This window comes from Delphinapterus leucas, chromosome 10 (assembly GCF_059928025.1).
Source record: "Delphinapterus leucas isolate spDelLeu-1000000601 "Yukka" chromosome 10, BTC_Dleu_Yukka2, whole genome shotgun sequence".
Classification (NCBI taxonomy): domain Eukaryota; kingdom Metazoa; phylum Chordata; class Mammalia; order Artiodactyla; family Monodontidae; genus Delphinapterus; species Delphinapterus leucas.
In genome coordinates, this window is record NC_143138.1 from 41211382 (window position 1) to 41497436 (window position 286055).

Below are 286055 nucleotides of genomic sequence, written 5' to 3' on the forward strand. Positions count from 1 at the left end.
CCTTCTGTAGAAAGATCTTTTCCAGCGTTTGTGCCATCAGGACAATATCATCAGTAGGCTACAGGAAACACAAAGAAAAAGTTCAAATGCCAGCAAAAGACAAGCAAAACCATTTTTCTCTGAGGAATTCCTAGCCCCAGGCATCACCACCACCCCCCTTACACAACTTCACCATCAAGTACTGAAAATCACCTGTATTGGGCCATTAAATTCCCTTTTCTCTTCCAACTCTGCCCCTCAAGATGCAACAAAGAAATAAAGTTCAGAAGAGAATGAGAGCTGATTAAAAAAAAAATAGTTCCTGCTCTACTCAGATCTCTGGAGATTTCTCTGAAAAACAGGGCCACTATCCACAAGAATAAAAAGTGTTCTATTTAAACATCTCTTAACTCTGGATCTCTGAAACCACATCACTGCTTTTAGTGGTACCTTTTGGAACTCAGACTTTCTAGGATCCTGACTATTGAGAACACCTACAGTAAAACACTTAAACCTTTCATTGATAAAGTAGTGATAAAAAATGCACTGTCTCTCCCCAACTACTAACAACACAAAAACACTCACCTTGTTGTAAATATAACAGTTGGTGAACATGGTATTAAAATCCTGCATACACTCTGAGGCAGCCCAGTAATAGTTGTTTTCAAGTCTCCTCTTAATAGTACCCATATCCATAGGCTGCTTTATAATTTTGTGATAATCCTAAAAAAAGAAATGGTAGGTCAGAGCTACAAAAAAATGAACGCCTGTTCTCCTAAGCAAACTACCGACCCCAACACACACGCACATACACACCCCCTACGCATCAAGAATACAAAGTCTCCTAAACTGCGGCCCCAGTTAAATCTACGGGATAGGAAAAAAATGGAACAGGATTCTTATCACCCATAGGGAGGCCCCTACTGCCTTTCTCTAACCACCCACCTCCCACCCACTCTGGAAAAGCTTCCCATCCTGTGACATTACCTCTGGGGCTGGCTATCCATGGGCTGCATGAGGGAGAGGAAGAAGCTAAGAATTTTGGCCACCGTGGTCCTCTCCCAACCTGGGGTGGGAATCTGTAAAATGGAGCCAGGGCACAAAAGTTAAGGAAGGACACATGGAGGGCACAATGAGAGATGGTAAGATAGCAAGCGGTTGGATCAAACACAAAGGACCAAGAATCCAGAAATCTGGTGGCTATCTGCCCTACAGGGTAGAAATGGGAACTCCTAGGGGCCGCAGCAGCTACACTAGACAGCCCACCTCCACGCACACACATTCTTGTTCATTTCCATACCTCCCCACTCCAATCTCTCTACTCACCGGCAGACCCAGTTTGACAGCATCCACAGGCTGCCGGAAGGGCCATGCAAACTGATGTTTCCACAGAGCCTTCATCACCACCTTGTGCAGGTATTGCAACTGGTTGGTAACCCGTCCTGGCTTTTTGGGATTGGACACCTCCGGGGGTGGTGGGTTGGCAGGAGTTAGTTGCAAAGCCGGCACTGAAGCCATTGTGGGGCTCTCGAATCCCTCATACAACAGGGAGGGCTTTCGAATCCTTTTCCCAGGCGCTGCTGCCTCTGGGCCCAGCCCCAGTAACCCTGCATTCCCCTCCCCAGGGAGCCTGTGAAGACAAGGAACAAAACCATACGTGATAATCTTGTGGAACTTGAGAGAGTACAATTTACACTAATTTACACTACGTACCCTCAATAAATCCAGGCTTGGAATCTAGTGAAAGGTGGTCAAGATTACGAAAATGAAACCAGTATCCAAACAATCCATGGAGCTTTTGTTCTTGTACTTCCTACCACCTCTTCTGTTCTTAGTCCTACATTCTGAATTCTCAAGTCTGATAGACTCTTTCATCTGTTTTTAAAATTTAAAGTGAAAAAGCCCAAGGTAATTTCTCACAGGGCACAGCCATATGAGAATCACAGCCTTATTGGGATGGGACTTAAGCAAAATGGGTGGAGCCGAGAAACTCAAGCCCCAAGCTTCCTCCTCACTAGGGACTTGGTGGTTGCCATGGTGGTTGAGCCTGAGAGAAGCAGGTGAAAAGGAAACAAAATAGAAAAATTTCATAAAATGCTAATTAAACAGACACTTAAGAATCCACCTGTGCAGAAAGAATCAGCATCCTCCACAAGCTCTGGATAGTTAACTCCAAACAGACCAGACATCTAACGGAAAACCCTATCAACTCAAAAAAAGAAAAAAATCAGACAAGGGAGCATTTGTCACACTTCACAGCCTGGAATACCCCAAGCTACCAGCCTCCAGAAATTATTCACAAATTCGTCTCCTCCCTCTGAAGAACTCAAAAAATAGAGCTGTCCGAACAGTCAAGGTCAGCAAGTTCCCTCAGAGAAGTGATACAGACCTCCCCTGCAACCCCTAACAAAAACTGTGATGCCGTTAACAGTTCCCACTGCAGCATCAACTCTGAAGATCAAACGCCAATAATGCACCAAGTTTACATTCTCTCTGGTGCTCCTCGAGACCAGGTGCTTCCCAAGGCCCAAGACTAAAGCCGTTATACCGAAATCTCATTGTTTACATCCGCAGAGCTGGACTAGAGGATCCTTAGCTCCACCCTCCTACCCTGAATGAAACTCCCAATTGTATCACAAAAACAAAAAAAAACACAGCAAAAAACCCCATCCTCTGCAACAAGACACACAACTCTCAACACAAAACCGCACCAGTCAACGAAAGACTAGCAGGAACTTAATGACCTACCCCAGACATTAGGAAAGAGTGATCCTTCTACCCTACTCAGGAAATCTCCGTTTCCAGTCCTCGAGCTCTATCACCATGGCAACCCTGTAAAGCACAAGATATGGCCACGAACCCACTCCCCCAAAAGGCCTGACAAACCGTCGCTAGACACCAAACCCACTACCCGCAGGACCTGCTCCCCAATCAGCGTCCTTCCCCATTACATTCTGCCGCCACCTCCCTCTGCCCGACTCGGGTAAGATCTAACCACAGAGAAAGAAACAACACATAAACTGACAACCTGTGCTCCCTCCATATTCAGGATCTGGGCCACTGCCTCAGTCCCAAACCGCCGCTCAACCCCCTGCGCGAGCCCGGCGAGCCAACAGTTGCGCCACGGAACAACAACGCGCCCCACTCGGTTCCGCACTCCCTCCGAACCCGACGCCCCACACCCGCGCGCTGCAACTCGCAAACGTCCCCTTCCCACACGCCGTTCGCGGGGACGTACTTGTTGTGGGGAGTCACGTTTTGCAGCATCTTGACCACGGGGAACCGGCGCTGCCCTCAGCCGCGGAAAGTCCGGGTGGCCTCGGTTCCCCTTACCTTCCAGTCCAGCATAACCCGGGAAGTGGTGGGGGGGGCGGGGGCCGCTGCCCTCGGCCCTCCAGGCAACAACCCCCCCCGCCGGGCTGGCACGAAAGCAGTCTCCTCTGCTGTTTCTCGGAGAACTCCCGGCAGCTTGGCGCGCTCCGCAGGAGGCGGACAGCGAGAAAATGGCGGCGGCCCCAGCTGAGGCGGGCGAGCGAAGGGGGGACGGACTCTTCAAACCCCAGGACAGTCCCCGATCCCAGACACCGTCGTCAATATTGCCCGCTGTTGGTCTGCAAGGATCCCCTCTTCCTGCCAGGACCGTCCGGCGCGGACGAGGTCCCGTTTCGATCTCGGATGGAGGCGGATGAACACGAAAAGTGGTTTAGGGAGCCGCCGCCTCCATCTTTGAAATCCTCTTGAGGGCGGAGTAGAGGGGGTGGACAGACTCCGAGGACTGGGCGGGGCTCGAAAAAGGGGAGCTTCGGGGGCTTCTATGGGGTCTGTACTGTCCGCCGGGACCGGTCATAGGCCGAGACGAAGGCCATTTCCAAGCGGATGGACGTGGATTGTAATGGCGGCCCCGGACGACTCGAAGGCTCTGTATAGGTAGGCAGAATCCTCCAGCTCGTTCTAGAGGCTGCTCCACTCCAGCGCGAAATGGCGCCGCCGAGCCCCGCGCCAGCCCTTTATATATAGGCAGGAGGGCGGAGCTTCGCCGCTCATGCGCGCCACCGCGCTCGCGACTTCCCCCACCCCCTCCGCGCGCGCGCGCTCGCTCACGCGCGTGAAGAAGCGCAGTCGAAGGGGGAGGAACCTCTCTCCGCGGGAGCGTTTTCTATTGGTCGGCGGGTGCGATGACGTCATAAGCCTCATTTCCAACGCGTTAGTCACCAGGCAGAAGAATGCCGCATAGACCCACAGGGAAGCGGCAACCCACCACATCTCCGAGCCAATTGGCTGCGCTGTGGTTCGGCAACTCCAGGGAAAGAGCGAGGTTGGCAGGGGTGCAGCACCCTCTCCCCGCCTCCCCTTCCAACAAAGTCTTCCCAGGCGTCCAAGCCCAGTGCGACTGGTGACTGCCAAGCTCGGGCAGGTCGTGCCGTTTGTAGCTCCTCCATTGGCCAGACTGGCAGGACTGGAGGCGGCCGCGTGGGCGTAGTCAGCCTGGGCCCGCCGGGGTGTGGCCACAGGACGCCCGCGGCTTGTTGTTCTCGGCCGTGAGCAGGCCGCCGCAGTGAAGAATCTGAAATGAGGAAGGAGACGCCATCTTAGAAGCCGCGGCCTGGCACTGGCAAACAGCTAAGGGCTCCCAAACGCAGCGAGGAAGGAACCGAACGTTCCCGTTCTCCGCAATCAAAAATACAGAATTGATAATTAAAATCCTCCCTTTCCTTCCCCAAGCCAAACAATCGAAAGACAAAGGCAAAACTCTCCCCAGAATCTACCATCTGTGAACTCTTAAAGGCTTTTCACCAACAAGGCAACCAAACAGAATACGTTCCAAACACTTGCACCCCAAGCACCTCTCCAATCCCTCCCACTCATACCTTCAGGTACCAATACAAATATCTGCCTGCTCGACAAAACCTCGGCAACCCTTAACTGGGAGCAAAATCTCCAAACGCACCCATATACCCTTTAAAATGAAACCCACCTCCTCCCCAAACTTCATTCCGGTGTCTGGCTCAGAGCGGAAAAAACAAGTCCCGCGAGGGGCGAATCAGGGTGAACGCCCTCCCCCTCCTGGCGAGCTCAGACCTTTCCCCACGCTCCCCGCCCTCCCCCCACCCCCAAGGCAGGCCCACACCCCCTAAGGGTCCTGGCGTCGCGGGGGCGGTAGGGCCCCCCCATCCCCCCCACCAGGGTTCGGAGTCCTCCCCACGGAGCGGCTGGTCCATCGGTCAGCGCCAGGGAGGAGGGCGAGCGGAGGAGGCGGCGGCTGCGGCTCAGACTAGCCCTCCCCCTCCTCTCCCCTCCCCCCTCCCCCCGGGCCGTCCGCCTCCGAGGAGGGGCAGGAGCCATTTTGGGAACTCAATTTCGCCCCCTTCCCCCAACCCACTCAACTTACATCTTTCCCACAATCTAGTACAGTAATCTGAATAGGGTTACAGACTAAGTGTGAATAGAGCCAAAGCACAAGGTCAAGATCTCTAAAGCCACCTCTGGGGCTCCCCCGCCCCCTTACCGGAGAGTGAAAGAATTTCCCCCACCTGGGCTTTAGTGGGGGGCCTTCCCCTCCTCCACGTCCCCTCTTCTGGCTACCAAGGAAGAAAACAGACTATGCATATCTGAATAAGGAAATTAATGTAAATTAAGGAATATAAGAGCCCCCTCCCCCCGCAAACCCAGGGCTTCGTGAGGGCCTAGGTCCTTGAACTCCAACTAGGTCACCCTCCCTCCGTAGCGGCCCTGGAACCCTAACCTCGCTTACTGTGTCTAAAATGGCCATCAATTCTCGACCACCCGAGTCCGGCAAACCCTGTGGAGGAGGGGTAGTGCGCACCGGGAAAGCAGTCTCTCTCCTCCCCCCCACCCACCTCCGATCAGACCTCGGCCCCAAAAGTACAAGCGGGCCCGCCCGGGTGGCTGCAGCAAAGAGAGCAATGACACAGCAACTTTGCAAAGGCCTTCTCCCCTCCCCCTAATGGCCCAACCTCCCCAATCTGCCTTTCTCCACCCGGGGCCTTGCAAGTCTGCACACAGGCCCATCAAGGGGCCGGCCAGGGAAGAAAATTTAGGAGGTCGAGAGTATACAGGGCCTTATTAGAAAGGAAAAGGGCAGCCAGACAGTACTCTGGCTTATTTCCCTGCATTCCGGAAAATCACTGCTCTCCGCTCCCTCCCAGTTCTCCCTTCCCCTACATGAGTCACAGGGGAGGCTACTGCTACTCAGTAATTTGGAAAAGTAACTCTTCCCTCCTTTCCGTTCCCTCCCCCGCAATACACAAGGAAAGAACTGTTCAGGAATGGGGGAGGGGATGAAGGAGGCAAAAGACGCCACCCAGGAGAAACCCGAAACCTTGGGAGCTGTGAAATCGTTCCAGGTCCTGAGACTCACTCTCTCCTGTCTCAGGCCACGATTTCCAACCCCTCCCAAGACGCCGGTTGGGCCGGTTTCTGCTCCCAAGAGGACCTCAAGCTTCCAGCCTGCAAGCCCTCCCCAGCCTGGGGTAGACACATGCTCAGCTAAGACCCCCGCCGCGGCAAAGAAGGTTTTGTTCGGAAGGCTCCGCAGGTCATGTCCACGTGAATGCACACAAATTCGATAAGCGACTCGAAGTGTAACCTCCACCGTGCCATGTGGCGACTGCCAGCTTCCTACCGCTGATACAAAGGAAGCACAGAAATGCTCCTTAGTCTCTGCGGAGAAAGGGAGTGGGCGCCTGGGAACAATCTCAGTTTACAACCCGGGTTGCCAACTCTCAGCATTCCCATCTACGAGTAAGAACTACAGTCACCACTCCCACTCCTCAGCCCACTAGGTCACCCCACCCTCCAAACGCCAAAAGGATCCCTTCTCACCTGGCTCCAAGCTCCTGTACCCCCAGGGGACGAATGGAATGGGGGGGGGAAAACCGCCCCCACGCCCCTTTGCCCTCCAATTGGTACTGAGACAGAGGTTGGCCATTCCCCTCCCCCACCCGAGGGGCCCTCTCCTGCTCGCCCCCCTACACACTCCCATTGGCTGTAAACTGTTTGAAGGACAAATCCTCCCACCCTCAGGATTCTTCTCTGCACCCCAAGAATCTCCCTCCCGGACTCCCCACCATTGGTTAGGCACTTAAATGACTGACAACGCCCCCGCCCGCCAAAGGCCCCGTCTCACCTGGATCCTGGAACCTTCCAGGGGGGCTCCAATATTCCCCTTGTCTTGGTGCGGGGGGAGGATGTAATCCGGGGTGTCACCCCCCCGGAAACTGAGGTTGCTTTGGGGGAGGGGGCGTAGCCCCCAGCCCCTCCCTTCCCGACTGAGCTGGGGGGTGGGGAGAGCATCGGGGCCGCGCGGCCACGTCAGCAACATCCAGATTGGCTGACCCGGGTCACGTGCCAGCCGCTCCCTCCCCCCGCCACGGGGGCGTTTTCCGTAGGTTCCTAGGGGTCGTTCAAGGGGCCAAGGGGGCCGCATGGCCCAGGCATTTCTCCACAGACCCAGAGCACTCTAATGCCGCTGCTTCTGCATATCCCCGGCTTCCCATCCTGCTATCGTCGACCCTATCCCCCCCACTCGCCTCTCCGTACGGGTTCAGCATGGCTGCAGCAGCCCGGGAACGTGCACAGCGCAGGCGCATGGGTGCGACCAGATTGGGGGAGGGGAAAGGAGAGCGGGAGGCCGTGGGGAGAGCAGTGCGCAGGCGTGAGGGCGGGTTCCGTAACTCCCGCGGCGGGACTCGGAGCGCGCGCAGTGGGTGGGGCGGAAGCGGGCGCGGCGCGCCTACCTCCCGCCTCAGCACGCCTTACCCCACTGCGGGCGGCCTCGCGGGGCAGCCGGGGGAGCCCTGCCTCGGTTCCTTTTCCGCAGGTGGAGGGTGCGGCTTGGGACGCCCGAGCCGGAGTGCAGTGGGAACGCGCGCCGCCGTGCTGTTGTCAGTGGAGGAGAATGGGGCCTGGACCTGGAGTTGTGAGGGTTTGCAGGGTGGGGTCTCTTCCCGGCTGTAGTGTGGTTCCACGACGGGAGTGTTGTCACCGCCCTCGTTGTGCTTGCGGCGGGGAGAGGAGGTGCGGGCGGTTGGTGTGGGCGTTTTGTACGGTCTCTTTGTCTTAGGCCGCGTTCTAACCTCTCATTTCCCCTGAGTCTACCTGGAGTTCCTTACTTTATTGAGACCTGCCGGAGCCTGGACTCCTTTGCCTGCTGCAAAACTTGCCGGCCTTTTGATCACTTTTACTTCTTTACTGGGCTCGTCTCGACCATTTAAGTCAAAACACTTAGGCTTTTTCTAAGGCTTTACCCTCTGCTCATGTTGAATAAAACCCATAAAAGTCTAATCTAGGGATGGTTGCCACCTAAAGGCGACCTTTTACTTGTTCATGGGCAGTAATCCCTCCCTTGACCCTCAGTGTGGTTCAAATATTCACTCTAGTTCATAACTCCCCCCCCGCACCCGCAGAACGGAACAGAAAGGCCAGCTTGCGCGCGAGTTCTTGGCTTTCCATCTCCCACCTATAAACTGGGCCGTGTCTGTGTTCCTTTACCACCATTGTACTCGAAGTTCTCTCTTCGGATTAAAGAAATGTATTTTCCTTTTGACCTGGTCAATCTTATCTGTTACTCTGAAGCTCTCCTCCATTTTCTACCAATTAGTATTTTTAATCCCTTAATACGGGTTTCCCAGCCTAAAAAGAAGATAAGAAAGACATCCTTATCAATATTGTATTCCCTTGTGGACTCGCTTATCTAACTCTCAGCTCCCCTGCAGTCAAGACCTGAAATTGTCATCTTAATTTTCCTCTTTCTGCCTCATTCCCCACTCTAGCTCATTTCTTCCACTACTGAAACTGTCCTGGCAAATGTCACCAGGAACCTCCTAATTGGCAAAGTCAGGAAGCAGTTTTCAGTTCTCACCTTATTTGACCTCTCTGAAGTATTTGACATTTGATCACGCTTCCTTCCTGAAATTCTCTACACCCTTGATTTCTGTGACTACTTCTCACTTGTTTCTTTTCCTGCCAGTCCAACTGTTCCTCTGGTCTCCTTTGTGGACTCTTCTTCGGCCCTGTTGATGTTTGCCAGGATTTTGCCTCAGTTTGCTTCTAGTTCTGTTCATCGTCTCTAAGTAATCTCAGTGGCTCAGAGCCTCTCAGATCTGTATTTTTAGTTCAGAGGACTCTGCTGAGCGAAACTCACTACTGAATTTTACCACTTGGATAATCCTCAGACACTTCAACATTTTCAAAATTGATACAATCTGTATGTACCCTAGACCTGCTGTGTCTGTATTATCCAGGTTGATGGCAGCTATTCAATCAAAAAGCCTGGAATCTGGGAGCCATTCTTGATTTCTTTTTCTCACAACATTATATCTCCTAGGCTTATCATTGTGCCTCTAATACAGCCATTGACTCACACTCTGTCCTAGTCCTATCACCTGAGCTGTATCAACAGCTTCCTAACTGATTTCCTTATTTCTAAAGCTGCACTGTTCACTATGGTAGCAACAAGTGGCTGTTTAAATTAACATTAAATACTGTTTTAAATTTAGTTCCTCAGATGCCCTAGCCTCATTTTAAGTTCTCATTAGCCATGTGTGGCTAGTGGCCATCATATTGGATAGCACAAATTATAGAACATTTCCATCATTGAAGAAAGTTCTCTCGAACAGTGCTGCTCTAGATTTTTCTCTCTGCCTCTGCCACAATACTGCCAGGAATGAGCTTTCCAAAATACAACTCTAGCCATATGCTACTGTTTAAGCCCCGTATTAATTTCTCATTGCCTGTGTGATAAAGTCCAAATTCCTGTGCTTGCCAGAGAGGTCTGCCCAGCTCTCCAGTGTCATGTCTAGCCACTTCCTCTTGGGCCCTGTATTCCAGCCGTATTGAACTGTTCCCCAGATACATCATGTTGTTTTACACCGTATTTTACACACACTGCTCTCACTACATGAAATACGCTTTTCTCCATCTAAGCCCAAATACCATCATCTGAAAAGCCTATCCTTGCCTTCCAAATTGAGTTGACTGCTCATCCCTTGGTGTCCCTTTCTCTTATGACTGCACCTTTCACAGTGAATGGCATATATGTGATGCCACATGTTTCTCTCCCTTACTAGACTTTGATCTTGAGAACAGGGCCATGTTGTTTTGTTTTGTTTTTATTTTAAATGCCCCCAGCTCCTGGCTCAGGACCTGGCCAATATGAGGTGCTCACAAAGTGAGCAAATGTTGAAGGAAGTTGATGTTTACATAAGTATGTGACTTAGGTAAGATTGTAATGTATGTGTTTGGAGCGGGGGCTCCATGCGTAGTATTGGGGAAATAATCATAGACAAAGTTATTGTTGTCAGATAAACATTTGAGACACTGGGATGGTGTGAGGAAAGACAGAACAGAGCAGGTCATTTTCACAGAGCACTGCAGTCCAATCTGGCCCGAGTAAAATATAAGCTACAAGAAGTAGAGCCGGAGGAGATTGGAAGTTACATTTATTTGAGGCAGTATGATGATTTCCGGTGCTGTTAAGTTTGGACCTAGTGGAGAGCCTCTGAAATTTTTTGAGCAATGGCTTGATTGGAATTATGTCATTAGATAGGAATCCTATCTTCATATCCCCAGTGGCTATCACTATACCTGTTAATAAACACCAAATAAAAATGCCACGTGTTGGAAGGAGGTGAGACTGGTGATAGCTAAAATTCATTGAGTTTTTGAAATGTCTCAGGCCCTGTTATAAATGCTTTACATGTAGGAACTCTTCTAATGTTTATAACCCTATAAAGTAGATACTATTGTTATCACTCCCATTTTTCAAATGAAGCGACTGAAGCAAGAGATATTAAATAATTTACTCACAGTTAAACGTGTTTAATAAGTGTACAGAGTTGGGATCTGAACCCAGGCAGTCTGTCTCTGGGTGCTATGTTATTCTGGTTGTTAGGCACAGCAGGTTTTTTTTTTTTTTTTTTTTTTAGGTACGCGGGCCTCTCACTGCTGTGGCCTCTCCCGTTGCGGAGCACAGGCTCCGGACGTGCAGGCTCAGCAGCCATGGCTCACGGGCCTAGCCGCTTTGCGGCATGTGGGATCTTCCCGGACCGGGGCACAAACCCGTGTCCCCTGCATCGGCAGGCGGACTCTCAACCGCTGCGCCACCAGGGAAGCCCCACAGCAGGTATTTTAAAATCAAAGATTGAAGTTCAAGGAAAAAAAAGATTAGTAGAGGTAGATTTGGAAGTCACCTTTGAGGTGTAGTTTGGATCAATCATGCAGGTAAGTAGGTGAGATTTATAAGTGAGGAAGTATGGAACAATTTAGTTGTGGGTTAAAGATCACGCTCTGGGTTGCATCCTCACACAGCAAGAATAGGAAGAGAAACCAGTGTAAGAGCATCAAACAAGGAAAAGCAGAACAACATAATATGAGGAAGCCAGAACAAGAGAGGGCTGCAGTGAGGATTTCATGTTTATTGAATGAATGACTAATCAGGAGTTTTTAAGCTTGTTTGTGCCATGCACTTATTTGGCAGTTTGGTGGAGCCTTTGGACCTTGTCTGACAATAACATTTGTAAATGTGTAAATAAAATACACAGTTATCAAAATATTAAAAGAAATGTATGATGATCTAGTAATAATGTGTTCCCTTATTAATAGAATACTAATACAATAAATAAAATGATTTATTGCAGGTCTAAACTCATAGTTGTAGAGGTATTTTGAGATGGCTATGATATGAAAATATTCACTGATGGTGATTTCTATTGATGACATTACAGGTACTGCTAGTACCACAAAGACTTGTTTTCTACATTCATAAAATTAAGTTTCAGTTAATTAGATGTTCTTAAAAATAAAGGTGACTCTTTTTGTTCCATCCAAGTTCATGGACCCCTGAATTTTATGGCATGTGGACTGCAGGTTAAGAAACCCTGTTCTTTTTTTTCTTTTTTTTTTGCCATGCCATGCGGTTTGCGGGTTCTTAGTTTCCTGTCCAGGGATTGAACCCGGGTCCCAGCAGTGAACGCGCGGAGCCCTAACCACTGGACTGCCAGGGAATTCCCAAAAACCCCTGTTCTGATTGAATGAAGAGACAAGATCCTGCAGAGGGTGTGAGAGAATGAAGAAAGGGGAAATCTCACTAGGTTGTTGGTGATCATTACTGATATTGGAGAGCAGTTTTGTAGTCTGGGGATAGAATTCAGAGTATGGGGAACCTGAAAAACCCAGGCCAAGTAATTCAGATTGAATCTCATAGAAAGGGGGCAGCTGTTTAAGTTTTGAGAGGGGAAGGAAGAGCTACCTTTATAAGAAGTTACTTGGCATCAGTGTGCACCATGGATTGGCTTTGGAGAAACTGGAGGTAGGTCAGGTAGGAATCACAGCACACATTCACCCATAGAATGAAAAGGAATAAAGTCATAGCATTAGAATTAATCACACTTAGAGGAGAATGCAAACCTCGCTGTGGACCACGAGGTCCCACGTGGTCTTGCTTCTTCCTGCCTCTGGCCTCATCTGCTGTCTGTGCTCTCTCATTCACTAATAATATGCCAGCCACACAGGTCTTCACCTCCCTGAAGGAGCCAGCTCCTTGCCTGCCTCAGGGCCTTCCTCTTCTTCCCCCTCTGCCTGGCTAACTCCTACTCACCCTTCAGATCCCATCTCAATATCATTAGGTTCCCCGTTTCACTTAGTGTCTCTTATGGATCTCAGTTCTTTTCCTTCACAGTACCTTTTACAATTTGGTTTTGTAGGATCGTGTGATTACTTGTTTAATGCCTCTGTTTTCATTACATTATAAGTTTGGTCATGTAGGTGTCTGGTGCCCAGCATACTATCAGGTACATAGAGGGTAATCAGTAAATATTTGCTAAATAAATAAATGAATGAACCTCGTTGAGCCACAGATTTCTTGTTTATATAATGGCAGTAATAAATTCCAGCCTTGTAGTGTCGTTGACAGGATTGCTGTATTCAAATAATACAGCTAAAAGGGAACAATGAATATGGATGTGAAGAGATCACTGAGCTGGGAATGAGGGTAAAGGTGGGAGCTGGATGGGCAGTCTTACTCTCTGAATTAGGCTGTGGCAGGGAGGAGGAAGAAAATGGGAAGATGAGTGGGGTGCACAGGGAAGGCAGTGGGAGTGAAGATGTATGTAGAGTGGCCCACAGACATGCCTGGTAAGATTTACTGTTGTTTTTTTTTTGGCTGTGTTGGGTCTTCGTTGCTGCGCGCAGGCTTTCTCTAGTTGCGGTGAGCGGGGGTTACTCTTTGTTGCGGTGCGCGGGCTTCTCATTGCGGTGGTTTCTCTTATTGCAGAGCACGGGCTCTGGGCCCATAGGCTTCAGTAGTTGTGGCACGAGGGTTCAGTAGTTGTGGCTTGTGGGCTCTAGAGCACAGGCTCAGTAGTTGTGGCACATGGGCTTAGTTGTTCTGTGGCAGGCATGTGGGATCTTCCTGGACCGGGGCCCAAACCCGTGTCCCCTGCTTTGGCAGGCAAATTCCTAACCACTGCACCACCAGGGAACCCCAGCTTTACTGTTGAAATATCCATGTTAGAAGGAGTGACCTGTCATTCATCTAATGCTTGAAGGCTCTTCTAGGCCCAGCTTCAACACCTTCAGTAACCAACAGCCCATTTATTCATCCAATGAGTAGTCACTTGCTGGTGGGCCTTCTTGGTAGATGCTGAAAATGGAAAAATACCAGGAAGAGATCCTTGAGACCTTGCAGTGGAAGTGAGGTGACTGAAGCAGACATAAACAGAAGAGCATAATACAATACAAATGATGGTAAGGACAGGCCGGTGCTGTGGAAGCATACTGAAGAAGTCACTCATCTCCACTCTGGGTTCCAAGGCTCCCTGAGGGAGGTGAGATTTCGTCTCAAATGATGTATAGAGAGAGGTTAAGTGGATCCAGATCATTAAGGATCATACCAAGGAAAGCAGATTGTAGAGAGCCATTGAAGGCTTTCTTGAAAAAGTATGATGTGATCAAATGTGCCTAATAAAAAGATCCTTGCGGCAGCACTGGAAAATAAGAATAAGATTGGAGAAAGAGCAGTTCTAAGAAAATTGCAGTGATCCAGGAAAAAGAAAAGCAAACCAATGAGGGCCTGAACTAGTGGGAATGGAGGACAGACTAAAGAGATATGGAAGAGGTAGAATTGATAGGACTTGGTGAACAGTTGCTTGAGAAGGTTTGAGGAAGATGAAGTTGTCAAGGTTGACTGCCGTATTTGTGACTCATCTGATTGGGTGGACGGTCAACTTACACACTGAGGTCTTGAATACGGGAGCTTAAACATGCTGGGAAGGGAAGGTGGTGAGTTTAGCTTTGTAAATTTTGAGATAGAGCTACATTCAGTGTAGTAATTCCTGAACTTAATTTGCCTAAAAATTCATTATTGAACATTCAACAGAGGTTTATGAGACATCATGTAAAATAGAAAACTCACTAAAGTTTTAAATATGAAGGCACAGTTTGAAAACCACAAGAGTGCTTTTCATTTAAAACTTACCCTTAGACATTTTTGAGATAGTAGGGGAAAAATGAACACAGATTGGGTTAAAGGAAGTTAAGCAATCATTTTTAATTTTGTTGCTTGTGGTGATAGGATGGTAGTTACATTAAGGAAAAAGTCATTATAGATACCTGTAGAAATGTTTCCTGGTGAAATATAATGATAGAATTTGTTTAGATACTCCAGAAAAAAAAAGTGTGTGGAACAGGAGAATAGATGAAACAAAAATGGAAGACTTTTAGAATGTTGAAAATTGTTGAAACTTAAACAAGAGTACATGGAGGCTTAATAGATTCTTTTGTGTATGTTTGAAATTTTCCATAGTAAAAAAAAAAAATTAAACTTAGTCATAGATCCAAAGGAAATCAGTTAGTGGAATACAAATATTATAATTATATAATTAATCAACACTGAGGTCATAAGTATATTTTGAATTTGTGGCAAGACTTGCGACAGACCAGAGGTCAAATAGATGACATATATCACTCGGGCAGTTAATTGGGAGATGCTTTCTGAGTGTTAATGCACAGACTTAACCTCACGTTTATGCCTCAGATGATCTAATACAGTTGTCTGGGTTGCCGTATGTTTAAGATAATTATACTGAGGTGGTTGGTTCGTGGTAATTCTCGCTTCTCTGGGAATAGCTCTAAGACACAGAGGTGATATTGTGCCTGGCCATCACTAATTGATCCCGAGGTCCACACCTGATATAAGCTGAGCCCGTCTGATTGTCCCTCTCAGCAACGTGAAATTTGAAAGATAGAGGCTAGAGGACTTTGAAGGTGCGGCATATTAATGGCAACTCAACCCTTGCTGCTAAGGACCCTGTGGCTCCTCTTCCTGAGCCTAGCTGATTCCACCCATCTTTTGATTTTCTGAGCTAGCTCTGTATCCGTCCAATAAATCGCCCCTTTAAAAGTTAAGTTAGCTTGAGTTGGTTTCTGTTGCTTACAACCAAAAATGACCTTATTAAATATAATAAATTATTACATAAAAATTAGTGTGTAAACATGTTTGGTGTTTTATTACATCTGTGTTGAAATAAATTTAAAAATGAAAAATTGCTACTATCGAATTTACATTTTAAACAATTTCTTGAGGGACCCTATTTTGTGGAGAGTACAGTTTGAGAACTGCTGTACAGCAGCATCCAAGTGGAGATACCTAAAGGCAGTTGGGTGTATGGATGGTGTGGAATCAGAGCCAGATCTGAGCTGAAGGGGGAAATTTGGAAAACGTCGGCAAATAGATGGTAATGGAAGACAAGTGGGAGTAGATGCCATTGAGAGCAGGGGTATAGTATAAGAAGAAAAGAGGATGAGGACAAAACTCCAGGGATACCAACACTTAAGGGGTAGCTGGAAAAAAGGAGTCCATGAAGGTGACAAGACACCAGAGAAATGGGAGGAAAAACTAGGAGAGAGTGCTGTCAGGGATGCCAAAAAAAAATAGACCGTTTTAGGAAGGAGGGCATGGCCAACAGTGTCAAATGTTGCCAAGACTGCAAAGAGTCCATTTGATTTAGCAACACAAAGATGTTGAACCACTTCATTGTTGAGTGTTAAGGATTAAATGGAAAGTATGAAAGTAGAGAGATGGTTGCCCATGGCTTTTTCAGGAAACTTGGCTCTGTCAATAGAAAGAAGATGGGGCAGGACTAGGAAGGGATGGAGAGCTGAGTGTTAGAAAGCTGTGACCTACTGGGTTTACAGGTGTGATGCCTTTATTTTCAGAGGCATTCATGTCTCATGACCAAAGACACTGAGTTACTGGCATGCAGAACTGGTGCTTTGCCCTTCTCTTGACCACAATTCCCACTTTCCCAAACTGATGAGAGACTGTTTTTGAGATATGTATTAATGGAGGTTGTTGCAGGGTCCTGACAGGAAGAGGATTACATAGAGGGAAGCGTAGTTATAAATGTTTGAACTGGTTCCCATTTGTTCTGGGAGAGAAAGGAGTTAACCACAACCTTGCCTTCATCTTGATGATGGGTAGTTATATTTCTCCGCATGCTGGACTTGTCTACACTGTACTCTCGGTGGAGAACGTGGACCCCCTTTGCCTCATTCCTTCCACCCAGGGTGGTTGCAGGGTCTGCTCTAACTGTTCCTAGCCCTCCCACCAGTCCTCTTCCTCCTGTGCCCCCTCCTCCCCCAGACACCCTTCCAAACAGTGTTGTATCTGGGACATGATACATTCATTAACCAATTGCCACCCCCAAAAATGAATGGGGCTCTTTGGAGGGTGCGTTTATTTTGGGTCCCCCATCCCATTTCTGACCACACATAGAACAACGTTCAGCAAACAGTGGTTTCTGAGCAAGAGTCAGCCCATATATTTTTATATGGCCCAAGAACTCGGAGGGTTTTTACATTTGTAAATGGTTGGAAAAAAAAAAAAGCAAAAGAATTCTATTTTGTGACTCATGAAAATTATAGGAACTTTAAGTTTCAGTGTTCCTTAGTAAAAAGGTTAAGAACAAAACTCCAAGGAACAAAGATTTGCTATCGGGTCTTTTACAGAAAATATTTGCTCACCACTGGTTTAGAACTCCAGGTGGCTGTGTGTCATCTATCTCCACCAGCTGGTGATGTCAATAGACCTCCTTTCTATCAATACTTTCCTAAGGGCTGAATCTTCCCCACCGCAGGAGCTACTGACGGATTAATCCACAAAGGATGAGACATTAGGAAAATGTTCTACTTTTTTTTTCTTGGAGTGTAACACAATGATTTCCAAGCCCAGCCTAACCCTGGCACTCTGCCCACCCCCACCACACATGCACACACTCACACACATGTATGTACCCTTTTCAGAATATGCAGGAGGTCATGGGGGTGTTTTTGTTTGGGGCTGTTATGGCTGCTGTTATTTGTTTCTCAAAAGGGAGTATGGATTTTGAAAGGACCATATTCACATAGATTGATTTCTAAGATTACTTAATTGCCACATTAGATCTTTCTCACTGCCTCTTCCCCCACCCCTTCTGTCTTTCTTTTTCTTCTCTATCAAACTTGCAGCATATACACTGACAGTTTCTTCCTCACCTCCCACTTACTTCTCAGCCCACCACAATCTGGAGTCCACTCCCACTCCAACGCTGAAACTGCTCTCAACACATTTGTCACCCATCTCATAATTACCAAATCTAAGGACACTTTCCCGTCCTCCCTTGACTTCTGAGTAGCATTTGATAATGCTGACCTTGCCCTTCTTCATGGAACACTTCTATTTCTCTACATCTGCTTCTTCTTTATTCTTCTCTTAGCTCTCTGGATGCTCCTAGTGCCACCAGATTCTTACAAATTAGTGTATTTCAGTGACCTGCTTATTATCTAGCATCAGTGCCAAGCCCAGCCTCCTATACTGTGTTCTGGACTGCTTGGCCATGTATTTTCCAGCCTTCCTGGACGGTTGGCTTCCTGTTAGATTCTCTCAGTAGGAGGTTTGGGTGGGAGATCAGATGGCAGGAGAAACCAAGAAGCTTCCTGCTTTAGTTTCTAAGAGAGTGGCAGCTCCTGGTACCAGCAGCAAGAATGGGTGATTCTGGACTCCAGCTTCCTGGGCAGAGGAAATACCTTCTCAGTGATCCAGCTTTGATGGAGATGGCGCCTTTTTGGTAGATCCAGAAGTGACTGTGATGGTGTCTCCTCCAGGACAACAGCAGGTGTAGACATGAATTCCAGCTCAGGGGCGAGAGCTGCTTCTGATTTCCAGGTTTTCCTCTGTCGTATTTGCACCTCCAGCCTCTCTCTTTTTCCCTCTTGCATGTCTTGCCTTTTTAAAAATACCTTTGTAACCAATCTCTATATTAAATCCCCTCAGTCTGAAATACCTAAAATGATCATACCTTCCTGACTGGATCCTGGATGATACTGAATAACTGGTATGAGTTTGGGGTTTGAACCCAATCTGACCTGTGTCCTTGTGTCACTTCCCCCTCCCTCTGCACAGTCTACGTGGGTGATCTTGTCCACTGCCTCTGCTTCAGCATTTGTGCAGATGACTCCCAAATTAAGGTTCTTCAGCCCACACCTGAGATCCATACCCATCTACTTCATGCCTCCTGGTTACCCTGGCACCTCAAATTCAACACAAAACTGAACTTAATTCTCTGCTTCTATGACTTTCTTTTCTATTTCAACTCAGTCCATCATTGATCAGCCACCTAGGCTGGAGACCTTGGTGTTACCTCTCCTTGACCCCTCCACATCTAATTATCAGCCAAGCGCTTTAGATTCAACTTCCTAATTACATCAATATTTGATTCCCTCCATCTCCTCTGTACAAGACTTAATTCAGGCTCTTACCATGTCTCGCCTAAAGTATTGCTATGCTGCTACCAGAGGGCAGTGTGTGTGTATGTGTGTGCAACCTTTAATTTTGTTGTCATATACATCACAAAGCCTATGTGTGGACTTTTGACCAGCAGTTTGGCCTCAGTTCTTTTCAAGCTCCAGACCATTATTGGAAGCATCAGAACGATTTTTCTAAAATGTTAAAAATGATTGTGTCACCCTTCGGTTTAAAGTCTCTATCATCTGTAAAATAAAAAACATCCTCCTTGGGACTTCCTTGGCGGTCCAGTGGTTAAGACTCTGCACTTTTACTGCAGGGGGCACGGGTTCCATCCCTGGTCAGGAAACTAAGATCTCGCATGCCGCCCGGCTTGGCAAAAAAACCCCCAAAAAACAAAAAACAAAAACATCCTCCTTGTGGCATAACAGAGCCTATGTGATCTGGCTCTTGCCTAAATTTCTAGCTCATCTTAAATCAGCTATACCCCAATCAAAATTTAAAAAATAAATAAAAAGTGAGTAATTCCTGAAAAAAAATTTTTTTTCTAGCTCATCTTGACACCCCACCCCCACCCCCTGCCCGTTACCAAACAGGGAAACATGAGCAGCCTCCAAACATTCATGCCCAACTATACAGAGGTCTCCAAAGAAAGGAGCTCTGAAGGCCTTTGGCCGTCACCCATTTGCCTACCCCTTGCCCTGGAAGGCTTTTCTCTTCTCTCCCATTCTGCTGGTCTGTTTTTTCTTCAAGACTCTTAGTAGCCTTCCTAATTACATCCCACCTATTTCTCCATCCTCATGAAATAAATACTTCCAAAACACACTTGGCATGGTCTTATTTGAGTATGTTACATTGTATGTAGTTATTTATTCAGTGACCACCCCCACTCCCTCCAACTTAGACTCTAAACTCTTTGAAAGCAGGAATATGCCTTATTCATCTTGGTATTTCTAGCCCTGGACCTAATGCTTGTTACATTTTCAGTCTATTTCTGCAGAAGGAAGAGAGCTAAAGCCTGAAGGAGAATAAATTTTGTGAGAAAGAGGAGGGGGCTTGGGAGGTAGAAGACAGGGTCTGAAGAGCCCTGGGGGGTTACCATGGGAAGATGAACTTACCCAGTTTATTATTCGGCCACAGGGCAGTGCTGCTCAGAAGAGTCCCTTGGTGGGGTTACAGGCTGAGGCTGACTGCCAGATACTAAAGAGGGATCCTCACCAGGAGGCAGACATTCCTCCACTGCCTCCCCAACCCATCTACAGCCTCTAGGCTGGCCTGGTAAAAGAGCCTAGTCCTAAGAAGGGTGCTCGCTCCTGGTCTCTCCCCAGCGACCGATGACGTCAAACCCTACACTTTCTGTGATTGGCTTAGCCAGAATGACAAGAGAAGTTATGGGAAGTGAGCTGGAGAAACATGATCTGGGAAGGAATCTGGGGACCTGGGTCAGCCGCCTGGTAGCTCCAAGCCCACTGGGAGGTGTGAAGATATGGATCATGAGCTGAGCCAGGGAGCTGCGCTGCTACGGCTGCTACCCCTTCTGTGGCTGCTGCCCCAGTCCTGGACTGCCCCTGAAGGTATGGCAGTACCTCCCGTTTACTTCCATCCTGACTGGGGTAGAACCTAGGGAGCCGGGGCATTTGAAAGCGGTGAAAGTGCTTTGTAAGTGGTGAAAGTATTATGAGAGAGTGGAAACGATAGCAGAATTGGGAAAGAGAGCTATACTATGGATGGATGGCAAACAATGCCAGAGGTGCTTTGTAGGTTTCATTGAAGACAGTCTCTTGAAGCAGAGATTATTATCTCCACTTTCCAGATGAAGGAAATGAGACTCAGAGTTTAAGTAACTTGTGGAAGTTCACCCCGTTGGAAAGTGGTAGAGCAGGGATTTGAGCAAAACAAATGTTATTTCCACTGTTCCTACTTGGGAGTCTACTCTGCACTCTGTCATCAGTTCACCTTATGATTCTTGAAAAGTCTCTTAACTTTATTGGTCCTTAGTTCCTTCTTTGAAAAGAATGGGGCAGAATGGAAGAAGAACCTGGAAGACCCCTCTTACTCTATCATTCTGGGTATTGGGTTTTGAGTCGAAGATTTCCTCCTGGCTGGGGAGATTCCTGCCAGGAGCTTCAAAGAATTAGAGATTATTTCCTGCAGCTATGGTGCCATTCCCCCAGTCCTGTCTTTGCAAGGTCTGCAGGGTTGAGGGAGGGGAAGTTATTTTCAGAGAGGCCTGGTGCCAACGAAGCGGCTGAAAAGAAGCCTGGAGAGTGGTTTTTCAGTCTGCCATGTGTGTCTGGGGATGGGATGGGATGGGATGGGGCAGTGCCATCTATGGCTTAGGGAGGCCACCGCCATTCCTTCACATATCCACGTGAAGACTGGGAGCCCATCCAGGCCCTTCACAAGTCAATAGGATGGCCTCCCGGGGATCAGGCAAAGGTGGAGACCTTTGGGAGGATGTAACCCTATGCCAGGATGCATGGTTTGGTGAGCAGAATGCAGGTTTGATTTTAGCTGCCACTTACCTCTTTGGCTTGGGTGCCTTTAGGCACAAAGATACAACCAACATTGTGATTCTGAATTACTTGTTACAACTTTAAACAGTTGGCCTTTTTATGGGCTGGGTAAGTTTGGCGAGATCCCGTAATTTCTTTTCTGCTCCCACTGGGAGGCAACCCACCTCTCCCCCCTCTACCTGAAGCAGGCCTTGCTGTTTTCTAAGCTAAAGAGGAGGTGGCTCCCACCTCCTTGGACACCACTCTGTCTCTTTTGCAGCTCCTACTCCAGGGTGGAAGGATGAGCTGCAAAACCACACGTTCCTGCACACAATGTACTGCCAGATCTGGAATCCCAACGTGGGGCTCTCCGAATCCTACAACGAGGACCAGCTTTTCTCCTTCGACTTTTCCCAGAATATCCGAGTGCCTCGCCTGCCTGAATTTGCTGACTGGGCTCACAAGTCTCGAGATACTTCCAACATTTTCTTTGACAAAGCATTCTGCCGGGCGATCGTCGAGGAAATTGGCCCAGAGCTTGAAGGGCAAATCCCAGTGTCTAGAGGTCAGGGGATATTTTTGGGGGGTGGGCTGCCCTCTTAACCTCATGATACACTGAATTACTCCCCTTCTCACCAGCTCCCCATCTCTCCTGCTTTCTGGTTCTCTCCTTGGATATTGATTTTTCTACCACTCATGATCTGTACTCTGTTTTTGTTTTGGGGCAGAAGAAAAGTCCCTGGGATGTAGTAGGCATTCAAAACTACGGAACTTAATGAATTCAACAGAGGCCAACAGACGCCTACTGAGTATTAGGGCTTGTGCTGCGATGCTCAGCAAGAGGGAGGGGAGAATAGAAGCATCTGGTGATGTGCCTACCTTTTATTTTATTTTATTATTTTTTTTCCAAAAAATTTGAGTTTGTTAGGAAATGCTGATGGATCATAGTAGATGAAAGCCCCAGCTGAGGTAGGGAAATGGTACTAAGTGCCTTGGTAAACTAGGCTTAACTACATAGGTTAATCAAGCTCTGTTAATGATTGTTTATTTTATTATCCTACCATATTTGTTTGAGCATCATCATGTGTTTTTTTATTGAAGTATAGTTGACACACCATTGCTGTGCCAGTCTCTGCAGCACAGCAAAGTGACCCAGCCGTACACATACATACGTTCCTTTATCCCAGGAAATTGGATGTAGTTCCCCGTGCCACGCAGCAGGACCTTATTGTCCATCCATTCTAAACGTAATAGTTTGCAATCATAATGTGTTTTTAATGTGCATTTGCCAAGATTTAAACTACAATACCATATCAAAACTGAGTTGACATTAATTGGATGATGAGGTAAATTAAAAAAAGTATGGATGTGATCAGGATATCTTTCAAATATATCCAAACATATAGATCCTCGAAACTACCCTTAAAATTCGTATTTTCAATTTTTTTTACTGTTTGGTTCTTTTTTTTTTTTTTGGTGGTGGTGGTGATCTTTATTTTCTTAAATTTAATTTTTATTTTATATTAGAATATAGTTGATTTACAATGTTGTGTTAGTTTCAGGGGCACAACAAAGTGATTCAGTTATACATATACATATGTCCATTCTTTCTGAGATTCTTCTCCCATATAGGGTATCACAGAGTATCAAGTAGGTGTCCCTGTGCTATACAGTAGGTCCCTGTTGATTATCGGTCTTATATATAGTAGTGTGTATCTGTTCATCCCAAAGTCCTAATTAAAATGTGCTGCATTTTAATGAGAAGACAGAGTGTGATCAGTTGCTGATGTGAGGTCCAGACAGGAAGTGCTGCAGGAAGTCAGGGTGGAGGGTCCAGAGTGGCCTGGCTCTGGTCCAGGTCTGGTTCTTGCCTAGACAAAGACCTCCCTCAGAGGCCTATCTCCCCCTCTCTCATGTCCCCTCCGTATGCCACATCCCCTCCACACACAGGGGTCCCATCTGAGTTAGTCGCTTCTTTCCCTCACCTCAGTACCCCCACAGGCCTCCCCATCGCTGAGGTGTTCACTCTGAAGCCCCTGGAGTTCGGCAAGCCCAACACGCTGGTCTGTTTCGTCAGCAACCTCTTCCCACCCACACTGACTGTGAACTGGCAGCATGATTCGGCCCCTGTGGAAGGAGCAAGGCCCACTTTTGTCTCAGCCGTCGATGGACTCACCTTCCAGGCCTTTTCTTACTTAAACTTCACACCAGCGCCCTCTGATCTTTTCTCCTGCATCGTGACTCATGAGATTGACAGCTACACAGCAATCGCCTTTTGGGGTGAGACACTTCTCCATGGAAGCCTAGCTCCTTTGGGGGGCAGAAGGGGGTAGACCCACAGGAGGACTTCTTTCTCCACTGGGCCCTTGTTTAGTCAGTTCTCACTCTGAACTGACCTCAGTCTTCCATGCCGCAGTTTCTCCCTTGCCATTCCAGACACCCGTGTCTTTCCCCTGGGGCTCCCCAACCAGGTCTCTGGGCTGACTGGCTCCCCTTTTGCTCTAGTGCCCCAGAATGTGCTGCCTTCCGATCTTCTGGAGAACGTGCTGTGCGGTGTAGCCTTTGGCCTGGGTGTGCTGGGCATCGTTGTTGGCTCAGTCCTCATCATCTACTTCCGAAAACCTTGCTCAGGTGGTATGTCAGGGCATCTGGAGAGGGCATATGTGGGTGTGCCGGGACCGACCTGTGGCCTGGGGAGCGCATACAGTGGTCCTCAGGCCCTTGGTGGGGAGGCCTGTGTTGGGCACCGTGGGACATCCTCCTGGTTGAGGTCCCAAATACACACACCCAGTTCTAGGTCATGAGAATGGCTTTGCGTGGGAGAGGAGTGATGTGGGGGGCTGGAGGAAGGGTGCTTGGAGATGATTTGGAGAGAAGGAGAGATCAACTTCTATAGGGTGTGTTGCAGGCCAGAAAGGGCCTTTGGGGACGATGAGGATCCCCCTGATGGCTTTCCTCCATCCTTCTCTCTCCTCAGACTGACTCTTCCTGACCAGAGTCTGAGGCCAACAGCTGCAGCCATCCAAGCAAGAGGTGTTCAAGTTTCTCACATCCTACCCAGGATCTCTCCTTCTCAGAGCAGGAGGCCCTGGGCCTTCCGCCGGTGTGTGTGTGTGTGTGTGTGTGTGTGGTGTGGTGTGTGTGTGTGTGTACAGGTTTCTCAGCTGGGGGCTCTGCTGTCCCTGGGCTTTTGCATCCGGGGGAACCCAGAGTGGCTTTCCTATCACGACCACATCACTACCATGTCAAAGCAATAAATCTCATTTCTTAATATCAGTGTGGCTTCTTTTTTCACTCATGATATTTATTTCTGGATATTTTAACTTGAGTAAGTTGTCATGTCAAATTCAACAAGCCTTAATCTGACACGTCTGCCCTCCTTAGGGAGAGAAATGGGAAAACCCCTAATTCCTCAGCTGATTCCCGTTCCCTGGTCTCAGTACAGCACGATGGCTTTTACTCCTATCAGTTTGTGCAAAATATGTGAGCAATGAAGGCAGAGCCACTTTCTGATAATCTGCTCACAGAATGGTGGAGGAAGCTGCTTGCAGGTTTTTTTGGATCTTTTTTGCAATTTACTGTTTGTGGAAATGTTTACGCCTAGTATAGGCTGCCTTGAGGAATACATAACTGCCTTCAACCTACATCATAGCTGAGAAAACAAGAGCTCATAATGGAAAAATAAGCCTTCAGATGCTATTCTAACTCAGTCATTCCGGTTTTGTGAAAAGAGTAAAATCCAAAGTTCTTGAAATGAAGCGTGAACAGCCTGGAAGGGCCCAGAATTCATGTGTCCTTTCAGACGATCTGTTCGTTGGCCTGAGTGGACCGTCCAAGGAGAACTGTGATGATGCTGTCTTGGGTGGATGGTGGGGGCAGGGGGCACATGTCTACTAGTGGTAATTTCCTTTGCATGTGCTTTGTTTCTTGCTTTTCTTGGTGTTTGGGAGTTGCTTTGGAGGAGGGGGTGGCATTAAGGTGAGGAGTGAAATTATTTTGGTATTGGTGCAAGAGTCTCTGTTCTTTGCATCGTATCAGAATCTAATCTAAGGGAAAATATCCACTTCTTCCCAGGAATTGGCATCTCCTCTGAACCATCTCATTTCTAAGAGCAGCATATGTACTGGCTAAGAGTGCAGAGTCCAGGGCTTCACTGGTGGCGCAGTGGTTGAGAATCCGCCTGCCAATGCAGGGGACACAGGTTCAATCCCTGGTCCGGGAAGATCCCGCATGCTGCGGAGCAACTAAGCCCTTGCACCACAATTACTGAGCCTGTGCTCTAGAGCCAGCGAGCCACAACTACTGAGTCAGTGAGCCACAACTACTGAGCCCACATGACACAACTACTGAAGTCCACATGCCTAGAGCCCGTGCTCTGCAACAAGAGAAGCCACAACAATGAGAAGCCCACTCACCGCAACGAAGACCCAATGCAGCCAAAAATAAATAAATAAAATAAATAAATTTATAGAAAAAAGAGTGTGGAGTCCAGAACCAAACCGCTGGGAATTCAATCGTGACTGTCAAATTTTAGCTGTGTGCCCTTGGGCGAGTTACTTAACCTTTCTGTGTCTTGGTACCATTTTCTGTAAAAGGATGATGATAACAATGGTGCCCACCTTAATAAGGTTGTTGTGAGGCTTAAATAAATTAACATCTTGTAGAATGCTTAGAACAGCATTTGGCATGTAGAAAACTTAGCAAGGATTTTCACTGGGGAATTTAGCAGCATCATTAACTTCTTTTCTGGAAACTACTTTGAATCTACCTTCAAGTATTGTATGTTCTCCCTTTGAGATGTTTTTCTTTTCTTTTCATTTTACCATTCTACATCTGTCCCATTGCTTTCTAGTTCTTCCTGATTTCTCTCTCTCCATTTTCCAACTTATCCAGAAACTTCCTGCCAGTCAAGCCTTAAGATTGCTTTAATTTATTTATTCGTTGCCCTGCACAGCTTGTGGGATCTTATTTCCCCAACAAGGGATTAAACCCAGGCATTCAGCAGTGAAAGCATGGAGTCCTAACCACTGGACCACCAGGGAAGTCTCAAAACTGCTTTTATTATGCTGTGTGACCTTAGACAAGTCACACCCCGTCTCTGGGCCTCAAACTCCTCATCTGTAAAATGATGGGCTTAGGTTAGATGCTCTCTATCAAGCATTCTATAATACTGTCACTTATAATACTCAACAAGCCTTCCAGACCCTCTCTCGTCTGGTGTCCCCCCTTTAATAAAAAAAAAATAGTGCCTCCTCTTCCATGAATCTGTTCCTAATACTCCAGCCCTGACTGACCTTGACTGAACTTGGAATTCCAAGACTTGGCACACTCAACCCAGACCTTGCTCTCAGCGCTATGCTGCCTTGGTTTATGTGTTAGTTATTTTTTTCATACAACTATTTTGTAATTTCAATGATTCAGGGATCATAAACAGTTTACACTCCCACCAACAGAGCAAGGTAGTTCTCACTTTCCTTTATTGTCACTAACACTTGAAATTATTTGACTTTCAAATGTTGGCGATACAGTGGGTGTCAAGTGGTCTCAAGTTGTTGTGTTTTCTTTAATTTAAAAAAAATTTTTAAATTTTAATTTTTTAAGCAGATATTAATTTTAAATTATTTATTTATGGCTGTGTTGGGTCTTCGTTTCTGTGTGAGGGCTTTCTCCAGTTGCGGCAAGCGGGGGCCACTCTTCATCGTGGTGCGCGGGCCTCTCACTATCGTGGCCTCTCTTGTTGCAAGCACAGGCTCCAGATGCTCAGGCTCAGTAGTTGTGGCTCACGGGCCCAGTTGCTCCGCAGCACGTGGGATCTTCCCAGACCAGGGCTCGAACCCGTGTCCCCTGCATCGGCAGGCAGATTCCCAGCCACTGTGCCACCAGGGAAGCCCCCAAATTTTTATTTTTTAACATCTTTATTGGAGTATAATTGCTTTACAATGGTGTGTTAGTTTCTGCTTTATAACAAAGTGAATCAGCTATACATATACATATATCCCCATATCTCCTTCCTCTTGTGTCTCCCTCCCACCCTCCTTATCCCACCCCTCTAGGTAGTCACAAAGCACGGAGCTGATCTCCCTGTGCTATGCAGCTGCTTCCCACTAGCTATCTATTTTACATTTGGTAGCATATATAAATCCATGCCACTCTCTCACTTCATCCCAGCTTACCCTTCCCCCTCCCCGTAGGGGCAGGACAGGAATAAAGATGCAGACGTTGAGAATGGACTTAACTTGCCTTTCTCTCCTCGCTAGTGAGGCTGGACATCGTCTTATAGGTTTATCTCTCTGTGAATTGCTGATTCATATCTTTTATCTATCTTAAATATGGCTTTTTCTTGTGAATGTACGGGGGTTTCTGAAATATTTTATATAGCAATCCTATGTCAGTATAAAAACTGCAAGTGCCTTCTTCCATTTTGCTGCTCAACAGTTAAATTTGTATACGGTTCTTTCCCCAAATAGAATGATTTCATTTTGACAGTCAAAACCCATATGGTTTGTGTTTTCATAACCTTAAGAAATCCTTTCGAACCCCAAGGCAGTAACGTTACAATTTTTGCTGGAACATAAAGTGATAAGGGGAGTCTCCATTTTCTCAATGAGAATATTTTAAAAGATTTTTGACCAAGTTCAAAATTTAAAGTTTTAGGTGTATAGAAGTTATAGGAAAACAGTCAAATGTTTGCTAACTGCCTTTATTTAGTTACTAACTCACAAATTTAAAATCACATATTTTATAACATAATATTTTAATGTAGGCATATTGCTGTTTCCACTTCTCGCATTTCATAAAACAATTTTTATTCTAATTCTCGTGTGTTTATTTGTGATTATGCTAATGGCTTCTAAATTCTTTGATTTATTTAAAAAATAAACCCATTAATTTAAACTAAAAAACCCACCAAGACCAGTTTGTTCATTTCTCCTACCTGCCCACCCCTCCCTGGCAGTCTCTGGCAACCACGAAACTGTTCTGTTCTCTGTTTCTATAAGCTTGGTTGTTTTTTCGTTTGCGTTTGCTTGTTTGTTTGTTTATAAATTTATTTATTTAATTTTGACTGCATTGGGTCTTCATTGCTGCACGTGGGCTTTCTCTAGTTGCGGCGAGTGGGGGCTACTCTTCGTTGAGGTGCGTGGGCTTCTCACAGTGGTGGCTTCTCTCGTTGTGGAGCACAGGCTCTAGGCGCGCGGGCTTCAGTAGTTGTGGCATACGGGCTCAGTAGTTGTGGCTCGCGGGCTCTAGAGCACAGGCTCAGTAGTTGTGGCGCACAGGCTTAGTTGCTCCGCGGCATGTGGGATCTTCCCGGACCAGGACTTAGACCAGTGTCCCCTGCGTTGGCAGGCGGATTCTTAACCACCGTGCCACCAGGGGAAGTCCCCGTTTGTTTGTTTGTTTTAGATTCCACATATAAGAGGGATTATACAGTATTTTTCTTTCTCTGACTTATTTCACTTCCCATAATGCCCTCGAGGTCCATCCATGTTTTTGCAAATGGCAAGATTTCATTCTTTTTTATGGCTGATAATATTCCATTGTATGTATACACCACAATTTCTTTATGCATTGATGGATAATTAGATTGTTTCCATATTTATAGAGATATTATTATACTATAGAAATATAGCAAATAATGCTTCAGTGAAAATGGGGTGCATGTATCTTTTTGAGTTAGTGTTTTTGTTTTCTTTGGATAAATACCCAGAAGTGGAATTGCTAGATCACATAATAGTTCTATTTTTAATTTTTTGAAGAACCTCCATACTGTTGGTGAATCCTTATGCAACGTTGTTAGGAATGTAAATTGGTGCAGCCACTGTGGAAAACGGTATGGAGGTTTCTCATGTATTTATTAACTGAAATCATTTTAGGATAATGTATCTTCTCCAAACAGCTTTGAGAGAGTGGCCATAACTTGGAAAGGAAAAATCTTAAGGGCTTATATAGAAGGTAATTCTCTCTTTTCTGATGAATAATTTTAGGTAAAAAACCTTTGCCTTATATCTGGCCATATATGATATTTCACTGTGCTTTCTTCTATTAGAGTTATTGTTCTCCTTTCACAGTTAGATCTTTATTGATCTGGAGTTTTTCCATATGGTATGAGTATGGTTACAACTTTCTTTTTCTCCAAACACTAAATTGATTTTAATGCCATGTATCAAATATTTGATCTATTCCCAGGAATTTTATGCCAAATTCCCCCATATTCATGGATTTGTCTCTGGATTATTCAGTTCAGTTGGCTTGTCAGTTCTTGTGTCCACTTAATCATGTTTAAATTATTAGGGATTTTTTTGTGTTTTAATATTTGGTAGGGCTCGTTTCCATTTCTTTGCCACCTCACCTCCCAGAAAACCACATTTTGCTCTTCTTTATCAAAATTGTCTAAGATTCTTATGGACTTTATTATCATGTACATTATAGAATCAGCTTGTCAAGTTCTCCCCAAATTCTGCTATGATGTTGGTTAGAGCTATGGGGGAAAACTGACTTCTTCATTATGTGAGGATGCCTCAGCCATGCATATGGTATGTCTCTTCACTTCTTAAGGTCTTCATTTATGCGCTTTGATATAAAGTTTCCTTTTTTTCCTAGAAAGTTTTTATACTTTTGTATGTTAATTTCTAAATATATTTGGTTTAAAATTCCTATTATAAATGGTTGGCCATTTTCAATTAGTTTCTAATTGATTATTAAGATATTATTATACTATAGAATTTAGAATCAAGTCATGGCGCTATTACTTAGTATCTGGGTAAAGCTGGGCAGTCACTAACCGCCCTCTGCCTCCATTCTCTCATAGTTAAAATGCGGAGGTAATAACATGATTCAAGAGTTATGGTGGCAAATCAGGTAAAATATCTGTTAGTAGTTCAAGTAATCTGGCTGCAGGATGGAAGGAGGTTGAACTAGTTACAGCAACTGTAGCTCAAAGGTCAGGGTCTAGAGCAGTGAATCCTAACAGAGAAGGAGAGCGAGGAGAGGAGAGGTGGGAGGTGGGTGGGCGTGAAGTTGGACAGACTGGGAAGTCATGTAATCCTGATAGAATGCAGAAGTGTGAAAAGACATTGAAGGAAGTCATGAATGTGGTCTCAGGCTCTTGGTTTTCAATTACAAGTGATGGACAAGTTGAACAAGTTTTGAGTTTATAAAATGCAGGCTTGAGTTAAAACCATCTGTCCAGGACTTCCCTGGTGGTGTAGTGGTTAAGAATCCGCCTGCCAACGCAGGGGACACGGGTTCGAGCCCTGGTCCGGGAAGATCCCACATGCCTCAGAGCAACTAAGCCTGTGCGCCACAGCTTCTGAGCCTGCACTCTAGAGCCCATGAGCCACAACTACTGAGCTCACGTGCTGCAACTACTGGAGCCCGTGTGCTGCAACTACTGAAGCCTGCGTGCCTAGAGCCCGTGCTCCACAAAAAGGAGAAGCCCCCGCAATAAGAAGCCCGCGCACCGCAACAAAGAGTAGGCCCCACTTGTCGCAACTAGAGAAAGCCCATGCGCAGCAATGAAGACCCAACGCAGACCCAACGCAGCCAAAAATAAATAAATTTATATATTTAAAAAACCACACTATCTGTCCAGAAGAGGAACCTGTGAACGTACAGGGAGGGATGTTAGGAAGGACCTAGAAGAGATTTTTTATTATGGCCATACTCTCGAAAAAGCATAAGGCCACATTTCTGACTTCTTTCAAGGTGCCAATGATGTCATTGCAGTTCGTTTTTGTTTTTGTCAGTCCAGGTAGCTGCTAGACCCCCAACAGCACCTTATAACATTGCCCAGCTTGTGTGGTTATATGCCAAGACCGGGATGCCAACTGCCTTCCTCTTCTCCGACACGAATCCAGCCCACTTCCAGGCCCCCGCAATGGAGAGGACTTCCTGTCCACCAAACACACACAATGTCTTCTCTTTTCTCTTTTAAGTCCACTGGCCTGATTGCTGACTTGCATTAACATAAACTCTTCTCTCTCTAGATGTTTCTTCTCACTCCCCAACCGAGCTGTAAGCGAATGACGTGGGAACGGAGCCCACATCTCTTAGCTCTTGGGAGTCCCTGTAATGCTTTGCAGGTAAACACCATGGTCAGTCCACTTCTGGCCTATGGTGGCCAGCTTAGCAGAAGAGGCAGCAGGCAAGGAGGGGATTCACTCTTTGGGCCCTTGTGTAGTGGCCATAAAAGAGGGACAGCATATGGGAAGCTGCCTGGGGTTCCCCAACTTCAGTCCTGGGTGTTACATAAATAGTTATCCAATCACCAACAATGCACAGGACAGTTGAAACATTCTTTGGGGTTGACTAGAGGTGGGGGACAGAGCTATGTCTGTAACAACAACAGCAACAAAAAAAGTAGGGTTAGGAGGAAGAGGGGAAGGAAGAAACCACTTCGCTGAGCACAGGTCTCTGGGTTTTTCTGTCCAGCTTGATTCTAAAAAGCACACTCAGTCTTCTCATTAGTAGAGAAGTGAAATCGTCTACATTTCCTGCAGCTGCCTATGGAAGGTTTCACATCTCCTTTGGCTGCCCAAGCAGAGCCAGACATGAGAGTGAGCTTGCCGAACCTCAGGGAGCTGGAGGAGGGCCACACAGGCCCTCCTGTGTGGAAAGCATTCCTGTGCCAGGCGGGCTTTGGGGACCTTGAAAAGGATCCCAAGACCTGGTTCCTGAGGTTAGGTTCACTGCCTACCTGGAGGGAGGAGGAGAGACGTAACGGGGGGAAGTGAGCGTGTGTGTAGGAGAATTCACAGTTTTGAGACTGTCGAAAGAAAAATTGGAAGAGACACAAGTTCTAAGAGCAGGAGGAACTCTGAGCATCGGAAAGATAAGACTCAGAAGGATTGGGGTGGCTTTTCCCTTTTTCCTTTTCTCAGCGGAGGCCTCCACAAGTTACCTTTACTTGGGTCATCTCAGTCCCAGGATGTAGTGAGTGTGTGGGCACACTCAAGTGTGTGTGTGTTTGTGTGTGTACCTCGAGACCTTGGGTGTGAATCTTTGGACCTGTTTTCCAAACTGTAAAATGAGGACCATTAACAGGTCTTTTTTTTTGCGGTACGCGGGCCTGTCACTGTTGGGACCTCTCCCGTTGCGGAGCACAGGCTCCGGACGCGCAGGCTCAGCGGCCATGGCTCACGGGCCTAGCCGCTCCACAGCATGTGGGACCCTCCCAGACCGGGGCACGAACCCGTGTCCCCTGCATCGGCAGGTGGACTCTCAACCACTGCGCCAGCAGGGAAGCCCAACAGGTCTTTTAAAATTAAATGAGATAGCATGTAAAGGATTGATTTAGCATAGTATCTGTCACAAAGTAGAAGCTTAACAAATTTTGCACTCCCCCTCCTCAATTTTCTGCCCATTCAACACCCTTAATGGTTCATTAGAGAAGTTCAAGTGTAGCAGTATAACCCAGGTGAGGCTGAGTGTATGGGTGGTGGTGGGGGGACGTGGGGAGAACTTCAGTGAAGCTCAACTAGTTACACAAAACAACTCTTTTGTTCCTGATATTCATGTATGTTTTCATCTTGGGGGTAATCTTCCCCCTCTTCCTTTTTTCTTCATAAATATCAGATTCTCTGGGGGTCAGGGACTTGGAAGGAGGACAGGTAAATGTGGTGTCAAGGGCTTCCCTCCTAATCCTCTTTTATTTAGCTCACTATCAAGTCAAATTCAAGAGCTTTCAGAAAGCAAGGTGAAACTTGCTTGGACTTCCCTGGTGGTGCAGCAGTTAAGACTCCATGCCCCCAGTGCAGGGGGCCCGGGTTCGATCCCTGCTCAGGGAAATAGATCCTGAATGCCGCAACTAAAAAGGTCCCGCATGTGGCAACGAAGATCCCATGTGCTGCAACTAAGACCTGGTGCAGCTAAAAAAATAAACAAATATTTTTAAAAAAGAAAGCAAGGTGAGGAGAGGCAGCCATGAAGCCTAGTGGGGAGCACAGAGAAACCAATTTAGGGTTTTACATTTGTAATGGGAAAATCTATCAATCGTATAGTTCACAATGAGAATGAATTGCTATTTAAAATTTGTCTTTTCCTGGAGAAGAAAAGTAGGGATGTTTTATCTCATTTTTCTAGTGGCTTCATAATGTGGGGACCTGCCCCAGGACAGATGGGACCTGTGGGGGAAACACATAGGGGAGTTTTGAGTTTGGGGGAGACAAGTGAGCTTTGGGCATTGGCCCATCACCAGCTAATTATCAAGGGGGTTAAGTGGTATTGCCCTGCGGTCTGCTCTGAGATGGTTCAGAGGGTAGGGGGTTCGGGTTTCTGGCTTAGGAAAGCAGAAAGGAGAAAATGAAGCTCATCTGGGCTAGGACAGATGAAGCAATGGAAGCCCAGGGAGGGATTTTTCAGGGCTGTGGCCCTGATCTCTTAGGAACTGCTTCTCTTCTGCAGTCTTGCTTTGAGGCCAGCTAACTGCACTCTCCCTACATCTCCTTCCTTAGCAGCCCTGCCTCTACCACATGCCCCAGAAGGGCCCCTTGTCCACCTGTTTCCTGGGTGACAGGACAGACCAAGGAATATGTAATCAAGGGATAAATTCCCAAGTAACTTCCCTTAAAGGAGAAAGAGAGGTTACCTATTCCCCAGTCTTTGAGGAGGACCTTGAGCGGAAACAGTTAAACCAGTGGGCAGTCCAGGCTGCATACATCTCGGGAATATTGGGTTTATTCTCTCCACTGAGCTAGGGAAATCCACCTACAGACTGTTCCTTAGGAGAGTTAAGAGACCAGTTGTTAAAAGCCCAGGGCAGGGTGAGATTTACCTAGTAACTGATGATGCTGAGCGGAGGCGCTCAGCGATTTGTCTCTACACTTGTCCCCGCCTACCTAGCCAATCTGACAGTTCTCAGTTTGGGACACTGAGTTAGATGATCAGGTAAGGAACAGGTATAGTATCTAGGGGCTTGGTAGCTCCAAATCGCTCATTTAGAGAGCATCGAGGGGGCTCCGGCAATAACCATATTCCCACTCAGTGTTTGGAGATCATCTACCCAGGCTGGGACTTCTCGGGCAGGCAAGGACCCAGGGCCCCTGGAAGAACTGGTCCAGGGGACAGGATTCCCCGTGTCTCCCCCGAGGAGAGCATGACTGCCCTCCTGCCGCTGCTGCTGGGCCTCAGCCTGGGCTGCACCGGAGCAGGTAAGGACCCTCCCTTCCTCTGCTCCCTTTGGGTAGGGTGTTCAGTTTTGTTATTGGATTCGGATACCCCAAACTAGTCTGTCTCCCTATTACATACTCCCATAGCACTTTGTACTGTACCTTTGTAGCAATTTTTTTAATTTTTTTTTTTATTGAAGTTTAGTTGATTTACAATGTTGTGTTAATTTCTGCTGTACAGCAAAGTGACTCAGTTATACACATGTATACGTTCTTTTTTAATATTCTTTTCCATTATGGTTTATCCCAGGCTATTGACTATAGTTCCCTGTGCTACACAGTAGGACCTTGTTGTTTTTCTGTGTAGCAATTTTAATGTAATTAAGCTGTATAATTATTCGTGTAATAGACATTTCCTGTTGGAAGGTAGGCAAAGACGGTATCTGCCCTGTTGAATGCTGCATCCCCAGCTCCTAGCATGGTGCCTAGCACACAGCGAGTGCTTCAGAAATACATGTGGCACGAATATTTAATAATGTGTCCAGCACAGAACAAGGCTGACTCTTTCCTTTGGCCCCTTTTCTCACTCGATCACTGGCCTTACTGAAGGTCTTATCCTGGGTAAATTGTTGTGTTTAAACATGCAAATAATTTTGGGCTACTTGTGTCCGCATGCTTAGTCTCACATAAAGAGGAAACGGGATCTAGAAACTTCTCTGCTAGGACCATCTATGCCCTTAATCGGGACTCTCAGAGACTCTGGTCCATGAGCTTGGTCAGCAGATGCTGCCTCAGTCAGGAAACCTGTGCCCCACTCACCAGGTGTAACTGAGGCTTGGGCTCCTGCAGAGGACTCTGACCTATCCCCCTTCTCTGGCTCCTGCAGGAGGCTTTGTGGCCCACGTGGAAAGCACCTGTCTGCTGGATGACAATGGGACTCCAAAAGGGTTCACATATTGTATCTCCTTCAACAAGGATTTGCTGACCTGCTGGGATCCCCTGCAGGCCATTATGGTCCCTTGTGAATTTGGGGTACTGAACAGCTTGGCCAAATACCTCTCAGATTACCTCAACCATAAGGAAAACCTGATCCAACGCTTATCCAACGGGCTGCAGGACTGTGCCACACACACCCAGCCCTTCTGGAGATCTCTGACCCACAGGACACGTAAGGCGAGAAGGGAGCAGAGGGATGGTTAGGAAGCACAGTTAGGAGAGGGGAGGCCAAGAAGGGTCCCTCACCGGCAAGGGGTTTGAGCTGTGGGCAGGAAAGAAGCAGAAAATCGGAGGACCTGGGATGTAAAAAGAGGGAGGGTTGACCCTTACGAGGACACAAGGTGGTTGACAGGGGTAGGGCAGGAATGAAAAAGGGGAGGTGATGTTTGAGCCAGTGAGGAGCTATCGTGGGGAGAGTAAGCTAGTTTTCCTTCAATTTAGAGCATCTCAGGAGGCAGATCCAAGTTCAACCAGGGGTTGAACTGTCAGAATTACCAGAATGGCTTTTCCCAAAATGCTCACGCCACTGTAGCCCAGGTTCTGGTGTCCCGGGTCTGAGACAGGCCCAGGCATGGGAATATTTGGAAAACCTCCCAGGGAATTCTGATGCAAACTCTCTCACCCTTAATCACTTGCATTGAGAATGACTTGAGATTTTTAAAAGAAAACTTGAAGTTCTCTATCGTACAGAGTACTGTGTCTTAAGATGTGATTTCTCAGAATCGCCTGGGGAAGGTGCTTGTTAAAAACACAAGCCCTTGAGAACCACTACAGATCTGTTGGATGAAAATATCCAGGGATGCAGGCTCGGGAATCTGCAACTTCACACAATATCTTGGATTTTTATTGAATATTTTGTTTGAAAAACACCCAAGCAAGCGGAAGGGTCACCTAGAAAAGTAAACTATTAAAAGATGGCAACATGAATGATCTCATGAATTAGATTCCCTCGTCCAAATTTAGGAGAGTTAGTCCTGAGTTAGTCTTGTTTCCTTAAACTATTCAAGGAAAAAAAAAAGGCTTTCTTTATCAAGTCAATGTGTTCAATGAGATTTGAGGACAAGGGTGTTTTCCTACTTTTGCAAACCCCCCACTATAACTCTGGATGACAATTCACTTATGCACTTGAACTTAATACAATGACTTCTGAAACAGCCTGCAGTTCAGCCCTGGCTTCTACTTATTGTAAACAAATATAATTTTGGAGGAAAAAGGAAGGAGCAGTGATGAAATGGGAGCCAAGAAAGAGTGAAGCAGGAGTACATTCTAACTCCTCATTTTCAAAGGGATATGTATGGGAATGAGGTGGGGGTTGGGAAGGTCGGTGGGCAAAATCCAGGAAGAATTCAAGTAGGAAAGAAACCAGGTTGGAGGAAAAGCCAGAATGTTGCCCTCCTTCGTGACTCTTTTTTCCTCCTCTGCAGGACCGCCATCTGTGCAAGTAGTTAAAACCACTCCTTTTAACACGAGGGAGACTGTGATGCTGGCCTGCTACGTGTGGGGCTTCTATCCAGCTGATGTGACCATCATGTGGAGGAAGAACGGGCAGCTGGTCCTCCCTCACGGCAGCGCCCATAAGACCGTCCAGCCCAACGGAGACTGGACATACCAGACCGTCTCCCATTTGGCCATAACCCCCTCTTTTGGGGACACCTACACCTGTGTGGTAGAGCACATTGGCACTCTTGAACCCATCTTTCAGGACTGGAGTAAGTGTGGAGCAGGTGGGAGGAATTAGCGTTAAAGCAGAGAGCTACTGTCATTCCCTAGCGGTCAAGTTAGGACTCCGCGCTTCCCCTGCGGGGGACACGGGTTCCATCCCTGGTTGGGAAACTGAGATCCTACATGCTGTGCAGCGTGGCCAAAAAAAAAAAAAAAAAAAAAGAGAGAGCTACTTCAGGTGAGTGGTTGTAAAAAGAACACCAATATTTTGGCAGAGGGAATGGGATGTAGAGAGGTCCTCCACGGTAGAGGGGAGAGAGGGAGATGCTCAGAAAGAGTGAGTCTGGAGGAACTTACGGAGGGTTCACGACCAGAGATGGGGCCAGGGGATACAGACACGGAAAGAGTTAGTTATTGTTGGACTCCCCTGGCGGTCCAGTGGTTAAGACTCCGAGCTTGCAGTGCAGGAGTCACGGGGTTCGATCCCTGGTCGGGGAAGATCCTGCATGCATGACAAGAGTTACTGTTGCTGTTGCTACGGTACTGTGGTTGGTGTTATGTGCTTGTCTGATGGTGGGAGGGGAGCCTGACTGTCCTGAAAAGAGGATGTCGATTTGGTAACCATATTTTCAGAAGCCCAAATTGTGATGCGATATTCTAGGATTCTCGGATTTCCGCTATTCTGTTATCAGGTCAGGAATGGGAGTTGGAGAAATAAAGAAGGTCACGGAAGAAAGGGGACTCTCTCGGTCTGGGGGCCGTACTGAATTGGGGCTGCTCTATCAGGGAGGAAGAAGCCAGGGCTGGCAGACACTTTGGTGTACACGCTTGGAGGCTACTGCATAAAGCCAGTCACCATTGTTTGAACCCCGGGATTGGAAGTAGTTAAAGGAAAGGAATCCGGGTGGGGGACAGGATTCAGAGTAGGGCCAGCTCCAGGAAGTGAGGGCTGTGGAGGGGGGTGGAGACAGGTTCTGGAAGGACCCAAATCTGGACGTGGGCAGGTAGGAGACACATAAGTACTTGGATAACTCATGGAATGAAACCTTGGGAAGTTAGGAAAGGCGGAAAGACAATTTCATAGGAAAATGCTCAGACAGAGTGGTCAAGGGAGCAAGTGTTGTCACCACAGGCAAATGGAGAGAGGGATGGGGAACGCTGTGTTCCTCAGCAAGGGTGCCGTTGGGGTGAAGGAAGAATACAGGATGCCTCGAGAGACCCCACCATGTTAGAGAGGATCTGGAAGCGGGGGTACTAACTCAGGGAGAGCGGCTCCCCAGGGAACCACAGGAGTAGAGACTCACAGGATGGGGGTTTTGAGGAAAGGCCACTTCCTTGGGCCTGGATTGGTGTGAGCTAGACCCTTGGGGTCCGGATACAGCACCTCTGAACCTGAGCTGGAGGTCGCAGTAAATGAAGTTGCTCTGGGAATGAGCAAGAGAAATTGGTTCTAGTAAGTTTCTACTTCCGCAGCTCCTGGGCTGTTGCCAGTGCAGACAGTGAAGGTTTTCGCGTGTGTTGTGGCTCTGGGCCTGGGCCTCGTCATCTTCTCTCTTGGTTTGATCAGCTGGCGGAGAGCTGCCTCCTCCGGTGAGTGACCCTCCTGAACTCTCAATCCCAACCTCTGCTCACTTTAAAAAATTTAAAAAAGAAAAATTTATTTGGCTTTGTTGGGTCTTAGTTCTGGCATGGGGGATCTTTAGTTGCAGCATGCGGACTCTTAGTCGCAGCATGCAGTCTCTAGTTCCCTGGCCAGGGATCGAACCCGGGCCCCCTGCATTGGGAGCACAGAGTCTTAACCACTGGACCACCAGGCAAGTCCCTCTGTTCACTTTCTCTTTGTGACTGGTTCTCCCATGGCTACCCCATTGGCTGTGAATAATACTAGAGACTTTTATCCGCCAAGACTGTCCTCCACTCAAATATTTTCTTCTCCTAGGCTACGTTTTCCTCCCAGGGTCCAATTATCCAGAAGGTAACGTGTCTGTTGGTCTGTCTGCCTGCTGGTCCTTTGGAGCGGGTGAAAGTTAGAGGGAGTCACCGTTGGGTTCAGCTAATGGTGCTATTTGGAGCGGGGGTGAGCTTCCACCAGGCTCGGGCTGACAATGTGATTGAAGCTGCCGTTGCTGGGATCAGGAACAGAAGCGGGGAGCACCTACCCCCTTCTCTTCTACCCAACGGAGTGTCTGAAGGTGGCTCCTTAGTGTTTGGTGATCTAGAATTTTCCATATCACTGTATTAAAGGCTCTGGCATGGATGGTTATAGGGACAAACAATGGGGTCAAGTTGGTTTGGAGCTTTATTACCTTGTTTTCATTTCTTCTGCAGGTCAGCACATTTCCTAGAGGCAGAATCCTACAAGTTCTTCTCCACGTGAGGAGATTCAAACTCTTAAGGATGCTCTTGTGCTCCTCCAGCCCGTCCAAGCTTCCACATTTTCTGGGATCCTATGGTTTCTCTATTTGAGTCTATGAATTTCCCAGTCCCTGCTATGGAAACCTTACAACTTGGGGAACTCATTCCTGGGAATATTCTGTAACCAAGGTGTTGTCCATAGGTAGAGCCCAAGGCTACGTATCTGGGCTGAATATAATCTGGGGAAAAACGTCAAAGGCCCTCTTGGGGGTCCCCTGTGCCACAGAGGCATGTGTCGCTGGTGATCGGCTCTGAGGAATAAACTCTGGTGGAAATACAGTTTTTTCCATGCTTTTTCTTGAGGCCCTGAGGGGGGACTATAGGCAGTTAGGGGCTGGGCTTGATTCACTCTCCTACTGCAGTCGAGGAGTCAGTGTTTCCTCCCATTTTCCCATCTAGACATGACAGAAATGGGGACAGTTTCCTGATGGATAATTCATAAGAAGGTAATAAACTGTGGGGGGATGGAGTCACAGAGTCAGGGATAGGAGGGGGTTAACAGTTTTCTGACCTCATAAGGGATCTTAATGAGGATTAAATGAGTTCATACTTGTAAACGGCTGCGAACATTACCTGGCACACAGCCAGCCCACACTCGTGACATATCAGTCACAACTTTCTGGGCCAGGTGCTCTACTAGGTGCTTTACATGCATTGTTTCATCTGATCCTCATCACAACTCTGACACAGACCCTCAGATAGTCAGTATTCAAGGGGCAGAGCTCAATTTCTGATCTGAGTTCTGGGCAGTTATTTCTTCCATAACCTACGTGGGAAAGGGACCGTAACTCGAGTGCTTATCACGACCTAGGCACTGGGCTAAGTGATTTATGTTGTATCTCATTCATTCTCCACAATCACCTGGTAAGGAAGGATGGTCTCCCTCTGAGTCACAGATGAAAGTGAGGTTCAGAGAGGGTAAATAACTTGTCCAAGGTTGAACAGCAAATTCTCTGTAGGATGTCTGTCTACCTGAGTTGGAAGTAACTAGGCTGCTGTATTCTGAGGAGCCTCATGCTGTCGAGCACACCACTCTTCTTAGCCCCCCTTACATTCCCTTCCACCCCAAACCCAAGGGGGATCCTCCGTTGGGGGCTGGATTTCACACAGCGGAAGAGAGGTGCTCTTCGTTCCCAGTAAAGGGCGACACCTGCTGGACACAGGTGGCATTGTCTTTGGAATGAGAGTTAGATACTAGACTAGGCAACCGAAAGGAACCAGAAATGCAAGTAAGTATTGGAGGAGTTTAGCCTAACAGAGAATTGTGGAGGGAGAACAAGGGGTTAGGGATGCATGTGTGTGGGTGTCTATGTAGGAACACATAAGAGCAGAATCTGATGAGCTGGGGGAAGGGGTCAGAAGACAGATGGTGTGTGGAATCTTCCTGCATTGTTGTCTCCACGGTTGTTTGTGTGGGTGGGTGGGAGGGTGGTCACGGGGGCTGGGACCCTTCCTCCTTGCACAGTTTCTGTGCTGATGGGGGCCTGGAGAAGTGTGGGGATAGCACTGTGCATACAGACTTGATAACCAAGCTGGTGCTCAGGTATAAAAAAGGAGCAAAATAATGCCATTTGCAGCAACATGGATGGACCTAGAGATGATCATACTAAGTGAAGGAAGTCAGGAAGAGAAAGACAAATACCATAAGATATAGCTTATATATGGAATCTAAAATATGACACAGGGACTTCCCTGGTAGTGCAGTGGTTAAGAATCCGCCTGCCAATGCAGGGGACACGGGTTCGAACCCTGGTCCGGGAAGATCCCACATGCCACGGGGCAACTAAGCTCGTGCGCCACAACTACTGAGCCTGCTCTCTAGAGCCCGCGTCCTGCAACTACTGAAGCCCGTGCGCCTAGAGCCCGTGCTCCGCAACAAGAGAAGCCACCGCAATGAGAAGCCTACGCACCACAATGAAGAGTAGCCCCCGCTCGTCGCAACTAGAGAAAGCCTGTGCACAGCAACGAAGACCCAATGCAGCCAAAAATAAATAAATAAAATTATTAAAAATAAAATAAAATATGACACAAATGAACTTATCTATGAAACAGAACCAGACCCATGGACACAGAGAACAGATTTGTGGTTGCCAAGGGGGAGGGATGGGCTGGGAGTTTCGGATTAGCAGATGCAAGCTATTATATATAGAATGGATAAACAATAAGGTCCTACTGTAGAGCACAGGGAACTCTATTCAGTATCCTGTGATAAACCATAATGGAAAATAATACGAAAAACAATGTGTATATATTTGTATAACTGAATCAGTTTGCTGTACAGCAGAAAGTTATACAACACTGTAAATCAACTATACTTCAATTAAAAAAAAAAACAACAAAGTAGGTGCTCAGGGTTTGTCCAATCAGTGAATTGATTTCCACCATATCCATAGTTTCCCCAGATGGATCCTTGTGATCAGGGCATCTCTTCTGGAAGGAGTTTCATGAAGAAGTCAATGGTAGGGGAAAATGCTCACGAGTTCAAAATAGCTATTCTCTGAGCTGGGCCATATAACGTAGGAAGCAGTGGAGTGCCATGCGCTGTGATCCGTATAGGTAAGCTCAGAAACTAATCTCTACAAATTTTATCAGTTTTATGTTTCATTGAAAAAAAGTTTTTATACAACATTTAATTAATTAGCTTGTATATCATGTAAATAATCTATCACCTCTACCCCACTACCTGCTTTCTTTAAGAACTTGCTGTTTGAAGTCTTGCCATATTGTTTCATTTTCATTTTTCCATTCGCTGTTCTTGTTTTTGTTTGTTTGACAAAGCTAATTCCTTCTGATATTCTAGTCTAGTCTGGGTGGGGCTTTGGGTCTTGTCTATGCCTGGCCATTTGTGAAGGAGACGCTGTACTTCCCAAGGCTCTGGGTGTGGTCTCAGCAGTGAAAATCAAAGCAGCAGGACGCCAGGGGAAGGAGGGAGAGAGTCAGCTAATTAGAGAGCTTCCAGTCCCTCTCTGGAGGCCCCGTGCAAAGTTTTCTCTGCCCTAATCGCGTAGGTGTTTGGTTTATAGGGAAGGCTGTCCCCTTCCAGATGGGGAGTGGGAAAAAAGTGTCACATAGATCTCCACAGGCGAGGGAGTGGTGCCTGGAAGGAAGGCAGAAGAGGGATAACGATGCGCCACCTCCTGACTGTTTGAGGAGAGTAAAGGTGTGTGCGCGTGCGCGTGCGTGAGAGACAGAGACAGAGAGAGAGAGGGAGAGAGTTGGGCTTCTGTGTTATATCTAATCAAAGTGGCACAACGACTGGTTCTCTCCCTTCAATGTCTTTTTTTCGTTTTTTTTTTGCGGTACGCGGGCCTCTCACTCTTGTGGCCTCTCACTCTTGTGGCCTCTCCCGTTGCGGAGCACAGGCTCCGGACGTGCAGGCTCAGTGGCCATGGCTCACTGGCCCAGCCGCTCCGCGGCATGTGGGATCCTCCCGGACCGGGGCACGAGCCCGTGTCCCCTGCATCGGCAGGCAGACTCTCAACCACTGCGCCACCAGGGAAGCCCTTCTCTTCAATCTCTTGTTTTAAAAACTGAACTTGAAGCTGGAATTGACTTAATATGTCATCTAGGCCAACTCTCCACCCGTAAAGGACACACGTTTGTGAGCATGAGGGCAGGCACTTCAACACTTGGGCCAGATACCAATACTTTAGCCAAATGTGTGGACCCCAAGTTTGAGGTTCTTCTTTGGACCATTGAAGACAATGGTAATAAAACCAAATGCACCCCACCAGAAACTAACACGACATTGTAAATCAAGTATACGCCAATAAAAATTTAAAATAAAATAAAATAAAAGGAAAAAAAAAAAGGAACACCAAGGATTTCCAGCAACCATTGGAAACTAGGAGAGAGGCATGAAGCAGATTCTCTTTTAGAGCCTCCAGAAGGAACCAATCCTCTCAACACCTTGATTTCAGACTTCTGGCCTCCTTAACTGTGAGAGAATACATTTCTGTTGTTCTATTTTATTTTTATTTATTTATTTTTAATTTTTGGCCATGCCACACAGCATGTGGCATCTTAGTTTCCCAATCAGGGATGGAACCTGTGCCCCTTGCAGTGGAAGCGAGGAGTCCTAACCACTGGACCGCCAGGGAATTCCCTCTGTTGTTTAAGAAAAAAAAACCCAAACATACTAAATGCATCCCGGGAGGGTGTCTCCTTGGTGTTTTCCTGAAGGAACGCGTGTTCCTGTGTTCCAGGTTCTTTCCTTCCTTACTCAGCACACATTCATGTGAAAGGAACAGACAGGGATTGGTATTTAACCTCACTGTTTATTTAGGGAAATTATTTTTAGATCATCTTCTCAAGTAATTCTGTTTCCAAAGTAAAACCGGGTGAATCAGATGACAGATGAGGGTGAAGTCAAACCCCACCCCCACCTTGGTCGTGGATGGAGTACCCGTCATTCCCAAGAGTCCTCAAACTGCCCTGGAGCAGGACCTGGGGGATTCCTCCTTGGTGCTTCCTGCCACCCCTTGGCCAGACCAGTCCGCAGGGACTGCAGAGAGTGGAAAGGCCCCAAACTCAAAGAGGCTGCTCCCAGACAGGGGCTCACTGGCTCTCCCAACACTGCCTCTCTTTTCCATTGCATATGGGGCTCCCATGAGCCCCCTGGTCAGACTGGACTGGGGTAGGGAATGAAGAAATAAGTGACTTTCATTGTATCAAGGCCTCAATGGAAAACGAATGGCACTTACACCAGGATAGTTCAAGGAGACTCTATTTACAAGGAAGTGGGTGGAGGACAGTACAGTGACCTGGAGCTAGCAGCAGCTGAGCTGTCACTACCCCCCGGGGACGGGAGGGGTTATCAGAACCCAGAGCAGGGCAAATCCTGTAGAGTCCCTGCCTTGCCAGTAGCAATGCCCTACCCTTCAGTCCAAGGGACACAGCCAGCCTAAGCTGACCTTGCAGGGAGGGAGCCAAGGGAATAAAAACCCTGACCTCACTCTCCTCTTCCCTCTGCTCTCTGGGCAAGGCTAAAAGCAAGAGGAAGCCAGGGAGCAGGGAGCCTGTGATGTCATATAGGTTAGCGCCCCGGGGCAGTGGAGAAGTGCAGAGAGTAGGGCCGAAAGGCAGAGGGAGGACAGTCAGCACATTTACCATATGAAGGAAAGAAGCCAAGGTTGGGGGGTGGGTTGGGGGGGAGAAAGATGCAAAACTTGGGGGTTTTTTTTGGCCTTGGACAAGACCTCAGTTGCAAGAGAAGACCAAGTTTGTACTTTCCTGCTGGGGGACCTGGGAGAACACTCTCCCTCTCCACCCCTCCCTGCCCCAAGTTTCTGTAACTCTTTCTGAATCTTTCTTTTTTTCCCCTACAAGGTTTACAGTAAGTTTATAGAGTTCTCAAAATGAAAGTCGAATTTTGATTGAGGTTATACTGAATATATAGAGCAACGTGGGGATAATTGATTTCTTTTTATGAGCAAGTCATCCCATGCAAAAGCAGAGGGTATGTCCTTATTTATTCAAATGACTTATTTGCTCTTCATTATGTCCCCACTCCCACCACACCGCGAAGCTTGCAGGATCTTAGTTCCCTGACCAGGCATTGAACCTGGGCCATGGCAGTGAAAGCCTGGATTACTAACCATTAGGCCACCAGGGAACTTATGCTTTTTAAAATTCACTTTTTCACAGTAATCTGGGTATGATCGGTTAACTCTTGGACGTTTTAGAGCTTTTGTTGCGATTGTGATTGGTATCTTACTGTAATTTTATTTTCAATTCAGTTATTTCTGGTACAGAGAAATGTAACCAATTTTTATATTGTGGTAAAAAACATTTAACATAAAATTGACCATTTTAACCATTTTTAAGTATACATTTTAGTGTTAAGCATGTTCACTTGTTGCATATTTGTTCAACAAATTGCTAAAATTTCTTCATCTTGCAAAACTGAAACTTTGTACATATTAAACAACAATTCCCCATGTCCCTCTCTCCCCAGCCCCTGGTAACCACTGTGCTTCTTTGTGTTTTACTGAATTTGACTGCTCTAGATACCTCATATAAGTATAATCATACAGTATTTGTGTTTTTGTGACTGGCTTATTTCACTTAGCATAAAGTTCTTAAAGTTCATCCATGTTGTCACATGATAGGATTTCCTTCCTTTTTGAAAGCTGAATAATTTCCCATTGTATGTGTATACAACATACTGTTTATCCTTTCATCCACTGATGGACATTTGTGTTGCTTCCACCTCTTGACTATTGTATAGTGCTGCTATGAACACGGGTGTGCAAATATCTGTTCAAGTCCCTGCTTTTTTTTGTGGTTCTTTTAATTGTAGCCATCCTAATGGTGATATTTCATTGTGGTTTTGATTTGCACTTCTCTGATGAGTAGTAAGGTTGAACATCTTTTTGCAGGCTTGTGGGCCATTTGTATTTCATCTTTAGAGACGTGTCTATTCAAGTCCTTTGCCCATTTTTCAATTGTTTTTTGTGTGGTTTTATTTGTTGTTGTTGAGTTGTAGTAATTTTAAAAATAGATTCTGGATATTGCTGAGGCCATGAATGGGGCTGAGCTCCATGAGTCTCGGCCTGGCCCTAACGTGGCTCTGGCTGCTCAGCTGAGCTCCTTTTATTTTCTGATACCTGGACATCCCTGCCCTGTTCGGCCCCACAGCTCCTAGCTAGTCAGTTTCTGTTCCTTGGTGGGACCTCTGACTGTTTGAATAAACCAGACACCCCACATGTGTCACATAAGTTAAAAAAAAAAAGATTCTGGATATTAACCCCTTATCAGATATATGATTTGCAAATATTACTTTAAAAAATATATGAATTCGAATTTTGTTAATTTTATTTATTTAAAAAATTTTTGGCCACACAACGTGGCATGTGGGATCCTAGTTCCCCAACCTGGGATCAAACCTACGTCCCCTGCATTTGAAGCATGGGGTCTTAACCACTGGACCACCAGGGAAGTCTTTGCCTATGTTACTTTCAACCTACCTGTATTGTTATACTGGCATACATCAGAGATATTGTGGGTTTGGTTCTAGACCACTGCAATAAAGTGAGTCCGTAAGTTTTTTGGTTCCCAGCGCATGTAAATTTATATTTATACAGTACTGTAGTCTATTAAGTGTGCAATAACATTATGTCTAACAGAACAATGTACATACCTTAGTTTAAAAATAATGCTGTTGGAAAAATGGTGCCGATAGACTTGCTCGATGCAAGGTTGCCACAAACCTGAATTAGTAAAAAAAATCTGCAAAGTGCAATAAATTGAAGTGCAATAAAACAAGGTATGACTGTATTTGAATTGAGTTTCTTGTAGTTAGCATATCTTTGGTTCACCTTTTAAAAATCAACTCTTCCAATCTCTTTTAATTGATGTATTTATACTATTTACATTTAATGTAATTATTGGTATGTGTAATTGTCTACTTGAGATGCCATAACAAAATACCATAGATTGGGTGGCTTAAACAACAGAAATTAATTTTCTCACAGTTCAGGAGGCTGGCAGTCTGAGATCAGGGTGCCAGCATGATTGGTTTCTGGTAAAAACTCTTTTCCTGGCTTGCAGATGTCTGCCTTCTGGTTGTATCTTCCCTTGCATGGGGCAGCCATTCCTCAGGTCTTGGCATCCTAGATGGTCTGCCTTCTTATCTCTACCTTTCAGAGACTTCTTATGTTTGTCTTATATATATAATGCCTGGGAGTTTTAGTTGTACTTAAAATTAAAAAAATAGTTTCCAGCAGTGATTTATTTCATCACATATATTTTCCCTCTTAATCTTCTAATATAGTGAATTATATTGAGAGATTTTTTGATGTGAAATGTCTTTGCATTCTTTGGATAAATCCTATTTGATCATCCTATAGTTATATATTAACAGTTGGTTTTATTTAGTTAATATTTTACTTAGGGTGTTATATTTACTTTTATAAAGTATGAACATAAAATTTGCTTTTCTTATATTTCCTTATTTATTTTTACAATAAAAATTCCTCTATACAATGAGCTGGGCAGATTTTGTTCTTCATTCTTTTTTTCTGGAACAACGTCCACATGTATATTTTCAAAGGCCAGTTTTTGTTTTCATTAGTGCTTTTATTGCTTTCAGCTCTCTATTTCATTGATCTCTATCCTTATCATTATCATTTCCTTCCGGTTTGTTCTGTTCATCTTTACTTAACTTTTGAGTTGAATGCTTAGCTCACATTTCATGGCTCACATTCACATCTTTTATTTATTTTTTTTAGTTTCCTGATAAGTATAGTTAAAGGTAAAAAATTTCCTGTAAGTTCTGCTTTAGTTATATCTAACACATTTTGACATGTACTGATTTAATTTCTATTCAGTTCAACTTATCCTTTATACTTCTATTTTAACTTGAATGTTATTTATGAAAAATGTAAGCTTTTTATTTTGAAATAATTTCAAACTTACAGAAAAGTTATAAGAATAGTATAAAGAATTCCTGTGTACACTTTGTCCAGATTCAACAGTTTTTAACATTTTTCCATATTTGCTTTCTTTTTCTCTATTTCTGCCCCTCTCTCTAATGTTTTTTCCTAATCATCTTAGAGTAAGTTGAAACACATATGCCCCTTTACTGCTAAATATTTCAGTGTATTTCCTAAGAGCAAGGATATTCTTTTATATAAACACAGGAGAATTATAATATTCACGAAATTTAACTTTGTTGTAATACTATTATTTAATCCACAGTACATATTCAAATTTCACTAATTTTCCCAATAAAGATTCTTGTAGTCTCCAATCCCCAACCTTCTGCCCTGCATTCTGGAATCATGCATTTCGGTAAGTTGTCTTATCTCCTTTTTTTAAAAAAATTATTTATTTATTTGGCCACACAGCTTGTGGAGACCTTAGTTCCCCAACCAGGGATTGAACCTATGTCCCCAGCAGTAAAAGCAGAGTCAGGGAATTCCCAAGTTGTCTTATATCTTTAGTCATTTTTAATCTGGAAGAGTTCTTCAGTTTCTTATTTGTTGGGGCCTGAATAACTTGATTGTTCTGCTATTCAAGACCTCTTTTTATTTTTCTCTCTTCCACATTTTGAGAGGGTTTTGTTCAAATCTCCAACTGTAATTTTTAAAAACACACAACTTCTTTTTTTTTTTTTTGGCCGTGAGCCTTGGCTTGCGGGATCTTAGTTCCCTGACCAGGGATTGAACCCGTGCCTCCAATGCAGTCTTAACCACTGGACAGCCAGGGAGGTACCCCGCAAAAAACACAACTTTTTTTTTTTTTGCGGTACGCGGGCCTCTCGCTGTTGTGGCCTCTCCCGTTGCGGAACACAGGCTCCGGACGCGCAGGCTCAGCGGCCATGGCTCACGGGCCCAGCCTCTCCGCGGCAATGTGAGATCCTCCTGGACCGGGGCACGAGCCCGTGTCCCCTGCATCGGCAGGCGGACTCTCAACCACTACGCCACCAGGGGACCCAAAAAACACAACTTCTAACTGTAGTTTTCTTTAGTTGTTGCTTTATAAGTTGTGAGGCTGAAGTTTCAATTTTATATGTATTTCTGATACTCATCTTCTTGCTCCATTGTTTCTTTTTTTAAAAATTAAATTATTATTTGGCTTCTTTGGGTCTTCGTTGCTGCTCGTGGGCTATCTCTAGTTGCGTAGAGCGGGGCTATTCTTCCTTGCGGTGTGCGGACTTCTCATTGCGGTGGCGTCTCTTGTTGCGGACCATGGGTTCTAGGCATGCGGGCTTCAGTAGTTGTGGCACATGGGCTCAGTAGTTGTGGCTTGCGTGCTCTAGAGCGCAGGCTCAGTAGTTGTGGCACACAGGCTTAGTTGCTCCATGGCATGTGGGATCTTCCCAGACTAGGGCTCGAACCCATGTCCCCTGCATTGGCAGGCAGATTCTTAAACACTGCGCCACCATGGAAGTCCCTCTACTGTTTCTTTTTAATATAAACACATTTTCTTTTGTCCTTTATGCCCTTTTATTAAAACTTAAATTCTATTTGTTGTGCATTGAGATTATTGCCCAATTTTCTTTTGGGTCATATTTGTCACCTGGTTAATCTTTTTCCTCCTTTTAATTTCAACCTTTATGTGTCTTCTTGCTTTAGGAGTATTTGTTGTGAATAACACATGGTTTGGTCTTTTTATTTCCTCCATTATGAGAGTCTCTGTCTTTTTGACTGGTGACTGTTGACATAGTAAGACTTATTTTGCAACTCATTTCACATTTTGTATTTCTGTACATAGTTTCTTCCCTTTTTCTGCCTTCCATTTGATAAACTGATTTTGTTTTCTGCTGGACTGAAAAATATACATACTGATTCTGTTCTTTGACGGTTGCCTTTAATTTAAGACCTACACTTACATTTACCTATCTTTATTATTTTCTTTTTTTATTCTTAAAATATTTATTACTATATTGGACATACTTCCTCAAAATTATTTTTGATCTTGAAAAATTTATCAAATGGAACATATATGCAAACAAATGTATACATATTTCTTGTTCCTTAACTTAAATGTATCCAGTGCTTTATTTCCTTTGGTTATCATTTTAGCAAAATGCATTCCAGGTCTGTTTGTTTGTAAGGTTTTCTTTTTCATATTATTTTCTTTTTTAACAATTTGAATTATATTTAGTCATTATGAAAATTAACTTCTTAATACAAAGGTAACTATTTTTAGCATATTGGAATTCTATTTATTTATTTTTATTTTTACCATCTTAACCATTTTAAAGTGTATAGTTCAGCAGTGTTAAGTTTCTTCACATTGTGGCGCAACCACAGTTTTCCTTAAATGGAACTTAATTTATTGTTGAATGTAGTGTTGCCGAAGCAACATCTTCATGTTTTTTCTACTTTATTGTTCTTTCTCCAGCATATGTATCAATTTGAAGGCACTGGGTTTTCAAATATCCCTCAACTTATAGACAATCGCTCTTCAACAAAACAGGTCATCACTAAGAAATCAGGTGTAGTTCTGCTGAATCCTATTCCTAAGGTAGGTGCATATATACACTTAAAATTTTTTTTTAAGTTAAAAAAATTTTTTTTATTGAAGTATAGTTGATTTACAATATTGTGTTAGTTTCAGGTATGCAGCATAGCAATTCAGTTTCATATATATATATAATCTATCTAGCTAGCTAGCTATATTCTTCTTCAGATTCTCTTCCCTTATAGGTTATTACAAAATATTGAGTATAGTTCCCTGTGCTATATAGTAGGTCTTGGCTGGTTATCTATTTTATATATAGTTGTGTGTATATGTTAATCCCAACCTCCTAATTAATCCCTCCTCCCACACCCCTTTCCCCTTTGGTAACCATAAATTTCCTTTCTATGTCTGTGAGTCTCTTTCTGCTTTGGAAATAAGTTCATTTGTATCTTTTTTTTTTTTAAGATTCCACATATAACTGATATCATGATATTTATCTTTCTCTATCGGCTTACTTTACTTAGTATGATAGTCTCTAGGTCATCCAAGTTGCTGCAAATGGCATTATTTCATTCTTTTTTTATGGCTGAGTAATATTCCATTGTGTGTTTGTGTGTGTGTAAAAAATATTCCATTGTGTGTGTATATAGATATATATAGATATGTATACATATCTCTATCTATTTATCTATCTATATCACATCTTCTTTATCCATTTACCTGTTGATGGACATTTAGGTTGCTTCCATGTCTTGGCTATTGTAAACAGTGCTGCAGTGAACATTGGGGTGCATGTATGATATTTTTTCGAATTAGAGTTTTCTCTGGATATATGCCCAGGAGTGGATTGCAGGATCATATGGTAACTGTACTTTTAGTTTTTTAAGGAACCTCCATACTGTTCTCTATAAAGGTTGTGTCAAATTACATTTCCACCAACAGTGTAGTAGGGTTTCCTTTTCTCTACACCCTCTTCAGCATTTTTTATTTGTAGACTTTTTGTTATGGCCATTCTGACCAGTGTGAGGCGATACCTCATTGTAGGTTTTTTTTTTTTTTTTTTTTTGGCAGCTCAACACGGCGTGTGGGATCTTAGTTCCCTGATCAGGGATCGAACCCGCGCCTCCTATAGTGGAAGCGTGGAGTCTTAACCACTGGACTGCAAGGGAAGTCCCACCTCGTTGTAGTTTTGATTTGCATTTCTCTAATAATTAGCGATGTTGAGCATTTTTTCATGTGCCTGTTGGCCATCTGTATGTCTTCTTTGGAGAAATGTCTATTTAGATCTCCTGCCCATTTTTTGATTGGGTTGTTTGTTTTTTTGATATTGAGCTGTATGAGCTATTTGTATATTTTGGAAATTAATCCCTTGTTGGTTGCATCATTTACAAATGGGAGAAAATATCTGCAAATGATGCAACCGACAAGGGATTAGTTTTCAAAATATACAAACAGTCATTGATTTCTTAAAAATGATTTGAAACAAGTAAGGCAAAATATTAAGATTTAATAAAGCTGGTGTTTGGGCAATGAATGTTCTTTAGTGTTTAAATATTTAACAATTAAAATAAAATAAAAGATCATAAAAAGATTGGCAAACTAATTGATTTTAAGAAATGCTAATCATAGGAACAAAATCAGTTGTTACTTGCTCAAAGAACCAGACATAATTAATAACACCTGATTCTGTTAGAACTAGACAGAATTAATTAAAACTTATTCTATTATCTGTATATGGATTATGAGAATAAGAAGTTTGATCAGAAGAGCGGTATTCTATAATTGGCAGCATGAGGGACCTGAGTACATTTTACATTGTTATAATTAGTATTAAACATTTCTAACACACAGAAAACACAAAGAATCATACTTACACACCTGACTTCAGTTCCACCTTTCTTTTCCCTCCTCAGACGTAATTATTAAAGTTAGTGCATATTATTCTTCATTATGTTTTGAGAATTGTCCTTGTGAGATATTGCAAAATATTTAAATCTGGTTAATAACACAACTGATGTTTTTCTGAGGGAATTCAAAGATACACTAATAATATTCATTGGACTGTCATAACTATTCACAAAACACCTTAAGTTTCTAAAGGCTAAGGATGCTTTCACATTCCACTTGGTAACAAGGGAGGAATCTATCTACAGCAGTATGAATGGACCTCAAGATGATCATACTAAGTGAAGTAAGTCTGACAGAGAAAGACATCTCTTATATGTGGAATCTAAAAAAAAAAAAATGATACAGGGACTTCCCTCGTGGTCCAGTGGGTAAGACTCTGAGCTCCCAGTGCTGGGGGCACGGGTTCAATCTCTGGTCGGGCAACTAAGATCCCGCATGCCACACAATGCAGCCAAAATATAAATAAAATATAAATTTAAAAAATGATACAAATGAACTTATTTGCAAAACAGAACTAGACTCACAGGTGTAGAAAACAAATTTATGGTTATCAAAGGGGAAAGTGGGGGGAGAGATAAACTGGGAATTTGGAATTAATGGATACATACTACACATACTACTATATATAAAATAAACAATAAAAACCTACTGTATAAAACAGGAAACGATATTCAATATCTCATAATAACCTATAATGGAAAAGAATATGAACAAGAATATATGTGTGTATGTGTGTGCGTGTGTGTAACTGAATCACTTTGCTCTACACCTGAAACATTGTAAATCAACAATATTTAATGAAAAAAAAATGCTTCAGGTTGAGTAACCTTGTGTTAAGGGTGACATGTGGCCTAAGAAACGAGGGAGTTTTGGTCTATGTTACAATATTCCAGATTAAGACAGTCCCTCAGTGGACAAGCTGGGACGCTGAAAAATTTTCATCTGATGACTTTGATGCTTCCTTTCTGATCATTATAAAGAATGAATAGCTCCTTAGCACTGGCAAGAAATACTGATGGTGGTGGTGATTTCATTCAAGTGACAAACTCATGCCAAGTTTCCAATCCTTATCTGTTTTAGGGTTAGAATATGTAATTAGTGAAAATCATGGAAAGAAATATTAACTTGCTACAAAGCACTCTGAGTACCAACAAAGACCCCCTCATGTCTCATCTGTACTTCACGTGCTTATTTTGCATGATTTCAAGGCAGTGAAGGCAAAAGTCTCAACATGTATTTCTGACAGATCAATATCACATTTTGGAGTAAAAGAAACACATATGAGGGGTACTATAATATATGTTTTCTTGAACTTATTCAGACTCGTAGGAGAAATGTTTTCATTAACTTTTACCAAATATTACTGGATTGTAGAAATACATTTTCTACTTGGGTTCTGGTCTATGATATACTGTTATTTCTCTACTCATTTATTTTTTATCATATACTGACTAGATTCAGATTAATCTGATAAAAAGATCTTGTGGATTCTGCTGTACATAATGCACATAGCAATCAGTGATAGAATTTCTGTAAATTTACACTTATTGATGATCTAATGCCTTCTCTTCATTTAGCTGTTGATTTCACTAAGTAGATTAAATGGTGTTCTTAAAAGCAGAAAGCCACTTATGAATAAATATAAAACGAAATGTTCCCAAATGCAACCTTGGATGCAATGTCTTAAACTTAAAAAAATTCAGGTTCATTTATTTTGGATTAATTTCTCCCTGTTGGATGTTGACACATTGTTTTTCATCTGTCAAATGTATAATTATAAAACTAATCATTTTTGACAATGAAGTGAAATGATATACACACATTAAAGTGTCCATCTCTTTGCCATACTTCTATTTTTTTTAAATTTATTTATTTTTTATTTTTGGCTGCATTGTGTCTTCGTTGCTGTGTGCGGGCTTTTCTCTCGTTTCGGTGAACGGGGACTACTCTTCGTTGCGGTGCGCAGGCTTCTCATTGCGGTGGCTTCTCTTTGTTGCGGAGCACGGGCTCTAGGCACATGGGCTCTAGGTGCACGGGCTTCAGTAGTTGTGGCACGCGGGCTTTAGAGCACAGGCTCAGTAGCAGTGGCGCACAGGCTTAGTTGCTCTGCGGCATGTGGGATCTTCCTGGACCAGGGATCGAACCCGTGTCCCCGGCATTGGCAGGCGGACGCTTAACCACTGCGCCACCAGGGAAGTCCCCCTTTGCCATACTTCTTAAACGCACTTCCAGATGACATTAAAAAAAATGGAAAAAAGGTCTTTATTCAGAACCTACTGAATTTTCATTTTCAATTCTGTGGGTCTGTCTGTTTCTTTCTATCCCCAATTTCATCTAATTTGAGTTTCACAAACAAGAAGCCTCTAAGTGAATGGTTAACATTATTAGTTATTTCATAAGAATTTGTAAAGCCTTTTTGGTATTGAGAAAGTGATAGAACCTAATGTATGTGTAAAAACAGTTTTGCAAATCAAGTAGTTTCTAATTCTTTGCTTCAACAAAACTGAAGAAAAACTCTACATTTGAGACTTCCCTGGTGGTGAGGGGTTAAGAATCCGCCTGCCAATGCAGGGTACACGGGTTCGAACCCAGGTTCGGGAAGATCCCACATGCCGCAGAGAAACTAAGCCAGTGCGCCACAACTACTGAGCCTGCATGCCACAACTACTGAAACCCACGCGCCTAGAGCCTGTGCTCCGCAACAAGAGAAGCCACCAAAATGAGAAGCCTGCGCTCCGCAACGAAGAGTAGTCCCCGCTCACGGCAACTAGAGAAAGCCTACGCGCAGCAAGGAAGACACAACGCAGCCAAAAATGAATATAAAATAAATTTAAAAAGAAAACCCAAAAACCTCTACATTTGAGTTGTGAGACTATTAAAATAATATTTAATAAGAGCTTACTGTGTGAGTTTTTGGCATATAACTAAGAGGAAATTTGTAAAATTTGGTGAAACTGCTACAAGAAAATTCTTTCCACGTCCATACTTTTTCTGTTCCCACACTTACATATGTGAACAAAATCCTTTAGTTATTTTACATTAAACTTTTTTTCTTTTTAAGAAATAGAAATCATACAGAACCTGACCTCACAATAAATAATTTTCATCAACATGAAATTGGGAAAATAAAGCTCCTATCCATCTCAGTAAGAGATGCATTTCAGTTAAATTTTACTTCAAAAAAATTTATAATTTCATATTTTATTTACCATAATCTGTATTATTTATATTGTTTTGATCATCTGTGTATCTTTAATAATTGTAATTATTTTAATCCACATGACTTTTTAAGCACTTAGAAGAGAAAATTAAATATTCATTTTTAGAACGTACTTTGCTGCAAAGAAACATAATAGCTGGATCAAGAAAAGATTTCCAAGAACAAAAATATATTACATTAGGATGCAACCAGGGTGGAGAATTCAAAAACAATTCCATAGGGGGCAGTAAAATGAAAATAGGAATTCAAAGGAAAAAGGAGCAAAGTAAAAATTCCAACTGTTAAGGAAGGGGTTGCTTGTGCCTTTTAAAAATTAATGATGGGTGTCAAACATTATGGTACTTGGATTCCACTGGACATGTGATAGAGTGATTAATAGTTTTATGTAAATGTGTTGATATATATATTGAAATTTCTATTCTTTGTAACTATTTGAATCCATGCTGAGAATTTCAGGTCAACTTCAGCCTGTGGGAAGAGGCATATGATGTTTCACAATTCTTTTAGGAGAGATGTGAAGAGAAGAGCACGAATTCTTCCCCCTTCCTTTGTTACCCTGATAGGAACACAGACATATTACTGGGGAAGAGAACCTAGGTGTCAGCAGACACAGGAAGGAGTGGACATTTTTTCAGTTCTATGCCAGGAAGTCCACTCAAACTGAGGCTGGAAACAATAAGACACACTAGCCTTGAAGCCCCTGGTATTCTGGAATCCCTTCCCACACCCCAAATGACAAACCCCCAAAACTTCCTTCCGCTGAGTAGACTATTCTGAAACTCTCAGTAACTCTTCCCCACAGCAAAGAACTAGTTTTTCCTTTCCCTTGTGATTTGAATCCCTCCCCCTTATTTACTAGGTGATGAGGATGCCGCCCTTTTTCATTCCCCATGAAGAGAAAATGACCGTGTGGGGTCAGGGTGAAAGTGGAGGTTGTGAAGTCCTAGAGCAGACCCATTAGTCTTATATTTGAAGCAGTATAAAAATGTAGATGCCAGATGCAAGGTAGCATCTGGAAACAATGGAGGGGAAGACACATATGTGCCAGGCATAGGACAATGGCTCTCCTAGAAGTCTGTCCTGAAGTAGTGGCTTTCCTCCAGTGGACCCTAGATCTGGGGACCATACCAAGGTGCTTTGATTCCAAATTTTCGTCTCACCTATGCTTGGGGTAGAAGTCCCCTTTGACTATTCAACACACCATTTGTAGCACCATTTACATACCCATACAGGCCACCTAGAGGTTTTTGGGTTCATTTTTTGTTTTTAATCAAGGCTGGGACCTGGTTTCCTCCCATGGAATCACTATTTTTTTTTTTTTTTTAATCACTATTGACAAGCTTGAGAAGAGAATTCTTGGAGTGGATATCCTGAAGATAAAAGAACCATTGCTCAGGTCCCTGGTACCCTTCAGTCACTCTCCAGGCTCCTGGCTTGGCTTCCCCAGCCTTTTTGAATAAGCAGGGGAGCTCTGAATGCAGACCAGCCAAGTGGAGCTCAGCCCGCAGAGACTGGCCATCCCTGGTGGAAGGCTGCCATTGGGCACTGGGACTCCTGGAAAACCTGTACTGCTGAGTTTGCAGTTCTCCATCTTGGCTGCTTCTCGGACTGACCACGAGGCTGAGTTTTCACCAGCCTCTTGCCTCCCCTCGTTTCCCACAAGCAGACAGGGGAACTCACTTGCACGTGCTGACCCCCTCTGCAGTGGCTACATGGCCACACCCTTCTACCAGGCTGAGACTCGCTTGCCTAAGGTCTGACTCCCTTCTATCCTCTACAGAACACTTGTGAGTCAACACCTCTGGCCCTAGCGTAAGAGTGGTCGGATACTGTGTAACTCAGCTACTTAAGAGTGGAAAACCAAAGTCAAGGTGAAGAGACCTGGTATCCTCACTCAAGTTTTTCATCTATATTATCCAACCTCCACTCTGATAACCAGAGCACCAAGGAAGAGTAGGTCAGCAATTATGTCCATGATGATTTTTTTTTAGGGTTACAGAAAAATGGAAGTTTATTCAACTTTTTCTTATTGGTAAATTTTTACTTCTTTAGTCCTTTTCTATTTCCATTGAAAGACCTATAAAAGGGAGAGCTCAGTAGTTCAGATTGAATATAGAATACATAAGGTATCTTACTTTTATAAGAAGGTTATCCATTTCTGGGATTCACCAAACTCTTGGCTTTTAGTTTACTTAAATTATGAAACCAAATTAAAACTGCTTTTTAGATATTGAAGAGTCCAGAAAAATCGTTTGCTTTCTACAACTAAAATTTTGATTTTATATTTATAATTTTATTTTTGTTTTAGACTTCCATGATTATACCATTCCAAATTGGAAAAAAAATACTTGTTAGTTAATATATTTACTTCCAGGACTCTGTATAGAATAAATATCTACTATACTATTTCTCTCATAGAGAAATAGAGAGATATTTCTGATCACTGATCATTGGTATTTCAGTTAGAAATATGATATTCAGAAGAAGTTCAACTTAGGATTTTTTTTCCTAATTTCTTTATTATTTTGAATTATGGAGCAACTGTGTCCATGATTATAAGGAGGTAGGGCGATGGCTTTTGAAAAGGGGAAAGGAGATGGCTTATGATTCTCTCTTGGCTGGAACCCTGGTCCTGCCTGCACCTTGGATGGCTCCTGATTGCCTTGGTCTGAGAAGAGATTCCCTTCCCCACACAACCCTCCATACCCCACTTCAGGCTGAGGGGTGCGGATGTGAAGCCCAGAGGTTGGTGTCTAAGAGAGAAGACGGCTGTTGCACAAACTAAGGCCACCTCAGGTTAAACGGAACGAGTTACACATCCAAACAAACGCGGTGAGAACCGAAGGGATAAACGTACTACCCGAAGTATTCTCCTGGGACCCTCCCCAAGGACCTGGATTGCTTTAATGATCCCGCCAGGACAGGAGGACTCAGCGTACTCCTCCCATAACTAAAGGGTCTAAAGGTCTGGGCAGACCTCGTCCCTCCCTCGTCAGGGACGAGGCCTATTCTCATTGCTCTCCCTCACCTCACCCCAGGGCTCCATGAAGAGAATGAGAGAGGAATCTAGGGGTCCGGATCCCTTCCTCACTACCCCAGCTGGATGGTACCTGGGGGACACAATCACGGTTCCAAATCTCACCCCACAACAGCGTCTCCTGCGAGTTCTTCAGGTATTTGCAAGCCACCAGATGCATGCCCTCTTCGTCCAGGCAGGCGCTTCGGGACTTTGCAAAATAGGCATCTATTTTGGGGGCTTTGAGCAGCAGCACCCGCTTCTGTCGAGTCTCCAAGCCCGGGTGCAGGCTTTTTTTTTTTTTTTTTGAACATCTTTACTGGAGTATAATTGCTTTACAATGGTGTGTTAGTTTCTGCTCTATAAGAAACAGAATCAGCTGTACGTATACATATATCCCCATATCCCCTCCCTCTTGCGTCTCCCTCCCACCCTCCCTATCCCACCCCTCCAGGTGGTCACAAAGCACCGAGTTGATCTCCCTGTGCTATGCGGCTGCTTCCCACTAGCTATCTATTTTACATTTGGTAGTGTATATATGTCCATGCCACTCTCTCACTTCGTCCCAGCTTACCCTTCCCCCTTCCCAGGTCCTCAAGTCCATTCTCTACGTCTGCGTCTTTATTCTTGTCCTGCCCCTAGGTTCATTAGAACCATTTAAAAAAATTTTTTTAGATTCCATATATGTGTTAGCATACGGTATTTGTTTTTCTCTGTCTGACTTATTCACTCTGTATGACAGACACTAGGTTCATCCACCTCACTACAAATAACTCAATTTCCTTTCTTTTTATGGCTGAGTAATATTCCATTGTATATATGTGCCACATCTTCTTGCAGGCTTTTAACGAGGGCTGCCAGAGGCGCGGAGAAGCGGGACTCTGCCGGTGCCCCGTTGCACCAGAAAGACTGTATCCCGGTATCCGTCTCCGCAAGAGCGCTAGGAGCGCTCAGGCCCCACCCACCTGTGGGCCGGAAGCTATGATTGGCTCTCTGGAACGCCAATCAGAGCTCGGCGCTCTGAGTGGGGTGGGGGGGGGAACGCAGCCCTGCCCTCCTGCTTGAACCGGGCCTGGGGGGCTGTCTGTGCTCTCCCGGAGGAGCCGTTTCCCTGGAGTCCCTTAGTGCGGCCCCGTGGTGACCTGAGATGTCCGGCCACACCTCAGTTCCCCACGCACCTGCTCACCCCTGCGGCAGGGCTCGTGAAAGGAGCAGGAGGGGGATTTCTAGTAGCGTTAGCGGGTTCCAGATGCCACTGCATGAAACAGCAACCTAGACCCTAAGTCCACTCCAGCTGACTTGGTAAATGTGAATCTTGACTAGCCCTGGAGTCTTCCCCATAGGCAGGTGGAAAAGAGGGACGTCAGCTGCCCCTGTACAGAAAAACTGAAAAGCTTGAAAAGCACGGAGCCCTCTCCCTGAATTGAACTCCTGGTGCCCTTGCTCCCAAAGTAACCAAGAGGCCCTCTCCCTCTGAGCCCTACCCCCACCACCCTTAGACTCAACCTTAAGGAAAGGAGCCCTCAGCCAGAGTGACCTTCCTTCAGGACATAGCAGGTTATGGAAAGGGGCTGTGCTCTTTCTTTCTGAAAATAGCTGCTGTCTGGGCTTCCACATGATGATCAGCTCATCATTTTTCAGTTACATCGAATCCTTCATTTTAATAATCACCTGCAGAAAACATTGAATTGATCATTGAATATCTTCGCACAAAAGCAGCTCAAACCCTAATTGCTACGTCAGTAAGTTGTACCAAACACTAAAAGAAACAGCAAGTCTGATCCTACAGAAGTTCTTACAGAATATAAAAAGAGGATATATCCCCTACTTATTTTAGGAGGCTTGTAATAACCTTTCTACTAAAAATTTGACAAAGACAGTACAAAAAAGGAAATTTATAAGTCAATCTCACTCATGGGTATAGATACAAAAACCCTAAACACACAGTTCACATGGACTTTCACACAGGTAGAATAAATCTCACACTCAAATAAAAGGAGAAATCATTAACTTCTTGGAAAAACTAGAGATTGTTCTACTGTACTTTCCTTCCAAGGAAAAGAAAGAAAAAAATACATCCATCTAGGAAGAGAAAAAAAATCACACAACTTTCCTATGTTTCCTTTAAAGAAATATTTTGGGGTGGGGGGTTGTGGATCTCTTACTGAGGAAAAGCAACCTATTGGAACCTCTGTGTTCTGCATCGTGTACTTAAACCCAGGCTGGGTTATTCTCAACTCTCTCTATGGAGACACTCTCCATCTCAGCCTCATTTCTCACAAAGAATCACTCACTTAGAATCAGATGAATTTTTAACACAACCAACTTAGAAAAATGAATGATAGAACATGTGCAGGAATTACAGCTGTTCTTCTACTCCAGTGGTTCTCAGAATGTGGTCTTTGGATCAGCAGCTTTTGGAATGTATTTAAAAGGTAAATTCTTAGGTCTGAACCCAAAACTTCTGAATCTGACACTCTGGATGCGGGAACCAGACATCTGCATTTTAACACGCCTTCCAGGGGATTCCGATGCACTCAAGTTTGGGAATGCCTGCTTGGATTCAACTGCTAGTACTCTCACAGATAAGAGTGCACCTGGACCCATACCAGTGACATCTGGCAAAAACCTTTAGACAAAAATCAACAGCAAAAGAAAATCCCATAATGTTCTTACTTTCTAATAGCTCTGGATTTTCAGTACAAATAATTCTTTAACAACAAAGTTTTGAGCTAGCTAGGGAAAAATCACAGAGGCAGACAGGCTCCTATTGAGGCCAAAATAGAGATTTGTCTTACTTGATATTTTTAGAACTAAAAACATTTTTTTTTAATTGTGGGCTTATTTTTAGGCTCAGCATGGAATCACCCTCCTTATGGTTCTACCCTCTGCTTGGTTCACTCACTGAACAGTCTTTCACTCTTTGTTTAATAAAAAGTCCAGTAGGGTCATTTATTCTGTGTGTGTGAGAAGAGGGAAATGCCAATGATGCTTTTTCTCATTTGACAGAAGAAATTCGCAAGTAATTTTAGCTTCCTGCAGATGGAGATGTTAACAATATTATCACTAGAGCTTACATTATCAAGAAAGATGAGTGGTCAGGATTACAGATGTTTTATAGGTTAAGGGGTATTTTATCCAGTCTTGTCCAAAGTCTTTGATGTATAGGGGTTTGACAACTTGTCTTTGTTAGATGTATCATTTACAAAGACAGCATTATGTTAAAAAAATGCATTCATCATTCTCCCCAGATTTGCGAGCAGAAAATAACATCTTTTCCTTATTACCTTACAGAGAATTTTGTCACCTGCGTCTTAAGGCTAAGAACTGAAATTCCATCTTTGGCATTGAGTTAAAAAGAGGTAGACCCTTCTAGAGAGTCAAATATTATACTGTGAAATGGAAAATGGCTTAGTGGGGTTACTTAGGCAGAGAATTTGGGACTTTTTAACAACAGCCAAAAGGAAAGAAAGAAAGAAAAAGAAAGGAAGGAAGGAGGAAAGAAAGAAAGAAAGAGAGAGAGAGAAAGAATGACAGGAAGGAAGAACATAGAAGCATAGGAAAGGAAAAAAACAAGCTTTCGTTATGTATAGGTGATATGATTGTCTACAGAAAAAATACCAAAAAAATCTGAGATATAAGAATTAATAATATTTTAGCAAGGTGGTTGGATAAATACACAAAATAATCAATTGCACTTTTCTATCAAAACAACAAAAAAAATGGGATATGTGATAAAATGGTCTCTTTTAATAGCAAACTTACAGTAATCAGAAATAAATTCTCAGAAAGAAAAGACAAGCAAATTGTCTCGTTTCAAAACACAAGAACAGGGCTTCCTTGGTGGCGCAGTGGTTGAGAGTCCGCCTGCCGATGCAGGAGACACGGGTTCGTGCCCCGGTCCGGGAAGATCCCACATGCCACGGAGCAGCTGGGCCCGTGAGCCAAGGCCGCTGAGCCTGCGCGTCCGGAGCCTGTGCTTCGCAACGGGAGAGGCCACAACAGTGAGAGGCCCATGTACTGCAAAAAAAAACAAACAAAAAAACCCCACAAGAACATAAGGTTTCTAATGTTATCGTTGAATTATTATCTTTAAGATGATTTAATACACAATTCATTGTTAATTTCCTTTTGCTGCCCAACATCTGCTAATTTCCTTTTTGTGCATTCATGTTTTGGTTGTTCATTTGCTAAGCAGGACTTAGAAGAAGGAAAGTGGCCAGATTCTCTGCCTCTTCTGAATGAGATTTTCACAGCGTTTTAAGTGAACAAATACTTATTGCGTGCACATTTAAAATATAAATGATCATGATTAAGAATGATATTTGATGACCTTTGTTCCCGTACAAACACGGACGCGTGTATGTGCTTTTCTTTTCCTTAAGTGAAATCTTTTCATAAGACTTTGAATCTGATTTAAGTAGCTCTGAATTTGAATGTGCTCTCAAATATTTACTAAACCATCATTATTAAGCATATACTTTGTGTGCAGTGTAATAAGTCTCTTGGAATGTAAATGTGAATAATATGTAATCCCTGCTCTTAAGGAAACGAAAGTCTAATAGAGGAGGCAAATATGTTGATAAGTGATTATAATAGACTCTAATGCTATACTGTTATACGGTAGTTATGTTATAATGACCCTGGGAGCCTCTTACAAGATTGACTGTAGCTTGGACAATCCTTCACCAAGAAAAAAAAAAAAGAAAAAACATGCAAGATTTAAATGGGGAAAACTAAAAACATTGAAAGGGAGTTCTCTGGCGGCCCAGTGCTTAAGAATCTGCCTGCCAACATGTATACAATGGAATATTACTCAGCCATAAGAAGAAACGAAATTGAGTTATTTGTAGTGAGGTGGATGGACCTAGAGTCTGTCATACAGAGTGAAATAAGTCAGAAAGACAAATAAATACCGTATGCTAACACATATATATGGAATCTAAAAAAAAAAAAGGTCTGAGGAGATATATCCAAAATATATAAAGAGCTGTTTATCAATTTTGTTTATCTTTTCAAAGAACCAGTTCTTAGTCTCATTAATCTTCTCTTTTTTTAAAGTCTCTATTTCATTTATTTCTGCTCTAATCTTTATCTCCTCTCCTCTACTAACTTTGGGTTTTATTTGTCCTTCTTTTTCTAATTCCTTTAGGTGTAAGAGTAGGTTGTTTATTTGAGATTTTTCTTGTTTCTTGGGGTTAGGCCTTTATCACTATGAACTTCCCCCTTAGGACTGCTTTTTCTGTGTCCCATAGATTTTGGACAGTTGTGTTTCTATTTTCACTTGTCTCAAGGTATTTTTTGACTTCCTTCTTGATTTCTTCATTGACCCATTGGTTGTTTAGTAGCGTGTAGTTTAATCTCCATGTGTTTGTGTTTTTTGCAGTTTTTTCCACAGTATTTTAAAATATTTATTTATTTGTTTATTATGGCTGTGACAGGTCTTAGTTGCGGCATGCAGGATCTTTGCTGCGGTGTGAGGTATCTTTAGTTGCAGCATGTATGTGGGATCTAGTTCCCTGACCAGGGATCGAACCTGGGCCCACTGCATTGGGAGCTCAGAGTCTTAGCCATGTACCACCAGGGAAGTTCCTGTAGTTGATTTCTAGTTTTATACTGTTGTCCCAAAAGATGCTTGATATGATTTCAACCATCTTAAATCCATTGAGACTTGTTTTGTGGCCTAATATGCCAGTCTGGAGAATTTTCCACGTGCAATTGAAAAGAATGTGTGTCCTGCTGATTTTGGATGGAATGGGCAAAGCAACTAGGCAGAGACATAAGGGTCAGTGATGCGATGAGTCAAGCATGTTGGAGATTAGGTAACGATGCATCCACAGCCCACTTGTGGATGTTCATCCTTCAGATACATATCCTCCTTTTTTTTTTTTTTTTGCGGTACGCGGGTCTGTCACTGTTGTGGCCTCTCCCATTGCAAAGCACAGGCTCCGGATGCGCAGGCTCAGCGGCCATGGCTCACGGGCCTAGCCGCTCTGCGGCATGTGGGATCTTCCCAGACCGGGGCACGAACCCGTGTCCCCAGCATCGGCAGGCGGGCTCTCAACCACTGGGCCACCAGGGATGCCCACATATCCTCCTTTTATCCAGGGAGACTTAAGGAGAGGAATGTGTACAGATCCAGCGTATATTTCTGCAATTTCACTTCAGCTAAGAAAAAAGAGTGTATATCTTGATTGTCAGTGTGTGTATCTCTTCTCAAGTTTCCATCATTCCTACCATAATGCTTCTCAAGTTTCCATCATTCCTACCATAATGCACCGCAATTGTTCACTTTCAGTAGGAGTACATCTCAGGCCCATTTTCAGAAAATCAGATTACAGGAGAACATAACCAGGAAAGCATTACTCAAAAGAGCAGATACCTATCATCTGGTGTTCATGGAGCAATTAAACCTCAGACTGATCTACTTAATAAATATTTGTAGCTGCAAATGGGCTACAGCCTTTGATTTTCGGCTTAATAAGTATTTCTTTTTGCCCTTCAGGTTCAGACTAATATTGATTGTAATTCTCTACTACCACCTAGTGGAAAATCCATCCATTTAAAAAAAAATGAAAAAAAGGTCCCATTTTTTATTTATTAAAATTCCACAGTAAATACCTGATCTTGTTATAAAATATCTTGTTATAAAATATCTTGTTATAAAAAGTTCCATTCATATAGAAGAGTGTAAAAAGGGTAAAAGGTCTCCTTTTATCACTCCCCTCTCTCCATTTCACTCTGCTTCCCAAAGGTAACTGTGCATTGTAGCCTGTATCCTGCTAGGACATTCCCTGTGCTTTTACATATTCAGGTATACAGCAGGAAAAATTCTAAGACATCAACTAAGGATTGTTTTGTCTTTCTACTATAGAGACAGATAAGGCATTTTACCCTTCATGCCTTGGGTGGCCACAGCAAGACAATGATGATCGAAAGGTTAAGCTCTTGAGCTTCAAATTTACCTTTGAAAACTATGGTAGAAGCAAGATGAATGAAAGGCCTAGATTAGTAAATATCTGGTCAATGCTTATGCCATAAGTGGTAGATTTGGGAAGGACTCCTGATGAAGTTAGGGCCAGTTTTCTTGCCTGGAGTTGATACAGAATCCAGGCTTTGCACCCTGTAATCCTTCTAAACTGTGTCACAGATGTTTTTGTTTTGCTTTAGTTTACATAATTTAAATTTAAAAAAACCTGATCTACTAAATTAGGAGGCAAAAAAGGAAACAGGATATTTGATTGTGCTATGCTTGACCTATGACCTATTTGGTTTTCTATTGCCAAACTCCACAACTGAAATTTCTGATCTCATTTTGTGGTTTTTAATAAACTTTTTGGAGGTGTAATTTACATAAAACCAATGGAAACATTTAAAGCAGGGTTCCCCAACCTCTGGGCCACGGACCTGTAGCGGTCCGTGGCCTATTAGGAACCGGGCCACACAGCAGGAGGTGAGTGGCAGGCAAGCGAGGCAAGCTTCATCTGTATTTACAGCTGCTCCCCATCACTCGAATTGCCACCTGAGCTCTGCCTCCTGTCAGATCAGCGGCAGCATTAGATTCTCATAGGAGCGTGAAACCTACTATGAACTGCGCATGCGAGGGATCGAGGTTGCGCGCTCCTTATGAGAATCTAATGCCTGATCATCTGAGGAGGAGCTGAGGTGGTGATGCTAGCGCTGGGGAGCGGCTGCAAATACAGACTATCATTAGCAGAGACCATAATAAATCAATTGCTTTCAGACTCATATCAAAACCCTACCAGTGAGTGGCAAGTGAAAAGAAGCTCAGGGCTCCCATTGATTCTGCATTACGGTGAGTTGTATAATTATTTCATTATACATTACAATGTAATAATAATAGAAATAAACTGTGCAATAAATGTAAGGCACTTGAATCATCCCAAAACCATCCCCCCCGCTCCCGTCTGTGGAAAAAATTGTCTTGCATGAACCTGGCACCTAGTGCCAAAAGGGTTGGGGACCGCTGATTTAAAGTATTCAGTTTGATGAGTTTTGACAAATGTATACACTGTGTAACCACCACCCCAATTGATACATAGAACATTTTTCGTGTCTCAAAAAGTTCCTTCTTGCCCTTTTGCAGTAACTCCCCACTCTAGACACCTACTAATTTGATTTCTATCACTTTAAATTGATTTGGGGGAAAAAAAAGAAAAGGATTTGTTCCCCATCCTCAGATTTTTTTTTTTTTTTTTTTCGTCACTGCCATGGGGCATGCAGGATCTTAGTTCCCTGACCAGGGATCAAACTCGTGCCCCCTGCAGTGGAAGCACAGAGTCTTAACCACTGGGCCATCAGGGAAGCCCCTCATTTTGCTGTCTTAATTTCTGGGAAGAAAACCTAAATGTAAACATATGTATTTAATCTAATTAAAACAGGACATGCTTTTATTCTGTAAACTATTAGCTCTTGTGGTCTTTAGACAACGCTGCAAATCATTGACTTAGTTACTCCACTTACTTTCTCAGTAAAAATTAAAAATTTCACCTCTGAAAAACTTCTAAGGTCAATAGTGGTTATTATGTTCAACTTCGTAGTCTCACCTAAATGATTTTATAAGTTTGGACTAATTTAAATTGAGTTAAGTAAGAAATGACTTTTGATTACCTGCAACATTCTTTAAAAAAATTTTTTTTTGTTTTAATTTATTTATTTACTTTTGGCTGCGTTGAGTCTTTGTTGCTGCACGCAGGCTTTCTCTAGTTGCAGTGAGCTCGGGCTCTAGAGCGCAGGCTCAGTAGTTGTGGAGCACGGGCTTAGTTGCTCCGCGGCATGTGGGATCTTCCTGGACCAGGGCTCAAACCGGTGTCCCCTGAATTGGCAGGCGGATTCTTAACCACTGAGCCACCAGGGAAGCCCCACCTACAACATTCTTAAAAGAAATAATAATTCATAGAAACAAAGAAAAAAATACTGAATCACCAAAAAATACTGAATCAGCTTTTATGTATATACTCTTGTCCATATTTACTTTTTGCAAAACTGAAATTAAGATGGTAAACTCAAGTCCATTGACAGATGAATGGATAAAGAAGATGTGGTGTATATATATATATATATATATATATTTACACAATGGAATATTACTCAGCCATAAAAAAGAATGAAATAATGCCATTTGCAGCAACATGGATGAACCTAGATATTATCATACTAAGTGAAGTAAGTCAGACAGAGAAAGACAAATATCATATGATATCACTTATATGTGGAATCTAAAAAAAATGATACAAATGAACTTATTTACAAAACAGACTCACAGATATAGAAAACAAACTTTTATGGTTACCAAAGGGGAAAGGTTGGGGGAAAGGATAAATTAGGAATTTGGGTGTAACATATACATACAGTACTATATTTAAAATGGATAACCAACAAGGACCTACTGTGTAGCACAAGGAACTATACTCAATATTTTGTAATAACCTATATGGGAAAAGAAGCTGGAAAGGAATATATATATATATTTACATATATATGTAAAACTGAATCACTTTGCTCTATACCTGAAACTAACACAACATTGTAAATCAACTATACTTCAATAAGAAAAGATGGTAAACTCAATGTGGTATACACATTAGTGTATTGTATTAATAAGATTAATTATATTTTAAAGCTGAAGTTGAAAGCTTTAAATAATATTGTCATCTAACTATACACATATTTGAAACACACACATAATGATGACTTAATAAGCAAAAAAAGAGAGGGGCTTCCCTGGTGGCGCAGTGGTTGAGAGTCCGCCTGCCGATGCAGGGGACGCGGGTTCGTGCCCCGGTCTGGGAAGATCCCACATGCTGCGGAGTGGCTGGGCCCGTGAGCCATGGCCGCTGAGCCTGCGCGTCCGGAGCCTGTGCTCCGTAGCGGGAGAGACCACAACACAGAGAGGCCCGCGCACCGCAAAAAAAAAAAGAGAGGACTTGTTCAAATTTGGTCTTGGAATATTCACTGTACTCTTTAAAAGAAATAGAAAAAGTTTTTATTTCCGTGAGTATAATCAGCTCGGCCATTTTCTCTCAGAACACTCTCACTCAGTATCCTGATAAATTTGAGTGCTTTTGCTGATATTTTCATGGCCTTAAATATCTTAAAAACAAATAACAAAAACCCTTTGAATCGTGAGAGACCTACAGGCTTCTATAATTATTATGTTACCTTCTTTATTTTAAAATGTTTTATTATCACTCTGGTTATTGGGATAGCAAAAACTTTAACAATTAACCACTCTTAGGTACCTGTCCACTTATATGAATTAAGTGACCAGTTTCCTCTGACAATTCTTTTTTGTTGTTGTTGCCTTCCTGAAGACTAAACTCTTAATTGAAAATATTAAAACTGTCAAGCTATCTTTTACTGTACTCTAAAAATACCCTTTTTCCCACTAGATAGCCACTACCCATTTGACCACTAGGTGGCCCCAAAGCCTTAATCTGTCACAATATGAAACGCAGGAGGCCAGAAGTTAATTAGGTGCATTTTGCATGCTTTATATACTTTAAATTAATTCTATACACTCAAAAGAGCTACCCTGTGTATCAACCCCACAATGCTGAAAAAGCTGACAAAACACAGGAGCTCAACCTTTCCTTTATTAATCTTGTCCAGGTAAAAATATTGCGAATGTGTGTCGTAATGACTGTAGATGTTTCAGGAAGGGTTAAAAGCATACTCTTGTTCGTATTCCAAGTCTGGATTGGTGATTTTAATACTTTTTTTTTTTTTGCTGTACGCGGGCCTCTCACTGTTGTGGCCTCTCCCGTTGCGGAGCACAGGCTCCGGACGCGCAGGCCCAGCGGCCATGGCTCACGGGCCCAGCAGCTCCGCGGCATGTGGGATCCTCGCGGACCGGGGCACGAACCCGTGTCCCCTGCATCGGCAGACGGACTCTCAACCACTGCGCCACCAGGGAAGCCCCAATACATTTACTTTAAAGAAGGTTTTGTTTCTGGGTTTAAAATACCCTTGTCAATCAGTAGGAATCCTAGTCTGCACTTTACAGGCTGCATTAGAAGAACACAGAAAGTTGCCAAAGCCCCTCACTGTCTAGAATGTGTACTTACCTTCAGAGTAATGACTCATAAGTCTTTGTGAAATTGTGAGATTTCTAGATTCTACTCCTCTATTCTGATATTGTTGGCTACTGTGATAAATTAAACTATGCCATCTGGCCAAACAGATGTTTTCTGTTTTTCTCTCAAACTTGAAGAAGCCCTCTGCTAGAAGCTATCACCAAAAATTGGGTCTTCTGAGAGAAACAACAGAAAAGGACAATCTCAGGGGCTCAGTGGGAATGATGACCAGGATTTCTTGATTCTTGCTATTGCAGAGAATAGAATTATGAGAACAAATTTACCAGTTTAAGCTGATATGGTCACCTATTGACACCTGTCAAACTGTATCAGGGGACTTAAAAATTGGAACTTACAGGACTATTTTAGTACAGAAGCAGAGAAGTCATTAACATAGTCTGCTAGCCCTAGATCAGTGGGACAGGAAATAAGACTGAATGAAACTGTTAACCAATATTTAATTATGGTGATTTATTTCAGAACATTGTTTTAAATGTTCTATTTTCTGATGAGCATGTAAGCAGACCATTTTATTTTCTTCTTATCTATCTGTAATCCTCAGGTTTAACCTATGCTTATGGAAAATAAAACCCAGTGTTCTTTGAATGATGTCTTGTTCCATTGGAACCACAGAATTCAGGAAAAAATATCCTATAGTAAATCTTAATATAGACTGCAAAGTATAACTACTCAGGAAAAATGAAAGATAATGATGACCCTATTCCTAATTGGAATTCTGACAAATGCTTTTACAATTTTCAAGCTTAGAAAAATCCCAGCTATCCTTTGTTAAAGGACAGTGAGTCAAATTTTGCTTTTTATAGCTACCATAGCTCTATAGACAATCAAATATTTTTGTAGACAGCATCACTGGTGGAATATATGATAATTCTATAGAAAATTTGGTATATAGTTCTTCTCTGCAAATAGTGTTCAAAGTGCTTTTGTGGGTTGCTTTATGTTTTTATGGCAATGTAGTGATATGCAGTGGTTCACATCTCCAAATTTGGAACGCTGAGCATGCCAGAAATGTCACATAAAAAGGAAAATCTCATTTCATTAATCTCATTAATTTCTCTAATAAGAGAAAGAACTGCAGTTTGTTTGTGGAAACAAGGCCTACAAAATCCTCTGAGCACACTGGTTCCTAGTTTATTGTCCCCACCCGACAGGTGGAAAAGGATGTTAATTTCTGATAAGCCAGAATCACTGATGAACTTTGAGCATCTCAGAGAAAATGGGATTTCATCCTCAGTGAAAGGCCCTACAAATGAAGCTCTGAGATGGTGAGTCGGGGAGGGTTCTTGGGATAAGTAAGCTCTTGCATGGCAATAAAATGATTTCTGGTTATCATAGGAGTAATTAAAACTATGACCTCATGGGCTAAAGCTTTCCAGAAAGATGTGAACTGTTAATATCATTAAGACCTTTGTTTTGTTAACTACATGACAAGGAAGTCTTCACACCTTAATCCTAAAACAGGCCAAATAAAAGGGCCTGTCAAATTAAGGATATTGAATTAGAATATTTCTGGAAAATCTTATTTGGTCAATTCATTACTTTAGGGGTAGGAATTGTGTAGGGCAAATGTTCCAAAATTTGGAATAAGGCAAAAATCTGCTTTCTTGATTAATATATGTGAACATTTTCTTATAATCCTGCCTGATTATAATCCTGTTTCAGGGATTGTAAATTGACTAAAAAGAACCCAGCTGGCCCTGTACTATGAGACGTTAATCTGTAGAAAGCTGATAAGGTGTGATGCCTTTGCTTTTTATCTGGTAAAGGAGATAACTCCAAGGTTATGATTTTATTGCTTTGTAGTACATTAACCATTTTGAATCTCTAACACAGTGATTTCCCCTGACTATGTGCAACTTTGTTTTGCAAATACTCTTTGAATCTAGTCTCTTGTATTCTTCCTGGTTCCCTCGTTAATGTTTGGTAACACTTTAAAAAATCTAACAAATACATTTCTCCAACATATGGTAGGCTCATCATAAACAGATAACCATCCCCCCGCCACCAAGCCAGAACAGGTCTCATAAACCACTTTACTGCTGCTTCCAGGTGCTGCTGCTTCCAGGTGTTGCTCTTTCATTAGGAATTAGACTTTATTGCAACCACCACTGTAGATACTTCGAAGCCGCTTTGGTGGCTTTTGGTAGCCTTTTTTTTTTTTTTACCACTGCTTCCCTCAAAGCCAGTTGCTTTTCCTGTCACCTTTGCCTCGAACTGAATGCAGGGTAGATGCCCATTTCCTCCTGTCACTCAGTTGTGAATTGAAGTCTGAGGTGCATGAATTTGATTTTTTTTAAAGGTGGGACTTAGGTCTTATATTGGTGCCCTGGCTTCCAAGAGGACTGGGAGAAGTGGGTTTTCTGAATTGTTCTATGGGGAGGCAGGACCCATAAAGTCGGGGAAATTTTTACAGTATTCTAAAGGTGTTCAAATCTGATGGGACAGGTAACCAATGTCCTTACATGAAATGTCAGGGATTGTATGGATTGGCTGCCGTGATAAGTGCTTTGGTTCACGGGCTACATCAGTGGTTCTTCAAGTTCAGTTAACCCCCAGAATAACAAGAAACCATAAAATGATTGTTTTTGTTTTCAGCCACAAAGTTTAAGGGCAGTTTGCTCCACAGCAGTAGATAACCGAAACCTATATTGTGTTTTTTTTTCTTTCTCTAATTTTATTGAAGTATAGCTGATTTGCAATGTTGTGTTAATTTCTGCTGTACAGCAAAGTGACTCAGTTATACACATATTTTTTTCATATTCTTTTCCATTATGGTTTATCTCAGGATATTGAATATAGTTCCCTGTGCTATACAGTAGGACCTGGTTGTTTCAAAACATATATTGTGTAGTTTTGTGTGCATCTGGCTTCTTTACTCAATATTATTTCTATGAGATTTATCCATCTTGTTGCATTATCAGTAGTTATTAATATGCATTGCTTATGCAGTATTCTATTGTATTAATAAGCTACATTTTATTTATCCATTTACTATTGAGGATCTATGTTGTTAAGCCATTTGAGAAAATTTGTGGATATATGACATTTTACCCTAAAATAGTTTGGAATGTGTATTTTAAGAATAAGGATGTTTCTCCTACAAAACCAGAATAACATCATCACCTCTAAGATACTTACCATGGATATAATATTATCAAATACACAGTCCGTATTTAAACTTCCCCTGTTGTCCCAATAATGCCCAATTGTAAATGGTTGCTAAAGCTGCTAAATTTTGGTGTCATTTGTTACACAGCAATAGGTAGCTAATGCAGTGAGTATGAGACAACAATAGAAAATTAATTTCCTTCCTTATTTCTTTAGGTTTGCTCAATTGTTCTTTTTCCAACATTTTAGGAGAATTTTTAAGTCATTTATTTTAAACTTTTTTTGTTCTAAGAAATGTATTTGAAGCTATAAAATTCTAAGTATTCCTTTGTGTCCCACAGAATCTGATAGGTAACGTTTTTACCACCTGGTTCTAAATGAGTAAATTTCTTTTATGAGTACCTTTTAAATCTGTTATTTATCAATATTTTTTAAATTTGAAAACCATCAGAATTTCAGGTATCCTTTTGTTATCAAGTTCTAATTTAATACAATATGGATGCTGAATGTAGTTTCAAAGATACTGATACTTTGGAATTTATTGGCGTTTTCTTTATGGCATGATGCATATTCTATTTCAGTTAATGTTCTATGTGATTTGAAAAACTATATATATATATCTATTATATATATATATTTTTTGTTGTTGTTTTTGGATGATTTGCTTTTTAAATGAATCTTTCAAATCTTGTACCTGATTTCATTTCCTTTTTTGCTTTCACTACCCTGTAGCTCAGAGCCAGTTGTTTTTCACCCATGGATAGCTGGCTGATCAACATGTGGCCTGTTAAACTGGATTTCTGGGGAAAAAACCAAAAAAGTTCTGATGCGTAGCATTGCTGGTTTCTGTAGTATAAATGCTTTCACCACAGTCAATGTCAAGCTACCAATGGTTAACAGTTACCTCTCAAAATTCCTGAATGTTTTACAATCTGCTCTTGTTAGGCTGTTCAAGACAGCTCCAGCACATCTCTTTTCTTTTCTTTTTCTTTTTTTTTTTTTGCGGTACACGGGCCTCTCGCTGTTGTGGCCTCTCTCGTTGCGGAGCACAGGCTCCGGACGCGCAGGCTCAGCGGTCATGGCTCACGGGCCCAGCCGCTCCGCAGCATGTGGGATCCTCCCGGACCGCGGCACGAACCCGCGTCCCCTGCATCGGCAGGCGGACTCTCAACCACTGCGCCACCAGGGAAGCCCTCACTTTTCTTTTTTAAAAGGAGATATTCATGTTGTATATTGTTTTTACCTCTTGGCTTCATTTATTTCTTAATTTTGTCTTTGCTCTAATTATTTTCTTCCTCTACTCCCCCTTCTCCCCCTTGCCCTCTTCCCCTGCCCCTCCCTCTTCTCCCCCTCCTTCTCCTCCTCCTTCTTTTAAAATTGTAAGCCATTATTTTTGAATGAGGGGCATAAGGATGCAATATTTTGGCCAATAAAGAAAAAGACCACCATCTAATTTTAAAAGGTTTACATCTTAATTCAGTCCTCAGAGTCTTTGCTGTTTTGTGCTGGTTGTGTCATATGTGCAGCTCAGGAGTAACCTGGCTGTCATGAGGATTCATACCTAGAATTAGGGAGCCCCGTCCCCAGCTCTCTCACCTGGGAGATTCCCCTACACTCTCCTGCCCACAGGGGCCTCTTTTCTCCAGCCAGAACGGCAGTGGAGATTCAGTTCAGAAGTGTAGCTCTGTAGCTGCTGCCTGACTTCAGGGCAGAGCCATGAGAGGAAAGAGAAAAAACATTGAACCCTCTTTTTCCCCCCAGAGCGTTGCCTCCCCAAGTTTTGACTCCGCAATTCCCCTGCTTTTGTTTATTTTCCAGAGTGGTTTAGTACTTGCTTTTGTCTACTCTCCAGAGTTCGAGGTGGGGAGTTGTGATCAGCAGGAGAGATAGGCTTTTAAACTATTATGTTAAATTGCAAAATAAGTTAAATCTCGTGGCTAGAAAGAACTCAAGGCTCTAGTAATTTAATTTTTTATTTTTCAGTTTCAACGGTTGATCTAATTTTTATTTGCAATGTACAATTTATTTACTTAACATCTTTATTGGAGTATAATTGCTTTACAATGTTGTATTAGTTTCTGCTGTATAAGAAAGTGAATCAGCTATATGCATAGATATATCCCTATATCCCCTCCGTCTTGAGTCTCCCTCCCACCCTCCCTATCTAGAGGGCTAGATGGTCACAAAGCACCGAGCTGAGGCTGCTTCCCACTAGCTATTTTACATTTGGTAGTGTGTATATGTCAATGCTACCCTCTTTGTCTCAGCTTACCCTTCCCCCTCCTCTAGGCTCTAGTAATTTTAGATTATTTTTCTCCAAACCAAATACACACTACCAAGGACACAGAAATGTCTTAGGGTACTTTGAATTTGTATGTTGAGCCTGAGATCCAGAAAGAAAAGCAGACAGAAGCTTCCTGGGTAGCCTACTAGGATTTCTGTTAAACACACCTCTTAACTGCTCACTTATGAGCAAAATGGCATTGAATGTCAAAACTATAAACCATCTTAGAAGTCACTCAACACCTTCATTTGACAGAAGAGAAAATGAGGGCTCAAAGAAGGGGAGTAATTTGTCCTCTCACTCAGAAAGTGCCTGGCAACGACAGGACCAGAACTCAGCCTGTTTCGTACAGTTACTCAAATATCTAGTGACGACTTCGAAAGTGTCAAATCATGGGCTGGGCTAATTACTGCAGATTTCAAGGAGGAGATGCTATATGAAGCTTGCGGGAATAGAAGGTTTCATGTTGTGGTAGAGGAAAGGCATATGGTAAACTAAATCCCACATCTCAGCTTTTGAACTTGCCATGGCTTACTCTTCCTAAGTTCCCATCTATCCGTACACAGAAGTAGTTGTCCTACCTACATAAGATTTTTTGGTTTGGGTTCTAAGAAATGAAGTTTATAAGCATGTAGCTAATGCTTGGTTCGATACATGTAGCTTTTTTGGTTCTTGTTATTATTCTTTGAAATTCACAAGTACCCCCCCACCAAATATTTAAGTACTTATCAGTTTTTCGTCTCTAACGTGAATGAATGCATTATGAAAGGAATTCTCTTCCATGTGAGTTTGCTGGTGCTCTTAGCTAATTCTCCTGTGTGTAGCTGTCTTAGCTACCTACGACCTGTCCTGTGTAGAGCTCTTCCTGGTTCTAGTATACACCCTGCCTCCCTGCCCACCTCTCTCTCCTGTGGGAAAGATGTTTTAGACCTGGGGACAAAAGAATAAAAAAGATATGCTAACATCTGGGTGGGAAGAAGCCCCCTTCCCAAGCTTCATCTCCCTGAGTGACCATGACCATACCAGCTTCCAGTCCCAGAAAGTTTATTGTAAAATAAAGAAGGGAAGTCTGAGAAAGATTCACTCGTCATAGAATTTCGGCAGCTCATTGCCCAAGATGACTCGATGGTCCACACCAGCGGCTGTGATCGTGACCAGGTAGATGACGCCCCCACTGGAACCATCCCGGTTCATGGCCAGAGCAATAGCTGCGGAGGGTTTCAAGTTGCAGAGAGGAAGAGAGAATGGCTTAGCTTCAAATATTGTTTCCCTTCCCTCCTGTCCATATGCCTATGACCACTTTCAGACTTCAGAACCCATCTCCTAGAGATGCATATTTAGTGATGGTCAACCAACTTTAAAAAAAAAAAAGTCTTCACATGATGTCCATGGTCTCAATACTCCCGCCATGATTGATTTCAAAGTATAAATAGATAAATAAGCAGCTCCCCAACCTTGAATATTTAACAGTCACCTCTCATGAGCGGGCCAAAGCTAGCTCACCGCTGGTTTCCGTGGTCACCCTGGATCTTAATTCGGTGTGCTCAAAACAATCCTGGTTTACGCCTTTTACCCTGAAAGCCCATCTAGTTTAGCCTTTGTCCTGCCGTCTCTCACTCTCAAAAGTGTCCCAGTTTGGACGTTTTCTGTTTGTTTTTTTTTTTTTTTTGGCCATGCTGCATGGCTTGCGGGATCTTAGTTCCCCCACCAGGGATCCAACCCGGGCCCCGAGAAGTGAAAGCGAGGAGTCCCAACAACTGGACCGCCAGGGAATTCCCATTGGACATTTAATTAAATGGTCACCCACGTATTCCTATTCCTCATACTCTACCTCCTTCCCACATTTAACAACACCTGCCCCAGGTACCCTTCCACTTGCTTAGTTACCATTCGTGGTGAAGCGCCTGCACTCCTCCGGGGACATGCCTGGTTTATACGCCGCGTCCACGTAACCGTAGATATAGGTGCTGCCAGAGCCACCGATGGCAAAGGGCTGTCGAATCAGCATCCCTCCCATGGTCCCATATACCTGGGGGAGGCACCCTCAGGTCAGACTCCAGAAGCCTCCCTCCTCTGCTCACCACTGAGACAAGCAGGTGGTGCCCACACTCTGTAGTGAAGCCCCAGCACCTCATGCCCTTCTCCTTTGAGACTATCCTACATTTTCGAGGCAGTGTCTTTGGAACTCTTAGTGAGAATGCCATATGACCTCCATCTCCCTCTCTGCGGGAGAGGGGAACCCCGAGGGAGGGAGGACATTGGGAGAGACTCACTTGGCCTCCTTCGCGTCGGTCCCAGCCTGCTACCATGAGATGTGCAGACAGGTCCTCCCGATACTTATAGGTGATATTCCTCACCACATTTGCAGCAGCCAGAACGAGTGGGAGTTCCTCCATTTCCATTCTAAAGGAAGGGTTAGGAATACGCAGCAATAATGATTTTCCTGAAGTTCCACCCTCCTGGACCATTACCATCATCGCTGCCGGGGGAACACCCGAAACCTATAGCTGCAAGGATTCAAACTCTAGCTCCCCTCCCACAAGTGCAGGGGACCAAGAGTCTCACATCACCCACTGGGAAGAAGGTTTCAATTGCTAATTGTTCTCCCTCCTTTACTCTGTCCCACCCCCAGCCCCCAATGACATAATTCTCCCGACTGCCAGAGCCCTGCCCATGTGGGTCAAAGCAGGTAAACTTTACTTCTGCCCTAATGACCTTGGTTTCCCCTACGGTCACCACCTAATATTATGGTGGCCCACGTCCTAATCTTCGTCCCCACTATTTATATTAGGGGAGTGATTTGCCGTTTTTGAACTACTTTCACTCTTATGTTTTGATTCTGGAAATAACCATCTGGTGAGGTAGGGTAGGTACTATTAGTTATCTCTACTCTACAGGTGCAGAAACCAGCTTCGAGAGATTCAAATGCCAGTTCAACACTAATGAAAGCCGGAGGCAAAGCAAGAATTTTTCATTTTCCACAGCACTGCTCCTGGAACAGGACTCTGTATAGGGGTTCACTGGTTGGGGGAACTCTAGGTGGTGTGGACTGGGGACCCCAGAACTTCATACCCATGGAGCTCCAGCTGGTAGGCAGCCATGTCCGCTATGGCCTGAGCATCAGCAGCTGAGCCAGAGAGAGCACAGTAGATGCGCTGGTGCAGGGGGGACAGCTTGTCAAACACTCGGTTCACCACCGCCTCTCTGTCAGGAAGGAGTCAAAAGTCATCAACGTTAGAGATGCCAACTTTTTACGAAATTTTATTGAAATATAGTTGATGTACAATGTCGTGTTAATTTCTGCTGTACAGCAAAGTGATTCAGTTATACATATACATATTCTTTTTCATTATGGTTTATTACAGGATATTGAATATGGTTCCCTGTGCTATACAGTAGGACCTTGTTGTTTATCCATCCTATATATACTAGTTTGCATCTGCTAACCCCAAACTCTCAATCCATCCCTTCCCCACCCCTCTCCCCCTTGGCAACCATAAGTCTGTTCTCTATGTCTGTGAGTCTGTTTGGTAGATATGTTCATTTGTGTCATACTTTAGATTCCACAGATAAGTGATATCTTTTGGTATTTATCTTTCTCTTTCTGACTATGCTTAATCTCTAGGTCCATCCACGTTGCTGCAAATGGCATTATTTCATTCTTTTTTATGGCTGAGTAACAGTCCATTATATATATACACCACATTTTCTTTTTTTAAAAATTTTTATTGGTGTATAGTTGATTTACAATGTTGTGTTAGTTTCAGGTGTACAGCAAAGTGAATCAGTTACATATATACATATATTCACTCTTTTTTTTTTTTTTTTTGTATAAAGACAACCCTCAGAATGGGAGAACATATTTGCAAACGAAGCAACTGACAAGGGATTAATCTCCAAAATATAACGGCTCATGCAGCTCAATATCAAAAAACCAAATAACCCAATCAAAAAATGGGCAGAAGATCTAAACAGACATTTCTCCAAATAAGACATACAGATGGCCAAAAAGCACATGAAAAGATGCTCAACATCACTAATTATTAGAGAAATGCAAATAAAAACTACAATGAGGTATCACCTCACACTGGTCAGAATGGCCATCAACAAAAAATCTACAAACAATAAATGCTGGAGAGGGTGTGGAGAAAAGGGAACCCTCTTACATTGTTGGTGGGAATCTAAATTGGTACAGCCACTATGGAGAACAGTATGTAGGTTCCTTAAAAAACTAAAGATAGAACTACCATATGACCCAGCAATCCCACTCCTGGGCATATACCTGGAGGAAAACATAATTCAAAAAGACAGATGCACCCCAATTTTCATGGTGTACCACGTCCTCCTTACCCGTTCCTCTGTCTATGGACATTTAGGTTGTTTCCATGTCTTGGCTATTGTAAATAGTGCTGCTATGAACATAGGGCTGCACGTATCTTTTCGAATTATAGTTTTGTCTGGATATATGCCCAGGAGTGGGATTGCAGGATCATATAGAGAGTTGCCAAAATTTCTGATGTTCATCTTTCGGTGTTTCTCAAATTTATTTCACAAGAGAATGGCTTCAGAGTACATGAAATTTAATGCTTGGATTAAAGCAGGAAGCAAAGAATTGTCTCAAACAAACGAAACACTGCAAGTAATGATCAAAATTAGATTTATTTTCAGGCTTAGATTTTTTTTTTTTTTTTTTTTTTTCGGTACGCGGGCCTCTCACTGCTGCGGTCTCTCCCGCTGCGGAGCAACAGGCTCCGGACGCGCAGGCTCAGCCGCCATGGCTCACGGGCCCAGCCGCTCCGCGGCACGTGGGATCCTCCTGGACTGGGGCACAAACCCGCGTCCCCTGCATCGGCAGGAACCACTGCGCCACCAGGGAAGCCCCTCAGGCTTAGATTTTTATAGTAAAACAAAAAATACTAAATTAAGCTAAGAATAATCTTCGCCTTATTAATTTTTCTTTGTTATTAACCATATTGAGGAAGTTATGTGTTCTATGGAACATAAAGTAAGTAATATTGATCTAATCCTGTATACTTATCTTGTATGTGAGGAAACTGGCCAGAAGGGAGAAAGACAAACTTAGTTCAACATGTGATGGATCAGAAACCAGAATATCTGCTTGGCAGGACCATCTTTTCTATCTCTAAACATAGATGGAAGGTGGGCCCCTGAAATCTCTATCTCCTAAACCCTTTTCAGACCCAATTCTGTGACTCCCTGGGACGGGCCACATTAGCATCCAGGCCCCAGATTCTTCTCCATGAATTCAGAGACCCAAATACCCACCCAATATCTTATCATAGTGGCCTTTCTGAAAGGTTCACTCAGTTTCTCCAATGCTTCAGTTTGCCAGTCTCTTTATGAATGGTTAAGAAAAATGTGCACTCGGGGCCATTAGCTTCCTTCCAAAAGAACACACCGGCACTGCTACTCACCCTGCAGACACCCGGGAATCAGATCCCACCACGACGCCCCCATCAAACTCTACCGCCATGATGGTTGTCTGCAGAGACACAGAGGATGGAACGTCAGAGCAGCAAGAGCCTTGATCCCTTCATGTTACAGATGAGGAAACATTCTCAGAATGGGGAGGCGACTGGCTCAAGGTTATACAGTAATTTAGGCCAGAGCTGACTCCCAGAATGGGATTTTTTTCTTCATCTTTCCATTTTCTCTCTTGTCTCTCCCAGCAGCAAGGGAATGTCAGAGCCTGGCAGTGGTATCACACAGAAAGAATGGCATCCCTAGAATCCCTCCACTGTAAAGAGAGAGAGGTGGGATGAGGCTCCTAGGGGCATAAGTGCTCCCTTTGAGTGAAGGGCTCAGGGCGGGCACTTCCAAGTCCCGGTGACGCAGTTCCACAGATGAATTACCTCCGCATGCGTTTGTTGTGTGTACAGATGTGCTACAGGCCTCCCCATGCAGCGAGTGACCGTGACCTTGGGAAACAAGCTCAAGCCCTTTTTTTGGGCCCACAATCATCCACCCCCCCCCCCCCCGCCTTAATCAGAAGTGAGCTCTTTCAGTTTACTGAACAACAGAAAACATCTCAGGGGTCAGTGGTTAGCATGGCCACGTGTCAAGGAAGGAGGAAAGCAGCAAGAAACACATGGGACAGTTTAAAATAGAGGTCTCATTTAAGGATTTCTTATCAAGAGGTAAACAGCCAGGGGGAAAGAGATCTGCACCAAAAGAGGATTTGATTAGGGAGTTTGAGGTGACTTTTTCAGGTCAAGAAAAGAAATTAAACAAAAGAATTAAGGAAGAGTGAAGGAGGATAAAGCTACATTTTAAAACTCCTGTTGAACTGGAAAAAGCCTTAAAGATCCTACAAATGAAGAAACTGAGTCATAGAGAACGCAAATGACTTGTCGAAGGTCACACAGGACTAAAACCCATGTCTAGCTCCCATGCTTTGTTTTAACTTCTACTTCTTATTTTTCACTGCTCATCTGGCAGTGAGGAGAGATTTTCTGATTTATAAATGGTTTTACGGCTATACTTCTCAATCAAAGGTCTGTGTGATGCGTCCCTTCTCAATCAGTGCCCATACTCCCCTCTCTCAAGTGCTGTCCTACTTAACCCAGGGCACCGTTTCCTTTTCTCTGTGCACCTTCTCCAACCCCCTCTCTTGATTTAACCAGCCGCTCTCTCCAGCCCAGAGTGAAAGCGAAAGCGCTTTAGGGCAGCTTCTCCTTAACGCTTCCAGCTCAGAGCCAAAGTACACCTTCTCTGCCTGCCTCCCGTGCCCAGTCCCTTCGCGGACCCCTAGACGACCCCTTCAGAATACTGACGCCCGTGTTCATTTCGGGATGTGAGCACTGGCTGCTACAAGCTATCTCCCTACTCTCGTTAGTCTCCAAATTCACTCTTTGGCGCTTCCAGGGTCCCCCTATCGCTCCACTTCCTCCACCCCTCCGCTAACCCTCAAGCCCAGACTCATTACCCCGGTGTGGACTTCTCTGGCCCGGGGTAAGTCTCCGGTGGGTGCTCCCGCTCGCAGCATCCCTGCGCCGCGCTCCTCGCCGCCTGGTGCACGGGTTTGCGACCTGGCACAGCGCGCCACTCGCTGCCTACAGCTCCGCCCCTTCTCCACGCCCGCCAGGGGGCGCCCGGGTCCATGCCGTGAGGCTTCGCATCCGGGCGCTAACTTGCGCGGGGCAGAACTGCCCGGAGACAGATGACGTAGGCACCCCACCCAGAGGCTGGAGTGAGAAAGTCGCGGCAAGTGGGTCCCGCAAGTGGAGGCGAGGACAGCAGGGTCGGGTGTTGGGAATGGAGAAGGTGGAGCACCAGGGCTGCTCCCCTAAATCTCGGATCTGATGTCGACGCCCTCCCCCCACATAGTCCGGGCGGGCCGCCTTCGGAGTGGGTGGGTCTGGGGAGCCGGAGACGCTTTCGTTTTCCCTTTACTGTAAACTGCTCACTTCAGGCCAGCGCCGGCGGGCTCGGCGGGTTCCCGGGACTTTCCGAAGCCCCGACCCGGCTCGCCCTGCTCCCTCCCCGGCGCGGTCCGGGGGCCCGCCCTGCTACGACTCCAACAGCGTCCAGAGACTCCGTCCTGGCGAGGACGGCGAGAGTCTCAGGACCTGGGCCGGCCTCGAACCGCGCGCGCCCATGGCCTGCTCGGAGTTCCCCGTTCCCTGCGGGTGTCTCCGCCTCTCCCGAGCCTCCCTCGCGTGCCTGGGGACAGCGCTGCTGCTCCTCGCCGACTGGATGCTGCTCCGGCTGGCGCTGCCTCGAATAGCCTCCCTGCTGGTACCCCCTGCGCTGCCGCTGCTCAGTGTCTGGGTGGCGGGCCTGAGCCGCTGGGCGGTACTGTGGCTGGGAGCCCGAGGCGTCCTCGGGGCAGCGCTGGGCTTCGGGAGAGAAAGCGCAGGAGTCCGGGGATGGCTGGCTGCTTTGGAGCCGCTGGCGGCGGCGCTGGGCTTGGCCCTGCCGGGACTTGCCTCGTTCCGAGAGCTGGGCTCGTGGGGAGCCCCCGGGGACGCTCACAGCACCCGGCCACTGCACTGGGGGAGTCGCCTGGACGCCTTTGCGCTCAGCTACACGGCGGCACTGCCCGCGGCCGCCCTGTGGCATAAGATCAGGAGCCTTTGGGTGCAAGGAGCTCACGGCGCTTCTGGAGTGGCGGTGAGCCGGCTTCTAGGCTTCCTGGGCCCAGAGATACAACGCCTGCGGCTCTTTCTGGCCCTGGTGGTACTCTCCTGTCTTGGTAAGGGGGATGCAGGGGTAGAGGGACGAGGCTAGAGGACTGGGAAGGAATCGAGAGTAATGGTCAGTGAGATAGATTGGTATGAGTTCTCAGAAATGTGGATGAGGGGAAGGGGACCCAGCTCAGGTCTTGAGAAGAGCCCCCACTCCCCACCCCAGTGGAGAGGGAAGAGCCCTGTACTGGGTAGGAGTCAGGAGTCCTGGACTCCAGGGCTGCCCCGGGCGTTGCTTCACTGGCCACCTTGGACAAGGCCTTTCCTCTGGGGCCGACCATCCTATGATCCCTAGCCTTCCTCATTCAACCTCTAAAGGTCTTGTGGGGCCACAGGGTTTTGAGTTCCCAGGTGGCCCATTTAGGTGTAGATTGTGTCTTTCTGCCACTGCCCTCCAGGATTATGGGCAAAGGTGAAAGGAGGGTGGGCCGGGGGTCGTCTGGTTAGAGCTGACCTGCTTAGACTTGATATTTCTCTCCCTCCCCAGGGGAGATGGCTGTTCCATTCTTCACGGGCCGTTTCACGGACTGGATTCTACAAGACAGGACAGACGGTGCCTTCGTGCGAAACATAACTCTCATGTCTGTCCTCACCATAGCCAGGTCTGGGGGCTGAAGTTGGAAGGCTGGGGTTGGGGGAACCCTGAAAAAGAGGGAGTTGAAAGTTGGGGCTACCGTCCAGAGTGCATTTCTGGTGGGCCCCCTGACCGTGCCTGGCCCTCCTTCTCTGTCTCCTTCTAGCGCAGTGCTGGAGTTCACGGCTGATGGAATCTACAACAGCACCATGGGCCGCGTGCACTGCCACCTGCAGGGAGAGGTGTTTCGGGCTGTCCTGTGCCAGGAAACAGAGTTTTTTCAAAAGAACCAAACAGGTTTCTCATGAAACTCTTTTCACTATCCATCCACTCACTGTTTATATCCCCATACATATTTTTACTTATAACCTTGATCCTCCTCTCACACGTAAACGTTGTCATGTCTTATTCTTGACGTACCTCAAGAGCAAAATACATATACTCCTTATCTGCAGAAAAACCTAGTGTTTCCATCCAAGATTTTCCCACAAATATATCCCTCTGTGTGTATTTAGATAGAAATGACAGGAATTTCAAACCTGGAAATTTTGAGATCACAGAGTCCAACCACCTCGTTTTACAGAGACGGGAACTGAGGCCCAGACCCTAAATGCCAACACTTGCATAGACACGTATGGATAGAGATGAACTTGGGAATAGAAGCCATCTCTTGATTCCCAGTCCAGGACTTGCTACAATTTCCTGGACTGCTTCCTAGCAGCACCTTCGTTTTTCTCCAGCTCTGTTATGTGATCAGTTTAAGTTTTTCCTGCCTATGTGCAGGGGATATACAAGTTCTTTAGAGAACAGAAATCTGTCAGAGAATTAGAAATTCACAAGGGCATCAATTTCTTTAGCGTTAAAAGGAAGGTCTTTGACCAGGCTTTTCCTCTGGAACCCATTCTCCTTGAGTTGAAATTCCAAGCCTCCCTAAACCACTGACCTTGTTTTCCAGACTTGCTTAGAACCCCTCCCCCTGGCACCCTGGCTCATTGCCAGTCCCTCCCATCACTCTGAGTTTCTCACTCACTCACTTTCTTCTCCTCAACCCTTGGCAGGTGCCGTCACATCTCGGGTCACAGAGGACACGTCCACCATGAGTGAGTCTCTGAGTTCGGAGCTGAGCCTCTTGCTGTGGTACCTCGGGCGTGGACTGTGTCTCTTGGGGCTCATGCTCTGGGGGTCCCCGTCCCTCACCATGGTCACCCTGCTCGCCCTGCCACTACTTTTCCTTCTGCCTGAGAAGCTGGGAAAATGGCACGAGGTATGTCCAGGGAGTTGCCTCAACCTATACTGACCCTCATCGCCCAGACTTGGTGAGCTCTCCTCACAGATTTCTTTCCTGGCACCTTCGCTGATTCTTCATCTTTTTGAAACTCCTTGTCCCTGTTCCTGGATTGCTCAGTGTCGATCTTCACCTTCTCTGTGTCTTCTAATGTCTGCCTACCATCTGTCTTTAAGCATATGATCACCGAGGTTGGGATTAACATATACACACTACTATATATAAGATAGATAAGTAACAAGGACCTACTGTATAGCACAAGGAACTCTACCTAATACTCTGTAATAGCATATATACGAAAGAACTCTGGAAGAGAATAGATACGTATGTATGTATAACTAAATCACTTCGCGGTATCCCTGAAACTAATATAATATTGTAAATCAACTGTACTCCAATATAAAATGAAAACTAAAAAAAGGAATATGATCACCAGTCTCAAGAATATGATCCTCTATGACCCTTCTGAGTCACTTTCCTCTTCTCTGTATCTCTTTAGTATCCGTGGGGGATATAGATGTGTCCCTTTCTCTTCTGTCCCTCTGCCCTTTCTCACCTTTAATCTACAATTGGATAACTCAGGTCCTAGCGTCCCTTATGGTTTGCCAACCACGTGTGACATCTCTTGTCCATGTCTCCACAGGTGCTGGCAGCACAGGTGCAGGAATCTCTGGCAAAATCCAGCCAGGTGGCCATTGAGGTGCTGTCAGCCATGCCTACAGTCCGGAGCTTTGCCAACGAAGAGGGTGAGGCCCAGAAGTTCAGGCAAAAGCTGCGTGAAATGAAGACACTCAACCAGAAGGAGGCCCTGGCCTATGCGATCAACCTCTGGATCACCCTTGTGAGCACCTGGGGATGAATGCCTATTCCCTGGTCCCCGAGATGCTTCAGTGCCATTCCCTGTCCCATGACCCTGCTCCACACTCTTCCTCCGCTGGGCAATGGTGGGTTCAGTGTCTGTATCCCAGCAACCAGAGGCTCCATGACCCCACTCAGTGTTCCTAACCCCCTCCCTCTTTTTAGGCATGCTAGATGGCTTCCTGCCCGTAGGGTGCACAAAATCTCCCCGACCCCCTTGGTAGGAAAGTGCCAAGTCTTCCAGTCCCAGGGCCTTCCTTTGCCTCATGGGGGGCGCTCAGGGAGCTATACATTCCTGCACCTGGGCCTGCTTCATGCCTGAACTATGCGGATGTACTCCTGAGAGCCATGGGAACAGCGGAAGCCAAGGATGCGGGGCATCTTGTGATATAATTGACAGAGAACTAGATCAGCGATCAGAAGTTCCTGCCTTGATGCTGCCATTTACTAGCTCTGGGACCACGGGCTAGTAACTTACTTTCTCTGAGACTTTTTTCTCATTTTAAAAAATGGGAGTAATATAACCTAGTTTATAGGGCTCTTGATATGAATATTAGATGACATTACATTCATAAAAGCCTTTTGTGAAGAGCAAGATGCTCCCCAAACAAGGCACTACTGGTGATGGTGATGGTGATAATTGACTTCTATCATGGGTAACTGAGTGAGACTCCATGGCATGCTATGTTTCATTCTTTAATATCTATTGAACCCCCCGAGTTACTTGGGGAAATGGGACACTAGCTCTCCTTACTGTTAATGATTCTGGTTCTTTGCACCAGAATTTTAGGTTTTCCTCCCACAGTCCCTTTTCTCTGTGGTCTCCACAGATCTCAGGATTGCTGCTGAAGGTGGGAATCCTGTATTTTGGTGGGCAGCTGGTGACAAGTGGGTCTGTAAGCAGTGGGGACCTGGTCACCTTTGTTCTTTACCAGAAGCAGTTCACCACAGCTGTTGAGGTGAGGTCCTTCCGTTCTCACTCCCCAGTGCTTTTCCTTCCCCTGTGCCGTCACCATCTGAATCACTTTCCTTCCCTCCTTTGCCCTTCTCACATCACATAACCCTGGTAACAGATTGGGTCCCTCCCATCCCCCACCTCACTATTCATACCTCCCCTCCAGGCACTGCTGTCCACCTATCCCAGGCTACAGAAGGCCGTGGGCTCTTCAGAGAAAATATCTGAATACCTGGACCAGATCCCTTGCTGCCCAGCCAGTGGTGTGTTCACTCCCTTAAAGTTGCAGGGCCTCGTCCAGTTCCAGGGTGTCTCCTTCGCCTACCCAAACCGTCTAGATGTCCCAGTGCTGCAGGTACAACCTACCAATCCCTGTATTCTCCCAACCTCACCCTCAACTCGACCACCTTAAATTTTCTCCCTGCCTTCAACCTGCTTAGCACCAGGTTTAGATAGAGCCTCCCTCACCCTTCAGAGGCAAAGAAAAGATCACGCGTTCCATAAAACTGCCCCCGAGCTCAAGGACCAGGCTGGATTTCCAAGAAGAATGGAAGAGGAGGCTCTCAGGGAGAAGGCTCTCCTATCCTAAGGCGTCATGGAAGCAAAAGCTGTGTCTCCAGTCTTCCTTTTTCTTTCCATCTGTGGTTTGGAATGTGATTGTTTTCTTTTTTCTCATGCTCTCTGAGATTGCGTGTGTGGCACAGTGGTCTTAGTGTTTGCCTTTGTCTTTGTTTCATCTTCCGTCTCTACGCCATGGGGAGGTGTCTGTGCATGTGGAAGGGGAGTAGTTGCTGTACTTCACCATTTTCCTCCTCTCTTCTCTGGGGGAAGACATTGACAAGACAACGTAACAAGACAATGACTGACACGTCTCAAGCTTAGGGGCCTCCGGCTGCCTCTTAGTGTGTGTGATTCTCTGGCTTCCAGGGGCTGACGTTCACCCTTCGTCCTGGTGAGGTGACGGCGCTGGTGGGGCCCAATGGGTCTGGGAAGAGCACAGTGGCTGCCCTGCTGCAGAATCTGTACCAGCCCACCGAGGGGCAGGTGCTCCTGGACGGGGAGCCCCTTTCCAAATATGAGCACTGCTACCTGCACAGACAGGTGAGCTAGAAGATGGCATGGGGGAGGGCAGGGAGCCTCAAGTCAGAAGAGCATTCTTACCGAGCACTCTGAACAGAGCATTAGGAGACCTTAGGTGGAGCTGAGCGCGTGGTCAGGAGAGGGGCTGTGTAATTTTGTGATATGCTTCCAGTAGAGATTCTCAGTCTTCAGTCTCTAGCGAACCACACCCCTGTGTTCCTTGTCCTATGACTCTGCATCGTATTTTGTCCCAGGTGGCTGCTGTGGGACAAGAGCCACAGCTATTTGGAAGAAGCTTTAAAGAAAATATTGCCTATGGCCTGGTCCAGAAGCCAACCATGGAGGATATCACAGCTGCTGCAGTGGAGTCCGGAGCCCACGGGTTCATCTCTGTACTCCCTCAAGGCTACGACACAGGTGCCGTCTCCACTCACATCACCACCCAGACATCTTTACCTTCCTTGTAACCCCAGTAGTCTTGCCTTGATTCCTTAGCTCCCCCCACCCCACTGACATCAATTTGAAGTTGTAAGATCTTGTTCCTATGGCTCTTTTATCCTCATGTCCTCAGAACTCCTTTACCTTCCCAGAACCTTCTCTATCGTGCTGCATCCATCAGTCCTTGGTGTGCGTGTACGTGTGTGTGTGCGTGCGTGTGCTTATTCAGCTCTCACCTTGGCCCTTGTCTCTGCAGAAGTAGGTGAGGCTGGGGGCCAGCTGTCAGGGGGTCAGCGACAGAGAGTGGCCTTGGCTCGAGCCTTGATCCGGAAACCGTGTGTACTCATCCTGGATGATGCTACCAGTGCCCTGGATGTAAACAGCCAGTCCTGTGTAAGAGAGCCATCTTCTTTCTTTTTTTTTTGCGGTACACGGGCCTCTCACTGCTGTGGCCTCTCCCGTTGCGGAGCACAGGCTCCGGACGCGCAGGCCCAGCGGCCATGGCTCACGGGCCCAGCCGCTCCGCAGCATGTGGGATCCTCCCAGACCGGGGCACAAACCCGTGTCCCCTGCATCGGCAGGCGGACTCTCAACCACTGCGCCACCAGGGAAGCCCGAGAGTCATCTTCTTAATGCCTATTTCCCATCCAGTCCTCCTTCCTTCACTCATCCTTTGTTATTATATTAATATCATAATTCTCCAAACTGGTCCTTGCAATTCTCAGTTCCCGTTAGCTTCTCCCCAAGATGCCTAAAACCAGTTAAAAGAGATGATCTATAGACCCTGAATCTGTGAAGCCAAACATAAGCAAAAGACCGCCCTCATAATGCTAATATGAATTGAACTTTTACTATGTGCTGGACGTGCTGGATGTCGTCTCTTGCTCGCTCATTCATCATGAATGCTTGTGAGCTGGGTGTTGTTACCCTCATCCAACAGATGATAAAACAGAGGCTAAGAGAGGTTGAATAACATGCTCACTGTCATTCAGCCATTGAATAGCAGAGCCTGGACCCCAATTCATGTCTGCCTGACTTGAATGCTCATGCTCTTTACTAGTAAGTTATATTTCCTTAAAAGAGAATTTAAAAATTAGAGAGGAGAGACTATTCAATACCTTTCACTCTTATGGGTTTCACCCTAGGGCTCTTTCTTTCATTACTTAAAAAACATTTTTTTTGTTGGAGTATAGGTGATTTACAATGTTGTATTTGTTTCACGTGTACAACAAAGTGATTCTTTTTTTTTTAGATTTTTTTTCCCATATAGACCATTACAGGGTACTGAGTAGAGTTCGCTGTGCTATATAGTAGGTTCTTATTAGTTATCTATTTTATATACAGTAGTGTGTGTATGTGAATCCCAATCTCCCAGTTTAGGCCTCTTTCTTTTATTCCACCGTTGCCACCTCATGTAAACAGCCCTTCACAAATCAAAGGTTTGATAGAGAAGCACCCAGAAGGAGAATCTTCAGTTTCCTTTGGGTTATTGGCAGAGGTGGCAATGATCCTGGCGAGGTCTGTCCCAGCTCTGGAAACACAGATGCCTCTCTGAGCTGGAAGTGGTCCCCTGGTCTGACAGAGTGTATGTTTTTTCTCAGGTGGAGCAGCTCCTGTATAAAAGCCCTGAGCGGTGCTCTCGGTCTGTGCTTCTCATCACCCAGCGCCTCAGCTTGGTGGAGCAGGCTCACCACATCCTCTTTCTGGAAGGGGGCACCATCGTTGAGGCGGGAACCCACCAGCAGCTCATGGCGAATAAGGGACGCTATTGCACCATGGTTCAGGCTCCTGGTGGGTCAGGTGCTCCAGAATGAAAGACTCCTCAGATCTGCACACTCCTTCCCCTTTCCTTTTTCCCTCCTCTCTATAGTGGAGAGTTTGAGAACAAAGGTCTTACCAGAGTTGCAGAGTGGGCAGCTGCTACCGGGAGGGGTGACATTCTAAAACGTAACCCCTGAGGTGATGCCTGAAATTTTGCCATGAGTGTTAGCTGCTCTCCAGGCTCCTCTTGGTTATACAGATTTCCTGGAAGAAAACAGGCTTCAGAACTCCTTAGTGTAACTGGGTTTGGAGCCAGGGTTGGTGTGGCTAGCATGAGAAATATTTAGAATACACAGAAATGGAAGGTCAGCTCCTTTTCAACCTGACCCGAGGCATATGCTGGCCCATAAATACCCTGTGGTTTCTTGATAGTTATAATAAAATTGGTGTCTTGTACTGTGGTTTCTCGTGTTTTCAGTGGACCAAATGGCCCACCGACCATTGCAGCGCCATTTTCAGGAGCTGGGTCCCTCCCTCCTTCAACATCCTCAGTGTTTCCCAGCCCTACGTGTGCCATCTTTTCCCTTAAGTTTTCTATTTCCTATGGTTGCCCCCTTCACTTCTCCATCCCCCTGTGCCCACCCCCAAGGATGAGCCAAACGGGGATACGGTGTCCTCCAGCAGGCACCAGCAGCTGCAGTGCCTCAGAGCCCGGAGATGGAGGATGGAGGATGAGCACGTCTAGAGGAAGTTCACCACCTCGTTCGCTTGCCCACCCCGGTCCGTTACAGCAGGGCTCGCCGGGTTCTGCAGTGGCACCTGCCCCGGTAACTCAGCGTAGTGGGCGGGGTGGTCTAGTAGATCTCTTCCATTCAGGGAGGGCCGTGGTCATGTGGCGTCAACAGTTGCCGGGCAGATTAGGCCAACTCAGGTTGCAAGGAGAGGCTGGTTTTAGAGACACTGAACACGACAGTGCTCAGTCAAGCAAGAATTACACAAGTAGGTGCGGTCAGAAAGGGCAGTTCTTGTGGGTGGCTACAGGTCAGGGAGACCGTTGAACTGGGAGAGGCCCTAGGAGGGACTAGGTGGAAGGATTCAGAGGCTGCACCCTCTCCTTGGTGCTCCCTTCCCCCAAACGCTGCAGGTGTATTCTATTGCCTGTCTCCCCAAGACCTGTCTGTCCTCAAGACTCAGTGCCCCCACGTACTCCTATCCCTCCCCTACTTTTATAAAGCGATGCTCCTAGGCACACCCCTCCCCCATTCCCGGTTTGAAACTGCTCCCAGGTTCTCACTGACTTCCAGATTTCTGGTTAAGGCTACGCTTTTGATGCTATGACCCCTGCCCACCCCATAACTGTCCCCGGAGGATGCCCCAGCCTGTCGGTGTCTCTTACAGTAACCTCATTGCCCAGGGAGCTTTCGAGCTGCTCGCTCTCTTTCTTCCTTTCTTCTGGCAGTCTATCACCCCCGTTTCCCTAATTTCCATGAAGGCGGATCAGAGAAGCCTGTCCCCAGCATAATACTCCTGGTCCCCATACGCCCACTGGACACTCCTCGAGAAGGGCAGGGGGATGTGGAAAAAATTCTGGTTCCCTCCCCTTAAGGCTTCGGGCTTTCGCTTTCACTTCCTCCTCCGAGAGCCGCCAGATCTCCGGGTGCTGGGCGGTCATGGCGCTGCTGGACGTGTGCGGAGCCCCGCGCGGGCAGCGGGAGGACTGGGCTTTCCCTCACGCGGGAAGCCGGCAGCGTTCGGACCCCGGTCACTACAGTTTCTCTCTGCGATCTCCGGAGCTCGCCCTCCCCCTGGGAATGCAGGTCAGGGCTGTAAGAAAATCCCGTGGGAGGCGGGCAGGAGGGAGCAGAGTAATGGAGGGTCTGCCTTGAGACTGTCCGGAGGCGGGGAAATGCGGAGGGGGCCATCCTTTAGTCTAGCAGAGCCACGTCCAGGGTCTAGGGCCGGAGCCAGGGAAGAGGCCACGTGGGACTTGGGGGCTGGCCGCCTGAGGGTTAGGAGGTGCAGATTAGGACAAAGAAGGAGAGGTGAGCGGGAAGGGGGCTCCCATCGGGAGACCAGAGAGCTTTCCTGCCCGTTCTCCATCACAAACAAATCACGAAGCTTTTCTCATGGGCCTATCCTATGATACAGGGGCTGTGTAGTGTCTTGCAAAACCTATGAACTTGAGCGTTTAGCCTGGGCTCAGCCACTCACAGTTCTGTGCCTTGGATCAAGTCCCTTAGTCTAGGTCTTGGGTCTCTCTTCTGTAAGATGGGGATAATATTCATAAAACGTTTTTCCTGAGGGTTAAATGACCTATGAATGGAAAACCATTACAGTCACCCTTAAAATGTTTAGTTATGGTAGCACTTTTTTTTTTTTTATGTATCAGAGATGTCAATTTATTGTAAAACACAATTAATACTTTCCAGAAACATGGTTTTATCATCAAGTAAGAGTCACAATCCCAGCTACGAATGAAGGCTTTATCAAATCATCTTTATTTTAGACTGAATTCAGAATACCTCTACCTGTGTACCACGTGTGTTCTTTTTCCAGTTTTCTAGGAAGTAAGGTACACAGAATTTGTGTTCAAAGTTGGGAGAGTCAGTTTAGCTTATAAACAGATGGACTAACCAAAAATCTATGCTAAATTTTCGCCGTTCATTCATTCATTCAACAGATATTTATTGAGCACTTACTATATGCCAAACTCCACTCCTTGTGCTAGGGATAGACACATGTTAAAACAAGACAGACAAGATCTCTGTTTACATTTTGCAAGGAAGCCAACAAAAAACAAATGAAAATAAGACAATTTCAGGAAATTAAAGTGTTTTAATGAAAACCTTTAAAAACAATGAGATAAAAAATCGGGGGAGGTATTTTGGGAGACACTCATAGACGGTCTCTCTAAAGGAGCAACAGAGTGGAAACCTTAATAAAGAGAAGAAACCATCCAGGCAAAGCTTCAAAGTATTGCAGGCCAACAGCAAAGACCCTGAGGCTAAAATGAGCTTGGCTCATCCTGAGATTTAACGTTTGTAGTTAATACAACTGATTGTATATTTTATTTTAATTGATTAATAGTTCAAATATATTAAAAATTAAACTTGAAACAAACTTGAATTATTTCCACTGAATGCTGCTGTCTTACAAGACACAGTCTGCCCTAAATAAATGCATCTATATCTCGGCTACACATTAACATCGATTATAGGGCAATTAAAAAAAATACCAGTGTCCAGGTCCCACCCAAGACCAACTGAATCAGAATCTCAGGATGTTTTAAAATTGCCAGATAATTCTAATACAAAATGAGAGTTGAAAGCCATTGTTCTAAGTTAATCTAGAGTAGCACTTAGTCTATTGTGCTGGCATATGGAAAAGGTTGGTGTCATGGCCTCTTCTTTCCCTTCTCCCAAACCATTTCCTTGTAGAGCTAGGTTATTAACTGTTTCATTTATTGGTGGTTGGAGAATTTCTGGGTATCTCCTTCCTCTAAATTCTTTTCCTGGAGTGTCCAGCTTCAGAAGTTTTCAGTGGCCCTTTCTCTGCCTTTTCTATCTCCTTAGCCCACTGAATTCTTCCGGTCCCTGGGTGGAAATGGAGAAAGGAACATTCAGATCGAGATGGCTCATGGCACGACCACGCTGGCCTTCAAGTTCCAGCATGGGCTGATTGTGGCTGTGGATTCTCGGGCCTCGGCCGGGAATTACATTGGTGAGTGTGTGTTCTCCAGCTGGCAGAATCTGGGGACCTGGGCCCTCCTCTCAGCAGGAGCCCAGCATCTACACCAAAGTGGGACCAGATATTGTTTTAGGACACACAGGGAGAGCTGTGGGGTCATTCCTCCTCTCCCCAAACTCCATCTTCTTCCAGGCACATTAACGGTGAACAAGGTGATTGAGATGAACCCTTACCTGCTTGGCACCATGTCTGGCTGTGCAGCTGACTGTCAGTACTGGGAGCGTCTGCTGGCGAAGGAGTGCAGGTAGGCCTAGCCCCTTACCTCCCTTCTAAGCCTGGATTCTTCATCTTCCAGATCACTGCTCCTAACTGCCCCCAGCATCTTAGTGCTAATGTCATATTTCACAAAACAGCCTTTTGGTGGTTAAAAACCTTCTCCCAAATCTCAGCCTGTGCTCCTGCCAAGAAGCCAGATCATTTGTCAATTATCAATATTTAGCACCAATAGCATCGACCCTGGTGGGATCCTATCATTTACTGGGATTTCTTTTTTAAAATTTATTTATTTATTTATTTTGGCTGCATTGGGTCTTCGTTGCAGTGCGTGGGCTTCTCTCATTGCGGTGGCTTCTCTGGTCGCAGAGCACGGGCTCTAGGTGAGCGGACTTCTGTAGTTGTGGCACGCAGGCTCAGTAGTTGTGGCTCACGGGCTCTAGAGCGCAGGCTCAGTAGTTGTGGCACACGGGCTTAGTTGCTCCGCTGCATGTGGGATCTTACTGGACCAGGGCTTGAACCTGTGTCCCCTGCATTGGCAGGCAGATTCTTAACCACTGCGCCACCAGGGAAGTCCCTACTGGGATTTCTTTATGTGTTTTTTTGTTTTCTTTTTTCCGGTACACGGGCCTCTCACTGTTGTGGCCTCTCCCGTTGCGGGGGTCCGGACGTGCAGGCTCAGCGGCCATGGCTCACGGGCCCAGCCGCCGCGGCATAAGGGATCTTCCCGGACCGGGGCACGAACCCGTGTCCCCTGCATCGGCAGGCAGACTCGCAACCACTGCGCCACCAGGGAAGCCCTCTTTATGTGGTTTTGACGGCTTCCCTGGTGGTCCAGTGGTTAAGACTCCGCCTTCCAATGCAGAGGGCTCAGGTTCCATCCCTGGTAGGGAACTATGCTTCACATGCCACATAGCCAAAAAATAAAGAAAAGTTAATTCTATATACATTCCAAATCTTTCCCCATCCTTAGATCCTACAAAACCACTCCTTTCAAATGCTTATCTCTTCAGTCATTTTCTGCCCATCAAGTGGGCTGCTAGGAGGGCTAGCCTTCTCCTGTCACCTCTAAGTCCTCTCCTGGAACCTTCCTGTTCTCACCCAGGCTGTACTATTTGCGGAATGGTGAGCGTATCTCTGTGTCTGCAGCCTCCAAACTGCTCTCCAACATGATGTGCCAGTACCGGGGCATGGGCCTCTCCATGGGCAGCATGATCTGTGGCTGGGACAAGAAAGTGAGTCCCCTCCCTTCTCCATATTCCCACATGTGGATGAGAGGTCAGTTGCCCCACCTTACACTCCCATTCCCTCCCCTACAGGATACGTGGCACAGAGAACACTCGGTTATAGAACTGTTACCCACTGGCAATTTCTGGGTCTGGATGTGGACCATTGTTTCATAAGCTTGTCCCTTTGGATCAAATAGCTGATTCCAAGTGTGTTTTTCCTCCCTTAAGTTCTATGATTGTTCCCACAGTGTTCTCCTAGTTCAGATGTTCCTGGGGTCAGCCTAAGTCTTTGGTCCACTTCTCATGGCTCACACTTGAATCTGGATGTTACCAACAACTTCCTTTCCACTTCCAACCTAGACCCTTCTTGCATCCTATAGGGGCCTGGACTCTACTACGTGGATGCAGTTGGGACTCGGCTCTCGGGAAATATGTTCTCCACCGGTAGTGGGTGCTCCCATGCCTATGGGGTCATGGATACTGGCTATAGACCTGACCTTAGCATTGAAGAGGCCTGTGACCTGGGCCGAAGGGCAATTGTTCATGCCACCCACCGAGACAGCTATTCTGGAGGCGTTGTCAATAGTAAGAGACCAATGCCCTCCTCCCCTGCCATGCCCCTGGGGAGTGAGGAAGAAGGAGGGGGGTTGAGATTGGGAGACATGGGGGAGGCTGAGTGGCAGGGAGCGGGTTTTCAGAGCCTGAAGGGGGCATTGCAATCCCCGTAATAAGGGCTTTGAGAGTGTGTGTTGCTGTTGTCGCCTTCAACATAACATCATTAGCAGGATCTTGCTGAAGGGAAGGTGACTCTGTTCTTTTTTTTTTTTTTTTTGTGGTACCTCACGGGCCCAGCCGCTCCGTGGCATGTGGGATCTTCCCAGACCGGGGCACGAACCCGTGTCCCCTGCATCGGCAGGTGGACTCTCAACCACTGCACCACCAGGGAAGCCCGACTCTGTTCTTTCTCCTTTGCCTGCAGTGTACCACGTGAAGGAGGACGGTTGGTTGAAAGTGGAAAGTACAGACGTCAGTGACCTGATGTACCAGTACCGTGAGGCCAGTCAGTAATGGTGGCAGTGGTGGACTTGGGGACCTGGGCCAGGTTACACCCCAGGAGAAAGGGGGGCCTGACCTGACCCAGAGATAGAGAACCAGGGGCCACTGGGAGGCAGCGTGTAGTTTATCCTTTTGTGTGTTCTCTGTCTCCATGAGTATCACCCCCAGCCCAACCTTCTGGGTGTCCCACCAAGCGCAATAAAGGAAAACGGTTATAAAAGCCTCTGTGTTGTGGCCTTGTGAGGGCTCTGGGCTGGGCTTGTTGGGAGGAGGGATCAGGAAATAAAGACAGACTTTTCCTGAGAAAAGAGACTCAAACCCCTACCTAAGAAATGGGGTCTCATCAAATATTTCTCTGGGCTTTCCTTCCACTTTCATCTCTCCAGGACCTCGGGAAGGTTCAACATTGTCTGTGGACACTTAGGTGCAATTTAATTCAGGTTAGGCACACAACCTGGAGGCTCCTGTGTAGTCAGTTGTTAATGGTTTGGGTATCTGGGTGTAGTGCGCTTAGAACAACTGTTTTTGACTTGGTAAAGTAGGATGAACAAGCTTCCTCCTCACATGTGTGCGGTAATTGTAAACACGGTCCCATTTATCTCAAATAACCCCGTGGAGAGATTGGATATTACATGGAAAGATGGACATTAGGGGTTCCATTTCATGATGGGTCACACTCCATTGCAAGATGACAAGACTGTGATTGAAGTGGAAGAGGAGATAAGGAGGACTCGCTGAAGTTGGAAATATGAGGAAAAGGTAACCCAGTTAGAAAGATGAGACAGAATGAGATTTTCTGAATCACGCTGGGATTTCAGGAAGGAGCAGGACACTGCCACCTCTCCAAGGAGAGTTCGTCAAAGGAAGAGCTTGTAAGTAGGAAGCAGTTGAACATGGAGCTTTTTCATTAGAGAGAGATCCTTAAAATCCCAGAATGGACGGGGTTGGAGAAGTTTTAGTAATCCTCTAACTTCAAATCTAAATTTGAAGTGACTCATGGAAGTCGTGCCAATAACATTTCAAAAGGGTGCATTGGAATCCACGTGGCCCTCCCTTGGGGGAATATGTTGAGTCTGGGAGGTGGTTTCAACCAGAAGAGTTATTTCTGGAATAAACCAATCTACCTGCCCCATAGATGGGCTCTGGGTCTGGCAGGACCTATAGAAACCTGACTAGTGCTAATCAGTGTTAAACTAAGAAACAAAGTCTACTTCCCTCATATGAGGAAGGTGGTTCCACCATGATCTGAAGCATAAATCTAGAGGCGTCTGAACACCTTCTCTGCTCAGGAGCTGTGTTGAGAAAGACAGAGAAGATGTGCAGTGGTGGGGGGCCTTCTCAGCTCAGAATCTGTAAGTGGAAACTCACTTAGGTCCTGGTGAGAGTAGCTGGGCCTTCTGTATAGAAGTCCTGTGTGTTTCTCGCTTGGACTCTGGCTCTGTTTCGTGTGTGTGTGTGTGTGTGTGTGTGTGTGTGTGTTTGTGTGTGTTTTGTTTGTTTGTTTGTTGTTGTTGTTTTAAACCCCAAGATCCTACATCTGGAACTTGGATTGGGAAAGAGGGCAGTTCTCAAAATAGGTTCAGAGCTGAGGTATGAAAATCCAGCGGTTCTCCAATTACAAAGCATCCCAATCCTCGAAACAGCTCTATTTTACTTAGTGGCAATTTAAAAAACTGCAGCCGTTTCCTATGACAGAGTAACTGTTGCTGAGGGTGGAGACTAACCGGGGCCTGGCACGTGGAGCAGGACTCAGGGGTCTGTTCCGCGGGCTGCAGGTGTCGCGCGCCGCCTGCTGGCCGCCGGGCCCAGCACCGGGCACCGGCTGCGGAAGCGAAAGCGAAAGCCGAGGGAGCCCGGCCGCTCTGGCTCGGGGATCCTCGCCCGCCGACAGAGGGGAAACGAAGCGGAGGCGGCGCGAGGGCACTTCAGAGCTCGGCCCCCGACACGTAAAGGAAAAAGACCTCCGAGCTGCAGCCCAGAAGTCCCCTCCGGTGAGTTGGTGCCCGTGGGAACCTGGAGCTCTAACTGGGACGCAGCCCACCCACCAGCCACTCCGCGTCCCAGGCTTCCCAGCCCTTCTGGACCCCGGGAGCAAGGGAGCGGGGCGGGACCGCCTGGCCCTTTGGAACTCGGCGGGGGCGGGGTGGGGGGAGGGGGTTACGGGTCTTTTTTTTAGAGGATGAGGCTGCAGGTGGTCAGGCTTCCCAGCTCCCTCTGTCAGGCTGAATGCCTGGGATCCTAGGAGGGAGATACTGATGAGGACCAAGCACTTTTCAGGCATCTTTCAGGGTAGCACTGGGTAAATAAAATGGGAAGCCCGTGGACGCGTTCGGCGGAGTGCGAGTGGGGAGGAGTGGGGACAAGGACTGGGACTCACCTCTGTCGTTTCTCACCTTCTAGCCCTAGATCTCGCCATGCGGCTCCCTGACCTGAGACCCTGGGCCTTCCTGCTGCTGGCCGACTGGGCGTTACTCTGGCTGCTGCAGGGGACCCTGGGGGCTCTGCTTCCCCGCGGGCTTCCAGGCCTGTGGCTAGAGGGCACCTTGCGACTGGGAGGGCTTTGGTGGCTTTTGAGGCTGGGAGGGCTGCTGAGGTTTGTGGGAGCACTGCTGCCCCCCCTCTGCCTGGTGACCCCTCTGTTTCTCTCCCTGAGGGCCCTGGTCCCGGGGACCTTGAGTGCTCCCCCAGCCAGGGCGGCTTCAGCCCCTTGGAGCTGGCTGCTGCTGGGTTACGGAGCGGCAGGGCTGAGCTGGGGCGTGTGGGCTGTGCTGAGCCCTCCAGGAGCCCGGGAGAGGGAGCAGGGCCAGGAGAACAACAGAGCCTTGATGTGGAGGTTGCTGAAGCTCTCAAGGCCAGACCTGCCTTTCCTGGGTGTGGCCGCCTTCTTCCTCGCTGTTGCCGTGTTGGGTGAGTCGGGAGAGGGCGCTGTGACTTGGAGGTGGGAAAAGGCCCTGGGCAGCAGCACATTCACTGTTGTCCTCACGCAGGTGAGACATTAATCGCTTACTATTCTGGTCTTGTGATTGACATCCTGGGAGGTGATTTTGATCCTGATGCCTTTGCCAGCGCCATCTTTTTCATGTGTCTCTTCTCTTTTGGGAGGTAGGTGATGGTGATTTGCTAGCCCCCAGTTTTTACAGGGGCCCTCACTTTCCTAACTGTTTTCAGACCCTCTTGTGCCCAAAGCACAAAATACTTAAACTAAAAAATCTGTATTTGTTCATTCACCATTCTGTGTCATGCATCCACTCATTTATTCCTCCGTTCACCACGTGGCTCCAACATCTTCAAAGTTTATATTACTTATTATAGTTACAGATAGGAGTGAATGTAGTACAAAAGGCGTTTATGTGTTGAATGGAATGTCTCTCAGTTACCGCTCAACATTTTTATCTCCATGAAGTTCCATTTCTCTTTTCTGTCTCCAACCTCCCACCCTGTGTTTGTTTCCACAGTTATCCAGTTGTCAGGGTGGGCATGTTTCTTCCTCCTGACTCTTCATCCTTAAGTCATCTTGTCTATCCTGGAAGATCTTACTCTGAGGCTTGTCACCTTTCTTTCCAGCATCTTTACTCTTTTCCACTTCATTTACTTTTCCTTCTGTTTTAAGACATAGCCAGGAGTCCGCTGTCTACAAACTAAGTAACTAATTAACTAACAGCTTGATAGGGCTGGGTCTAGGATGAGGTGAGTCAGGCATCTAGGCTGCAAAATTTAAGGAGGTGCTCATTCTCAGGGTCGTGTGAGTACCTCACTAGCCTTCCCCAAATACCAGCCGGCTGCTTGATCCTGCTCCTTTGATATGGTCATACTTCATTTAGAATCCCTCAAAAACCAGTTCTTCATTATTTCATACTTACTACTCTTTGCTGAAACTACTTAAAAGTGAACTTCTTAATGATCAAGCTGCTGCTTTAAAAAAAAAAAATCAGCCCTCAGTTCTCTATGTGTCTGTAGCATCTGGCATCAGAACAATCTCTCTTTTTTAAAAAAATTATTTACTTATGTATCTTATTTATTTGTCTGTGCTGGGTCTTAGTTGCGGCATATGGTCTCTCAGCTGCAGCATGCGGGATCTAGTTTCCTGACCAGGGATCGAACCTGGGCCCCCTGCATTGGGAGCTTGGAGTCTTAACCACTGGACTGCCAGGGAAGTCCCAGAACAATCTCTTATGATTGATCTTGTTCTTCAGGTAGCTTTTATGAACTCCCTTTCTACTTTCCAGTCCACTCTCCCTCTTCTGGAGAACCGTCCTCCTCTGGATCCTTAATTATGGACTTTTCTCAGGACTCAGTTCTTTGATCTTTAAGAACATTTTTCCTGTTGAGCTAATGCAGCTCACGTCTGCAGGACATTCCCACATCCACATTCCCACATCCAGCCCCAGTCTTGTAATCCAGAGGCCTCCTTGACGTTCCCATTGGATGACGCCCTGTCACCTCAGACTCCATGCACCCAGAACTCCAAGTGCATCCAACTCCCTCCTGGTCTCCTTGAAAATGCCTCCCTCTTCTTATTCCCATTCATGAAACCATCAGTATCCTCAGCTCCAAGCACCAGCATCGTCGCTGCCTTTCTCATGTTCTTGCATTTGCCACACTCAAAACGTGCTCCTATGGCTCCTTTCTCTCCGTTTTCACTGTGATCACCAAAGTCCAAACCCTCACCATTTGATGTCTGAGTATGCCAACAGCCCTCTCAACATGGTCATTAGATTTGTATTAGAAACCCATATTTCGTACAGTTCCTGCCTTTGCGCTTTTACAGTTTTCCTTTGAGTTTGACTGTAAAAATTCACTTGGTCTAAGAGGAATTTTCCAATCCCAAGGACAGTGGAGAGGGAGAACAGCAGGATCCCAGGGCTTTGGAGATGGGAGGGCATTGCTACAGTTCCCACAAGAAAGTATCAATATCTGGAAGTAGGAGGAAGGATGTTGGGGGTGGAGGAAGGAGACCAAGACCAAGGGGAAAGCTGGAGGGATGGCCCTGAGAGAGACCAGGTCAGAAGCAAGCCATAGGCTCTTTCCCTTCACAGCATCTTTCCATTTCTATTGTACTGTTCCCTCCTGTCTAGAACAGAATGAACTAGTGATGCTGATGAATCTGTCTGTGTTATGATGTGGTTCCCACAGCTGGCTCACTGTGTCCTCTTTTCTCTTCGTCTGTTGATTCCTGCCCCTTGTGTCTCCCTCGCTCTTATTTATTTCTCTTCTGCTCTCATGATATACTGCCCCCAACTTTGTATTTATTTTCTTTGCATGCTTTCTCCTCTGCTTCTCTCTCTCCCTCCGTCCTTCTCTGCATCTCTCCTCTTCATCCTCCGCCGTCCTCCTTCCCCGCAGTTCGCTGTCTGCAGGCTGCCGAGGAAGCATCTTCACCTTCATCATGTCCAGAATCAACCTGCGGGTCCGGGAGCTGCTTTTCTCCTCCCTCCTGTGCCAGGACCTTGCTTTCTTCCAGGAGACTAAGACAGGTAGGGCCTGGAGTCCAGGTCTGGGGTCCCCCAGGACTTCCTTTCCCCTCCACTGCCCTCCCCCTGCATCCCTGGTGCCAAGGCCTGGAGCTGTTTTTCTCTCTTTGGGGACCATGTAGAGAGGCAGTCTCCAGGGAGGGAGGGCTGTGTGAGATTGGGAGCTCGGGAGGGAGTTCCTGGGGGTTCTGCATTACAACACGTGGTTTCCTCACCTGCTTTGTCCTGCCCAGGGGAGCTGAATTCCCGGCTGAGCTCGGATACCAAACTGATGAGTAACTGGCTTCCTCTTAATGCCAACGTGCTGTCTCGAAGCCTGGTGAAAGTGCTGGGACTTTACAGCTTCATGCTCAACCTGTCACCTCGACTCACCCTCCTTTCTCTGCTTGAGGTGCCTCTAATGACAGCGGCTGAAAAGATGTACAGTGCTCGCCATCAGGTACGTGTGGATGCTAGGGAATCCCCAGCGAAGAAGAAAGTTCTCCTAGAGGCCTTCTCCAGGCCCTTAGAGGCTTCAGAAGGTCCATGACCCTCTGGGACTTTGTGTGTGTGTGTGTGACAGGGGGGGGGGTGGGAAGAGAGGTGGCGGGGAAGAGAGAGAGAGAGAGAGAGAGAGAGAGAGAGAGAGAGAGAGAGATTTTCAGGTTATTTTCCATTGTAGGTTATTAAAAGATGTTGAATGTAGTTCCCTGTGCTATACAGTAAATCCTTGTTGCTTATCTATTTTGTGTTAGTAGTTTGTATCTGTTCGTCTCAAACTCTTAATTTATCCACTCCCCCCTTCCCCCAATTTTGGTAACCATAAGTTTGTTTTCTACGTCTGTGAGTCTGTTTCTGTTTGTATGCAGATTCATTTGTATTATTTTTTTAGATTCCACATGTAAATGATATCATATAATATTTGTCTTTCTCTGTCTGACTTACTTCACTTAGCGTGAAGAGAGCGTTCCAAGGGCTGGAATGAGACGTGGGGGTCGGTTGTCTTCTGCCGAATCAGCCCCTCCTATCTCCTGCCCCACTTTTCCAGGCAGTCCTTCAGGAGATCCAGGATGCTGTGGCGAAAGCAGGACAGGTGGTACGTGAGGCAGTTGGAGGGCTGCAGACTGTGCGCAGTTTTGGGGCGGAGGAGCAAGAGGTCCGTCGCTATAAGGAGGCTCTTGACCGATGCCGGCAGCTGTGGTGGCGACGAGATCTGGGAATGGCCCTCTACTGCCTCTTAAGGAGGGTGAGGAGACTGAGTGGCTGGAGGAAGGGCCCAGGGAGGGGGCAGGGAAAGTGATGGTCCTCTTCCTACAGCTGGTCTGGGGGTCGCTCAGTGTCATAGGGGCAGGGAGGCCAAAGAATGGAAGATTCTCAGGCTCCCTTTCCTTCTCCCTCCAGATGCTGCACTTGGCAATGAAGGTTATATTGCTGAGATGTGGGCTGCAGCAGATCCTGGCTGGGGACCTCACCCGGGGTGGGCTGGTCTCCTTTCTGCTCTACCAGGAGGACGTGGGCTGCCACGTGCAAGTGAGTCAGGAGCTGTGCACGCTCTCTTTTCCCGCTTTGTCTTCTATTTGTTCCCCTTAAAAAAAAAAAACAAACTGAAATAACCCCAACTCATTGTGATGGAGAATTTCAAACATGGGCAATAAAAGAGAAAAAAGCTATAATATGAACCCCCATGTACCCAACATCTGTTTTTTTTTTAACTTTTTTTTTCTTTATTTTATTTAAAATTTTTGTTTTATATTGGGGTATAGTTGATTTACAGTGTTGTGTTAGTTTCAGGTGTACAGCAAAGTGAATCAGTTATACATATACATATATCCACTCTTTTTTAGATTCTTTTCCCATGTAGGTCTTTACAGAGTATTGAGTAGAGTTCCCTGTGCTACACAGTAGGTCCTTATTAGTTATCTATTTTATATATAGTAGCCTTCCTGTTTTGCAGACCCTGGTGTACATGTTTGGGGACATGCTGAGCAATGTGGGGGCTGCAGAGAAGGTGTTCTGCTACCTGGACCGAAAGCCAAATCTGCCTCCAACTGGGACACTGGCCCCGCCCACTCTGCAGGGCCTGATGGAATTCCAGAACGTCTCCTTTGTGTATCCCAATCGCCCTGACCAGCCTGTGCTCAAGGTGCCCAACGGAGACCCCAGGGAGGGAATCTGGGCCCTTCACGCCCTGAGTGATGAGAAGCTTATCCTTCTCTGATAGAAAGAAGAGGAGATGGAGGGCAAACAGGCAGTCCCCTAACTCTTGCCTGGCTTTTCTAGGGTCTGACATTCACCCTGCCTCCTGGGAAGATGACCGCACTGGTGGGGCCCAGTGGATCTGGAAAGAGCACAGTAGCTGCTCTGCTGCAGAATCTGTACCAGCCCACTGAGGGGCAGGTGCTGCTGGATGGGGAGCCCATCTCCCAGTATAAGCGCCGCTACCTACACCAACAGGTGGGTGGGGAGGAAGGAGAGGGATTGCAGATTGGATGGAGAATTATGTGCAGAGAGCAGGGGGTGGAGATGGGGGAAGAAACACAAGGGGTCCATTGTGAGGTAGGTAGGCGAGGAGGAAAGGAGGGTCCCTGCCATGGGGGTTTCCACATGGTCCTCTGCTCCTGTCGCCTCTGCCCAGGTGGTTTTGGCCGGGCAGGAGCCTGTGCTGTTCTCGGGTTCGGTGAGGGACAACATCACTTATGGGCTGAAGGGCTGCAGCGATGAGAAGGTGCTGGCTGCTGCACGGGCGGCCAGAGTGGAGGAGTTCATAAAGGAAATGAAGCACGGACTTGATACAGGTACCTTTTTTTTTTTTTTTTTAACATCTTTATTGGAGTATAATTGCTTTACAATGGTGTGTTGGTTTCTGCTTTATAACAAAGTGAATCAGCTATAAGTATACATATATCCCCATATCCCCTCCCTCTTGCGTCTCCCTCCCACCCTCCCTATCCCACCCCTCTACGTGGACACAAAGCACCGAGCTGATCTCCCTGTGCTATGCAGCTGCTTCCCACTAGCTATCTGTTTACATTTGGTAGTGTATATATGTCCATGCCACTCTCTCACTTTGTCCCAGTTTACCCTTACCCCTCCCCGTGTCCTCAAGTCCGTTCTCTACATCTGTGTCTTTATTCCTGTCCTGCCCCTAGGTTCTTCAGAACCTTTGTTTTAGATTCCATATATATGTGTTAGCATACGGTATTTGTTTTTCTCTTTCTGACTTACTTCACTCTGTATGACAGACTCTAGGTCCATCCACCTCACTACAAATAAATCAGTTTCATTTCTTTTTATGGCTGAGTGATATTCCATTGTATAGATGTGCCACACCATCTTTACCCATTCATCTGTCGAAGAACACTTAGGTTGCTTCCATGTCCTGGCTATTGTAAATAGAGCTGCAGTGAACATTGTGGTACATGACTGTTCTTGAATTATGGTTTTCTCAGTGTATATGCCCAGTAGTGGGATTGCTGGGTCATATGGTAGTTCTATTTTTAGTTTTTTAAGGAACCTGCATCCTGCTCTCCATAGTGGCTGTATCAATTTACATTCCCACCAACAGTGCAAGAGGGTTCCCTTTTCTCCACACCCTCTCCGGCATTTATTGTTTGTAGATTTTTTGATGATGGCCATTCTGACTGGTGTGAGGTGATACCTCATTGTAGTTTTGACTTGCATTTCTCTAATGATTAGTGATGTTGAGCATCCTTTCATGTGTTTGTTGGCAATCTGTATATCTTCAAAGAAATGTCTATTTAGGCCTTCTGCCCATTTTTGGATTGGGTTGTTTGTTTTTTTGATAATGAGCTGCCTGAGCTGCTTATAAATTTGGGAGATTAATCCTTTGTCATTTGCTTCATTTGCATATATTTTCTCCCATTCTGAGGGTTGTCTTTTGGTCTTGTTTATGGTTTCCTTTGGTGTGCAAAAGTTTTTAAGTTTCATTAGGTCCCATTTGTTTATTTTTGTTTTTATTTCCCTTTCTCTGGGAGGTGGGTCAAAAAGGATCTTGTTGTGATTTATGTCATAGAGTGTTCTGCCTATGTTTTCCTCTAAGAGTTTTATAGTGTCTGGCCTTACATTTAGGTCTTTAATCCATTTTGAGTTTATTTTTGTGTATGGTGTTAGGGAGTGTTCTAATTTCATTCTTTTACATGTAGCTGTCCAGTTTTCCCAGCACCACTTAGTGAAGAGGCTGTCTTTTCTCCATTGTATATTCTTGATTCCTTTATCAAAGTTAAGGTGACCATAGGTGCGTGGGTTTATCTCTGGGCTTTCTATCCTGTTCCACTGATCTATATTTCTGTTCTTGTGCCAGTACCGTACTGTCCTGATTACTGTAGCTTTGTAGTATAGTCTGAAGTCAAGGAGCCTGATTCCTTCAGCTCCGTTTTTCTTTCTCAAGATTGCTTTGACTATTCGGGGTCTTTTGTGTTTCCATACAAATTGTGCAATTTTTTTTTTTGTTCTGTGAAAAATGCCATTGGTAGTTTGATAGGGATTGCATTGAATCTGTAGATTGCTTTGGGTATATAGTCATTTTCACAATGTTGATTCTTCCAATCCAAGAACATGGTATATCTCTCCATCTGTCTTTATCATCTTTAATTTCTTTCGTCAGTGTCTTATAGTTTTCTGCATACAGGTCTTTTGTCTCTTTAGGTAGGTTTATTCCTAGGTATTTTATTCTTTTTGTTGCAATGGTAAATGGGAGTGTTTCCTTAATTTCTCTTTCAGATTTTTCATCATTAGTGTATAGGAGTGCAAGAGATTTCTGTGCATTAATTTTGTATCCAGCTACATTACCAGATTCATTGATTAGCTCTAGTAGTTTTCTGGTAGCATCATTAGGATTCTCTATGCATAGTATCATGTCATCTGCAAACAGTGACAGTTTTACTTCTTCTTTTCCGATTTATATTCCCTTTATTTCTTTTTCTTCTCTGATTGCTGTCACTAAAACTTCCAAAAGTATGTTGAATAATGGTGGTGAGAATGGGCAACCTTGTCTTGTTCCTGATCTTAGTGGAAATGGTTTCAGTTTTTCACCATTGAGAACGATGTTGGCTGTGGGTTTGTCATATATGGCCTTTATTATGTTGAGGTAAGTTCCCTCTATGCCTACTCTCTGGAGGGTTTTTATCATAAATGGGTGCTGAATTTTGTCGAAAGCTTTTTCTGCATCTATTGAGATGATCATATGCTTTTTCTCCTTCAATTTGTTAATATGGTGTATCACGTTGATTGATTTGTATATATTGAAGAATCCTTGCATTCCTGGAATAAACCCCACTTGATCATGGTGTATGATCCTTTTAATGTGCTGTTGGATTCTGTTTGCTAGTATTTTGTTGAGGATTTTTGCATCTATGTTTCATCAGTGATATTGGCCGGTAGTTTTCTTTCTTTTCTGTCATATCAACAAAGATGTGACATCTTTGGTTTTGGTATCAGGGTGATGGCCTCATAGAATGAGTTTGGGAGTGTTCCTCCCTCGGCTATATTTTGGAAGGGTTTGAGAAAGATAGGTGTTAGCTCTTCTCTAAATATTTGATAGAATTTGCCTGTGAAGCCCTCTGGACCTGGGCTTTTGTTTGTTGGAAGATTTTTAATCACAGTTTCAATTTCAGTGCTTGTGATTGGTCTGTTTATATTTTCTATTTCTTCCTGGTTCAGTCTTGGAAGGTTGTGCTTTTCTGAGAATTTGTCCATTTCTTCCAGTTTGTCCATTTTATTGGCATAAAGTTGCTTGTAGTAATCTCTCATGATCCTTTGTATTTCTGCAGTGTCAGTTGTTACTTCTCCTTTTCCATTTCTAATTCTATTGATATGCGTCCTCTTCCTTTTTTTCTTGATGATTCTTGCTGATGGTTTATCAATTTTGTTTATCTTCTCAAAGAACCAGCTTTTAGTTTTATTGATCTTTGCTATTGCTTTCTTCATTTCTTTTTCATTTATTTCTGATCTGAACTTTATGATTTCTTTCCTTCTGCTAACTTTGGGGTTTTTTGTTCTTCTTTCTCTAATTGCTTTAGGGATACAGGTACCTTCAGCCAAACCTACTCACCTCCCTCCCCAGCATCATGAGTTCTGTAGCTGCCTGTCCAGCTCAGGAGCCTTTGTTCCTGGAGAGCAGGGCAGGGTGATGATGCTCTATCTACACGGGCAGCCCTAGAGGTCCCTCCCTTACTCCGGGCCCTCATCCGCCTAATTGTTGGCTGTGGAAATACCAGCTGTGCTTGTGAGGAGGATGTTGTCGTGGTCACCTGTGTGTGAGGAGAGGGATTTCTCGATTTCCTCAGAGGTGGGGGAGAAAGGGAACCAGTTGGCTGTGGGACAGAAGCAGCGTCTGGCCATCGCCCGGGCCCTTGTGAGGGACCCCCGGGTCCTCATCCTGGATGAAGCCACCAGTGCCCTGGACGTGGAGTGTGAGCAGGCTGTGAGTACTGGGCTCGGAGGGGCAGGGGCGGTGGGACCTTTCTTAGGGCTGGGTTGGAATGGAGGCTATGTGGGGGTGGTGTGGGGACATCCCTGATGCCGCCATGTCTCCCGTCCCATCCTCCAGCTGCCACAGCCCCTCTGAGAGAGGAGGGCAGCGCAGACCTTTCCCTCCTGCTCTGTCTTATCTTCTCGTGTTTCATGCCTTCTCTACCCTAAGTCACTAGAGATGGTGCCCAGTGGGGCCGTGGAGTCCATCTCATTCTTATCTTTCTGAGGTGTTACGATCCTCCCCCTTCAGCTGCAGGACTGGAAAGCTCGCGGGGACCGAACGGTGCTGGTGATCGCCCACAGGCTGCACACGGTTCTGAGCGCCGACCAGATCCTGGTGCTGAGGCAGGGAGAGCTGCAGGAGCACGTGCAGCTCATGGAGGGGCAGGACCCCTACTGCTGCCTGGTGCAGCAGAACAGGAGGACTGAGACCCCAGAGATGCTGGAGCCTTCTCAGGGCCATCTCAGTGACCCAGAGTAGCTCCTGCTTTGGCTTTCCCTGGGGGTGTTCTCCTGGGTGGTTGTTTTTGGAGCTGGAGGCACGATGATGGAGATTTAGACCATGTGTACTTTTGTTGGGGCCATGGGAGGGCAGGGGGTTGCTTTCTGTATCCAGGGACCTTATTTCCTTGATGAACAGAGCTTTGCCTGGTGCTGAGTACTGTACTGTGGCATCATAAGTACATTTCAAAATATTTTCTCCTTATATAAACAGCACACATTCGTATAGGAAATGTAGACAATAGAGACAGGCAGGAAGGAGAAAAGTAAAACTACACACTGTTTCACATCCCAGAGATAATCACAGGGACTATTTTGCTGGCTGTCTTAGCCTTTGAATTGTTCTTTGAGTTACATATTAACCAGTATGACATAAATATTCATGAGTTTGCCTTTCTGTATCCTTCCCCATTCCCACCAGGACCTGATATTTTGTTGGGGAGCTAGGGTATGGTGGGACAGAGGACTGTTCCCTAATTAACAGTATGAATAAAATATTGATGAGTTACTGTGTACTGTGTACTGTGTACAGAGTAGGAACTATGCTAAGCCTTTTTCATGTATTATCATTTTTAATCCTTATCCTCAGCCCTTTGAGATTGTTAGTTATTATCCCCATTTTATGGATGAGAATACTGAGTCTCAAAGAGATTAAAGGACTTTCCCAAAGGTTGCACAGTGGTGGAATTGGACTTGGAATCCAGGCCTGACCCCAGAGTCCACGCTCTCAACTAATACATTATATTGCATCTTGTGTCATAATCTACTTTATAATCAGATCAAGTAAAGCTCTTTCACTTCTAGCTCCTAAAAGCTCTGAATCCCTTATCTTCTCTCTGATCTCGTTCTTGTAACTTTCATTCATTGTGTGAGATGATCTCATATTCAGAGAGGTTCCCCTAAGTTGGTGCACCTCTTCCAGCCATTGTTCACAAAGTCATTCTTCTTTCTAAAAGACGCATAAGACATGTCACTCCTGTAAAATCCTCCCTGTGTCTTCACCCCTTTTTCTGCTCACATCTTCCTCAGAGACAGTTTTTCTAGCCCGTTTGTCTCACCCTTTCTTGTTGGATTAAGTTCTATCCACAACAAACTTCCTGCCCTCCTGATGCCTTTGTGCCTCTGAATATGTTGTTTCCTGCCGTTCGGTGAATGATGCTCCTGGATTTGCCCCAATTCTTTAAGATTCAACTCAGGATTCAAGTCTCCCAAGAAGCCTTGCTTTATCTTCTCAGTCTGGAGAAAGTGCCCTGTCTACGTGCTCTTGTTGCTGTGCTGCTGGGGCTTACCTCTGTCACAGTCCCTATTAAACTCTCCACCGCCCACTGTAGACCTCTGTCTTTCCACGAGACCATGAGCCCTTGTGGGGGAGGCCGTCTATCTTATTAAGCTTTATATCTACTACCTGGCACAGGGCTCCATTCATAGTGGACAATAAATAAATGTTTGTTGGGTAAATGAATAAATCTCCTTCCTCTACTGTCTTCCATCTTAATCCTCCCTACACATACAAATCGTGGAAAGTCCAAAGCTGTGCATGTCACTGGTTATTGGAAGGGTCTCGAAGTGGACGGTTCCTATTCTAGGAAATTGAAACTTTCACTTTCCCAGAAATAGCAGGTACTTTCCCGGCTAGCAATGAACTCACCAGAAATTTTTGTTTTTGTTTTTGTTTTGTTTTTCTGCCTGGCAACTGTTGGGAGCAAGGTGAGGCCAGAGTAAGGAACTTCTTATGCAGATAAACCTTTGCTTCATCCTGCTGCTGTCCTACTGCTCCACACCTGTTTATCTCTCAAATTTCACCAAGGGTGAAATAAGCATTGGGAGAGAGAGAAGGCTGGCCTGATTCCTTCCCCTCCCCACCAAATGTCCTTCTTCTATTTATAAAGTAGGAATGATAATTTCTGTATCTCCTTACCTTATGGAAACTATAGTCCTCACAGAAGAAGATCTATTAATCTTTGATGTCCTCAGTACAAATTATACCCATTGACTCAAAATACTTTAAACTTGGAAGACATCTTAAAAATAGTATAGCTGTCAAATCTTACTTTACAGATAGGGAAAGTGGCCTGAAATCACACAGCTAATCAGTGACAGAGCTGGGAGGAAAACTCAGGCAGCCTGATGGGCAGTACGGGAAGATACAGCAGAACTTAGGATCATAAGCGGTCATGAAAACTTGTCATCTCAGGGAAACTTCCAGGTACGCCTTATTTCAGGGACACAGAACAATGTTCCCCGACAGAGTGTTCAACAAATCCTTACAAGTGTGGTCTGCCTGGTAACCACAGACATTAGTAATTCTGATTTGTCCAGAGTTCTTTTCATTTCCCCCTCCTACTACCCATCACCATTTGACTTCCGCCTGTTAATTTCCCCTTCTTCTTGTCACTTACCTTCAGTGCCTTTCCTGCTCAGCCATGTACTACTCTTTCCAAAGCGAGATATGAATGGAGAGGAGGAACCTTAGGAAACTCTCAGATTACTTTGGAGCCCCAAACAACCTCCCGCCCCGTCTGCTCTGCCCAGTGCGGGAATAACGTTGAACTTAAAGTACTTTACACCCCAGCCGAGTGGGGCAGCCACTTGTAGTCTGCACGGCAGTCGTGGTTCAGGAGAAGGAAGTGTGGAGTCAGAATTTGGGGGGGAAAGGACAAGGGAATAAGGAAAACAAAAATCTGTTTTGGGCGCTGAGTGAAAGGAGCATCCATTCACTTGGGTCCGATGCCACCTGCTGGCCCTAGGAAAGACTGAGTCTTTAACCTAGAGTTTCAAGGGCCTTTTATGAATTGTAATAATTCAGTATCAATGATAATCATTCACGGAGTGCCCTCTGTGTGCTTCTGCTGTGCTAAGTGCCTGCCATATACCGTCTTACTTTATCTTTAAGATAATCCCATGTGGCAGGTGTTACTATCCCAATTCTAAGAATGAGAGTGGAGATTTAGAAACATTTACTCACTTGCCTGGGACACAGAGCTAGGAAAAGGTGGACTTTGCTTAACTTTACAACAGAACTCCTCAAAAGTTTGCTATACTGCCTGTATCCACTTACCCTCTTACTATTCTCTTTTTTAAAGATACAATTCATGTGAATAAGCAGTACATTAATTAATGTGGTTTACAATTCAAAAAGCACAACATGGTCTACGGAGGAAAGCTTCACTCCCATCCTTCCCCACAGTTTGCCAGTACCCCTTGCTTTGGCGATCCATACTTCAAGCTTTATCCTTCCAGAGAAACAATGTACTGTATATTTAAGCATATATATGTATATATTCTCGCTCCCTATTATTACAAATAGCAGCCCTCTAAATTCCCAGTTCTGAAATTTACTTTTTTAAATAAATGTATTTATTTTATCTATTTTTGACTGCTTTGGGTCTTCGTTGCAGCATGCGGGCTTTCTCTAGTTGCAGCGAGCGGGGGCTACTCTTCGTTGCGGTGCGCGGGCTTCTCATTGCGGTAGCTTCTTTTGTTGCGGATCGTGGGCTCTAGGCACGCGGGCTTCAGTAGTTGTGGCATGTGGACTCAGTGGTTGTGGCACATGGGCTTAGTTGCTCCTTGGCATGTGGGATTTTCCCTGACCAGGGTTCGAACCCGTGTCTCCTGCATTGGCAGGTGGATTCTTAACCACTGCACCACCAGGGAAGTCCTGAAATTTACTTTTTAAACTTTAGAAATATATGGCTCTAATGTATGCTATTTTATGGAAGTACCATATTTCATTTAGCCTGTCTCCTTTTATTGATGAGTAGTTAGGCTATCAGAAGTCTTTTGCTATTATAAGCAATGTCTTGTATAGACATTGTTATACACATGTGCGAGAATAGGACTAGGATAAAATCCTAAAGAGGATGTTGCCAAGTCTAAATGTTTATGTATTATTAATATTGATAGATATTGGAAAATTACCGTCATGGAGATTGTATGAATGCAGAATTCCATCAGCAGTATATGAGTTTATCTCCTTCCCCACATTCTCATCAACACAGAGTGTTGTAAAATTTTTAGATTTTGTGACTCTTATAGATAAAAAGTGGCATCGTACTGAAGTCGTCATTTGGTTTATTTTTGTTACCACTTAAGGAAGAAGGATACTGAACCCAGAAAGAAAAATTGGGATGCAATAAGCAAAGATGAGTAAACACACACACGTACGTACACACCACCACAACCATCATTAACTGAAACCTGTCTAAAATATTGGTAAATCAGACTGAGGAATGAAAAATGACTATAACTACAAAAATCACTGGCAATAATGACAATTAAATTTAAGAACATGATGCAATAATCAGAAATAACATGAGAGTGAGGCAGATAAAGTAAAAGAATTCTAAAGTCTTGGTCGTATTTCGCACGAGGGCAGAGATATTGATTAACTTCGGATGTTGCTAAATTAGGCAGTCATGTTAAAAATGTAGGGGTAAATCTTAATTAATAAAAATTAAAACTCCTAAGCCAGTAGGGGGAAATTAGAGATTACTTAGAATATTTAATTAGTTTAATGTAAGTGATGAAAGGACAGACAATAAAGGAAGCAAAGAACATAGCACAATATGTGATAATAGAAACAAATCCAGACAGCTTCGTAGTCACAGAAATGTAAATAACTTAAATTTAGAGTTAAAAGAAAGAAGTTCTCAGATTGGATTAATACTATCACAAAATCTAGTTATAAGCCCTTCACGTGAGTCACAAAGAAAACTTAAATACTTGAAAAGGTTAAAATCAAAAGGTGTAATACGATGTGTAAAGCTAACACTAATAGAAGATAGTTCATGTACATTGACATCTAAAAATACGCATAATGGGATTTCCCTGGTGGTCCAGTGGGTAAGACTGTGCTCTCCCAGCGCAGGGGGCCCAGGTGTGATTCCTGGTCGGGGAACTAGATCCCGCATGCTTGTTGCAACTAAGAGTTTGCACACCACAACTAAGACCTGGCACAGCCAAAATAAATAAATAAGTAAATATTACAAAATAAATAAATTAAAATATGCATAATGATAGCAAGAAGTCACCAGGACATTATACTAAAACTGAATGAGTCTGCACCTAGTAATAAAGTCAGATATAGGTAAGAAAATATAGACCACAGGAATTCCCTGGTGGTCCAGTGGTTAGGACTCCCCGGTTTTCACTTCCGAGGGCTGGGGTTAAATCCCTGGTAGGGGAACTAAGATCCCACAAGCCGAGCAGCGTGGGCAAAAAAATATCTATATCTAGATCTGTATGCCAAATTATAGAAGAAATTGACAAATAGAAACACATTTCTTAATAATTACAGATTAAGTGGAAAAATGAGTAAGGACATAGAATAAGCTTGCTGATGGCCTAGTCTTTAATATCTGAGAGTCAAAAGATAGCCCTAAGACTGATAAATCAAGTAGTTGTATTTAGAACATATGTAAGAGTACAAAGTTATACACAAAGACAATGGAAGAGAAAGGGAGAGAATATAAGCTTGTTTTCTGATGTTTATAGTAGAAAACTAATAGGAACTATCTAAAGAAGAGAGGAGCTAACTGAAGTATATAAAAATAAAATTATCAAGACAATCCCAACATATACACTTTCCTAAATATCTGAAAAACTGCAATTTAGAAAACCACAAAAAGACATAGTGAAAGATTTTAAAAATGAAATAGTCGGGGCTTCCCTGGTAGTGCAGTGGTTGAGAATCCACCTGCCAATTCAGGGGACACAGGGTCAAGCCCTGGTCCAGGAAGATCCCACATGCCGCGGAGCAACTAAGCCCGTGCGCCACAACTACTGAGCCTGCACTTTAGAGCCCGTGAGCCACAAATACTGAAGCCTGTGCACCTAGAGCCCGTGAAGCACCTAGAGCCAACAAGAGAAGCCACCATGATGAGAAGCCTGCGCACCGCAACGAAGAGTAGCCCCCACCTGCCTCAACTAGAGAAAAGCCCGCATGCAGCAATGAAGACCCAACGCAGCCAAAAAAATAAAAAAAAAGAAATAAAAAAATACTCATATAAACATCACATTTAACAGAAAATAATAATCTCCAAATTACACTGAACTATTTGCCATATTAATAATTGTAAATGAACTTAACTCATTAAAATATTAAAATTAAAAATATTTTCAGATTAGATTAAAAGAAAAACTCTGCTGCTTGCAATATACAAAAGATATGCCTAAAAATAAAGTGACTCAAATAGATTTGTTCATTTATTCAATAAATAAAATGATGGACAAAGGCATAAAAAGAGAATGCAAACATAAAGAAAGCAGAGGTCACAATCTTATTAAACAAGGTGAAATTCAGACCAATCTCCCCAGATTGGTTGAAATAAGAAGACACTTTATAATGTAAAGTGTAAAACTCAAAATGCATATCTAAGAAATATATAAGTTCTAAATAGCATATAAGTAACCCTCACAAAGCAGAAATGAAGGTAGATACCAGGAAAATATTCAGAAATGTAGTAATAGGTGATTTTAATTCACTTTTCTTAGGACTAAACAAATCAAGTAGACAAAAGATAAATATGAACACAGAAAATATTACTAACATAGTCAAAAATTAGATCTGATGGCTCTATATTGAAATTTCTTCATTGAAAATTGAGAAAATAATTTTTCAAGTTTCAGCAAAATATTAATGAAAATAGACCACACATTCTGGCACTCAATCATTTCCCCAAAATAGGAATGGTACAGATACTATTCTCTGACTATAATGGAGCAAGCTTGATAATAATCAGGTCAGAAAAGGTAAATGCCCTTCCACATAGGAACTTAAAGAAATGGTCTTTCTCTTGGGCCAGAGAGTGAGAAAACAAACAAACAAACAACTGAAGATTTTCTAGAAAAATGACAATTAAAAATTGTTACCAAGTCACTCTGCTTGCCGCACAACAGGCCAATAAATCGGGAGACGAGGTGTTGAGGCAAGGAATAGTGACTTTATTCAGAAAGCCGGCAGAGAAGATGGGGGACTAGGGTCCCCCCAAAACCATCTTATCAGGGTCTGGATGGAAGTTTCTTTTGTAGAACAGAGAGGGGGAGGAGGTGAGGAAGTAAAGTAAAAAGGCCATTAGTTTTGCCTGGCTTGGCCAGCATCGGGAAGGGGATGTGTTAATTTCTTCTTTTCTGCAGCCATTCACAGGTGGGCAGAGTCCGATTGCCTCCCTGGGAGCTGAACAAAGGCACTTTATTATAACATTCAGGCAGATGGGCAGGGTTCCCTGAGGCAGGCCGTTATATATGATTATAATAACAAAAGCAACGAAAAACAAAGTTTAAAATCGAAGAAACAGATCCAACATGGAGTCCGACTTTGCTCTTCCCTGTTACAATTAAATCACATATCAAACTTTTGGGATATAGTTCCTCAGTGTTCAGAGGAGAATTCATGACCTCAGTTACTTACATCCATGAAAGGAAAGAATGAAATGGAGTGAATTAAGTGAAAGGAAAACAAAATCAAACAAATGGAAACAACTTAAGTGTCTATCGATAGATGAATGGATAAAGATGTGGTACGTATATACAATGGAATATTATCCAGCCATAAAAAAGAAATAAAATTGTGACATAACAACAACATGGATGGACCTAGTGGGTATCATGCTAATTGAAATGTCAGAGAAAGACAAACACCGTATGGTTACAGTTACATGTGGAATCTGAAAAACAAAACAAGTGAACAAACAATTACAAAGCAGAAAGACTCATAGATACAGAGTGGTTGCCAAAGGAGGGGAGGCTGGGGAGAGTAAGTGAAATAGGTGAGGGAGATCCAGAGGTATAAACCTCCAGTTACAAAATAAATGAGTTACAGGAATGAAATGTACAGGGTGGGGAATACAGTCAATAATATTGTAATAACTTTGTATGGTGACAGATGGTAACTAGACTTATCATGGTGATTACTTTGTAATGTATAGAAATATCAAAACACTATGTTGTATATCTGGAACTAACAGAGTGTTGTAGGTTCATTATATCTCAATAAAAATAAAGTCACCAAGATAGCAGTGGAAGATACATATATTTTTTTTTTTCTTTTTTTTTTTTTTTTTTGCGGTGCGCGGGCCTCTCACTGTTGTGGCCTCTCCCGTTGCGGAGCACAGGCTCCGGACGTGCAGGCTCAGCGGCCATGGCTCACGGGCCCAGCCGCTCCGGGGCACGTGAGATCTTCCCTGACCGGGGCACGAACCCGTGTCCCCTGCATCGGCAGGCGGACTCTCAACCACTGCGTCACCAGGGAAGCCCCCCTGGAAGATATATTTTTGTCAGGTAATAAGGAGAATGATTTTTTACCACCTCAATGAATAACCACATCTACCACACCCAACTTCTCTCACTCCCTAGGGAATAGGGAGGGAATGAGAAAGAGGGATGCAAACTATGAGTTTTGGGGAAAAATCACAGAAAAGCCCATGTCTCTATTAGGTAGGGCTCTTGGCTGAAGTCAGACGGGAAGACATAGATGAAAATGCCCCACTTTAGTTTTCAAACTCATACAAGTAGAACACAAAAACAAAAATGTGGGAGAAAGCAACCAGGGCATGACCTTTCCCTTTATTAGTTGTCTCCCCAGAAATGTCTATTTTCTCTGATGAGCCTCTGAAGCTCAGATCCTTCCACTGTAGACATTGACAAGAAGCACAGAAAATGACTCAACAAAGTTTCCAACTGGACCAATCAGAGGCTTCGATTTATTCACGATGTATCAGAGGCCATTGACAAGGGAGATTCCCAGGTTGGTATTGCTTCCTCTTCTTGGTTGACATTGCTACCTCTTCCTACAGATGGTCTTCATGTCATTCCTTGCTTGTGATATACGAAACCACTGACTTCTTTTGAAGAGATGGTACCAAAGTTATAATACAATTCTTCAGTTATTTTGACCTTTTGTGCATCTTATCATTACAGGGATGTTAAAGGTGTAGAAATAAAGTTTCCAGGGTTCTCAGGTAAGAAATGTAGTGCAATGGAAATAGCACAGCCTATGGATTTACTACTTGTGACCTTTGGTTCATTCTTTCATTACTTCACCTGTAAAAGGGAGGTCATAATGGTATCTACAGTGAAGCGTTGTTCTGATGATTCTGTCTCTCTTCCTCTCTTTCTCTCTCTCTCCCTCCTCCTGCCCCACACAGTCATATAGTGCTTAGAAAATTGACTCATAACAAGCAGTCAAAAAGTATTAGCTCTTACTGTTATGATGTAGTCAAGTCAGATTTCAGAGTTTATGGGCTTTAGGCACATTCGCACCGGAAGAAGTAAAAGGGAGCCCTCCTAAATTTCTGGTTCAGCATCCGTATCTTCCCATCTTCCCTCACCACCACTTGCCAACTAATAACTCCCCTTCCCTCTAAATCCAAGCACAAGCCCCAATTTAATCTGTGTTCTCTGGGCCCCAGAGTTCTCTTCTCCTCATGGGCTCTCGTTCATCTCCGAGAGAATCTGCAGAAGCCCAGCTGGGGTACTGCCTGCAGAGGAGCGGAGACAGGCTTAGGCATAAGCAGCCTTGTCATCTCCTGCTTTTACTGCTTCAGATCACCCCCATATCATGTCCTCATTCACTTAGCCTCAAGTAAAACATTTTTCTCTATTTCCAGATGAGATACACAGGAAAGACTGAGGTAAGTGTTTGTATGAAGAAAGAAGGAAATTAAAATTCAGTGGCTTGCGTTCCTTCTGATCGCCACCTTTCTATTCAGCGTCACACACCCTTCCAACTGGGAGCAACACAACCGTCCACTTCTAGAAAAAGCACTCACAACCATGGCTCATACATCTGTACACAGAGTTGAATTTCTGGCCTGTGGTCAGGCTTCTAATTCATGAATATTCTAATCTACCTGAGGGATATGGGGAGGGGGGTACATTCTGGTTCCTGTCCTATTAGGTTAAGTGAGGCTGTAGTAACAACCACCACCAGTGCCTTTTTTTTTTTTTTTTTTTTTTTTTGGCCTCATCGCGTGGCTTGCAGGATCTCAGTTCCCTGAACAGGGATCGAACCTGGAACCCCTGCAGTGGAAGCACGGAGTCCTAACCATTGGACTGCCACGAAATTCCCACTACCAATTATTAATTAACTTGCTTAATTAAGCAAGTTATTTCTAATTTATGCAGTGTTTCTTGTAGGTTCAGGTGATTCTCTAGTGCACCTTCTTTCCCTGATGACTCATCTAATTAGACTGCTTTTATATTCTGGTTTCAACATTTTATATAACACAAGGCTGTCTTAGTTGACTTGGTAGTGTTGCCGAAATTCGACCTCTGTACACCGGTGCTGGATTAAATCTCGGGGACAGAGTTTTGGATGAAGTAGAAAGAAATAGCTTTATTTCTTTGCCAGGCAAATGGGGAGACAGCGGGCTAGTGCCCTCAAGCCTGCGTGTCCTGCCTTGGAGGGGGTGGTGAGGAGTCTTACAGTGTTCAAGGAGCAGGGCGTGGTCAGCTCGTGGACATTCTTCTGACTGATTGGTGGTGAGGTAATTGGAAGTCAGCATCATCAACCTTCTGGTTCCAACTGGTCTGGGGTCTACATGCTTCTGGGCAATGTACAGTTAACTTCTTCCACCAGGTGGGGATTTCAGTATCTGCAAAACAGCTCAAAGGACATGGCTTAGAATATTATTTATAGCCCTTGAGGAAGAACTAAAGGTCCTTCACTTCGTTTAATGGCTAAAGTATTATTGTTTTGTCTTGCTTGACTATCTTCCTTTTTTCCCTGCATTTTCTCACTTCTCTGATTAAATTTGTTCTTTGACTAAAGTTTTTCTAAGACCAAAGGCAGGCAGAGGACAGTATTCTGAGTACAGGTCTCTTGCCTCCTTAGGTAGGTTTATCCCTATGTATTTTATTCTTTGTGTTGCGATGGTAAATGAGATTGTTTCCTTAATTTCTCTTTCTGATTTTTCATTGTTAGTGAATAGGAATGCAAGAGATTTCTGTGCATTAATTTTGTATCCTGCAACTTTACCAAATTCATTGATTAGCCCTAGTAGTTTTCTGGTGGCAACTTTAGGATTTTCTATGTATAGTATCGTGTCATCTGCGAACAGTGACAGTTTTACTTCTTCTTTACCATTTTGTATTCCTTTAATTTCTTTTTCTTCTCTGATTGCCATGGCTAGGACTTCCAAAACTATGTTGAATAACAGTGGTGAGAGTGGACATCCTTGTCTGGTTACTGATCTTAGAGGAAATACTTTTAGTTTTTCACCGTTGAGAATGACGTTTGCCGTGGGTTTGTTATATATGGCCTTTATTATATTGAGGTAGGTTCCCTCTATGCCCACTTTCTGGAGAGTTTTTATCATAAATGGGTGTTGAATTTTGTCAAAAGATTTTTCTACACCTATTGAGATGCTTCATATGGTTTTATTTCCTTAATTTGTTAATATGGTGTATCACATTTATTGATTTGCGTATATTGAAGAATCCTTGCATTCCTGGGACAAATCCCACTTGATCATGGTGTACGATCCTTTTAATGTGTTGTTGGATTCTGTTTGCAAGTATTTTGTTGAGGATTTTTGCATCTATGGTCATCAGTGATATTGGTCTGTAATTTTCTTGTCTTTGTGATATCTTTGTCTGGTTTTGGTATTAGGGTGATGGTGGCCTCATAGAACGAATTTGGGAGTGTTCCTCCCTCTACAGTCTTTTGGAAGAGTTTGAGAAGTATAGGTGTCAGCTCTTCTCTAAATGTTTGATAGAATTTGCCTGTGAAGCCATCTGGGCCTGGACTTTTGTTTGTTGGAAGGCTTTTAATCACAGTTTCAATTTCATTACTTGTGATAGGTCTATTTATATTTTCTAATTCAGCCTTGGAAAGTTGTACCTTTTGAAGAATTCATCCAATTCTTCCAGGTTGTCCATTTTATTGGCATATAGTTGTTTGTAGTAGTCTCTTATAATCCTTTGTATTTCTGTGGTGTCAGTTGTAATTCTCCTTTTTCATTTCTCATTTTATTGATTTGCATCCTCTCCTTTTTTTTCTTGATGAGTCTGGCTAAATGTGTATCAATTTTGTTTATCTTCTCAAAGAACCAACTTTTAGTTTTATTGACATTGCTATTGTTTTCTTCGTTTCTATTTCATTTATTTCTGATTCTTTATGACTTCTTTCCTTCTACTGACATTGGATTTTCTTTGTTCTTCTGTCTCTAGTTGCTTTAGGTGTAAGGATAGATTTTTCATTTGAGGTTTTTCTTGTTTCTTGAGGTGAGACTGAATTGCTATAAACTTTCCTCTTAGGAGGTCTTCTGCTGCATCCCATAGGTTTTGGGTCGTCATATTTTCATTGTCATTTATTTCTATGTATTTTTTAACTTCCTCTGTGATTTCTGCAGTGATCTCTTGGTTATTTAGTAGTGCACTATTTAGTCTCCATCTATTTGTGCTTTTTACAGTTTTTTTTTCCTGTAATTGATTTCTAATCTCATAGTGTTGTGGTCGGAAAAGATGCTTGATACGATTTCAATTTTCTTAAATTTTTGAGGCTTGACTTGTGACCCAAGATGTGATCTACCCTGGAGAATGTTCCATGTGAACCTGAGAAGAAAGTGTAATCTGCCGCTTTAGGTGGAATGTCCTGTAATATCAATCAAATCTATCTGGCCTATTGTGTCCTTTAAAGCTTGTGTTTCCTTATTTATTTTCTGTCTGGATGATCTGTCCATTGGTGTAAGTGGGGTGTTAAAGTCCCCCACTATTACTGTGTGTTACTGTTGACTTCCTCTTTTATGGCTGTTAGCATTTGCCTTATGTATTGAGGTGCTCCTATGTTGGGAGGATATTTAAATCATATTTATTTTATTTAAATCATAAATATTTATAATTGTTATATCTTCTTCTTGGATTGAGCCCTTGGTCATTATGTAGTGTCCTTCATTATCTCTTGTAACAGTCTTTATTTTAAAGTCTATTTTATCTGATATGAGTATTGCTACTCCAGCTTTCTTTTGATTTCCATTTGCATGGGATATCCTTTTCCATCCCCTCACTTTCAGTCTGTATGTGTCCCTAGATCTGAAGTGGGTCTCTTGTAGACAGCACATATATGGATCTTGTTTTAGTATCCATTCAGCCAGTCTGAGTCTTGGTTGGGGCATTTAATCCATTTACATTCAAGGTAATTATCAATATGTATGTTCCTACTGCAATTTTCTTAATTGTCTTGGGTTTGTTTTTGTGGGTCTTTTTCTTCTCTCGTGTTTTCCGCCTAGAGAAGTTCCTTTAGCATTTGTTGTAAAGCTGGTTTGGTGGTGCTGAATTCTCTTAGCTTTTGCTTATCTGTAAAGCTTTTGATTTTTCCGTTGAACCTGAATGAGATCCTTGCTGGGTAGAGTGATCTTTGTTGTAGGTTTTTCTCTTTCATCACTTTAAATATGTCCTGCCACTTCCTTCTGGCCTGCAGACTTTCTGATGAAAAATCAGCTGATAGCCTTTTGGTAATTCCCTTGTATGTTATTTTTTGTTTTCCCTTGCTGCTTTAAATTGTTTTTCTTTTTATTTAATTTTTGTTAGCTTGATTAATATGTGTCTTGGTGTGTTCCTCCTAGGGTTTCTCCTGTATGGGACTCTTTGCACTTCCTGGACTTGGGTGGTAGTTTCCTTTCCCATGTTAGGGAACTTTTTGACTATAATCTCTTCAAATATTTTCTCAGACCCTTTCTCTTTCTCTTCTTCTTCTGGGGCCCTTTTGATTCGAACGTTGGTGTGTTTAATGTTGTCCATGAGGTCTCTGAGACTGTCCTCAATTCTTTTCATTCTTTTTTCTTTATTCTGCTCTTTGGCAGTTATTTCCACCATTCTGTCTTCCAGCTCACTTACTCGTTCTTCTGCCTCAGTTATTCTGCTATTGGTTCCTTCCAGTGTATCTTTCATTTCAGTTATTGTGTTGTTCATCTTTGTTTCTTTGTTCTTTAGTTCTTCTAGGTCCTTGTTAAACATTTCTTGTATTTTCTTGATCTGTACCTCCATTCTATTTCTGAGATTTTGGATCATCTTTACTATCACCAGTAAAGATGAATTCTTTTTCAGGTAGGTTGCCTATTTCCTCTTCATTTATTTGGTCTTATAGGTTTTTACCTCCCTCCTTCATCTGTAACATATGTTTTTGTCATCTCATTTTTTTGATGGGTGGGGCTGTGTTCCTGTCTTACTGGTTGTTTGGCCTTTGGCTTCCAGCTCTGGAGTTTGCAGGCCATTGGGTAGAGCCGGGTCTTGGTGCCGAGATGAGGACCTCCAGGAGACCTCACTCTGATTAATATTCCCTGGGGTCTGAGGCTGTCTGTTAGTCCAGCGATTTGGACTCAGTGCTGCCACCACGGGAGCTCAGGCCTGACCCTTGGCGTCCTGGGAACCAAGAATCCATAAGCTGTGTGGCACGGCAAAAAAAAAAAAAAAAGCAGAATAACAAAGAATAAAAAATAAAATTAAATTAGAAGAGTAAAAAATACATTAGGAAAAAAAATAAATGATACAACAACAAGGCAAAACAAAACCACAGCAGCAAAAAAAAAAAAAGAAAGAGGGTCCAGAAAAGTCTTTGGCTGGGGGAGTGGGGAGGGGCTTAGGCGGGGGCGGGGCTTAGGGGGCGGAGCTTATGCTCAGGACCCATGCAAGTCTTGAGAGGGGTGGCAGGGGCAGGGCTTAGGCTCAGCGTGCCTGGAGGTGGCCTCAGAGGGTGGAGGTTCAGGCCTGGCTCTCCAGCAGGCTCCTTGGGGCCCAACTGCATGGGGGGAAATGCTGGACCCGTTCCTTTCCCATCCTCCAATCCCCCAAAAGTCTATCCCCATCTCCGCTAATTCTCTTGCTGTAAGTGGGCCCCTCTGAGCGTGGGAACCCCTTCCCTCCCCCATTCACCCCTCAGGGGTGCCGGCCCTGTCCCACCTCCACTTCTCCTCCTCCCCTCCCTCCCGAGTCCTACCCAGTCGTGCGGGGGTTCCTCCTATCCCCTTAGGTGTCCAAGGTCCCCCACCAGTGCCTGGTAGGTGCCCTAGTTGTGAGGAGACGTGAACTCTGTGTCCTCCTACTCTGCCATCTTGACTCCCCCTGTCATCTTTCTTCTTCCCACACTTCATATGCTTGGAAGTTCTAATCCTTCAGGATTTACAGCTGGCTAGCAGTAAAAGTGGGAACATGAGACCTTGCTCGGGGTCTCATGCTTCACAGAACCTTAGCATAAAACTCTCTATTAGAGTATCAGGGATTTGACCAGCTAATAAAGCCTTTGATTTACAATTTGCTATTACATTTATGGGTAGAGCTGTCCTGAGGGCATCTCAGCATATTTGGTAAGGCATAATTCAAGTATTCCAGGCTCACCTGGTCAATTACCATCATAATCCCATATTACGCATCCATCAAAGCATGTGTTCCTTTAGGGAAATGAAGGAGAAAAAAATTCTATTGTATCTTTTCATTCAATGAAGTAGTGTGTGTGTGTGTGTGTGTGTGTGTGTGTGTGTATAAAATATATATACATATTTATTTTGGCTAATCAGTAATTTTTAAGGAATTCCAGATACACTTTTTGTTTAACTGTTTATTTCCTCTCTTTTGTCCACATGCACATATGTGGAATTATAAAATTCTCTCTTGGCCACATGTATCAAATATCAACTTTATCAATTTCATCATGAACTCTTTCTTAGATGGTTAGAATTTCCTCTTCTTGTGTGCTCAAGCATTACAATGTTGATTTGATTCTTCCTGACATTACAGTGGATTGTTTCCCTGTCACTCCACCCAGGTTTTACATTTCTTGAGGACAAGAAACATGTCTGTTTCATCTTGCACTGTCCACAATATTGGGCCATAGAGCGTGATGCTAATTAAATGATAATGCACTTACAGACCACTTTGGCAAAAAAGGAGTCTTGCTCTCCTTAGTTATCAAATTTTTTTTTTCCAGTTTCTTTTTAGCAGAAGATCTTGCCTTGTTCTAAACTGAGTTTAGTGAAGCCACACAACTGGAACTTCCTCATTCCCCTCTATCACCCCAAACCTTCCTATTTCATTCATGTATCTGAAAAAGTTTTTCTCTTTTTATTGCCATGTGTGACAATTATTTGGATTCCGATCAACATTTGGAGAGTAATTTCTCTTTTCTTGTCCTTTTTATCTTCAATTTATCCTAAGTACAGTTGACTTTCACTTGACTCAGAAACTTAGGAAGATCTTTTCTAGCTTAAAAGCAATTTTTCCTTAGTGTTGCTTTTCTCTCAAGAGAGAGTCTCATCTTTTCCCTTGTTTTCACTTCCAAAATTCACGAAGCACTGCTTACATCTCCTGCCTTCATTTTCTCATTTTAATCCACTCTTTACCTTTTTGAAATATTGCTTCTACCTTTAACACTCTGTTCCATTGAAGGTTTTTGGTGCCCCATTACTTATAAAACGCAATAATGCTTTCTTTTCTTTTATCCTTTTAGCCATTTTTGCAGCATTTTATTCTTTTGAGAATCCTCTCTCCATGTTTTTTTTTTTTTTTTTTTTCTTCCCCCTGTCTTGCTTTACAGGAAATCCTCTTCAGGCAATTCTCAGTCTCTTCAATTTCTTCTCTGGTAATCCTTTCCCTAACTCCTCATAAGGTCCATGCTTCAAAATGCTGTCTACTATCTTCTTTATTTACACACTCTCTGTAGGCAATGTGAACGACCCCATCGGCATGGAGATCTATTAGTCACAGCAGGCCAGGGACAGTGCTATATGAGGATAGTAAGATCCATGATAAACCATCTGCCCAGTTCTTCTAAGACCACATACCTTTTTCTCCTAGCCGGTTTCCATGTACCTAAACTGCTGCCAGTGATTCCGCAGGTAAACAGTTCTTGAGTGGTAACTACTTTATGAAAGTATTCTACCCAGCACCTAATGACACAAAGCCTCTCTGTCTTGATTGGTTATCCATGTGAGGAGTTTCCAATCCTGGGGAGGCCAGAAAGGTATCTCTATTATTCATGAATATTTTTGACTAAGTTGTGTGTGGGCAAGCCCCATTCTGAAGAGGTGGACGATTTTTCTGTCTCGCTTGTTTTCTTCCAGAATGGGTTCTAGCTGGGTTCCCTGGGTGGTGGCTTTGTTAGTGACGGTAATCAGGCTGGATTCCTCCATGACTCAAGGCAGAGATGCTCCAGGTAAGGACACAGTGATTTCTTTCATGTGTACATGCAAAAACTGGCGTGGGGGAGGAAGGCCTTTCCCTACAGGTCCAGGCTCCAGTCCAGACCGGAAGGGGCTTCTAGGTTCAAAGAGAGTCTTCTTCCCTTTGACAGGAAATTATTCCTTCCCTCTTTACCACATGCAATGGACCGGCAGGAAAAGGGTCTTCCTGTCCCACAGCCACAGATTCAAGGAGTCCGGAGGCAGGAAAAAGGGAAACATTGCTTGCTTAGGGTCCTTATGGTACTAATGTCAGTCTGGAGAACTGTAATAAATGGAGGCAGTCTGAGAATAGCTGCTATCCTTCAGCCAGGATTTTGATGATTGTGACTGTTTCCGTATGTATCCAATTGAGGTATATGTGAATAAAAGAACTTGGAAACGAAGGTTGCTTCATTTGACATTCTTAAGCCCCTATAATATGGTCAGGTTGTACGAAGCGATCTTGAGAAATGAGAGAAATTGAATGTATTAGAAATTGTATTAGGACATGGCTCAAACCCGTGTCCCCTGCACTGGCAGGCAGATTCTTAACCACTGCGCCACCAGGGAAGTCCCCCACCTTTTTTTTTTTTTCAGATGTAAATGTACTTTTTATTAAATCAGAAAAAGATACAGTACACATGGTATCAGTCAATCATATGGCTACTTTGGATTACATTTTAATATACTCATCGTCCTATGTACTCCTCTGTACAAGTATTAAAAAAAAACTCAGGTATTTGAATAATCTTCTGTACATTTTTATTATTAACGGGGGTTATAGGGAGGGTATACATGTATTAGATGTATTAGAATGTATTAGAAATTGAATGCCTGTCCTCGCGTTACCAGGTACATGTATTTACTGCTGTTATTTTTCTAGCTGAGGAGTTAAGCTATGCAAACATGAAGTGATATTACATTCTGAAAACATATTTATCAGAAGAGAACAGGATATAACATGCTAAAAAACAGAACCCCTTTGAACGTCAAAGTCTCATTAAACACAAAAGAGGAACAAACCTAGGGGTGTGGAGGGTGGGTGTGAGGAGATCATTCTTCTTGGAGAATAGAAACCTCTCTGAGCTTATAATATCCACTGAACAACAACAACACATGCACAGTCAGTAAGATCTAAACTCTGACACAGATCTGACTGAAAACTAACTTTTAAAATATTTTTATTTAGAATGTAAGACAAAATAGAGATTTGGAGGTTAGAGCATTGTTTGAAATTAGCTGAGTTCGAGATGAGTCTGGCTGACCCAGGAAGGATGCTGCTGTCCTGACACTGAGTCCAATAGTTCCTCTGAACGTAGAAATGAAGGAAAATCTACTACTCGAGATCAATAACAATTATCCTTCAAGTCTCAACTGAAATGCCATTTCTTCAGGGAGATCTTTCCTGATCAACTTACATTATTAACCCATTTGAATGTCCTTTTATATTGTTCTCAAGTGCACAGAATGGAGTTAATATTCCCCAGTGACTTCATAGCACCTTGTAATCACTGATCAGAACAAGGACGCTCTCCTCTCTTCCCTTGTCTCCATTCTCACTCCCTCCCTTCCATTCTAATGTGTCTGGTATGTCTTTAAGTATGAGGGTGGCTTTTAGGAAGATGTAGCATTGTTTTCCTGTGTGTATTTTAAAAAATTTTTTTTTTTTGGAGTGTAACTGCTTTACAATATTGTGATAGTTTCTACTGTACAACGAAATGAGTCAGCTATATGTATACATATATCCCCTTCCTCTTAGACCTCCCTCCCACCCCCGATCCCACCCATCTAGGTCATCACAGAGCACTGAGCTGATCTTCTTGTGCGTTATAGCATGTTCCCACTAGCTATCTATTTTACACATGGTTGTATATATGTTATTCCTAATCTCCCAATTCGTCCCACCCTCTCCTTCTCCTCCGTTTCTACATGTCTGTTCTCTACGTCTGCATCTCTACTCCTGCCCTGCAAATAGGTTCATCTGTACCATTTTTCTAGATTCCATGTACATGTGTTAATATATGATATTTATTTTTCTCTTTCTGGCTTACTTCACTCTGTATGACAAACCCTAGGTCCATCTACATCTCTGCAAATGATCCAGTTTCGTTCCTTTTCATGGCTGAGTAATATTCCATTGTATATACGTACCACATCTTCTTTATCCATTCATCTGTCGATGGACATTTAGGTTGTTTCCATGTCCTGGCTATTGTAAATAGTGCTGCAATGAACATTGGGGTGCATGTGTCCTTTTGAATTATGGTTTTCTCAGGGTATATGCCCAGTCGTGGGATTGCTGGGTCATATGGTATTTCTAGTTTTAGTTTTTTAAGGAACCTCCATCCTGTTCTCGATAGAGGCTGTATCAATTTACATTCCCACCAGCAGTGCAAGGAGGTTCCTTTTCTCCACACCCTCTTCAGCATTTATTAATTGTAGATTTTTTGATGATGGCCATTCTTACCGGTGTGAGGTGATACCTCATTGTAGTTTTGATTTGCATGTCTCCAATAATTAGTGATATTGATCAGCCTTTCGTGTGCCTCTTGGCCATCTGTATGTCTACTTTGGTGAAATGTCTACTTTGGTGAAATATCTATTTAGGTCTTCTGCCCATTTTTGATTGGGTTTTTTGTTTTTTTTTTTTGATATTGAGCTGCATGAGCTGTTTGTGTATTTTGGAGATTAATCATTCGTCTGTTGCTTTGTTTGCAAGTATTTTCTCCCATTCTGAAGATTGTCTTTTCATCTTGTTTATGGTTTCCTTTGCTCTGCAAAAGCTTTTAAGTTTTATCAGGTCCCATTTGTTTTTATTTTCCTTACACTAGGAGATGGGGTCAAAAAAGATCTTGCTGTGGCTTATGTCAAAGAGTGTTTTTCCTATGTTTTCCTCTAAGAGTTTTCTAGTGTCCAGTCTTACATTTATGTCTTTAATCCATTTGGAGTGTATTTTTGGGTATGGTGTTAGGGAGTGTTCTAATTTCATTCTTTTACATGTAGCTGTCCTGTTTTCCCAGCACCACTTATTGAAGAGATTGTCTTTCCTCCACTGTATGTTCTTACCTCCTTTGCCATAGTTTAGGTGACCATAGGTGCGTGGGTTTATCTCTGGGCTTTCTATCCTGTTCCACTGATCTATATTTCTGTTTTTGTGCCAATACAATACTGTCTTAATTAATGTAGCTTTGTAGTATAGTTTGAAGTTGGAGAGCCTGATTCCTCCAGCTCTGCTTTTCTTTCTCAAGATTGCTTTGGCTATTCAGGGTCTTTTGTTTTCCATACAAATTGTAAAATCTTTTTTTCTAATTCTGTGAAAAATGCCATTGGTAATTTGATAGGGATTGCATTGAATCTGTAGATCGCTTTGGGTAGTATGTTCATTTTCACAATATTGATTCTTCCCATCTAAGAACATGGTATATCTCTCCATCTGTTTGTGTCAGGTTTGATTTCTTTCATCAGTGTTTTATAGTATTCTGAGTACAGGTCTCTTGCCTCCTTAGGTAGGTTTATCCCTATGTATTTTATTCTTTGTGTTGCGATGGTAAATGAGATTGTTTCCTTAATTTCTCTTTCTGATTTTTCATTGTTAGTGAATAGGAATGCAAGAGATTTCTGTGCATTAATTTTGTATCCTGCAACTTTACCAAATTCATTGATTAGCCCTAGTAGTTTTCTGGTGGCAACTTTAGGATTTTCTATGTATAGTATCATGTCATCTGCAAACAGTGACAGTTTTACTTCTTTTCCATTTTGTATTCCTTTTATTTCTTTTTCTTCTCTGATTGCCATGGCTAGGACTTCCAAAACTATGTTGAATAATAGTGGTGAGAGTGGACATCCTTGTCTGGTTTCTGATCTTAGTGGAAAGGCTTTCAGTTTTTCACCATTGAGAATGATGTTTGCCGTGGGTTTGTCATATATGGCCTTTATTATTCAGTGAGCCAAAAAGTGCCTTTCGTTTTTTAAGTAAAAATAAAAGGCACATTTTTCATTTTCACCAAGAACTTTATTGAACAACTTATTCACCATTTTTTTTACACTACCTTCTGCCAGTTTTCAGGCAACTTCATAATTCCATCTTCCCAAAACTTTTTATATTTTTGAGCAAGGAGCTGTTTCGGGTGCCTTGTACGGTCTTCCAGGGAATTGAATTTTTTTTCATTAAGAGAATATTGTAAAAACCAAAATACATGGAAATCCGAAGGTGCAATATCTGGTCAATACAGCAGATGAATCAGAACTTCCCAGTGAAGCTGTAACAGTTTCTGCCTGGTCATCAAAGAAACATGAGGTCCTGCATTATCCTGATGGAAGATTATGTGTTTTCTGTTGATAATTCTGGAAGCTTTTCATCGAGTGCTGCTTTCAGTTGGTCTAATTGGGAGCAGTACTTGTTGGAATTAATCGTTTGGTTTTCTGCAAGGAGCTCATAATAGAGGACTCCCTTCCAATCCCACCATATACACAGCATCACCTTCTTTGGATGAAGACCGGCCTTTGGTGTGGTTGTTGGATGTTCATTTCGCTTGCCCCACGATCTCTTCCTTTCCACATTATTGTATAGTAACCACTTTTCTTCGCCAATCACAATTTGTTTTAAAAATGGAACGCTTTCATTATGTTTCAGTAGAGAATCACATGCACAAATGTGGTCAAGAACGTTTTTTCCGCTTAACTTACAGAGAACCCAAACATCAAAGCCATTAACGTGACCAAGCTGGTGCAAATGATTTTCAGTGCTTGATTTGGATATTTTGAGTATGTCGGCTGTCTCCTGCATGGTATAACGCTGACTGTTCTCAATTACTGTTTTAATTTGATCGCTATCAACTTCAACTGGTCTACCCGACAGTGGAGCATTGTCCAGCAAGAAATCTCCAGTACAAAACTTTGTGAACCACTTTTGACACGTTTGATCAGTTACAGCACCTTCTCCATACATTGCACAAATCTTTTTGTGCGTTTCAGTTGCGTTTTTACCTTTCTTGAAATAGTAAAGCCTAATATGTTGAAAATGTTGCTTTTTTCTTCCATCTTCAATATTAAAATGGCTACACAAATATTCACCAATTTTGATAATTTTTTAAAAATGTATGCTGATATGACAGCTGTCGTATACAATCTAACAAAATTGTTTTGAATGAAGTTAAAGACAACTAAGTTCTACTAGAGCCATATTACAGAAAAAAACACACAAACCTTTTAGCCCACCCAATATGTTGAGGTAGATTCCCTCTATGCCCATTTTCTGGAGAGTTTTTTTTTTTTTTTTATCATAAATGTGTGTTGAATTTTGTCAAAAGATTTTTCTACATCTATTGAGATGATCATATGGTTTATTTATTTATTTGTTTGTTTGTTTATTTTTGGCTGCATTGGGTCTTTGTTGCTGCGTGCAGGCTTTCTCTAGTTGTGGTGAGTGGGGGCTACTCTTCATTGCGGTGTGCGGGCTTCTCATTGTGGTGGCTTGTCTTGTTGCAGAGCACGGGCTCTAGGCACACAGGCTTCAGTAGTTGTGGCACGCAGGCTCTGTAGTTGTGGATCACGGGCTTAGTTACTCTGCTGCATGTGGGATCTTCCTGGACCAGGGCTCGAACCCATGTCTCCTGCATTGGCAGGTGGATTCTTAACCACTGAGCATCCAGGGAAGCCTGATAATATGGTTTTTATTCCTTAATTTGTTAATATGGTGTATCACATTTATTGATTTGCGTATATTGAAGAATCCTTGCATTCCTGGGACAAATCCCACTTGATCATGGTGTATGATCCTTTTAATGTGTTGTTGGATTCTGTTCGCTAGTACTTTGTTGAGGATTTTTGTGACTATGTTCATCAGAGATATTGGTCTGTAAGTTTCTTTTTGTGTGTGTGATATCTTTGTCTGGTTTTGGTATCAGGGTGATGGTGGCCTCATAGAACGAATTTAGGAGTGTTCCTCCCTCTGAAATCTTTTGGAAGAGTTTGAGAAGTATAGGTGTCAGCTCTTCTCTAAATGTTTGATAGAATTCGCCTGTGAAGCCAACTCGTCCTGGACTTTTGTTTGTTGGAAGACTTTTAATCACAGTTTTAATTTCATTACTTGTGATAGGTCTGTTTATATTTTCTATTTCTTCCTGGTTCAGTCTTAGAAAATTGTACCTTTCTAAGAATTTGTCCATTTCTTCCAGGTTGTCCATTTTATTGGCATATAGTTGTTTGTAGTAGTCTCTTATAATCCTTTGTATTTCTGTGGTGTCAGTTGTAATTCTCCTTTTTCATTTCTCATTTTATTGATTTGCATCCTCTCCTTTTTTTTCTTGATGAGTCTGGCTAAATGTGTATCAATTTTGTTTATCTTCTCAAAGAACCAACTTTTAGTTGTATTGACATTGCTATTGTTTTCTTCGTTTCTATTTCATTTATTTCTGCTCTGATCTTTATGATTTCTTTCCTTCTACTGACTTGGGTTTTCTTTGTTCTTCTGTCTCTAGTTGCTTTAGGTGTAAGGTTAGATTTTTCATTTGAGGTTTTTCTTGTTTCTTGAGGTGAGATTGAATTGCTATAAACTTTCCTCTTAGGAAGTCTTTTGCTGTGTCCCATAGGTTTTGGGTCGTCGTGTTTTCGTTGTCATTTATTTCTATGTTTTTTTTTTTTCGGTACGCGGGCCTCTCACTGTTGTGGCCTCTCCCACTGCGGAGCACAGGCTCGGGACACGCAGGCTCAGCGGCCATTGCTCATGGGCCCAGCTGCTCCGCGGCATGTGAGATCTTCCCGGACCGGGGCATGAACCCATGTCCCCTGCATCGGCAGGTGGACTCTCAACCACTGCGCCACCAGAGAAGCCCTTTCTATGTATTTTTAAATTTCCTCTGTGATTTCTGCAGTGATCTCTTGGTTATTTAGTAGTGCACTATTTAGTCTCCATCTATTTGTGCTTTTTACAGTTTTTTTTTCCTGTAATTGATTTCTAATCTCATAGTGTTGTGGTCGGAAAAGATGCTTGATACGATTTCAATTTTCTTAAATTTTTGAGGCTTGACTTGTGACCCAAGATGTGATCTACCCTGGAGAATGTTCCATGTGAACCTGAGAAGAAAGTGTAATCTGCCGCTTTAGGTGGAATGTCCTGTAATATCAATCAAATCTATCTGGCCTATTGTGTCCTTTAAAGCTTGTGTTTCCTTATTTATTTTCTGTCTGGATGATCTGTCCATTGGTGTAAGTGGGGTGTTAAAGTCCCCCACTATTACTGTGTGTTACTGTTGACTTCCTCTTTTATGGCTGTTAGCATTTGCCTTATGTATTGAGGTGCTCCTATGTTGGGAGGATATTTAAATCATATTTATTTTATTTAAATCATAAATATTTATAATTGTTATATCTTCTTCTTGGATTGATCCCTTGGTCATTATGTAGTGTCCTTCATTATCTCTTGTAACAGTCTTTATTTTAAAGTCTATTTTATCTGATATGAGTGTTGCTACTCCAGCTTTCTTTTGATTTCCATTTGCATGGGATATCCTTTTCCATCCCCTCACTTTCAGTCTGTATGTGTCCCTAGATCTGAAGTGGGTCTCTTGTAGACAGCACATATATGGATCTTGTTTTAGTATCCATTCAGTCAGTCTGAGTCTTTTGGTTAGGGCATTTAATCCATTTACATTCAAGGTAATTATCAATATGTATGTTCCTACTGCAGTTTCCTTAATTGTCTTGGGTTTGTTTTTGTGGGTCTTTTTCTTCTCTCGTGCTTCCCACTTAGAGAAGTTCCTTTAGCATTTGTTGTAAAGCTGGTTTGGTGGTGTTGAATTCTCTTAGCTTTTGCTTGTCTGAAAAGCTTTTGACTTCTCCATCGAATCTGAATGAGATCCTTGCTGGGTAGAGTGATCTTTGTTGTAGGTTTTTCTCTTTCATCACTTTAAATATGTCCTGCCACTCCCTTCTGGCCTGCAGACTTTCTGATGAAAAATCAGCTGATAACCTTATGGGGATTCCCCTGTATGTTATTTTTTGTTTTCCCTTGCTGCTTTAAAATTTTTTCTTTTTATTTAATTTTTGTTAGTTTGATTAATATGTGTCTTGGTGTGTTTCTCCTAGGGTTTATCCTGTATGGGACTCTCTGTGTTTTCTGAACTTGGGTGGCTATTTCCTTTTCCATGTTAGGGAAGTTTTTGACTATAATCTCTTCAAATATTTTCTCAGACCCTTTCTTTTTGTTTTCTTCTGAGACTTTTTTTTTTTTTTTCGGTACGCGGGCCTCTCACTGCTGCGGCCTCCCCTGCCGCGGAGCACAGGCCCCGGATGCGCAGGCCCAGTGGCCATGGCCCATGGGCCCAGCCGCTCCGCGGCACGTGGGATCCCCCCGGACTGGGGCACGAACCCACGTCCCCCGCATCGGAAGGCGGACCCCCAACCACTATGCCACCAGGAATGCCCCTTCTGAGACTTTTATAATTCGAATATTGGTGTATTTCATGTTGTCCCAGACGTCTCTGAGACTGTTTTCAATTCTCTTCATTCTTTTTCCTTTATTATGTTCCTTGGCAGTTATTTCCACCATTCTATCTTCAAGCTCACTTATTTGTTCTTCTGCCTCAGTTTTTGTGTTATTGATTCCTTCTATTGTATTTTTTATTTCAGTTACTGTGTTGTTCATCTTTGTTTATTCTTTAGTTCTTCTGGGTCTTTGTTAAACATTTCTTGTATTTTCTCGATCCATGCCTGAATTCTATTTCCAAGATTCTGAATCATCTTTACTATCATTACTCTGAATTCTTTTTCAGGTAGGTTGCCTATTTCCTCTTCATTTAGTTGGTCTTGTTGGTTTTTATCTTGCTCCTTCATCTGTAAGATATGTTTTTATTGTCTCATTTTTTTTTTTTTTTTTTGGAGGGGTGGGACTGTGTTCCTGTCTTATTGGTGGTTTGGCCTGAGGCTTCCAGTCCTGGAGTTTGTAGGCTGTTGGGTAGAGCTGGGTCTTGGTGCTGAGATGAGGACCTCTGGGAGACCTCACTCTGATTAATATTCCCTGGGGTCTGAGGCTGTCTGTTCATCCAGCGATTTGGACTCAGTGCTCCCACCATAGGAGCTGACCCCTGACCCCTGGCCTGGGAACCAAGATCCTGCAAGCTGCACAGGGTGGCAAAAAAATAAAAAAGGGCAGAAAGTAACAAAGAGTAAACAATAATAAAAGATTAGAAAACTAACAGATATGTTAGAAAAAATAAAATATAAATGAAACAACAACCAGTAGGTAAAACAGAATCACAGTAGCAAAAATATAGGGAAAAAAAGGCCGGAAAAGGCCTTGGCTATGTGGGGTGGGGCTTAGGCATGGGCATCGTTTAGGTGGGGGCGGGGCCTTATGCTTAAGCCCTTGGGGTGGGGGGTGGGAATTAGGCTCAGTGCCGTTGGAGGGGCCCTGATGTGCCTCTGGCCTCAGAGTAGGGATGATCAGGCCTGAGACCTTAGCAGGCTCCCCATTCACCTTTACTCTTTTTCCCCTACCCCCTCTCTCCCACACCCTTAGGACCCACATGGCAGGAGGGGTCCCCAGATGGTGGAGGACTCAGGGCCCGAGTGGGCAGGAGAAATGCTATCCACGTTCCCCTGAGTCCTCTGAAACTCCAAGGGTCCCTTCAGGCACAGGAACCCCTCCCCTCCCCCAGCCACCCCTCAGGGGCACTGGTTCCCTCCAACCTCCACTTCTCTTTCCCCCTCGCTCTCCCCCATGTCCTCCCCAGTCACTTGGGGGTTCCTTCTATCCCCTTGGGTGTCAAGGTCCCCCACCAGCCTCTGGTATGTGCCCTAGTTGTGGGGAGACACGAACTCCACATCCTCCAAGTCCGCCATCTTGACTCCGCTCCCTCCTGTATTTTTAAATTTTAATAAATGTCATTGTGTGATGAATCACATTCTGTTTCTTTTCTTACCTAACACAATGCTTTTGAGCTCCACCTCGGTGTTGGTGTTCATGAATCCAAACCTGTCTTTATTGATAGGGAAGCAGATCAGGGAGGGGAGGTGTCTGTTTCTATGTAAAATGAACTAGAACTTAAGTGAATTGAGACCAATCCAGGTCCATTTACCAGTTTGTCTCTTAAAATTGTCCAGGGGCTTCCCTGGTGGCGCAGTGGTTGAGAGTCCGCCTGCCGATGCAGGGGACACGGGTTCGTGCCCCGGTCCGGGAAGATCCCACATGCTGCGGAGCGGCTGGGCCCGTGAGCCATGGCCGTTGAGCCTGCACGTCTGGAGCCTGTGCTCCGCAACAGGAGAGGCCACAACAGTGAGAGGCCCGCGTACCGCAAAAAAAAAAAAAAAAAAAAAAAAATTGTCCAGATCTTCAAATCTAAGACAACTATCACCACCTTAGTTTGTTTGGGTTGCTATGACAAATGCCACAGATTGTGTTGCTTATAAACAACAGGAATTTATTTCTCAAAGTTCTGGAGGCTGGGAAGTCCGAGATCAAGGCTGCAGCATGGTTGTGTTCTGGGAAAGGCTTTCTTTCTGGTTCAGAGCGGGCACCTTCTCTCTGTGCCATCACATGGTGGAAGGGGCTGGGGAGCTCTCTGGAACCTCTTTTCTAGGGACACTAATCCCTTTCATCAGGAATCCATGCTCCTGACCTAAGTACCTCCCCCAACACTGCCGACTAATACCATTACCCTTGGGGGTTGGGGTTTCAGCATGTGAATGGAGGGCACACAAACATCCAGACCACAATACACAATCATACTTTTTCTTACCTATGAAGACTGATTAAATAGCTTTGGGAAATTAAATTGTTTTGGAGAACATGCCAATTAGAAAAGAGTTACATTGTATGAAAGTCAGTATAGATTTCAAACTAATCACTATCAATACTAATAAGGTACTTTGAAAGTGGAAAATCATAATGGAGAATGGATTTGCATTTTTACTTATTTATTTTTAAAAATATTTATTTATTTATTTATTTTTGTCTGCGTTGGGTCTTCGTTGCTGCACACGGGCTTTTTCTAGTTGCAGCGCGCGGACTTCTCATTGTGGTGGCTTCTCCTGTTGCGGAGCACAGGCTCTAGGCGTGCGGGCTTCAGTAGTTGTAGCACACGGGCTCAGTAGTTATGGCTCGTGGGATCTAGAGTGCAGGCTCAGTAGTTGTGGCGCACAGGCTTAGTTGCTCCGTGGCATGTGGGATCTTCCTGGAACAGGGCTCAAACCCATGTCCCCTGCATTGGCAGAGAGATTCTTAACCACTATGTCACCAGGGAAGTCCCTAAAATTTATTTTTTATTGAAGTATGGTTGAATCACAATGTTGTGTTCATTACTGCTGTACAGCAAAGTGACTCAGTTATACATTCTTTTTCATATTCTTTTCCATTATGGTTTATCACAGGATATTGAAGGATTTGGATTTTTTAATTCATTCTTCAGTGGAAGTGTTTACTATAAAAGTTTCCAGAAAAGGTTTAAGTTAACCCTATACTCACCATATTATTACAACCACTAGAACTGTGCATACAGGGCCAATGATGATGATGGTGATAAAAGGCATCTTCAAGTCATGAGTTAAGACTATTTTACCCAACATAGATAGAGGTAATGAGGTCATTACCTTACTAGAGCCAACAGAGGGGATGAGGTCTCTGAGTAATCGTGCAAAGGAAAATGTCCAGAAGCAAATTCATTAAAAAAAAATTTTTTTTTTGCCTATGCCACCTGGAATCTTAGTTCCCCAATCAGGGATTGAACCTGTGCCTCCTGCAGTGGATGCACAGAGTCTTAACCACTGGACCACCAGGGAAGTCCCCAGAAGAAAATTCTTGAGAAAACCCATAGTGAGTGGAAAGTAGAAGGGGAGTTTATTTCACACCTACTATGAACCTACTCTGCATTTCTTTACCCCACCTCCATCCTCCTTTCACTTTACTCCAGAAGGAATATATAGAATTAACCTACTAACGGCAAGAATACTATTGAACTACTCCATACAGGGCTGGGAATTCTTGGGCTTCTGAAAGCTTGGCTTGGAGAAACTTAGCACAGTGTCTGGCAAAATGCAAACAGTCTATAAATATTGGTCAAAGGAATGAATATTTGTTGAATGAAAGTTTATGTCTCTGGACACATTCTGACTTGCTTCTTTGGGTTACAGGTCTCCTGTTTGGCTGGCCTGGTAGGCTGGACCTCAGGCTTCTTTCAAAGAAGAATGGATGTCTCTTTGCTAAGAGGAACCAGGGTGGGGCCCAGGGGAGCAGAGGCTACTTTGGCCGATTTACTGAGGTCAAAGGCCTCTTCTCCAATCAATGTGGTCTGGCATAATAAACCAGGTATGGGTTTCCTAACTGGGGCTGGTTCATAGTCTTTTTTTTGGTTTTCTAGAAGATTTTGTGATTCAGGCAAAGGCTGACTGTTACTTCACCAATGGGACAGAAAATGTGCAGTTTGTGGTCAGATTCATCTTTAACCTGGAGGAGTATGCACGTTTTGACAGCAACTTGGGGATGTTTGTGGCCTTGACGGAGCTGGGCCAGCCTGACGCTGAGCTGTGGAACAATCGGCCCGATATACTGGCAAGGAGTAGAGCCTCTGTGGATGCGCTCTGCAGACACAACTACAAGCTGGGTGCACCCTTCACTGTGGGGAGAAAAGGTGAGGTGTAAGGTGGGGACTGCAGGGATTCAGGAATCTCCCCCGTGTGAGCCTGGCTGTGGCTCTTCTTCCTTGTACTGGGCAGTTTCCTGCTTCAGGATAGATGGGTCAGGAGCAGGGGAGTCTGTATATGTTCTGTCCTCAATTGTGACTCACCCGCTATCCTCAGGGGTCAGTTCATGGTGGTCTTGGGTCCCAGACCCCCAGTTCTCAGGGACTTTAAGGGCTAGTGTCTTCCCAAATACAAGGGGCAATTGTGGGCATGTGATAAAGCCTAAATCCTCCTTGCGACACTAACATACCCAGCGTTTGAGTCTTTGGGGGTGAGATTTTCCCACATTTCCAGTTTCTACTTGGGTGATTTGGGAAAGAAATATGGGGCTGAGATAACCTTTAATGAAACTCCTGTGTTGGCTTTGTGGATTTCCTTCACCATGTCTCATTTCTTCTCTCCCCCGCTAGTGCAACCAGAGGTGACCGTGTATCCAGAGAGGATCCCAGCCTTGCAGCACCACAATCTGCTGCTTTGCTCTGTGACAGGTTTCTATCCAGGGGACATCAAGATCACGTGGTTCCGGAATGGGCAGGAACAGAGAGAGGGGGTCATGTCCACTGGCCTCATTAGGAATGGAGACTGGACCTTTCAGACAATGGTGATGCTGGCAATGACTCCTGAACTTGGAGAGGTCTACACCTGCCTTGTTGATCATCCCAGCCTGCTGAGCCCTGTTTCTGTGGAGTGGAGTGAGAATCAGCTTATACTTTCTGGACAAAACTCGGCTCAATCTGACACAAGACCTGTGTTACCTCTGTGTTCATCTTGGCTTCAACACTAGCTCTTCTTGCCTCTGATCTGAGGGAGTCATAGAAATTGGGGTCTTTGGGTTGGGGTGGGAAAAAACATGGCTATCCTTGGATCTTCCAAGAAATATGGAGGTGTAATCACCTTGTCACTTACTTCCAACTTTGGGAACTACTGTCCTCTAATGCTTTGGTCTTGGCATTTAGGGGGGCATTATTATTGGCTATAAGGTTCATTAACAGAAACTCCATGAGTACAAACCTTGGCTTCAAAGATGTAGTCCTTCCCTAGATAGCACTGGATTGGTGTCCAGCACAGGTTCTGGGATTTCAGGAAGGTACACCAAATATTGGGAGCTTTTGGCTCACTTTAATACATGTTTTCCGTAGGAGCTCAGTCTGAATATTCTTGGAGAAAGATGCTGAGTGGAATTGCAGCCTTCCTGGTCGGGCTAGTCTTCCTTCTGGTGGGGATCGTCATCCACACCAGGGCTCGGAAAGGTAATGAGCTCTGAGGAGTACCCCTGCCCCCTGCCCCCTGGCTTTCCCCACTTCCCACTTTTCCTAACGTCTAAGGTGCAAGGCAGGGAGGGCTGATCATACCTCTCAGGGATCACTGGGATAGTTTTTTCCTGAAGCCAGAAACATTCCGGAGGGTAATTGGAGATGGACTTCGGATACTCTGGGTCATCCTCCATCGCTCAGGATAATCACAACATTTGGTTCTAACTGGGGCATCCTATTTCTTGCTTTTTTATTGTAGGACGTGTGGAGACTCTGTTGTCTGGTGCTGAGGTAATGTTTCCTTCCTTAGCTTTTGGTGCCAGATCATTCACCCATCCTTTGGTGGAGGGAGGGTCACGGGGATAAGATGTAAGTGACTCTGGCTGGGTGCGCTGTCTGCTGAGTCCCTGTGCTGGAGGGTGGGGGACTCACGGGACTTTATCACTGTCCCTGCAGGTCCCAAGAGCAGTTCTTCGTCCACAGCCACATTAAGGTCCTAATAGAAGCTTCTCCCCCTGGAGCCTGAAGAGGGTTTGAGTGGTCCTGGATTAAGTGAAGGACATTCATGAGGTCAATGTTCTGGATGACTCCTTTCCATGGGACCTTGGAGGAGTCCTGAACTGATTCTAGAGTCTTGTGTTCTGAGATCACGCATCTCTCATCTTTGTGCCCTTCTTCCTCCTCCTTGTCTATACTAGTCCCCATTTCCAGGGACAGTGTCCAGAAATTCCCCTAAGACCTAGCTCCTTCCAAATCCCAAACTTTTTACTTTTCTGTGGTCCAGCCCTAACCCTCTAAGTCGTGATCTCCATCTTTCTCTCTTCCAAAGGCAGCCCCACAGTCTTCAGAAGACAAACGTTCAGATAGTCACTGCTCCCTTTTCATTGTTTTTTAAAAGACTTTTTCCTTTCAAATAAAACTGAGATAGAGATTACCACATAAAATGTATAATTCAATACATGACTTACGGCAAAACCCCTGTAATCAATGCTCAGTTCAAGAAACAGAACTTTTCCAGCTGCTGCATAAGTCTCCCTGCTGCAGGCCAATCAAAGCCCACTCCCTCCTCTCAAAAGCAGTCATATCCTTGCAAACTATTTGGGCCTTGAATTTCCTTTGAGGGATGATTTTATTACACTTAACAATTAAAAAAAAATCATCTGTAGGACTATACAGATGGTCTAATTTCGGGGTCAGCTTTGGTAAATTTTGTGCGGTAGATTGATTAGGGTACAAAGTATTTGTCATTCATCTCATGGAGATGTAGCTGGCCCTGGACTTAGACCATTCTGAGAGTACATCTAAAGAAGGCTTACAGCTTTTACTTTCCTATTGGAAGTCCTGAGCCATCAGGTAAGAAGTTTGCCTTCATTGCTGATGGGGCCACATAGGCCACGTTAGAAGCACTGGAATTGCTGAGGGAGAGAGTGTCTCTGTGTCCCAGTTGAGCCTCCAGAGGACCCCAGCCCCAGCCACCATCTGACTGCAACCACATGAGAGACCCTCTGTGAATACCACCTTCTAAGCTCAGTCAACTCCCAGAACTGTGAAAAATCATTAAATGGCTGTAGTTTTAAGCCACTAAGTTTGGGTGTAATTTGTTATACAGAAATAGATCATGAAATGTTGTTTTGGGGTGTAATTTGTTATACAGAAATAGATGATGGAATGTTGTTTTTCAAAGAATTTTATCAAAACAACAAATCTACCGGCACAAACTTCTTTATATCCTGTTAGTATCTTTTAATGTTTGTAGAATCTGTAGCAATGGCATCTTTTTGTTACAGATGTTAGTAATTTGTATTTTTCTTCCTTATCAGTCTTGCAGGTGGTTTATCAAAAAAAAAAAAAAAGAAGAAAAAAAGAAAACTCTAGCTTTGTGATTTTCTTTATTATACATCTATTGTCCATTCTATTTCCTCTCTTATCTTCATTATTTCCTTTCTTCTACTTTTTTTTGGCGTGTTTCTCCAGTTTACACAGCGCCATTTGTTGAAGACACTATCCTTTCCCCATTGGATATTCTTGGCTCCCTTGTCAAATATTAGTTGAATATATATGGAAGGGTTTAATTCTGGGCTCTCTTTTCTGTTCCACTGGTCTATGTGTCCATTTTAATGTCAGTACTATACTGTTTTTATTACTATAGTTTAAAACCAGGAAGTGCGATACCTCTGGCTTTGTTCTTCCTTCTCAGGGTTGCTTTGGGTATTCTGGGTCTTTTGTAGTTTATGATTTTTTTGCTATACAGGTTGCTAGTCCTACATCATTCACTTAAAACTTGGTATATTAGTCCTTTGCATGGCTATACCACAATTCATCCATTCTCTCTCTTAAAATTAAGACTGTTTCTTTTCTCTTCAGTTACTTTTTTTTTTATGTCATCTTGGCACATGTATGAGAATTTATTTAGAATGTTTTTATCTAGGATGGAAGTCTGGGATTATCCAACTACCCAAAGGGATATACACCAATATTTAACATATTTTATAATTTTTTGATGTACAGAATTTTCATAATCAAGACAAAGTTGTCAGTTTTTCTTTTTGAATTTGGAAATAATTTTGTTATTCCTAACCTGGTGCAACAAACATTCAATTACAAGTCTCTTTAAGCTAATGTAGGATTGTTTCTTTTAGATAGATATTGTCTTAGTCCATTCAGGATACTACAACCAAATACCATAAACTGAGTAGCTTATAAACAGCAGAAATTTATATTTCACAGTTCTGGAGGTGGGAAGTCTGAGATCAGGATACCAGCAAGGTCGAGTTCTGGTGAAAACCCTCTTCTAGGTTTGCAGACCGTCAATATCTCACTGTGGCCTCACATGGTGGAAGGGAAGACCCTGGTCTTTTGGGCCCTTTATAAGGGCACTAATCCCATTCATAAGGGGTCCACCTTCAGAACTTAATCACCCCCCAAAGCTCTACATCTTAATACCATCACATTAGGGACTAGGTTTCAGCAGATACATTTTGTAGAGGCACAAACATTCAGAACATTGCAGATATATGGATGTGGATTTTATTATTGTTGTCAATCATGTAACATTTGCACTTTAATATTTTAATAGATACCACCAAGCTCCCACTCATTCATGATGCTACTAATAATATATGAGAGAATCCATTCCCACAGACTCTTGTAAATCCTTTATTTAAAAAACTCAGACTATTATATTTGCCAATTTGGGGGAGAAATATTTCATCACATTGCTATTTGAATTTGTATTTTTTTCTGATTATTGGTGTGTTTGAGTAAATATTTTATGTTTATTGGCCTTTGGTGTATTTGATTCTGTAAATAGTCTGTATCTTTGCCCACTTTTCTGTTGTTTATTTTTGTTCATTTATTTGTTGGTTTGTTGGCAATTTTACATAATAAGAAAGTTAGCCCATTGTCAGCCTTGTGTGTTGCAAAGTTTTCTGAGCTTTACATATTTCTTTAAAATTTATTTAATCCATGCAAATAAATTAAAAATTTTTATTCAAATACATATTTTTATTTATGTCTTCTAGACTTTCTGTCTTGCTTAGGAAGACTCTTTTTCTTTTAAGAAGGATTATTTTAACAGGCTTCTTGAGGTATAATTTACTTACCACAAATTCACTCTTTGTACATGTAAAATTTAATGCTTTCAGTGAATTATAGTTTTTTTCTTTTAATTTATTTTTAATTGAGGTAACATTGGTTTATAACACTATATAAGTTTTATGTTACAACCTTTTATTTCTATTTTTCTACACACTAGAGCATGCTCACTGCCAGATTTAGTTTCCATTCATCTTCATAGAGTTTATCCCCTTAACCCATTTCACCCTCCTCCCACTTCTGGGTATTTATCCAAAGACTATGAAAACTCTAACTCGAAAAGATATATGCGTCCCCATGTTTATCACAGCATTATTTGCAATAGCCAAGATATGGAAACAACCTAAGTGCCCACCAACAGATGAACGGATAAAAAAAAGATGTGGTATATATATATATACATATATATATATGTATACGCACACACACACACATACAATGGAATACTATCAGCCATAAAAAAAGATGAAGTCTTGCCATTCGCAACCACATGGATGGACCTTGAGTGTATGACCCTAAGTGAAATAAATCAGATGGAGAAAGAGAAATCTGTATGATTTTACTGATATGTGGACTGCAAAAACAAGTAAATAAAAACAAAATAAACAAGACATATCAAACAAAAATAAATGCTTAGATACAGAGAACAGAGTAGTGGTTACGCTGGTGTCTTTTGATTGGTTAATTCAACCTATTTACATTTAGGGTGAATATTGATAGATGAGGACATGGTACTGCCGTTCTATCTTTTGTTTTCTGGTTGTTTTATGTCTCTATTGCTTCTTTTTTCCTTGTGTTTCTATCTGCCATTTTAGTTTGGTGGTGTTAAAGGACGTTTTTCTCAGTTTCCTCTTTTTTAATGTTTCATGTCTCTGCTCTAGGTTTATGTTTTGTTGTTACCATGAGATTTGTATAAAACATCTCATATATAAAATAGTCTTTTTTTCTGCTGATAGCATCTTATCTTCATTTACCTATATGACTTCTGTAGTTTTCCTCTTCCCTTTTTATGTTTTTGTTGTCTCAAATTATCCCTTATGTTGTGTTTGTTCTCAGATTGAAGTAGCTATAGTTATTTTTATGCCTCGCCCCCCTTTTACCTTTATGCTACAATAAATGTTTGAAAACCTATTCTGATACAGAGCTGCAATTTTCTGATTCTGTCTGTGTATCACCTTACTCAAAGTTGTGTGTACTTTTTACCTTTTTGAAAGCAGCTCTTTTGCCCCTTTCCTATTTGCCCATTTCTGTTCCTCTCTAACCTTAAAAGAACCTAATTATAGGAATGAGATCACTAGGCAATTGAAACTAACTCCCGACTTATGCTCTCCTGAATGCACACCATGCCTTGTCTAACCTGTTGATTCTTTTCCTAGATAAAAAGCAGTTAAAAAATGACTAGCTCTCTACCCCCAGCAGCTCAAACCTCCCCCCCCACCCCACCCCCACCCCCGCAAGCAATCCTGCAGGAGATCACGCAGGCAAGATAACATCTGAAGAGAGAGTCAGCCAGTCTGCACTCAATGGAGAATGATGCAGAACCCAGCCTCCTGCCTTGGTGATTCACTGAGATTCTTTCCCTCCATTTTTCCCTTTAAAAACTGTCATGGCTGAGCAGAATCTTTGGAGTCGGTTTGGGAAACATGTCCACTTTCTCCCCAGATTTCTGGCTTTTCTGATTAAAGCACGTTTCCTTCCTACTGACACTTGCCTCTCAAATTATTGGCTTATGAATGGCGAACAACTGAACCTGGGTTCAGTTACATTTTTATTTCTGGTAGAAGAGCTCCTTCTTACATCTTTTGTAAGGAAGGTATATGTTGATGAGCTCTCTCAGCTTTCGTTTGTCTGAGAAAGTATTTCTCCTTCATCTCTGAATGACAACCTTGTTGGATAGAGTAGTCTTGGCTAACAGTTATCTTTCAGTATTTTGAGAATGTCATTCCACTCCCTCTTGACCTGTAGAATTTCTGCTAAGAACTCTGCTGATAAACTAATGGGGGTTCCTTTGCAGGTTACTATCCTTTTTTCCCTGGATGCCTTTAAAAAATTCTCTGTCATTGACTTTTTTTTTTCTTTTCTTTTTTTGGCTGTGCTGTGCAACATGTGGAATCTTAGTTCCCTGACCAGGGATTGAACCCGAGCCCCCTGCAGTGGAAGCACGGAGTCCTAACCACTGGACCACCAGGGAAGTCCCTGTCATTGACTTTTGACAATTTTAATATAATGTGTCTTGGAGATGGTCTTTTTGCATTAAGTTAATGAGGGGCTCTATTTGCTTCATTGACTTGTAGATTCAGTTCCTTCCCCTGGTTGGTAAGTTCTCAGCCATTCTTTCTTTTTTATTATATTAAAAAAAAATATTTATTTTATTTATTCTTTTTTTTTTTGGCTGCGTTGGGTCTTCGTTGCTGCGTGCGAGCTTTCTCTAGTTGAGGCGAGTGGGGGCTACTCTTCCTTGCGGTGAGCGGGCTTCTCATTGCGGTGGCTTCTCCTGTTGTGGAGCATGGGCTGTAGACACAGGGGCTTCAGTAGTAACTCGTGGGCTCTAGAGCACAGGCTCAGTAGTTGTGGCTTATGGGCTTAGTTACTCTGCGGCATGTGGGATCTTCCCGGACCAGGGATCGAACCTGTGTCCCCTGCATTGGCAGGTGGATTCTTAACCACTGTGCCACCAGGGAAGCCCCTCAGCCATCATTTCTTTAAATAAACTTCTCTCATCCCTTCTCGCTCTCTTCTGAGATACCCATCACCCTAATGTTGCCCTTCCTAAAAGAGTCAAATGGCTCTCACAGAATTTCCGCATTCTAAAAAGATTTCCGTGCTTGCTTTGACAGTACATATACTAAAATTGGAACCATAAAGAGAGAGATTAGCATGGCCCCTGCGCAAGGATGACACGCAAATTCGTGAAGCATTCCATATTTTTATAGATAGCTAGTGGGAAGCAGCCACATAGCAACAGGGAGATCAGCTCGGTGCTTTGTGACCACCTAGAGGGGTGGAATAGGGAGGGTGGGAGGGAGACGCAAGAGGGAGGGGATATGGGCATATTTGTATATGTATAGCTGATTCACTTTGTTATAAAGCAGAAACTAACACACCATTGTAAAGCAATTATACTCCAATCAAGATGTTAAAAAAATAAATAAAAAGATCTTTCTCTTCCCTCTTCTACTAGTATCATTTCTACATTTCTATCTTTGAGCTCACAAATTCTCTCTGCCATACGGTCTACTCTATTTCCAGTGCTTTCTCAAGAATTCTTCATCTCGTTTATTAGTTCTTTAACTCCAGAATTTCTATGTGGTTCTTTCTTTTTTTTTAGGGTTTCAATCTCTTTGGGAAAGTATTCCTTCTGTTCTGCCTTTGTGAGTTTCGTTGCTCGTTGAGTTTCTTCCTGACAGAATTCTAACTGACTGAATTCTCTGTCAGTTAGATCACCATATCCCATGACCTTATGATTGTTTTCTGGAGAATTATTTACTTTTGTGGTACACTATTGCTGTGGTTCTTCATGGTGCTTGATGAGTTGTCCTCTGCCAGCACATGTGAAGTAGCGAGCACACTTCTATTCTGATGAACCGTGGGTTTAGAAGTTAGAGGCTTTTCTTTTGTTTTCCAGTAGGTGGCACTAGAGCACACGGTTTTGGTTTCTTTTACCTGAGCTGCCGCTGGTTATATTTGAGTTCTTCTGTCAGGGGTGTTGCAAGGCGCTCTCACTGTCACTTCTTGTGCCTCTGGAGTCATTGGTGCTTTGCTGCTGCCCGTGTTGCTGGTGTTGCCACTTGAGGCTCTGAGATGGGGGCTCTTCTGCTGTGTCTGGGGTCCCCTGAGTTGCCATTGGCTGTTGTTTCCACCTCCAAGTACTTTCTCTTTCCCAGAGGTCAGGGAGTGGGTCTGATCACAGGGTTGGTTCTCCCCGCAACCAGCCCCCACCCCTAAGTGGGGTCCAACTGTCACCTCATTAATATAACGAGACACCTTTGTGGCTCTCATCACTTTGGAAATTCCAAGTGTTTTAGGAGAACTGTGCCAGGAATGGGGAAAAAGACCAAATATAGATTACATTTTATGAAACCCAATATCACACTCTGGGAAAAATTAAGTTGCCTCTTGTGTAATTAAAAATTTGTTAAGATGATAAGTCTCATGGAAAGGATTCTTATCACAATAAAGGTGGGGAACACAGGGAAATTTTTGGAGGTGATGGATATATTTAACTATTGGACAGCTACATTGATCAGCTCTGGAGGTGCCCTACCTGGGGCCCATCTGCTATGTAAAATAAGTAAAAAACAAATCAAAGCCAAATTGATTGGGTTTTCTCTACTACTAGCAGCAGAAAGTGTCTTCATTGAAATAGTCATGCCATACATTTTAATTCAACCTTATAATTTCACACCAGGTTTCAAATAAAATGAGAGGAATCATTTCTTCATCTCAGATAACAAAGCAAGAGTAAAGCTGCAACCTTGGGATCAAATAAAACTTATCTCAACTGTATGTCTATTGCAGACATGCCTATCTCCTTATTAAATTCCTATAGCATGATGACTTATTTAGTGTAAATAATATACAATGCAACTAAGATGTTCAAAAAATAGACTGAATTTGCTTAAAAATAGAATAATAGTCTCTGACACTGGAGGAATTGTGCTCAAATGATTATTACTTTGAAATAAACTTCTAAATCAATCACTTACATTTAGAATTTCCTTCTATTTGACACTGACTCTTCAAATGGAACAAAATAAAAGAATCCTCTATTTTCTCAACGAATTTCTTTCTCTGAGATGTGTCCAACAACTTTATATAATCTATATTACTTATAATTACTTCTAGTATAATAATTTACTTATATTCCCAAAGTCTATGGAATTTAGAATTATATAATGATTTAATAGTTGCACAATGTTTTATACAAGGGTAGAATATTTCTTTGATTTACTTTTCTAGCTTGTTTCTAATCACATACTTTTTGTCAAGTTTGTTTCCATTCTTATCGTCTGTTTTCAGTTTATGTAACTCCTTTTTAATCTTTTGGATTAAATTTACCATTTACCATTTACCAATCCCATTGACCATTGCAACAAAAAGAATAAAATACCTAGGAATAAACCTACATAGGGAGACAAAAGACCTGCATGCAGAAAATTATAAGACACTGATGAAAGAAATTAAAGATGATGCCAACAGATGGAGAGATATACCATGTTCTTGGACTGGAAGAATCAATATTGTGAAAATGACTATACTACCCAAAGCAATCTACAGGTTCAATGCAATCCCTATCAAATTACCAATGGCATTTTTTACAGAACTAGAACAAAAAAATCTTAAAATTTGTATGGAGACACAAAAGACCCCAAAGAGCCAAAGCAGTCTTGAGGGAAAAAAACGGAGCTGGAGGACTCAGACTCCCTGACTTCAGACTATACTACAAAGCTACAGCAATCAAGACAATATGGTACTGGCATAAAAACAGAAACAAAGATCAATGGAACAAGATAGAAAACCCAGAGGTAAACCCATGCACCTATGGTCAACTAATCTATGACAAAGGAGGCAAGGATATACAATGGAGAAAAGACAGCCTCTTCAATAACTGGTGCTGGGAAAACTGGACTGCTACATGTAAAAGAATGAAATCAGAACACTCCCTAACACCATACACAAAAATAAGCTCAAAATGGATTAAAGACCTAAATGTAAGACCGGGCACTATAAAACTCTTAGAGGAAAACATAGGAAGAATACTCTTTGACATAAATCACAGCAAGATATTTTTTGATCCACTTCTTAGAGTAATGGAAATAAAAACAAAAATAAACAAGTGGACCTAATGAAACTTGAAAGCTTTTGCACAGCAAAGGAAACCATAAACAAGATGAAAAGACAACGCTCAGAATGGGAGAAAATATTTGTAAATGAATCATTGGAAAAAGGATTAATCTCCAAAATATATAAACAGATCATGCAGTTCAATATTAAAAAAAAAAACAAAACAAGCCAATCCAAAAATGGGCAGAAGACCTAAATAGACATTTCTCCAAAGAAGACATACAGATGGCCAAGAAGCACATGAAAAGCTGCTCAACATCACTAATTATTAGAGAAATGCAAATCAAAACTACAATGTGGTATCACCCCACACTGGTTAGAATGGGCATCATCAGAAAATCTACAAACAACAAATGCTGGAGAGGGTGTGGAGAAAAGGGATCCCTCTTGCACTGTTGGTGGGAATGTAAATTGATACAGCCACTATGGAGAACAGTATGGAGGTTTCTTAAAGAACTAAAAATAGAATTACCATATGACCCAGCAATCCCACTACTGGGCATATACCCAGAGGAAACCATAATTCAAAAAGAAACATGCACCCCAATGTTCATTGCAGCACTATTTACAATAGCCAGGTCATGGGAGCAACCTAAACGCCCATCGACAAATGAATGGATAAAGAAGATGTGGTACATATACACAATGGAATATTACTCAGCCATGAAAAGAAATGAAATTGGGTCATTTGTAGAGACATGGATGGATCTAGAGACTATCATACAGAGTGAAGTAAGTCAGAAAGAGAAAAACAAATATCGTATATTAATGCATATATATGGAACCTAGAAAATGGTACAGATGAACTGGTTTGCAGAGCAGAAATTGAGACACAGATGTAGAGAAAAGACGTATGGACACCAAGGGGGGAAGCGGTGGGGGGTGGGGGTGGGGGTGTGATGAATTGGGCGATTGGGATTGACATGTATAAACTGATGTGTATAAAATGGATTACTAATAAGAAAAAAAAATAAAGTTGTACCTAATATAAAAGGGGTTTTTAATATGTGTTTGCTGAATAAATTAATCAATTAATTAATTTACTGGTGCACACTATATTTAGTGTTTAGTGATATAAAAAAATAAAATTTTGATTACATAAAATATTTGAATATTCTTCAATTTAAAATGATTAAATAAGATATTCAGACAAGTCAAGCTTTCAAATCTGTCCATTACAACATATTTTCTCATTGTCATTTAGGCAACCACTTTTACAAACCTTCCATTGTTTCTCTATACACATGAGAGTAGAATATAATGGAATAGAATGGGTATAGCTAGATATTCTTTTTCTCCTCCTCTCTCCTTTTGCTAATTTATTAAGCAAAATGTTGTATACTACACATACTCTCCTGTACCTTGCTCCAAATATATTTTGGAGATTATTCCATAGCAGGGTACAGAGAGCTTCTCATTTTTTTCTAGCTGCAGGGTACTTCATCGTTTATATCAGTGTATTCATGCATTCCCTTTTGTTTCCCAGAATTTTCTGTTTTCTGCTAAGGTAAGGTCCACACAGGATTCTCTCATGACAGACAGTTTGTCACACTATCTGGTGGGGGGCCTCAGAAATACATCTTTTCCACTACAGTGGCTTTGTCCTGATAGCTTTCTGAAAAGAGCACATCCCAAGTCAGAGTCAGCATGCCACTGATTTTTATTCAAAATATAGAAAAAACAATTGAGGTGTTGAAATCTACCCTTAATAATAAAAGGAAAGTTCTAGAAGTACCCAGGTTTAGATATTTTCTTTTAAAAAAATCAGGGAAAAGAGACAAAAGAATGTGATTGAAGGCATCATATGCTTACAAGTTACCTGCATGTCTTGTATTTGTTGTCCCCTTTCTGTATCCCATGGTGTGAAGGGACTTGTGTGTTTGCCTTTGAGAATGCAAAGATGTAGGAGACCAGGAAGTGGGTTCAGTAAGGGCTTTCTCCTAGCTCAGGGCAACACGCCTAAATACAGAATGCAGAAAACCCCCGAGATAAAACAGGGAAGGAAGCAAGGAAACCTTCCAGATCACATGTGTCCAAAATTCCGGAATGTAAATGAAAATGGTCTTTGTTTTGTGATGCAACTCTCCCTTTCTCTTTTCCTTCTATTTCTTGTCCTTGATGCTGTATGAAGCAGAAGATTCACTCCCTGTGTATCTCAGAAAATAAATATAAGGAAATGAGGGCCAAAGGAGGCAGCAAGGGTAGAAAGCAAAGAGGATCAGGAAAGAATGAAATAAGGTACTGGAATCAACACTGGGAACTTCCAGGTCCAGGTTAGGGGCTGAGGAAGCCATCCAGGACATTTCCTGCAGGGTCATTCAACCAGATCCTGAGCAAACCAGATCCTGAGAAAGTACTCTTGTTGTGAAGAATGAGTGCTAAGCAGGAAAACTTTTCGTGCTGTGAAGAAGCTGGGACAGAAGGTTCTTCTTTGTTTAAAAAAATTTTTTTTTTATTGAAGTACAGTTGATTTACAGTGCTGTGCCAATCTCTGCTGTACAGCAAAGGGACTCAGTTACACACATATAGACATTCTTTTTTATATTCTTTTCCATTATGGTTCATCACAGGAGATTGGATATAGTTCCCTGCACTATACATTAGGACCTTGTTGTTTATCCATCCTATATATAATAGTTTGCATCTGCTAATCCCAAACTCCCACTCCATTCTTCCCCCACCTCCCCTCCCCCTTGACAACCACAAATCTGTTCTCTCTGTCTATGAGTCAATTTCTGTTTTGTAGATAGGTTCATCTGTGCCATATTTTAGATTCCACATATAAGTGACATCATATGGTATTTGTCTCTTTCCGACTTACTTCACTTAGTGTGATCACCTCTAGTTGATGGGACAGAAGGTTCTTGCTTGAGTGTTACCATCTTCGCTTCAGCTCAGGAGTCCTACAGGAGACAAGAGGAGAGGGTTTTTTCCAGACCTACCTCTTCATGCTGCTTCGTTCCCTCTTTTGGGGGGCCTCACGTTAAAGCCCTGTAGTAAGAAGGGGGAAATCATTCTTTTTCTTTTGGCGGTACGCAGGCCTCTCACTGTTGTGGCCTCTCCCGTTGTGGAGCACAGGCTCCGGACGCGCAGGCTCAGGGCCATGGCTCACGGGCCCAGCCGCTCCGTGGCATGTGGGATCTTCCCGGACCGGGGCACAAACCCGTGTCCCCTGCATCGGCAGGCGGACTCTCAACCACTGCGCCACCAGGGAAGCCCGGGAAATCATTCTTAAGCCTCCCTGAGCCAAAGATACTTTAGAGCACAGGCCTCTTATATTATTTATTTATTTATTTTTAACTGAAGTATAGTTGATTTACAATGCTGTGTTCATTTCTGCTGTATAGCAAAGTGATTCAGTTACACACACACACACACACACACACATTTTCTTTTCCCTTATGGTTTATCCCAAGATACTGAATATAGTTCCCTGTGCTATACAGTAGGACCTTGTTGTTTATCCATCCTATATGTAATAGTTTGCATCTGCTAACCCCAAACTCCCAATCCATCCCTCCCCCACCCCCACCCCCTTGGCAAACACAAGTCTGTTCTCTTACTAGCTGGTGCAAAGCTTTATTGCAAACCACCTAATCAGAATTCAAAGTCTTTCTCCTTTTGTCTGTCTCCTGTCTTGTCATCTCCACCACCATTTCTAGGAGACCAAATCCATCTCTAAAAGAGGCCGAAGGGGCATTACCTGTTGGCTGAAGTCCAGAGTATCCTAGGAAAGGGAAGGGAGGATGTATACTTAAAAGATACGGAGGCAAGTCTGTTCCCGGATACAATGTCCCCAGCCCCTGACTCCCCCCTCTCACCTGAGATTTCTCTACATCACCATCCATATCACCTGATGCCAGGGTGGAGAGGAGAGCAGACCCTGAGAGCATGTGACCTAGGAAGCCTCCGTCACGCAAATCCAGCATCATTTCATCAGGCTTAGCGTCTCTTCTTGCATTTGCCCCAGGATCTCCATCTGAGATCTCCATGCATGATAACCCTTCTCTTATCTGTACAGGCCATCACCTCTTATATTTCACTCATAAATAACCGCGGACTGTTGATTTCTGGATTTCCAGGAAATTTGAGATTGACTAGGTAAAGGTTGCTCGATGTGTTCTCTGAATATCGATGACCCTGTATGATGACCCTGTAGGATAGGGTCATTGATATTCAGAGAACTCACTGAGCAAAGCCATATTTCTTCCTCCAAGAAACCTGTGGGGCATCTCAGCTGCTAACAGCTTCCTTACCATTTTAATTCCTGATTAAGAGCAGCCCCACCCCAAGGAAAAGCAGACCCATAACACAGGCTCCGATTCTACTCAGTATCTTGCCTCGTGAAGGTTCATACCGTGTGCCTGAGAAAAGAAGCTAGTTTGGGTGATTTTTACCCTGAATCCAACTTCTCTGAGACTCTGAGAGCTTTGACTGGGGGGAGAAGCCTGATATGAAAGAACTAGAATAATTGGCCATTCCTAGAAAAGGAATGGCTACAAGGTTCAGGCAGTGAATCGCTTAAATATCACAGCCCTGGCATAAGGCCACACGTCTTCAACATCTGATGGACGAGGAGCCTGGGACTGGTTGAGATTGAACTCCCCTCAGGACAGGAACATCCCTGTAGAGGATGTGCCCCTTCTCAGGTCACAATAACAACTCAGAGCAGGAGTGTCAGAAGCACAAGCCCAGCCCGACGCAGGGGACTGGTGCCCAGGGCCAAGGGGTGACCATGACCTGTGATGTCATGGGAGGCTCAAAACAGGGACATCCTCTTTTCTGCTTGTCAGGCAGAACTGCCTCCCCAGGGAGTATAGGTATTTGTAGAAACCATCACGAGATGTCTGTAAACAATCAGGAGATTTCTATCACAGGATATCACAGGGCAGCCTCAATAACCTAAGCTGAAGGAGAGAAGAACATGGAGAAAATGCACATATGCTGTGGGGAGAGGAGAAACCTGACACTCGGGGGTAAGCAAGTCTCCTCCCTGATGGGTAAGGAATTTTCGAGGTCAGAAGGCTTCTCACTCCATTCCACTGTGACAGGGCTCGTCCAGCTGGGGTGCTCCACGTGGCAGGTGTAGACCTCTCCACTTTGAGGAACTATTTCAAGCATCACCATGGTCTGGAAGGTCCAGTCTCCATTAGGGATCAGGCCTGTGGAGACCACCCCCCGCCTCCTCTTCCTGGCCATTCTGGAAGCACCTGACTTCAGTGTGGCCTGGATAGAAACCATTCACAGAGCAGACCAGGAGGCTGTGGTGCCACAGGGGCTGGGTCTTTGCAGGATACATAGTCACTGTAGGCTCCAGTAGGAGAGAAAATGTAGAGGGAATAGCGAGGGAGACAGTAAGTCTCCTGACCAGATGTAGCCTTGTGCAGACCAGGCTGCCATGTGGCTTAGGAGAAGTCAGTGTCATGGGTCTTGAATTTAACCCCTATAACAGGGCCTATTATAGTTGAGAGATGTTGAGCAAAATTGTGGGGTTTCTTTTCATAATTTGAAACAGTTACCTATTGTTGAAGTGTTTACAAATTTTGCAAGACACAGGGTGCATTCAATAAAAGGGTGATTTCTGTAACTAGGCTGCCTGTGTTCAAATCCAGGCTTTACTTCTAACTGGTTAATCCTGGGAGAGTTTTTAAATCCCTCTGTGCCTCAGTTTTCTCTCCTCTAAAGGAGGATAATGATATGAATTTACCTCTTCAAGTTAAATGAGTCATATATACAATGGAATACTACTCAGCCATAAAAAAGAATGAAATAATGCCATTTGCAGCAACATGGATGGACCTAGAGATGATCATACTAAGTGAAGTAAGTCAGAAAGAGAAAGACAAATACCGTATGATATCACTTATATGTGAAATCTAAAATATGACACAAATGAACTTATCTACGAAAGAGAAACAGACTCACGAACATAGAGAACAGACTTGTGGTTGCCAAGGAGGGCGGGGCTGGGGGAGGGATGGAGTGGGAGGCTGGGGTTAGCAGATGTAAGCTATTATACTGTATATGGAATGGATAAACAACAAGGTCCTACTGTATAGCCCAGAGAACTATATTCAATATCCTATGATAAACCATAATGGAAAAGAATATTTTAAAAAGGATGTATATATTTATAACTGAATCACTTTGCTGTACAGCAGAGATTAACACAACATTGTAAATCAACTATACTTCAATAAAAAATATTGATCATCATATTAAAAAAAAAGAGCTAATGGACTTAAACCATGTAAGGAAATGGTTGGGGGAATTCCCTGGTGGTCCAGTGGTTAGGATCTGCGCTCTCACTGCTGAAGGCCCAGGTTCAGTCGCTGATCAGGGAATTAAAGTCCCACAAGCCGCACAGGGAGGGCCAAAAAAGAAAAAAAAGAGATGGCCAGAACTTAGCCTTCAGTATATGTCAGTTACTTATTGAATGTTTTTACTGTGAAAGAAAGTGTGATTCACAGCTTAAGGGTAAATTAGGGAACAGTAGTGGGGTAGATAGAGATGTAGAGTGTGAAATCCTGGTTACACTGCCTCAATGGACTCACATCTTAGAACAGCACAGAAATGGTTCTTCCCCTGAGAAGCAGAAATAGACAGAGGTCATTCTCTAACGCTATGAGTTGTGTCTCAAGGAAAGCATGAGTCCTGCAGAGGAAAAGGAACAAGGAAAGTTAATCATTTAAAAAGTTTTTATTGTTTTATACTCAGCTGATGGATCTCTCTCTCTCTCTCTCTTGCTCTTTTTTTTTTTCCCCCCCAAAAAAGCCACATCTAGTTTTTCAATTGTTATCATTTTAGAATTCTCTCTCCTTCTAAACTGACATTTGAGATCAGGGCAGGGTCTGGGACTCTTCACGTCTGAGACAGCCTCTAGCACTCTCAGGCCCTCAATAAATACAATTATTTTAAAAGAAAGGAGAGGGACTTCCTTGGATGTCCAGTGGTTAAGACTCCGCCCTCCCAATGCTCAGGGCCTGGGTTTGATCCCTGGTTGGGGAACTAAGATCCCACATACTGCAACTAAGCCTGCGTGCCACAACTAGAGAAGCCCTTGTGTGGCGACTAGACCCAGCACAGTCAAAGTTAAATAAATAAATAAATAAATAAATAAATAAATAAATAAAAAGGAGAAATGGGGGACACAATTGTACAGTACCACAAAATAGCAGATTTAAGACCGATGGTAAATCATTAGTCACAATTTTTCCGTTTCTATTTCAGTAAGTAAAAAATGTTAAATTCTCAACATGGAAAATATTGAACAGAATCTAATAGAAACCACAAACTGGAGAAAATGTTGAATCAAATACCAGCAAAGTGTTAATAATCTTACTGCATAGACAGCCCATAAAATTACTGAGAAAAACACTAGGACCCTAGTGGCAACAGATTAATAGATAATGCTTTGGGCAGTCATTCCAATTGGGGGAAAAAAAGAGAGAAGAACTTTAGAAATAAAAGAAATGTAAGTTAAAAATAATAAGATATAAATTTCTAACTAAGTGGCAATATGGAAAATAAAATCTAACAATGGGGAATGTGAGGTAAATTGTTCACAACCATACAAAGGGAAAGCACAACTACTTAAGTACTATTAGCATTATAAAAATAGTAACATAAGTATGGTATTATTATTATTATTATTTTTGCGGTACTCGGGCCTCTCACTGCTGTGGCCTCTCCCGTTGCGGAGCACAGGCTCCGGACGCGCAGGCTCAGCGGCCATGGCTCACGAACCCAGCCGCTCCGCGTCATGTGGGATCTTCCCGGACCGGGGCACGAACCCATGTCCCCTGCATCAGCAGGCGGACTCTCAACCACTGCGCCACCAGGGAAGCCCCTTTTATGGTATTATTAAGTAACAAAATTATATCTGAAAAGCTAGCTTCACAATCATTTCAAATATGTAAAAATATACACACTAAGAAAGCAAAAGAGTAGTTGGAAATTCAGACCTAAAAGTAGCCTCAGAAAGGTCGGAGGTGAGTGGGAGGTTCTTCTCCGCTGCACCCCTAGTGATTAGTCTCCCTCACAAATTTCATTCTCAAAGAAACGCGCCTGCACACAGACGCCGGCACATTTATTTCAGGGGTTTCAGGAGTAAGGGGGTGTGTGCCCAGAGCAGACTGGGGCTCCTCTCACGCTCTCCCAAGCCTCTTACATTCCTCACCTCTCCTCCCCTCGCCTCCCCCAACCACAGACACCTGGAGGTCCCTTCCCGCATCTCTGACCACCCGCCCCAGTCAGCCCTTATCTCTGTCTCCCCTCCCCGAGACTCTCCCAGGGCGGCAGCGGAGGATGCCTGGAGCCCTCCCTCCTGCATCCCTCTCCCCATACCCACCTCCCTCCCGGTCCTCTCAGACCCCAGGCCCACTCCCCCCACCATACACACACTCTCTCCCCTCTCACCAGCATACGTCGACAAAATCTCACTTTAGATTTCCCACAGAAGGCTCTCACGTGTACCCTCGTAACTTGTACTTGTCCACAATCCTACACACTCACCCTGGACTCAGTCCCTCTGTCTCTGTGTCTCTCTGTCTCTGTCACGGCCCCCCCACCTCCCCCCCGACCTCGCCGCCGCATGGTGCTGCTCTCCAAGAACTTGTAGTTAATCCTGCAGAAGGTGTGCACGGCGGCCCGCGCCCGCTGCAGGGCATCCTTCTGGCGGTTCCAGAGCTCCGCGGCCGGCCGCCCCAGCTCGCTCACCGCCAGGTCCTCCCCTACGTGGCTGTCGAAGCGCACCAGCTCCTCCCGGTTATAGATGGACCTGTCCAGGAAGTGCACCTGCCGCGTGCTGTTGGAGAAATGACACTCGGACTTTACCTGCACCATGAAAAGTGCTGTGGGGACAGGAATGATGTTGTCACCCGGGCGCATGGGAAGAGAATGGCGGTGACGCCCACCGATGACAGGCGCCCGGGCACAGGCCGGGGGCGCTAGTACTCCCTCGGAGGCTCTACCGGCACCCCACGGGTTCATCTTCCACCTGCCAGCGGTGGAGGAAGGACGTGGTGGGCGGAAGAGACCCCTCTGCTCCTGAGCCATTCGGGCTCCACTTGGCTTCCATGCTCGCCTGGACATCTCCAAGTGTGAACTGGACTGGGATTTGCCCCATCACCATCTCCTCTTAGGAGCCTCCTTCATTCTGTAAGTACTTGGTTAGGACTGTGCTTGTGTCCAAATTTCGCTGTCCCTTGGGACTCCAAGGAAGGGAACACAGCCGTCTCCCCTCTACTTGTGGAGCTTAAAATTTAGTGAAAGTGTTGGACAAAAGCCAAACACGCAAGAATTTATACAGAAGTGAGATAAGTCAGGATAAAAGTGTGGTGTTCTATAGCAGAGAATGATAGGATGACCTAAATTAGGTTAGGGTGCCAGAGAAGTGGTCTCTGAAGACCACTTTAAGTGGTAACATAAAAGGTTACGTGGATGTGAGCTAGAGGAAGTGTGTGTGTGTGTGTGTGTGTATGTGTTTAGGGGAAAAAGAGAGACACATTTTAGGTAATGGTAATACTGTGTGGAAAAGCTGAAAGAATTGATGAACTTCCTCTAGAAAGTTCACTGAAGCACAGAGAGTGAGAGGAAGGAGGGGAAAAGATTAGACTGGAAAAATCACATGGAACCAGGCACTTAAAATCCTTGTAGGTGACATTAGGATTTTGACTCTATGCTAAACGTAATGAGAACTACTGAAGAGTTTTAGGAGATTAAAACCATAACCCCAATACAGGTCCACAATTCCTTTTCTGCATTTCCAAATCTGGATAGCTCAGAAAATCAGATTTTCTAAAAATTTGCTGCTAAAATTCGTTTGGCAAATCTGACCTGCTGAGGGAAGGGGTCAAACGTGTCTCAGAGCTCTTATTGGTTACATATGGTTCCGTAGCTTCACTGTGTGTAAAGATACATATAGACATAAATATACACATATATATCATATGAATGCACATATTTTTGATTTTTTGGTATTAAATTACAGTATCATTAACATTATGTTAGTTCCAAGTGTACGACATAATGATTCAATATTGTTAAAAGTTATACTCCATTTAAAGTTATTACAAAATAATGGTTATATTTCCCTGTGTTGTACAGTATATCTTGTTGCTTATTTATTTTATTCACAGTAGTTTGTATCTCTTAATCCCATACTTTTATCTTGCCCCTCTCCCCTTCCATTTCCACACTTGTAGCCCCTAGTTCACTCTTTGTGAGTCTGCTTCTGTTTTGTCATATACATTTGTTTTATTTTTTAGATTCCACTTATAAGTGATAACATAGAGTATTTGACTTTCTCTGTCTGACTTATTCCACTAACCATAATACTCTGTAGGTCCATCCACATTGTTGCAAATGGCAGAATTTCATTCTTTTTTATGGCTGAGTAATAGTCCACGGTGTGTGTGTGTATGTGTGTGTGTGTGTGTGTATGTATATATATATATATATATATATATATATACACACACAAACCACATCTTTACCCATTCATTTGTTGATGGACACTTAGGTTGCTTCTGCATCTTGGATATTTGTAAATAATGCTGCAGTGAACATTGGGTTGCATGTATGTTTTCAAATGAATGTTTTTGTTTCTTTCAAAAACGAAAATATTTTTGTCTTTAGATTTAGTTGAATTGTGAAAATGTCAAAAAGAGTTAAAGAATAACCCTGTGGTTAAAGGTAAGAAGAATAAATGGAAGTTTCTGATATCATTAATAGTGTGGAAAGTAGCATTGCTGCAGAAATTTGAGGCATTTTACTGAAAAATATTGTAACAGCCACCACTATTTATGACTTAAAAAGACAAGTTGTTGAAATCAAATAGAGGTGTGATGACCAAGACCTCGTGACATTTTGAAAAACATGGCGTAAGGCAAAAAATAAAAATGAAGATCTTGAACTTGCTTTGATTGAATGGATTCAACAAGAAAGTAATGAATTTGTTCAACCGTCTAGTTTTGGGGGTAATGAAACAAGCTAAATAAAACCACGAAGAGGTGAACTGGAAGGTGGATGTGTGTGGAGAGTGTAAGTCTAGAATGTTTAGAAGCAGCATAGTGTATATAAGGCAGTGCTTTCAACCTCAGCGCTATAGACATTTCGGACCAGGTGGTTCTTTGTGGCTGGGGAGAGGGAGCTGTCCTGTGCATAGTAGCCTGTCTATCAGCTTTCCTGGCCTCTACCCACTAGTTGTCAAAAGAACCCCCCTGTGTGACAACTAAAAATGGCGCTATCTGGAGCCAATGTTCTGCGGCGGGTGAAGGAACGGGGAGAAAGAGTGCTGAGCTGTCGCTGGGTGAGAACCATGGGTGTAAATCATATGAAAAAACTGTCCTGGAGAAACCACTCTCAAGTACGGAGCAGCTGAGACTGACATAGAAAAATTTGCCAATATTATTTCTGTTGAAAATCTTGGTCCTACATGAAATATGTTTTTTGGGAAGCCGGTCCCAGTGAAGAGCTGTTTTTTCCAATAAAATAAATTTGTTCAGTCCAACCAAAGTTGACTGATTTCTTTGCCTTGGCAATTAGTCACTGTGATATGGTGATTTATGATAAGAAACATGTATTTGTTCTTCATCCCCGTTTCTGCCACAGGTCTCCTAAAACCCTGGAAATTTCCTAAGGGGTAAAATCAGTAAATGAGTCTTTTATATTAATTAGGTGACTTTTGGATCCAGTCTAAGGAGATGTACTGGTCCATAGTCCTCCCTATCTCAATAAACAGCACCACCATCCACCTAGTTATCATGCAAGACAAAATCCTGAGGGATAAGCTTTTGATTTTCTATCTTCCAACTCCCACCATTTAATTCATTAACAAGTCACTCAACAATCTATCCCAGATCTGTTCACTTCATCGCTACTACACTAAATGAAGTCACAGGCACATCTTCCCTGGAGAACCCTTCTACTCTCCCCTAACTGGTCTCTGTAACTTCACTTGGAACCCCTGCAATCCAATCTCCATGTGGTAGCTAGAATTAGTTTTTAAAATAAATATAAATGGACTCTCCTTGTAACCCCTTAGTAGCTTCACATAGCTCTGTAAATAAAAGTCAAATTTCTCACTATGGCCATCAGGGCCTAACATGATTTGACTCCTGACTTTCTCTCTAACCTCATCTTATTCCACTCCCCAACTTGCTTTCTCTGCTTCAGCTCCTCTAACCTTCTTTCCACCCCTTAAACACAGCAAACATCTTCCCACACTTTGACCTTTCCCCTGGTTCCTCTCCCTGGAGCATTTGTCCCTTAGATCCTTCCCATGTCTGGCTTATTCTCATCATTTATGTCTCAAATGAATGTCACAGGGAGAGCCCTGTAGACACTTGCAGTGAAGTCAGGTGAATACAATTTTCTCAGTCCCTTAACCCTTATATTTTTTTTCAGAGCATTTATTGCTGTTTGAAATGTTCTTCTTGGTTCAATGTTTATTGGGTTGTTGTCTTTCTCTCTTGTCATTAGGTAACTTCCATGATCATAAGGGACTTTTTTTCTGTTATTCAAATAGAATCCTCTGTGCCTAGGACAGAGCCCGGTATATAATAGTTGCTCAAAGAAGTATTTGTCATCTAAATGAATAAAGCCATAGTTTTGGGAATTGATCTTTGTGGGGCTCCTGGTAAAGCAAGAAGGGGCTCCAGTTCCAACACACTTTTGTAATCATGACACCTTATGTCTCTTCTACTTTCCTGTGAGAAATTCAGACTAACTTGCTCTTTCTCCTCTTACTACTTGGAAGAAACATTCACAGGTAAGGAAAAGGTGATTTTTAAGAGATAGGGAACATTTCATGAAGTTTCATTTCATCCAATGCGTCTGTTATAGTGCTGAGGGTTTGTGCAAACCGGGGATTTTTAGTAACGGTGATGACATAGTAGGGGAAAGAATAGGGAGAAACTGGAAGGAGAGGTAACCAAAGACGGCTAATTATGGAAAATAGATGGTATGATGAATGAACCTATGAAATTTGGGCCCAAGACTCCAAGAGGTCAATGAGTTCCCTTGATTTCCTTACTGGCTTTCAGCCCTATGGGATGGAAACAGCCTTCACACGCTCTGTATCCTGCTTAGGGTGTATGGTTTGAACCATATGAAATTGCTGATATTTGACTATTTGGAGTTTATAAAAATATAATTTCATAATTTATTCTATACTAGTTGAATCTCTTCTTGTGGGTTCAGGCCAGAGAAAGAGGAGATATAGAAGAAACTGATAGGATAGAAAGGTTCAAAATAGAATAAGCACTAATAAGCACTAACCTGTGTCAGGTTTTCAGTTCTTATGAGGTCTTTGAGGCATCACAGAATGCCCCTTAGATGCTCCTTAACTACAGGGTCATTCTCAGTACTAAGGATCCCTGCTTCAGGTCCAGAGTGCTTTACGCAGGAGAAATAGGGAGAAAACTAACCCCAGCTTTTGTCAGAGTACCTCCAGTACAGGCATACAGGCCTTATGAACAGTGGGGTTTAGGGAGAAAGAAAAGGAGACAATAGATAACCAACAAGGACTTACTGTACAGCACAGGGAACTCTACTCAATATTTTGTAATAACCTATAAGGGAAAAGAATCTGTAAAAGAATATATATATATATATATATATATATATATATAATATATATATATATATATATAACTGAAGTGCTGTGCTGTACACCTGAAACTAACTCGATATTGTAAATCAACTATACTTCAACTTAAAAAAAAGAAAAGAAAAGGACACAATGGTGAGGTCTCTTGATACATCCTCACGTATTAGTGAGAGGTAGCCGCATCACAGATCCCATGGACATAACACAGGATCTTCTAGGAGAGATCTTTCTAATTCCTTTTGAGTCCCCATAAAATTTTCAGAGGATTATTCCCACTTTCTGGCATAACTCAACAGAATAAAGGGAACCACGGATGGGAATTATTTTGAAATCATTAATAATCATTTTAGATTATTTTTGAAAGCATTTCTAAACCCTCTCAAAACCCCGAGGGAATGGGATATAAGGCTGGAGAGGTTTTATTAGAAGAGAGTTGACAAGAAATAGCCTATATGTATATATACGAAGGCACCTTATGCTGGTCTTATAAAGAGGGCAAGTATCCAGGCTCCTTTTGTTTGTGGAAGGAATTGAGGATCCATATGATAAAGGTAAGTAGTCACTGAAGAAGATGTCGGTGTTTTAAGTAACATGGCCTGGACCCAGACAAAGCTAACTCCCTCCCTTCCCCCACACCCCAAAATAGCTCACCATCCAAGGTGTGCACTTACCTCTCCAGCCCAAGCCAGGAGCGGGCTCAGCACCATCAGTATCGCTGTCAGTATTACTGTCCAGGAGCCTGCGGGGAACCAAAGGCACACCATGCAGAAGAAGAGAAGAAGGCAGGGTGCAGGGGAGCAGACAAATCTCAGTGAGGACTAGGACCCTCCTCCAACCCACATCTCAAATATTACCGACCAAGGAACTCATTTCTTTGTTCCTGGATTGGGTCGTCTCAGTTTCGGAGAACCAATCAGATTCATCTGTGAATATCATCATCAGTTGCTGGTTAGATACTCAATATGAAGTTCCTCTTTTGAAACTCAGATTTCCTTCCTTAGGAGGATTGTTTTAATTTCGTGCTTTAAAGGTTTGATCCAGTTGTATTTGTAACATTTTAACTGGGGCCCTATTGTGAGCCAGCTCTGTGCTGGTCAGCGATGGTCACCCAAATTTTTCAGGATTGTCTCCAGATACTGTCACTGAGTTTAGTGGGACCTCCAGGATACACATAGAGAAAGCGGCTTATCGGGGGCAATCCTTGTGGAATGGAGGGTCTTGAAGGTACCTTTGTAGAGCTTGTAAATAACAATGTAATAGGGTCAATGTCCAAATCACATTCTACAAGACCCTCCATGTGGAATGGAGGTTCTTGAAGGTACATTTGTAGGGCATGTAACTAACAATGTAATAGGGTCAATGTCCAAATCACATTCTACAGGGGGCTGAGAGATTGATAAAGGACTCAAATCAGCCTTTGGCACAGCAACTCTGCTTTAGAATAATTAATATTTTATGTGAAAAAGTGATCAATCCATTCCTCCTAGTTCCCTTTTTGACTTCCTCATTTAATTGGGGATATTTCCCTTTCTTTCTCTTTTAAAAAAATTTTAATTTTATTTCATTTATTTTTTATACAGCAGGTTCTTACTAGTTATCTATTTTATACATATTAGTGTATATATGTCAACCCCAATCTCCCAATTCATCCCACCATCACCACCCCCCACCATCAGTTTCCCCCCTTGGTGTTCATACGTTTGTTCTCTACATATGTGACTCTATTTTAGCCCTGCAAACCTGCTCATCTGTACCATTTTTCTAGGTTCCACATATATGCGTTAATATACGATATTTGTTTTTCTCTTTCTGACTTACTTCACTCTGTGTGACAGTCTCTAGATCCATCCACGTCTCTACAAATGACCCAATTTCGTTCCCTTTTATGGCTGAGTAATATTCCATTGTATATATGTACCACATCTTCTTTATCCATTTGTCTGTCGATGGGCATTTAGGTTGCTTCCATGACCTAGCTCTTGTAAACAGTGCTGCAACGAATATTGGGGTGCATGTTTCTTTTTGAATTATGGTTTCCTCTGGGTATACACCCAGTAATGGGATTGCTGGGTCATATGGTAATTCTATTTTTAGTTTTTTAAGGAACCTCCATACTGTTCTCCATAGTGGCTGTATCAATTTACATTCCCACCAACAGTGCAAGAGGGATCCCTTTTCTCCACACCCTCTCCAGCATTTGTTGTTTGTAGATTTTCTGATGATGCCCATTCTAACTGGTGTGAGGTGATACCTCATTGTAGTTTTGATTTGCATTTCTCTAATGATTAGTGATGTCAAGCAGCTTTTCATGTGCTTCTTGGCCATCTGTATGTCTTCTTTGGAGAAATGTCTATTTATGTCTTCTGTCCAGTTTTTGATTGGGTTGTTTGTTTTCTTAATATTGAGCTGCATGAGCTGTTTATATATTTTGGAGATTAATCCTTTGTCCGTTAATTCATTTGCAAATATATTCTCCCATTTTGAGGGTTGTCTTTTCGTCTTGACTGTAGTTTCCTTTGCTTTGCAAAAGTTTCATTAGGTCCCACTTGTTTATTTTGTTTTTATTTCCATTACTCTAGGAAGTGGATCAAAAAATATCTTGCTGTGATTTATGTCAAAGAGTGTTCTTCCTATGTTTTCCTCTAAGAGTTTTATAGTGTCTGGTCTTACCTTTAGGTCTCTAATCCAGTTTGAGCTTATTTTTGTGTATGGTGTTAGGGAGTGTTCTGATTTCATTCTTTTACATGTAACTGTCCAGTTTTCCCAACACCACTTATTGAAGAGATTGTCTTTTCTGCATTGTATATCCTTGCCTCCTTTGTCATAGCTTAGTTGACCATAGGTGCGTGGGTTTATCTCTGGGCTTTCTATCCTGTACCAGTGATCTATATTTCTGGTTTTGTGCCAGTACCATATTGTCTTGATTACTGTAGCTTTGTAGTATAGTCTGAAGTCAGGGAGTCTGATTCCTCCAGCTCTGTTTTTTTTTCCCTCAATATTGCTTTGGCTATTCGGGGTCTTTTGTGTCTTCATACAAATTTTAAGATTTTTTGTTCTAGTTCTGTAAAAAGTGCCATTGGTAATTTGACAGGGATTGCATTGAATCTGTAGATTGCTTTGGGTAGTATAGTCATTTTCACAATACTGATTCTTCCAGTCCAAGAACATGGTGTATCTCTCTCCATCTGTTTGTGCCATGTTTGATTTCTTTCATCAGTGTCTTATTGTTTTCTGAGTACATGTCTTTTACTCTTTTGGTAGGTTTATTCCTAGGTATTTGATTCTTTTTGTTGCAGTGGTGAATGGGATTGTTTCCTTAATTTCTCTTTCTGATCTTTCGTTGTTAGTGTATAGGAATGCAAGAGATCTCTGTGCATTAATTTTGTATCCTGCAACTTTACCAAATTCATTGATTAGCTCTAGTAGTTTTCTGGTGGCATTTTTAGGATTCCCTATGTATAGTATCATGTCGTCTGCAAACAGTGACAGTTTCACTTCTTCTTTTCCAATTTGTATTCCTTTTACTTCTTTCTCTTCTCTGATTGCCGTGGCTAGGACTTCCAAAATTATGTTGAATAATAGTGGTGAGAGTGGACATCCTTGTCTTGTTCTTAATCTTAGAGGAAATGCATTCAGTTTCTCACCATTGAGAATGATGTTGGCTGTGGGTTTGTCATATATGGCCTTTATTATGTTGAGGTAGGTTCCCTCTATGCCCACTTTCTGGAGGGTTTTTATCATAAATGGGTGTTGAATTTTGTCAAAATCTTTTTCTGCATCTATTGAGATGATCATGTGGTTTTTATTCTTCAATTTGTTAATATGGTGTATCACATTGATTGATTTGCATATACTGGAGAATCCTTGCATCCCTTGGATAAACCCCACTTGATCATGGTGTATGATCCCTTTAATGTGTTGTTGGATTCTGTTTGCTACTAGTTTGTTGAGGATTTTTGCATGTATATTCATGAGTGATATTGGTCTGTAATTTTCTTTTTTTTGTAGTATCTTTGTCTGGTTTAGGTATCAGGGTGATGGTGGCCTCATAGAATGAGTTTGGGAGTGTTTCTTCCTCTGCAATTTTTTGGAAGAGTTTGAGAAGGATGGGTGTTAGCTCTTCTCTAAATATCTGATAGAATTCACCTGTGAAGCCATCTGGTCCTGGACTTTTGTTTGTTGGAAGATTTTTAATCACAGTTTCAATTTCATTACTTGTGATTGGTCTGTTCATATTTTCTTTCTTTTTTTTAAACATCTTTATTGGGGTATAATTGCTTTACAATGGTGTGTTAGCTTCTGCTTTATAACAAAGTGAATCAGTTATACGTATACATATGTTCCTGTATCTCTTCCCTCTTGTGTCTCCCTCCCTCCCACCCTCCCTATTGTTCATATTTTCTATTTCTTCCTGGTTCAGTCTTGGAAGGTTATACCTTTTTAAGAATTTGTCCATTTCTTCCAGGTTGTCCATTTTACTGGCATAGAGTTGCTTGTAGTAGTCTCTTAGGATGCTTTGTATTTCTGCCGTGTCTGTTGTAACTTCTCCTTTTTCATTTCTAATTTTATTGATTTGAGTCCTCTCCCTCTTTTTCTTCATGAGTCTGGCTAATGGTTTATCAATTTTATCTTCTCAAACAATCAGCTTTTAGTTTTATTGACATGCTATTGTTTTCTTTGTTTCTATTTCATTTATTTCTGCTCTGATCTTTTTTATTTCTTTCCTTCTGCTAACTTTGGGTTTTGTTTGTTCTTCTTCGTCTAGTTCCTTTAGGTGTAAGGTTACATTGTTTATTTGAGATTTTTCTTGTTTCTTGAGGTAGGCTTGTATAGCTATAAACTTCCCTCTTAGAACTGATTTAGCTGCATCCCATAGGTTTTGGATCGTCGTGTTTTCATTGTCATTTGTCTCTAGGTATTTTTTGATTTCCTCTTTGATTTCTTCAGTGATCTCTTGGCTATTTAGTAACGTATTGTTTAGCCTCCATGTGTTTGTGTTTTTTACTTTTTTTCCCCTGTGATTCATTTCTAATCTCATAGCATTGTGGTCGGAGAAGATGCTTGATATGATTTCAATTTTCTTAAATTTACCGAGGCTTGATTTGTGACCCAAGATGTGATCTATCCTGGAGAATGTTCCGTGCGCACTTGAGAAGAAAGTGTAATCTGCTGTTTTTGGATGGAATGTCCTATAAATATCAATTAAATCTATCTGGTCTATTGTGTCATTTAAAGCTTCTGTTTCCTTATTTATTTTCATTTTGGATGATCTGTCCATTGGTGTAACTGAGGTGTAAGCCCCCCAGTATTATTGTGTTACTGTCGATTTCCTCTTTTATAGCTGTTAGCCATTGCCTTATGTATTGAGGTGCTCCTATGTTGGGTGCATATATATTTGTAATTGTTATATCTTCTCGGATTGATCCCTTGATCATTATGTAGTGTCCTTCCTTGTCTCTTGTAACATTCTTTATTTTAAAGTCTATTTTATCTGATATGAGTATTGCTACTCCAGCTTTCTTTTGATTTCCATTTGCATGGAATATCTTTTTCCATTCCCTCACTTTCAGTCTGTATGTGTCCCTAGGTCTGAACTGGGTCTCTTGTAGACAGCATATATATGGGGCTCGTTTTTGTATCCATTCAGCCAGCCTGTGTCTTTTGGTTGGAGCATTTAATCCATTCACATTTAAGGTAATTATCGATACGTATGTTCCTATAACCATTTTGTTAATTGTTTTGGGTTTGTTTTCGTTGGTCCTTTTCTTCTCTTGTGTTTCCCACTTAGAGAAGCTCCTTTAGCATTTGTTATAGAGCTGGTTTGGTGGTGCTGAATTCTCTTAGCTTTCGCTTGTCTGTAAAGCTTTTGATTTCCCCATCGAATCTGAATGAGATCCTTGCCAGGTACAGTAATCTTGGTTGTAGGTTCTTCCCTTTCATCACTTAAATATATTGTGCCACTCCGTTCTGGCTTGTAGAGTTTCTGCTGGGAAATCAGCTGTTAACTTTATGGGAGTTCCCTTGTATGTTGTTTTTCCCTTGATGCTTTCAATAATTTTTCTTTGTCTTTAATTTTTGCCAATCTGATTACTATGTGTCTTGGCATGTTTCTCCTTGGGTTTATCCTGCCTGGGACTCTCTGTGCTTCCTGGACTTGGGTGGCTATTTCCTTTCCCATGTTAGGGAAGTTTTCAACTATAATCTCTTCAAATATTTTCTCGGGTCCTTTCTGTCTCTCTTCTCCTTCCGGGACCCCTTTAATGCAAATGTTGTTGCGTTTAATATTGTCCCAGAGGTCTCTTAGGCTGTCTTCATTTCTTTTCATTCTTTTTTCTTTATTCTGTTACACAGCAGTGAATTCCACCATTCTGTCTTCCAGGTCACTTATCCGTTCTTCTGCTTCAGTTATTCTGCTATTGATTCCTTCTAGTGTAGTTTTCATTTCAGTTATTGTATTGTTCATCTCTGTTTGTTTGTTCTTTAATTCTTCTGGGTCTTTATTAAACATTTCTTGCATCTTCTCGATCTTTGCCTCCATTCTTTTTCTGAGGTTCTGGATCATCTTCACTATCATTATTCTGAATTCTTTTTCTGGAAGGTTGCCTATCTCCACTTCATTTTGTTGTTTTTCTGGGTTTTTTTTAAATCTTGTTCCTTCATTGGGTACAAAGTCCTCTGCATTTTCATTTTGTCTATCTTTCTGTGAATGTGGTTTTCCTTTCACAGGCTGCAGAATTGTAGTTCTTCTTGCTTCTGCTGTCTGCCCTCTGGTGGATGAGGCAATCTAAGAGTCTTGTGCAAGCTTCCTGATGGGAGGGACTGGTGGTGGGTAGAGCTGCATGTTGCTCTGGTGGGCACAGCCCAGTAAAACTTTAATCTGCTTGTCTGATGATGGGTGGGGCTGGGTTTCCTCCCTGTTGGTTGTTTGGCCTGAGTTGACCCAGCACTGGAGCCTACTCGGCTCTTTGGTGGGGCCAATGGTGGATGCAGCCTGCCCACCAGCCACTCCGTGACCCTGGCTTCCTGTTCCTCTGGACCCCGGGAGCAAGGGGGCAGCTGGTGGGGGCGGGGTGGGAGGATGACGTCATGGGACTTTTTTTTAAAGAATGAGGCTGCAGATGATCAGGCCGAATGCCTTGGGTTCTAGGAGGAAGGTACTGATGAGGACGGGGTACCCAGGGCATCTTTCAGGGTAGCGTTGGAGTAAATAAAATGGGAAGCCCATGGAAAATGTCCTGTGCCCATAATGGGATTTTTTTTTTTTTACTATTGAGTTGTATGAATTTTTGTATATATTTTGGATATTAACCCCTTTATCAGATACATGATTTGCAAATATTTCCTCCCATTCAGTAGGTTTTTTCATTTTCTGAAGGCTGCGAAGGAATTTTTGTAGTTTGATGTAGTCCCACTTGTTTATTTTTACTTTTGTTGCTTTTGGTGTCAGATTCAAAAAATCCTCATCAAGACCTATGTCAAGAAACTTAACACCTATGTTGTCTTCTAGGAGGCTATGGTTTCAGGTCTTACATTCAAGTCTTTAACCCATTTTGAGTTAATTTTTGTGTACGATGTGAATATTGATAGTAGTCTAATTTCATTCTTTTGCATGTGGTTGTCCAGTTTTCCCAACACCATATATTGAAGAGACTGTCCTTTCCCCACTGTATATTGGCTCTTTTGTTGTAAATTAATTGACCAAGCATATGTGAGTTTATTTCTGGGCTCTCTATTCTGTTCCATTGATCTGTTCTTCCAAATTCCGTACGGATTTGATTACCACAGCTTTTTAATATGGTTTGAAATCAAAGCTGGAGGCACCATTACTCTTAATGCATCTTCCATACTTAACTTTATAATGTTTCATTTCATAAAATGTTAAGAATGAAAGGGGCTTTAGGGACTTCCCAGCCAATTTCAGCCACCACTTACCAAGAAAATGCAAATAGTCGGAGGAGTGTATCTTTCCCAGCCAAGGTCACCCACCAAGGCCTCCTCACGTCCTGTCCAGACCTCATGAGTTCCCTTCCAATTTACACTTTCCTAAATATCACTTGGCATGTATGTTCCGAAGTTTTTACAGGGAATGTTAAATATTTACACAAAAGCATAATGGAGAGGAGAGAGCAGCTGGTAGATCTCAGTGGCTTATCTTCAGGGAGAGCCAGGGGGAGCCTTAACCTAAATGGCAAATTCATTAGCAGCAGCCCCAAGAACCTTGCAGTGAAGCAGCCTATGTACAGTTCTGAAAGGGGCCTCTTCCTAGCCGAAAGCCTTGACGCCCAGGCATCCCAGGCACACATCGCACGTCCCTTCCCCCACGTCAGACACCACCAGCTGCTTGAAGGATACTGTCACATTTTCTTCTGCAAGATCCCCGAGAAACCTCCTGAGACATGGCCTCTCACCACATCCTGGGTTTCCACACTTTCCACTCTTGTTACTTTTGTGTAGGTGGTTTAGAAGGCGGCGGCTAAGGCCAGCTCCCTCCACTGAGGGACAGAAGGCTCACAAACAGCCTCAGGGAGGAGCCGGTGGCAGGGGTAGAGGCAGCCTGGGACCAGGAGGAAACCGCTTGTTAATCCAGGAGACTGGATGGGTTAAGTTAGGGCCAGTTGTGTTCTAAGTGAGGGTCCGGGATCAGCCGCAGCTATTTCCACCAAGGAAAAGGCCCTCTTTGCTTATCTCAGTGTTCATCGTTCTGTTCCCAAAGCCCTGAACCCTCAGCTGAGTTCCGGCAGGAAAGCTTATGAAAGGTGGTACTTTCTGTCTTGGATATAGATAGGGTGCCGTTATTTGGTTTTCAGATAAACACACATTCGAATTGAAGACCAGTGTCATTTGAGACTTAGAATTGATTTGTGTCTGAGGTACAGAAGTGATCTAAGTCCTTGTTACTTGACGTGGCCCACACACCAGCAGCGTCAGCATTACCTGGGGGCCTCTTAGAAATGCAGGAACGTGGGCCCCCATGTCAGGCCCACAGAGCCAGAGGTGCACTTCAGTAAGAGACATGTATGCAGGTTAGTTTGACAATGGCCCTGCCCTAGGATCGTTCAGATAAAAGTAGACAAGCAGATGAAGCTGAGAAAAGTGGGTGGACAAGATGAACTAGGGGTTGGGGGTAGGAGAGGGATGTGAGTCCAAAGACATGGGTTGGAAACAGCTCTCTGCAGGGCCCGCTGAGCCAGTCTGAGCGGGACAGCACCCCAGTGCGCACACAGCCCGATTTACCTGTAACTCACCATGTGACCATTGACTTGGCACAGCGACAGTTTGGAGTAAAAGAAAAATTCACTTCCAGTGGTCATTTCTCCTCTCCCCACAGGGGTTGACAGCTACTAGGGAGGTGAGGCATCTGTTTTCATCACTGTGAGTCTTTCTCGAAGGAGCTGAGGATCATGATGAAGAAATTATTTCCTGGCATATCTGGGCTAATTAAAAAAAAACCACCCTCACCACCATCCGTTTAGTTGTACAACTCACACATTCAAGAGTTTTCACAATGCCAATTCCATTCTTTTATTTCCTCATACCACAAACACTTTACTGCCTTTTTACAAACTGAATTTACACAAGCAGATTGCAAAGGAAAAACAGGTGTTCTTTAATCCTCCAAAATGCATGTATGAGATATAGCACAAACCCTAGTATCTATACACAAACAGGTTTAGCTGAAGCTTTATGGCAATTTCTTAAAATTAGCATGACAGTTTAGATATTTACGCCTGTGAAGTTTGCATAATCTGCTATACATAGTTTTTTCAGAAGCAGTTTTAAGACTTTTAACTAATTGGGGGAAAAAAACTTCAACAAAAAGCTCTGACAACTCTGTGAAACTTAAATTATTTACAATTAAACATTTAGGGTCCTGATTCACAAAACTTAGTGCATATCATGATTAATTTATGAGTTTCACAGAGAAGGTAAGTTGTATGTAGAATAATCCCCAGGTAAAATCTAGAATGAATGGCTTTTAGAAGAATGTCTGTAATATGCTTACTGGAAACTAGAGAAAAAGTAGCAAAACAAAAACTTCAGCAGCTGCGTTTGATCTGAAAATTTAAGTAGACAGCCGCAACCAGAATAAACAGGTGACCACAACAGAAGAGGTGGCGGCATTTTTGACATTACTCTTGGTATGCACAGGAAGAAAAACGATTCTCCCCTTTTTCCATAAAAAAATTACCCCCAATAATCACTACACGTGAACTCAGAGTCTTTCTCCAGAGTTGTCTTCAAACTTGATGCCAAAATTAGCAAACGTAGACAGAAAGTACTGTCAGTTCAGTGGGTTCTGTTTAGTGGGAAAAGCTTGGGACAGGGTTACCGAGGGGTTAGCTATTCCAACTACAAAAGAATCGTCATAGGTAAGGTGCCGGAAATCTAAGCTTCCCCTCAAAGCACTTTGGTGGATTCAATAGTGATTTCAGGTATATGCCAAAGGAGATGACTCAAAGAAAATTCGCAGGACAAACTGTTTTCAAGGTGAAGTGATAGATTTCAGTGAATCAGGTCCAGGTAAAGTCTTTTAAAAAAACCCAAAAATTTATAGTAAACATTTTAAACTCTGGAATGCAGATATGGTATAGTTATCAGTAAGTTACATTTACAAAACCGTTTCCACAGTAGTTGCTCCAGAGTCAGAACTGAAAAATGTACAAGCCAGCTCACAAATGACTTTAGATACAGTGTTATTAAAATACATTGTTAATCATAAAAATACTTTACTATGTACATGTACACTGTATAAACTCTAGATTTGCCTAAACCCACTTCTGCCGAGCAGCTCAAGAAACAGTGCAGTGCTATTATCTGGTCCTCACACCATGCACACGGGCTGATCCTGCGGTCAGTCCTTCACTAACACGGTGAAGCATTTCTCCTTCTGCAGGACGCCTAGTTGGAAGAGTCAGTTTTACTTCCACTGTACTTTACTTTCCTAAATGCTGGTCCAAGTAACTCTGGGCATTCACATAATTCATTTGCGATTTGGTTACACTTTAAAAGAAGGCTATAGTTCATCTCGTCAGTTATTACACTGTCTTGCTTGTAGTCTGGATGGTTTGCGATGAACTCCCTCATCCATCTGGCAACTGTCATTAATTCTCCTGAAAAAAAAATTTTTTTTTTTTTTAACAACTTAGTGGTTTTTTTTTGTTTGTTTGGTCTTCTTCTTTCGTAAGTTGACATTTATTGGCCCACAAATACAATCCTGAAGAAGAATCAGTGTGGCCTTCTGGTGTAGCCACGTGGCAGGGGCCAGGAACGAGCTGTATCGCGTGGCTGTAATGTTGAAGAATCCCTCCTGGGGAGGGTTTCACGTTGTAGGCAGGCAGTGAGGACACACACCTCCCACTGCTATGGGACCTGTTAGATGCCACCCACATGGTGATGCTGTCGGCTCTAAGACACGGGAGCCGATGTGTGCGGACTAGAGCCCGAGCTCTCCCATCTGGCCAAGTCCTGCCCGTGCCGGTGTCAAGAGACTGCCCCGGGACAGGAGCGCCCCCGAGTTCCCCAGAGCCATCTGATCAAAGAGGCGGAGAGAATAATGAGAAGTAGATGCATGAAGACAGAAACTGGCAGATACAGCGTTTGGGGGGTGGGGTATATCCTTTGTGGGCCTGGAAATTTTACAGAAGCCTCGAGCAAAATACAGATGCCACTGCTACTCTCCTCTTAGCCACGGCTGACAGCTCCCCACTCACCATGATCTCAAAGCTGAGAAAGTGGGGTTCCAGGGCACCCCTGTAGGGAGGCAGGCTGGACGGCCACCGTCTTAGCTGTGCTATTAGTTAACCTGAGGACTGGCTTTAGACTCACTGTGCCAAGAGCCCAGGGTGCCTCACGACACACACAGTCGGGCATAAATGTCGAACAGGCAATCCAGATACTGTATTTCGTTGCCTAAGAGGCCATCGGCTTAAAGATGCAGCGTTATTGTATGAACCAGTAAGAAAAAAAGCACTGCTAATCAAACTGTGACTGTCAAAGATTACAAGGTGCATCCAACCGCCGAGATGGTACAACGTGGAAAAGTTCATTGATTTAGGATACCGTATACTTTAATAAAAGACTGCTTTAAAAACTGAATATTGTAAGATTGTGAGGTTCTGCCTACGTTAAAAGATTTTTAAAAAAGCAAAGTGCAGAATGCCATACCGGATGCTCTCTTCTTAATCAGCTTCAGGTAGTTCAGAATACTGCATCTGGTGTCCACGTCCACCTCCATGTTTTCCAAGTAAGAGTTCAGGATGGGGATCAGCCCGGGGAACATGCCTTCCTGCAAGAAGCGGGGTGCGCTGTCAGCCGACTCCCCGGGGGCGGGGGGTGGGGTGGGGGGAGGGGCGGGGTAGCTGGGGCGCGGGCCCTACCTTGCCGTTGATGATGGTGTCGATGGTCATGAGTGCGTACTCCTCGGCTGCTGGCTCGATGCTGCCCGTGGTCTTGCTGCGGCCGTCCACCATGGCGTTGCCACCTGCCAGAGGGGCGCAGAGGGTGTTAGCGGCCCGTGTGGCCTACAGGGACCCCAAAAATGCAAGAGAAGGCAGTACCTTTGCAAATATCTTTTCTGAAATAAAACAATCCCTGCAGGACGGCATCTCGCTTCTGTGCTACTTTCATGTTCTCATCAACCTGAAGGAGGAAAACCATCGCAGCCAAGTGAGAACGTTGCCAAAGTCAGGGCACTCCCGCTCCGGCGCATTTGGGGGCTGTGGTGCCTCGCTCACCTCGCGGTCTGGACCCATCTGGGAAGAAGCCTGCCACAGCCAGCGCTTGCTGGCGGCCAGATAAGACTTTGCACTGTCATGTGGGGCTGTGTCCCTCAACCCCAGACTGCTGGGATGTGCTTTTTAATAACAATGGGGCAATTCTAAGAGAAGCTTACCTTAAAAATCAATGTGAAACTTACACTCATGTAGGCTGCCCACATCTCGAGGTCCCTTGAGACACCCTGGGATGAATCTATGGCATTGGGAGGTCAGGGGGCTGGTCCCTCCTCACAGCCCAGACTCACGCTCCTGCCTCTCCTGCCACGTGGAGTTGAGGGCTGTGCCCTCCCCACCTCTGGGGCTTTGCTGCCTCATAGGCGGGCTGTGGGATCTGGAATAAGGTGACCCCTCCCAGGGTAGGTCACCGATGCTGCCTGCCCACCTGCGGCTCTGCCGTGCCCACTCCCTCAGGAGGCCCCAACCCCTATTTGTGAATTCTCCATTTCTCCAATGACCTTTTAAGACCCTCAAAGTAGAGCTTTTAAAACTTTTTAGTAGTAGTCCCTTATTTCTATAATGAAATCTTAGGGGACTCTCCATATACAAAACAGACACAAGTCAGAGGTCATGTTGAAGAGGGATGGTCAGTACAGAGTCTTTGATTACTTAGCTTTGCCCCCTCACACTGATCAATTCCTATCATTATTTTGTTTGTTTTAAGGCACATATGACCTTCGGATTAATCTAGATACAGGAACATATTCAAGCAATCTAAAATTCTATCATGGCTAGGAACATCTGGCTTCATTTCTAATAACGTTTGTATTTTTCTTAGTCTCGACAAAAACTCACAAAGATCATCAGTTTTAATTTCTGCTTTTATGAATTCCTTTTAAAAAGCTGTAATTTTACTACAGCTCTTTAGATTCTTATTTAATTACTTAGGTTTATTTTTAATATTTCTGTTTATAGTACTTAAAGCTGTGATTTTCCCTTAGAAATTATCTTTGCTGGCATCATTTTCCTAAACAATCTATAATTCTAGTTTTTTAAAAAAAATTTTATTGAAGTATAGTTGATTTACAATATTGTGTTAATTTGTGCTGTACAGCAGTGACTTCCTTATACACATATGTATTCTTTTCCATTCTAGTTTATCCCAGGATACTGAATATAGTTCCCTGTGCTATACAGTAGGACCTTGCTGTTTACCCATTCTATATATACTAGTTTGCATCTATAATTCTAGTTTTGGCTTAATCTAGAACCTACTAGGAAAACGATTTAAAATTTCCAATAGTTAAATGTTTCCTGAACATTTTCTTGTTCAACTTTGGTGGGAATGTATCCTATACAGTGTCCACTTCTGAGAAGTGAAAATTTTCCTTAATTAGTTTTTGTTATTCTTCCTCAGGGCATTTAAAAAAGGTGTGCCATGGTATAAGATTTGTGATCAGGCGACACAACCAAGCTTATTAACTGTGTCATTTAATTCCCCTGTGGCCTTTCTCATCCTTTGATTATATGGCCTGTCAGTTACTGAGTAACACGCCAGAAACTGTGCTAAGTGACTTACCCCACGAACCCCACATGGCCTTACGACAGCCCATGTGTCTCTGTTCTACACCTGCGAACTGGGGCACTGAGAGGACAACTAACTTGTCCCGGTGAAAAAGGTAGTAAGTAGTGCAAGTGATTCATGAATTGAGTGCTCACCTGGAAGCCACATCTTACCCACCGTACTACAGTGCCTTTAAATTCTTCTTACGCTGCTGAGAAATGTTTGCTACACTTTATGTTAAAAAAAAGAAAATGGCTCTAATGTTATCTTGAAAAGAGTATATAAAATTGTTCCCTGTATCTCATTTAAGACCTTCTCACATTTTGTCTGTTAAGACTTTGCCCTTCCTGAATTGTTAAAAGGTCATATATGGAGCTCTTTCCTGTCAACATCTGTCCTTGTTTTAAGTATATCTTATGCAAACAACATGTACCATTACACTGCTATTTTATATCACCCGTTTTAGCTTTTGAATAGGAGAATTTAGTCTATTCAAATTTGTTTTCATCTTATTTTACCACTGTATGTTGCCTGGACCATAATGTCTTATCACGCCCATGGCCCCAGACCCACTTTTGTGGCACCAGGAAGCTTTGCTTGTTTCCCACCTCTTTAGCTAGGAGATTAGAGGCGACAAATCCTATTTCTATACTATTAGTGGTCTTTCTTACTTTTAGACAAGTAGTTTTGAAATTCTCTCTCCAAATGTCAAGCATTAAGAAGTATCTACCATTCCCCTCCTTCCACTATCCCCTTGCTAGATAAGATTTCTGGCTTAATTTAGCCCTAACTTGATCTTTTTTGTTAGAATCACTTGCAATTTAAAGACTAGTTTGGCTGGCATGGTTCTAATTCTTTACCCTTCGGATTCTGTAGACCTCTCGCCATCTCTTCTAGCGTTTAATGTTGTAGATGAGAAATGATATCAATTGATTTTCTTCTCCCTCTTGGCCGGAAGTTTAGGTATCCTAATTTCCTCTCCTGTCTGGACAACTGATCTTCTCTTTGAGATTCAGAAATTCCTAGACTTGGGTTCTTCTTTGAATAATTCTGTCTCATCCTCAGTGGACTCTCACTCAGGGGAAATTCTATTTCTTTATTTTCTTTATTGTATCTCACATCTCTTTCGTATAGACTGTTCTCTTCTTCTAAATTTTGATACAAACCCTGAACTTTCCAGAGAAATCCTCTCATCCTTTTTCCCATAATCTCTGTTTCTTTGCCATCCTGCTGGGATGAATCTCAGTTTGGTTCCCCTAAATCACAGACTTTGATCTTCAACCACACCTGCTTACTGGTAAGCATACTGAGTGTGGCTACCACATCCCTTGTTTCTGAGAACTCTTACTTTCCAAATGTTCTTTGGTCCACAGGGCTTGTTTATTTAAGATGTGACCTTTCTCTAGAATTTCTTCGAGGGCACTAATGAGAATTTATCTTAAAATTCCTTCCAGTTTCTAAATTAACTGTGTTTTGGGACTTCCCTGGCAGTCCAGGGGTTAAGACTCTGGACTTCCACTGCAGGGGGTGCGGGTTTGATCCCTGGTCAGGCAAGTAAGATCCCACATGCTACACGGCCAAAAAAAAAAAAAAAAAAAATTAACTGTATTTCACTGAGGATAATATACTCTGCAGGCCCATGGGCTCTTCTCTTTAAAAGTTTTCAATTTTATACTGACTTTCAGACATCTATATCTGACCGCAGAACAATGTGGGTCCACCTATATGAGGATTTTTCCAGCAGTAAATACTACAGTATTCCATGATCTGCTGCTGGTTGAATTCTCAGATACGGAGGAACTGACTATAAGTTACACGCATGTCAAGTGTATTTCATAAACTGGCAGCTCACGTGAACCCTCCTTACGTGCGTTCATCTCCCCAGTGGCTGTACCACATTCAGGGTGTGTGTGTGTGTTGGGACAGGGCAGCTCTGCTTCTCTTCCCTCCAGCCCTGAGCCCTGGCAGACCCTCACTCCGCCCGGCAGCCTTTCCCAGCCACTCTCTGTGCCAAGAGACCCACCGGCCAGGAACCAAAGGTCTCTATACTCACTTGGCTACTGCCCCGCGGCCCCCAGCCTTGCTGCCTCACAGCCTGGAACTGTTCCAAGGCTCTGCCGGGAAACTGCTTCCGGAGAGCTCCTTCTTGGTTTTTGTTGGGCTGAGGCTGATTCAGATTTGTTTTTCCAGTAGTGCAGCGCCAACTATGTTCTCCAGAAACCTCTCCAGTTTGGTTCCATTCCCTGCACTACCGAAGTTACGCGTCCCTCCGTCCTGAGTCTAATATCGTGATCGGCCTGGGACTGGACAGGACGAAACCCATTTTTGGGAATCCCTCCCGCCATCATCTTGAGTCAAAAGCCTCTAGAAACTAGAGATTGTTCAAATGCAACCTTAAATGTCTTCCAAATGGGCTGAGTAAGGAGCTACTATTAACATTTTTTTCCAGGAGTCTCCACCAAAACGGTACCAAAATCTATAGCATAAACTTAGGTTTAAAAAGAAAAAAAAAAAAATACATAAATGAGCAATGGATGATAACCTACAGACACCCAGCCCTACACTGAAACTCGTCCTTACCTTTGACAGCGGGATGAGAAAGTCCAGTTTGTAGGAAAGGATCACCCTGGTGAGCAGCACCACGAACACCACGTACGCGGAGTTCTCGAAGTCTGTCAACTGAACCTGGACACGGGGCCCGAGACATTAGGGGCCCACCGTGCAAACAGCTCCTCCCTGCGAGGCCCCTGAGGGTCATGTCTTTCCCAAACATCTCCTAACCTCCCACCTGGGTCTGGAAGCCTCTGCCCACAATCTATTCTCAGAAGCAGTCCTCCCGAGCTGCTGCACTTGCGTGTAACACGCACACACGTGATCTGTGCTGCCTTCCAAGTAACCCGAGCTTCTGACAAGGGTGCGGGTGGGTGGCAGGTGGCTGGGAACGGGTGCGTCCAAGTCGGTTCCTGCCGACGGGCTGCGTACCTCCATGGGCCGGAATTCCACTCTCCATCCAATGTCGGAGTTTGGAGGAGGAGGTTTAAATCGCATTGTCTGCCAATTTGTGGACTGAATATTCTGTATTCAAAAAGCAGAGAATAAAACCAATTTTCCAGTAAGGTATTAAGATGATTTGATATTTAATACGTGAAGCAGACTGTTTACTGTCCATACCAAATACTCTTCAATTTACAAATACAAAAAGGTACAATTTAAGATTTTCGTGGAGCGTGACCTGCTAGGGAGACAAAACAGCAAGTGCTTAACGGAAGTCAGGCGACACGACAGCAGTCCTGAAAGAAGCGGTCGTGTTATTTTCCTGTGCTGCATATTTGCATTTTTCATCGCTATGAAAATAAGAGAAAATACTGAATGAAAAATCCAGAACCGGAGAGTAAGAATCATAAAATAAGGGTACTTGAACCAATTTAAAATCTTTGCTGCACTGGGTCATGGAGGTCATAGAAGGCTTCTACTGTCATCAACTCCTTGCCCCTCCAGACAACGGCCTCCACCCTGGATAGTGAAGTGAAACACCTTCAAAGCGGAGCAGATACCTCAAAATGGTCGGACTCGTTGGCATCGTCCAGGTGGATTTTCTCTTCAAACAGAGTCAGCGGGTCTCTAATGAAGAGATGAGCCACGTGCTGGGCCAGGAGATGATCGATGCCTGCAGAGAGAGGTCACACCACTCACATCAGAGCTGTTCTCCATGCCCAGAAAGACGGCAGGACAGCTCGGGAAGTCTGAAGAAAGGGCATCTAGAAGCTTAGGAAATGGCTGGGCTGTGCAGGATTCTCGTGTCTCCCAGGATTTTATCCTATGGAGTGTGTTCGCTCCTTACACAATGCCCGTGGGGGCAGAGCTGTGGACCGAGGGACAGACCTCCAAAGTCAGCTCCTTTTGCTAAAAGTCAAGATCTCACAAGTATCTGGAACTTGAAACTTTAAGAACAAGCAGCCTCATGAGAAAAGTTAAGAGACTTCACACTAAAAATAGAAGCCAGGCCAGGAGTCAGCAAAGGAATTTAAAAGGGCTTTGAAGAACTAAAGGCTTACAATCAAATCTAGACAAAAGGAACAGAGGCTCACCTTCCTGCAACAGTTGTTCATAGATTTCTTTGTGTTTCGTCAGGTCGATGTCATTATATTTCTCACCGCACTCAGATAAGTAACTGTCTATTGAATCATATCGGGACTTACTGATCCTATAGTGGTTGTTCTTCAGTGGCTAAAATTGAAAAAAATTCAAATGAATGCCATATAAAATGATGTGGAAACAAACTAACGCCCCAAATAATTATATTAAAAGCCTATATACTATATTTGTAATTACATAAAACTGTCCAACCCGAACACGAGATCCCGAAAAAAAGCTAGTTAATCCTGAAAAGTATTAGAAAAATTATATTAAAAAAAAATCTGGAGACAATTTAAGTAGTCTGTTTTCTGACATGACTTAAATATATATATATTTCTTTTTCTTTTTTTAAAAGTGGATCACCTTCATTCTCATTAAGATAGGAAAATGCCAATGTTGAAAGCGAAACTATAAAACTATAATGTAAAACAAAGCTATTAAAATGATTTCTGCTTTAAAGTTTATTTCTACTTAGAAGGCATGTTCAACAACTTATGAACAATTACATAAAGAGCAGAGCATCAATAGGGCAGCCCAGTCGAGAACATCAGAATCACCTGTGAGGGCTCCTTTGGTAACATGTATGTCCAGGTCCCAGTTCTGGACATACTTACTCACTGGGCTAGGGTGGGCCTGGGTACTTATAGGTACTATAGGTGGTTCTGATGCACAGTCTTGGTTGGAGAGATGCAGTTCAACATGCAAACAAGAGGCACAAACCTACCTCATTAGGCAAACCTAACCCTCTGTAACAGGCCAAAGAACCTGACAACAGATTACACTTTCCACAACAGAGAGCACCACAGACAAAGCACTCATGTAGCACCAAAAAGCTTTCTGGTAAAAACAGCCATCAGCACTGACTCCCAAAATATAGAAAAATTGTACTACTAATTTTTGAAGGTAAAACAAGTACTGGCTCCAACAAATGATGAAAATTAACTTGAACGCCCCCCCCGCCAACCAAATCACATTTCCTACATTCTCACCCCAAACACACATTGTGGAGCCAAAGACAGGTTGATAACCTGTCAGCTTCTTCCCATGTGTGACTAACCCACTCAGGGTAAAAATTTAAGGGCAAATTCAAAACTGTAAGCAGTGACAATATCCCCATTTTGCCTGCTGGACTTAAAAGACTATTAAGGAAAATCACTCCCACCTCCAGTCCTCTCTCCTCCCGGGTTCTATCATCTACAGATGCAGAAATCACGCCCCAGCGACAATCAATGTCTGACACATAGCCTCGGTAAAAAGGAGACGCAGCGCTCAAAGCCATCTAAAAACAAACAGAAGTCAGCACCTGCAAGTTCAAAGTGTCATTTACATGCTGAAAAAAGCTTCATGCAGTTACCTCTGGTCTGGAAGAATCAGTTTATGCAACCCCTACAGATTTCTACTACATCTACTGCTCCTGCCTTCTCATGGTGAACTACACCAGAAGTGACTCCAGTCCTTGCCTCTGATTCTTTCAAATCATCTTCTCTATACCGTGAGGACAGGCGGGATGGGAGGGGGAAAACGGCTACGCTCAAGCTCGACACGTCAACACAAAAATGCCTTACTGGCAACGGTAAACTCTACAGCTTAGACTCTTATCCATTAGCTCTAAGTCTGCTTATTATTCATGTTAGTTCAGTTCTAAATGAAGTCTTAACTGGACTTAAATAGTACATGGTCAGCAAATTTTGCACGTGCAGCCTTTATTTTGTACAAAGAAGTAGTTAAAATTAGGTGTGATTTCTACTTACGACAATTGGGCAGATAGTGGCCAACTGATCGTAAAGGTATCTGGCCTCAGATATGCTGCAGGCTTGGAACGTTACCTGTTTAAGAATCCCAAGTTATTAAACAACAACACAAAATCAGTACCATCCTCCACAAGGAGCCAAGTCTGAGAAGGAAGGTGGCTGGTCATGGCATGTGATGGTCATTCCGTTGATGACAACATTGAACACGGGAGTTTTAAGAGCTGTCTCGGATGAATTTTGCTAGAAAATGGCTTTAATCATGTTCACATCCACTATAAATAACCATGTTCCAAAGTTAAGTAAGATTAAGAAGTCAGGAAAGAGAAGTAAGACCTAGATTAACAATGAAGTTCAGCCAGGCGTTTCCTCTTCCACTGACTTGTTTCCTTCTACAGCTGCCCATCCACATCTGTGGGCTTGTATACATTTTGGTACAAAAGGGGGATCTGGAGATGCGAAGGATGGGTTTCAGAGTTCACTGGTGGCACAGTGGGGGATAGCTCGGAAGGGGGCAGGACTGGAGGAAGGAAGAGAGGGCAGTTAAAACACTGCAACTGTCCAGGAAAAAACTGAGGAAGTCTGGTGGGAAGAGGCACAGCAGGGCCAAAGCAGGCCTGGTGACCAGTGGGCACAGAGGAGTGAGGAGTGACCTGGGTTTTGGCCTGGGTGCTCCTCGGACAGATGGGAAGCAGTGGCGCCAGGACACAATGGGCTTATGAGGCCAAGGAAGAGCGAAACAGCCCTGTAAGCGGCTTGGTCTCCAGGGCTGGGGCCAGGAAGAAAAATCCGAGCTGGAGAAGGATTTGGGGAGTAGGCCCAGATGATGTACTAAGAAGGGCAGATTGCCCAGGAAGCTTGCACAAGACGGGTAAGTAGGACTTAAGAGTTAGGCAGAGAAGGAGATCACGTAATTGATTAGTGCAAATCCCCTCAAAACAATTACCCAAAAGAAACCAAAAAAAAAAAAAAACAGTGCTGCCCTCTGCAGGGCTGGGGCAGCAGAAGGGGCAGGGAACGCAAACTGTGGTTGTGTTGGCACATTTGGATTTTGTGTTGGTGCAGTAAATAATTTAAGTGCTTAATAGTTGAACTAGCAGCTGAGTGAATGTTTACTATTCTAATCGCAACCTGTTAGTTCCAGTAGTTTTAGCCAGGTCTCAACTTTGCTTTTTTTTGTTTTGTTTTGGCTTTTGTTTAAATGGCAGAGGACTTCTGTTGGAGACTCAAGGGTCTAACCGCTGAATTCATGGCATTTCACGTCAGTGTGGTGACTGACTACAGAAAACGATGATTCAGACCATTTACTGTGTCCTGACTTTCCTACCATTTCTATGTGAATTATTAAGTCAGTGCTGTATTTTAATTAAAACATAATGATAGGTACCCAGCCATTACAAATTAATTCAACACACGGAGAAGAGCTGTGTCACAGGTGTAAAGGAGCAAGAATGTCAAAGGTGAAAACAGAAATTGAGAAGAACTGACAGGTCACTAATAGCCCAAACCAAGGCAGTTTCTGCCAGGAGGTGGGAACGCAGAAATCAGCTTGTCTGTGGGTAAGAGTTAAATGAGAAGTGGGGGAGATGGCGAGCAGAGTATTTACAGGCTTATCTGCTGTGACCCCACCCCTAAAGTGTAAGCCCTAGGAGGGCAGGGGTCTGCCTTGCGGTTCTCTGTCCCCAGTGTGTAGGACAGGGTCCAACACCCACTTAGTCCTTAATATTTATTAAGTGAATAGAGTATCTTGAAGGAAAGAGGGTGCTAAAAAGGAGAACGCAGGAGCAAAGATAAGTTTTATTTTTATAAAATGGTGGGATACTTGAAAAGCTGACCCTATAGCCCAAACTTATATGGATTGAGATCAGGAATACCTAAATGTTCCCCCAAGTGTTTTGACTGCTGAATGCTTTTGAACATACATCTCTTAGTTTATTTAGGTCCTTTTTTGAGTTACTCTTAGCTATTTTAGAGTCTGTTATTTTTGTTTTTAAGAAGATCCTATGATAAGCATTTCTTCTTTCCAGGTTTTTGATTGGCTTCTCTTAGATGGCCTAGTATATACTAGACAATTCACAGGCAAATTCTGAAAAAGTCAACCCTAGAAAAATATGCTTAAGAAAACTGGCAATTGGAATTCAACAGCCGAGTCAGAACAGTGATACGACTTAGTTATTCTAAGTATATTTAGTAACTAGCTTCTTTACCCCAGGGCTGATTGAGCCATCACTGTGGTAAAGGCTTTAGTGGGGGAAGAAAAAAAAGAGTTCTTACCACCTTAAAAAGATATGAATATATGAACGGTTTTGGATTCTGGTATCCTTTTAAAGTATGATATAAAGAAGAGAAGCAATGTCACTAGGAAACTGATGAGGGGAAAAAAAAGAGAAAGTATGAAAAATTGATGTTAGAAACCTAAATATCTAAAATTTGTCCAGAACCCAGTGTTGAAGCCATAGGATTTTCTTGGGGGGCGGGGGGAAGCCTATCACAATATGCATGAACTTATTAAATGATTCCTGCAAAGTCCCTCACCAAGAGTCAAGACTTTGAATATAGTTGAAGTACTTTTTGTTCTGTACAGTAAGATGCTCGTTAACCTTAAAAAACAAACAAACAAAAACTTTGAAACCATTTTTTTTTGCCTTATTGTAATAAGTAGTTTCTAGTGTTCCACTTAAGAGATAAAGCAGAGATTTCTGTGGTGATTGATGGAATTTGCCTCATTTACCATATACTTACATTATCTGTGCTAAAGACTTTTAAGTGGAGTATTGAAAGTGGGGTGGCTGGACACACCACTGAGAAAAAGAAAACAACCTTAAACCCATGACAAAGCTTAAACTGGATGGAAAACTGTATCTACAAGCAATAAAAATGTAAACTACCTACCATTAGGACATATTTATTTGTGTAAACACAGTGTTTCAAGGGAAAGACTATCCCTTTGGAATGGGGCAACTGTGCTGTCCATGGCAAAACACCCTGGTTTAATATTAAACCAAGAAAAAGAGGCAATCGGTCCTCCAAGAGCACTGACAGATTTTAAAGCTGTGCACTCTAAGTTCTAGAGCTTAATGGTTCTCTTTAGAAATATTTGGAATTAAGATAGGGAAGCAGATAAGGCAGTTAAAAGTCAACAGGTCTCTTTTTTATGAAGTGTGTCCATCTGGAAGGAAACTCATAGCCTAGGTTTGTTTGGAAGACACGCTTTATACCACCTATATAAGTCAGGGAAAGCAGGGAAAATGGTATCCTTGGCCATGGTTATTTGAACACACTTAGCATGTAAAAATCTGACTCTGGCATTCAATTTTGATTATACATAGTTGTAAAATAAACACATCCAAGATACATGTGCAGGAAGGTGTGTGTCTGTGTGCAGCTGCCTGAAATGATGGGATGCTGGGTCCCCAGCCGTGTGGAGGGCAGGCAGACTGAGGGCTGGGGGTGGGCTGGGGGGTGCTCATGTGGGGTCAGGCTTCACACCGCTCCAATCAGCAAATAATCAGAACTGGAGAAAATCTCCTTGGATAATAACAAGAGGCCCTCTTTTTTTCTTTTGAAATTTTCAGTTTGAAACTTTAAATTTTGTGCCACTTTTACTTCTGTTCTAACATGATTTTAAACAAATTAAAGGTTAAAACCAGTACTGTTGTTAATAAAAACAATTAAAGAATATTAGCTCAGAGACAGACCTAGAAGCAGCCTTAATATAAACGCTTCTTTCAGCTGTTGAGAAAACCGAGACCAGAAGAAGGGGAGTTGCCCAAATACCTGAGAAATCACAGCTAAAGCCCAGACACAGGCTTGTGGGCAGCCTGATGGGTTCCTGCTCCCCGCTCCAGGTCCCCTGTGAGGTGGGACACCATCCCTGCCACAGGTGCCAGTAATCTGATTAGATCCAGGGGACGTTTTAACCAAGTCATTGAGAGAAAGGCTATTCTACAATACCTCCTGTGAAACGTAGCCAGGGGCAAGGCAAACATGGGCTGCTAAATATTTATTCTTTTTATACCACTAGATGGCCTTGCAGGAAAATAAAAATTTAAAGTCCAAATAATCCTTCCCTTGGATCACAAGCTCACTGGAGTGCATCCAGAATTCATTTTCAGAAATGATAAGATTTGAGCAATGTTTACAATCTCAAAGCTAGTCACTAGATGGCAGCAAAAATTAGGCACAGAGAGAACAGAGGCAGTGACTGCAGAATATTTCACCTTTTAAGTTCATTAACAACTATGTCTTTGTAGTGAACTGTAGATTCCGTAAATTCTGTCCAGAGATAACTTCCAGTGAATTTACGAAGATAACTTCATTGGTTTTCAGAAAGAAGTACTAGCTACTATTTCAACCTGATTAAAATGTGATTTTTAAAAAGGAAACATGCACATATAAAGAAAAGAAGTTAATAAACAGAAACGGATGAGGACAGCTTGCCTCTCTGGATATTTGAAATGATACCTGCAGACAGCAATTGCCCATCCCAAAGCCCATAGCATCCATGTAAATGTGGTCGGGCTTAGAAGCCTTTGCTGCCTCATCATCCTCAGGAAATGTTTCTATAAATGGAGATGGTGTATTCTTGTCCTTAAATACTGCAGTATTAATTGAAAAAAAAAAAGAAAGAAAGAAAGAAAAGAGCAGGAAATGGGTGAGAGTCAAGGATTAACAACAATGGGGGGCGGGTCCCCTCCCACCCGCCACCTCTGTAGACTCACTTGGGACGTTGATGACAACCTTTTCTCCTCTTCTGTGCCGGATGTTCCTGGTGAGGGTACTAAAAAACAGACAACAAATGTCCTAAGTTGGTCACCTAAGAACCATCATGCAAAAGAAGAATTTGACAATATGCAAGTACACGGAATGAAATCCTCCCTCATACTAATCCTCTAAGACATCCCTACCGAAAATTCACGTGGACCGAGAGACTGAGGGGATTTCCTGAAAGAAGGCTTTGCATTAATACCACGTCCTTTGGTTCTTGTTTGAGAATGTCATTCTCTCTCCTGCCCAAGCCCTGATCCCCGGCTCCGTGTGACTCACCAAACCAAGCTCAAGTGTCCAAGGTCTGCCGTGGTCTGGCCTCACCCTATGTCTCTAACATTTTCCATGCTAAGTCCAAAGACTTGAGCCGAACTGTGGTACTCATGTTTCCCGGGCATCTCTGGACCCCAGAACCTCAGCACTCCCTCCACCCATCCTGCAGCATTAACACGATCCTCCAGCCTGCGATGTCTGATCCAGAAGCCCCTAGGCAAACTGTGGCTGTGAGCACTGGACGTGCGGCCAGCCCTAATTAAAATGTGCTCTGAGGGTGAACACACAGCACATTTTGAAGACTTGGTACAGAAGTAAAGTAAAACTTATTAATAATTAAAAAATACTGGTCACAAGTTGGATATATAGAGTTAAATAAAATACACTATAAGTTCACCTTTTTCACTTTTTTAAGGTGGCTACAAAATTACTACTAAAATTACACGTGTGGCTTGCATTATGGTTTTACTGGGCAGTGCTGCTGTCGACGGTGTAAATGCCACCTCTCTCAGGAGGCCTGCTTTTGACCCCCTCAGTCAGAAGCACCTTCCTCTCTCTGGTGTTACCATCTTTGGACAGCTGTCATAATCTGCCTTTTCTTGCAGCTGAAGATCTCCACCTTCCCCTTGGCACACTATAAACACTTGATGTTGGAAACTATGTTTATATGTCTTTATCTTCCCCACGGACTCTGCACGTAGCAGGTGTGCAGACCTGTTACAGGAATGAACACTGAGAAGTCACAGGTCCCTAACTCTAGGTCAGGAGCCCGGGTTCAGGATGACAGGTGAGACTCAAAGGTCCAAAGCTGAGATCAGACTGGTGTGGGCCCTGAAGCAACTTGAAACCCTAGAATTAAAACTACAGACCAACAGACTTAGGAGTTAGTGGAACAGAAGGTAGAGCATGCCTACTATATACACAGGTATTGTACACATTTTACCTTATTGTGAAGGTATATGGAGTGGGATGAGAAGACCACAGATACTGGCGGTGATTTTCAGAGGAGGAAAAGGTAAAAATGATGACAAGAAAGCTTCTCCAAACAGGTGTTAACAGAGCTAGGATTGAAATGCATCTGTGGCTAAGTGAACAACTTTAGGATCACTTGGAAAACAGGCAGATCCAGCCTGGAAACAAGCAGCACCAACCAAGCAGCCTTGGGGGACCGAGAACAGGAGTAGCTGTGGGTCTGTGGGCTCCTCTGGTTAATTACCACAGGAGCTGGAATTCAGGACTCCGGGAGGGACACTGCACCCCCAGGGCAGGGATCCAGGGATCTGAGTCATCCACACACTCACCTGAAGCGCGGGTGCTTGTTTATCGCTTCATCAGGAAAGAAGAGGGACTTGGAAGCTCCTCCTTCCACTGGGTTGGGCTTGAACTCGGGCAGTGTGAACCCAGGGCAGCCTAATCTACAACAAATTGAAGAACTAAAGAGATAGAATCTGTCTTCAGGGATTAAAAACATGCATGTTTAACGTTGCCTTTTTCAGGGGTCTGGCACACAGGTGTTCTGCAAACACTGTACCCCTTGCAGCCATGCCTTTGCAGTCTGTCTTGCTCACCAAGCTCTTCTCTTGTGACTGCAGCCCTTTTGCCGATTTTATCAGAAGCCTCCGTCCACTCAGGGTCTGCAGAGCGCTTACCTACGTCCTGGCTGCCTTGGCTGTTTCCCCCACGCGGTTTCTGAGGTGTCTTCCTTTACCAGCTCTGACCCCTGCACACCACCACCTCCCCATCAGCTTGGTTCGACTTGGGACAGGCCTCCTGCTTCTTGCCTCTGCCAGGCACCTCATGATTCCGTCCAGATCAGGCAGGTTCTCTGCCGGTGCCCCTGTCCACCCCCAGGATCTCCCTCTGGAGGCTGAAACCCAACGCTATTATCTCCCTTGACCTGAGGAAGAGCTTTAATTCCAACAGAGAAACAAAGCAGGGTGTAGATCGACAGTGGGAAACTTCTGGCTTGGGAGCCAAGACTAGCCGGTGCCTTATTTTCAACCTCACCTTTTATAAAACTGGCCGCCCATGTTCGCCTTGTGGACAACAACTGAACTTGCCGATCTTATCTGGAAAACAGCCCCAGCTATGACGGGGCTCCTCAGAGTTCCTGCAGCTCCGTACATTATTCAGTGACAGCCTGCAGCCTTAGGAAAAGCCCTTGCAGAGAGTGACAAACTGAGATCTGGGGGTCTCTCTGCTGACCAGAATCAGGCTGGAGAAGCACATGTGTACTTGGCAGGAAGCGGGCAGCCAGGACTCAGACCTGCACCCCCAGCCCCACTTTTCCTCCAGGCCAGCACCATCCCACGGAACCTCTGCAGGGATGGAAATGCTCACGGCCTGCACTGCCCAGGTGGGTACTGAGCAGGTGGAAGGAGGCGAATGAGACTGAGGAAGTGAACTTCTCATTGTATACAAGTCGGATTGATTTAAATGTAAACAGTCACACGACCACTGTTTGGGTTGCTAGGCCACACTACAGTTGCACCTGTTTACGGAAAGAGAATCACCCTGTTTACACTGAAGAAACTGAGTCTTGCTCTCCCTCTTGATCCCGAAATAAAACTTCCCTTATCATTTAACTGTGGATGTAAGGTGAGGCTTCTACAAACAAATAATTATTATCTTTGTTTTGTTTACAAATCCCAAAATACCCTCTCATCATAAAAGATATGGTTAGGCTTTTTTAAAAAAATTAGATTTTTAGAATAAAACTTATTCCTAGCTCAACTCTCCTCCCTTCATAATAACTTAAGAGAAGGAAAAAGATACTTCTCTAAATGTCTGATGAGTTGCTTAAATAAGGTTTCAACTATTTATATGTGACCATGGAGATTTTAAAAAACAAAATTCCCTTTAAGTGTCCTAAGACCAGTGGTGTGACTGTGAATGCCTATGTTCATCGTGGACATTTATCAGGAAAAAAAAAGAAAGCATAAAAATAGTTCAGAGTGTTCCAGGCCACGGATACCAATCCCCAAAGTGCTTTTGAACTTTGGGGAGGTAAGCATACTTTGCCACAATCTGACAGATATCTGGCAGAGATAACCAGATTTACGATTTGGTAGAACTGCATTCTTGCATACAGGTCCTATGTATAACTGTGTGATATTTACGTACCTCATAATAAGCTAAGGACAGAATTTCACTGTTCATATTTACCTTATATTTACTCTTATGAAACTTTAGCCATAACTAGATTTGATGACAAATCCTAAATCTTTTCAGCACAATCCAAACATGACCCAGTGACTCCCTTGTTCTTTGTTAATATGTATCAACAGACCCTGGGAGCGCTGATGCCAGCCCCCCGTCGGGGGGCCCCCCTGATCTGATCTGGGGGTAACGCACATCCTTCCTTGTGCACTGCTCCTCCCCCTCGGCCTGCGGAGTCTGTGGCCCTCGGGTCCTTCCACAGTCCCCCCGGCCACCACCACCACTGGCAGAGGCTGGCATATGACTGCCTGCAGCTCTAATGTTACAGATTCTACCGGACACAGTGTGATGAGGATGACCTGTCTGCAAAGCATGAGAGCTGTGGGGTCAAGTGCTGGGTTGTGATCTGCTCTCTTGATACCCGGATGCTCTGAAATGCCAGCCATGCACGTTGACACAGGGACTAACCTGGGAAACGAAGTGATTGTGCAGAGGGCCTGGTTTTCCCCCAGCAGAGATGTCGCTTCCTTGCGGCGCTTCCTCATGTTGTCCTCGACCGTGTTGAACTCAGACATGGTCCCTCCGTACGGCTGGCCAGGTGTCCCCTCGATCATGTAGCTCCCATACTCTGGTCTCCAAAGGGTAGGGTGGCTACAGAGGAGAAAAGGTTTCAGTCCATCTTATTCTTCTGCTGCAGTCTGCTCCATTTTTAGTTTTGAAAAAGTTGCTTCCAAAAACTTAGAAACGACTGGGTATACAAGAAGCCAAGGACTCTTTACAATTCCCAGTGGCTGTTAATCGTCCACAGCTTTTCAACTACATAAGGGTTACAAGTGCTGGGTCTAAAATATTTATAAGTAACTGAGACACACACAGGGCATGCACTGTCCAAGGCAAGCAAGCCTGTCCACTCTGCGGGGAAGGACGTGGGGATTTAAGGCCTCCTTCAGTTTAAGACTGGGTTCCAAATGCAAACCCAGCCTCCCAAAATGTAGTGGGTAGAAAAATGAACTGGAGGTACATGCCCCCTTCACCTCTGTCTACTGAAATAAAGAAATATTTAAAAAACATCCTGCCAGCCAAGCAAAACCCATCTGCAAGTTTTCTCTGACACCATGGTTTGTGATCTTGGTAACTGCCAATTTTTTAAAAAAATATTTAAATAGTAAACAAACTTTATATTGAGTTTACTCTTCTAAGTGCTTACTAACGTATTTAGAATGTCTACACCCTAAGAGGTAGGTATTATTATTATCCCTGATTTACAGTTGAGGAAACTGAGGCACAGAGAAGTTAAGTACCCCATCTAAGGGTACCCAGCTATTAAGCAGAGGAAGCAGGATTTGAACCCAGGCAACCGGGAACCAGAGCCAGAGCCCTAAACTGCTGTGCTCTCCTGTCTCCTGTACGTGGGAGGAGAGGATGATATTCCAGTGGTTCTAACAGTTTCAGAAGCTCTCAAAGAAGCCTTCAGTACATCAGCTTACTTTGGGTTTGTCCTTTCCCCCTTTTCTTGCAGAGTTTCAAGAAGTTCCTCTCCAGACAGTACCAGTTGGGCTTTTCTATTTTCATGATCAAAAGATACCAACATGTATTCCACCTATTGAAAATAAAGGAGAGAAAGATGAACATTCCTCCAGACTCGTGCTTGATGCGACCTTTAGGAAAAGTAGGGAAACGTGAAGGTTGGAAAGGATGACAGTGTCCTGAGGAGTCACATCTGCTTACACAACGGTGCTTAGTGAGTGAGGTTTGCATAATGCAAAAACCTGGAGAGAATGGCCAACAGTGGCCTTGTGGGAGGACAAGGGCTCTTACGTGATTCCGTCTTCCCTCGTTCTACTTAACACCTTATAGAAAGGTCAGGATGCCCATTCTGACAAACTGTACTTCGAGAAAGAAGTACTTCAAAGCCAGGATTCTGTAAATCGCAGTTGCACGTAGCAGTCGCATTTTACGACGTATTTCCTCGGCGGGCTTACTGTAAGTTTATGAAAGGGGTTACCTGAGCGTTCTAATCAAGGTAGATTATCCTTCCTCACTGGTAGGTTATTTAATCATCCCACTATGAGCCTCACTAATGGACAGTTAAATCAAAATCAAATACACCAATGTAGAGGTATTAGTTTAGGAGTTTCGGCAATTTTGTTTCGGTTTTTCAGGAATAATTTAAGACCACTTCCCCACTCTGAACTCATACAGAATTTACAATGCAAGGTGCACTAGTGCATTCATAACAATACCTGGTGGAATTCTGATAAAAAATCAAGAGTGAAATACCAAAGTAAGACTTTTCTGGGCAGAGTACAAATAGAACCTGCATTTGTTTTCCCTGAAATCACACGCTGTCAAGTCACGATAGTTGGTATTAATAGTGCAGATTGTGGCTCACTATTCACGGTTAAAATAAGACACACATCATCCACAGGTAAGTGAAAAGACTGGAGCTGGACCGTTCAGGCAAACGCTTGAGAGCACCCTTTGCACAAGACCCCAAGACACGGATGGCAAACTTGTGGCACGTGGCAGACCAATCCCCAGCAAGTAATTTGTTTGGCTTATTATAAAAGAGACAAGCAACAATACATCCACTATCTACCTTATCCACCTCACCTTTCACATGTAAATCCAGATCCCAGCCTTAAAAACAAACCAAAGCGCAGAAGCCCAGCAGGAGGCCTGGGTCCAGAGGGGCTGGGGCTGGGCAGCCTCCCTTTGAGGGGGGGCTCTGGTCTGCAGACCCACGGTCCCGGGTGGAAGGCATCTGAGTCAGTCCTCCCTATCACAGAAACAGTACCATTCAAGAGACTGATTTGCCCTTCAGCTAAGAAATATAAAAGGGGAAAAAAATGTTAGTAACCATAGGGAAATAGCCTGGCAGGTTTAAATGACAACAAAAATAAACTTTTGATGAACTTTTATTAGTTGTTGTTATGGACTGAATGTTAGTGCCCCCCACACCATTCTTATGTTGAAGCCCTTAACCCCCAATGTGATGGTATTTAGAAGTGAGCTCTTTGGGGGGGGGGCAGGTAATTAAATCAGGAGAGTGGGGCCCTTGTGACGCGATTTGTGCCCTTATAAGAAGAGACGAGAAAGATGATTTCTCTCCACTGTGTGAGAACACAGCGAGAAGGCAGCCTTTTGTAAGCCAGGAAGAGGGACCTCACTTGGAAACCAAATCTATCAGCACCTCTGACCATGGACCTTCCAACCTCCAGAACTGTGAGAAGTAAATGTTTGTTGTTTAAGCCACCCAGTCTGTGGTATTTGTTACAGCAGCCTGAATAGACCGAGAGAGTTGTCTTGCTGGCGCTGAGGTGAAAACAGCACCTAATTTGGAAACAATCTAGTTCCATAAGACTCAGAAGCAGCTACAGGCAGTTCCCTATTTAGGGAGATTGTACTTTGAGAAAGCTCCTCTGTCAATTTCTGTGTATATTAGAAAAAAGGAATTTTCAAATTCCTTTGAAACAACGTTATACAAAGGTCTCTGGGCCACCTCTCTGAAGTATTCAACCTATCATGCGTCTGACCTCTGGAGACAGGGAACCCATCACTGCGTCCCTGTGGAACAGTGAGGTCCTACATTGCTTCCCAGGCACTGGGATGAAGACTCCGGCCTCCTTACACCCTGGAGAAGGGGTTGCAACCAGGTGGTCAGGCCAAGGAGGGGGAAGGTGCGGGGTAACTCAGCCCAGGAGGACTGGGCTACAGGGCGGGGTCCGCAGCCACCCTAAAGAAATTCACAATTCAGGATTCAGGGCCAGCTCCTCCATTCCACCGGCCCGAGCAGTAAGCAGTCTTGACTTCGGCTGGGACCACCCATTGCATCTAAGAGACCTGGTTTTCTCCTTACACGGACTCCTGAACAAGCCCGCAGCCATCTTGTGATAAGGCTCTAACTAGCTGATGACCCATCAGTGCTGAAACACAGCGTCCTGCTGCCTCCACACCCTTTGTCCTTTCACCCAAAGTCCTGTGGTCGGCAGGTGCTGGGAGCACTGCACAGAGCCAGGTGGATGTGGCTCCTGCTGTCAAGCTCACAGGTGGCTGAAATGACAGCCAGTAATTCAAGGGAGCTAAATGGTCTGGGGCACGTGTAACAGGAGGGTCTGGTCCCGCCTGGGGTATCAGAAGGTTTCCTTGGGGGGAATGGGGTGGCCAGGCAAAGGAGAGGGTCTTCATAAATACAGCCCCCACTCCTGACCCCTGTGCTTCCCCTGACCACCACCCTGACTGCAGCGTAATCACCTGGCTGGCTGCCCAGAGATGCAGATAAACTGGGCCCACCCCTGGAGACCATGTCACAGTAGTCCCGCCTCTAGACTGTAAACTGTTTTAAAGCTAGTGACTGTGCCTTCTGCCCAGAAGATGGTTTCCCCACACAGCAAAATACTAATGACCAATATTTTTGAGCACTTTCAACCACCCAGTTGGATGGCGCCCATTTCCGTATCCAGCAAGATACTCAAGCCTGGAGCACCCAAAGGGGTCCTAGAACCAATGGTGATGCTACTTGGTTTCAAAATCACTTGTAGTGATTTAGGGAAGACCTGCGTGGCAAGACCAGAAGAGCAGCTGTGCCTGAAACAGTGGGTGAACTTGAGGTGACCACCATAGGTCCAGGAACCCTTTGTATATGGTGACATTTTAGACTATAACTGTTGAAAGGTTATTTTAAACTGCTCTATTTTCCCCAAAAGGAAACGTTTTAGTAGTTTACTCTAAAGTTACATCAGGGAACTATACTCAATATTTTGTGATAACCCATAAGGGAAAAGAATCTGAAAAGAATATATATATGTGTATACATATATATGTATGTGTATATATGTGTATGTATAACTGAATCACTTTGTTGTACACCTGAAACACAACATTGTAAATCAACTATACTTCAAAAAAAAAAAAAAGAAACGCACAGGCCAAAAATAAAGTTACATCAAATTCTTATAGTATCTGCTATATTCTGACTTTTCCCCCACCATGAAATGCCATTTCATACCACAGAATAACACAGGGAAGTTTACACAAAATAAACGTGGCCTTGCCCTGGCCTGGTCTTCCTCCAGTGTCCTAGACCAGGACTTCAGCTAACAGAGCAGGAGGTTTTTATGCATAATACATTAATCTCAATTTTAACACTGCGTAAAATGATGAAGTTCCTATACGATTACGTAAAGTAACTTCCTTGAATCATTACCAAAACAAATTCTTCACATGCCAAGATTAGGAATATGAAGCCTCAGTGAAAAATTTTAAGATTCAGGAGACAGCAGGGAAAATTGTGATGAATCTCATAAAGGGGACAATGACACCTTTCAATAAAGGAAAGGAAAAAGAAACACCCTCTCCTTTATGGTAGACACAAGGCACGTGTGACCTTTTTAGATGTAAAATTAAAGTAGGGTTTCCCTGGTGTTGCAGTGGTTAAGAATCTGCCTGCCAATGCAGGGGACACGGGTTGGAGCCCTGGTCCAGGAAGATCCCACATGCCGTGGAGCAACTAAGCCCGTGTGCCACAACTACTGAGCTTGCACTCTAGAGCCCGTGAGCCACAATTACTGAGCCCATGTGCCACATCTACTGAACCTGCGCACCTAGAGCCCGTACTCCGCAACAAGAGAAGCCACCCAATGAGAAGCCTGTGCACCGCCATGAAGAGTAGCTCCCGGCTCGTTGCAACTAGAGAAAACAGCAACGAAGACCCAATGCAGCCAAAAATAAAATAAAGTAAAATAAAAATTTCAGTTCCCAAGTCCCTAACGATATCACAAACGATTCAATTACTGCAGGAAGTTGTACTGGACAGCACTGGACTTAAACCCGAGAGAAATCACCTCTTGGAATTATATCTGGACACACTTACTGATGCATTGCTGCTGGTGCAAAGGAGAGCCCCGCATGCCGATCTGCTCTTTCATGTCCTACAAATGGTGTGAGACATTTACTTTCTGGGCCTCTGAATTGACACTGGCTGATTTTTTTTAACCATGCCACTACACTTCAGGCGTGTGTCAGTTTTCATTTTCTGATGGTTACAAAGACCAGGCTAAGTCACTCCTACCTTATTTCTGAACCAAAGTAGAACCCAACCAGTCTGCTCCCACAAATTAACCTCACAAAAGAGAGCACATCACGTGAAGTTACCAAAGGAGATGTTTGCTGTGGCCACCAACACGGGCACTCTGCAACTTAGAAACCTAAGCCAGAAGACACGTCCTCCTAAAGAAATAATACTGTAAATATAAATAGTTCTTATTTACCTCAAAACATCTGCAGGTTAGTACTATAGCTTCTGGGTTCTGAGGACAAGTGAATTCTTTGCTTCTTTCCTGAGAACAGGGTCCTGGTCACCGCGCGGCTGACAAGAGAGGGTGTCTTGGACCAACTGCTCTGCAGCGCTTAGGTGGGGAGGGGGCGGTGAGGGAGTGAGAGGTCAGGGCCCCTGGAGGACTCCCACGAGGTAAAGGAGAACTCAGGGCTTCAGCAGGGCTGGCTCAGGGTCCCAGGCACTCCTAGGAGCAGGTGACTGACAAAGCAAGCTAGGTCCCTGTAAATGTGTTTAGAGATGAAGTTGGCCCAAATTCAGGGACCACCATCGAGAGATAAGGAATTCAGGGCTTTAGTTCTTAGGAACTGGTGATAGATTAACCCACCCAACAAAGGGAGGGTGATGCTTTCTAAAGAGACCTAGATCCAGTGCCGAAACAGGACGTGCAACTCCTAAGTCACTGCTGTGCTCAGAGGGGCCCTTGGGCCCCCAAGGGCAGGTGACAGCGATTCCAGACCTCCAAGTCCAATGCCATTCCACCACAGTGAGGGTCTCCTTCATAACCGCATCTGATGGTGCCTGGATGCTGAGGCAGGTCCCACCAAGAGAGCAATTCTGACCTGCTGAAGACAGGGTCTGCAGGATGCAAGACGTGCTAAGACAAACCCCTTCCTGCCATACCTGGAATTCACGGGAAAGGATTACAATCTCTGTTTGAGATAAACCAGAGCTCCTGACTTGGGGCTCTGATGCTGGCCCACTACCTGCGGCCCGGGACAAGGTCCGCCTGGCAGCATAGCTATCAAGTGAGGTCAGCCTCATCCCCACAGAGGCTCATCCGTGTCTGCCCTCTCACAGGGCTAGGCTGCCAGCAGAAGATTAGCTGGAAAGGCCGCAGCCACATTGCTAAACCTGTTAGCATTTGCCCTGCGGACCGAGAAATTGACCACACATCCTCGACTTTTCAGATCTGAAAGTGTAGCTGGCATTTCACTAGGAGGGAACCACTGATCATCTGGTAACCAAAAACACCGAAGCTTGCACTTGTTGCTCGAGACCTTTATCAAAGCAGCCCACCCGCCTCGTTACCCCACCCCACACTCTACTCCTTTCCCTTCCACCTCCAGCCTCGCCTCGGGTTGGAGCCTAATTTGAATCTTAGTAACATCTGTGTTTTTTTCTTTTATAAAATGAGGATAACGCCTACCTCAAGGGGCCACTGGGGAGGAGCACACAAAGTAATGTGTCAAGTGCCTAAAGTGGTAGTTGAGTACACATATCCTCACGTGTTAGTGATGATTTTCTAGCCCTCAGGCAGGGACACACGTATCGAGGCGGAACAGTGTCTTTTAAGTGTTCTTACGGGTCCATGGTGGCCTGTAATCAACATTACCAAAAAACGTTGAAATGAGTAGAATAAATACCAGAATATGTCATTCATGGAAAAGAAGTACTATTTCACCCAAATACTGTTTCGCGCTGTGTTTGTTTCAGGCACTCGCGGTCTCAGTAAAAGGAAAGACTTCATGCGGAACACCGCCAGCTCCGCGACAGCGGGCACAGGTCAAGTCACCCCCCTCCCGGACACTTTCAAATGGCTCAAACTCAGCACATCTTAGCACCCTCACCACGTGTGCCGCCTCTCCACTCCAGCCCCGCCCCCCAGGCTGCACCCACACAGGCCTTCCTTCTGCTTCTCCACCAGCCAACCACTCCAGGGCCTGGACAGCGCCACTGCTCTCTGCTTGGAAAGCTCTGGCCGCAGCCCCTCAAGTAGCTGGCTCCTGATGGGCTCTAGTCACGTGCTACCTCTTCAGCGCAACCCTGGCTAACCCCCAACGCTAGGACCTCTCTTGTCCCATGCCCAGGGGTGCCACCCACACTAGTGCCTTGTGGAGTTGTGGAAGTGGTCACCCAGGCCAGAGCAGTCTTAATTTCCCCTCTCTCCTCACAAATATTACAATTATGGACATTTGGAACATGTCCTAATCTAACAAAGTGTCCCTTCCAACTCTAAACTACTATGTCTGTCATTAAACTCTTCCAGAAGTTCTTGTGGTATAAAACCATCCATTTTTCTTTCCCTCTCAAAGATAAGACAGTACACACACTGCGTTGCCAGGAAGGGAATTTTTTTCAAATGCATCGTCTTGCTACCTAAAGCTCACCCCTTCTAAGCACATGATCTCTTAAATTGTATGCATACATCAGTGGAAATCTTTCTAAAATTGATTACATCCTCTTCTGCTACAATAGGAAGATACTAAACATACTTCCACTTTTTTATTAAGGCTTCAGACTCGGGGCAATTTCATTTCTTTAACAGAGTAAGGCCCTGGGAGGCACCGGCTGCCGTGTCGAGATCTGCTTTTCCAAGCTGCTCTCCGACTTGCTCTCTGATTGCTGCCTCGACTGATTTTTTGTAGTTCATCCTGAACCGTGGAAGGAAATGACCAGCTTGCAGGAATTGTGTATAAAGTGAGCAATCTCCGGGTGAGGGCTTGAGACAGGCTTCCAGGAGTAAAGTGCATGCACTCTGTGCCGAGAGGGCTTTTGCCTGCTTCCTAGTTCTCGCTGTCTGTGTTTTGGGGCCGGCAGCTCCTGAGCCCTGGATACCACTCACACAGCCATGGAGGGAGGACCACAGGCAGGGCTGCTGCCACACGGCGTGCTGGACGATATGCCTTCCAAGTGCCCGACTTGCGTAAATACGTGAACGCTTTAGCGGGAAATGAGGGAAGCGCTCCCAAATAACCTCTCTAACGTTCCTCTGAGGCTTACAGTGCGCAGCGTATCCTTTCAAGCAAAACAACTTTTTAAATTAAAAAATGTAAACTTTCACGGAGGCTCTTGCCTTCAGGGTTTGTTTTAACTCTGCTAAATCATCATCCAGTACAAAAAAAGGAAGGTGTTAACTAAATCCAAAGGACTGAAAAAAGGGCCTGGGGGATGGGAGACAAGACAGTGGGTTTGTGTGAACATTTATGTAATTAGGAACATCTGGTTTGGGGGTTCTTTTGTAATCTTGTGGTGGAAATAAGTTTAATTACTAAATCCTGACCGTAACAAACATCTAAGAACACAGAAAGCTCTCCAGTGTCCAACAGAGTAGAGCCGTGGCCATATGAATGCTGCAAAAATATACCAACCTAGATAACCAAGTTTCCCGGACACCTATAAAAGATGTGCTCTTCTGGCTAGAAGTCTGACGCTTATTTATGTTTCCTTAACTTCTGAAACATCTGAAACAATGTCTGAGAAACCCAGCCCTTAAGTGGAGGAGATTCAGGGTCATCATTCTAAATTACTCAGTCCTTTATGATCAGTTTCAATATACAATCCCCGTGGCTACTAAGCAACCAAAATGCATATGCTTTCCCAATTCAATTCTGTTTCTTTCTGAAAATCATAACCAAGATTTCAAGGACCCTACATGCTGTGAAAACATGCATGGGCTTTGAGCCATTTATTTTGGCTGGAAACCAATTTTTGCTCTTTTCCCAAGTTCTAGTATGTTCGAGATAGGTCGCTGCCAAAGCCTCCAGTCCCCTAACCGGCCAACTCCGGCTTCACTTCCGTTCCCATCCTTGCACTCCTCTCGAAAGCCTGACATCCTTCCTGTCCCCAGGGCAGTCCTACTGCCCCCACTCGTCCTTCTCCAGATCCCACACATGTCCAGGTCCTTCTCTGTGTGTATCACCAGGGTTCGGAGGAGATGGCCATGCTTCCTCTCTGGGTTAGTCATCTCGCTCTCCTCCTTGGTTTTAACCCCATCTTTAGGCCCGTGGCTGCCCTGCCACACACACAGCCAGCTCAGATGTTGCTCCAGCTCCCTCTGCACTGTCTACCCTGCATCTCCACTGTATGACCACTGGGCTCCTTCACCTAGGAGGTCCCAAACCAGAAGATCCAAGCAGTTCCCCAGGAACTATCCCCACAGGCTACACTCTCTCCCCTCCCTCAGCATCGAGGTAACCTCTGCAGTGGGAGCTCGCAGCCTCTAGTTACCCTCCCAGCCCGTTTTCCCCACCACCGCCGAAGAGACCCAGGATTAGTCTCCCGGTACGATTCCTGGACTGACAATACCACGTCTCCTGGCATGGTCCATTACAAAGGACCTTGACATATATACACTAATATGTATAAAATGGATAACTAATAAGAACCTGCTGTATAAAAAAATAAATAAAATTCAAAAATTCAAAAAAAAGAAGATATAGGTATATGTATAACTGAATCAATTTGTCGTACATCTAAAACTAACAACACTGTAAATCAACTATAGTCCAATATAAAAAAATTAATTACAAAAACCCCCAAAAAACAAAGGACCTTCGACAGCCTCAGCCTCTAGCCACTCCCCTTGCCCTGCTCTGGTCCCACACCACGGCAGTGATCCTCAACTTCAGGCACTTCACAGTCGCACGTCTGCATACACCCTTCCCTTGCGCTCTCTGTCTCCCTTTGAGATCCTCCCAGAAGGTCCCCCACTCCGCCCCCCATCTCTAAGACTCCCAGGATCTCCAGGCAGAGAGCAAACTCCTCCCCTCCTCTCTCCAGCCTGTCCCCTGACCCTGCCATGCCACTGGAGTTCTTCAAGGGCAGGGAGCTTCTCCCTTTTCTTGGTTTCTCTCTTCAACCCCATGCCCTACCACAGGAAGTCCTTGATAAACAGGAGTCACTCAATAAATACTTAAAAGCCATCCATCATGGAAATAAAGCCTTTAGTGTTTGCCACATGTAAGTGAAGCTTAAGTCTCAGTTTTTCTGAAGGAAACAGCCTGCGATAATATCTTGTTTTTATTTTTTTTTAATAGAAACATTATGGTGTTCAAACAGGTTTACTTAGGAAGTTAAGGAAAAGGTTTTAGAAACCTAATATCTATGGGTTTGTAATTAGATTACTTTTTCAGTAGCCAGTAAAGTACGTTCTCTTTGAAAAATCCTAAAACCCAAAAGGTGACGGGATAAGGAAACGGATTCTACTGTCTCTTGTACACATTTCCTGATTTTTGTAAGTTGTGTGGCATTTAAAGCATTCTGAAACAGTCAAATTGTTAAAAGATACAATTAGAAATTACATATACATATAAAAGCATGCAATTCAAAACCAAATGACAGAATTTTTTCATTACTCTGGCAGATGAGGAAATTGTGGTCCAAAGAATTTAAGTTCTGTATCTAAGATCACACGACTGTTTGGAGGAAGACTTGGGGCTGCACTCCCATCTTCAAGTTAGTCCATTCTTAAACATGTATGCAAACTTCAAAATAATTGTGTTTTCACCAAATACCCAGTCATAGGATGATAACAGTGGTACTAAGTGATGAACATTACAGCATAAAGGCAAAGAAAATCCTGACTTAAAAAACTTGGCTATATCTAGGTTGCTGGAGATATAACCATGAGGGTAGCTAGCCTTTGGACAAAGTTTACAGACAAAGGAGAGCAGAGCTCAGAGAAAAGGTAGAAAGACTTCCACTTCTGTTCAAGATGGAGTAATAGCGATCAATTTCACACCCTCCCCCACCCTGAAAAAAAAAGAGAGAAAGAGAGAAAATATATAAAAGAATTTTCAAGACACTGGACATCAGATAACAAAGGGCAGAGATCCCCGTGATAGGAGGGACAATTTTAAAGTGAGTGAGCCCTACAAATGCCCCAGCTTCCTGCCTGGCGAGAGGCACTAGATCATGGGCAGGGAGGTGAAACAGAGCCCACAGTGGGAGTGGGGGTTTGGTGGGGGGAAGGACTCCCTGAATTGAAGAGATAGAGCTGAGTATCTGAGGAAACCAAGTAATTTAGAGGTCACAGGACCAAGTACCAAAGAGAAGAGAGCTGCACAGACAATTCCGGAGATCTGCAGAGGGTCCCCCCTTAAGGACTTGGTAGTAAATCGACCCACACGTGAGAGGTGAGGACCCAAAGCTGGGACAGGGTGCCTTCCCCCCGCCAGAATGGAATAACTCCTAGTTCAGGGCATTGAGGAAGGTACCCCTGAAGGCTTTGCCTTGGCAGAAGAGAATAATTAGCCCTAAAGTGACACTCTTCCGGACCTGCTGAATAAATTGTAAAAGCAAGACCTGAAAGGATCAAACCATCTCCAAATAACTATATTCCAGAACAAAGCTTAAGAATACGTTTAGGAAAACGCAAATATCAAGCACCCAACGAGGTAAAATTCACAATGTCTGGCATCCAATCAAAGACTTACCAGGCATGCAAAGAAGCAGAGAAACCTACTCAAAATGTAGAGAAAAAGTCAAGTGAACCTGACTTTAAATGACAGAGATGATAGAATTAGCAAAGACATTAAAACAGTTACTAGAACTGTATTCCCTATGTTCAAAAGCAGTATAGTAAGGTTGCAGGATACAAGATAAATACACAAAATCAATTTTAATATATTAGCAACAACAGTCAGAAATTATAACTTAAAGAGTAATACCATTTACAATTAAAAAATATGAAACACTCAGTGATACATCTGACAAAAGACATGAAAGACTTGTCCACTGAAAACTACAAAACACTGATGAGAGAAATTAAACAAGTGGAGAGATATACTTGTTCATGGGCTGGAAGCATTGTTAAGATGTCAATTCTCCCCAAACAATCTACAGATTCAACGCAACCACGGTCAACATCCCGGTAGGGTTTGTTTTGGGTAGAAACTGTCAAGATGTTCTAAAATTCATGTGTAAATTCAAAGGACCTAAAAGAGTCAAAATGAGTTGAAAAAGAGCAAAGTTGGAGAGGTAAGACTACCTGATCTCACAGTTTATTATAAATTATAGCAATAAAAAGTGTGGTACTGGCATAAGGACAAATAGAGCAATGGAACAGTACAAAGAGTCCAGAAATGAAACCACACATAGACAACTGATATTAGACAAATGTGCAAGGGCCTTCGGCAGTGGAGAAAGGATAGTCTTTTCAACAAGTGGTGCTGGGGCACTGTGCAAAAGCAACCAAACCCAAAAATCCATAGCCTGCATCACATACAAAAGTTAACTCCAAAAGGATCATAGACCTAAACGTAAACCTAAGACCATAAAACTTCTAGAGGAAAATACGGGAGAAAACCTTAGATAACGAAAGATTTCCTAGACAGAAACACAAATTCTATGTTAGAGGCTCAGATAATATTCTGACATCTTTCCTCAAGATATGGGGCCTTACACTGAACATTACCTAGGTTTCTCCTTCAAAATGAAGCTACAGAGTTCTAGTTAGTACATTTGCTAACACCACTACTAGACATTCCTAGAAGTGGTACCTTTAGAAGTGATACCCTGGACATTCCTCTTCACAAAGAAGAATTCAACAGTGATGTGGTGGGGTCACAGTAACTTGTTCAGGAGTCCAGAAACATGTTCTAGGGGAGCCACGTGTGCAGAAGGAATAAATATTTTCCTCCCATTGTGTTTTCGCCATATTTAAAGTACATCAAAACCTCTACGTATCCAAAGACCTCTACAAACTAATCCTACCTGTTCACCGCACTGACAACACCACCAGACACAGAACGCTCACACACCAATGCTATTTCTCACCTTTCTGCCTTTATTACACTGTTCACTTGCCCGGAATCCTTCCCTTCTCTTTCCTTCTCTTCATATAAATAACGACCCTAATTCTCTAGGGCAGCTTCCCAAAGATGGTGCCTGAAGCATCACAATCACCTGGGGTGCTGTGTGTCTCACACGTCTGCAAAGGGCACAAGGGAACATCTGGAGGTGATGGAAGTGTTATATGTACACAGATGTTTCCTATTTCTTTGTTTTGACTGTGGTTGCAGATATCTGGTTGTATACACTTGTTAGAAGTCATTGAGCTCTATGTTTAAAATGGGTGCGTATTATTGTATGTAAATTATAATTCAATGAAATTGGTTTAAAGAGAAAGCCCACATAAAACTATATAACACGAAATGAACAGGGGGAAAAAATCCCAAACTGAGATGGACACCAGAAGTGATAGTCAAGCTCACATTTAAGCCAAGCTTAAATTCTTAGCCTCAATTCCTAATACACAGTTGACCCTTGAACAATGAGGGGGTTAGGGATGCTGACTCTCCCCACAGCCAAATATCTGCATGTAAATTTTATGGTCTGGATCATGTGGTACTCTAGTACGTTATTTATTGAAAAAAAAATCCATGTATAAGTGGACAAGTGCAGCTCGAATCCATGTTATTTAAAGCTCAACTGTACACACAGTCAGTTTTCTGGTTCCCTAACCTTCAAAAATGAACCTCTTGGTTATAAAAGGTAATTTTGAAAAAAAAACAGAAAACCACCAGAAAGCTCTAACCATATTTCACTCTTTTTCCTCGATTTTACCACCGTGCTTTAGACACATCAGTAAATGCGGATAAACTGATGTCCACAGTGACAGCAAGAGACAGAAAGATGCAGCAACTGTGCTTCGTGTGCAGAGAGCACACAATGACCTACGGAATCTTCATGAATTCTCAGAGTAATTTTTGCTCAGTACCTTATTCTAAGAAGTCATTGTCAAATAATGCATTTTAAAAACACAATTTAGATTCTGAAATGCAGTTTAGAAATACCATAAACAATTACTAAGCTAATGGAATACAATTATATCTGAATGGGCAAATTTCAGTTAAAAACCGGCAAACATGGAATGCCTCATTCCCCAATAACCATGGCTATTTAAATGATATATTTTAAATGAGATATCCTGGGTATTTAAACATTCCCAAGTGAACATTTATGAGTCTTACTTAAAAGACTAGGCACTTACTTGTAAACCATTCCAGCAACATTATCTCATTTAATCTTACTAACTCTATAAGGAAGGTATTACTCTCCCCATTTTACAGATGACAAAACTGAGATAAGCACTTCGTCCAAAGCTACACAGAACCTTCAATTAGACTCAAATGACTATGCTTTTGTCCATTCTAGATTTATAGCTCAGGATGTTATTTTTGCTATAGGATCATAAGCTTACTGATTAACAAGCTATGCATTTTCTAATTAGTCATGTAAGCATTCTTAACCTACATAGGTAATTTGAAGTTCAAACTATGAATGATATGCCAGCCCTTTATAAATCCCATCTCAGTTCTTATTGGTTTTACACATGATAATAACACACTTATAAATATTAAAGATGTATATTTCTCTCAAAGTTCTCATAGATTTATCTGCTAATTAGAGCACAATTGACCTTCTTGCCTTTGAAAGGCAAAAAAGAAAAATCAGAAAAAATGTTTCCTTTAAAATGTTTTTCTGACACCTCTGTAACCTGGAGAGTTTGAACTCTGTAAAAAGAGATTTGATGAAATCTCATACATTGTAAATATTCCAAAACCTGGTGTAATGTATTTAAGAAGTGGACCGTGGAGTCAGACAGATTTCAATTCTGATAATGCCTCTGCCACTAAGTAGCTGAAGAGCCTGGCAGGTAGCTGACACTAGAGGGATATTAGGAAGCATTCAAGAGTCGAATTTACTGCCACATTTGCAGTGTTTATAAACTTCCTAGGTTTGTCTTTTAATGTGCATACTCCAACTTACAAAATCTGTACCTAAAAAGTTGTGTGTGGGCTGTGAAAAGAGAAGTGCTTACTTTTTTGCATAAAAGAACGCTTAGCAGGCATCAGGGCCCCCCGGAACACCCATCTCACCTCCCCCTCACCCCCATCTGGGGTAGCATGAAATATCTTCCCAGTACCTGGGAGTTAGAACTTCGATTACCCACAGTAACAGCATGATCAATGGGTTGGGACCAGCCACACTAAAGGCGAAACTCGCATTTGTAAGCTGACCTGGGAATCTGCCTGTTTCTAAGGTTCTCACAGGAAAATACTTCTGAATTCCAAAAAGCCAGCAGACACACACTTGTACAATACAACCATTTTTACCACAGTGACTGGTGGCAGCCTTCTCTTCACTCAGCAGTCTAAAGATGATCCCAGGCGAGTTTCAAAGAGGAACAACCCTCTCATTTTCCAAAGGAGGAAACTGAGGTTCACAACCACCAAGGTGGTTGGCAAGCCTTGGAATACAACACAAGTGCAACTCCAAATCCAAGTTCTTCCTGATAAATACCACCAGAGACAAATACTGTCCTAGCGCCAAGCATTTCCAAAGTGGCGGCAGGCTCTCCTTCCAACCAGATCTACGATGATGGGTTTAGGCTGCTTTTTTTCCTTTTTTAGTCCATGGTCCTGTAAGCACAACATCAAAACTTCCACAAAGAGCAGTACTTTGGTATCACGCTGACCCAGCCCAACATATCACGTCCCAAACACCCCTTTCTGTCTGGTGGGGCCATCCTTCATCTCCAGGGCCACGGCACCCACCACACCCTTCTCCACTTTTATCGGCCCAGCCTGATTCTTGGTTGTTTCCTAGGCTTCTGCATCCAAACAAGCTCACTTGCAGGCTGATTCTGCCTGCAGACTTTTTTTTACTCAGTAGACGTGACAGGGAGTTCCCACTATGCGCAAGGATCAATGCTAAGAGTGTTAACGGCCTGCTCTTTCTCAGAGGCTCACCTCGTCAGGGAGGCCTGCCATGATAAATGTGGGACTCTGACTTTCAAACCCCGTAACTGCAACCACAGTAAGAAATAATTTACATGCACCCAATATACCACCCCTACACACACTCTCAAATAACTCAAGTTTGACATAATATTCTCACTACGTGTGATAAACCAATACTCTTCATCCTACCCCATTTCCATTTTTAAAGTCTCGGAGAGAAAAAAATCTAGGGGGAGAGGAGAGATCATAAAATACATACAATACACAAATAATACACCGTAGTCCCTCGGTATCCACAAGGGACTGGTGCCAGGACCTGCCAGAGACACCAAAATCTGCAGAGGCTCAAGTCCCCATAGTTGGCCCTCCATTCAGCGTCTGTGGATTCAGCCAACCGTGGATCAGGTTGTATTCACTATCAGACAAAAAAACCTCGTATAAGTAAACCTGAGCAGTTCAGACTCTAGTTTTTCAAGGGTCAAAATGTCAGATGCTGTAAAGAAACAACGAATTTCAGACTTCTAAAATCTTCTAAATTTATTTCTCAACCCACTAATGGATCATGATCTCCAGTATGAAAAGTAATTTTCTGTAACATAAGAGTGATTACCTTTACATGATGCTGGAGGAACAGAAGCATCAGCAAATGCTTAGGTGTGAGACAACCCCCCCTCCCCCGCCCAAGTCACATCGCTGTCCAGAGATGCAGAGGTACCACAACGGAGAGTTAGCCCCTGTTTGATTTACAGAATCAAACTGGGGGAGACCAAGCTTTCAATGAAGTACTATTCCAGGAGTAGGAAGAGTGGGGTTTTTTTCTTAACCACCAGGGTTCACAATCTCAATTGTGAACCACCACTTCACAATCTCAATTCTTCCCCTTGGGTCATGCTGCTTATTTCCAAGAGGACTGTCAATACTGGCAGGCAGGAATTTTATTCTTTTTGAAAATCTTACACTCTACCCAGACATGATTGAAGCAGAATTTAAAGTAATAATAAATAATCAGCGGGTTATTTTTTAAATCTAAGATAACTTTTCTACTCCATGGTTTCTGTTAAACAGTAAACTCCTCATTCCAAAGGACATGGGTTTGTTAGTGGAAAAAAAGGAAAGGGAGGTGTGGGAGAGAAAAAGACATCTAGAGGGAACAGAGGATAGATCATAAAATAAACACAATACACGAATATATAAAATGTCGGATGCTGTAAAAAAAAAAAAAAAAAGAACTTTAGTCTAAAACTGAAGACTCATCACCAAACATACTGTACCCCTCTTCTGTCCAATAAAGTATGGCAAACCCCTTACGGTAGAAATGTGAATTACTAGTCATGATACTATTCTAGCTTACAAGAGCACAATTCCTTCAAATGACAGGCAGAAGTATTTTCCAATCATAGAAAAACTAACTTTTTGCAAGGAGAGAGATTCGGCACTGGTGTAGCAGCACCTTGACACTTAGGTAAAGAGTGATAACACTGACAAGGAGATAAATTATTTACACCTGAGCAAGCCATGGACAGCAAAAGGTAAAAACACGAAAAATATAAACGAAGCTTTCCAGAAGTCATTTGATTATTTGAACTGTATATACACGTTTTTTTTTAAAAACAGGAAGGAAAGGCACAAAACGCTTTGGCAGAAAAGACTTTAAAACTAACAGGAGGCAGTGCTTTCCAAATCATTCCAATAAACAATGGTTCAATATTGAGAATCTAGAGGCATTTCACCTCGAAGCAGCACACATGTGGAAGCACAGATTCGGAAAGTTTATATACTAGATCTGGGCCATGGAAAGGCACTAACAAATCCTAATTTTGAAGCTCTCAGAGTTCCCAGTTAGAATTAAAACAAGCCATGATTTTTAAAATTTATATCTATAAAGTGGTGGTCGGGGGGTGGTTGATGAGGAGAAGCTGGAGGTTTAAAAGGCACCAGGATGAGGTGGGGCGGAAGCGAAATCCTGAAGACCTGATTCCTAACAGCAACCGGCCTTCTAGGACAACTTTAGTCCCTTTCACGTTAATGGCATTTTGAGACGGGACCGTGGGTCGATAGGCGGCGGGCAGACACCCCAGCCTGAAAACTCCTCCAGGCACCCAGTGTCACACTTTTGCACGCACGCTCACGCCCTCCCAGCGCCTACTCCGCACTTGCTGAACGGAAACGAACCCCGAATGAATGAATGGGAGAGAGAAGTCCGGCCAAAGGCTCGGAGCACGGCCCTGGACAGCGCTGGACGCCCGCGGGCTCGGCGGGGACCCTCGGGGGCGCGGCGGGGACCCTCAGGGCAGCGCAGGGCGCGGACCGAGGGCGCAGGGGCCTCGCCGAACAAAGGGGCGCGGATCGGCGGGGGCCGGGCGCTCACCTCGTCGCCCCACTTGAGCACGTCCTTGTGCCGGTCCTTGACGGCGTGGTAGATGTGCAGGAACTGGAGGATCCCGTGCAGCCGCACGTGGTCGGCGTGGCGCTGGGTCTCCTCCCAGCTCAGTGGCGAGCCCTGGGACAGTAGCCCCATGGCCGCCCCCTCTCCTCGCCCTCTGGGCCGGCGGCGGCCGCTCCGGGCTCCCGGCGGGCGGCGCGGGCCGGACACTCAGCTCCCCGCGGAAGGCGGCGGCGGCTCAGCCCCGAGGGGGCGCCCTCGGGCCGCAGCCGGCGGAGGAAGGGTCCGGTCCGCTCCGGCTCCCCCGCGCGAGTTCCTCGCCGCCCGGGGGACCGACCCAGGGGCTGGGTGTACCGCGCGGACGGAGGCTGCGGACCGGGGGGGCGGGCTGGACGGCCCTCTGCCCGACGGCCTGGCCCCTCGCCCGCTCCGGCTCCCGCCCCGTTCCTGCTGCGAGGCGGCGGCGGCGGCCCCCACAGCCCCAGCGCAGCGGTGGCTCCCGCTTCTCTTTGCCGGTGTCCTGCACTACCTCCTTCCTACTTGTGACCAAAACCTGCGCCGCTGAGCATGCCCAGTGCTCCCAACCACTCGCCGCTCCCCAGCTCGATCCGCCGCTCCGGATTTTATAGACTGCGGGCTTGGGGCGGGGAAAGGAGGCGGTGCGGCCGAGGAGGCGTGGCCGAGCACCCGCAGAGACTCAGAGGCTGTGGGGTAGGCGTGCGCAGGCGTGGTTAGGGCGGAGTCCAAGGGGAGGGCCTCATCAGGCCGGGGTCGGCCTCGCTTTAAGCAAACGCGATGTGTAAAAATCCGTTTTCTCTAATCCAAAGAGAGAAACTCTGCGTTGGGGAAGAAGTTTGATTATTCGAATTAATGAAGAATCCACCATATTATTTTTTATGGAGAGAAGCGCCTCACACTTATAAAACCAGGGTGAGAGCAGCAGGGTGTGGCAAGAAAATTTGTCTACAGGTTTTTAGACGTGTACATATTATAAGTATTTGTGTGGTCTCTAACTATTTATTTGATGACATATGTTCTTTGGATGGCACAGACAGACACCATTCACTGCAACCAAAGGAGCTTTGTCAACATTTCCATAAGGATCGTTAGAAGGAATCATCTCCAAAGTATATCCCCCATCCAAACCTAGGATTCAACCATCAAGTGATTAAAATGATGCTCATGTGAGCTTACCACGGGGTGGAAGCTTTTAGGAACAGCTGGGGTTAGCCTTATCCTGGCGGGAAAGGGAAGGAACGAGGTACCTCGCCCCCAACTAGTTGTTCAAAAAATATGTCAAAAGAGCAATGAGATGACAGATCGGGGAAAAGTGACAGCAACTAGATCATATGTGTACTGAGACCAGAAAGTGTGTACTTACTGTGCCCTCTTCCCTCACACCACAAAGTTAACATTTAGTGACCACTTAATGACTGACAAATGGGTACATGATCGTAGAAGTCTCTTCTCCCACACCTTTCATATTGGCTGTGCCCATCTCAGGGCTTGGGGACATGGATAGCCAAGGTCTGGCTGTAATGTCCACAGGGGTGTATGTGTATGTGTCTGGAGTGTGGGTGGGGATGTGAGGGGGTTTGAAGCTCAGTAGATGAGGTTTCAATCATCTGTTTCAACAGCCAGGATAAAAACCAAGCCTCATTCTACTTTGTCCACAGCCCCCTCTTCCTTGTACCCTCCCCACCAACCTCACTAGGCCTGTGCGGTCCTGGCTTTCTGCTGTTTTTTCTGCTTGGAATTCTTCACCTGACACAATCCTGTTCATTCTTTGAGTCCCAGTTACTCCTCTCTGTCTTTTGGTTGCACTTGTACATGTCACTATTTCTACGTTATGATGGAATCATTTAAAAAATATTTCCACACTAGGTAGTGACTTCCTCTGGGATAGAGATGATTCACGCCTTTTGTATCTTTAACTCTAGAAAAGTGCTTTGTATAAATGGAAAGAGGCAGTGTGGAGGTGGGGAGGGAGGGATAGTATTGGTCACTGTTTCACGAGGCATTCATGTCCAGGCGAGGCATCCAAAGGATCATTTTGTAATTCTCATAATCTCATCTCACATCTGCATACCCTGGCATTGTTCAATACAGTAGCCATCAGCCACATGTGGCTGACCATTTGAAATGTGGCTAATTTGAGAAAGTGAATTTTACTTTTGTTTTAATCCACTAAAATAGGAATTGTAAAATTGATGTTCCATTTGGCTACTGGAAAGCTTCTAAGTAAATTTGGAACAGATTGGGAATGTGAAGTCCACTTTTTCATCTGTAAATTTTATGAACTCTAAATACGGATCAAGTATTTCCAAAGAAAATTTATTGCACTGGAAATGAGCTGAGTGTAGTACACACACCAGATTCAAAGACTTAGTACGCACGCACAAAGAATGTAAATATCTCATTAGTAATTTTACATTGATTACATGTTTCTATGCTAGTATTTTGGATATGTTATAGTATATTACTTAAATTAATTGACCTCCAGGGTGACTTGTAATTGCTGTTACAAGGGGAAAAAACAACTACAGATCAACAGACGTCATATTTAACAAGTCATTCCCCTCTATTTGACAGTGTTTTGCATTTTCTTTGATTTACTTCTCGATTTCACTCTGTAGATTGCACCCAAGGCTGGGTTTCGACTTGTGGGAGAGGGTTTTCTGCAGACAGCCCCGCACAGAACGTTTAAGGCCTTAATGATGGCTAAAGCGAAAAGAAGGCGCGCATATCGTGCAGAATCAGCCTTGACCAAAGGTGGATTCCTGGACAGTTCTTCTGCAGAAAACAGCAAGACACACTGGGCCGGAACCCAGCGACACTACGAACACCGCATCCTGCGCTCGGGGTATCCCGGGAGGCCGAAAGCTCCGCCCCCAGGGCCGCCCGGAAAATCCGGGCGGTGGAGCCGGGGGGCGAGGAGCGGGCGCCGCTCTGAGCATGCTCGGAGTGCCGGCGGTTCGCGCGAGGAAGCGGTGCGGCCGCGGGCGGTGCACGCCGAGCCGCTGTTGTGGTCCAGCCCCCGACACGTGACTGCGCGGGTCCGGCCCCCGCGCACAGCGCCGCCTCGCCGTGACTCAGCACTCTGTGCCGGCTCAGAGGTAGGAGGCAACCCCGGAGAGGCTGGCCAAGTTGGAAGTGTGGTCCTGCACTCCTGCCCCCGGGGCTGCTGCTGCTGATGTTGCGGCAGCCATTTCAGTCTCGTCGGTTTTCGGGCCTCCGGTCAAAGAGGAAAAAAATATGTTTCCCTGTGGCCACGCCGCTCCCAGTTTCCCCCGAGTCAGCGGCTCCGCGGAGAACCCGGAGCTGGCCTTGCACAGGGCGAATGATGACAGCAGAGGGGCTGTAGCTAGGGCTCGCTGAGGTTCAGGCTACTTGCGGTCACCCGCACCAGCCTTTACTGCTCCGTTTGGCCTGAGCATCCCCTAGATGGTGTCTTAGGTGGTGTCAGTACCTTACTCTTTATGGCGCACCTGCCTAATGCCACGCTCTTTGATTTGGAAATCTGTGAGGCAGTCCTGGTGGTTGTCTCGTTTTATGGCCGAGGCAACTGAGATCCAGTAATAGCAACAGGTAGTTGCTACGCAGGGAGTTGAACTCCAGTGTGATTTCAAAGCCTGTGCACTTTTGCTGCACTTCACATCACATCCTGCGTGAAGCTGATGCCCTCCTGCAGTGGGACTCTTGGTTCTTGATACTTCCTGCACTACAGCCTTCCTCCTTTGACACACCCTTCCCCAAAAGACCTCTGGTCTGCTAGTGAGGGGCTTAAGGCTTTCTTTTTATTTTCATTAATTGGTAGAAAGACAGTTAACTTGAGTGTATGTAATACAAAATCCGAAAGCTGTGGAAAGGTGTTTCTCCCTACAATTTCACTGTACTTTGAATCTGAATTGATTATACTAAAGAAGGCCTCCAGGACCTTATGATAGAAGAGCAGTAGCCGAGAGATTGGGGTCTTCGTGTTAGCTCAGAGGGTAAGCAGCTGGGTGGAGCTAAGCAACGTCGTGTGTATCATAGGGGACCCCTACCTCTTCACCTGTTCCAATGAGAATCTGGAAGAAATGTGGTTTCCCTTCCAACCTAAACATTCTCTGATGTTAATACTACTAGATTAGTTGAAAAAGTGCAAACCTTTTTGTATTGTGTAGTATTTCTAATGCATGATGCTGAGACGCGCGATTGCTATTTTAAGTAAAAAAAAACCAAGACCTTTATTTTTGGCCGCATTGTGCTGTATGCGGGGTCTTAGTTCCCTGACCAGGGATCCAGCCCACACCCGCTGCAGTGGAAGCACAGAGTCCTAACCACCAGACTGCCATGGAAATCCCAAGAAACACCTCTTTTAACTTAGTTTCTAAAAGCCAATTTTTAGTTTATATGGATTTAAAAAATATAAACATGTTCATTTTCATGTAGAGTTACTAAAGATCTGCTTGTCAAGGGAAGCCCTTTATTAAGCTGGGGAAGCGTGAGTGTGTAAAGAAGATGGGAGTCAGCTGGGGATGAGGTTAAAGATGTGGGAGTGAGAAAGGATGCCTTAGAGGCAAGATCTCTCAGGAGACATGACTTGATGGGATCCAGAGCACACGTAAAGAGGTGAGCTTCTTTTCCTTTTTTAAATAATAGTATCGTCTTCCTGTGAGATGCTAGGGAAGATGTATTGGGATGGGCAGTGTGGTAGCTGAGTTCCGTAGACTCACTCTTTTCACTGGAGTATAGTTAAAGAAACACAGCTTTTTTTTTTGCTGTACGCGGGCCTCTCACTGTTGTGGCCTCTCCCGTTGCGGAGCACAGGCTCTGGACGCGCAGGCGCAGCGGCCATGGCTCACGGGCCCAGCTGCTCCGCGGCAATGCGGGATCTTCCTGGACTGGGACACGAACCCGTGTCCCCTGCATCGGCAGGCGGACTCTCAACCACTGCACCACCAGGGAAGCCCAAAACACAGCTTTTTTTGATGGATTTCCAAACAAGCACAGAAGTAGGGAGAACATAGTGTAACATACCTTTTACCCATGTTCAGTATCACTGCATGGCTAATCTTGTTTTGGGTATTCAACCCCTCTTATTAGTGTAGAGCAAATCTTACTGAGTATGATCTCAAGTGGTTAGCTGTAAGTGAGTGCTAAAGAAAAAAAGAGGAACGTAGGGATGAGGGGCGATCCAGGAAGACAGGAAGGAATGAGCAGTAGGCTAATCCCTTACTGGAAATCATGCAGAAATTGGAGGCGCTTGACGTTATCCAGTGGTTTTTATTCCAAATGTTCTAGCTATTGTTATAAATTATGGGACCTTGCATTTAAAAACAAAGCCAAAAACAAACCCAAAAACTGTGCTTGTCACATGTAGTATAAACTGTTTCACAATTGCTGGCATGGATAATATGGTCAAAGTTGGCCCACTGTCAAAAGGAGAGTAGGGTTTTTCAAGCATGTATTTACCCTTTTAAAGATCCCTAATGTTAGTCTACACCCCTTCCCTCCCATTTCGCTTACACTGGTTCACACAGACATATGTAAACTTCATTGTAGATTAGATAACATCAAATAATTCACCTTTGGCACACAGCAGCCCATCATTTGTGGATGATGAGATGTGAAAAGGTGCTAACTGTAGTTACATATACTTGAAAAGGCAATTGTACTAAATATTGAGCAATTTTGCTTTGATAAGATCAGTTCCTAAAAGAAAAAAAAAAAAGGAATAACGTAATTTTACTTCCTGAAGGTATTTTTCCACACACAATACCCCTGACATTTATTTTAGTACTTAGGCTGAAATGTAATAGGTACCTTTGGGGGAAAAAAAATCAACTCATCTAAAATGCAACTTATCCTAAATGCAACTTATCCTACAATCCACATGAAGAATCATCCATCTCAAAATGTCAGCAGTGCCAAGGATGAGAAATCTTGGTCTACATGGATCAGGATTAATTCTGAGTATTACGTGGGTTCCTTTCCTCAAGTCCTTGCAAGGGTTTCTAAGGTCATCAGAATGATTAGTTGAAACGAACTGAATATATACAATGGTTAGTATCACTTTATTTGCAGTTACCATGAACACAAATATATACAGCTGTCTAGTACACTCTTAGTCTGTAGTACGCTTCTGGAGCTTATGATAGGAGGGTGAGGTTAGGGCCCCTACTTTATCCTGTTTTTCTTTTCCTCGTGTTCTCTTAGTCATCCAATCCCGGTCTACTCTCCATAGCATCTTATTTCCTGTCCATGTGAGGCTAGTTATATATTTGTACCAATATCAATATTAAACTGCAGAGTTCTTAGTCCCCTGTCTAGATTTCTTAAAAATTCAGTTTAAAGAATGAAAACTCATTAGCTTTCTTAAAAGCTCTTTTCCTACTGGACAGGGAATATGTCATATGTATGATCAGGGCATCCAAGATGGCTATTCTCTTGTTCCCTGTACATCCCCTGCTCGACCAATACCTGCTTCACCTACACCTACTCACATGACTGACCTTCCTATTGATACATACTTGCCCCTGCCCCAGCTAGTGATTGTTTTAACTTTAGATAAGAACATCTCTACCATGATACCTTATCAAAGGGGCGGTGAGAGGTGCCCCTTTGCTAGTTTCCCTGGTAATCCATAGCCAAGCTGACGTCAGTTCCCCCTGTAACTGGTAACCTGCCCCCAGCACACATATCCCTCCTACCCCCCACCCCCCAACCCCAGCAAAGACTGCCACATAGTGGGGTGTCGCTCTAGGACCTTGCTTCTGGTGTGTAAGCTCCCCCATCCATTAAGCCATTGATGTCTCTGTTGCTGACTCCGGGCTCTTTCTCCGGTCTTGAAGCTGGGCAAACTGCGGGGTGCAGCCCGACAGCATACTGCAAGAAGGCTTGGGTGCTAATTTGCTGAGTAGTTGTAAAGATTGAAAATAACCTGCAGAGCATCTGACACATATTGGGGCTCATGAAATGGTACTTCTTTTGCATCAGTCAAGGCAGGGTAGGAATTTCAGGAGTAACAAACAGTACTACACTCAAATAGCAGTGAGCTCACGAAGCATCTTCCAGCCATGGATGATGCTTCTGCTGCTGGAATGGTAAGAAGTTTTAGATTTTTCTGGAATGACACTCCCTTGTTACTCAAAAGCTCAGTGCCTGTAAAAGCTGGGGTTAAAACTCCCCCCTGGCCACTGAAAACTGCCTCTCTGGGACTTTCATTTTTAAGGTTTTGTGACTTCTGCCAGTGTCTTTTCTGGAAGTGTCATTCAGGCAAATCTCTGGGTTTTCTACCTTATTTCTCCCCAAGAAGTAGCCTGGACAAAGTAGAGAACAGCTTGCTACACAGCAGCTGCCCCATGGCCTCAGGCAGGGGCTTCAAGGAGGACAGGCCACAGCTCACATGGCACGTGAGCCAGTGAGTTCACAAAGAGAGTCACCACAAAGCATCACTTTGGGATGGGTAGCCCTGCCCTGGTACAGCCCGCCGTTGCCCTTCCGAGGAGTGTTCAGCCAGGGAGATGCGCGTCAGCCAAGTAGGTTGCTCCATTTGTCCTTGATCTAGGGAAGGAAAGGGATCTAAGAAATCGTGCTACATCTGTTATGACCAGGAAGGCTCACATTTATTCCTCCCCGCAAACCAAATAAAACAGCACCTGATCTGGGTGATCACTGCCACCTGGTATGGTCACATCTCACTGTGGGCGGCAACATTCTTTGCAGTAAAAATATTCTCCTTTTCAAGGTGTGCAATATTATGGAAAAGTTTGGGAAAGACTTCTGTGAGGTATGAGCCCATTTTACAGAAGAGGAAGCTGAGGCTCACAGATTATTCCATCCTCAAAGGCCACACTTAGAAACAGCAAGTGAACAGCAAAACCGGGATTTGATACCAGGCCTGTTTGCCTTCAAAGTCCAAGTTCATTCCACCTTCTTCACACTGCTAAAAACCAAACCAAACCATATAAACAGTAATACCTAAATTTTGATTAGGCTTTTATGGCCTACCAAGTGCTTTGACAGAAGAAAGGGAGAATTAAGAGGGGAGGGAACGAACATTTCTCATATACCTACACTGCATCTGGTGCTTTCCATCAACCATTTTATTTAATCTTCTTAACAGTGTGAATTTCTGATTCACAAAACTTACAGTAGATGGTCTTGGTTTATTTTACAAATTTAAGTGGCCCTTTCATTATTTTCTCTCTGTACCTCACGAGTTCTAAGAACAAGCACACGAATAACTCATATTTGTGTATGAGAGTGTAGCTTTCACATAGTTTATCTCATTTGATTCTTATAACACACGTGTGGAGTAGGGCAATTTTACAGGGAGGAAACTGAGGCTGAGAGGTTACCTACCTTGCCCCAAAGTGGCACCACTAGCATAAGGCCAGGCTGGGATTAGAACACACATTATTTCTCCAACCCTGCCAGCACCTGGCCGTGGACATTGATTCATGAGTATTTCATCACCAACCCAGTTCTTCAAGAGTTGAAGTTTAGCACATAGTTTTCCCTCCCCTCTTTTTCAAAATATTCCCGATCAACAGAAAAAAAAAAAAAAAAAAAAGAACAAAAAAACAAAAACAAAACAAACAAAATGTCCCCAATCAGTTGTCTTTTAAGAGCTAATACAAAAAGAAGGCTGGCCCAGGAAATGGCTTTCTTCTCTGGGTAAAGGAGCCACTGGCCGGGGGCAGATAGTAAGGTCAGTGTCTCTCTTCATCCGGGTGATGGCTTGACCACCCAGGTTCACCCCATCTTTTCCCAAAGTCTTTCTTCCTAGTACCCTCACCTGACTCCTGCCGGCAGGCTGCCTTTACACATAGGCTGCCTTAATATAACATATAATACGTTGCCTTAATATATATGCCCCCCTTTCACAACTGGTTTATATAATCTTGTAGAGTTTTAATATGACTTCATTTTAGAGATGGAGAAACTGAGCTGGAGAAAAGTTGAATGATAGAACCTGCACTTAAACCCGGGTCTTCTGACAGAAAAATCAGGACCCTCCTTGCCCTAATTGCGATGGTGTCATTTCATTCGGTAGAGACTTTCGGAATCAGACAATCATCCTTACTGGCTCAAGACTGTACAAAAGAAATTCTTAAACTTGATTTTTTTGTTTTTATAAATTTCTGTTTCTTTCTCTATGCCTTTTAATTTCTTTGTCCAGAACTTTGGGGCATTAGAATAATTACCTAAGTCATGTGCTGATGGAAGAAGATAGAAAGGCTGGATGACCTTGAGAAGACCCTCAAGAAATGATTTCTTTCTAAAGGAAAATCTTCAATAACTACACTCCTTAAAGTAAACCCATAGATGTAAAACAGGCCACTCCTTTTCGGTATCATTCACTAAAACTCATGGTATTGAAAATAAAATTCTCTGCCCAGAGATGTCTCTCAAGCACATAGCACAGCCCTTTTTCCTGCCCAGGAAAACCGTATGTAACTTCTGTGAGAGCTCACGAACCATTTTGGGGAAATTCAGTGGGTTTTCTGAGTCATAATTAAATTGCAAGGGTGATAGCTAAAACCTTGAATGTGAGAATTTGTCCTTGAAGTTAAGATTATTACTGAAGTAGATTTAGGCACTATCTTCTTGTTTTCACTTTGAAAAACAAATAACTAAGAAATCTTTTACAGATGTCTTTTAATATTTAAGAACATGGATTAAATAAGTCCATAAACTAGCTATGAAATGAGTACCAATGTTGATCTGGGCTACAAAGAACTTTTGGAAATTTAGACAATACATAAAGTTCCATGATTATATAATGAAGACAGTTCTCTGCCAGTCGGATTAAATGTGTGCTTGTTTATTTAACAAATATTCGCTAGGTACCCACTCTATGTGGGTCCTGTTCTTGGTACTGGGGACTTGGGGTGAATGGGAAGGACAACGTTTCTGTTCTCATGAGCTTTCCTTCTAGAGGGAGAAGACAAAAAATAAACAAGTGAAAAAGCACAGTGATTTTAGGTGCCATTTTGAGGAAAGTAATAGAGAGAAGTTATTACTATTTGATGATTTGCGTATGTCAGACCTTCTTCTGGTTAGTTTTGCTAACGATTTAACTACCAGAGCTGTGATTTTGCAGGCCAAAAAAGCTACCAGCTCTAGAGTATTTTCCTTTGCTCCTGCTGGGGATAAAATCTATTAGTTGAAGTAGAGAGTTTTTTCCTTCTTTTCCTTCAGGTAGGTCATATAGCTTCCTTCCTAAAATCCTTCAAAATGAGATAATCATTGTTATTGAAAGACAGATGCTTTAGTTACTTTGATAGTTTGTTATGCATCTCTAGATCTTAGAAACAACATTTAAACAATTTCTAAAACCTCAAGTATTTAAGAAGGATTTATGATGGGATTTATTCAGTAAGTCAAAATAGTGTCAAAATGTCAAAGAATATTTGATTTGATGTTCATTAAATTGACATGTTACTTGGGTCAGGGTTTTTTTTTTCCAAAATTTACTTGGATTGAAAATGATAATTAGTGATATTGCCTTTGCTAACATTAGACTCTGCTCTTCTGCATGGAGACCACATTGATAGAAAGTTCCTAACACGGGGTGGGGAAGGGCATCTAGAATGTAAAACCAGAGGGAAAAAGTACAAATTGTCCCGTTTTTCAGATATTTGACTTCATTTTAGAGATGGGGAAACTGAAATTTGGTACATTTGATGAGGTCAAATTTGTAAGAAATAAATATTTTAATCCATATTATATTACACCCAAGGTTGTTTATAAATCCTGTTTTTTTTTTTTCCTCTCCTCATAAAAGACAAACATAAATTCTGCTTCAAGATGGAACCCTAGCAAGAGTTTTCTCTTTTATCCATTTTTGTATTTTCTAGTTGTAAAAAGGAGATTCAGGTCATCCCATTTTAACTAGGGTAATATGTTCTGAGGTTTCTGAGTTTTCATTTTCAAGTTATGGCCAGTTTATATAGTTTTAGGGCTGTTTTATATTCAGATGGTTATATGGTAATTTAAAAGGCAAAAAGAAGTGCCAATGTAAGCCTGCAAATATTTATTTCGACTTTTAAAAGTCTGTTAAGAGCTCAATTCAGGTAACATGTTGCATGATTAATGAAAGCTGGGTTTCTTTTAACTGAGAAAGAAGACTGTTGAAATAATTTAAAAAAAAAAAGACTATTGTGTTTTGTTTCCTCTGAGGCTTGCAGTTTAGTAATCGCATTAGTATTGCATTCCAGACTCCCAGAGGAAGGGCATGAAAACTGGTGTAGATTATGAGGGGTTACCGGAAAAAGGGAGAGGAGGAAAGAATTGAGGGGAAAATGAAAGAAAGAAGAAAGGGAGAAAGAGAAGAAAAAAAAAACCAGGGACAGTCTGGAGCAGTGTCTTTGGTTCCTTACGGACCAACTCATTCCTTCAGATACTAGTGTGCTAGTGACAGGACTCTGGGCAAATACATTAACATCTTAGCCTGGGTTCTGGGGGGAAAAGAAACAAGATTAAGAAAAAACGTAAGAAAAGAAATTGAAAATGATAATTCCAGCCACAGAGTTATTGTGAGGTTTAAACAGCATAACATATATGAAAGTGCTTCGAAAAACTTCTCTACAGAAGAAAGTTCTCTGCAGATACTACAGGCAGACCTCAGAGTCTGCGGTTCAGACCACCACAATAAAGCAAATATCAATAAAGTGAGTCACATGAATTTTCTGGTTTCCCGGTACATATAAAAGTTATGTTTACATTATACTGTAGTCTAGTACTATGCCTTAAAAAAATGTAAATTTTTAATTAAAAAAATACTTTATTGCCAAAAAAATGTTAACCATCATCTGAGCCTTAAGCAAGTCCTAGTAATAACATCAAAGATCACTGATCACATGCAAGAGGGAGGAGATATGGGAACATATGTATATGTATAACTGATTCACTTTGTTATAAAGCAGAAACTAAAACACCATTGTAAAGCAATTATACCCCAATAAAGATGTTAAAAAAAAAGATCACTGATCACAGATCACTGTAATAAATATAATGATAATGAAAAAGTGTAAACTGTTGAGAGAATTACCAGATTGTGACACAGAGGCACGAAGTGAGCAAATGCTATTGAACAAATGGCATGAATAAGCTTGCTTGACGCGGGGTTGCCACAAACCTTCAATTTGTAAAAAATGCCATGTCTTCAAAGTGCAATAAAACGAGGTGTGCCTGTATTAATAAAAGGTACAGGCCCATTTACCATCTTATTTCTAAAACTATATTTGAGGTATTTCGAGGGGCCTCCAAGCCAGGCTCAGGCACAGAGAGTAAGATGAACATCCTTTATCTTGTGAGGAAACTTGCAGTGTCTCAATACTCAAGTGGGTGCATGTGGGTGCAGGAGGAACAGAACAGTATCTCTTTGATTAGTGCCTATTGTAAACAAACAAACAAACAAAAACCCCAAACCCCCCCAAACAAAACAAAACAAAGAAACCAAAACTGTATTTGTGCATATTTAAGATATGCTATCTTATTGGGAAGATACTGGGTAGGTGATTCATTCTACAAGACAGGAAAAGGTGCAGGAAGCTGATTCATCCAATTCAAGGCCAGGATCCAATAATTATGGAGGCTGTGTTCCATTCACTGAGGCCATAGTATGTGTCCGTCACTGTGTTCAAACTCTTAAGCATACTCATTTAATTCTCACAACCACTCTATGGGGCCAGCAATGGCAGCTGGCTACAGCTCCACGTGGCAGCTGAAAAAAGCAACCTTCAAGGATTTAAGCATGTTTACAAGTTACATATCTAGTAAACGTCAGAGTTCGAATCTCAGTCCAGGTGTTCACCACCTTGCTTCTCCACTTCAGCTCTCCAAGCATATCTGTGACACCTGCTCTTCCCCAGTGTGTAGGGGCTCAAAGGCAAGGGGCCCAGGGCTCTCCTGCAAAGTCTGCTGTTGGCCCTGTGGAATCAGAGACCTTTTTCCCCTACCCGTCCCCCTTTCCTGTAGCATTTCCGGAGGGTGTCTGTGTTCCTTCTCCCCTCTTGGGGTGGCGGCACCATCCTTGAGGGCATCCATGGCTTGCTTCTCAGTGATGTTCTCCTAGTTCCAGAGGTTGGTGAATACTTTTCAGGGGTTAATGGAGGAACTGGGAAGTGTCAGGGTTCAAAAACGGGAAAGAGGGATAAGTTAGGAATTTGGGAGTAACATACATACTACTGTATATAAATTATATGGGAAAAGAATCTGTAAAAGAATATATATATATGTAACTGAATCACTTTGCTCTACAACTGAAACTAACACAACATTGTAAATCAACTATACTTCAGTAAAAAATAATTTTTTAAAAAAGGGAAAAGAGGCAGGAAAAGGAGTAAAGTAAGGGTACTAGGGAAATATGAAGAGATCTAATGAGTAGTAGTTAATTGCCTACTTGGTGCCCAATACTGTGATAGGTGCTGGGACAAAAATGTGAACAAAAGGCAGAGTAGTTCTCTCTCTGTTTACAGCCAGGTTGGGTAGAAAGAAAGTGGTGTTAAATAAAGAGATGTGTGAATTAATGCATAACTTTAAGTTATGATGTCTTAGGACAGTAGAAGAGTGCTATGGAAAGGAATAAGGAGAGGAGGATACAGTTTATTTTTTTTAATTTTTAATTAAAAAAAATTTTTAGATTTTTTTTTTAACATCTTTATTGGAGTATAATTGCTTTACAATGGTGTGTTAGTTTCTGCTTTATAACAAAGTGAAGACATATACATATATCCCCATATGGGAGATAGTTTCAGAAAAGGCCCTTCTGAGAAAGTGATATTGAAAACATGTTTATAAACTGTTTGATACTGAAATACTTGTATATTGATGATTCTAGAATAATATAACTATTAACCTTTGATGGAAGTTATGCGTAATAGTAGGAAATACATTTATTTTTATTACATATGCATACTATAGTTTTTGAAAGTAATTTCAGCTGTAAGTGAATATTTCTATATCTGCTATAATTATAAATTTTAAGGAGCTATTACTATCTTTGTATTACCTGGAATAAGACATAATAATCATTGATTTTTACAGATAAAATATCAATTGTTTTGTGAAGAGATTTCTCTTTTCCTCATATCCCCCAATTAACCAAAGTTTAACTCCTTCTATACATATAATAGAAATTATCTTCTCACCATTTAATACATCTGTTTTAATATTAATATTCTACAATATGTGGGCTACATCTCATTTTTAAGTCTTATTTATATAACCACAGAGCGTTTTGTTTCCAGTAAAATGTTACTTAAATATTTGGTTTAGGATACATCTGCATTTTCATAGAGAATAAACTGATAAAATTTTAGCAACAGTTAATGGCCAAATAAAACATTTAGAAAGCTTTTCCAAAAAAAATACAATAAAATATGTACTTTCACCCTACCTTTTTATTATTTTTTTAGGATATTTGCCTTTCTCTTATTTATTTATTTATTTATTTATGGCTACACTGGTTCTTCTTTGCGCGTGGGCTTTCTCTAGTTGTGGTGAGTGGGGGCTACTCTTCTTTGTGGTGTGCGGCCTTCTTATTGCGGTGGCTTCTCTTGTTGCAGAGCATGGGCTCTAGGCACACGGGCTTCAGTAGTTGTGGCACGTGGGCTCAGTAGTTGTGGCTAGCGGGCTCTAGAGCACAGGCTCAGTAGTTGTGATGCACAGACTTTGTTGCTCTGCAGCATGTGGGCTCTTCCCGGGCTCTTTCCTCAGTTCTGATTCTTCTTTGTTACAGTCTGAAGTCACAATTTGTTTTATGATTAGCATTATGGCTGGGGTAAAATAAATTTTTTCCCCCAACCCTTCTTATTTAAATTGATGGTGCAGCTGACAACTACAGTTGACCCTCGAACAACAAGGGGTTTAACTGCTGGATCCACTTATATGGATTTGTTCCAGTAGTAAATACTGCAGTATTACAAGAATCCTTTGTTGGTTGAATCCTGGGGTATGGAGGGTCCACTATACACGGATTTTCAGCTGTGAAACTGTGAAGAGGGTCAGCACCCCTAACCCCTTCTTTATTCAAGGGTCAAATGTAATGGATCTTGGAATTGGCAAAATATGGCATGATGTACGTAGCGATTTCAGCAGCAAGTCTTGCTTTCCTCCACCTGGGGTATAAAATGAAATGTCATTAATTTTTACAAAATTTTATTGGAGTACAGTTGATTTATAATGTTGTGTTAGTTTCAGGTGTACAGCAAAGTGAATCAGTTATACATGTACATATATCCACTCTATTTTAAGATTCTTTTCCCATATAGGTCATTACAGAGTATTGAGTAGAGTTCCCTGTGCTATACAGTAAGTCCTTATTCCTTATCTATTTTATATAATAGTAGTGTGTGAATATCATTAATTTTTATATCCAGTTTACCCTGGTTCTTCTCCCCAGAATGCAATTGATTAACTTGAGCCCCTGCCCCCATCCCTCACTTTCCCACATTTCCCACCAGGTATTTCTGCGAGTCCTGGAAGGGGTGCCTTGCACCAGGCTTATAAGCCCCTCCTCTCCTGTCACCGCGATGGACCCACATGCTCTCTCTCCCGCTCTGTCTGGGCCGCACCCACTGCACTTCCTGTGCCTCAAGGACGGTCTCTTCAGACATCCCAGGTCTGTATAGACAGGGAAGTCCCCGGATGCTGCCTCCACCTGTGTACAGTCGTCAGAATCTCAGCGGCTTCAGAGTGCCGGGAGAGATGTCTCCAGGGCTGAACTGCACTTGGTCTGGAGGCGGCTCTGCTGGAAGCCAGATGGTCTCCAAGCCTCCGAGGGACGCTTCTGTGGCACCTCCTTACCTCATTGCCGCCTGGATCCCCCATCCCTCCTTTTTGCCCACCTTCCTTTCAGAGACTAGTCTCCTTAAGAGTGTCCTGGCGGTTCCAACCCATTCCCCTCTGAACAAGGAAACTGCAGCGGCCTCCTTTTCCCCCAAAAGGCATCAAGTCATTTAAAAGAAAATTCAGAAAAGGCAGTCAGCAAGAACAATGGATACTACAATAGCTGTTGCCCCATTTTAAAATTAAGAGACTCAGCAGAGAAGATTTGAGGTTGAATGATTTGTCCAAGGTCCCAGAACTAGGAAAACCACGGACAGGCGGAGAACCCAGAACTCTCTATGCCACTGCCCATAAGAAGACTGAGTTTTCTTTGTCCTCCTGGCTTTTTTCTTTTTGCCTCTTGCTGAGCCTATCAGCTGAGGGAGGTGGAGTAAGAAGTGGGAAGCACATCTGTCCTCCAAGTGCAACTGGTTTAACCCCCACCCCACCCCACCCCTTTCATGTTGCTTCCATTGTTTCAGGCATAAAACAGGGACAGTGTCCTAACAAAAAGGCTTCTGAACATGTGTTTCAGCTTTTACCTTGCATTTTTCTTTTTTTAATCCCGTTTGATATATGCATTTATATGCTTAAAAAAAAAAAAAAGGAAGCTCCAGACAGCTGAGAAGAAATAGTTACAAAAGTGATGACATCTTTTGTTATGAAATCATTCTTATGATTTTAAGTGAGTTTGGCTTTTTTTTTTTTTTTGATCAGTTTTCTCCCTTGAAAGAACCAGTGAATTGAAATGCAGTTCATTCATTCATTCCAATCTTTTTATTCCCTCCCTCCCACCCTTTCTTTCTTCTTCCTTCATTGATCATTTAGGAGACACTTGCAATATTTGAGACAGTGCTAATGGGATACAGAGATGAATATAGCTGGTACGTTCCCTAGGATACTACACTGCAAAGAACTGGATCTTGAGAACGACGGTAAATACCAAAAAAACTTTAGTGTGAATTAGAAAAGGATAATTATTTAAGCAAAATTCTGATGAAGTGCTAGTTTTTTTTTCTTTTTTTTGCGGTACGCGGGCCTCTCACTGTTGTGGCCTCTCCCGTTGCAGAGCACAGGCTCCGGACGCGCAGACTCAGCGGCCATGGCTCACGGGCCCAGCCGCTCCGCGGCATGTGGGATCTTCCCAGACCGGGGCACGAACGCGTGTCCCCTGCATCAGCAGGTGGACTCTCAACCACTGCGCCACCAGGGAAGCCCTCTGTTTTGTTTTGTACATAGATTTCTCTCCACTGGAAAAGAAGGGCACTGGGGAGGCATCAGTGGGAGGTGATACATGGGCTAGACTTTGAAGGACAAGTGAAAAGTTGTTATGTAGAGATTGGGACATGGACACAGAGTTTTGGGCAGTAGGACCATTAGGAACTACATCATGGAATCAGAGGACATAATCCACAGTGAATATTCTATTTTGATGGAATGTTAGATTTTCAAGGTGAATGATAAAAATCGTTTTAAAAGGTAGATCCAAATCTAGAAGACATAAAATGCCAATCTAAAGACTTGGGACTTTGTTTTGTTTTGTCCTATATTGTGCTAAAACTTAAGCCAATGGTACCCCTCAGTTTATAGCAAAGTTTGGCCATTGGTCTGTGCTAGACTCTTCTGTTTCATTCATTCATTCATTTTTATTTCCTTTTATTTCCCACTCCCAGCAATTGCAACCTTGCTAATAATGCACTTGATAGTCATAATTTTTTTGTATGTGTTTTTATTATATAAGTATGGTTGTGTGCATGTTTTTTTAAAATACCCTTCATTGTGGAAAATTTCAAAAGTAAATGAACTACGCATCATCCACTTGTAATAATGATCAATTTCTGTCAAATCTTATTTTATCTATAGCCCCACCTACTTTAGCAATCCCTCTGGTCAGATTACTTTGAAAAAATCATAGACATTATATTATTTCATCTGTAACTATTTCAGCCTGAATCCTTAAGGGATGAGAACTTTTTTTGGGGGAAACATAACTTCAATGCTATTATCTTGCTTAAAAAATTAGTGAAAATTCCTTAATTATTTCTTCAATAAGTGGTGTTTGTATTTCCCTAATATTTCTGTAGAATATTAGAGGAGATGGAAATTTTTAAAATCTGTAAATTTGGAGGAGGAGCCCTGCAGAGTGGGACTAACAGTTCTGAGGAGGTGGCGTTGCTCTCAGTGGATCTTGTTGAGGCTGGCTGGGGGAGTGTCGGGAACCCTGAAAACCAGGCTCAACTGTTGCTACTGGCACAGACTCCACTGCTGGGGAAAGGAAGGCTTGAGGGGTGGTAATGGTTCCCTTTTTGATTTTCCAGTTCTTTGCAACCTGGCTAGCAGTTCCTTAATTATGTTCAATACTCACTGTTAACAATGGCTGTGTGTTTCCGCCTCCCAAGTGGACACCAACTGAGAGACATCATCTCATCTTCCTTTGGCTTCTCCTCTCCACCACCGCATTGATATTATCTAGAGTTTTAATTCTAGATTATTATAAATATGTATTTTTATTTTAAATTTTCCTTCTTTTATTTGCTCATTTTTTAAAAATAAAAAATTGGGGTTTGTATTTCATCTATCTTTTTTTTTTAAGTTTGTTGATTTTGAATATTTATTTATTTATTTAGGCTGTGCTGGGTCTTAGTTGTGGCATGCAGCATCCTTTGTTGCAATATGCAGTATCTTTAGTTGTGGCATGTGGACTCTTAGTTGCAGCATGCGGGCTTTTTAGTTGCAGCATGTGGACTCTTAGTTGAGGCATGCATGTGGGATCTAATTCCTTGACCAGGGATCAAACCCGGACCCCCTGCATTGGGAATGCGGAGTCTTACCCACTGGACCACCAGGAAAGTCCCTCATCTATTTTTTTCAGACCAATTTTATTTTTCTGGTAACTTTAATTGTTTTTCATTTTAACAGCTTGATCGAGGTATAATTGACATACCGGAAACTGCACATATTTAAAGTGTACATTTTGATAAGTCTTGGCACATGTATACACTCTTAAAAATCATTACTGTAATCATAATATCACTATAATGAACGTATTCATGTCCCCCAAAAGTTTTCTCCTGCTGTTTGGTAACCCTGCTCCCACCCCTCCCTACCCTTCTTCCCCATCCCCAGGCAACCACTTACCTGCTTTTTGTCGCTGTAGATTAGTTGCATTTTCTAGAATTTAATATAAATCGATCAAACACTATGAACTCTTTTCTGTTTTTCTTGTTTAGCATAAGTATTTTCAGGTTCATTTATGTTACTGCATGTATCAATAGTCCATTCCTTTGTATTGCTCAGTACTATTCCATTATATAAATGTATGGCAGTTTGTTTATCCATTCACTTGTTAATGGACATTTAGATTGTTTCCGGTTTTGGCTATTACCAGTAAATTTGCTGTGAACACTCGTATAAGTCTTTGTAGGGACATATATATACTCTCTTTTTCCTTGGATAATTCATTGGAGTGGAATGGCTGGATCAGATGGGAGGTGTATGTTGAAATTTTCTTTTTTTCCACATCTTTATTGGAGTATAAATGCTTTACAATGTTGTGTTAGTTTCTGCTGTACAACAAAGTGAATCAGCTATACATATACATATATCCCCATATCCCCTCCCTCTACAGCCTCCCTCGTACTCTCCCTATCCCATCCCTCTAGGTCATTAAAAAGCATCGAGTTGATCTCCTTGTGCTATGTGGCTGCTTCCCACTAGCCATCCACTTTACATTTGGTAGTGTATATATGTCAATGCTACTCTCATTTCATCCCAGCTTCCCCATCTCCCCCGTGCCCTCAAGTCCGTTCTCTACGTCTGCATCTTTATTCCTGCCCTGCCACTAAGTTCATCAGTGCCACTTTTTAAAATTCCATATATATGTGTTAGCATACGATATTTGCTTTTCTCTTTCTGATTTACTTCACTCTGTATGACAGATTCTAGGTTCATCAGCCTCACTACAAATAACTCAAGTTTGTTCCTTTTTATGGCTGAGTAATATTTTATTGTATATGTGTGCCACATCTTCTTTATCCATTCATCTGTGGATGGACATTTAGGTTGCTTCCATGTCCTGGCTATTGTAAATAGAGCTGCAATGAACATTGTGGTACGTGTCTCTTTTTGAATTATGGTTTGTTCAGCGTATACGCCCAGTAGTGGGATTGCTGCGTCATATGGTAGTTCTATTTTTAGTTTTTTTTAAGGAACCTCCATACTCTTCTCCATAGTGGCTGTATCCATTTACATTCCCACGAACAGTGCAGGAGGGTTCCCTTTTCTCCACACCCTCTCCAGCATTTATTGTTTGTAGATTTTTTTTTAACGTCTTTATTGGAGTATAATTGCTTTACAATGGTGTGTTAGTTTCTGCTTTACAACAAAATGAATCAGTTATATATATACATATGTTCCCACATCTCTTCCCTCTTGCATCTCCCTCCCTCCCACCCTCCCTATCCCACCCCTCCAGGCGATCACAAAGCCCTGAGCTGATCTCCCTGTGCTATGCGGCTGCTTCCCACTAGCTATCTACCTTACATTTGGTAGTGTATATATGTCCGTGCCTCTCTCTCGCTTTGTCACAGCTTACCCTTCCCCCTCCCCATGTCCTCAAGTCCATTCTCTAGTAGGTCTGTGTCTTTATTCCTGTCTTACTCCTAGGTTCTTCATGACATTTTTTCCCTTAAATTCCATATATATGTGTTAGCATACGGTATTTGTCTTTCTCTTTCTGACTTACTTCACTCTGTATGACAGACTCTAGGTCTATCCACCTCATTACAAATAGCTCAATTTCGTTTCTTTTTATGGCTGAGTAATATTCCATTGTATATATGTGCCACATCCTCTTTATCCATTCATCCTATGATGGACACTTAGGTTGTTTCCATCTCCTGGCTATTGTAAATAGAACTGTAATGAACATTTTGGTACATGACTCTTTTTGAATTATGGTTTTCTCAGGGTATATGCCCAGTAGTGGGATTGCTGTGTCATATGGTAGTTCTATTTGTAGTTTGGAGAACCTTCATACTGTTCTCCACAGTGGCTGTATCAATTTACATTCCCACCAACAGTGCAAGAGGGTTCCCTTTTCTCCACACCCTCTCCAGCATTTATTGTTTCTAGATTTTTTGATGATGGCCATTCTGACTGGTGTGAGATGATATCTCATTGTAGTTTTGATTTGCATTTCTCTAATGATTAGTGACGTTGAGCATTCTTTCATGTGTTTGTTGGCAGTCTGTATATCTTCTTTGGAGAAATGTCTGTTTAGGTCTTCTGCCCATTTTTGGATTGGGTTGTTTGTTTTTTTGTTAAGCTGCATGAGCTGCTTATAAATTTTGGAGATTAATCCTTTGTCAGTTGCTTCATTTGCAAATATTTTCTTCCATTCTGAGGGTTGTCTTTTCATCTTGTTTATGGTTTCCTTTGCTGTGCAAAAGCTTTTAAGTTTCATTAGGTCCCATTTGTTTTTGTTTCCCTTAGTCTAGGAGGTGGGTCAAAAAGGATCTTGCTGTGATTTATGTCATAGAGTGTTCTGCCTATGTTTTCCTCTAAGAGTTTGATAGTGTCTGGCCTTACATTTAGGTCTTTAATCCATCTTGAGTATATTTTTGTGTATGGTGTTAGGGAGTCTTCTAATTTCATTCTTTTACATGTAGCTGTCCAGTTTTCCCAGCACCACTTATTGAAGAGGCTGTCTTTTCTCCACTGTATATTCTTGCCTCCTTTATCAAAGTTAAGGTGACCTTATGTGCATGGGTTTAGCTCTGGGCTTTCTATCCTGTTCCATTGATCTATATTTCTGTTTTTGTGCCAATACTATACTGTCTTGATTACTGTAGCTTTGTAATATAGTCTGAAGTCAGAGAGCCTGATTCGTCCAGCTCCATTTTTTCTTTCTTAAGATTGCTTTGGCTATTCAGGGTCATTTGTGTTTAGCTAATCAATGAATTTGGTAAGGTTGCAGGATACAAAATTAGTGCACAGAAATCTTGCATTCGTATACACTAACAATGAAAGATCAGAAAGAGAAATTAAGGAAACAGTCCCATTTACCATCACAACAAAAAGAATAAAATACCTAGGAATAAACCTACCTAAGGAGGCAAAAGACCTGTACTCAGAAAACTATAAAACACTGATGAAAGAAATCAAAGATAACATAAACAGATGGAGAGATATGCCATGCTCCTGGATTGGAAGAGTCAATATTGTGAAAATAACTATAATACCCAAAGCAAGCAATCTGCAAGTTCAGTGCCATCCCTATCAAATTACCAATGGTATTATTCTCAGAATTAGAACAAGAAATTTTACAATTTGTATATTGAACTTTTTAAGAAACTGCTGAACTACTTTTCAAAGCTGATGAACCAACCAGCAGTACATGAGAGTTCCAGTTCCTCTATATCCTTGGCAACACTTGATATGGTTGGTGTGTGGTGGTATTTCATTATTGTTTTATTTTGCACTTCCCTAAGGACTAATTGTGTTGAGCATCTTTTCATGTGCTTATTTGCCATCTATATATCTTCTTTGGTAAAGTGTCTGCTCAAGATAGACCATATTTTGAGCTATAAGACAACTCTCAATGCATTTAAAAGGATTCACATCATACAAAGTATGTTTCAGACCACAGGGGAGTTAAATTAGAAATCAGTAACAGAATGATATCTGGAAAATCTGCAAATATTTGGATCCAGTGTTGCTTTTAAGAAATCCGATTCTTGTAGTTTTATAGGAGATGTTCTTTTTCTCTGGAAGCTCTTAGAATTTTCTTTATCTTTTATGTGCTTAAATTTCCCAGTATTATATCTGAGTTCTTAATCTTATTTGGCACTCAGTTCCTTCCATCTGAGTTCTTTCATCTTTCTTTAATTCAGGGTTATTTATTTTTATTATTTCCTTAAATATTTTTTCTCCTCTCTTTAATTATCTCCTTTGGATTCCTATTTTCAGTATGTCAGCATGTCTGCTTTTTATTTTCCATGATGCTTAACTTTTTCTTTTTTTTAATTTACTTTTGGCTGCCTTGGGGCTTCGTTGCTGAGCACAGGCTCTAGGCACATGGGCTTCAGTAGTTGCAGCACACAGGCTCAGCAGTTGCGACATGTGGGCCCTAGAGCGTGCGGGCTTCCGTAGTTGCAGTGTGTGGGCTCCGTAGTTGTGGCTCATGGGCTCTAGAGCGCAGGTTCAATAGTTGTGACTCGTGGGTTTTGTTGCCCTGTGGCATGTGGGGTCTTCCCGGACCAGGGATGGAACCCATGTCCCCTGCATTGGCAGGTGGATCCTTAACCACTGCACCACCAGGGAAGTCGCTGCTTAACTTTTTATTTCTATATTTATTTCTTTATCCTATTTTTTTTCTGCCTCATAGGAAATTTCCTCAATCTGCTTTTTCAGTTTTGCAGTTTATTCTTTAGCTATATTCAGCTTGCTATTTATCCCATCTACTATTCTTTCTTTGAGTGTTTTTTTTAATAGTTAATCTTTCAATTTGCCTATCTTTTTGACTTTTTCCTGTTTCATATTACCAGTACCTTTTGACAACATTGGTTGTGCTTATTTTAAATTCTTCATCTGCTTATTCCAGTATTTCTGCTTGATATGATCTATGTTGTGCAGTTTGTGGTGTTCCTTCTCTAGGGGTTCTAACCTCAGGTATTTAGGTTGTGAGCTGATGTACCCCTAGAGTTATCAAGTACCAGGATGAGACACCAAGGCTCAGGCCCTGGTTTATGGCTTTCTTGTGATTTTAAGAAGAGGTTAGAAGATGAGCCCCAGAGAGAGAGTCCTAGACACCAGAACTGCAGTCCACCACCCATCTGTTGCCATTCCCCCCACCCCCCAACTAGGCATTCCTTGGGTAAGGGTTCTCCTCTAAAGTTTTAAAGGGAGAAGACAGTTCTCTCAGATGTGACCTACTATCCCTTATGTGGGCTGGCAAGGAGGCTGGGAGGAGTGGGTCTCAGGGCAGCTGGTCAGCGTTCCCACCTTTATGTGGGCTCCTGTTGCTGCCTTCTGACTCCCAGCGGTAATTGGGTGGGCAGTGGTCCAAAAGAAATCTGAGAGAGGCAGAGCAGAAACCAACAGCACTCTCTCACCTGTTACTCTGCCTCTGCTTGCCTCTCCACCAACAGCTGACAATGGTCTGTAGTCTCTCCAGAATTCCTCACAGTTTTGAAGATTACCACGTTCCTCTCCTGTAGTTTCCCCAGAGCTGATTCCCTGTGGCCTATCTCTGCTAAACATCTTGTCTGTACTGCATGGGGTGGCAGTGGGGGATAGGTTACTGAGGGCTTTTGAGTTTCGCTGTAAGAAAATTAATCTTGCAGCAGAGTGCAATAAAAAGAGGAAGGAAACAGTTATGAGTCTAAGTAAGCAGTAACAAATATCTGAATTGATAATTTGTATGTTGAAGTAAGAAGATATTTTTTTCTGTATAAATAATTTACTTGTTAGTTGAACCCAAACTTGAAGAAGCTATTGGGGTTTTTGTTGTTGTTGTTATTGGTTATTTAATATTTATTTATTTATTTTGGCTGCGCTGGGTCTTAGTTGTGGCATGCGGGATCTTTAGTTGCGTCATGTGGACATCTTAGTTGTGGCATGAGGACTCTTAGTTGCGGCATGAGGACTCTTAGTTGTGGCATGCACGTGGGACCTAGTTCCCTGACCAGGGATCGAAACTGGGCGCCCTGCATTGGGAGTGTGGAGTCTTACCCACTGGACCAACAGGGAAGTCCCGCTATTGTTTTATTTTGCCTTTTTTTTTTTTTTCTAAGTATGTTTGTTCTTAGCTAGATTTTTTTTTGTCATTTTTGGAGTGAGTTGCAAACTAAGCACTGGGAGAAACTCAAGATGTTAAAGTGAAAAAGGAAGCTAAATGAGGCCAGATTGGATAGCAAATTGCTATTATTTAAAACTTATGGACCACCCAGACTATGGCAAGTTCTATTTAAGAAAATACAGAAACATCATTCCTTCCACTTAACGACTAACAGTTTCAGGAAATATATACCACATCTTCTGCTTGTGTTTTACTCCAGATACTTCCAATATTTAAGCTTGTTTAATCTGAGGAATTTCCTCTTCGTTTTCTTTCCCTTAATTTTTTTTGAGAGTGGTTCCCTTTCTCTTTTCATAAAAATAGAGACTATGAACAAATGTTATTGTGTATGTTCATATTATTGGGCTGAAAGTTGGTAACTAGAACACTGTCTTTATCCTTCATAGGCAGGCTAGATGGAGCTTTTGTTACCCCCTTGCAACTATTCAGTGTGTTTGCCCCACCACTCAACAGTAACTGGCTAGTCTCTATTTTTATTTTAGACTAAAATCAAAGAAATCAGTTTGAACTGTAGCATGCAAGATTTATGTTAACTATAAACATATGAAAAGTGTTCAATCTTAAGTAAGAGAAAAAAGTTTTCTTTTCTTTTTTCTTTTTTTTTTTTTTGCCTATCAAACTGCCAAAAATTACATGTAAAAAGATTTTGGCAGTAAGAATTCTCATAGAATGCTGATGGGAACATAACTTCTGCTCACCATGAAAGGTGCTTGTAGATATGGCTATAGCTGCCTCTGTGTAGCAGGTGGACACCACCTCCACCACATCCCATATTCAGTGGTTCTCAAACTTTAGCGTGCCTCAGAATCACTCAGAGAGCTTGTTAAGACTTGGATTGCTGGGCCCCACCCCCAGATTTCTGATTCAGTGAGTCTGTGGTGATGCCTGAGAATTTGCATTCCTAACAAGTTCCCAGGTTACAGTGACACTGGTAGTCCAATACCAACTTTAAGGACCACCACCACATGTCAATGGTCCTTAATCCTGGCTATACCTGGGGATCTTAAAAAGAATCCTGTTGCCAGAAACTGCCAGTGTTCATGTCTACTCCCAGTGGTTCTAGTTTAATGGTTGAGAGGGGGCCTGGATATCTATATTTTATAAAAGGTCTTCAGGAGATTCTAAGTGGCACTTTGGGTTGAGAACCACTGCCATATTCTCATTCTCTACCCGTCATCCAGAGGAACTCTTAGAGATGCTGTTTCACTTCCAGCCAAGCCTTCAACACTAAGGTATTATCAAGATATTTTTATTTAAATTGGAATGCCCATTGGCCTTGGTCCCCACCAAAATTAAGTCATTAAGTATTTTTCTCCCTACTCTTAATAGTTCCCCATGATTTCTCTCCTCTGATCCATTCTCTCCTCCCTCTTCTCCCCACTTTCTTATCCCGTTCTCATCTTCCAGTTGCTTCCTCTAGAATTCTTCACTAATTGGTTATTAATAATCTCTTCTCTTTCAGCCTCTCTACCATTTTTTTACTTCGTCTCCTTGCCTTATCTGTAGCTTGGCTTGTTTCTGAAGATAGCACTTTTCTTGCAGCCCTTTCAAATGCAGGCTGCGTTTATAAAAGGAGGTTCTCTTTGGTGCTTTCTGCACAGAGGACTGATATGGGTAAGACATGCCCCTATACCCCCTAATGTCTCTCCTATACCTCAAGTTTTACCCTTAACATTTTAAACCTTAGGCTGGGCATGGGTAATACTGTTATTAAGTTTCCTCAGATATTCACGTTTTACTGTGAAAAAGTTTCAGATACCTTCAGAATAGGTTATGTGCCTTATGCAAGGAGCCAGCTTCCTATCAAAGCATGATTGACAGCATGATTCTGTAACAAGTATCAAGAATCTTAAAAATATTTATGCCCATGGACACTTTGATGGGTGGAGGGAACACAGGATAGAGAGGCAGAGGCCCAGGCCAATTCCTTCCATCTATTTCTCTCCTTTAATAAGAGATGTGTAGAAAGGTAAATGTCTTCCCATTCTTTTCATTAGGCCCAGAACAACGTCTAGTGACCCTGAAATTCAATTCTCCCCAGAGCTGTAGTTCTCATTGGGAGCAAGTCTAAGTATGTTGGGAGAAGAGATGTGGACATATTTATTCACAAACACACTTTGGACCTTTTTTTTTTTTTAAGTATCTCTGTGTCACTGGTGCGTAGTGTTTTGCTTCCACACTTTTTATGCATGCACAAGATCTGGGTACAGTTTGGCTGGCATATCTGGGAAATGAGAGTTGTATGAAGGGTGTGTTTAAGCCACAGCTGATAATTCTTCTTTGATAGAGACAGCCCTATTCTGGCCCAATGTACAGAAACTGGGTGCATAGAAAGATAGGAGACACAGTGGGATGGTGGAAAGAGCAAAAGACTAGAAAACTCAGAGTAAGAATTTTTTGACTTACTGTTTTGTGATTTTGGGCAATTTACTTAGTTTGTGTGAGCCTCAGTTTCCTTACCTGTAAAATGGGGCTTAGAGTGTCTTTTATATTCCTCACAGGGTCTTTGTGAGGATGAAATAATTTAATGTGTGTGAAAGTACTTTGACAGTAGTAATGTGCCATAGAACAAAGGCAAGGCATTCTTGTAGGATGGGGTGTGGTGCTCTCCTGGGATTCAAGGGGAATATTTGAGTGAAATTGACTTGTGAAATCTGTGAGGTTGACATATTAGTAATGAAAAATTGTAAGTTTAAAAATGGTTAAGAGAAACTGTAGCTTCTGGAATTATAAAATGATTGAATGGAGATGAATAAAATAGCATAAATTTACTGGATTAAAAAGAACCTCAGACTTTGAAAATATGCTACCTAGTTAAACAACATCAAATAAACAAACAATTATCCAAATAAAAACATTTAGCCGTTTCCTAAGCCCTTTTTCTTTTAGAATAAAGATTGCCTGATTCTTAAAATATTACCTAGATTCTAGTTAGATATGGGAATGGTTTAGTTATTCTACCCTACTTACCAAGAACAATCTTTTATATTTCACTTGAAAGAAAAAAAAAAAAAGACCAGCAAGTTTCAACATGGTGCATGTGACAATGTTAATTTTCTGGAATATCTCAATTTCTAGAAATCTCATTGGTCATAAGGCCCTCACAAACTATCGTGTTTATGGTCCCTTTAACCCTTCAAACCAAAAATCCTCAGTGAAAGCCTCCTTTTGGGGGTAAGGGATATGAATATTCCTCCTAAGGAACATACCCCCTTGGTTTTGACTTCTGCCAGGCCTTTACTCCCTCACATCTGGGGTTTCATAATCCCCATTACTTTTTTTCTGCACAGCAATTCTCAAATTTGGCCTTCTTTCATCATCTCTAAAGTCATCTTCTTAACCCGTGCCTGTTTATCTTCTGCCTGGATACTTCCTGAACCTTCCATATCTCCAGCGGTATGAGGTTCTATGCTCATACTTTGGCCTCACTTCAAAGTGGTGCTAAATTATTTACTCATTCTTCACTGATTTCTACTCAGTTGTCTTCTCGTTAAGCTAAATCCACCTTTTGCCTGTATGTCTCCAGACCAAACACAGGTTTTCAGTACATGTTTGTTAAATCCAATTGAATAATTTTCTTTATCAAGCTTGCAGCATAAACTGGACCCTCGATGAGCAAACATAGATGTTCATGCCCCGCTGATACCAAACATGAGTTTAGAGTTTTCAGTGTGAATCTTGGAAAACAAACTGCCTCGGTGAGACGGAAGAGCAGTGACGTGGGTGGTGAGAGCGTGACCACGTCCTTCACCCCAGAACTCAGGAGAAACTTTCGGTCTCTTGTTTTGGTAGTTGGAAGGATTGTCCAGGATCCCAGCAGAGAAGATGGAGTTTTGCGTGTTTAGAGGTGACAAGTGGTGCTTTAGAAGTGGAGGAATTTGGTCAGAGAAGGATATAGTTTGAGAGAGAAAGGAGTCATTTTTGAAAGGGAAAGTAGTGGTTAGCAAGCTTGGAGGAAGGAGAGTGGGAAGTGAACTGTCAGAGAATTCACATAGATTTTATAAGAATGGAAGGTTCATGAGGACAGGGGTGTCTTTGTATTGTGCACTGTTGTGTCTATTCTAGCACCCAGAACAGCACGAATAGGGAGAATCCAAGTCGGCCCTGTCCATGCGCCAGAAATATCCAGCGGTTTCTACTGGGTCCTGTGTGGATGGGTGGTTCTGCATTAAAGGCCTATGAGCACTGTTGTTCTGAAAGCATTTTATGTCTGGGATGCAAATGGGAAAAGGCCCGGCAGAGCCCTCTGACGGAGGCAGGCTTCGTGACACATTATTTGGCCTCCCTCCTCTGTTGCATGCCTTATGAACGCCCGAAGTCTTCACCGACGTCCAGCTTCCACCCAGAGACCACATCCTCACTGCCTTCTGTAGGACATCCCTCCCTCTCCCATTAGGAGGCTGTGATTGCTGTTTCTTCTTCTGCTGTCTTCACTCCAGTCCGTGAAGAGATGAGGAGAGGAGGGGAGGGGCTGAGGTCAGCAGTTAGGTACAGCCTGGGAGTTGTGGGTGTGAGCTGGAAGGCTATGCTTCTCCAGAGACTGCTACTGGATGCTCCCTTACTGGGCTGGGAAAAGCTGAGCAGGATTAGAGGCAAAGAAATGATGTGACCCCAGTGGTTATGGGAAGGAGGTAAAGGAAGCCATAAGGTTAAGATGGGGCTCACTTTTTCTTAGCATCAAAAAGAAATCTGGGGATGCAGGAACCTGGAAGGGAGTGTGATATAGAGGGGATGGAGAGACATGTCTGAACACAGTAAAATAAACGGCCAGTGTGGTCTGAATCCTTTATAAGTTCACGGAGAATTCTCCTTCTCTTCCCTCTCAAGTTTCCTCCACAGCATAGAGTCAAAACAAGAGACCAGGAAGAAGAGGCAGAACACAGCCCGTCTCTAAAAGCCACTCCCTGTGGGCTTGAGTTTCCTTGGTTCACTGATTTCTCCTAAGGCCCATTATGATTGTGACCAGAGAAGAATGATTTTATGGCTCATTGACAAGTGCATGAACCTACCTCATCCCACACGTTTTGGGGCAGTACATTTTCTTTCTCTTTGGAAGGGGTCCACTTTCAATGTTTTTTCTTAGGAATTGTTTCTTGTGATAAAATGCAACAGTCAAAGGTCCCCAGAAACAAATCAGTATTTCAACAAAGGTTTATTTTACTCTCTTCCTTGTCTCCTCCTTCCTGGGAGATTGTATTAAACCACTGATACATGAGGAATAAGGATCATTTACAAGCATATTGTTACTCAGTGCCTCACAGGTGATACAAAGGAAGAATTGCCATCATGAAAGAAGATTCTAGCTGGGGCCAGAACCTGACTAACCCTACCTGGAATGCCTTCTGTAAAGGTCAGGTTTCTGCCTTCCCCAAGTTCTATTTCCTTTAGCTCTTTCAGTGAAGGGCTGTCAAGTATCAGCGTATAATGAATGTGCCTTGCAAGTAAATATCTTTCTAACATGTAGAGCCTTGAAAGAAAATGCACCAGCTGTTTTTTTTCTTTAGTTCTTTTTTCTGTTATATTTATAAACAACACAGAAAAAAGAGTCCAGATCTAGAAACGAATAAAATTAAACTGAAAAGAATGCCTCAGTATATTATTGTATACTCTATAATTTTATGTGATTTTTCCCTTTTTATTCTTAGAAAGTCATTAAATTCAAGATCTGTGAGAGTCAGTGGTCCTTATTATGCTTTTTTTTTCTGCTGTTTTAATGTTAGTACATTTACGAAACAAGCCATTCATTCATTCAAATGAAGTTACCATATTGTTGGGGATACAGAAAAGAGGCAGGTAATGGGTCTGGTCTTTTAGGAGCTCAAAGCCCCAGAATACCCTTCCTTCCCTGTGCTTTAGCACCACCTCTAAAGGAAAAAAGCAGCAAAATACTTCTCTTTTGAATATATGACATGTATATGACTCATTATATTTATGATTCCTTTAAATGAATTAAGAGGAAGTTCCCAGAGTATTTATACTCTTACAGTGTAACATTTCTTAAGACTGCCCATCAATTCTATTGACATTTTTACCTGAGGATTTAGATAACTGGTAGAGAACTTTTTAAAAAAACCCACTTTATTGAGGTATGATCGACATACAAAAAGCTGGAGATATTTAGTGGGTACAACTTGACGTGTTTGGGAATTGGTAGAGATTGTTTTTTTTTTATCTCTAGTACTGATCTGAAAATGAAATTGTTTAGTGGTAAGATTCGCAGTTAATAGAGGAATAAAAGAACAGCTGATTGTCCCAGCTTTTACTCTGGCTCTGCCTAATACACTGCAAGTCAATGTTTACTTAATGAGTGGTATTTATTGCCTTTCAATTCAACAACAAGCTATGTTTTTAATATGAAAATTACCATGATGAGTTATACCCACTGTCTATTCATCACTCAGCTACTCATTCCCTCTATGCGGTGGCTCTAAGGCAGTGGTCCCCAACCTTTTTGGCACCAGGGACCATTTTCGTGGAAGACAATTTTTCTACGGACTGGTTGCGGGGAACGGTGGCGGGGGATGGTTCAGGCGGTAATATGAGCGTTGGGGAGTGGCAGATGAAGCTTTGCTCCGTCGTTGCTCACCTCCTGCTGTGGGGCCTGGTTGGTAATAGGGTCCATGGCCCGTGGGTTGGGGACCCCTGCTCTAAGGGATGCGTTCCAGGATGTGGTAGTTACTGTCCCTGGATATAAGCCGAGTGGATATAAGCAGCAGTTGTGTCTGTGCTGTCTTTGTCACCTGTTACTCCTCAACCCACTGGCGTCTGGTTTCTGCTCTACCATGCCAACGAAGTGCTTCTTATCAAGGTCACAACTCTGTATTGCTAAGTCCAGTGGACGCTTTTCAAGTTCCGTTTTCACCTCTTAGCAGAATGTGACACTGATGACCAATTTCTTCTTGAAGTATGTTCTTGTAGCTTCTGTCACACCGCCATCTCCTGGTTTTCTTCCTACTGCTCTGAATGCCCCGAAGTCTGCTTTGAGGGGTCTTTTGTATCTCTCCATCGTTTAAATATTGGTGTTCCTTCAGGGTATGTCTTGGGTCACCTTCTATTCTTATTCTATACACTTTTCCTGGGCAATTTCATCCCTTACGTAGGTTCTTATCTTCTATATTAATCTCTTCTAAATTAACGTCTCCAGTTGAAATCTCTTTCCCGAGCATCAGAAATCAAGCCATCGACTGAGCAGCTTCTCTCTGGTGGCTCAATCTCAACCTGTCCCAGACTGAAGGCTGAATCCTTCTCCCCTTCCCCTGACCTCATACTGCTTTTTTGCCCCACCCCCCCGCCACAATCCATCAGCTCCTTCCATGGTCCAAACTGCAGTGAATGACGCTACCATCCATCTGGTTACCCAGGAGAGGAACCCAGGAACTACCCATGACTTCTCCCTGGCCTCTACTGCAGTCCTAAATTAATTAACAAATCCTACCCATTCCTCCCTCTCAATAGCTCTTGAGTAAATTCAGTTCTCTTTAGCTTTCTCTCTCTCCAGTTCAGAGAATGCATGTTCCCAAGTCATCTGTCTCTATGCCAGCCAAGGCCTGAAATGCCAAACACTTGACTCCATTGTCCTTTTCATTTTGCCAGATAGTGCCTGCCCCGAAGCTGCAAAGAAAAATGCCCTGGATGACTTAATCTGAAAAGACCAGAGGGCATGGAAATGTGAGTGTGTGTGAAACCTTATTTATTTAAAAATATGATCCAGCTGCATCTGTAGTAATTTCTAGAGCTTAATGATTTCTCGATTTATTTTCTAGAGTTCCATATCTACTTCATAGCCAATAGTAATCATCACCTACTTAATCTACTAATATGTAGTAGTAAACTATAGGATAGCTATAGTTAATAGGATAGATTGCTTTTTTCTCTTCATAATTTTACTTTTGAATTGCCTGTGTTGAAACTCAAATGTTTGTTTCCTAATTTTTCACACATTCTTGAAAGCTATTTTTTCCAGTCTGATGGAGTTTTTCATCCCCATATTTGCTTGGCATTTTTTTACCCCCAAGCTGTCTAGTGTACACTGCAGAATTATGATTCAGTAAAATAAAGATCAACCTTTCAATTGTTTGCTGACTCCTCATGGCTACAGTTTTTTTTTTTTAACTCTGAAAAGTGCTTATTTATTTTTACTATTTCTTTTTTTTTTTGCTCAAAAAGATAATTAAAATCAAGAGGACCACTTTTGAAACTATCCATGTTTAGATATCACTAATATTTTGGACTGAGAAAAATGATAGGTTATGGAAATATTAATATCTTGAAGATTCTTCTTATTTTCATACATTTTTAAACACGAATTGGGTATCATGTGTTGATAGGCCCATAGAAGATGGTGGTGCAATTTGACAGCTGGATGAAGGCTAGAATTAAGAAGTATGGACTGTCTGGATATGTGTTTGTAGTTGGTGGGTATATGGGACACCTCTTGTGCCCCATCTGGCATTGGCAACCAGAGGTGTAGGTGTGACCTGGCAGTGCCTGGACTCAGCTGTCTTGTCTGAAATACAAAAGAATGACGCTCCATGAGGCTGTCTTTGACCACGGAGGGATGGGAGCCAGAGTATGATGTGAATAAGTGTACTTTACTTGACTTTTTTCATTCTGTCAAGTATAGGGAAAAGTATTTACATAATAATAAATATCCTTCAATGTAGTGAGGATTAAATAAGATAAAGTGTGTACAGGTCTGTCAAATAGGATGCTGAATAAATGTTAATTTTCCTCTCTGTTCCTACCTGTATAAAATAGTGATAATGAGCGTTATTATTTTGGTTAGTTTTTTTTTCCCTATTAGTCTTTAAAAATAATTTAAAGAAAATAATCTTTATTTATTTTATTTTTAAAAAAGATTTATTATTTATTTAATTTATTTTTGGCTACGTTGGGTCTTTGTTGCAGCACACGGGATCTTCGCTGATGCATGCGGGATCTTTCGTTGCGGCGTGCAGGCTCTTTGTTGTGGTGCTTGGGCTTCTCTCTAGTTGTGGCGTGCGGGTTTTCTCTTCTCTAGTTGTGGCACGTGGGTCCCAGAGCGCGTGGGCTCTGTAGTTTGCGGCACACAGGCTCTAGCTGAGGCATGTGGGCTTAGTTGCCCTGCAGCATGTGGGATCTTAGTTCCCTGACCAGGGATCGAACCCATGTCCCCTGCATTGTAAGGTGGATTCTTTACCACTGGACCACCAGAGAAGTCCCAAGAAAATAACCTTTTTTTAAAAAAATTAGTACTTATTTATCTATTTATTTGACTGCCCCGGGTCTTAGTTGTGGCATACGGGATCTTCGTTGCTGCGTGCAGGATCTTTAGTTGAGGCATGCGGGCTCTTAGTTACGGCCTGCGGGATCTAGTTCCCTTGACCAGGGATCGAACCTGGGCCCCCTGCATTGGGAGCATGGAGTCTTAACCACTGGACCACCAGGGAAGTCCCAGAAAATAATCTTTTAAACTTAAAACTCTTGGAAAATTGGAATTCATACTAACAAAAGACCAATAACTATAGCCAAGAAGTATAGCTGAGATAATATCCTATGTGTAGTCAGAAAAACCTAGATTCTAGTTCTGGTCCCAGCTATGACCATCTGCATCATTTTGGACAATTTGTGACGACTCGCACAACATTGGATGAGGAAATAGGCTTGTCCCAACTCCTAGCAACTGTTGGCAGGAGGGTAGGAAGCAAGAGGGACAGAAATGTTTTAATAGTAACACAGTCAACAGGGAAGTTATTTCTGGCTTTCATTCCAAGTAGGAAGTGATTCCAATAACCAAAATAGGTTTGAAACCCCACACCCACTTAGTCCTGGCTGCAAAATGATGCTCTGCAGGGAGTACGACGTGCCTCCAGATGCCACAGATGCAGGGCCAGAGCTCAGTGATTCACAGCCAGGGATGGACGAAGCCTTCCCTCATGACCAGCTGACACAAACTCAGACTTCAAAGATTTTCTGTGAACAAGCGAAGAAACAAATCTAACTCGCCGAAATCACTCCTAAAGATCCCAAAGCAAGAAACAGATTTCTCAATGACTGAGTGGCATAAGCATTTCGTGTGTCATATGGAGAAACCAGACTGAACCCTAACTAGTTTCTTCACTAAGAATTTTCGGAAAGAGGAGCTAAAGAGGATATCGAAACATGCTCTGTGTCTTTTAGAATTTGTTGTGCATCTTTATGGAGAGTGAACTGTGTATAAGTCTCATGACTGGATGTCATTTCCGTCATCCTCACCAATTGTTTTATTTCTTTAAAAGTTCTGAGTTATATTATTTTAGGTATTGTTTTCGTTTTTTTGGTCTTTTTAAAATTGTGATCAAAAACATATAACATTCAATGTTCCATCTTAACCATTTTTGAGTGTACAGCTCGAAAGTGTTAAGAGGCTGCATTGTTGTGCAACAGCTCTCTAGAATTTTTTCATCTTGCAACACTGAAATTCTATACCCACGAACCACTAATTCCTCCCTCCCAGCCCTTGGCAACCGCCTTTCTGCTTTGTTTCTGTGATTTTTGACTCCTTTAGATACCTCATGTGAGTGGAAACATACAGTATTTGTCCTTTCATGATTGGCTTATTTCGCCTAGCATAATGTCCTCAAGGTTCATCCATGTTTTAGCATGTGACAGGATTTCATTCTGTTTTAAGGCTGCATCATCTTCCATTGTACGTTTATACCATATTTTCATTATCCAATCAGCTGTTGATGGACATTTGGGTTGCTTCCACCTCTTGGCCATTGTGAGTAGTGCTGCCATGAACATGGGTGTGCAGATACCTCTTCAAGATTCTGCTTTGCATTCTTTTGGATATATATTCAGAAGTAGCATTCCTGGATCATATGGTAGTTCTATTTTTAATTTTTGAAGGATCCTCATACTGTTTTTCATAATGGCTACACCATTTTACATTCCCATCAACAGTGCACAAGGGTTCCAATTTCTCTGCATCCTCATTAGCACATTATTTTCTGTTCTTTTTACAGTGGCCATCCTAGTGGGTATGAGGTGATAATCTTGTGGCTTTGATCTTGGGTTGTCTTATGATTAATGACGTTGAGCATCTTTTCATGTTGACCATTCTTATATTTGCTTTGGAAAATTGTCTGTTCAAGTCCTTTCCTCATTTTTTACTTAGGGTATTTTTTTTTGTTGTTGTTGTTCCTTACATTTTCCGGTTATCAACTTATATATGTCAGATATATGATTTGCAAGTATTTTCTCCCATTCAGTGGGTTGCCTCTTCATTCTGTTGATTGTTTCCCTTGATGCACAGAGTTTTTAAGCTTGATATCATAACATTTATCTACTTTTGCTTTTTCTGCCTATGCTTTTGGTGTCATATCCAAGAAATCATTGCCAATTCCAAGGTCCTGAAGCTTTCTGCCTATATTTTCTTCTATGAGTTTTATAGTTTTAGGTCTTACGTTTAGATCTTTAATCCATTTTTTTCCCACATCTTTATTGGAGTATAAATGCTTTACAATGTTGTGTTAGTTTCTGCTGTACAACAAAGTGAATCAGCTATATGTATACATATATCCCCATATCCCCTCCCTCTTGAACCTCCCTCCCACCCTCCCTATCCCATCCCTCTAGGTCGTCACAAAGCACCGAGCTGACCTCCCTGTGCTCTGCAGCAGCTTCCCACTAGCCATCCATTTTACATTTGGTAGTGTATATACGTCAGTGCTACTCTCTCACTTCATCTCAGCTTCCCTTTCCCCCGCCATGACCTCAAGTCCGTTCTCTACATCTATGTCTTTATTCCTGCCCTGCCACTAGGTTCATCAGTACCGCTTTTTAAAATTCCACATGTATGCGTTAGCATACTGTATTTGTTTTTCTCTTTCTGACTTACTTCACTGTAAGACAGATTCTGGGTCCATCCACCTCACTACAAATAACTCAATTTCGTTCCTTTTTATGGCTGAGTAATATTTTATTATATATATGTGCCACATCTTCTTTATCCAAAGAGCTGTTGATGGGCACTTAGGTTGTTTCCATCTCTGGGCTATTGTAGATAGTGCTGCAATGAATATTGTGGTACATGTCTCTTTTCGAATTATGGTTTTCTCAGGGTATATGCCCAGTAGTGGGATTGCTGGGTCATATGGTAGTTCTATTTTTAGTTTTTTAAGGAATCTCCATACTGTTCTCCCTAGTGGCTGTATCAATTTACATTCCCACCAACAGTGCAGGAGGGTTCCCTTTTCTCCACACGCTCTCCAGCATTTATTGTTTGTAGATTTTTTGATGATGGCCATTCTGATGATGAGGTGATACGTCATCGTGGTTTTGATTTGCATTTCTCTAATGATAAGTGATGTTGAGCATCTTTTCATGCATTTGTTAGCCATCTGTATGTCTTCTTTGGAGAAATGTCTGTTTAGGTCTTCTGCCCATTTTTGGATTGGGTTGTTTGGTTTTTTGTTATTGAGCTGCATGAGCTGCTTGTAAATTTTGCAGATTAATCCTTTGTCAGTTGCTTCATTTGCAAATATTTTCTCCCATTCTGAGGGTTGTCTTTTCGTCTTGTTTATGGTTTCCTTAGCTGTGCAAAAGGTTTTTAAATTTCATTAGGTCCCATTTGTTTATTTTTGTTTTTATTTCCATTTCTCTAGGAGGTGGGTCAAAAAGGATCTTGCTGTGATTTATGTCATAGAGTGTTCTGCCTATGTTTTCCTCTAAGAGTTTTATAGTGTCTGGCCTTACATTTAGATCTTTAATCCATTTTGAGTTTATTTTTGTGTATGGTGTTAGGGAGTGTTCTAATTTCATTCTTTTACATGTAGCTGTCCAGTATTCCCAGCACCACTTATTGAAGAGGCTGTCTTTTCTCCGTTGTGTATTCTTGCCTCCTTTATCAAAAATAAGGTGACCATATGTGTGTGGGTTTATCTCTGGGCTTTCTATCCTGTTCCATAGATCTATATTTCTGTTTTTGTTCCAGTACTATACTGTCTTGATTACTGTAGCTTTGTAGTATAGTCTGAAGTCAGGGAGCCGATTCCTCCAGCTGTGTTTTTCTTTCTCAAGATTGCTTTGGCTATTTGGGGTCTTTTGTGTTTCCATACAAATTGTAAAATTTCTTGTTCTAGTTCCGTGAAAAATGCCATTGGTAATTCGAAAGGCATTGCAGTGAACCTGCATATTGCTTTGGGTAGTATAGTCATTTTCACAATATTGATTCTTCCAATTGAGGAGCATGGTATATCTCTCCATCTGTTTATGTTATCTTTGATTTCTTTCATCAGTGTTTTATAGTTTTCTGAGTACAGGTCTTTTGCCTCCTTAGGCAGGTTTATTCCTAGGTATTTTATTCTTTTTTTTGCAGTGATAAATGGGAGTGTTTCCTTAATTTCCCTTTCAGATTTTTCATCATTGGTGTATAGGAATGCAAGAGATTTGTGTGCATTAATTTTGTATCCTGTAAGTTTACGAAATTCATTGATTAGTTCTAGTAGTTTTCTGGTGGCATCTTTAGGATTTTCTATGTATAGTATCCTGTCATGAGCAAACAGTGACAGTTTTACTTCTTCTTTTCCAATTTGTATTCTTTTTTTTCTTTATCTTCTCTGATTGACATGGCTAGGACTTCCAAATCTATGTTAAATAAGAATGGCGAGCATGGACTTCCTTGTCTTGCTCCTGATCTTAGAGGAAATGATTTCAGTTTTTCACCATTGAAAATGATGTCTGCTGTGTGTTTGTTGTATATGGCTTTTATTACGTTGAGGTAGGTTCCCTCTATGCCCACTTTCTTGAGAGTTTTTACCATAAATGGGTGTTGAATTTTGTCAAAAGCTTTTTCTGCATCTATTGAGATGGTCATATGGTTTTCATTCTTTAATTTGTTAATATGGTGTATCACATTGATTGTTTTGTGTATATTGAAGAATCCTTGCCTTACTGGGATAAACCCCACTTGATCATGGTGTTTGATCCTTTTAATGTGTTGTTGGATTCTGTTTGCTAGTATTTTGTTGAGGATTTTTGCATCTATATTCATCAGTGATACTGGTCTGTAATTTTCTTTTTTTGTCGTATCTTTGTCTGGTTTTGGTATCAGGGTGATGTTGGCCTCGTTTCACGAATTTAGGAGTGTTCTTCCCTCTGCAATTTTTTGGAAGAGTTTAAGAAGGATAGGTGTTAACTATTCTCTAAATGTTTGATAGAATTAGCCTGTGAAGCCATCTGGTCCTGGACTTTTGTTTGTTGGAAGACTTTTAATTACTGTTTCAATTTAATTACCTGTGATTGGTCTGTTTATATTTTCTAATTCTTCCTGGTTCAATCTGGGAAGGTTGTACTTTTCCAGGAATTTGTCCATTTCTTCCAGGTTGTCCATTTTATTGGCATATAGTTACCTGTAGTAGTCTCTTATGATCTTTTGTATTTCTGCAGTGTCAGTTGTAATCTCTCCTTTTTCAATTCTAATTTTATTGATTTGAGTCCTCTCCCTTTTTGTCTTGATGAGTCTGGCTAAAGGTTTATCAATTTTGTTTATCTTCTCAAAAAACTGGCTTGTAGTTTTATTGATCTTTGCTATTGTTTTCTTTGTTTCTATTTCATTTATTTCTGCTCTGATCTTTATGATTTCTTTCCTTCTACTAATTTTGGGTTTTCTTTGTTCTTCTTTTCTAGCTGCTTTAGGTGTAAGGTTAGATTGTTTGAGATTTTTCTTGTTTCTTGAGGTGAGCTTGAATTGGTATGAACTTCCCTCTTAGAACAGTTTTTGCTGAGTCCCATAGGTTTTGGAGCATCGTGTTTTCATTGTCACATGTTTCTAGGTATTTTTTGATTTCCTCTTTGATTTCTTCAGTGATCTCTTAATTATATAGCAGCACACTGTTTAGCCTCCATGTATTTGTGTTTTTTACTGTTTTATTTTCCTGTAATTGATTTCTAATCTCATAGTATTGTGGTTGGGAAAAATGCTTGATATGATTTCAGTTTTCTTAAACTTCCCAAGGTTTGATTTGTGACCCAAAATGTGATCTATTCTGGAGAACGTTTCATGTGCACTTGAGAAGAATGCGTATTCTTTTGCTTTTGGGTGGAATGCCCTAAAAATATCAATTAAGTCTATCTGGTCTATTGTATCATTTAAAGCTTGTGTTTCCTTATTTATTTTCTGTCTGGATGATCTGTCTATTGGTGTAAGTGGGGTGTTAAAGTCCCCCACTATTATTGTGGTACTGTCAATTTCTCCTTTTATGGCTGTTAGCATTTGCCTTATGTATTGAGGTGCTCCTATGTTGGGTGCATAAATATTTATAATTGTTATGTTTGATTGATCCCTTGATCATTATTTAGTGTCCTTCCTTATCTCTTATAACAGTCTTTATCTTAAAGTCTATTTTTTCTGATATGAGTATTGCTACTCCAGCTTTCTGGTGATTTCCATCTGCATGGAATATCTTTTTCCATCCCCTCACTTTCAGTCCGTATGTGTCCCTAGGTCTGAAGTGGGTTTCTTGTAGACAGCATATATAAGGTCTTGTTTTTGTATCCATTCAGCCAGTCTGTGCCTTTTGGTTTGAGCATTTAATCCATTTACATTCAGGGTGATTATCGATATGTATGTTCCTATTACCGTTTTCTTAATCGATTTGCGTTTGTTTTTGTGGGTCTTTTTCTTCTCCTGTGTTTCCCGCTTAGAGAAGTTCCTTTAGCATTTGTTGTAAAGCTGTTTTGGTGGTGCTGCATTCTCTTAGCTCTTGCTTGTCTGAAAAGCTTTTGACTTCTCCATGGAATCTGAATGAGATCCCTGCTGGGTAGAGTAATCTTTTTTTTTTTTTTTTTTTTCCCCGGTATGCAGGTCTCTCACTGTTGTGGCCTGTCCCATTGCGGAGCACAGGCTCCGGATGCGCAGGCTCAGCAACCATGGCTCACGGGCCCAGCCACTCCACGGCATGTGGGATCTTCCTGGACCGGGGCACGAACCCGTGTCCCCTGCATCGGCAGGCAGACTCTCAACAACTGCGCCACCACGGAAGCCCCTGGGTAGAGTAATCTTGGTTGCAGGTTTTTCCCTTTCATCACTTTAAATATGTCCTGCCACTCCCTTCTGACCTGCAGAGTTTCCACTGAAAAATCAGCTGATAACCTTATGGGGATTCCCTTGTATGCTATTTTTTGTTTTTCCCTTGCTGCTTTTAATATTTTTTCTTTGAATTTAATTTTTGTTAGTTTGATTAATATGTGTGTTGGTGTGTTTTTCCTAGGGTTCATCCTGTATGGGACTCTGTGCTTCCTGGACTTGGGTGACTATTTCCTTTCCCATGTTAGGGAAATTTTCAACTATAATCTCTTCAAATATTTTCTCAGACCCTTTCTTTTTCTCTTCGTCTTCTGAGACCCCTGTAATTCAAATGTTGGTGCGTTTAATGGTGTCCCAGAGGTCTCTGAGACTGTCCTCAATTCTTTTCATTCTCTTTTCTTTATTCTGCTCTGTGGCAGTTATTTCCACCATTCTATCTTCCAGCTCACTTATCCGTTCTTCTGCCTCAGTTATTCTGCTATTGATTCCTTCTAGAGTATTTTTAATTTCAGCTATTGCGTTGTTCCTCACTGTTTGTTTGCTCTTTAGTTCTTCTAGATCTTTGTTAAATGTTTCTTGTATTTTCTCCATCCGTGCCTCTGTTCTGTTTCTGAGATTTTGGATCATCTTTACTATCATTACTCTGAATTCTTTTTCAGGTAGGTTGCCTATTTCATCTTCATTTATTTGGTCTTTTAGGTTTTTACCTTGCTCCATTACCTGTAACATATTTTTTTGTTTTTTTTTTTTTGATGGGTGGGGCTGTATTCCTGTCTTACTGGTTGTTTGGCCTGAGGCTTCCAGCACTGGAGTTTGCAGGCAGTTGGATAGAGCTGGGTCTTGGTGTTGAGATGAGGACCTCTGGGAGGCCTCCCTCCGATTAATGTTCCCTGGGGTCTGAGGTTCTGTGTTAGTCCAGTGGTTTGGACTTGGAGCTCCCACCACAGGAGCTTGGGCCCAACCTCCGGCCTGGGAACCAAGATCCCTCAAGCTGTGTGGAACAGCAGAAAAAAAAAAAAAAAAAAAAAGGAGCAATACAATAACAAAGAATAAAAAACAAAATAAAATTAGAAAGATTAAAAAATATTTTAGGAAAATTAAAAATATAATTGAAACAACTGCAACAAGGTAAAATAAAACCACAACAGAAGAAAGAAAAAAAAAAGTTGGGGGGAACAAGCCAAAAGGAGAGAACAATAACAAAGTATAGAGAATAAAATAAAATTAGAAAAATAAAAGATTTATTAGAAAAAATATATATATAAGTGAATGAACAACAATGAATCAACAAGGTAAAATGGAACCCCAATCTAAAAGAGGAAAAAAGAAGAAGAAAAAAAAAAGCCTTGGCTATGGGGGCAGAGTTTAGGCGGGGGTGGAACTTAGGCAGAACCGGGGTTTAGGGTGGGGCAGGACATAGGCCGGTGGGGGGGTGACATTTCAGCCTGGGGCAGGGCCTAGGCTCAGGACCCACTGCAGCTGGAAAAGGCCTTGGGGGCGGAGCCTAGGCTGGGCGACATTCAAGCATGGGGTGGGGGCTCGCTTAGGACCTGCACGGAAGGGGAGAGGCAGCACGTCCAAAGGAAGGCGTCTGGAGTGTGGAGTTCCAGAGTTTGGAGGTAAGGCCCTGGGTGAGGGTCTGTGGGTGGGGTTTAGGCCCAGCACGTTGGAGGGGGTCTCAGAGGGGGTCTCTGAGTGTAGAGGTGAGGGGGCATAGGGGCGGGGCTTGGGCTCTTCACGGCAGGAGGGAGGCTCCCAGGGCAGAGGATTAGGCCCAGGAGCCCAGAAGGCACCCTGGTGCCTAAGTGGACAGGGCAAGTGCTGGCTGCATTCTCTTCCGTTCCTCTGCACACACCCCCAGGGTCTCCCCCATCCCCGCTGGACCCCTACCGGTGGGTGGGTTCTTCTGGGTGTAGGAACTCCTCCTCTCCCCAACCCCCCCACCGGAAGTCCGACCTTTACTTTTGCTCCCCCTTCCCTCCCTCCCACTCCCTCAGGACCTGCGTGGCTGGAGGGGGCCTCAGTGGGCAGAGAATCAGGCCTGAGATCTCAGCAGGTTCCTGGGGGCCCAAGTGGGCAGGGGAAACCTGGCCACGCTCCCTTTTGATCTATGCCCTCCCAATGGTCCCCCAGTTAACCCCTCCTGGCGTGGGATCCCTTCCCCTCCCCCAGCCGCCCCTCAGTGGCGCAAGTCCCGTCCTGCCTCCACTTCTCTTCCCCCTTCACTCCTCCCACACCCCACTCCTCCCACACCCCACACCCGGTCCCTGGGGGTTCCTCCCATCCCCTTAGGTGCTCATGGTTCCCCACCGGTACCTGGTAGGTGCCCTAGTTGTGCGGAGGCGTGAATTCTGCGTTCTCCTAGTCCACCATCTTGATTCCACAACCCTTTTAGTCCATTTTGAATTAATTTTTGCATTTGGTGTAGGGAAGGGTTCAACTTCATTTTTTGCATGTGGATATTCAGGTTTTCCAGCATCATTTGTTGAAGAGACTACCCTTTCCTTAGGGCAATCTTCTTGAAAATTATTTGGTCATATATGTAAGGGTTTACTTCTGGGCTTTCTGTTCTGTTCCATTGGTCTGTATGTCTGTCTTTATGCTAGTACCACACCATCCTAATTACTGTTGCTGTGTAGCATGATTTGAAATCAGAAAGTGTGAGGCCTCCAGCTTTGTTCTTTTTAAAGGTTATTTTGGCTATTCAGAGTCCCTTAAGATTCATTATGAATTTTTGGATGGTTATTTCTTTATCTGCTAAGAGTGCCATTGGGATTTTTTTTAAAAAATAAATTTATTTATTTTTACTTTTGGCTGCCTTGGGTCTTTGTTGCTGCATGTGGGCTTTCTCTAGTTGCGGTGAGTGGGGTCTACTCTTTGTTGTGGTGTGCAGGCTTCTCATTGTGGTGGCTTCTCTTGTTGTGGTGCGTGGGCTCTAAGCACGTGGGCTTCAGTAGTTGTGGCTCGTGGGCTGTAGAGCGCAGGCTTAGTGGTTGTGATGTACGGGCTTAGTTGCTCCGCGGCATGTGGGATCTTCCCAGCCCAGGGCTATAACTGGTGTCCCCTGCATTAGCAGGTGGATTCTTTTTTTTTTTTTTTGCATTTTTTAAAACATCTTTATTGGAGTATAATTGCTTTACAATGGTGTGTTAGTTTCTGCTGTATAGCAAAGTGAATCAGCTATACATATACACATATCCCCATATCTCCTCCCTCTTGTGTCTCCCTCCCACCCTCCCTATCCCTCCCCTCTAGGTGGACACACAGCACCGAGCTGATCTCCCCGTGCTATGTGGCTGCTTCCCACTAGCTCTCTATTTTACATTTGGTAGTGTATATATGTCCATGCCACTCACTTCATCCAAGCTTACCCTCCCCCCTCCCCATGTCCTCAAGTCCATTCTCTACGTCTGCGTCTTTATTCCTGTCCTGCCCCTAGGTTCTTCATAACCATTTTTTTTTGATCGCATATATATGTATTAGCATACGGTATTTGTTTTTCTCTTTCTGACTTACTTCACTCTGTATGACAGTCTCTAGGTCCATCCACCTAACTACAAATAACTCAATTTCGTTTCTTTTTATGGCTGAGTAATATTCCATTGTATATATGTGCCACATCTTTATCCATTCATCTGTTGATGGACACTTAGGTTAGCAGGTGGATTCTTAACCACTGTGCCACCAGGGAAGTCCCTGCCATTGGGATTTTGATAGGGATTGCATTGAATATGTAGATCACTTTGGGTAGTATGGACATTTTAACAATGTTTAGTCTTCCAACCCATGAGAAATTTTGCTACTATAATAAATGGGATTATTTTCTTAATTTCTTTTTCAGAAAGTTTACTGCTAGTGTATAGAAATGCAAGTGATTTTTGTATATTAATTTTTTATCCTGCAACTTTGCTAAAATCTTTTATTAGTTGTAACAGTTTTGTTTGTGTATGGGTGTGTGGAGTGTTTAGGATTTTTCACATATAAGATCATGTCATTTGCAAACGGAGATCATTTTACTTCTTCTTTTCCAATTTAGATGGCTTTTATTTCTTTTCCTTGTTTGTTTTAGAGTTTTGAACATTGGAATTAAGATTCTAGCCTGCTATGCAACAGCTGGTGCACAACAACCAGGACCTTTGCTACCCCACATGGCATCTTTGTGTGAATGAGAAAAGCCAGCCGCTGCCCCCAGGGGGTTGCAGCCTGCACCCGCGTGCGTGCCGTGGAGAGCAGAGCACAGGATGAATTTCAGCCCCTCTCACCCCCCGACTGAGTGTACTTGGGTAGTGGACACGTGTGTATTATCTCAAATCCTCTTGGCCTCACCTTTTATTCCAGCCACAGCTGCAGTGACCGGTTCTGTGCAGGTGTCAACTAATGTCACGCAGGTGCCCCTGAGTAGTGCCTCCTCTACCACCCAGGCCTCTCATTTCTTGTTTGGGGGCTTTTGTGAGTCTCCTCATGGGGACGTCCATAGGAGCCTTTTTGGCACTCACGCGTGTGCAAGATTGAAGGGTGGGACTGAGGGCAGGGAGGAGTAACACAGGGGCAGGAGGGTGGAGGGACTAATGCTCTGTGAGGCAACCTTTGACCAGTGGGGACAGGGCTCAGTGAATAAATGCTCTGCTGCCTCCACAAGCCTCCATGGAAGTTTCTGAGACACATTTCATAAGAGTTGTCAAAGGGCTCCTCAGGATAGAGTAACTGATTGTCTGAAGCTCTGCTTTGGGGGGAACTGACCATAGACCTGCTTGGACAAATGTATGCAGCAGCCCGACTGTAACCTCTGACCCCACCTCCTTCAGATTAAGCCTTAGAGAGACTCGTTTGTCTCGGCTGCTTTACGTACTATAGAACCACTTCACATCTCTGAGTTCCAGCATTCTCTTTATAAAACGAAAATGAACACATTTTGAAAGTGTATTTAAAGTGGGAAGCACTAAGTACCTTTAATCATTAAATATAAGTCATGATTTATGTTTTCACACCTCACATCCACTACCACATAAATGAATACTTGTCTTTTTAAAAAGTCATTTATACAGATCGCTAGACTCATGAGAACAGGCAATGAGTGTTTTAGACTGAGCTGCTGATTCTAGAGAGAGCTCTTTGCTAATTCATCTTTTAATCTTTATTGAGGCGGCAGGATTGTTGAATTTAGTCACCTGACCTGACCTCAATCATGGCCCTACCTTGCCAGAAGTTCGTGCCAACTCTGATCCCTCGGCCTGTGTGGTTTGGCCTGCCTGCCTATGTCCCATTTTAAGCACCACTCAGTCTAGATGGGCTTTTGAAAATTTATAGAGCCTGATAGTGCCAATCCAGTGAGGGCAGCCTTGATCTGCTCCCCCAGCCCAGCCCCCAGCACCACTCAGAATTTCACCCTCACTGGAATCTCTTCTCTGTCAGTACTTCTATAGGTACTACTTTGTGACACCAGAAATAATCTGTAATTAGTTTATTGCTATGTTGGACTTTTATCTTATTTTCAGTCTCAGAAATAGCCTGTCATTAACAGATGAGAGGAAACACTGAATAAAAACTCTTCTCTTTGTACATTACAGTGTACTTGGATTATCGTTATTCATTAAAATATCCTCGCTCTTCATTTGATGCTAAATATTACATAAATATTACATTACTGGAGTCAATGTAGTATCAGAGAAAACTGTCTTTATCTGCATTTTATAACCCAAGATGATCACATCAGTGACTTCACGTCACACCTTTGGAAATGTGGAGAGAAGACTGGGCGTGTAGGGACCTCAGTCTAGGCCCAGTTCTGCTCCTGCCACTTAATTCCTAATTTATAAAAGCTTCCACTTTTATAAATGTGACTGTTGGACTAGATACACCACCTTCTCTAAAATTCTGTCTCCTGTCTGCATTCAGGTCGACTGAGCACACACCTGGGTTAAGATATGGGTAGTAGTGTGTCTTCCTTTCTTATATTCTCACTTATCCCCTCCTTCCTCCCTCCCTTCCTTCCTTTCTTCCTTCCTTTTGTTTGCTCGGAAATCATACCAGTACTTTGCTCTAGCTCTTAATGTGGCATACTGTCCTGGGTGTCAAGACCTTCTTTAGTCGAGGCACTATAAACCTGCCATGTGTCTTCCCCGTGTATTCCTGTTCATGGACTACATTAAACATGGAGCCTTCCAGCTCAAGTTCAAATGTCCTGACTTCCTCTGTAGTACTGTATTGCATGAGTGAGCATGGTGACAATTTTCATCCAATGACCTCTCTTGTCCACTTCCACTGTCAAAAACTGTGCTTCTCGGGGCTTCCTTGGTGGCGCAGTGGTTGAGAGTCCGCCTGCCGATGCAGGGGACACGGGTTCGTGCCCCGGTCCGGGAGGATCCCACATGCTGCGGAGCGGCTGGGCCCGTGAGCCATGGCCGCTGAGCCTGCACGTCCGGAGCCTGTGCTCTGCAACGGGAGAGGCCACGACAGTGAGAGGCCCGTGTACGGCAAAAAACAAAAACAAAAACAAAGAACAAAAAACAACTGCACTTCTCCTGGTGAGCGTTCAGTGAGAACAAAGCAGATGCTGAAAGAGGGGCTTCCAGAGGGAGCAACGTTTTCACTAGGTGAGAAACTTAGGGCTTCATGCAGAGGGGAGATGGTTGACTTGAGGACATGTACTAACAATCAACTTGAATTGATAAACGAAGTCTGATTTTTTTCTGATTTGGCTATTCAGTTTGACAGCAACCACTGGCTCTCTGTATTAGTTTGCCAGGACTGCTGTGACAAAGAACCAGGCTAGATGGCCTAAACAACAGACATTTATTTCTCACAGTTCTAGAGGCTAGAATTCCAAGATCAAGCTGTTGGTAGGCTTAGTTGCTTCTGAGGCCTCCCTCCTTAGCTTGCACAGAGTGGCCTTCTCACTGTGTCCTCACATGGTCTTTCCTCTACACATGCATATCCCTGGTGACTCTTGGGTGTCGAAATTTCCTCTTATAAGGACACCAGTCAGATTGGATTATAGCCCACCCTATCAGCCTCATTTTAACTTAATCACCTCTTTGGAGGCCCTAACTCCACACATGGTCACATTCTGACTTACCGAGGGTTAGGGCTTCAACATATGAATTTTGGAGAACACAATTCAGTCCATAACACTCTCCGTATGTTGGGTGAGCTAAATCAGCAGCTCCAAGAACCTTATGAAAATAAAGATGTGATAAGAAAATAGTATTTTATAAAAATTTGTATTGGAAAAATTGTACTGAATTATTTTAAATTTTCTAATTCATTCTGTGTATATTGGGTTACACTAGGTGCCTCTGAGAGAAAGAAGACCAGGGGCAATAGTTATTTGATAGGTGTTGGTCAGGCTGATTTTTTTTTTTTTCTACTTGTTCTGTCAACTGCTGAAAGTAATTAAAGTTTCCAGTTATTATTGTGGATTTGTCTACTTCTCCCTTTAGTTTTGTCAATTTTCACTTCATATATTTTGAAGCTCTAATATCAGAGGCATACATATTTAGGATTATGTATTCCTGGTGGACTGATTCTTTTATCATTATGAAATGCCTCTTTTCCTTGAAGTCTATCTTGACTGATTTTAATACGGCCACTCCAGCTTTCTTACACTTAACTGTTTGCATGATATATCTTTTTCCCTCAATGTGTTTATGTCTTTGTATTCAAATTGCATCTTTTACAGACAGCGTATTATTCAGTCTTGCATTTTAAATTCAGCCTGATGGTCTGCCCTTTAATTGGGGAATATAGTCCATTGACATTTTGTGTAGTTGTTGTTATGGTTGGATTAAGGTCTATCAATTTGTATTGTTTTCTGTTTGTCATGTGGTTTTTGTCACTCTGTTACTCCTTTTGCTACCAAACCAGGTTGATGCACAGCAAACCAAAATGCTGGGATGCTGAGATTTGCAGGAGAGAGGGTTTATTTGCAAGGCAGCCAAGCAAGGAGATGGGAGAACAAGTTTCAGACCCACCTCCCTGAAGGCAAGGGGTCAAGGTATTTATGGAATAAAGAATAAAGAAGCAGGGCAGTCTGAGGCTTAGGGAGCATGGGGAATGTAGAGAAAGGTTACTGGAAAAAGATACGGTAATCGTTGCTCTGCGCAGATGTACTAAGCAACAGGCCTCTGCATGGTCAAAAATGGAGGTGCTTAGCACAACCTGAGGGTGGAGTTTTTGGCCCACTGATGGTTAAATGTCACCAAGCGGACATACACATGCCCAGTTGGAGGGTCAGTGGTGACATCCAGTCCTAACCAGCTAAGTTGGAACTTGACACAGCTGACTCCAAGTTCCTGGAAAACAACTCAGGCAAACATCTTATTGTTTGGGTATCGTGCAGCTTGGAGGACATGCAAGTCTTAAAACAACCTTGATTAGTGAAGTCAGGTGAAATGAATTTGCCTGCAGTTCTACTTTCCCACTTTTTGTTTAATTGAATATTTTAACATTATTTTAAAAAATTTCTTCTTTTTTTGAAAAATTACAGTCCATTTTAAATTAATATTGTAGCACTTCATGTAAAATGGAAGAAATTTACAATAGTATAATTTCTTTTACTCCATCTTTGTGCTAATGCTGTAACGTATTTTACTTCTTTGGATTTTATAAACCCCATACACTACAGCAGTACTACTTTTGCTTTAAACATTTGTCTATTAAAGAAACTAAGAAAAAAAATAGCCTTCTAATATATTTACATATTTACTATTTTCCACGCTCTTCATTCCCTCCTATAAATCTGAGATCCCACTTGGTTTCATTTTTCTTTTAGTCTGAAGAGGTTCTTTAGCATTTCTTACAGTGTAGGTCTGCTGACAACAAATTCTTTCAGTTTTCATTGATCAGAAAATGTTTTTATTTTATGCCCTCCCCCGCTTTTCAATGATAATTTTGCTGGATTTAGAAATTTGAGTTGATGGTGGTGGGTTTTTTTTTTTTCTTGCAGCTCTTTAATGGTTCATTTTCTGACTTCTTGTCACGATTGTTTTGGATGAGAAGTCATTTTGAGTTTGTATTATAGTTCCCTGAATGTAATGCATCTTTTTCTCTTGCTTCAGTTAAGACTTTTCTCCTCATTTTTTTTATCTTTCTGCATGTTGATGATAGTATGCCTCGGTGTATTTTTCTTTGTGTTTATCCTGCATGGGTTTCACTGAGCTTCTTGGGTTTATAAATTGACTTTTTAAAAATCTAAATTTGAAAATATTTCATCCATCTTTCTCTCAAATATTTTTTTCCTTCTCTGTTCGCTTTCTCTTTTCATTCTGATACTTCCATTACACATATGTTAGATCACTGGTATTGCCCCATTAACATTTTTTCTCTTGTTCCTCAAATTGGATGATTTATTTTGATTTGTCTTCAAACTCACTGACTTTTTCTTATGCAGTCTCTAGCCTGCTTGTTAAACCTATCTCATGAGTATTTTATTTCAGGTAATGTAATTTTCGGTTATAGAATTTCCATTTGGTTATTTTTTATCATTTCCATTTCTATGCTGACATTTCCTACCTGTTTACTGTGTTTATCTTTTCTGTTAAGTCTTTAAACACATTTATAATGGCTACTTTTATGTCCTTGTCTGCCAGTTCTAACACTTAGGTCATCTTTGTGTCTATAAATAAAGCTTTATAGGAACACAACAATGCTCATTATTTGCATATTGTCTGTGGCTGTTTTCATGCTACATTGACAGTATTGAAAGGTTGGGAAAGAGATCATATGACTTATAAGCCTGAAATATTTACTGTCCAGGCTTGTAAAAAGTTTTGCTAACCTCTGCTCTAAAAAATGCCCCACACTTGAGGGCGTGATACTTCCTGCTATCACATGGCCTTCTGGCTGCCTCAGGAGGTGCTCAAAGAGCCTGGCAAGGGCTAGAACTCCAAAGCCTTCCAGCACTGAGCTATTTTCTGGTGCCTTCATTCAGCACACAGCCCAGCAGCAGCCTCTCTCTGTGGGGCCTTGTGGAGTTTTGCCCTGATATGTACATCCCTGTCTCCAGCCTAGGATCTGCTGGGAACTCCCGTGCAGACTTCTAGGAACTCATCTTTGTGGTTCTCTGCCCTCTGGTATTATTCCCTACACATTTCAGACCTTTAGCAGCCCTGAACTTCAGTCTCTGCCTCTTCTGCTCAGACGACTGCTATGCTCTGCTTGGGCTCCACTTCTTGGCCCCTATCATTTGGAAGGATTTTCTAGGGAAAGAACCAGGGTGAATGTGTCACTCATTTTGTGGGCTTCCTTTGTCTCAAGGTTCTGAGTCCTGTGCTGCCTCATGTTCAATGTCTGAAAATAATTGCCTTATTTATTTGTCATTTATAGTTATTTATGTCAGGAGGACAAGTTTAATTCTGGTTACTGTGAAGGTGGCAAAGGGCAGAAGTTTCTCTTTATTCCTTTTTTATTCCTAAATTTTATTATATACAATTATGACTTAGATAGCTAAGAAACCCTGAATTATAGTAAGGAAAAACAAATTTATACATAAATGGTGTAAAGACCTTTTCTTTACTGCTAATTGGGCTATCCCTCTGTCCTTGTTCTTTGTTATTGGAGACATCTTCCATTCACACACTTTAATTTTGTTTTGGGGAAAAAAAAGATTTTATGACTACCATGCTCTTCTACAGTTACAGAAGATGTTCACACCCATTGCAACATTATGTATTTATTTTATCCTTTTAAAACTATTATTACTAGAAAATAACTCAAAGCTAACAGCACTATTTTCCTATTCTAAAAAACATTTTCAGATTAGAAAAAAGGATCTCAAAACTGCCTATAGATATAATATATATTTAGTTTCTATTTTATTGCTATATCTTCTTGTCAGAATATGTTAGATGGGGTGTTTCTTCTAATGGTCCCTAAATTTAAACTTCCAGAAGTTGGAGGCAGGCTATGCTTATAGAAAGCAATATGCATTCTATAATCAGGCTATGCTTATAGAAGGCAGTATATTATGCTGATTGGTCAAATTCCCAACTTGTATGGCTAAATTTCTGCGGCACAAAGAAGCTCTAAATTAGCAGATTAATTTGAGCTGTTTTCTCAAAATTTTAATTATTTTGCATTTTATCTCAATTTTAGAACTTATGTTATTGCACCAGGATATCTTGGTTTTAAATTACTACTTGATTTTAAATTACTAAACACCTCTTGGATGTCAAATTGATAAGTATCAATTTGAATTTTTGCAATTAGTGCCTATAGGCACAGTGATAAATGACTGTCCAGAAGAGGTAACTGAAATTCTGAGATGTGTATAAATCATGTCATAAGGGGAACTGTAGAAAGAATTAAGGCTGGTGTTGGAGGTGTTAGGTGTGAATTTCTCAGTGTACTTAAGGGCTGTTTTAAGTGCAGAAAAGACTATTCAGAGGTTGGTTAAGCTTTAAGAGTTAATAATAAATTTATTATAGTTACAGATTCAAAATCATAGTTTTTCCTTAAACTTTAAAGTTCAGTTTACAAATCTTATTTTGTTTGTAAACCAAAGTTTTGCAATCACTTGTAAGGGTCTTTGACTAATATTTGGTTCTATTTATGGATTTGTTAATTAAACATCTTCAGATATTTTACACTGCATTTAAATATTTAATATATTTCAGTTCTTTATCTCTGAAATGTTGTTTGACTAATAAACCTTCCCAAGTGTTTGAGTAATTGTTATAAATCTGACACGTTAGACCTAAATGCAACAAACTTAAAAGTTACAGAAAAACCTGAACGAACTTTTTGGCCAGCCCAATATTTGCACCTTTGTGATTTCCAGACTCTGATTTCCAGAGCCAAGGGGTCCCTTAACACTCACACATCTAATATTCTCTGCAGGGAAGTCTACCATCCCTCTTTCTTTGAATCTTAAGGTTTATAAAAGTGTCTTTTACATACAACTCTGTAACACTTCAAATTTTATGGAATCTCACAGAGCTCTTATGCATATTAAAATGATATCAAATTGAATTTTAGAACTCTCTCCTGGCTTAGTAGGCTAATTGGTCACAGCTTCCAGGGTCACAGTCCTGAGAAACCTGTCGGGGACCCGTGTGTTATGCTGCCCCAGAGGACTTGCATGAGCCCTTGTAACCACAGATGTAACAACTATGAAATTTTACTTGTTTATTAGAACCAGATGTCCATAGGTGCTTCATTTTGCCTGTGTAACAGGTGATTTTCAAGAGATCTGGCCATTCAGTTATGAGCTGTCTTGGTTTTTAGCCATGGGCTATTCAATAATGCTCTCTCTCCCCTCCTCCCTCTACCACCATCCAGCCTCCTGCTTCTCCTTTTCTCCATAAAACACAATAAATGAGTGCCTATTTTCAACTGGGCATGGTTCTGAAAATAAAAAGGTAGATGAGATAGAGGTTAAATAAAAAAGTACTAAAAATGCTTTAAAACAAAAAAATTGAGATAAAACTTTCATATAGTAAAATGTACAAATATTAAGTATAAGCTCAACAAATTACCAATTACTTAGGAGTTTTCATAAGTGGGCCTTCAAACTGACAATTCAAGCCAAAGTCCATTCATTTTATCTGGGATAGTGTGCTCACTGGTAAAATTTCCTCAATGAGCACACTATCCCAGATAAAATGAATGGACTTTGGCTTGAATTGTCACACTGAAGGCTGTTACTCAGAAATTTGTGCATTGTTAGTTTGGAGCAGGGTCAGTGTACTATGGCCTGTGGGACTATTTCTGTGTGTCCTGGGAGCTAAGAATGGTTTTTATATTTTTAAAGGATGTAAGACAAAATAGAAGAAGGAGGAGAAGAAGAAAAAACAGAGACTATATGTGGACTGCAAAATTTAAAATATTTACTATCTGACCTTGTACAGAAAAGAGGTCATAGAGGAAAGAAAGCTGTGGAGCCATAGAGGAAAGAAAGCTAACTGGAATCCAAGGGTAATGGTTGCTCTTCTTCGCTTTCTAGCCCAGGAAGATGTGTCAACAGCCTTCCTTCTGACTGGCATTACATGTTGCTCAATCAGAAAAGGGTTTACCTTTTTTACTGACTTATGTCAGCCCCACCTAGTGAATTTAAGTACAAGGAAGAGTTTGCTGAAATGCTGTGCCAGAAACACTTAAGTCAGGACACACACAGGTCGTTGACCTCAATCCGGAAATGAACTCGACTTTTCAGAAATATAGGAAGAGTTATGGCTATGCTGAACTATTCTAAAGGTTGTGGATGTGTTTCGAAGACTTTGCCACAGATTCTTCATCATCTGTTGGCTAGGGGATCCCCTGGGACCTTTGCAGCAGGTGAGAGAGGGGAGAAAGCAGGGAGTGGATGCCAGGGGCTGTGAGTCAGCAATTTCCAACCCTATCCCTCCTTCTCCAGATAATCTACATGCCTTTTCTCAAATCTGTCCCAGTTTGCAGTGCTTCTGCTATTAATCTCCTACTCTCCAGAGGGGACTTCTGGCTCACAGCAATAGCAGAACCAGCGTTGGGTGTGATTACTGGATGGGGGCAGCAGGGGACTTTCTAGTGGTGACGTTGCTGTGGTTTGGGTTGGTCTGTGTTGTTGCATCGACTATGGTTATCGACATACAGAGGGGGCTAGAAATATCTAGGAGCGTGTTTGATCCCTAATAAAAATGGGTGGGTCTCGGGGAAAATTTGTCCTGGAAAGGAAGATAATGTGCAAGCCAAGAAATTTGTGCAAAAGCCAGGTTACACAGGCTGAACAAAGATGCCTGGGGTTAGAGACAGATTGCCATTTGTCGGGCTCTGGGCTCAGTGGGGCATGTTGCATACCAGGCTCAGGCAGGAGAGTGAACTACTCACCCTGCTCATTTGCAGGGTCTCTAGTAGCCTTGGCCTGGCTGTTGGAACTGGGCTTGTTGGTTGGAGGCTGGATGGCAGTAGCTGAGTGTGGTTGGATTGCTAAGGCCCAGGATGGACAGGACTGTCATTATCAATATTAAGAAGAATATTTGATGACATGTGCCATTTTATTGAGCAATTGCTATGTGACAGATACCTTATAAACAATATCCTTACTCCTTACTGTAACCCTGCCTTATTTTACAGAGCAGACAACTGTAAGTCAATGAAGTGAAGTGATCAACCCAACTTGGGCAGCTAAGTGGCAGAACTGGGCAATGGATCAAAAGCCAGTCACTCATCATACATCCTAGAATATAAATACCTACCCCTGCAAAGATTGGGGTCTATCTAGGGACTTTGGATACAAAATAACTCTGACCTCAGAATCCTTCGAAATGTTAGTATAATGTACTTAGACAATTTTACCTGAGCATCTTTTTTGTGTGTGTCAGGCACTGTGCTAGCTGCTGAGTTTATGACAGCAAATGAAGTATGCACAGTCACGGCCCTCATTGAGCTTCCAACAGCAGGTGTTAGAGAGGCATTAAACAAGTAAATAAGATAATATGTATGTAATTACAAATTGTGCAAATGTCTATCACGGAAAGGACTGGGATGGTATGAAAGGGAGATTGATAAGGGGTTTTACTTTAGATTAAGGGACGAGGGAGGGCCTCTTAGAGGAGGGGACATTTAAGTTGAAACCTGAAGGGTGAGCTGGAACCAGCTAGAGTAGTGGTACTCATCTGGGTACAGTTGCCCCCAGGGGACATTTGGCCGTGTCTAGAGACATTTTGGTTGTCACAGCTGGGCAAGGTGTAGGAGGGGGGTTGGTGGCGTTGCTGGCATCTAGTGGGTAGAGGCCAGAGATGCTGCTAAACTTCCTACAGTGCAAAAGACAACCTCTCACAGCAAAGAATTTTCAGGTCCCCAATTTTCAGGCAGTAGTACTGAGATTGAGAACCAGCATTTGGGAGAATCAGCATGTGGGAAGGCTCCCAGCCCCAGGTGGGCTAGTGCTTAATGCAGCCCAGAAGTAGGAAGAACAGCAGCATGGCTAGAGGTCAGTCATTGGCCGGGGTGGGGTCGGGGGGCACTAGGAAAGACGGAGCCATGCATCAAGGACCATAGGGTCGGTCATTATAAGGACTTAGATCTTATTGCAAATTCTCCGTGAGTTTGCTCATTCACCCATTTCAAAAGTAGTGGTACAATAAAGTTCCCATTGTCCAGGAATTTCCAGACAGACTAACTCCAAATAAGAAGGAACTGTTGGGGTTGGGGGAGGAGAGAAACAGGTGAGGCAGATTAAGAGGTACCACCTTTCAGTAACAAAATAGCTGAGTCACAGGTATTAATTGTACAGTGTGGGGAATATAGTCAATCATTATGTAATATCTTTGTATGGTAAGTAGCCTTATTGTGGTGATTGTTTTGAAATATATAGAAATATCGAATCACTGTGTTGTGTAACAGGAACTAGCATAGTGTCATAGGTCGATTATACTTCAAAAACAAGCAAACAAACTCATAGAAAAAGAGATCAGATATGTGGTTACCAAAGGTGGGGGTAGGGAAAGGGGGAATTGAAGGAAGGCAGTCAAAAGGCACAAAATCCCAGTTACAGGATAAATAAGTACTAGGGATGTAATGTGCAACATGATAAATATAATTAACACTGCTGTATCTTGTATATGAAAGTTGTTAAGAGAGTAAATTTTTTCTATTTCTTTAATTTTGTATCTATATGAGATGATGGATGTTCACTAAACTTATTGTGCTAATCATTTCATGATGTATGTGAGTCAAATCATTATTCTGTACATCTTAAGCTTATACAGTGCTGTATGTCAATTCTATCTAACGAAACTGGAAGGAAAGAAAAAGAAGGAAGTCTTGGATGAAGCATTGTAATAACCCTTTCCTTACTTGTTTTAGAGTCTATAGTAGAAAAGCACCTAGTATCTTTTTTTTTTTTTTTTTTTTTTTTTTGCAGTACGCGGGCCTCTCACTGCTGTGACCTCTCCCGTGGCAGAGCACAGGCTCCGGACGTGCAGGCTCAGCGGCCATGGCTCACGGGCCCAGCCGTGAGCATGTGGGATCTTCCCGGACCGGGGCACGAACCCGCGTCCTCCACATCGGCAGGCGGACCCTCAACCACTGTGCCACCAGGGAAGCCCAGCACCTAGTATCTTTTTAAGCATAAGTTACCAGGTCAAATGCTGCCGGCTGACTTTCTTGCATCTTACACTAGACTTTTCTATCAGGCTCTGCACTTGTCACCTCGATCTCTTTTACGTGTTCCCACAAGCTGGAGCTGACTGTGTACCCTATAGACAGGGTCAGACTGAGTCATTTTTAATGGTTTAATATATCACCCATTTCCAGAATAATGCAGCATTATGAAAATTCCCATAAATTTTTCTAGATTAAGTAGGAATAAAAAGGTAAAAAGAATTCTTGCTACAGATGTCAGTGGGTGACATTGTGCAAGCTTCCAAACATAAGTTTTCTTATCTATGAAGTAGGCATTTAATTAATGGACTGGTTTCTTGACTATTTTGGTATTGTTGCAATTCAGAGCTAAGGTTGGACTCTGAATTGCTTCATGGAGGGGATTAAAGAAAGTAAAATACAGGGACTTCCCTGGCAGTCCAGTGGACTTCCTCTGCACTCCCAATGCACGGGACATGGGTTCGATCCCTGGCCGGGGAACTAAGATGCCGCACACTGCACGGCACGGCCAAAAAAAAAAAGTAAAATATAAAGAAAAAAAAAGACATACCCTCTTTCACTCTGCCAATGATACATTTTAAAACCAGCACCAAAAAAAAGTAATTTGATTAAAATAAATATATAAATATGAAACCCTGTAAATAAATAGATGTGACAAAGCAAGAACACTGAAGAAATACTGATGTGTTCATTCCTGCATTCACTTCAGCCCGTGCATTGCAGACAAGCCAGTCATTCTCAGCGTGGGCTGCATTTCCTGAAACTTTCTCCAACTAATCTTTCTTACTTTGTTGGGAACTCCTGGCACCAGGGACTGCTTCTTTCTTTTTCAATAATTTTAAGCTCATTTGCCTGGCCCTTCAGTAGATATCCAAAGTGTTGGATATCTACTGAATGGATGGGGAAACAGAATATTTAATGTTGAACTGTTCTATCCTTAAGTGTTTATTGGGTCTGAAGGGCAAAACGTGGTGACTCTTCTGTTAGCTGTGCAGTCTGTCCATATTGTTACCAGCTGACACAGTCAGCCAGTGACTTCCTGGTGTGCCGTGGAGTCCTCTCAGCCAGTGTTCTCACCACATCAGATTATTATCCTTCAGACTGAAGGTGCCACAACATGGATGGATCTTGAGGATATTATGCTAAGTGAAATAAGTCAGAAAGAGAAAGACAAGTACCGTACAATCCCACTTATATGTGTAATCCAAAGAAACCGAAAACCCAAAAAACAGCCAAGCTCATAGATGCAGAGAATGGGTTGGTGGTTACTGGGGTGGGGGTGGGGGGTTGAAATGGGTGAAGGGGGTCAAAAGGTATAGACTTCCAGTTATAAATAAGTCCTGGGGATGTAATGAACAGTATAGTGACTATAGTTAATAATACTGTATTATATATTTGAAGGCTGCTAAGATATCTTAAAAATTTTCATCACAAGAAAAAAGTTTTTGTAACGATGTATGGTGATGGATATTAACTAGGTAGTGATCATTTTGCAATATATACAGATCTTGAATCATTGTATTGTACCCCTGAAACTAATATACTGTTATATGTCAATTATATACCACAATTTTAAAAAGTGTAAAAAAAAAAAGTATGGTGGATGATAAAAAAAAAAAACCTGAAAGTGAGCGTTCCTGAGGAATTTTCTCTGTGTATTTTCTATGTTCTTCATACACTTAATTGCTTATGATTTTAGGTTTTAGGAAATGGAGCTAGTTATGTTTTAGTTAATCAAATCCTAAACTCAGCCCTACAACACTCACCAGAGTGCATCAGAATTTTAAATGCTACTCTTTGAATTTAAGTACAACTTTTAGTTCTCAGCTTCCATATTAGAATTATTTAAATGCTTTGGTGTATATATATATATATATTTTTTTTTTTTATTATTATTATTATTTTTTTTTTTACTACTGATTTCACTGTAGAGTAAGATTCTGTTACTCTCCAGCCTGTAGCTCTGTCCTTTCCCAGCATTTGACACATGGGCTGATTTCCATCCCATCCTTTTCTCTTCTTCGGATCCTTATCTCTTAAACTTGACTGTTGGAACTAAAGCAAATGTTTCCAGGCACTATAAATATATCAAGTAAACACAATGTTGACAATTTAAGGGCAGGGTCCAGACCTAATGCTGATCACAGAGCAGATCCTACCTTCTCTTTGACAAAAACAACCAAGAGCAAAATATGGTTCATGGCATCTACTGTGTCCAAAAAAAGAGAAGGGAGACAGTCCAGTTATTAAATAAACTGTTACCATCGGCTTCACAGGCAAGCAAAAGCACTAACATTTGAAATCAAACTGAGAAGAAAATGACTACTTTCACAAGGCAGAGGCCTCTGGTTGCTAGACCCAAAAAAAGACAAGACTGGGACTAGGAGAGTGGGGAATGTGTAGGAAGTGGGGGACAGGAAACAGAGAAAATGAAGCCTTTTCTTTCTCCTTGGAAGCACAGGGCGCTAAGTTACAGTGAAGGCGTGGAGTGTCACATTGATTGTTCCTGTGGGCTTATGAATGTTGGCATTCATTCATCCATTCATTCATTTTTTAAGCGAATGTTCATTGAGCGCTCACCACTGGCTGGGTACCGTTCTAGGTGCTTGGGATACATCAGTGGGCGACACAAAGGTGCTTGTCCTTATAGAGCTTACATTTTAGGAAGGAGAGACACACAATACCCACAGTAAATAAGTAACTGTATAGGAAGTCAGAGGTGATTAAGTGTTATGGAAAAAAAAGAAAAATTAGAACGGGATCAAGAGTGTGAGGGTAGGTGCGTGGTCAGGACTTGATACGGCCTGGATAAGGTGGCCAGGGTAGTTAGGTCTCCTTGAGAAGGAGAGATTTGAGCAAGGACTTGAAGCAAGTAAGGAAATCAACCGAGTGGCTCTCTGAGGGTAAAGCATTCCAGGCAGGGGGAACAACCCGGGCGAAGGCCCGCTGCAGGGAGGGCAGCTGGAGTGGAGGCATTAGCATGGTGGGGGGTGGAGTGAGAGGGGGAGGTGACAGGAGAGGAGGAAGCTCTGAGAACTGCACAGGGCTCTGTGTATTCCCTCTATTTCCCCTTCCTCTATCCCACCTTCTTCCCCTCGCCCAACTTCTGAAACCCTTCTATGATCCCCCCCCTGGAATTAATGATCCATTATCACAACACATAATACCAGCTTAGACTCTAAATAGCTTCTTGTCATCTTGTTCTAATGTGGACTCCACTTCTTTGGCAGCCCTGCAAGGGGGGGTATTTATCCACCAAACTCTGCCCACCGCTGGCTCAGGGCTGCTCCCAGCACCATGGCTTGCCTCACACGCTGCTGGTCACTCTCCCAGGACCAGAACAAAGCCCTCGGGTAGTGAGCAGGCTTGAGCACGTAGGTGAAAGTGCCAGGGGGATGCAGTGGTGGATTGTGGACCACGTCAGCCACACAGGGTAACCAGGCTCACCCCTGAATAGTTCAGAAAGCTCTCACAGAGACATCGCCACATTTCACCTTCCCTACAAACCTGAAAGATAGGGTTTTATTATCCCATTTTACAAGGAATAACACTGAGGATATAAGACGTTAAATGACTTGCCAAAGACACACTCTTACTTGGCACAACAAGAACTTGAACTCAGATTTTCTGTTTCCAAACACCATTTCTTTAATCAACCACACCAAGCCATTGTATAAATTGAGCTTAAAAGGATGGAAAATGATCTGCCCATCAGAATAACCGAGATTACCTTGCAAACAAGTGGCAGAACTAGAACGTGGTCTCAGCCTGTCTGGCTTCAAAGTCTATGCCTTTAATCACTAAATTATAATGCCTCTGATATTGCTTCAAATACTGTTTTTGGATAAGGGTTATGTTATATGTGTAGCTGGATTTATCTGCCTCATGGACTTAATTAGTCACATTCTTTTAGATTTTCATATTGAGTTGAAGACAGCTCCAGAACCCCAGCTGTCAGATTAACAAGAAGTCTAATAGTCCCCCTTTCAGGTTGCTTTCTATGAGTTGTTGACATAAAACTCCCAAACACCATGGTTACTTCTAAAGTCTGAAAAGGGCCTTTGTCTAACTTTCACAAGTGATGTATCAGCTTTTGCCAGTCTCCCCACCACGCACACACTGTTACAGAAAAAACCAAATCGTCCCTAATCTTCAGGTGACGGTGGTCCACTCTGAAATGGTGCCTCCTGGGCAATTCTTGGCAGTCAGTTCATGGAGGGTGGGCGGGCAATCCCATCCCATCCCATCCCATCCCATCCCATCCCCTCCCCTCCCCTCCCCTCCCGGAGTTCTGGGCCTCCATGGAGGTGCATCCACCACTCCTCTCACAACTCCACTCTCAGCACCTGTTTCTGGGATCAAAAGCACCAGGTCCTGCTGCCTGGCCGGGAGGCATTCCAGCACCTGCAGGACCTACGTTGTTTGTTTTTGTTCTGTATGGTTCCATTTTATTAAATAGATACACAGACAAAATCAATCTCAGATGACTTAAGATCAAGATAGTGGTTACCTTTGCAAACATTCATAGCAAGGCGGGAGCTCAAAGAGGACTTCGGGGTGCTGGTCTATCTTGATCTGGGTGGTGCCTATGTGGGTGTGATCATTTTGTAAAAATTCATCTAGCTACATAATTATAATGTGTGCCCTTTTCTATATGTATGGCATCTTTCAATAAAAATGGTTTTACAAGTAAAAACAAAAATACAAAAGTAACCGTGAATTGTAAGTTCCCAGTTACATTTGGTATATTCTAATGGATGTAATTTTTTAGATCTCTGTTTCTATGCTAAGGCAAGAGGGTATTGAACCCTAGGATCCCACTGTTAAGTTTCCGAGAGAATGTGGACATAGCACCCAATTTCATTTCAGCAGTCATGAGTTTCTTCTTTTTTATATCATTAGCAATGGCTGCTTTTTTCCCTTCCAGTTTTATTGAGATGTAATTGACACACAGCACTGTATGAGTTCAAGGTGTACAAGATTTGACTTACATACATTGTGAAATGATGACCACAGTAAGTTTAGTGAGTGTCTGTAATCTCATATAGATATAAAATGAAAGAAAAAGAAGAAAAGGTTTTCCCCTTGTGATGAGAACTCTTAGGATTTACTCTTTTAATTTTCATATACAACATACAGCAGTGTTAATTATGTTTATTGTGTTGTACATTGCATCCGTAGTACATACTTATAACTGAAAGTTTGTAACTTTTAAACACCTTCATCCAATCCAGCTTCCCCCATATTACCCACCCACCTCCGGTAACCACAAATCTGATCCCTTTTTCTACCAGTTTGTTTGTTCGTTTTTGAAGTATAATTGATAAACAACATAGTACACAACATAGTGATTCAATATTTCTATATCATTACAAAATGATCAGCACAGGACCAGTGTTTGATGTAGCCTTCCCCTGTTGACTCTGGGGCAGGCTCAGCTCACCTGTTCGGACCTCTGCTAGCCTAGAGTTAATTTAATTTCAGAGGCATCCTGGTCCACCTTGACAGCTTCCTATCTTCACATATCAGGGAACTGGGGGATGGTTAAAACTTCAGTTTCTTGCCTCCCAGAAGACCCTGAACTCACTCAGGTCGACCCACTGTCTCCTCCCTGTCTCCCCAGTTTTATATAACAAAGCTCTCAGCCTTGACTGAGACACAAAATTTGGGTTCCATCCTAATCCCAGGACAATGCCTGCTTTCTTGCCCTGTGTTTGCCAAAAAAGTTCACCCATGTGACTACCCCAGGGCAGAAGCAGGCTCACCTCTCTGGTTTACAAATTATTTGAAAACTATTCATTAGTGCACACTTTGAATCCTGGACAAAGCTTTGTGCCAGCTTCTGTGTTAAGGAGATACTGTTTTCCTTGGAAACTCTGATTTCAAAACAATAACAGATAAAGATGGAGAAAGGTTTTCCCCCTCTGTGAGCCTGGAAAGGAGCATGAAGTATTCTATTCCCCCTTCTCCCAGCCTCTGGTAACCATCATGCTACTGTCTGTCCCTGTGAATTTGACTACTTGAGGTACCACATATAAGAGGAATCATACAATATTTGTTCTTTTGTGACTGGCGTATTTCGCTTAGCATAATGTCCCCAAGGTTGATCCATGTTGTAGTATGTGTCAGAATTTGCTTCCTTTTAAAGGCTGACTTATATCCTACTGTATGTGTATATCACATTTTGTTTATCCATCCATCCATTGATTGGACGATGCTTGGGTTGCTTCCACCTTTTGGCTATTGTGAATAATGGTGCTATGAATGTGGTTGTACAAACATCTCTTTGAGACCCTGCTTTCAGTTCTTTGAGGTATATTCCCAGAAGTGGAATTACTGGGTGATAATTCTATTTTTGATTTTTTGAGGAACTGCCATACTGTTTTCTGTAGCAGCTGCATCATTTTACATTTCCAACAATAGTGCACAAGGGGTTTTTTAATATTATTGATACAAACTTCTATGTACATCTATTTGATTTTTAAATATTATAATTTATATGAATTAAGCTAATTCATATAAATTAATTCTAATTCACTGTACATTATATTTACCTGATTTAAACCTTGTATTGTTTAAAAATATACTATAAAAATAAAAATATACTATAATTTATACTAAAAATTAATTTTCAGAAATATGGCATCTAAAAAGCCAAGTGGTACAGTGTTTAGGAAAAGAAGAAAGAATGCATGCAGAAATGGATTAAATTATACTTGTTACAAGTTACAAGTTTGGCTAGAAAACAGCTTTTCAACCATTGAAAACAATCAAGTCTCTAAATATCGACATTATTAGAACAATCATCAAATTCAGAGTTAACTAAAGAATCTCTTTTGAAATATGAAGACAAACCCGGAAATGCTAGACGTTTCATAAACTGGTAAACCAGAAAGTGAGCACGAAAGTAAGAAAGTGTCATTTGTAATAAATTTTGATAGTGCTCTGAATTGGCCACCAATTTCCAGTAAAAGAAGAATGATTTTAATAGGACTTGGATTTTGGGGATGATGGTAGCATTCAGTATCTTTATTGTGGTTGTGGTTTTGCAACCATATGCTTTCATGAAAACCTATGGAATTGTACACTCAAAAGACTGAGCATTTCCTTATCTCTCTGAGCCTTAGACTTCGCAACAGAGCAGCACGTAAAAAATTCTCTTTGGAGAGGATGACTGTGGTAAGAAACAGAAATTGGTATGAAAAGATTCTGGAGACAAGGAAACCAGTTGAAATCCAGTATAAGAGCCCTGTAGAAATTATTCACTCTGAATTCCTTTCTGTCCTTAGTTATTACGGACTTCTCCACTCTGCTCGACTTCTCTTATGGCCTATTATCTAGCTGACATCTTGTTTCTTTATGGGGTCTAAATGTTCCTCGCAAGTAATAGACCTAAGAAGTTAACTGCGTCCTCCAGAATTGCCTAACTTCACTGGAGGCTGGGAATTCCAGAGACTCGTAAGAACACATGTTTTCTCAAGGTTGGGCTTAATTACCTTTGAGTAAGACCTTGGCACAGGGACAGCCATATTCAGGGTGCATGTCAGAGCAAAGGCTTCTAGTCTTCGGAGATTTTCGCCCCCATCTCAGTGATGTTTTTCATTATCCTCTTGGCAAGCTGGCTTGATTTCTAAATCACATGGAGTTCCCCTAAGACTTTGTAGATTCTGAGATGCATGTTTTCCTCCAAAGCAACTAACAGTAGTCAACTATTATTATTATCACCGTATGTTTCCATAGTCCAGTTCACAGATGGAGTATATGAATCCTTGTTTAGAGGATTATGATAACCCAGGGTTGGAAGAAGCTTTAGGGCCTCGTTATTGAAAATGTGGTGCGCAATTCAGTATCTGTGTCACCTGGAGGTCTGGGAGAAATGCAGAATCTCAGGCCCAACCCCAGGCCTACTAAATCAGAATGCATGTTGTAACACTGCCGCCCCCACCCCTCCCCATCTGTGTGCTCATTAAAATTGGAGAAGCATGATTGTGGTGGTCGCCTGGCCTAGTCACTTACCTGGTACCCAGCTCTGCCTCAGCAGCCCTGCAAAGAGCTCAAGCGAGGTTAATTCATTGTATTTTTTACCTTACAATAGTATTTATATAATACTTGTATAATATAGCGCTTGTACAATATAATATGGATATTGAACAAGGTAATACACTGACTAGTTTGGCTGTCATTTATCATGTCAGTAAGTGTGTTTTAGCAGAAGTTTGATAAGCACTTAAAGTATTCGTTGGGAATGATTAGATGTCAATTGTATCGTATTGCTAAGAAACATCTGCTTGAGCATTTTCAGGTGGAGGATAATCTCAGCGTAACAAACAAGAGCAAAGGCTGCTTGTGCAGTTGCTTTACCTTTTACCCTCGTGAATCCTGTGGTCATGTAGGGAGGCAAATATTAACTGTGAGTCATACTTGTCAGTGATATTCCTGAGACTAGTCCTAGGACTTGTACGTAATGTTTAGATGTACGTAATGTACGTAATATTTAGAGTTTAGAAATATGTAATTCTTGATGCCTTCATCCTAAGTGACTATATAAATGGTTCAAATTACTCAAATTTAAGCAACATATTAATTTGACCTTATTCCAGTTTCTCAAAATTTCAGGATTTTTTTTTTTTTCATTTCTGCCTGCCTTAATTTAAAGTTATTTATGCCATTCCCCTGACAAGCTGTGTATTTATATTGAGGTCATCTTTCTAAGTATGGTTCCACAATCCCCAATTCAAACCACTGAATAGAGGTGTTAGGAACTCAGAACTTTTCAAATTTAGATGATACTGTTTATTATGTAATATTCCAAGCAGGGTCTGGGGCAGCACCCCTTAATCAAACATTAATATTTCTGCAATATATGAAATAAACAGTCACACTAATTCGTATAAATAAAGGTTCTAAATATCTTCACCTCAGGTCAGATAAAGTTTCTGCCACAGAATTGGCTACGTTTTTTTCCCCTGTTTTCATAGTTTTTACTTGTTTGTCTTGTTTTTACATTTTGCAGTTGTGGATAAAGAAAGACGGATCTGTTTATAATAACAAAATGAGAGGAAATTTTAGGAGTACTTTAGTTCACCTTTTGCCTGCAAGTAGGAAGGACTTAGCAAAAATTGATGTGAATAGGTGTTTATCAAAACTAAGATTTCTTAGAATAGTCTATAACTTTCTCAGTGTTTGATAATCAACATAGTCATAATATCATGAGGCCAGTGCTGACCCTCTAACTGCTGATGTCAATTCTCATCCCCTCTCTCCTTCTAAAAGAGCCTTAATTTTATCCAGTGTGCCAAACTAAAATTACTTGCTTTACTAGACTATCTATGTTGCAGGAGCCATGGGACCCTGTAGTGTTCCGTGAGGTATAAGCGGAGGGTTTCTGCGGAAGCTTTTGTTTTCCTGACTGTTTTCCAGCCCCTTCCTACCTCCCCTTTCCTTCTTCTCCTTGTCTAGAATACAGGTGTAATACCTGGAGGTACAGCAGCCATAGTGCAACAAAGGGGTGACAGCATGAAGACAAGTAAAAAACAGAAAAAGCCTGTTGAGCCTGCGTAGCAGCCTTGGCCTGCCACAGACTTCTTGTTGCATGCGGCAAACTTAGTGTTTAAGCTGCTGTTTTTGAGTTTCTGTTATTTGTAGCTAAACACATTTCTAAATGCTACATTATATCGCTATCTTTTTCTCCTCCTATTTTTATGTCAAATTATTTGTTATTATAATTATTATATTATTATATAAAATCATATATTATTATAAATAATAATAATATTATTTATTTTATATAAAATTGACTCTACGTGCACTTGAGGCATGATAATTATAGCTCTGTAATATGTCCAGATCCATTATTACTTACTTACTTTACCAAGTAGAAACACCTTTAATTTGTGTTGGTTTTCAAGGTTCCTTTAATCTATGAAGAAGTACTACACAATGCTTTTCTCATCAGTAGCTTTTGTGCCATTCCTTATCTTAAGCTTGTGTTTACTCAGGTAAAATGATGCCCCTCTTCTAATATAAATCACTATCAAATGAATAACTGTAGGAGTTGAGACAAAAAGTTTAGAATGATTTTTTAAAAATAATTTTTCTAAATAACTTTAGAATATTAAAAAAAATTTTTGATAGGCAAATTCATATTTGTTTCCCTTCATTTTTTTTTCTCTTCTTAGGCAATATTTACAACAAATCTTAGTTAATAATTGGTCAGTTTAGTATTCGATTCAGGTCAAATCAGTACATTATAATTCAATCCATTCCATTCGACTCCCTTTCAGACTTTCAGGTTCTTTTCTTAAAATGTTCTGTTCTTATCTTAGAGATTCTCTTCCTGCTACCATCTCTTTGACATTTGAAACGTTTATTTTAAGGTGCCTTTCAGATGTCCTATTGTGTGAAGTTTACTGAGTGTGATTCCTCATATCTGTGTGGCTGCTGACTCTCTCCTTGTCTGTTCATTTCCTATGAGCCTATCTTCAGAGGTAATCGTGACCTCTGTTTGGGTCCTATTTGATCTTAGGGATGTAGAAGAATCTTCACAGATTGGTCTCTTGTCGCCTTAGCTGTAATTCTGCTACAGACTGAATGTTTGTGTCCCCCTAAAATTCAAATGTTGAAATCCTAATCCCCAATGTGATGGTACTTGGAGGTGGAGCCTTTGGAAGGTGATTAGGTCATGAGGGTGGAGTCCTCATGAATGGAATTAGTGCCCTTATGAAAAAAGACCCCATCATGTGAGGTTCTAGTGAGAAGACAGCTGTCTATGAACCAGGAAGTGGGTTCTCACCAGACACTGAATCTCTTGGTGCCTTGATCTTGGACTTCCCAGAACTGTGAGAAATAAATTTCTGTTGTTTATAAGCCACCCAGTCTATGGTATTCTGTTCTAGCAGTCTGAACAGACTAAGACAGTTTCCATGATGTTCATTGTTTCAGTGTAAGTTTTCCCCTTTGTCTCTTGGTTTGAGGCTTTCATATTGTGGAGAGAGAGATTCAGAGAACTTGGGTCAGCACCTGTGCAGTAATTCAGGCTGGGAACTCTAATTGTAAGGCTCTTTCCGCTCGTGGGCTGGAGCAGGCTGCTGCTTCCATTCCATACTCAGGGGCTGGTGGGCAATTCAGTCTTTAAGAAAAATTGAATTTGTTGTCATTGTTTCAGCCTCAGACTACTTCACTTGAAATATGGACTTCTAACAGCTCTGAAAATTAAAAACCTGCACACTGGGCCCATAGTGCTGCATGACAACCATTCGCTGGATTTGCTGGAAAGCTCCCTTTCCAGTTTGCAAATGTCTTTCTACTCTCTTTTTGACTCCAACTGCCAGAGCCTTCATTTGTCACTGACCATGTGTGTGGGTGTGTTCTTCTCATGGTCAACTTCAGAAGAGAGTAAACTGTTTCTTGCAACTCCATCTCTATCAGTAGTTGGAAACCAAAGGTAGCTGAAGACAATGGCATGTTTAACAAGAAATGATAGAATAATGATTAGTGGAAATAAAGAATATTGTATGCATTTAATTTTCAGACAAAATGTGTCTCTTTCAAAAGAATACAACTGGACCAGTTGACTCTTTTTTTTTTGCCACACAGCATGGCATGCGGGATATGTGGGATCTCAGTTCCCTGACCAGGGGTGGAACCCGAGCCCTCTGCAGTGGAAGTGCAGATTCTCAACCACTGGACTGCCAGGGCAGTCCCAGTTAACTCATTTTGGTTATCATCCTGGCTCTTGTGGACACTTGAGTTTTTCTGCCTTGGGCAAGGTGGGCCTTAGAGTCAGAGGAACTGTGTGGCCTTGAGCAACTTAGAATCCATCTGAGCCTCAATTTCATCATCTGGGAAACCAGAACAATAAAACTGTCTCGTGTAGAAATGAAAATGAGCTGAGATTGGGGAGGAAAGCATTGTGTGAACCATAAAGTGTTATTAAAGTGTATCATTTATATGTAGGGCTAACCCTTTCCCTTCTCTAATTTTCTATTTTATATCACAGAAGTTCTTTCTTAGCACTTCTAAATGAATGAAAAATTCTCTTTGCCTAAAAGTTATTTGAGAACATGAGCCAAATAAATAAACTCTTCTCCACAGACCCCATTCATGTTGTCATTCTCCGTAAATATGGAAGCTTGACTTCAAAAACAGCCCTTAGTCACACTTTTGTGTAGTCCCCTCCATTTCGATACCTGTAGCTTATTTTGATATATAGAACATGGGAGAAGTGACACTGTGTGACTTCTGAACCCTGGTCATGAGAAGCCCGGAAGCTTTTGCCTGTCTCTTGGAATTCTTGGGCTGGGAGAAGCCTTAGTAGCCATGTAGGAAGTCTGACTCCTGTGATCCTACCATGCTGTGAGGAAGCCCAACCGGCCACGTGGAAAGGCTCTTGGAGAAAGAGAGATGCTTGGCCAGCCCCCAGCTGTTCTAGCTATCCCAACTCAGGCACCAGACATGTGAGGGAAGACATCTTCATCTGACTACAAGCCCCTGAGACACCCCAAGTGAAAATTTTCCTGAGGGGCTTAGTTTATCAATATGCTATAAGAAATAATAAGAAGTTTTTAAACCACTAAGTTTTGGTGGTAGTCTGTTAGATAATAATAGGTAACATGAACACTACATTAATCTACAAATTTAATGAGATCCAAATAAAAGGACCAACAAGATATTTGGAGCCAGACAAGCTGATTCCAAAGTTTATGTGGAAAAATCAGTTAGTAAGAATAACCAGGATAGGGACTTCCCTGGTGGCTCAGTGGTTAAGAATCCACCTGCCAATGCAGGGGACACGGGTTTGAGCCCTTGTCTGGGAGGATCCCACATGCTGCGGAGCAAATAAGCTGGTGCACCACAACTGCTGAGCCTGCACTCTAGAGCCTGCGAGCCACAACTACTGAGCCCGCGTGCCACAACTACTGAAACCTGCGTGCCTAGAGCCTGTGCTCCACAACAAGAGAAGCCACTGCAATGAGAAGCCCGCTCACTGCAGTGAAGAGTAGCCCCCGCTCTCCGCAACTAGAGAAAGCCCGCGTGCAGCAACAAAGACCCAACACAGCCAAAAATAAATAAATAAAATTAAAGAAAAGAATAACCAAGATAATTCTGAAAAAGACAAAACAATAAAACAATGAAGGGGGAGGGCAGAGTGGAGGTGGTTAGCCCTATCAGATGTTATAACATTTTAAAATGTAATAATTAAAGCAGTTTGGTACTAAAAACTGCTGAGAGGTAGGAACTCTAGATCAATGATGGGAGACAGAAACTCTAGGACACGTAGAATTTAGGATGTGATAACAACAATACTTCAAATCAAGAGGGAAAAGGCAGTTATTTAAGAAATGGTGTCTGTAAACCTGAATGGTCATCTGGAAAAAGATAAAGTTATATCCATACCTTACATCGTATACCCAAATAAATTCCAGATGAATCAGACATTTAAACATAAAGAAAAAACAAACTATTAAAACACCAAAAGATTCCATGGGAGAATCTTCTTTTATATTCTTTGAGTGGAAAGGTCAGAAGCCATACAATAAAATTCAACTACATAAAAAAATCTGTACGGCAAATGCTACCATAAAGAAAAACAAATGATGATAAGCTAGGGAAAAATATTTGCAAGACGTTTCCCAATTAAAGGCTGTATTCCCTAATATGTAAGACACATCTTCAAAGAAATACACCAACAACTAAATAAGAAAATGAACAAAAAGAGAGTGCACAGAAAAGGAAATACAAATGGCTCTTAGATCCATGAAAATATGCTCAGCCTCACAATGAGAGAAATGCGAATTAGATCTACCTAGAGAAACCATTTTTCCTTATCAGATTGGCTTAGGTCCAAAAGTTCAATAGCACCCTGTGTTGGCAAAGGTGTGAGCAAATAGGATCTTGGAGTTTAAATGGGAACAACTTCTATATCATGGGATGAATTTCGCAAATCTATAAAAATTGCGAATGTTTATGTCCTTTGACCCAGAACTGTACTTTTACTTACGTGTAAGTAAATCTACTTCATAGATTTACTTCCGTGTATGTTTATCATAGCAAAAAATGGGAAATAACCTAAATGTTTATCAATAGGGGACTGATTCAATAATGGAATACTCTGTGGCACAGTAAAAATAGGGAAAGTCTTGAATAGGGAACAATATCCCCTATAGTGTGTGTGTGTATGTGTGTGTGTGTGTGTGTGTGTGTGTGTGTGTGTGTAAAATGCAAGGTATAGAACATTGTGTATATGGTATTCTACAGAACTTGTATGAAGGGAGGAAAACTATGTATACACACATGCATTTGCATGCATATGAGTAAATATTTCTGTAGACATGCTCAAGAAGCTGATATCATTGGGTGCCTTTGGGTAGAGGAACTGAGTTTCTGCAGGTCAGAGCTGGGAGAGAAACATCAGTTTTGTACCTTTTGAATGTATCACATTTTATAAAATTAAATAAAATTAAAAGTATCTATCTTAAAGATTTAAATTACATAAAGTTCAAGAACAGAAATTGTGATGATAGAGGTCAGAATAGTTTCATTCTGGGGAGATATTTACTGGGAAGGGTCAATGAGCAGAGATGTCCTCTATCTTGAATTGGATGGTGGTTAATATAGGTAAGCACAGGTGGAAAAATTCATCCACCCCACATTTAATATCTGTGCACTCTACAGTATGTATTATACCTCACTGCATTTAAAAAATGTATAATTGGAATAATGGGAAAGGAAATGGAAATATACAACCAAATTGTAATCTGTAGAGTCCTTGTTCACTCTAGTCTTAGTTTGAGTTACAGGTATTTCCACTCACTTGGTTTTTAGTTTTGTAAAGTTTCATGTAAGAATGTATATATATGCATAGAAACATCAACGCAGAGGGAGGTTGTGGCCATTTGTAGTCTTATTTCTTATTAAAAATAACCCTCATTGACCTCACTTGAGTGGCCGGTTATTCCATTTTCCTACAATCATGTTGAGTGGCGAGTGACTCACGACTAAGTGTATGTTCAGGTGTGAATAGACCAAGTCACACGCTTTTAAGAATTTGATATTGGACTTTGCTTCCATATAGAATGAATTTCTAAACATTAGCTCGGTGCAGCTTTGAGTAGTTTACAATGAGTCAGCCGGAGCTTAAATGGGAGAGTGTGAACCAATGACAAATGCCTTTTGAAAGGCAGCTTTGATCTGGACCAGGTCACTACCTGCTTCTGCCCTGCAATCTTAATCTTTGCTTTTAGTGTAACAAATACATTTTCCTGCATTGAATATGTTTTCCTAGTAACAGTGGTGAGGTGTGACAAGGCGACACGTTTGGAGCAATGTTTGGGTCCTATCAGGCACCAGTGACAAAAATGTCTGATGGTGCTGAGTCACTGTGATCAGGGGATTCTCTGTGAAAAGGATGTTGAGAGCTTGACATTCACTTCCTTTCATTTGCTGAAGTGAGCCTGGAGGCATTGTCACATGATCACTTTCATTCACTAAAACTCACTTTTCCAGGTGCATAATAAAACAGCAAAGCACCTCCCCACAAACCCCTTCTCACCCCCAAGACTGTGCCCCTGGGGAAAACCGATTGGTCTTGCTACCTAGAAGCCTCTGGACTAGATGTGCCTGGGAGCCTTAAGCAGGGATGATGTGTAAGAGTTGGGATTGTTGTTCAGGCATCGAAACACAGACATAGAGAACAGACTTGTGGTTGGCAAGGGGGAGGGGACGAGGGGGCGGGAAGGACTGGGAGTTTGGGATTAGCAGATGCAAACTAGTATATATAGGATGGATAAACAACAAGGTCCTACTGTATAGCATAGGGAACTCTATTCAATATCCTGGGATAAACCATAATGGAAAAGAATATGAAAAAGAATATATATGTATAACGAGTCACTTTGCTGTACAGCAGAAATTAACACAACATTGTAAATCAACTATACTTCAATAAAATTAAAAAAAACAGATTTAGATTACTGAGCAAAGGAGAGAGAGAGAGAGAGTGTGTGTGTGTGTGTGTGGTGTGTGTGTGTGTGTATATGTGTGTTCTTAACCTCACTAGAAGGTGGTTAAGAAGCTTATTCAAGGTTCAGCACAGTAGAGGTATTTCAAGTTGCATTAGAGAGAAAATTACAAAAAATAATCTTTAGGAGCCAGACAACCTTTTGGAACACCAGTAAGAGAATTCCAGTATAGGTGAGGTGAAGTTCCTCTTTGTGATAACATCAAGGTCCACTCCGCAAGGTTGGTTATTTGCGGTAGAAGTGAGGTGACAACGGGACTGGAAGGATCAATAGAGACCGTCTTTCTTGGGGTAGGGTTAGTAGTCATCCTGCAGGAGGCAACGCTAAGAACACCAAAGAACATCCTGAGTGATGCATCCTCTCAGGATAAAAGAGGGGCTCATGGGAGTCCACTGAGTGGAACCCCACGGCTCAGTGGAACACTTGTGTTTGTCACTCTGTCGTTGGTGGCCGCTGTTGCACTGGACTGTCCTTATCTGCCTGTTCCATTGGATTGGGAGCTCCTTGACTGAAGGGGTCATAGTGAATTCATCTCTGTACCCCTAGTGTTCACAGTAAATGTTTTATTGAATTAGTGAATGCATCCATCTATCCTCTACTTTTTATCAAAACTCTGAGATGTGATGAAAAACATCAGTGTCTCTCCTTGGGTTTTGGATCCCTCTGTAGGGTCTTTGCTTCCACACTCACATGATCCTACACAGAGTAAGCACAACGTAAGTGTTAACTAGGCCTGCCACAATTACTACTATTTCTAGGTTTGCCCTCAATCTTTGCATGTAAAACTTCAACTGACTCTGGTGTTTTTCTCTCATCACATGCCCCTGGTTCCTCCCTTTCCACTGTAAGCATATACAGGTGGCCTTTTGCATAATAGTATGAAGTTTTTTTTCTATGATTCCCCTCTATTTTCTGCTCAAAGGTTTATGTTTCACAGTTTTCCTGTTTCTCCTGCACATTTTTCTAATGACTGAGGTCATGAAAGCAGACATAGGGAGCTGATTTCATATCTGTAGCTCTGGTTAGACACAATCTCAGGGAATTTGTAGCCAGTTTATATTCTCTTCTTAAAAAAAATCCCTCCCTTGACCTCACTTCTGTGTCCAGTTGCCATTTCATTTTCCACAACCATTTTGACAAAATGTCTGGAGTGAAGAAATTTACATTTCCACCCTCTTTTCCTCTCTGCCCACCACTTATCAGAACACATTGCTTTCTCTAAAGCCCTGATGTTTTTCTTCTGACCTTGATCCAGTGAGCTGTCTTCATACCCCTCTTTCACGCTTACTTAATCGGTTTCACATTGTTAAAACAAACAAACAAAATAAAACAAAACCCCCAAACCCAAAGTCTTCCTGCTCTTGAGACAGTCTCCCCATCCTGACATCTGTAACCCTGAGCCCATGTGCATTATTTGGACCTGTCTGGAGATTTTTATGGTCACGCTTGCTGTTAGCATCCTTCCACATCCCAGGTGAGTCAACCACTCTCCTCTCTCTGTAGGTCCACGTGTGTGTGATCTCCTCCCAGCTCTGCATCTTTATCCCACTCAAGACACTCTTAACTCCACATAGTTCCTTGGTTTTCTAAACCTATGTTAGTTTTTTCTCTTATTGAGTTTTTTAATTGAAGTATACTTGATTTACAATGTTATGTTAGTTTCTGCTGTAAATCAAAGTGATTCAGTTATACATATATATATTCATTTTTTATATTCTTTTCCATTATGGTTTATTACAGGATATTGAATATGAAAGCAAGGTCTTGAACAGATATTTGTATACATTATTTATTCACAATAGGCAAAAGAGGAAGCAACCCAGATGTCCATCAACAGATAAATGGATGAAACAAACCGTGGTCTAGCCATAAAATGGAATATTATTCAGCCCAGAAAGGAAAGAAACTCTGATACGTTCTACAACACGGATGAATCTTGAGGACATCGTGCTACTTGAAATCAGTCAGCCACAGAAAGACAAAAACAAATGCTGTATGATTCCATTTATCTGCGGTACCTAATGCAGTCAATTTCAGAGACTGAAAGTAGCATGGTGGTTGCCATGCAAGTTATGCTTTAACAGGGACAGAGTTCCAGTTTTGCAAGATGAAAACGTTGCTGAGAAGGATGGTGGTGATGACTGTACAACAGTATGAATGTGCTTAATGCCACTGAACTGTACACTTTAAAAGAGTTAAGATGTTAAATTTCATGTTATGTGTATTTTAGCACAATAAAAAAAATTGAAAGAAAAATAAAGGTCTGGTCTAAAATGACTAATGTTGCCTGAGGCCCACCAAACAGAAGGCCTCCCTCTGTAGCCTCTTGGGGTCTGATTCCTGGACCAAGCTGCCCTATTAAGCAGTTAATTATTTCTGGCTTTTTCATCTTTTAATACAACAGTTTTACTGTCTCTGATAATTACTCTGTCTCGATAACTTTTCTTTTTATTGGAATATAGTTGCTTTACAATGTTGTGTTAGTTTCTACTGTACAGCAAGATGAATCAGCTATACGTATACATATACCCCCTCTTTTTTGGATTTCTTTCCCATTTCGGTCACCACAGAGCATTGAGTAGAGTTCCCTGTGCTATACAACAGGTTCTCATTAGTTATCTATTTTATACATAGTATCAGCAGTGTATATGTGTCAATCCCAATCTCCCAATTCATCCCACCCCACCCC

The 286055-nt window shown here is 42.9% G+C and overlaps 10 protein-coding genes and 1 non-coding gene across 33 annotated transcripts in view; 7 read left to right on the forward strand and 4 right to left on the reverse strand.

Moving 5' to 3' along the window:
- Nucleotides 1-7494, reverse strand: part of BRD2 (bromodomain containing 2) — an 11912-nt gene extending 4418 nt beyond the window's left edge. The window contains exons 1-5 of one of the 8 annotated variants that reach the window (XM_030764526.2): nt 7127-7494; nt 3218-4543; nt 1306-1609; nt 565-702; nt 1-58 (exon numbers count right to left, since the gene is read on the reverse strand). The exon at nt 1-58 is cut by the window's left edge and continues 81 nt beyond it. In XM_030764526.2, the coding sequence (XP_030620386.1) occupies nt 1-58; nt 565-702; nt 1306-1609; nt 3218-3246 (529 nt within the window). In that variant the 5' untranslated portion in view covers nt 3247-4543; nt 7127-7494. Of the gene's footprint in view, nt 59-564; nt 703-966; nt 1059-1305; nt 1610-1692; nt 2027-3217; nt 4793-4954; nt 5054-5160; nt 5176-5731; nt 5821-7126 lie in introns of those variants that run through there. The other 7 variants (XM_089918898.1, XM_089918899.1, XM_030764527.2 and 4 more) reach the window with 7 other exon arrangements.
- Nucleotides 7495-20191: 12697 nt separating this feature from the next.
- LOC111178666 (HLA class II histocompatibility antigen, DM alpha chain) lies at nt 20192-24544 on the forward strand. 2 transcript variants are annotated; one of them, XM_022581569.3, is made up of 5 exons: nt 20192-20352; nt 21554-21838; nt 23275-23553; nt 23779-23907; nt 24251-24544. In XM_022581569.3, exons 1-5 carry the CDS (start codon nt 20265-20267, stop codon nt 24253-24255), a joined length of 786 nt encoding a protein of 261 aa, XP_022437277.1. In that variant the 5' UTR covers nt 20192-20264; the 3' UTR covers nt 24256-24544. The 2 variants fall into 2 exon arrangements, with proteins under 2 accessions (XP_022437277.1, XP_022437278.1); XM_022581570.3 differs by having other exon boundaries at nt 20250-20352; nt 23779-23904.
- Nucleotides 24545-34163: 9619 nt separating this feature from the next.
- On the forward strand, nt 34164-39731 carry LOC111178664 (HLA class II histocompatibility antigen, DM beta chain). Of its 2 annotated transcripts, XM_022581566.3 has the most exons (6): nt 34164-34421; nt 35266-35547; nt 36800-37084; nt 38511-38627; nt 38977-39012; nt 39366-39731. In XM_022581566.3, exons 1-6 carry the CDS (start codon nt 34367-34369, stop codon nt 39380-39382), a joined length of 792 nt encoding a protein of 263 aa, XP_022437274.2. In that variant the 5' UTR covers nt 34164-34366; the 3' UTR covers nt 39383-39731. The 2 variants fall into 2 exon arrangements, with proteins under 2 accessions (XP_022437274.2, XP_022437275.2); XM_022581567.3 differs by lacking the exon at nt 38977-39012 and having other exon boundaries at nt 34223-34421.
- Nucleotides 39732-76043: 36312 nt separating this feature from the next.
- Nucleotides 76044-82093, reverse strand: PSMB9 (proteasome 20S subunit beta 9). The gene is made up of 6 exons (XM_022581561.2): nt 81963-82093; nt 80452-80519; nt 78089-78220; nt 77290-77419; nt 76904-77045; nt 76044-76224 (listed from the first exon to the last, which is right to left on the reverse strand). The coding sequence occupies exons 1-6, from the start codon at nt 82020-82022 to the stop codon at nt 76097-76099; spliced, it is 660 nt and encodes a 219-aa protein (XP_022437269.1). The 5' UTR covers nt 82023-82093; the 3' UTR covers nt 76044-76096.
- Nucleotides 82094-82235: 142 nt separating this feature from the next.
- Nucleotides 82236-90630, forward strand: TAP1 (transporter 1, ATP binding cassette subfamily B member). 2 transcript variants are annotated; one of them, XM_022581558.2, is made up of 11 exons: nt 82236-83231; nt 83711-83825; nt 83964-84094; nt 84856-85061; nt 85726-85923; nt 86771-86899; nt 87062-87250; nt 87823-87996; nt 88230-88392; nt 88670-88806; nt 90015-90630. In XM_022581558.2, the coding sequence occupies exons 1-11, from the start codon at nt 82634-82636 to the stop codon at nt 90225-90227; spliced, it is 2253 nt and encodes a 750-aa protein (XP_022437266.1). In that variant the 5' UTR covers nt 82236-82633; the 3' UTR covers nt 90228-90630. The 2 variants fall into 2 exon arrangements, with proteins under 2 accessions (XP_022437266.1, XP_022437267.1); XM_022581559.2 differs by having other exon boundaries at nt 83046-83149.
- A 1199-nt stretch (nt 90631-91829) lies between these two features.
- PSMB8 (proteasome 20S subunit beta 8) lies at nt 91830-96639 on the forward strand. The gene is made up of 6 exons (XM_022581560.2): nt 91830-91991; nt 93747-93894; nt 94054-94165; nt 95240-95369; nt 95744-95948; nt 96343-96639. The coding sequence occupies exons 1-6, from the start codon at nt 91845-91847 to the stop codon at nt 96429-96431; spliced, it is 831 nt and encodes a 276-aa protein (XP_022437268.1). The 5' UTR covers nt 91830-91844; the 3' UTR covers nt 96432-96639.
- A 1602-nt stretch (nt 96640-98241) lies between these two features.
- TAP2 (transporter 2, ATP binding cassette subfamily B member) lies at nt 98242-118491 on the forward strand. Of its 7 annotated transcripts, XM_022581553.2 has the most exons (14): nt 98250-98410; nt 98820-99326; nt 99407-99521; nt 101763-101893; nt 102124-102329; nt 102918-103115; nt 103271-103399; nt 103824-104012; nt 104150-104323; nt 104505-104664; nt 108175-108311; nt 117496-117605; nt 117779-117819; nt 118468-118491. In XM_022581553.2, exons 2-14 carry the CDS (start codon nt 98834-98836, stop codon nt 118488-118490), a joined length of 2106 nt encoding a protein of 701 aa, XP_022437261.2. In that variant the 5' UTR covers nt 98250-98410; nt 98820-98833; the 3' UTR covers nt 118491. The 7 variants fall into 7 exon arrangements, with proteins under 7 accessions (XP_030620372.2, XP_022437259.2, XP_022437261.2 ...); XM_030764512.2 differs by lacking the exon at nt 118468-118491 and having other exon boundaries at nt 98242-98410; nt 98826-99326; nt 117779-118460; XM_022581551.3 differs by lacking the exon at nt 118468-118491 and having other exon boundaries at nt 98242-98410; nt 117779-118459.
- A 4971-nt stretch (nt 118492-123462) lies between these two features.
- Nucleotides 123463-143439, forward strand: LOC115801463 (HLA class II histocompatibility antigen, DO beta chain). 2 transcript variants are annotated; one of them, XM_089918909.1, is made up of 6 exons: nt 123463-126005; nt 138366-138635; nt 139176-139379; nt 139827-139937; nt 140200-140231; nt 140397-143439. In XM_089918909.1, exons 1-6 carry the CDS (start codon nt 125915-125917, stop codon nt 140430-140432), a joined length of 744 nt encoding a protein of 247 aa, XP_089775035.1. In that variant the 5' UTR covers nt 123463-125914; the 3' UTR covers nt 140433-143439. The 2 variants fall into 2 exon arrangements, with proteins under 2 accessions (XP_089775035.1, XP_022437265.1); XM_022581557.3 differs by having other exon boundaries at nt 123470-126005; nt 139098-139379.
- Nucleotides 141545-163648, reverse strand: LOC149748220 (uncharacterized). Of its 2 annotated transcripts, XM_089918911.1 has the most exons (3): nt 158097-163648; nt 155933-156032; nt 143595-152281 (listed from the first exon to the last, which is right to left on the reverse strand). In XM_089918911.1, the coding sequence occupies exons 1-2, from the start codon at nt 158469-158471 to the stop codon at nt 156015-156017; spliced, it is 393 nt and encodes a 130-aa protein (XP_089775037.1). In that variant the 5' UTR covers nt 158472-163648; the 3' UTR covers nt 143595-152281; nt 155933-156014. The 2 variants fall into 2 exon arrangements, with proteins under 2 accessions (XP_089775036.1, XP_089775037.1); XM_089918910.1 differs by having other exon boundaries at nt 141545-152281; nt 155933-163648.
- On the forward strand, nt 146356-146463 carry LOC115801788 (U6 spliceosomal RNA). The gene has a single exon (XR_004022134.1). It is a non-coding gene; the product is annotated as a U6 spliceosomal RNA (small nuclear RNA).
- An 8848-nt stretch (nt 163649-172496) lies between the features above and the next one.
- On the reverse strand, nt 172497-211132 carry GCLC (glutamate-cysteine ligase catalytic subunit). 5 transcript variants are annotated; one of them, XM_089918907.1, is made up of 17 exons: nt 197621-198699; nt 193965-194175; nt 192839-192951; nt 191820-192002; nt 189494-189607; nt 187874-187932; nt 187617-187750; nt 183156-183230; nt 182567-182683; nt 181356-181494; nt 180822-180934; nt 180250-180342; nt 179848-179952; nt 175548-175629; nt 175368-175471; nt 175156-175276; nt 172497-174101 (listed from the first exon to the last, which is right to left on the reverse strand). In XM_089918907.1, exons 3-17 carry the CDS (start codon nt 192940-192942, stop codon nt 173890-173892), a joined length of 1755 nt encoding a protein of 584 aa, XP_089775033.1. In that variant the 5' UTR covers nt 192943-192951; nt 193965-194175; nt 197621-198699; the 3' UTR covers nt 172497-173889. The 5 variants fall into 5 exon arrangements, with proteins under 5 accessions (XP_089775033.1, XP_022437254.2, XP_089775031.1 ...); XM_022581546.2 differs by lacking the exons at nt 193965-194175; nt 197621-198699 and adding an exon at nt 210523-211131; XM_089918905.1 differs by lacking the exons at nt 183156-183230; nt 193965-194175; nt 197621-198699 and adding an exon at nt 210523-211132.
- Nucleotides 211133-286055: the final 74923 nt, after the last annotated feature.

Coding starts and splice junctions, on each gene's coding strand:
- LOC111178666 (XM_022581569.3), top strand. CDS start 20,265: ATGGATCATGAGCTGAGCCAGGGAGCTGCGCTGCTACGGCTGCTACCC. Junction 20,353..21,553: donor GTCCTGGACTGCCCCTGAAG/GTATGGCAGTAC, acceptor TCTCTTTTGCAG/CTCCTACTCCAGGGTGGAAG. Junction 21,839..23,274: donor GCAAATCCCAGTGTCTAGAG/GTCAGGGGATAT, acceptor GTACCCCCACAG/GCCTCCCCATCGCTGAGGTG.
- TAP1 (XM_022581558.2), top strand. CDS start 82,634: ATGGCCTGCTCGGAGTTCCCCGTTCCCTGCGGGTGTCTCCGCCTCTCC. Junction 84,095..84,855: donor TTTTCAAAAGAACCAAACAG/GTTTCTCATGAA, acceptor AACCCTTGGCAG/GTGCCGTCACATCTCGGGTC. Junction 85,924..86,770: donor TCAACCTCTGGATCACCCTT/GTGAGCACCTGG, acceptor TGGTCTCCACAG/ATCTCAGGATTGCTGCTGAA.
- LOC115801463 (XM_022581557.3), top strand. CDS start 125,915: ATGGGTTCTAGCTGGGTTCCCTGGGTGGTGGCTTTGTTAGTGACGGTA. Junction 126,006..138,365: donor TCAAGGCAGAGATGCTCCAG/GTAAGGACACAG, acceptor TTGGTTTTCTAG/AAGATTTTGTGATTCAGGCA. Junction 139,380..139,826: donor CCCTGTTTCTGTGGAGTGGA/GTGAGAATCAGC, acceptor TGTTTTCCGTAG/GAGCTCAGTCTGAATATTCT.
- PSMB9 (XM_022581561.2), bottom strand. CDS start 82,022: ATGCTGCGAGCGGGAGCACCCACCGGAGACTTACCCCGGGCCAGAGAA. Junction 77,420..78,088: donor TACCAGCTGGAGCTCCATGG/GTATGAAGTTCT, acceptor CCCTTCCTTTAG/AATGGAAATGGAGGAACTCC. Junction 76,225..76,903: donor CAGGCGCTTCACCACGAATG/GTAACTAAGCAA, acceptor AACCCTCCGCAG/CTATTGCTCTGGCCATGAAC.
- GCLC (XM_022581546.2), bottom strand. CDS start 210,672: ATGGGGCTACTGTCCCAGGGCTCGCCACTGAGCTGGGAGGAGACCCAG. Junction 175,472..175,547: donor CAGAAAAGATATTTGCAAAG/GTACTGCCTTCT, acceptor CCCCTCTGGCAG/GTGGCAACGCCATGGTGGAC. Junction 174,102..175,155: donor GATTAAGAAGAGAGCATCCG/GTATGGCATTCT, acceptor TTTTTTTTTCAG/GAGAATTAATGACAGTTGCC.
- TAP2 (XM_030764512.2), top strand. CDS start 98,834: ATGCGGCTCCCTGACCTGAGACCCTGGGCCTTCCTGCTGCTGGCCGAC. Junction 101,894..102,123: donor CTTCCAGGAGACTAAGACAG/GTAGGGCCTGGA, acceptor TGTCCTGCCCAG/GGGAGCTGAATTCCCGGCTG. Junction 103,400..103,823: donor ACGTGGGCTGCCACGTGCAA/GTGAGTCAGGAG, acceptor CCTGTTTTGCAG/ACCCTGGTGTACATGTTTGG.
- LOC111178664 (XM_022581566.3), top strand. CDS start 34,367: ATGACTGCCCTCCTGCCGCTGCTGCTGGGCCTCAGCCTGGGCTGCACC. Junction 35,548..36,799: donor ATCTCTGACCCACAGGACAC/GTAAGGCGAGAA, acceptor CCTCCTCTGCAG/GACCGCCATCTGTGCAAGTA. Junction 38,628..38,976: donor GCGGAGAGCTGCCTCCTCCG/GTGAGTGACCCT, acceptor TTCTTCTCCTAG/GCTACGTTTTCCTCCCAGGG.
- LOC149748220 (XM_089918910.1), bottom strand. CDS start 158,471: ATGTCCAGGCGAGCATGGAAGCCAAGTGGAGCCCGAATGGCTCAGGAG.
- PSMB8 (XM_022581560.2), top strand. CDS start 91,845: ATGGCGCTGCTGGACGTGTGCGGAGCCCCGCGCGGGCAGCGGGAGGAC. Junction 94,166..95,239: donor CTGCTGGCGAAGGAGTGCAG/GTAGGCCTAGCC, acceptor GTTCTCACCCAG/GCTGTACTATTTGCGGAATG. Junction 95,370..95,743: donor TCTGTGGCTGGGACAAGAAA/GTGAGTCCCCTC, acceptor TGCATCCTATAG/GGGCCTGGACTCTACTACGT.